The sequence below is a fragment of the Ovis canadensis genome, chromosome 9 (genome assembly GCF_042477335.2).
Source record: "Ovis canadensis isolate MfBH-ARS-UI-01 breed Bighorn chromosome 9, ARS-UI_OviCan_v2, whole genome shotgun sequence".
Lineage (NCBI taxonomy): Eukaryota > Metazoa > Chordata > Mammalia > Artiodactyla > Bovidae > Ovis > Ovis canadensis.
This window is the reverse complement of record NC_091253.1, coordinates 29,575,958-29,864,315: the sequence shown is the minus strand read 5'-3', so window position 1 is coordinate 29,864,315 and position 288,358 is coordinate 29,575,958. Positions and strand designations below refer to the sequence as shown.

The 288,358-nt window shown below is 44.0% G+C and overlaps 1 protein-coding gene across 1 annotated transcript; it reads left to right on the top strand.

Moving 5' to 3' along the window:
- Window positions 1–116,185: 116,185 nt before the first annotated feature.
- KHDRBS3 (KH RNA binding domain containing, signal transduction associated 3) lies at window positions 116,186–269,779 on the top strand. Its single transcript, XM_069600936.1, has 9 exons — window positions 116,186–116,800; window positions 173,040–173,158; window positions 195,332–195,448; window positions 200,286–200,432; window positions 213,008–213,147; window positions 227,859–228,054; window positions 246,948–247,030; window positions 267,302–267,360; window positions 269,161–269,779. Exons 1-9 carry the CDS (start codon window positions 116,713–116,715, stop codon window positions 269,250–269,252), a joined length of 1,041 nt encoding a protein of 346 aa, XP_069457037.1. The 5' UTR covers window positions 116,186–116,712; the 3' UTR covers window positions 269,253–269,779.
- Window positions 269,780–288,358: the final 18,579 nt, after the last annotated feature.

Sequence of the window (288,358 nt, the reverse complement as noted above, 5' to 3'; positions counted from 1 at the left end):
GAAGATCCCCTGGGGAAGGAAATGGCAACCCACTCTAGTATTCTTGCCTGGGAAATCCCATAGACAGAGGAGCCTGGTGGGTTACAGCCCATGGGGACGCAAAGAGTCAGACACGACTGAGTACGCATGCTTCATGCTTCTCTGTGAGTAGAATCAGACACCATTACTTTGAAAACTCCCAGGGTGAAAGACCTGTTTTGAATTTCTTCTCACCTTTGACCTGTGTGCTTTATCTTCTCCCCAAAATTCAACTGTCTCACAAAGACTCTCATTTGTGAACAAGAATTCTTCAAACCCTAACTCTGTAGATATGGCTGCGTTGGTCCCCGACCCCCCTCCCCACCCCCTTACTGGAGAGATTAATCAGAGAGAAGAGAACTTCCAACTGGCATGAGGGGGAGGATGTGAAGTGGATTTCCCTGCGTGGTGACGGGTTGGCAGATCCGGCTGTCACAGATGGCTGGGCTGTAGCAGACACCCTGCAGCATATCTGACACATACGTGTTGGGCTTAGCATTCCTTCCTGAGCCAGAGCAGACGGATTCGGGTAGAGAGGACAGCGGGTCTTCAGAGAGAAGGAGAGCATGCTGTCCCAAGTCCTCGTTGACAACAGGCTCTGTTCTTGAGGAGCAGCCAAAACGCTTCTTTCTCACCAAAACTGAGTCACACTGCAAAAGCAAGAAGTGGAGCCAAGATGCAAACTTTTCTCAAGAACTTTCTTCCCAGAACGTCATCTTCTGCCATGTGTATCCTTTGCACCATTCCTCCCTTTACTCCAATCCCCCAACACTAAATCTGCAGGAAGCGCCACAGTTGGAGGCAAGAGGGAAAGCTAGACTCCCTGGACAAGAGTGTCTGGGTCTTAACTGGGGAGTAATCGCTGTTATGTGTTGAAAAGTGATGCAAACCTCTGAATCTCATCCCTTGCCACATTGTAAAAATGACTTTCTCATCAATTAATCCTCTGCTTATACTCCTGTCCCCGCCCCCCACTGTTTAAAGTTGGGGGCCAAGATCTACTGGCTCTCAAAAGGATGCTACTACAATAGATAGGATTCTAGTTATTAAGTGCTCAGTTGATAGGCCAGTACACTAAACATTTGTATGCATTACTTTATTTAACCTTGCCCCTGTTGCTGGAAAGTAGATAGTGTTATTTTTCACAAGATAGTTTTTCTGAAAATCTGTGGAATGGGTTGGCCAAATTTGCATCTAGGTGGTGAGTGATAGAGTGGATTCAAACAAGCTCTAGTCTGACCTTAAACCTGTTCTCTTCATCATTCCTCAAGCGTCCATTAACCAATGTCAAAAAAAGACTCTTAAAGCTCTCTCACCTTGAAAATATCTTGATTCTGATAGCTGTAAGCTTGGTCCTAGGATTGAATGCATATTTAATTAACCCTGCTCCAGGAATTCATTGGTGTTTTGCCATTAGAGGCTCAACCCCTTCTTGACCTCCATTTAGTTTGTATGCCTGGGAACTGAAGCAGAGGGTGCCGCTAGAGTCTATCACCTTAAACTTCTTTCCTGCGAGCAGGTCTGCAGATGACCACAGGGGAGACCAGGAGGCAAAGTGGAGGGCCTAGTTTGCACTGGTGTTGGTGATGGATATGGGGAGAGTCATGGGTGTGCCACTTTATTGGTGCAAGCTGCAAGTAAAAGTGTCTGGAAAACTGACAGTTGCTTAAAATGATCTCTATATTAGGGGAGCTTGAGGAATAAACATTAAAGGAAATGATGCCTTGTAGCATCTTTTGTACCAGGGGTCACTGACCATGGAAATGGCATCGATAGCCCAATATTCATGTGAGACCAGACTTGATTCAGGAAACCTCGTTTACCCTCAAATGCCCTTTCCTTGCCTCCTTCTGGAACACTCGGATGCTTCAGGGGTGACCTCATACAGAGACTGAGAAAGTGATTGACTGACTGATGTGTTTTACCTCCTAACTACCCCCACAGTTTTTCCATGAAGCCTCAAATATTGTCATTAGCGGCACAACTTGAGTTAGAAAGACAGCGTTGTAAAACAGAAAGATTTTGCTCTGTCATTAAATATTCTTTGAAAATGTGACATTTAACGAAGCATAGTATTCAGTTGAATATTTCTATAATTAGAAATTAGGGTTATTTTCATTTTTTACTACTTGAATGCTGCACTAATTTAGTACTTTTATATATACACATCTCTGTCAAAATCTATTATTATGTACTTAAGAGAGTGCTCTTGAAGTGGATTACAAGGTTAAAAGTCCTAAGGCTGGTGGAGATGTACACTGGTACATTTATTGAAAAATACTTTCCTAAACTTTATGATTCAAAAAAAGTTCAGGACTTCCCTTGTGGTCCTGTGGTTAAGACTCCATGCTTCCACAGCAGGGGGCTCAGGTCTGATCCCTGGTTAGGAAGCTAAGACCCCGTACACTATAGCACAGCCCCATAATACTTTGCATATGGGATGCTGTTAAACTAGGTCTCTCCTTCCCTCAACCTGTGCCATTCATTGGCTTTTCCTGCTTATATTCACTCAGCATATTGGGTTACCCCTATTTCCTTATTAATTGTGATCTTGGAACTTCCCTGGCGGTCCAGTGGTTAAGACTCTTTGCTTCCACTTCAGGGGGCGTAAGTTAGATCCCTGGTCAGGGCACTAAGACATGCAACAGCGCACAGTCAAAGAGTTTTTAAAAAAGGTGATCTTTCCTGTGTGAGTCCATTGTTACAATCTAATGTTATCCTTTAGAGTTTTGCTACAGCTACCAAACATGTGATCTACTCCTTCTAATACTGGGTCCAAAATAAAGTTTTTTTGTTTTTTTTTTAACCTCTTTGGCTGTTTACCATTTCATATGTGGCTTCCCTGGTGGCTCAGCGGAAAAGGAATCTGCCTGCAGTGCATGAGATGTGGGTTCGATCCCTGGGTCAGGAAGAGCCCCTGGAGAAGGAAATGGCAACCCGCTGCAGTATGCTTGCCTGGAGAATCCCATGGACAGAAGAGCCTGGCAGTCTACAGACCATTGCCTCACAAGAATCAGGCATGACTTAGTAACTAAACTACCACCACCACCATTTCATGTAGAGTCTCCATAATGGAAAAATATCTGAATAGGGGGTCTTGTTGGTTTCTGGGGGTTACCACTCTTGTATGTACTTTCCCTGCAACCCACCTGCCCCACAAATTTGTATTATGTTGTAAACTGTTTCTAGATAAGCAGTGATATTCACTGGGAGGAGATGATATTTAAGATATGAATGACAAGGCGGGTGAGGTGTGTGCACTTCAGGGAAGAGCCATGGCCAGGCCTTGCCTTCCCCCAGGCACAGGTTTGAGGGAGCAAGGGGAGACTTTGTCAGAGAATTGCAAACGGGACCTTGAAGCCGTGGCGGGTGGAGCTGAGAGAGATACCAGCTGGCCTGAGCTAATGCGAAAGAGAGTGGAAGCAGCAAGCAGTGGGCGGATGCTGTTTCTGTGACATTTTCTTCAAGTGGTTTTCTTCCTGCTCTAAGATTTGCTCTCCTTTAATCCAACTTCGAATCTGTTTGCCCATTACTGAGGGTGCTGTATGCCATGTATTTGTTTATTCCCTTTTAGCTTAAGCCAGAGGGACTCTTACCTACTTCAAACACAGGGAATGTTTGTGTATAGATACGTGTGTTCTTTATGAATTTGCAATCATGCTCAAGGTCAAGGTGGGAGGGCATCTGCATGTCAGTTGTGAATCATTTCAGGAGACCAAGGGTGCCCCTGGCTCTTCTCTGTGTGATGAAGTAATGTAGAAGGGTCACGGCGGCTTTGCCAAGTTTGGTCAAAAGATGCCTCTTATTACTAATGAGTATGGGCTTGAGAGTCAGGAGACAGGGTTCGAATCCAAGCTCACCCACCACGCAACCTTGGGCAACTTCCTTTACCACTCCTGGTCTCCACCTCCTCATCTGTATAATAAAGATTCTTTAAATGAGCCCAATGCATGTGCGCTGGCACTTCAGTGGTGTCTGACTCTGTGAGACCCCATGAACTGCAGACTGCCAGGCTCCTCTGTCCCTGAGATTCTCCAGGCAAGAATACTGAGTGGGTTGCCATGCCCTCCTTCAGAGGATCTTCCTCATCCAGGGATTGAATGCATGTCTCTTAAATCTCCTGCACTAGCAGGCAGTTTCTTTACCACTAGTGCCGCCGGGAAGCCCCCAGTGAGTCCAGTGAACCCACTAATATGTTCATCTGATCAATGAAAGCAAGTCCTCTGATGTAGCAGAAGTTTGTGTCATCAGTCTGAAACACTCCTCCCATCTCTGTCCCAACCCGGTTCTTATCCTGATGAGATCCTATTTGAGTTCTCCCTGGTTCTGAGCTCCGGACTTCTTCCCCTGTTCTGGGGCACTCACCCCTAGATTTCTCCACTCCCGGATTCTCCCAGGCAGATAGATGTACCAATTCTATGGAGCTAGAGAAGGCAATGGCACCCCACTCCAGTACTCTTGCCTGGAAACTCCCATGGACGGAGGAGCCTGGTAGGCTGCCGTCTATGGGGTCGCACAGAGTCGGACACAACTGAAGTGACTTAGCAGCAGCAGCAGCAGCAGCAGCAGAGGACGGGTGCCTCTGGCGGGATGTGGTAGGGCAAAGGAGTCCTGTGGCTTGAGCAGCAGTCCAGGCTTGTAAGGTAGAAAGTTTTCATGTACTTCTTGAATCCTTTTTTGTTTCTCTGCCTCTTGTTCAACCTACGGAGGGTGTTTTGAGCTCTTAGCATAGCTCTGGCATTTTGATGAGGCACAAACAGAGCAGCAGTCCCTTGGGACTAGTGTTAGGGAACACTTAGTCTCATTCTTTGAGTGTCTACTGGAGGCATCTTTCTGCCCCTCCTCCAGCCCTAAACCCCATCTCCAGGGAACTCAGGAGGGGAAGTCAGTGCTCTGATGGGTGAGATGGGGAGAAGTCACTGGGCCTCCTGGAGGCCCTGGGAGACCCACATTTTCTGCTTATCCATCTGATAGAGTCGGAGAAGCAGCAAATGCCTGGGCTCCTGAGATGAAGGCCTGGAGACTGAGCTGGTCATGTTCAATGTGGCGGAGGAATAGGGGGCGGGAAGCCCAGATTATGACAGTACATCGAAGCTACAATCTCCAAACCAGCCAGCCTGGTTTTAGAGCTGATGCTTGATTTCCATTTCTCTGAATCCTATGTGTCATTTCTTGATTGATTTCAAACTCTGAGAGTCCATAGTTATTATTTAATGCCCCCCCCCTCAAAATCCTACATATAAAAGGTTTTGCCTGGAACCAGTGGGCATTGGAATGATCACTTGGAGTCCAAAATAGTGCGGGGAGACATTGCTGCCAGCATGGCCGAGTGGTCTCAGGCGTGTCCCAGAGGGTTTTCACCTGTGGTTTGCAGTGTCTTCTCCTGCGGGCATGCCCATGACCGTCACATGACTCTGGACCATGACCATTAGTGAGTCCTGATGCTCAGATATTGCTGGCTGATTCTGACTTGAGCAGGTACCAATGAGCCAAGCCTCTGCTTCTGGGACGAAGGGAGTCATTTAGCCTGAGGAAGGCCTGCCTCAGAACAGACAGAGCTTCAGTTTATGGACTTTTCAGCTGACAGTGGGAGGAATAATTTTTTGCTTCTTTTACTGTGTTTCTCAGCAAACACTGTAAGCAAGGACTTCACATTGGAAAAGCAGGTAAATTCCATGTGAGCTCCTGAGGCAGTAATGTATGAAGGCTGTGCCCTAAATGCAGCAAACTGGGCTCATAATCAGTCGCTCCCCACACAGACACCTGGGTCCAGCCATGGCTTTAGATTTCAGAGACTCAGATTGCTGCTCTGTCTGCCACAAGCTGCTGGATATCATCAGAGACCAAAAAAAAAAAAAAAAAAAAAACAACCAGAAAAAAAGGAGCAGGGTCCCTGTTATAAAGGGTTTGTGTCAACTTTTCATGTTGAATTAGGAAACAATGTGGTAACACTTTTACAAATGTGATGGATAAGGAAGAGTTTCAAATGTTCTGTGTAAGGAACTTTCTCTGTCTAATTATTGTTTGCCTCCAGAGTCACAACAGGATTAACTAGTTGAAAATGTGACTCAGATTTATTACCAAAGCAGGGGAGGAAAATGAAGAAGGTCATGGGGCTTCCCAGGAGCACAGTGGTAAAGAATCAGCCGCCAATGCAGGAAACGCAGGAGACGAATGTTGGATCCCTGGGTCAGGATGATCCCAAACATCCTGAAAGATGTAATCAACGGGAAGGATGTGTTTAGATGTTGCTAGAAGGTAAGAAATGGCAGAGATCAAAGATCAAATTAATCTAATACTGAAGGTGCAGAAGATAGTGACTCTCAGAAGGGATTTCAGGTCCAGAAAGTACGTAGAAGCTCATTCTCAAAGTCAGAGGTGGAGACCATCATTGGAACAATGGGACAAGCTCTTCTTGGACTCCAGAGGAGCCAGGCCAAGTGGTCACACACATCTAGACAGAGTCAAAAGGGGTAACCTGAGAAGGTTGGCAGTGTTAAGTGTGATCCAAGGGGAAAAGAGTAGAAAAGTGTGCTCTGAGCAGGCACACCTAAATAATGTATGGGACTGGGGCCCAGAGAAGACGCGGTTATTCCAAGAGAACAGGCGATCGATGAACGATGATGTCAAGGCTCGGGCTAGAGGCTGCCCTGATGGAGGAGCCATTGCTAGGGGGAATGTACAGCTCAGAGGGACACGTGTGGTCTAGATTCATTTAAAACTGGATAGTTCTGGAAAGTCTAGATCTTCTTGACTCCATTTGTTGTGCTGTGCTTACAAGTTAACATACAGACGGTGTTTGAAAAACAAGTTTTCATATCAATCAGCTGCTGCTGCTAAGTCGCTTCAATCATGTCCAACTCTGCTACTCCATAGACAGCAGCCCACCAGGCTCCCCCGTCCCTGGCATACTGCAGGCAAGAACACTAGAGTGGGTTGCCATCTCCAATGCTTGAAACTGAAAAGTGAAAGTGAAGTCGCTCAGTCGTGTCCGACTCTTAGTGACTGCAGCCTACCAGGCTCCTCCGTCCATGGGATTTTCCAGGCGAGAGTACTAGAGTGGGTTGCCATTGCCTTCTCCATATCAGTAAGAGAGCAAATCAAAAGAAAAGGAGAGAGAAAACTCAGCCAGGGGGCATGATAGGAAAGGAGTCCACTTAGGAAGCAAGTTCAAATTTCAGCCAAATGATTTTGATATGAATTTAGAGATAAGGGGAGAGGTGGACCATCAGAGGCACACGTCAGGACCACAGGGAAATGTACGACTGAGGGGCGTATTTTGCTATGTAAGCCATGACAGTTATGTCTGATAGCTCAGATGGTAAAGAATTTGCCTGCAGTGCAGGAGACCCAGGTTCAATCCTTGGGTCAGGAAGATCCCCTGGAGAAGGGGATGAGTACCCACACCAGTGTTCTTGCCTGGAGAATTCCATGGAGAGAGGAGCCTAGCAGCTACAGTCCGTGAGATCACACAGAGTTGGACAGGGCTAAGCAACTAACACTTTTACTTTCAAGCCATGCCTGTTACACAGGTCTGAGCAACTGTGAGGCTGGGAAATGCAAAGCCCTGGGTCCAAGACTGTGGTGGAGGTGTCAGAACTCACAAAACCCCGGCATTCAAACTTCAGAAGCCTTGCCTGCATCTTCAGCTCAGGAAGCTGCTAAGGATGCTTTTTCAGCTACAACAAAACCAACTTCATAGTCTAAAGTGATGCCATAGCTGGAGGTGCCGGCAGCAGCCACCAAAGCTCAGGCTCATGGCAATGGATAAACCACCCTTATCACAGTGGCGGGAGCCAGGATCACCCCAGAACTGACAGAAGTAGGCATGGACTTCAAGAGAGTCTTTTCAACCAGCGTTGAGAGGGTGCTTATGGTAGAAATTGAAACCATGGTTGTTGTTCAGTTAAATCATGTCTGATTCTTTGTGACCCCATGGACTGCAGCACACCAGGCTTCCCTGTCCTTCACTGTCTCCTGGCGTTTGCTCAAAATCATGTCCATTGAGTTAGTGATGCCATCTACCCATCTTATCCTCTGCCACCCTCTTCTCTTGCCCTCAGTCTTTCCCAGCATCAGGGTCTTTTCCAATGAGTTGGCTCTTCACATCAGGTGGCCAAAGTATTGGAGCTTCAGCTTTAGCACATGAACACAATGAAAACCAGTGGAGAAGTTCCCATATTGTCAATGGCCTGGATAAATAGGAGCTCATATATGCTGTTGTAAAAATTTAAATACTGCCTTTGCGGAATTCAGTCTATTGATGTGTAGGAATTTGTTCTAGGAAAATAATTATACCAGAGCAGAAAGATAAATGTGCAAAGCAGTTCTTGAAAACATTATATGTAATGGTACAAAAAAAATTATTTAAACAACCTAAATATCCATCCCCAGAAGGACTGGTTAGATGAATTAAAGTAAATCCATCTGGCGTAGCGGGCCATGGCCGTTTACAATGGTAATATAGATCTGTATGTATTGACTTGGAAATATGTTAACTGAAAATGGCAAGTTACACAAAAGTATGCATAATAGAGTCCCATTTTGTTTTTCCTGAAAAAAAAAAAAAAGGGAAAAAGCATGAGTGAGTCTACATGAGGAAAAGCTAGAAGGGTGCACCGATCGAATCTCAGCAGTTAGAAGTGGGCCCTCTGCAGCCAGGGGACCAGGCTCTTATGCTTATTCCTAGGCGCTTATTCTCGGCTCCTGCTTGAGACCTGGGATAAGTTCCTGAACCTTCTTTGATCGGTTTCCTCATCTGAAAAGCAGAGGTTGTAGCTTGGCATCTGAAGTCTAGTAGCCTGAGGTCAGCTCGCCATGATCAAAAGTCTGGCTGAACGTGGTGCTGTGTTTTGCCGCAAGGTCTTAGATAATACGATGGCGTGGACTGATGCTCTTCTTGCTCTTTGCCGTTGCTTTCTTCCTGCCTTCTTCCACATTTGCGACTTTATCTGCAAGCTTAAAAACTGGTGACAATCTAAATACCCCAAAATGAGAGAAGTTAGATAAATTATAGTCTATTTGCACTTTGGATAAAAAAAAAAGGAGAGGTTGTGATTCTTACCTTATGATGCTGACTTGGGGCTAAAAGGAGATGACGAACGTCAAGGCTCAGCATAGGACATGACACATGCTGTGCCCTTGGTGGCTCTTGTGACATTTATGTGGGTACCCATCCCCCTTCTGTAGTGTGGTGCAATTACTCCCAGACTCAGTGACTTCAATGATAATCATTATATTTCACAAATCCTCTGGGTCCCAAATTTGGGCAGGACCTGGCTGATGCTTTGTTTTCTGCAGCATCACCTGCGGTTATTCTTGGAACCTGGCTGGTGGATGCAAAATAACTTCACTCAAATGTCTGACATTTTGGCATGTGTGACTGGACGGCTGAGCCCAGTTGAGACTCTCGAATGAAGCATCAGTACACGGTCTCTCCAGCATGGTGGCCTCAAGGAAATCGAACTTTTACATGGGGGCTGGCCCCTCATACAACCACTGTCGGAGAGAAACTGGTGGAAGCTGCCTGGCCCTTTTCTTGCTTATCTCCAGAAGTCACAGAGCTTTGCTTTCTCCACACTCTACTGGGTGAAGCAGTTATAAGCCCTTCCTGATTCAAAGGGAGGGGATGTAGACCTACGACAGGTCAAGAAGAAGAGTGGTCAAGGTCTCTGTAGACAACTATTGTTGCCATCTTTGGAAAATATAATCTGCCACAGAACCTAATCTTTATACCTTACTATTTTGCAGAGATATGACATGTATGCTTGCGCTTTGAGACCGTTTGAACTGTAACTTGCCAGGCTCCTCTGTCCATGGGATTTTTCAGGCAAGATTACTCGAGTGGGTTGCCATTTCTTCCTCTAAGAGATCTTACCAGTCCAAGGATTGAACCTGAGTCTCCTGCATGGGAAGGCAGATTCTTTACTACTGAGCCTTTGGGGAAGGCATACTATGTATTGTTGTTGTTGTTCAGTTGATAAATCATGTCCAACTCTTTGAGACCCCATGGACTGCAGCACACCAGGCTTCCCTGCCCTTCACTGTCTCTTGGAGCTTGCTCAAACTCATATCCATTGAGTCGATGATGCCATCCAACCATCTCATCCTCTATTGTCCCCTTCTCCTGCTGCCTTCAATCTTTCCCAGCATCAGGGTCTTTTCTAATGAGTTGGCTCTGCCAAAGTATTAGAGCTTCAGCATCAGTCCTTCCAATGAATATTCAAAGTTTGATTTCCTTTAGGATTGACTCATTTGATCTCCTTGCAGTCCAAGATATAGCTACAATTTAAAGTATATCTTGATGTACAGAGCTGGAGGCATTTTATGTAGCTAAACACTTGAACACACAAAGAGACGGGCACAAAGATATGTATAAATTCTGTATCAGAATTGCTTCGGTGGAGGAGACAAGCCTGTTGCGGGTGAAGTCTGAGATGTCTGTGTAGGAAAGCACTGGGAAGAGGAAGGAGATGCTGGCTTGTTGTATATATAGTGTAGGTTTTGCCCTTTACAATAAGATGGCACGTTTCATTTTGCTTTCCCTGTTGCTATGGTATCTGTCATTTTATTTATAACCATGTCTGTTCAGTTACATCCTTGTACTTGAGAAGGTTTTCCTGCCCGAAGAAAGAACCACAGCAACCCAGGAGGCTCTCCGGGTCAGGAGTGGGAAGAGCAGGGGCCAAGGTGTTCCTGCCCATTCTCTTCTGCTAGCCTCCCTGAGTTGTGTCTCTAGTCCCCGACACCCCTCTGACAGCATGGTCTTACCTGCCTCCCTCACCCCCAGTTGCTCATGCAGTCAGAACTGAGGTCTGTGGCCTTGCTGGCTCTGTGAACTGGGCAGGTTATTCAGTTTCTCTGGGCTTCCCGCTTCCTCTTCTGTCCCTTTTATAAAACAGGAAGGATAAAGCAGATTTTACCAGCACCCTTTTCCAGTCTACCACTGTCCATGGCTCTTTCAGTTTCTGCAGAACCCTGTCCTCTCCATTTAATGTCTGGCTTCCCCTGCCTGTTAGACTCATCTCTGCTCCTTCTCATCTTTAAATGTCACCTTCTCTGGGGAGCCTCCCTGGTCCAGGCGTCTGCAGCAGATACACTTGTGCTCTAATGCTCACATCATCACGTGTGTGTGCGTGCTTAGTTATGGCCAACTGTTTGCGACCCCATGTAGCCCGATACACTTCTCTGTCCATGTGATTTCCCAGGCAAGAATCCTGGAGTGGGTTGCCATTTCCTACTCCAGGATATCTTCCCGACTCAGGGATCAAACCTGTGTCTCCTGCGTTTCCTGCATTGACAGGCGAATTCTTTACCACCAAATCAGCTGGGAAGCCCTATGCCCATATCCCTTCAACTATTTCTTGCACATTGGCTTCCTGGGTGTACTTCCACTCTCAACAGCTAATACCAGAGTCTCTTTATTGGCAGGCTCTCCTTCTGGTTCTAGTAGTACCTGATCACATCACCTGCCACTCCCCTCTGTGGCTACAACTGCCTCTTCTCAGTATCTCTCCTTCCAGAGTGTGGGCTTTAGAGCCAGCCATTGGCTCCTCCCCATGTGGTCTCACTGCTAAGTAACTGGACCATGCCAAGTATGATGGTTGATTTTGTATCAATTTCACTGGGCAATAAGATACTCAAATATTTGTTCAAATGCTATTCTGAGAGTTTCTGGGTGGGTGTTTTTGGATGAGATTAGCATCAGAATTGCTGGACTGAATAAAGCAGATTGCCCTCCCTAATGAGGGTGAGCCTCATTCAACCAGGTGAAGGCCTGAATAGCACAAAAAGACTGCACCTTCTCCATCAAGGAAGAGGGGAGTCCTCCTGCTGCACTGCTTGAATGGGGACGTCGATCTTTCCTGGTCTTCATACATGAACTGAGAGTCTGAAGGCTGGAAAAGACCTTGGCCTTCTTGGATCCTGAGCCCACTGGCCTTCAGACTGGAAATGTACCACCAGATCTCCTGGGTCCCCAGTGTTCTAAATGCAGATTTTGGGACTTCTCAGCATCTATAATCACATGAGCTAATTTCTTAGAATAAATCTGTGTGTTTGTGTGTATGTGTATCTATATCCATATTTATAGCTAGCCTGTTGGTTTGGATTCTCTGGAGAATGATGACTACTATACCAAGATAAAATGATGATAATGGGAATAATAATAGCCTACTTTGGGACTTCCTTGTTGGCTCAGATGGTAAAGAATCTGGCCTGTCATGCAGAAGACCCAGGTTCAATCCCTGGGTTGGGAAGATCCCCTGGAGAAGGGAATGGAAACCCACTGCAGTATTCTTGCCTGGAGAATTCCATGGACAGAAGAGCCTGATGAGCTATCATCCATGGAGTTGCAAAGAGTGGGACATGACTTAGTGACTAACAACTTCACTTTTCACTTTGTGTCAGGGGTTTTACACCTATTATCTCTGATTCTGTATTTATCACCATATTAGAGATGAGAAAACTAGAGCTCAGAGAGGTTAGCCTCATGCCAAGGGCACAGTGTTAGGAAGAGGCTGAACCTACATGGGAACCCAGAGCTGGGGCTGAATGGCCTCACGGCCACACACAGCACACCATCAAGCCAGAAATGGATCCCACAAAGCATTTGCCTGTAGGTGAAAGTCTGGTTCATCTCAGATTTGCCCTGGATTGACGTATGCTTTCAGTTCACTCGCTCAGTTGTGTCTTACTCTTTGCGACCCCATGGACTGAAACACACCAGGCTTCCCTGTCCATCACCAACTCCCAGAGCTTGCTCAAACTCATGTCCATTGAATTGGTGATGCCATCCAACCATCTCATCCTCTGTCGTCCCCTTCTCTTCCCGCCTTCAATCTTCCCTAGCATCAGGGTCTTTTTTAATGAGTCAGTTCTTCACATTGGGTGGCCAAAGTATTGGAGTTTCAGCTTCAGCAGCAGTCCTTCCAATGAATATTCAGGACTGATTTCCTTTAGGATGGACTGGTTGGATCTTGTTTCTGTCCAAGAGACTCTCAAGAGTCTTCTCCAGCACCACAGTTTAAAAGCATCAGTTCTTCCACATTCAGCTTTCTTTATAATCCAACTCTCACTTCCATACATGACTACTGGAAAAACCGTAGCTTTGTTGTTGAAGTAATGTCTCTATTTTTTAATATGCTGTTTAAGTTGGTCATAACTTTTCTTCCAAGGAGCAAGCGTCTTTTAATTTCATGGCTTCAGTCACCATCTGCAGTGATTTGGGAGCCCCCCAAAGTCTGTCACTGTTTCCACTGTTTCTCCATCTGTTTGCCATGAAATGTTGGGACCAGATGCCATGATCTTAGTTTTCTGAAGGTTGAGTTTTACATCAACTTTTTCACTCTCCTTTTTGAGTTTCATCAAGATCCTCTTTAATTCTTCACTTTCTGCCATGAGGATGGTGTCATCTGCATATCTGAGATTATTGATATTTCTCCCAGCAATCTTGATTCCAGCTTGTGCTTCATCCAGTCTAGCATTTCTCATGATTTACTCTGCATATAAGTTAAATAAGCAGGGTGATAATGTACAGCCTTGATGCACTCCTTTCCCGATTTGGAACCAGTCTGTTGTTCCATGTCCAGTTCTAACTATTGCTTCTTGACCTGCATACACATTTCACAGGAGGCAGACAGGTGGACTGGTATTCCCATATCTTGAAGAATTTTCCACAGTTTTTTGTGATCTACATAGTCAAAGGCTTTGGTGTAGTCAATAAAGCAGAAGTAGATGTTTTTCTGGAACTTTCTTGTTTTTTTTGATGATAGAACGGATGTTGACATTTTGATCTCTGGCTCCTCTGCCTTTTCTAAATCCAGCTTGAACATCTGGAAGTTTACAGTTCACATACTGTTGAAACATGGTTTGGAGAATTCTGAGCATTACTTTACTAGCGTGTGAGATAAGTGCAATTATGTGGTAGTTTGAGCATTCTTTGGCATTGCCTTTCTTTGGGATTGGAATGAAAACTGACCTTTTCCAGTCCTGTGGCCACTGCTGAGCTTTCCAAATTTGCTGGCATATTGGGTGTAGCACTTTCACAGCATCATCTTTTAGGATTTGAAACAGCTCAACTGGAATTGCATCACCTCCACTAGCTTTATTTGTAGTGATGCTTCCTAGGCCCGCTTGACTTTGTATTGCAGAATGTCTGGCTCTAGGTAAGTGACCACACCATCATGGTAATCTGGGTCGTGAAGATCTTTTTTGTATAGTTCTTCTGTGTTTTCTTACCACTTCTTCTTAATATCTTCTGCTTCTGTTAGGTCCATACCATTACTGTCCTTTGTTGAGCCTATCTTTTCATGAAAATTTCCCTTGATATCTCTAATTTTCTTGAAGAGATCTTTAGTCTTTCCCATTCTATTGCTTTCCTCTATTTCTTTGCATTCATCACTGAGGAAGGCTTTCTTGTCTCTCCTTGCTATTCTTTGGAACTCTGCATACAAATGGGTATATCTTTCCTTTTATCCTTTGCTTTCTGCTTGTTTTCATTTCATAGCTGTTTGTAAGGCCTCCTCAAACAATCATTTTGCCTGTTTGCATTTCTTTTGATTGGGGATGGTCTTGATCACTGCCTCTTGTACAATGTCACAAACCTCCATCCATAGTTCTTCAGGCACTCTATCAGATCTAATCCCTTGAATCTATTTGTCACTTCCACTGTATAGTCGAAGGGATTTGATTTAGGTCATACCTGAATGTTCTAATGGTTTTCCCTACTTTCTTCAATTTAAGTCTGAATTTTGCAATAAGGAGTTCATGATCTGAGCCACAGTCAGCTCCCAGTCTTATTTTTGCTGACTGTGTAGAGTTTCTCCATCTTTGCCTGCAAAGAATATAATCAGTCTGATTTTGGTATTAAGCATCGGGTGATGTCCATATATAGAGTCTTCTCTTGTGTTGTTGGAAGAGGGTGTTTGCTATGACCAGTGCATTTTCTTGGCAAAACTCTATTAGCTTTTGCCCTGCTTCATTCTGTGCTCCAAGGCCAAATATGCCTGTTACTCCAGGTGTTTCTTGACTTCCTACTTTAGAATTCCAGTCCCCTATAATGAAAAGGACATCTTTTGGGGGTTTTAGTTCTAGAAGGTTTTGTAGGTCTTCATAGAACCATTCAACTTCAGCTTCTTTAGCATTACTGGTTGGGGGCATAGACTTGGATTACTGTGATATTGAATGGTTTGCCTTGGAAATGAACAGAGATCATTCTGTTGTTTTTGAGATTGCAACCAAGTACTGCGTTTTGGACTCTTTTGTTGACTATGATGGCTACTCCATTTCTTCTAAGGGATTCTTGCCCACAGTAGTCATGTGGGCATGGTCACATGGTCATCTGAGTTAAATTCACCCGTTCCAGTCCAGTTTAGTTCACTGATTCTTAAAATGTCAATGTTCACTCTTGCCATCTCCTGCTTGACCACTTCCAACTTGTCTTGATTCATGGACCTAACATTCCAGGTTCCTATGCAATATTGCTCTTTACAGCATTGGGCTTTACTTCCATCACCAGTCACATCCACAACTGGGTGTTGTTTTTGCTTTGGCTCTGTCCCTTCATTCTTTCTGGAGTTATTTCTCCACTGTTCTCCAGTAGAATATTGGGCACCTACCAACCTGGGGAGTTCCTCTTTCAATGTCCTATCTTTTTTGTCTTTTCATACTGTTCATGGGGTTCTCAAGGCAAGAATACTGATGTGGTTTGCCATTCCCTTCTCCAGGGGATCACATTTTGTCAGAACTCTCCACTATGACCCATCCATCTTGGGTGGCCCTGCATGGCATGACTCATAGTTTCCTTGAGTTAGGCAAGGCTATAGTCCATGTGATCACTTAGTTTTCTGTCATTGTGTTTTCCAGTCTGTCTGTCCTCTGATGGAGAAGGATAAGAGGCTTATGGAAGCTTCCTGATGGGAGAGACTGACTGAGAGGGAAACTTGGTCTTAACCTGATGGACAGGGCCATGCTCAGTAAATCTTTAATCCAATTTTCTGTTGAAGGGTGGGGCTGTGTTCCCTCCCTGTTATTTGACCTGGGGCCAAACTATGGAGGAGGTAATGAAGATAATGGTGGCCTCCTTCAAAAGGTCGCATCCATGCACTGCCCTACTCAGTGCCCCCGACCCTGCAGCAGGCCACCTCTGACCCACGCCTCCACCAGAGACTCCTGGACACTCACGGGCAAGTCTGGATCAGTCTCTTGTGGGGTCACTGCTTCTTTCTCCTGGGTCCTAGTGTGCACACAGTTCTGTTTGTGCCCTCTAAGAGTCTGTTTCCCAGTCCTGTGTAAGTTCTGGCAGCTCTATGGCGGGGTTAATGGTGCCTTCCTCCAAGAGGGCTTATGCCATACCCAAGTCTGCTCCACCCAGAGTCCCTGCCCCTGCGGCAGGCCACTGCTGACCCATACGTCCACAGGAGACACTCAAACACAGCTCTGTCTCAGTCTCTGTGGGGTCCCTGGGTCCTGGTGTGCACAAGGTATGTTTGAGCCCTCTGAGCATGTCTGGCGGGTATGAGGTTTGATTTTAAATGCGATTTTGCCCCTCCTACCTTCTTGCTGGGGCTTCTCCTTTGCCCTTAGATGTGGGATATCTCCTCACAGCCACTCAGGCGCTGGGCAGCCACTGCTCCAGTGCCTACCATCTTGCCACGGCTTCTCTGCCATGGACGTGGGATATTTCCTCACAGTCACTACAGCACCATGCAGCTTTACAATGCATACTTTATGATTCCCATTGACTCACATGCACAGGGTCAGGAAGGGTGTACGAAGCCCTTTGTTCTCAGAGAAGCCAGGAAACAAATACAGGCAGGCAATTCCATCAGCACAGACACACTTCCAAGTGCTAATTACCTGCATTGGGGAAATAAGATCTAAAAATGAATGCAAGCCCACTAACCCATGTTACCAGTTGCAGCCTTGTCTAAACTCTTCTCCCTAACTCCCAACTGCTCTCAAGTGTTGACAACAAAGCAGTCAAGTCCACTAACAGCCCTGGGTCCTGCCAGGCTTCTCATATCCTCTAGCCCTTTAGTCAAGCTTCCACATCTTTACAGGCACAAGATGTTGTGTACCAGTGTGGGGAAATCATCTCCAAACCTCCCTCAAGAAATGGGGTTCCGTAGTAACATGGGCCCAGCTATAGGACAAGAGGGCCTTGGATGGACATTTAAAAAAAAGATGAGGTCCCAGTTGGTGGGATTTGAGTACTGACTGCCACCCACTGGCTGCGCCATTTGGGCACCTCATATCTTTCTTCCTCATCCACAAAATGGACATAGAAAGTGCTGGTTTTGCATCTTTATGAGGATTCTGCGGATCGTGGTCTTAGCACCCAGCACAATGCTTGGCACGTGGTAGGAGCTTGGGGCTCCAGGTCCTTTCTCACCCATGAGCCCCAGTTTTGCCTGCAGGCCTGGAACAAGATTTTTAACAGGAAGAGGATAAGGAGCGTTCATCCAGGAGGGTCAACACCCCAGAGTAGGACCATGGGGCTTGGCCTTCAGGAGCATTCATCGTTCCCCTCACCGGACTCTTCTCACCCCACACCTTCTTGTCCTCTTTGGAAAGTGAGATCCTGTGGGCTGGAGGCCAGGGCCCTGCCCTTGGACGTGGCCGGGCACAAGAAGTGGGGCTGGGGGCTGGCCGCTCTGCTACCATTCTGAAGAGAACAGAGGGAGTGGGGGTGGGGGCCTGGGGAAACAGGGAGCAGGGACCTGGGAGGGGAGCCGTTGAGTCTGGGGGCCTGCGGGGCTCAGTAGTGGTCCTGGGAGCTTGACAGTGCTGGGCGCCCCCTGTAGGGACCCCCCAGATGGGCCCTCCAGGCCTCCCGAGCCCACCATCCATGCAACTGAGACTCCATCTGCTGCAGCCAAGAAGCATCATGTCATGTGGATACCCACCAGAAAGGTGTGAAGGAGGGAAGGAGGGACAGGGTCACCGGCTGGGAATTCTTCGGGCGCTGTCGTGGTAAGGGTAGACCCCCGGGTCTCCCCAGTCAACCCAACCTCTCCTTTGTCTGCCAGTTTCCCTCAGGTCCCTCAGCTGCTGTGACCTGCTGATGGTAAAGCCTCTTCATTTATTGATGAGCCCTTGGGAAGCAAAGTACTCCAGAGGCTATTTTTTTCAGATCAATATACAAGGGTGAGAAATCGTCAGAGGATTACAAGAACCGGTTTACTTTGAACTCTGCCTAATATGAAAGGAAAGACCAAAAGGAAAGTAGTTTACTTTAATATCTGTGTGGCTTTTTTCCCCCCCAAACAGCAAGCATCACCACGAGCCCACGAGTGTCCCTGGCTCTTCCAGCAGTAGACAGGTCTTTTAATGGAAAGACAGAGTATGTTTGAGGTTCAAAGGACCCAAGTTTACATCTCACCCCTTGTGGTACTTGTGGTAAAGAGCCTGCGCGCCAATGCAGGAGACTAAGAGATGCAGGTTCAATGCGCCTACCTGGGTCTGGTAGATCCCCTAGAGGAGGGCATGGCAACCCATTCCAGTATTCTTTCCTGGAGAATCCCACGGACAGAGAAGCCTACAAGACTGTACCCCAGGCTACAGTCTACAGTGTCACACAAAGTCAGACATGACTGAAATGACTTAGCACACACCTGCTAACTAATAGCTGTGCAATATTGGGAAGGTTACTTAACCTCTCTGAAAATCATAGGTTTCTCCTATAAAATTTTAATCATGATCATAAATAAGTCACTTCATTGGGGAGATTATTTAACTGACATAAGTGTCAATCATTTTGGAATTTTAGAACTATTTTTGTATTAGTTTCTTTTGCAGTTTTTATTATGGCTTTATAAGCTCCTATGTCATCATTCCCCTGAGAATCTCTGGTTAGTCATTTCTCCATCTTCCCATTATGAGTATGCCTACAGTTCTCAGGGCTGGTTTTCTTCAATGTACTGACTCATTCAGTACCAGTTTGTTAAGCATCTTTCATGCGTGAGCTGTTGGCATACTCTGAGAGTGGTGTCTCTGCTCTCATGGAGCTTACTGGTCAACTAAGATGAGCAGTAAGTGATGAGCAAATGGCAGAACTGGCTCCACAGCTGTGACCTGACGAGGCCAACATCACTTGACTGCTTGTGTGGAGTCAGGCGGCGTGCAAAGGGCTCTGGGTGCAGCATCTCATCACAGCCTCACAGGAGCCACACGGAATAAGTGCTCCTGCTGTTTCTCGTTTCGCCCGTGTGCACACTGAGCTCTGGAGGGCTCAGACCATCAGTGTAAGGCTATGGCTAACAGGTGGTAGACCTGGGATTGAACCTGTGTGGTCTGTCTTCAGCCTGCGTTACCCCCCTCTAGATTGTGTTGGGTCCCATGGTGGATGGAGAAGCCTGAGGAGCCACAGGAGCCAGAGCAGAAGCCCCATGGTCATGTGAGCAACGTCCCAAGGCTCAAGGGCAAAGCTCACCCAAAGCAGCCAAGGCAGGGCATCAGGTGCAAGGGAAGCAAGGGATGAGCAGCTCCTATGTGCTCCTCCCCCTGGGTCTGGGGAGCCTCGGACCCTGAGTAGAGACCGAACTTCCCTGGAGCAGACATGGCCGGTCCTGCCTGGAGCTGTCCTTGCGGATTGCCCGGAACCGCACCTTCCTCTTTACCTCCAGCCTCCTGGTCCCAAGGCCACTCTTAGCTTAGCAGTTTTCCTCTCTTTGGTTTTTTGTTTCCATTTTTTTATTAACCAGACCTGACAGGCACAAGGATGGAACCACCACTCATTTCCATAATCGTTTGACGAGCACATAATGAGAATCGCTTATCAGAGAAATATGCTGCAATTAGCCTGGAACCACAATGCCATCTGTGTTTTTTAACGTCCAAATGCGGTTGAAGTCAACGGAGGGAGCGCTTCTGACAATGTGTGGAGAGAGGCGGGCTGGCAGCTGAGGAGGGTCCCAGACAAGGATACGGCCAGGTGTCTGGGACAGAAGGCTGTGGGGTCTGGGACCTCTCCTGGTGACTCAGTTGGTGGGGCTGGGGAACTGAGGAGAAACTGCCACTTCCTACCCGACCTGGGGCTTCTCAAAAGAGAAAGGTAGGCAGTGACACATCTGTTCCTTTCTTTAATCACTTTGTTAATTGGCCCTCGAAGGGAATACATCGTATTTGATGGAAAACGGTGAATTGTTCATAGTAGACACTTGATAAATATTTGCAGGATTGGCCTGCATAGAGGTTTCTTTTAAGTCCAGACTGACTCTTTAGAAGTCTTGGGCAAGATGCCAGAGCTCAGAGAACTCCTCAAGTACCCCGCACAGAGGTAAGCAGTGGGGAGGAGACACATGTCAAAACTAGAATCCAAAATCGGAGAGCACAGTTTTGTTAGGTTTAATCTTGGACAATCGTGGATTAAATTAAATTGCAAGATTCCTGAGATCCCTGGGCAAAATCATGAAGCTGATGAAGTTTGTCCTTTGAGATGCCCATTCCTGTTCTCTTCACTCTCCCTCCCCGGCTTGAGCTCCAGGTGGTCCCTCACAGGTCAGTTACTGTTATTGTTTAGCCACTCAGTCATGTCTGACTCTTTGTGACCCCATGGCCTGTAGCCCACCAGGCTCCTATGCCCATGGGATTCTCCAGGCAAGTATACTGGAGTGGATTATCATTTCTTCCTCCAGGGCATCTTCCTGATCCAGGAATTGAACACAAGTCTCCTGCCTGGCAGGCGGATTCTTTATCACTGAGCCACCTGGGAAGCCCAGCAGGTCAGTTTGCACTGGTCAGAAAGCCTGCCTTCCTTAGAAATGACATTTGGCTACAGGTAATAAAGATCCAGCCAGAGAGACTTTGACAAATAAGGATCTGGAGAGGGACGTGTCCCACCCATCAAAGAAATGAAAGGAAAGCAACAAAGAGGTGCGTTTCTCATTCAGCACAGTAGTAAGGAACTCATAGTCGTAGACTTTGGAGATACAAGAGCTTTCATCATCCCTGGCAGTGATGTAAAGTAGGTAAACCATTAGGAAAGCAATCCGGTACCATCTGTTAATATGGAAGAGAAGCAAGCTTCTCTGTGCTGCGAGTCTGCTGTCAGAGGGCCCTGGGGAGTCACCCGCAGGTGTGCTGGTCCGCACCCAGGGTGGTCAAGCCAGCATTGCTTGAAACAGTGAGTGAAACGACAAGAGAAAAGAACCTACCAACATCGTTTCATTATAGAAACAGATAAATTGTGAAATGAGGCTCTTAGCAATTAAAATTAATGAACAGAACATATTTATCAACATAATGTCGAATGAGGAAAGGAAATTACAAAAAGAGTCCTATGAGCATAAGACATACATGGAAGTGCTTTAATGCGCACAAAACAAAAATATATTTTGCTTGTGGAGCTATATATGGATAGTCCAAAGATCTAATCGTGGTTGGTCAGATGTGCACAATTTTTAGACCCTGATTTCCTCAGCAGAGAAGGAGAATGGAATGAAGGGACTTCATTTTACATTTTCTTATACGGTTGAATAATTTATAAAGCAAATATCTGGATGGACAGTTTATTATTCTCTGAAGTTTTTAGTGCATTTCCTAATTGAATCAATTAAAGAAGGTACACAGATGATTGCAGGTCTGGCTGACAGAACCGAGCAAGGGGAGAGGCTGGTGGAGAGGCTGGTGGAACCAGGACTCTCAGTTCCCAAAGGTGGGTTGTCTCCAGCCTCCTCCAAGGGGCCAGGTCTTGTCTCTCTTCCTGGTTCAGTTCTGTTCAGTCACTCAGTCATGTCTGACTCTTTGAGACCCCATGAACCACAGCACGCCAGGCCTCGCTGTCCATCATCAACTCCCAGAGTCCACTCAAACCCATGTCCATTGAGTCAGTAATATCATCCAACCATCTCATCCTCTGTCATCCCCTTCTCTTCCTGCCCTCAGACTTTCCCAGCATCAGGGTCTTTTCCAATGAGTCAGCTCTTCCCATCAGGTAGGCAAAGTATTGGAGTTTCAGCTTCAATATCAGTCCTTCCAATGAACACCAAGGACTGATCTCCTTTAAGATGGACCGGTTGGATCTCCTTGCAGTCCAAGGGACTCTCAAGAGTCTTATCCAACACAAAAACATCAAAAGCATCAATTGTTCAGTGCTCAGCTTTCTTTATAGTCCAACTCTCACATCCATACATGACCACTGGAAAAACCATAGCCTTGACTAGATGGACCTTTGTTGGCAAAGTAATATCTCTGCTTTTTAATATGCTGTCTAGGTTGGTCATAACTTTCCTTCCAAGGAGTAAGCATCTTTTAATTTCATGGCTGCAATCACCATCTGCAGTGAATTTGGAGTCCCCAAATATAAAGTCAGCCACTGTTTCCACTGTTTCCCCATCTATTTGCCATGAAGTGATGGGACCAGATGCCATGATCTTTGTTTTCTGAATATTGAGCTTTAAGCCAACTTTTTCACTCTCCTCTTTTCACTTTCATCAAGAGGTTCTTTAGTTCTTCACTTTCTGCCATAAGGGTGGTGTCATCTGCATATATGAGGGTACTGATATTTCTCCCAGCGATCTTGATTCCAGCTTGTGCTTCTTCCAGCCCAACGTTTCTCATGATGTACTCTGCACATAAGTTAAATAAGCAGGGTGACAATATACAGCCTTCGCGTATTCCTTTTCTTATTTGGAACCAGTCTGTTGTTCCATGTCCAATTCTAACTGTTGCTTCCTGACCTGCATACAAGTTTCTCAAGAGGTTCAGGAAGTCTTTTTTTCAGGTCCCAAATTTCAAATTCGGTAGCACCCCCACATCAAATCCCCGATATTTCTGACAATCCCATACTTTCTGGAGCCAAGATCAGCCTCTCTTGCTTTCAAACAAGATATCTTATTTTGCTTAACTTTTGGGTACCAGGAAGTCTGAATCCTTAGCCAGGACTTTGAAAGCTTATACTGAGAAAAAAAGAAACAGAGAGAGAGAGAGAGAGAGAGAGATTCTGCAGCAATTATGTGGCAAGGAAAAGAGATAAAGGGGAAGTTTTTATGCGAGTGTCTGGCCTCTTAACCTAGTTTAACTTTAAATAAAGTCAAATCTCTGACCTTCTCTGGGCAAGGGGGAGGAGAGTTGAAAATACCTCTTGCCGGTCTTCAAGGTTGAATCCATTCTGTTTGAACACTAAATTTCCTTAAGTACATTTCAGGACAACTGAATTTATCTCATAGATAACTGATTTGCATTAATAGCAACTATTGATACAGTGCTTCCTGCTGGCCATTACATTACACGCATTATCCCTTTTAATCTCCAGGGCTACCCTAGGAGATATGTATGCGTGTTCTTATTTTATGAATGGAAAAGGGCAAAGAAACATGTCCAAGGGCACATGGCTGATAAGCAGGAGAGCTGGGACTCTACACAAAAGCATAGCTTTGCATGTTGGTGGTGAACACCAGGATGTAGGGAACCTTTCTTATTGAATGCTGCCTTATTGAACCATCCGTATACTGAGGCCAGCTCCATCTCTGGTGCTTACCATGTCTGTCTCATGTCTTTATGTCTGTCTTACCATACCACTCATGTCTGTCTACCTGAATGTCTGACCCACATCTTTAACATCAGTTCCGAGTGGATTCTTTTCTTACACAATCTGTTTCCCCTCTAGTCTTTCCTCTTTCCATAAATGGTATCAGCCTCCACTCAACAGCTCAGACTGAAAATGTAGAAGATACATTCATGTTCTCTCTGACCCTCAAACTCAACTCAACTCTCCAGAAAATCCCTGTCTCTAACTCCCAAAAAGCGCCTCGGATCTGACTGCTCCTCTGCAGGTTCCCTTTTCTTTTTCTTTTCTTTTTGGCATCACCACAGAGCATGCGGGGTCTTAGTTCCCCAACCAGGGTTGGAACCCATGTCCCCACAGTGGAATCACAGAATCTTAACCACTGAGAAGACTCCGTGCTTGCACTGTAGGGGTGCAGGTTCAATCCCCAGTTGCAGAACTGAGATCCCACATGCTGTGCAGTGTGGCCAAAAGGAAAAGAAAAAGAAATAGGATCTGACAGGAAAGTATTTCAAGCCACCCCTTTCTCTGATGACAGTGATACCCCTGAAGCTGGTCTCTCTGCTTCCATTCCTCCTCTACTGCACCTCTCCAGAACATTCAGTGATTTAAGTGAAACTGTTCACTGTACCCGCCTTGGTTTCAAGTCTCTGGGGATTTCTCACTGAGTGAGCAAAGTAGCAAGTGGTGGCTTGCCGGGCCCACTTATGGCCAGCTTCATGGTGTGCAGACAGTATTGCACAGTTATGCTCAGAAGGGCCTGTGATTGGTTTGAAGCTTCACTGTCACTCTCTTGGAATTCTTAGTACTTTCTGAACCAGAGAGTCTGCATTTTCATTTTGTCCTGGGCACCATGAATTATTGATAAAGAATCCAGGCAATGCAGGAGACACCAGTTTGATCCCTGGGTCTAGAAGATCCCGTGGAGAAGGAAATGGCAACCCACTCCAGTGTTCTTGCCTGGGAAATCCCATGGACAGAGGAGCCTAGTGGGTTACAGTTCACAAGGTTACAAAAGAGTTGGACATGACTTAGTGACTAAGCTCATTCCCTGTCTGTACACACTGAGTTTCTGGTCTTTCTCTGATCTTATCTCCCCTTACTGTTCCTCTTGCTTCATCCAGTCCCTCACTCATATCCTTGCATCTCTTAGCATCTCCTGAAGAATCCTGCATGCTCCCTGCACTCTAATCCCTGCTGCCTGAGAAATAGTATCCAAGTAACACCTTCTGCACTGAATGTCTTCACCAGCATGTTAATCAAAAAGGTTGTCCTGTCTCTGTCCCCAGTCCATGACCTCACTGAGCACTGCACCATCTACAGCCACCTGCCTACAAACTTCTACTTGTAAGTCCACAGTCCTGAGGCCACCGAGTGCAGGACTAAGAGATGGGATTCCGTGATCCATATGGATGCCACTGAAAGTCATCAAACCGCTGGGGGGATGTTATGTAATACTCGCTTTGTGGAGCATGTTTTGTGATTCCTCCCACAAAGTTTGCAGATGATGGAAAGACTGATATCTTCCCAAGCATTTGAGCTTGCTATTGGGTAACTACCCAGAGCACAGCTCAGGTCTAGAATATAGAGTACAGGGGATGTTGCTTTGAAATAATTAGTGAGCACCCACGCCATCCTAACGCTATGTAATGTACAGGAAGCACAATGGGATGGGGAAGAGCTGTAATCAAAGCAAGAATAACATGAGGCAGGAGTGCCCGGGAGGAGACATGTGAGTGAGTATCAGTAATGTCTAGTTTGTGCCAAGCAGAAGGGCAGACATCCCCAGCAGAGAGAAGGCCCTTGACAAAATCCAGAGGCTCCGACTGCCTAAGGATCTCCACAAGCCCATTCACAACAAGCCCCTGAGTTTGGTATACCAATGGGAATGACCTCCATGTACAGGTGTGGAAACCAAGTCTCAGAGAAGTCAAATAACATGCCAGGTCATGAAATGAAATCGACTTGTGCATGCTTTTTGATTCCTTCTGAGTCCCTGTCCTGGCTTCCAGAGCTTATACTGCAATGAACAGAGCCCAAGTGGATGCTACAGCAGAGAGACATGATGGCCAGAATGACAGAAAGGATTCATCTAAATTATCTGCATCCTTAGCAGGCATTTAATGAGAAGAGAGCTATCTGAGAGAGGAGCTGAACACCCTGGTTTGAGCCCTGGCTCTGTCACTAGCGTGCAAAGTATTCCTAGATAAATTATATGCCCTCTGAGCTAGTTTTTCTCATATGATAAATGAGCCTACCATCATTAGAGAGTTGACACAGTAAATAGATGAGACACTCTGTGTGATGGTAATCTGTGTGCTCTGGAGAGCTGTATACATGTTAGATTTATTGCTTAATTATATTATTATTATATTTTATTATATCTTCTATAGCATGCTATATATTTTATAATAATGTACAAGCATATTCCCTTGTATATTATTATTTTATCATTACTAAAAATATTTTCCCAAGTAAGACTTAGTTTCATGGCAGATTGCATGGGACAAAATACCTCAACTGCAAGAGCTTTTCAGACTGCAGGTTGCAGACCTTTAATAGGTCTTGTAAACAAGTGGAAAAAAAAGTGAAAGTGCTAGTTGCTCAGTCACTGTGTCTGACCCTGTGGGAGTTAGTTTCTTTCTTTTTTCAACATTAAGGCAATACAGTTCCTGACCAAGTACACACAATTAGCTGTGATGCAAAAGCTATTACTGCTGGGAGGCCATGATCAAAAAAGTCTTAAGAACCGAACAATCAAAAGAAAAACCTAGAAACATGAGGGATCAGTGGTTGGTTGTTTGGTGATAAAGGGCCTTGGAGATGACCGAGTCCTACGGGCCTCAGTCCTGCCTTCAGGAGTTTGGATATCTAACCTTTATTCATTAGCGTCCACTGGGCACCATCCCTGACTTCAAGGCACTGCTTACATTTTCATGGGAGAGAGAGATAATATGAGTATGCTGAAAAACAAAGGTCTTTTTCAGGTTGAAATAAATTCAGTGAAGGAGCTGAGCAAAGGAAGGGACAGAGAAGCATAGGAGTGTGTCCCCATGAAGGGTGTCTGAACAGGTGACCCTGAGGTTGGATCCTAAAGGATGGATGTCTTGGAGCTTGTCTTGGTCTTTCCTCCATGATCCTAAGATGGCAGGCACGATGTTAGGTACCACACTCTTGTTTAAGCCAGAAAGACAGGGTAAGGGGAACCAGTGATGCCATATATGTATTTATCTTTCATTAGGAAAAGATATTATCAGAAGGAAAATTTTCAATTAATTTCTAGAGATCAATGGATGCTGAGGTAAGCACATGTCTCTCTAAAGATGATAATGTGGCTTCCAAACTGAATTGGGCCTTGATTATGAAGGAAGAAAGGGACCGCGTATATTGAGTAGATGGTAAACTGTGATTGCCACTGGCATCATTCTTTTACACATTTCTCTGCATTCGTTCATGTGATTCCTTCTACTCAGCACATACTTTTTCATCTCATGAAAGAGAAATAAGCATATGGCTTCATTTTCCTCCCAATGCCAGCGATAGACAACCTCCAGACAGCCTGATTCATGAAAAAAGGCAAGGTATGTGCTTATATAAGCCACAGTGTCCAGCTTTCTCATGCTTGCAGGTGAATGGAATCTCAGCTGACATGAGGTCATATGGAGAACAACCAGCTTTATCCAAGGCACCTCTCTGCTGACTTCCTTACATGAAGCACTTTCACTGTTGACCCTAAGAACCCTAAACTCTACCTTAAAAAGGGGGAGAAAGAGAGGTCAGTTTCCCCCAGGGATTCATCTCTACTCTGACACTCAGTGACCAAAGCCTTCAAGTGAGGTCAGAATAACCTTACCTTGACCAGAGTTTCAAGGTCTCTATCACTGATGTTGTACATCTGCTACCCTGACCCCTTACCTGGCTGAGGACGTTGTACTGACCTCTAGTCTTAATCCCCGTGCTCTGAGATTGGATTGCTCCACAGTTTTTTATCTCAACCCTGTGTAAGTCCAGAGTGCCCTGGAGACTCAGCTGAACCTCCTTTCTCCTTCCTCACTTTGCTTTTCCATTCTACCTTGACCAACCCATCCTCAGTGTCTAGCTCTGTCTCAAAGTCCTAGAGTGATGGGACCATGTCTGTTCATATTTATTTCCACCCCACAAGAGGGTAGACTTAGGCTTTCTAATAAGCAGCACATTACTCAGTTCATAATTAATTATACATTATTATCCTCAGCTTTTTGCCAGTATGATTATTCCACAAATTGCAGGTTCCAACTTTAAATTAATGCTGATTGTGACTTTTTCCAGGTGCATTAGCTTACCTTTATCTATATTAAATCTCATCTCATTTGCTCCCAAAAACTTGCATTCTTCTCTCTTAGCCTCTGCAGTACTCATTGTGTTTTGGAATTTGATAGCATCTGAAAGGTAATCAAGTTATCTTTCCTTCTAAATCATAAATGAGCTTAGCCTAAATGCTTCTAACTTGTATAGGAGAAGAATTAGCATTTATTGTCTGTTGACTAGGAGTCAATTCATCATGTGATGGGTTGTTGCTGTATACACTCAATCTTCCGACTAGGTTGACCAGCTGACAACACCCAGCTCTTGGTGGGCAGTTCCAATCACACGATCACTTGATGCCCCATGATCAGACACTCAGTTTTTATTAAGATCCCGTAGAATGGCAGGAGCTTCTTTTTGAACAGTGTGTAATTCTCTGTGATAGAAGTGTGTTTTTGATCCAGAAACCTAAAGGTCTGCTCTGTGGTTCTCCTATTGAAGTTGCCAAGCCCTCCACACAGCATTCGTGTCTACTTCAATAGATCTGGCACCTAAAATCTGCCTGGTCATATAGCTCCATGTCAGAGCTGCCTTTACAACATGCTGATCCTGTTGCAGAAGTTGCTTTTGGCCTTTGGCTTTTGTCCCCAGTCAAAACTGGCAGCCTTCCTAGTCACCAATAAACTGTTGGAACAGTGTTCCCAAATGTGGTACACACTGCTTCCAAAACCAAAGAGGCCCAGCAAGCACAGTGCGCAACTTTTTTTTTTTAATTTTTATTTTTACTTTATTTACTTTACAATACTGTATTGGTTTTGCCATACTTTGACATGAATCCACCACGGGTGTACATGCGTTATCTGCAGGGAACTCAGGGTACACTAGGTCTTCCCAGGTAGCACTCAGCTGCCAATGCAGGAGACCTGAGAGACACGGGTTCAATCCCTGGGTCAGGAAGATCCTTGAAGGAGGGCATGGCAACCCACTCCAGTATTTTTGGCTGGAGAATCCCATGGACAGAGGAGCCTGGTGGGCTACAGTCCATAGGTTCACAGAGTCAGACACGACTGAAGTGACTTAGCACACATGCACTCATGGTTCAATAACGTGGCTTATACCTTGTGATGTGCCCCAAATGGCTAGACACCCATCTTCACCCAGTTTCATCAAGGTGGCAGTCCAAAATATTCATGGAGTTTATCTCCACCACTGGTCTGGGAAAGGTATGTGTTTTGATGAACATACAACAGTTTCTGACATACGTATGCATACATATATGTGCCTGCATATACAATAAGGATTTGTCAAATAGTGCATCTCAAGCTTTCCAAAGGGAAATATGAGTAGAAAGGGGTGAACAATGATTCCTTCTCTTCTGTCCAAACACATTTTACTTCAATTTACCCAGTTGCAATAACACCCAATGCAACCCACTCCAGTATTCTTGCCTGGGAAATCCCATGGACAGAGGAGCCTGGCAGGCTATAGGGCCACCGAAGAGTCAGACACAACTGAGAGACTAAACAGCAATGAGATGAGAACTCATTCCCTGAAACGCAGAAATTATTCCGGAGTGCACAGACATCCTGGAATGCGAAATCAAGTGGGCCTTAGGAAGCATCAGAATTCTAGTTGAGCTATTTCAAATCCTAATAGATGATGCTGTGAAAGTGCTGCACTCAATATGCCAGCAAATTTGGAAAACTCAGCAGTGGCCACAGGACTGGAAAAGGTCAGTTTTCATTGCAATCCTGCAGAAAGGCAATGCCAAAGAATGCTCAAACTACCACACAATTGCACTCATCTCATATGCTAGCAAAGTAATGCTTAAAATTCTTCAAGCCAGGCTTCAGCAGTACATGAACCATGAACTTCCAGATGTTCAAGCTGGATTTTCAAGCTGGAAAAGGCATAGAACCAGAGATCAAATTGCAACCATCCATTCGATCATCTAAACAGCAAAAGAGTTACAGAAAAACATCTACTTCTGCTTCATTGACTACGCCAAAGTCTTTGAATGTGTGGATCACAACAAACTGGAAAATTCTTAAAGAAATGGGAATACCAGACCACCTGACCTGCCTCCTGAGAAATCTGTATGCAGGTCAAGAAGCAACAGTTAGAACTGGACATGGAACAACAGACTGGTTCCAAATCAGGAAAGGAGTACATCAGGGCTGTATATTGTCACCCTGCCTATTTAACTTATATGCAGAGTTCATCATGAGAAATGCTAGACTGGATGAAGCACAAGCTGAAATCAAGATTGCCAGGAGAAATATCAATAACCTGAGTATGCAGATGACACCACACTTATGGCAGAAAGTGAAGAGGAACTAAAGAACCTCTTGATAAAAGTGAAAGAGGAGAGTGAAAAAGTTGGCTTAAAACTGAGCATTCAGAAAACTAAGGTTATGGCATCTGGTCCCATCACTTCATGGGAAATAGATGGGAAAACAGTGGAAACAGTGACAGACTTTATTTTGGGGGGCTCCCAAATCACTGCAGATGGTGACTGCAGCCATGAAATTAAAAAACACTTACTCCTTGGAAGGAAAGTTATGACCAACCTAGATAGCATATTAGAAAGCAGAGACATTACTTTGTCAACAAAGGTCCATCTAGTCAAGGCTATGGTTTTTCCAGTGGTCATGTATGGATGTGAGAGTTGGACTATAAAGAAAGCTGGGTGCTGAAGAATTGATGCTTTTGAACTGTGGTGTTGGATAAGACTCTTGAGAGTCCCTTGGACAGCAAGGAGATCCAACCAGTCCATCCTAAAGGAAATCAGTCCTGAATATTCATTGGAAGGACTGATGCTGAAGCTGAAACCCCAACACTTTGGCCACCTGATGCAAAGACCTGACTCACTGGAAAAGACCCTGATGCTGGGAGGGATTGGGGGCAGGAGGAGAAGGGGACAGCAGAGGATGAGCTGGTTGGATGGCATCACCAACTCAATGGACTTGAGTTTGAGTAAACTCTGGGAGTTGGTGATGCACAGGGAAGCCTGGCATGCTGCAGCCCATGGGGTCAGACACAACTGAGCGACTGAACTGAACTGCACAGATCAAGTAAGCAGACTTGAGTACAACTAATACAGTGAATGGAGTCACCCAGCCCCTGATTATTTGCATATTCTGTTTAGGCATAACAGTAAAAACAATTCATGTCATGTGAGCAATTGACTCATTGGAAAAGTCCCTGATGCTGGGAAAGATAGAGGACAGAAGGAGAAGAGGGCATCAGAGGATGAGATGGCATCACTGATGCACAGACATGAACTTGGGCAAACTTTGGGAGATGGTGAGGGACAGGGAGGCCTGGCGTGCTGCTATCCATGTGGTCACAAAGAGTCGTACATGGCTGCGTGGCTGAACAACAGCAGCAAAAGCAATTCAAGGCAACAAAAGATATGAGAACTTGAGGGGGACAGATGATAGATTGGGTGGTAGAGAATGAGATGATTAGATGGCAAACATTTTCATTATATTTATTATGGTGATCTGTGACCAGTGATCTTTGATGTTACTATTGCAAAAGTATTATGACTTGCTGAAAGCTTAGATGATGGTTAGCATTTTTTAGCAATAAAGCATATTTAAATGTAAGGTATGTACATATAATGCTATTGCATACTTTGTAGAGTACAATAGAGAGTAAATCTAACTTTTTTCATTTTTTTTTTTATTAAAGTTTAGTTGATTTACTATGTTGTGTTAGTTTTAGGTGCACAGCAAAGTGATTCAGTTATACCTATACATATAGAGATGTATATTCTTTTCAGATTCTTTTCCATTACAGGTTGTTATAAGATATTAATTGTATTTCCCTGTGCTATACAGTAGGTCCTTGTTGTTTATCTTTTTTTATGTATAGTGACGGGCATCTGTTAATCCTAAATTCCTGATTTATACCTCTCGTCCCTTTCCATTTTGATAACCAGAAGCTTGTTTCCTATGTCTGTGAGTCTATTTTGTAAATAAGTTCATTTGTATCATTTTCACATTCCTCATAGAAGGGAAATACTATGATTGTCTTTCTCTGACTTCACTTAGTATGATAATCTCGATGGACATTAGTTTTATGTGCACTAGGAAATCAAGCACATATAACTTGCTTTATTGCAATGTTTGCTTTATGGCAGTGGCCTGAAACCAAACCCACAATATTTCCAAGGTATGCCTGTGTTCAACTGTAGTATAATTGAAACAACTTTGGTGGGGAGGGAAAATTAATTTCCCATCACTCCAAAATCCTCTCTGATCTTAATAGCCATGAGAAGTTGCATTTATTTTTCTTTGCTGTAATCAGTGTATACATTCTATTTCATCTTCTGCCTTTTTTATTCACCATCATTCAATGCCCACACTTGTCTGCCTACTGTAGAGAATTTTTATTTTAATGGCTAGATATTTATTATTCATTATCAATTATTCAGTATTTTATTCTTCAGTCATCCTTTCTGAAATCTATTGTTGTAAGTTCGTAGCTTGTGAACAACTTTGTACAATGGCTTCTGTATTAGCCTCCCAGGGCTGCCGTGATAAAGTGCCACAGACTGAGTGGCTTAAACAACAGTAATTTATATTCTCACAGTTTTTGAAGTCCAAATTCAAGGTGGTTGGCAGGATAGGCTTGTTCCGGGCCCTCTCTCTTTGGTTTTCGGAGGGCTGTTTTCTCCCGGTTCTTCACATGTCCTTCCCTCTGTGCCCATCTGTGTCCTGATCGCCTCTTATAAGGGCAACGGTCTTGTTGGACAGGCCGCCCTGATGACTGCACCTTACCTGCATTCCTGCAAGACTAGCACCAAATACAGACACACGCTGAGGTCTTGGGGATAGGACTTCAGCATACGCATTTGGGGGGAATCATGGTTCTACCCACAGATGTTTCTTTTTCATTCGGGGTCCTTCTCTGACTTTTCAAAGCTGGAGCAGACCTCACCTGTCTCCTCGTTGTCAACCTCTTGCCCTCTGCCCTTTGGTGACTCTAGGATGTGACCTGGGAGTGCAAAGAGGTTCATACCCAGAGGGTAACCCTTGCAGAGTGAATAATAGGAGATGGAGAGGTGCTGGAAAATAAATCCTCGTCTCCCATCCCAATAAGTCATTCCAATCCATGGTGTCTGGAGACATCTCACACACAACAGAGAATCTACCAGCATTTTTGTGTGTGAAAAAGCAGCTTTCTCAGTCGTAATGCACTGTGTACTTTTCTTCCCTTTTTTCTTAGGTCATTTCCCTCTCTATTGCTATAGTAACCATGAGTGTTTCTGATGCTGTGACATCTGGGATCTTGCTGACCCAGTAGAGACTGCCCCTTCGGGGTCAGCCACCTGCCAGAGAGAGCAAAGGCTTCACCTGTGAGTTTACCTTTTACATGCAAACAACCAATCCAGAGCCTCCCCTCCCCCTGCCCCCAACTTCACCCATCTCTTTGTGGCTCTCACACTCAGGCTTACCACCCACCTGTCCTTCTCTGAAAAACAAACAAAAAAAAGGAGCATAATTGCTTTACAGTGTTGTGATAGTTTCTGCTGTACAACAACACGAATCAGCTATAAGTATACGTATATCCCTTCCCCCTTGAGCTTCCCTCCCGCACACCCGCCCCTATCCCAGCCCTCTAAGTCACCGCAGAGCTGAGCTCCCTGCGCTGTACAGCAGCTTCCCAGTGTTCACTGCAGCGCTATTTACAACAGCCAGGACATGGAAGCAACCTAAATGCTCATCGTCAGGTGAATACAGAAGATGTGTACACATATATACAAAGGAATATTACTCAGTCATAAAAAATAAGATGGGGCAGTAGTGATGTGGATGAACCCAGAGTCTGCCACACCTGCCTGTTCTAATCCCTCCAGGACTACGCGCCAGACCACCAGAGAGAGTCCCTATGTCACTGCCCACGGGAATTACTCACATCAGCCAACACCAAGCCTGCTCACCCTCAGCCACCCTGTTCTTCCCCTCAGGAGCCACAGTGCTACCTCCATCCCTGACTTAGCCCACTGCCTCTGCATCCTGATCCACCTTGGTGCTTTCCCGTGGGGACCGTGTGTGTCCTTCCTCCTGGGAACTGGAAATAAGAAACTGTGGCAGTCATTTCCAAATCTGTTGGCCTCATCATACCCTGAATAAGAAAAGAAACTTTCATCCTAAAGCTCCCACCTTAAAATTATTTCTCTTGCTAAAAAAAAAAAAAACAAACTTAAACAAAAACTCCCACCTCGTGCTACCCAGACATTTTATCCCCTTATGAACATTGTCACTTGGGCTGTGCCTCAGGCTGATTTTCCAGGAGACTGAACTGAAGCAGTACCCAAAGGAAAGGAGACGTGGTTTCCTTGCTGACCTACTAAGTGCTCGGCAATGTACTCAGAACTTCGTCCATGTGATTCCATTTGAGATAATTTAAAAGTCAAAGAAAATAGTTTTATAGATCCAGTTGAGTTGCCTTTCTCCAGGAAAAAGAGGCAGAGTGTACTCATGTGTCTTTCCATCCCTGACAGCATCTGTTTGGTACTGTTTATTCAGTAGGTGCTCTATGGCAAATTAGAAGTTGCTTTTACTTAATGTTACCTTAATTGCTAATGAGGCTATGCATTTAAAGGAAGAGTTATTTTGTTTGCTTGTTTTACTGCCAAAGTAATATATCAGGCATTGGCAGGTGGGTTCCCTGCTTCAGTATCCTTGCCTGGAGAATCTCGTGAACAGAGGAGCCTGGCGGGCCACAAGCCATAGGGTGGCAAAGAGTTGGACACAACTGAAGCGACTTAGCACAATAGCACACAGTATATCTGGCTTAGACTTCTTGGGACATAGCAGACTTTCAGGAGCTTACCTACCTGTTACACTGGGTTCTAATACTGGCCTCTCAGAAATGGTAGAGGCCCAAATTCCTGACCTTGTGGTGCAGAATCTCAGCCTTGGGCTTTCTTGATGGCTTGGTTGTAAAGACTCCACCTGCCAGTGCAGGAGACATGGGTTCCATCCCCGACCTGGGAAGACCACTGCACGTGCTGCAGTGTAGCTCAGCCTGAGAGCCACAACTACTGAGCCCACAGGGCACAGCTGCTGAAACCCACGAGCCCTAGAGCCCATGCTCTGCAACGAGAGAAGGCACCGCAATGAGCAGCCCACGCACTACCGCTGGAGAGCAGCGCTGGCTCGCCGCAGATAGAGGAAGCCTGCAAGCAACGGAGACCCAGCACAGCCTGAAGAAATAAGAACCTCAGTCCCAAGGGCCTCTGATCCAGGGGCCACACCCCCGCTCCCTGGTGACATGAAGCTTTTATGATCTTACCATCTGCTCCTCCTGAGTGCCATTCTTGGGCTAGGGTCTCCTTTAACTACCACTGGCCTCATGTCAACCTGAAATGTGAGCCCCTCAACCTGGGGGCCTTTGATCCATGCACCCTCTCCATAAATAATGCTTGCTGATAAACCTCTTTGAGATTCCTCCAAGAAACTAAGGTTCTCAGGACAAGGTGTTATCATTTAGCTGATAGGAAGCAAATATCTAGCTAATCACCGTAATTATATTGTCAAAACCGCTTAAAATATCCACCCTGCTGGTGTAACAGTGATGTCAGGATCTTTTGTGACTAGTAAATTGGAACATTAACATGAAATTAAAAAAAAGAAAAGTTATATTACCAAGTAATTCATTGCAATGATTTGATAGTTCAAGGATAACCACTAAGCAGTTTCAGGAACATGTAATTATTTTTTCACTCACTATTTTTATGATGCATCACTGTGCCTTTTAAAATGGAAGAGTAACACATAACAGGTCATTAACAGACCACTGTCTAGGTGGGAACTTGTTGTTCAGTCAGTAAGTTGTGTCTGATTTTGCAGCACACCAGCCTTCCCTGTCCTTCACCTACTCCCGGACCTTGCTCCAACTCATGTCCATCGAGTCAGTGATGCCATCCAACCGTCTTGTCCTCTGTCGTCCCCTTCTCCTCCTGCCCTCAATCTTTCCCAGCACCAGGGTCTTTCCCAATGAGTTGGCTCTTTGCATCAGGTGGCCAAAGTATTCAATCAGTCGTGAAGACAAATCTGGTGGCAGAGGCATCCATGGGATCTCAGGCGGCTTGAGAGAGTTCCTTTCTGTTGTCAGGTGGTGACAACGTCATCGACCTCATGAAAATCACAGACATCTTATCGCTACAACAACTGATTGAGAGTGTCGACTGGAAGAGGTTGTCCAAGATTAACGTGGGGCTCCTTGTGCCTCTGAACCTTCCCCTCAGCCAGTGCCCTGGGTCCCAGGCTGTGGGAGTCAGGATGCAGGACACCATAGTGTTGAACAAGCCCACTGTCCAGGTGACTGTCAATCAAGACCTTCGAGCTGCCCCTTTCCACTTAGATTTATGACACTTTGGTTTCTCTTTGCACAAACATGCTGATTCTATTCCAGTTAGAGCAGGATTCCTGCCTTCACATTTCCCCATCTTAATGTCAGCAGACACACAATATGGCTGTTTTGTGGACTGAACTGCTGGTTGTCGTTGCTTAGTCACTCAGTCGTGTCTGACTCTTTGCGACCCCGTGAACTGTAGCCCGCCAGGCTCCTCTGTCCATGGGATACTCCAGGCAAGAATACTGGAGTGGGTTGCCATGTCCTTCTCCAGGGGATTTTCCTGACCCAGGGATTGAACCTGAGTCTCCTGCATTGGCAGGCAGATTCTTTACCACTGAGCCACCAGCGAAGTCTATGGACTGAACTCAAATGAATATAATGAAGTTTTAACCCCAAGAGCTAGAGTGTGATCATACTTGGAGATAAGGTCTTCAAAGAGGTTTTCAAGGTTAAATTAGGTCACTAAAGTGGCCCTGATTCAATATGACCAGTATTATTAGAGGAGGAGATCAGGACTCAGACACATGCAGAGGAGAGACCATGAGAAAACCATTAAGAAGTCAGCCTAGGAGAAAGGTTGCCAACTTGCCAACACGTTAATCTTACACTTCTAGCCTCCAGAACTGTGAGAAACTAAATTTCTATTGTTTCAATTGCTCCGTTTGTGATCTTTTGTTGTGGCATTGGCTCCAACTCCGCAGAGCCTGCTTAGTCATCCAGCATAAGCAGTTCGCCTATTATCTACTCCAGTGCAAGTCCCTTGCTATTAGATTTCTGTTAATGACTTCATTTGAAAAACCACTGCTTCCTGCCAGGGGCTGCACCAGGAATCAGATGTGACCAGTTCTGTAAAGAAATATTATTTGTGGGATATGAAAGTGGGGGTCTTGCTCTTCTCTGGCCTTCTCAGATCCTACCTGTATTTTAACACTTCTTTCTTGTACTCAGTTCCTACTGATGTGCATCTTCGCTGTTAGACCCCAGGCAACTTTGGTGCAGGTATTCTGCCTTCACCACCCTGTTGTGTGCTGTGTCACACACAACACACACACACACACACACACACACACACGCCCTTCAGAGTCCCTGCTACAAACACTGCCAGATTGGATGAAAATCCATCCAACAAATTCCTGAGAATAATTCCATTTCTCCATACAAAGGCCAGGATGTACAGATCCACTTGCAATCTGGACTTGTGATAAGGAAGCAAATTTCTCATTAAAACTTAATCAGTTGGTATCTATTTGTTTATCACTATGGTTTGTCTAGTACCCCTCAGTTCCCCTGAGAATAGATGAGCTCTGCATAAACTTCATTTCCCAATGATGCTTCTAATATGTTTACAAAAGTTTAAGACATCTCAAGCGTTAACCTAAGACTGGACTTTGGTGTGTAGTGGCCTCTGCTGGGGGCTTCAGGGAGCCCTGGTGTATACATGGGTCATGCTCAAAACCCTCAGCGCTTCTCTATGGCCTCTAACAATGGTTTTCAAAACTACATCTGGCAAAACAAAACCATGCTTGCCTCCATTTTATTTTAGTAACAATAACCAGTTCATCTTGCCATCTTCAACACTATTAGGAGGGCATGTCATTTTGATGTTTGTGGCTGTAAAGAAGCTGAGAAAAAAAGCAGTTCTGTCTGATAAAGTCTCACAGCTGATATGACTGCTTCCTGCTTTCCTGCCTCCCAGCTTCATCAGTCCCACTTCCTCATGAACCCTAAACCCTGGACGCTCCTAGACAATCAGGTCTCCAAGCCATTGCCTGCTGTCCCTCCTTCCTCCTCTCTCTCCTTGCTCAGTCCTGGTTCTCCTGGTTTGCCTCATCGCCTGAATGATGCCTCCTTGCTTTCCCTCCCACCATCTGCATTGCCCTCCTGTGATAAAATCTGGGTCGGTTTTTGTTTCTGAGTCTTTCCCATCTTAGTGGCAGAGATGGTAGCTTCTCACAATCTGCTCCCCGCCCCCATCAGTCCTGGCACTGAACCAAGCACAGGGTTAGTGCTCATGGGGCATTTGATGCTTGAAGAAATGGGAGCCAGGGTGAATCTGAGCCCACTGGAGTTAGAGCCCCCACCTCACCTTCCTTGAACCATGCATCTGTGCATCTCTACCTGCCTCGTGGGTCTGCTGAGGTCCCCGGCCGACATTCATCTTCCAGTGGTGATGGGCCCATCAGGGAGTCCCTTTACTGGGGCATCGGCCTCGTTCTCTTACATCAAGTCAAATCACTTCCCTGGACTTGCTCCCCTCGCTGAGCCTTTGTGCTCGGTGTTTGTTCACCAAGTGTATCGGTAGTGTCGAGGATTTAATCAAGATGTATGGACTAGAAAGGAATTTACAGTATTGGCACATGTGTATGTTGGGGCCAGAGCTGGAGCCATCCATCCTGCCTGAAAACTTGTCAACAAGGTGAAATGGCCAGATGTCTTATTTTTGCAATTTTGAAATTCTCTTTGAACAACAACCCCCACCCCCTGCAAATGCTCCATCCAGGAAATATGCTTCTCTTGGAATAGCTGTGACCTCCAGCCACAACTGTCTCTATACAACAGAACGTACGAGGTACCCTCTATCACTTTCCCTGCTCAGGTCTGATTTGGACCCAAACAATGAGACTCAGGGAAAATACAAAGAGGGAGATGAAAGCAGAGCTGCTGATGGAATCAAGAATGACACCATCAAGACACAGAAAGCACAGTTCATCATATGAAAATGAGATTAATCATAGCTGTGTACTGTGGGTACTCAGTGGGGTTACTGTGTTCCTGGGGCTGGAGATTTCACTTCTGTGGCAGACAGCGGGGGGCGGGGGGAGGGGGGCGGGGAGTCCTTTCAATATGCTTTCTTTTAAAGGCTTTCTTTCTCCTTGAAGATTCAGAAAGGTATAGTATAACACAGTGGATAGATATGGTTTGGATTCAGAGACAACCTTGAGCAAGTGGCTTAAACACCCTGAAGTCTAGATTTCTTATCTACTTATTTGACTAATAACAGCATTTCTCTTTCAGAACTGCCACGGGAATTGAAAAGAATAATTCAGGAAAAACACTAAGCAAAGTACCTGGCAGGTAGAAAACACAATATTACTATCTATAAGTATGAAATAAGAAATATACAATAAAATAATTTTTATAGTAGGAGGAAGATCAACAGTGTCATAGTATGATTTTTAGTAATGATCAAACTATCGCCAGTAAATTTAAAATTTAAAAAAAAAAAGGCAAAACAATGACTTCCTGGATGAAAAAGTAGATAATGTAGGATTCTGCAGACAAACAGACCTGGCTTTGAATCCCAGATTCTCCACATTTCAGTTTTGCCAACTTCTTCCCATCTTTATACTTAATCCTTAAACTGGCTTTAATGGAATCCTTCTCATAGGGTTCATGTGAAAAATTAAATTAATAACACACAGAAAGCCGTAAGCTTAGATCCAGGCATCTGTTCAATAAGGAAAGAGCTGTCATTAGTATTAATATCAGTTCTGTCTGTTTTTTGTTAAAAGTACAGAAGGAAGAGACTGTCCTAGAAGGAGGACCCTGAGTTAAAGTCCTGGTATTTTTATTAATAGCTGTTAGATATTTACTTAAGTTTTTAAAAGCCTCAGTTTCCTCAGCATTTGGTCACACAATGCTATGAGCACTCATGGTTCCATCCTTCTGGGGCACTTCTGAAGAGTGCCCAGAATGTTTCTCAGGGCTTTTCACCCAAAAACCAACCAGGAGAAGTAGATGACCCCTGTTGAGAGATGCCCCTGTGTGTGTGCTGCGCATGCTCAGCTGCTAAGCTGTGTCTGATTCTTAGTGACCCCAAGGACTATATAACCCGCCAGGCTCCTCTGTCCCTGGGATTACCCAGGCAAGAATACTGGAGTGGGCGGCCATTTCCTTCTCTAGAGGATCTCCCCGACCCAGGCATCGAACCGGCCTCTCCTGCCTCTCCTGCACTGGCAGGCTGGTTCTTCACCACTGAGCATCTGGAAAGTCCGCCTGTGGGTGCTGACTCTCCTGCACTGCCCGGTCGTATGGGGAAAGGGTCCTTGCTGAGTAGAATCAAGCCAACATCAGGGTATCAGAGTGGCCACGAAAGATGCATGACCTGAACTCAAGAGGAGAAGCACCAGCATGGGGGCATTTAATCCCGCACAGCAGCATTTGCCCATGCGGGCTGGGACTGGAGATGAGGTGGAGAGGATGCGAAGCAGGACACAAAGGGGCCTGATACACTCCATGAAGCAAGTAGTCCTGACTTGTCTCAAAGGCTTAGAATCAAAGCATTCCCTTCCCATTCTGAAAACTTGGCTCGTCTTACCCTGAGTTGACACAGCAACAAAAACCAGGTGTTGGGTGAAAATGGCTTTCAATCAAGTATGTGATGACAGATTTCTGAAGACATCTGGATGCTTGATGAAATTTGCATTCCGTTTGCTCTCATTTGCACATACAGTTATATACAGAGAGAGAGAGAGAGAAGCGGATGGCGGGAGGAGGAGGAGAGAGAGAAGGAGGGAGAAATTAATTCCTAGCAATATCTAGTTGGAGACCCTGTGGACTGAATGTTTACATCCCCCCAAGTCCGTATGTTGAATCCCTTATCTCGAGGGCAATGGTATTTGGAGGTGGGGTCTCTGGGAGGTAACGGGGTTTACATGAAGTCAAGGGGATGGAGCCCCCATGCTGGTACCCTGATCTCAGAGCTCCAGTCTCCAGAACTGTGACAAACAAAAGTTGGTTGCTTAAGCTGCCCCGTCTATGGCATTCTGTTGGAACAGCCTGAGCAGACTAACAGAGGGGCAACCCAGCTTCCACCTGCCTCTTCCTACTTCTCAGAGTTGAGCTCTCACTCTGAGGCCAGTCCCTGGGTGGAGGCTTCATTTTGCAGAGATGATGGTGTAAGGGTAGGGAGGTAGAGACGAGAGACATCTATATATTGAATTTCAACTAAATCATTACCCTTAGGTCTTTGAAATCTCTTATTTTGAAGCTATGAGAAAGTCTCTGTGTTCTATTAGGTAGACAATTGAGTCTACCTTTGGGGCTAACCGTGCTTTTGCTGTAGGAATACCACCTTTCAGGTGGGAAAACAGGAGTGTTGTCCTTTAAACTCACTGCTTACTTCCTTGTCTCCTATGACTATGCACGCACAGATCTGCTTCTCAAATGGAGGGTTTTAAGATACTCTGGATCCTGGCAGCTTTGTTGTTGTTCAGTTGTCTGACTCTTTGTGACCCCATGAAGTGCAGCATGCCAGACTGCTCTGTCCCTCACTATCTGCAAAGTTTGCTCAAACTCACGTCTATTGAGTCAGTTATGCTATCTAAGCATATCATCCTCTGTCACCCCCTTCTCCTCTCACCCTCAATCTTTCCCAGCATCAAGGTCTTTTCCAATGAGCCAGCTCTTCGCATCAGGTGGCCAAAATATTGGAGCTTCAGCTTCAGCATCAGTCCTTCCAGTGAATATTCAGAGTTGATTTCCTTTAGGACTGACTGGTTTAATCTCCTTGCTGTCCACGGGACTCTCAAGAGTTTTCTCCAGGATCGCAATTCAAAAGCATTAATTCTTTGGTGCTCAGCCTTCTTTATGGTCCAACTCTCACATTCATATATGAGTACTGGAAAAGCCTTTGCTTTGAGTGTGATGTCTCTACTTTTTAATACACTGCCTATGTTTGTCACCTAGCAGCTAACTCCGTGAAAACCTGCTCCTATCATGGGCAGAGCTGAGTATCTGCCATTTTTGTTTCCTAGAGAAAGATTTCTTGTCTATATATGGAAAATTTTCTATAGGATGGAAATTGTCTATAGGATGGAAAAATTTCATTTACTCTTAGATGTGTAGAGGGGTGTCTGGGTGGCCATTTTCTCACAGAACATCAGGAAATGAGCCCCTAAAGATGCAGAAATGACACATCAGCCTGACTACCATCTCCAGCTAAAAGAGAACCTACAATGAGCCCACATTAGATTGCTAATGCTCTGCCCATAGTCACAGAGGCTGATCGTCTCCAGAATGAAGATGGCCAGCAGGTACCTTGCATCTGGACCTCCGTATCTGCACGGGGTTGTCCTGCTGGAAGACACAGCGCAAGGCCAACTCTTAGGAGAAGGAGGTGGGGATTCCAGGAGGGAGGGAGTGTTCTCTGAAAAGAGCAAATCTGAAAACAGATGAAAAGCGTCTGCTGACAGACCCAGATCAGGAGAGAGAGAGGACAATTTGTCCTGTGGAGGATCAGAGATGTACTCAACGCCTCACCCTGCTGGTGCAGAAGGCAAAACTGACTTCTGCTTAGTGAGAGGAGCCTGGAGCAGTCACAAGGCATCAACATAGGACCAGCTCCAGGGAGAGGCTCTTCCTTCAGAGCTGAAGGTGATTTTACCCAGCATAAGTACCTCTGAATTATCATTTCCTTACCACTCAAGTCTGCAGGTAGGTTCCGTTCAACATCACAGAACCGCCTGTGTTGAGATCGAGGCACAGAAGACAAGAGGGCTCTTCTTTCTCACTGAAATGCACTAGTCTAAGAAAGGTTGTTGGTTCCAGAGCTGCGGTGACTAGTTCAGCATCTCCAGTGAAAACTCATCCAAGTGAGAGGTTCCACGCTAGCGTGGAATGGGAGAGAGCCCTGGTGGGAAGACCCCGCAGAGACCCTCACACACAGAGAAGGGCAGAGGGGCAGGGGGACATCCTACTATCACTTGAGTGGGGCCACAAGAGCAGCAATGATTTGGATTTTCTTCTTTGCTTTCAAAGGATTTAATTTTTTTTTTTTTTTTAGTTTTTTATTTTTTACATTTTAAAATCTTTAATTCTTACATGCATTCCCAAACATGAACCCCCCTCCCACCTCCCTCCCCATAACATCTTTCTGGGTCATCCCCATGCACCCGCCCCAAGCATGCTGCATCCTGCGTCAGACATAGACTGGCGATTCAATTCACATGATAGTATACATGTTAATAGTCCAACTCAGTGCATCACCAGACTAATCTCTCCTCAGAAATGGAAATACAGAAAACTGGAGATCCTTCCCGGTTATCTGATGTGTGCGTTACTGTCTTTCAGAGGGACAGGGAACAGTCAATGAAACCCATACCTTTCTGAACTTAAGTCATGTTGTGCACCCTACCCGTCTCCCTTTACCCCGTTTAATAGAGAAACTGAATCTGAGATGAGCTTTTAATTAAAAATCTCATAATAATATATACAAAATTCAGGAGATAAGGAGATGAAATATTAATTATTTTTTGTTCTCCCTGTCTCTCCACGTTTCCTGTTGTTTGGCAGACACAAAGTTTATTAGAATAAAAGGAGACAGAAGAACTTTCACCATCATAAAGGACAATATTGGAGAGGGTTGTTTGGGGCCTGTGAAGTTCTGACAGTCTTTTTTATATATAAATTTATTTGGCTGTGTGGGATCTTCATTGCTCCATGTAGGATCTTTAGTTGCTGCATTCAAGATCTATCCCCAGCCAGGTATGGAACTCGAGTCCCCCTTGCTGAGAACTCAGAGTCTTACCCACAGGACCACCAGTAAAGTCCCGATCTGATGGTCTTTTAACTCATCGATCCAGATCCAGACCAAGGAGTGGGCACCACCCACTGATATACCTGGGAGTTCGGAGAGCCCACCCCATCCTCAGCCAGCTCAGTAAATGACAATCCACACCAGAAGTCCAATACCCTGGGTGGTGGGAGTAATAAGGAGGTTAAAAGAACTAAGGGTCGTAATAAAGGGGAAAAGAGATTCTAGTGTGAAGAAGCTCTCCTGACAAGGAAGGGGTTTGTTCTTGATTCATTTTATATTTGACAGTGACATGATTTGACGTGGGACCTGAGACTTCTTTCTTCCATGATAGAGGCTTGAAGATTGTAGTTGCAGCAGAAACAATAAAAATAAATCTTAAATATTCGATGTTTAGAAATAATATCGGTTGCTTTGTTTTCAAGGGCATTTAAAGGAAAAATGATTGCATTTTGCAATTCTATAGAAAATTCTGAATATTTTGAAATTCAGGCTGAAGAGAAGACTCTGAGTCCTTTAGTTTGCATTCACAGCTGAACAGTTCTTTCAAGGTGTTTCTAGAAGCTTTAGAAGTCCTAAACACAGGCCTCCTGTTGATATTTTCTGGTGTTGTCATAACCCAATTCATGGCTGGTGTGAAGAGATGATGGCAATCAGATCAGACCACTGGCAAAAAGAACTTACCTGGAAAGGCAAGAGTAGGTTAGCTATTGTTTCCATGGGGACTGGGGCGGGGTGGGGGGCGGATAGTGGAAGCAGTGAAAAGATGACACAGGTGAGTGCTTGTCACTAAATTCAGAAGGACACGCATTTTTTGTTGTTGTGTGTTTGTTTAAAGCTGACCTCATCCTGAAAAGAATTTGAGGAAGTCCTTACAACCCCATGAGACAAAAATAAAAATAAATTAGAAGACTGAGGTGAAAGGAGAATAAGCTGGAATAATAAGATGAAAACACAATTTTAACAGAAAGTCATCAGGCAGAAAAGCATGCTGTGAAGTTCTGCATGATTCCAACTGAGCCACGGACTGATTTCTGAGCAGGACACGCTCATTTTTCTACAGGTGGAAGCACAGAGGTCGCCCCAAATTAGCATCTGGACTCATTTCCATTCAGCAGGTAAAGTTTGATGGGGACATTATTCATCTGAGTAGAGCTCTGTCCTTAGCACTCTGAGGGGAAAGCCATGCACACTCTTAAGACATTGTCTTAAAGCTGTGGTTTTCGTTTGATTAGGGAGCAGGTAAAAAAAAACTTCAAAGTCAGCTTGATGGATTGTAGATGGTGCGTTCATTCACTCATTCAACAACGTACTGAGCACCTATTACTTGTCAAGACTCATGCTAGGTGCTGGGTATAGAGGTGGGAGGGTCACTGCCCACTGAAGCCATGGGAAACAGACAAGCAGAAGATCAGTGACTTAACAAACGCTGAGTGCTGGTCACAGGTGCATCTGTGTGTATACGGAATGGGGCATGCTGGCAAGGGGCAGCATGGCAGGAAAAGGACAGCCCTGAAGAGGGAGGAACTTGGTCTTCTTCTGGCCTCTGTGGATATCTGGTATTCATTCATTCATGCACTCACCTGATCTCGAGTGGCCTCAGCCTGCAGCAGCTTGAGGCAGGATTTCGGTTCCTGGCAAGAGACTGAGGTCAGGCCACAAAAGTGAGAGTGCTGAATCCTGGCCCCCAGGCCACCAGGGACAGTAGCCAGGAACATGGCCCTGGCCTTCAAAAGCGTAGAAATGAATTTCCACATAGAGACAGAAGGCAGAGAAACAAGGGACTTCCTGGCGGCTCACCTGCCAGTCCCGGGGACATGGGTTCGATCCCTTGTCCAGGAAGATCCCACATGCCTCGGAGCAACTAAGCCCATGCTCCAAAACTCCTGAGCCTGTGCTCTTGCACCCCAGAGCCTGTGCTCTGCAACGAGAGAAGCGCCGCAATGAGAAGCCTGCACACCACAACCAGAGAAAGCCCGTGTGCAGCAGCAAGATCCAGTGCCACCGAAAATCGAAAATAAGTAAACATTTTTTAAAAAGGAAAGTAGTGAAACAAGGAAAGTATTTATTAGGAGAAAGAGTACAGTACGTGTACATAAACACACGGGCGGGCTCAGAGGGACAGTGGCGCCCTTGTGGTAGCTTGAATCCCTTTTATGGGGCATTTGTTTCCTGTTTCTGTTGGCCAATAATCTGGCTTTGCCTGGTTCTGAGACCATGTTTGGTTTATCTCAGGGTCCTCCCGTGTGTACGTATCTCTTAGCCAAGCTGGATTCTAGTGAAGAGGCCTATGGGAGGTTTGCATCACTATGATGTGAGGCCCCTCCATTTTGACCTCTGAGAAGCCTTCCTGCAGGTGTATAGTTAGGAAGGTCTCCCTGACCTCGAGAATGAGGAATATTTGGTTTTTAATCTCTCATCTAGGCAAGGCCCAGCCTCCTCTCCCGATTGTCCTGCTATTCACATTTTGGAGTTTCCATCCACAGGGAATGGATTCCATCTGCTTACCCTGTTGGGGATGGGATGGGGCGATTGCGGGGGCAATTGCAGGGGTCGGGGGGGGGGGCGGTTAGTCCACCTATCTCCTGCCTCACATCCAGAACAGGAAGTTACAGGGCCACATCCCCCTGAGTCTTATTGTCAATGGACACGGCTTCAACCTCACATCCTTCTTTCTTACTTCCTCTTTCCTATAATACCTGATTTTCAGTCACAGAGAGAGATTACTATAGTATGTCATACATACTGTATTACAGACCCCACGGACTGTAGGCTGCCGGGTTCCTCTGTCCATAGGATTCTCCAGGCAAGTAGACTAGAGTGGGTAGTCATTCCTTTTTCCAGGGGATCTTCCCAACCCAGGGGTGGAACCCGGGTCTCCTGCATTGCAGGCAGGTTCTTTACTGTCTGAGCAACCAGGAAAGCCCATATTGCAGACACATTCTAAGAATTGTTCGTATATGAGTTCATTCAGTTCTTATAACAGCGCTTTCAGGTGAGTAGTAATTCCATCATGTCCCTTTTGTGGGTGAAGAAGCTGATCTAAGAGAGGTGGAGTGACTTGCCCCATGGTCACACAGCCAGTAAGCAGCTGAGCTGGGATTTGAACTTCAGTTCAGTTCAGTTCAGTTCAGTCGCTCAGTCGTGTCCGACTCTTTGCGACCCCATGAATCGCAGCACGCCAGGCCTCCCTGTCCATCACCATCTCCCGGAGTTCACCCAGACTCATGTCCATCGAGTCTGTGATGCCATCCAGCCATCTCATCCTCTGTCGTCCCCTTCTCCTCCTGCCCTCAATCTCTCCCAGCATCAGGGTCTTTTCCAATGAGTCGACTCTTCGCATGAGGTGTCCAAAGTACTGGAGTTTCAGCTTTAGCATCATTCCTTCCAAAGAAATCCCAGGGTTGATCTCCTTCAGAATGGACTGGTTGGATCTCCAATCCAGAGCCCACTCTGTTAAGTGCAACACTACCCCTACTTCTTACCCAAAGGATAACTATTAGCTATTAAAATGACCCCAGGCTTTAAAAGCACTTTGCTTGCTATGCATTCAAAATATAAAAACTGAGAGGAAAGGCACAAGCCTGTCCTTCTGTTAAATAGATCTATTACCTAGCAGCTAGCTACATAAACTCAGCCCAAGCATGACTTAGACTTTTTTTCTGCATAAACCCAATGATTAAGGATGGAAGGTGAAGATGAGAACTTGGTTCATTATTTAGAACTTTCTAATGGTCGAAAATGTTCAGCAGGGAAACTGTCTGCTTGAGCAATTTCTCCATCATGATGTGCATTCAAATTGATGTGGTGTCTCCCTTGTCCTGGAGTTGCAGAGATGTTTAACACATTTTATGGTGGTTAGAGTCAAGTGGCAGGTGGTGAAAAACCCGCCTGCCAATGCAGGAGATGCGGGTTTGATCCCTGGTTGAGAAGATCCCCTGGAGGACAAAATGGCAACCGGCTCCAGTATTCATGCCTGAAAAATTCCATGGACAGAGGAGCCTGGGGGGCTACAGTCCATGGGGTCGCAAAGAGTTGGGTGAGACTGAGCACAAACATAACCAGAGAGGTTTAAGATCCCTCTCAACCTCAAGATTCCGCAAGACAGATCAGTGGGTGCTTATTACCCAGACTGTCCGTTGTGTTGATCAGTGACATATCACAGCCTCTAATATGAATCATAACTTTCCAAAATACCTAGCTTCCACCCTCCTTCCTGTAGGGTTGTTACGAAGATAAGAAATGATGCATATAAAGTCCCAGGCACTCAGCAGGCAGGCACAACACATCTGTCAAATGAGGGCTATTATGATGTGTCCAAAAGCTCTCTCCTCTGTGTTGACCATATAGTGAGTAGCAGTTGGTGGCCTAACCCTTCACATAAATGAACCCCTCTTACTTCTTACAAGAACCCTCTGAGGAAGGTTTCTTATCCCTAGGAGTGGAGGCCACGGAGGCTGAGAGAGATGCCCGAGGTCCCAGACGGTGGCTGCACCCCTCTGCCTGATCCCAGCGCCCCTTCTTCTCCTCTGCGAAGCCCCTCTGAAAGCAAAGCCCTGAGGCAGCACCAGTCAAGCCTTCTCCCGCGCGACGTGGGGTTTTTCTACAAGTGCTCCTGAGTCTCAGTGAGACCAACAGGAGTGCCTTAATTGAAAGAAAGGGCATTTGGTGGTAAGAAAAGTTTGTCATTTTGTTCCTTTGACTGTTGGCCCTTAAAAACGTACACATGATTAATGAACTCCCTGAAAGCCTTCTCTCTCAAATTATTTTTTTCCCTGAACCCCACAGAAACTGTGATTGTTTTATAATAACTGCTGCTGTGACACAAATAACCTTTAGCAAACATCCTACATGGCTAATACCTTCTCCAGGCAGCACGGCTGCCATTGTAACATCCAGACAGAATGGGGTTTCCAGCGACATGGGACCCCCCCTCCCCACTCCCGGCTATAAGAGGGAGACCTTTGAACATCAGGTGGAACCCTTGCCAGGTGAGCTTCCTTCAGAGTCAAACCTATGTATTGAAGTACAACTTTAAATTATTAATATTAGCTGGGCAGATTTTATTTAATTTTTTTTGCAAAAGGGGTTTCTGCTTTTTAAATGATTTTGCTTAATATTCCTCAAATGCAACCCTCCAAAATGTGTGAAAGATTCTAGAGTGGGATGTAAGTAGTACACTCACTTCCATTGTTTTTTTTTTCTTTCTTTCTTTCTTTCTTTTTTTTTTTTTCACTTCCATTGTTGACCTTGAGAAAGAAGGGAAGGAGGCAAAGGAGATTAAAGGGACAAGGATAGGAGTTGGCGGGGAAGAGGAAGAAAGAAAAGGAGAATGAAGAGGAGCCAGAGGAGGAGGAGGAAGAGAAAGATGGAAGGAAAACCTGAGAAAGTGCACGCACTCCTCAGGTCCTGGGTCCAGATGTCTGGGACTCTCCGATCACCTATAAGCTTGAGCTTCCATGTCTGACTGATTGTCTGATCGACATGGTGTTTTTTGCACCACATCTATTGTTGTGAACACAGCATGCAAATGTGCCACGTCTGTTTTAAGGCACCCACATTCCTAAGTCCTGGGGCCCAGGGTTCCCCAAGCTCCTTGAGGATAAAAATCGCCTGAGGTCCAGCTAAACATTCAGCAGTCTGATACCTATTACAGGAACCGTGGGTGATGCTTATCTTCAGGGAAGTCTGGAAAACGGGGGTGGGGAGAAATAAGGAAAACTTGTTGAGCTGATCCAGAAGGTAAAAGAAACACCAGGATGGGAAAGGATGGTTTTTGCTGTTATTCAGTCACTATGTCATGTCCAGCTCTCTGCAACCCCATGGACTACAGCATGCCAGGCTCCTCTGTCCTTCACTCTCTCCCTGAGTTTGCTCAAACTCATGTCCATTGAGTTGATAAGGCTATCTAGCCATCTCACTCCCTGCCACCCCTTTCCCTTTTGCCTTTAATCTTTGCTAGCATCAGGGTCTTTTCCAATGAGTCTCCAATGAACCAAAGTATTAGAGCTTCAGCTTCAGCATCAGTCCTTCCAGTGAATATTCAGGGTTGGTTTCCTTTAGGATTGACTGGTTGGATCTCCTTGCTGTCCAAGGGACTCTGAAGAGTCTTCTCCAGCACCACAGTTTGAAAGGATCGATTCTTCGGTGCTCAGCCTTCCTTATGGTCCAAACACCCGAAACTTTAGGAGAGGGGAGTTCAAGGAGACCTGGAGTCTGTTCAGCAGCCAGGTGCCAGCCAGGGCTCCATCCCTGGGGTCAGAAGCCCTACATAGGCTGAGTCAGTTCTGCTGAAGGCAGACTCCTAAGGCTGAATGAAGCATATTTCCTGTGATGAAGAAATAGACACAGGAAGGCTTTGTGTCCTGGAAGCCCACGGGATCCTGCTCGATATCAACAGTAAGTTTTCAATTAGCCTGTATTGCATGAATGAATGAATGCAACATGTCTGGGTATATAAAATTCTGTGCACTGAAGACCTAAAACAGGACTTGGGAAACTTTATACCATGAAAAGCCAGATAAGAAATATTTTGGCTCTGTAAGCCGTATGGTCTATGTCACAACCATTCAACTCTGCCACAGACAATACAGATATAAATGGGCATGGCTGGATGCCGACAACGCTATTCACAAAACAGAGTGTGGGTTGGATTTCATCCAAGAGCCATGGTCACTGAACCCCTGACCTAAAGAATTCTCTTTTTGATTTGGACAAACAAGTTATTTGCTTTTGATGCTTTTTACAGTGTCGATCAATTATTTTGCTGAATTCTATCAGGTCTACAAGGATAACCGGATAAAGGGTTGATTTACTTAAACTTTTGTAAAATGAAGACAAGGGCCACCAGCTTCATCTCTTGATTTGGTCTCTGACACTCCCAACTGAAAGAAAGTGATGTCGGTCTGCTTAGCCAAGATCGAGACCTCAGCTTACCTTGCAGACGTGGCCCTGGTTCACTCTTCCAGCTCTTAGCTCTCCTCTTGGCTCAGGAAGCAGTTCTAGGCCAAGATTCCAGTTCAGAGAAGCCAAACCTACTTTCTGGAGAAGTCAAACTTCCCCCGCTCACACACAAACACTCCCAGCCATTGGAGAGGAGCTTAGGTAACTGTGGTTAAAAGAGAGGCTGAGAGCAAATATACAATGCTGGGAGGGTGCCTGACACCCTGGAGGAAATCTGTCCATGTCCTTTTTCTTCTTCTTCCCGTCATCAGCTGGAGGCACGAGTTGCCTGTCCAGAAGACGCTCTGATTGGAGAGAAGTCATGGCTGCTAGGCAAGGTTTCTTGGCTTCCCTGGGAGGGTGACAGATATGTGACAAACTCGAAGCTCGCACCTTCTTGTCCAACTGTTCCCACCAGATTGGCTTCTCGCTTTGAACGATTGCCCAGGCAGGCTGCTCGGGACAAAGACACACCTCTGCGCTTTGGTGCGAACAGCTTCCATCGTATCCCTACAGTCTCCTCTGACACTTGTCACTTGTCACATTTCTCATGGAGCCCTTTCACCTACCCTGGTGTTTCCCAGTTCTGGATCTGTGCAGATCTGTGAAGTTTTCACCAGTCCAAGGTGGAACAAGAAAAAGGAAGCCTCTGAGAGCCCTGCCCTGTTAATATTAGAAGTGCATCCTCTGTGAGTCCACTACTTGTCTTTCAGAGCGCTTGTCAAAATATTTAATCACAGATTCCGAGTATGTGTGCCTATTTAATATCTGTCTCCCTAAAAGCCCGGATTTTCCTTGAGGAAAGGACTGTGTGTTGTTCACTTCTGTAGGTCTAACAAGAGGAATGATTTTCAAAAGACATCCCAGCTGGTGTTACATCCAGGTCCTGCCCATCAGAGCCAATGATGTACCAGTGGGTTACAGCTGGTGACCAGCCCTGCCCAAAGACAAGCACAGTGCCAGATGTTAGCATTTTTAAGTAATGAATGAATGAATATAGTATATTGTTCAAAAAAGTAAATAGTCAATTTTAAGAACTGAGCTTTGTTCCAAGAATATGTCCTTCCCACTTATTTTTTTTTTCAGGTTTAGTTTTTTATTTTTTAAATTTTAAAATCTTTAATTCTTACATGCGTTCCCAAACATGAACCCCCCTCCCACCTCCCTCCCCACAACATCCCTCTGGGTCATCCCCATGCACCAGCCCCAAGCATGCTGTATCCTGCATCAGACATAGACTGGCAATTCAATTCTTACATGATAGTATACATGTTAGAATTCCCATTCTCCCAAATCATCCCACCCTCTCCCTCTCCCTCTGAGTCCAAAAGTCCGTTATACACATCTGTGTCTTTTTTCCTGTCTTGCATACAGGGTCGTCATTGCCATCTTCCTAAATTCCATATATATGTGTTAGTATACTGTATTGGTGTTTTTCTTTCTGGCTTACTTCACTCTGTATAATTGGCTCCAGTTTCATCCACCTCATCAGAACTGATTCAAATGAATTCTTTTTAACGGCTGAGTAATACTCCATTGTGTATATGTACCACAGCTTTTTTATCCATTCATCTGCTGATGGACATCTAGGTTGTTTCCATGTCCTGGCTATTATAAACAGTGCTGCGATGAACATTGGGGTACATGTGTCTCTTTCTATTCTGGTTTCCTCGGTGTGTATGCCCAGCGGTGGGATTGCTGGGTCATAAGGTAGTTCTATTTGCAATTTTTAAAGGAATCTCCACACTGTTCTCCATAGTGGCTGTACTAGTTTGCATTCCCACCAACAGTGTAGGAGGGTTCCCTTTTCTCCACACCCTCTCCAGCATTTATTGCTTGCAGATTTTTGGATCGCAGCCATTCTGACTGGTGTGAAGTGGTACCTCATTGTGGTTTTGATTTGCATTTCTCTACTAATGAGTGATGTTGAGCATCTTTTCATGTGTTTGTTAGCCATCCGTATGTCTTCTTTGGAGAAATGTCTATTTAGTTCTTTGGCCCATTTTTTGATTGGGTCGTTTATTTTTCTGGAATTGAGCAGCATAAGTTGCTTGTATATTTTTGAGATTAGTTGTTTGTCAGTTGCTTCATTTGCTATTATTTTCTCCCATTCAGAAGGCTGTCTTTTCACCTTGCTTGTATTTTCTTTTGTTGTACAGAAGCTTTTAATTTTAATTAGATCCCATTTGTTTATTTTTGCTTTTATTTCCAGAATTCTGGGAGGTGGATCATAGAGGATCCTGCTGTGATTTATGTCAGAGAGTGTTTTGCCTATGTTCTCCTCTAGGAGTTTTATAGTTTCTGATCTTACATTTAGATCTTTAATCCATTTTGAGTTTATTTTTGTGTGTGGTGTTAGAAAGTGGTCTAGTTTCATTCTTTTACAAGTGGTTGACCAGTTTTCCCAGCACCACTTGTTAAAGCGATTGTCTTTACTCCATTGTATATTCTTGCCTCCTTCGTCAAAGATAAGGTGTCCATATGTGTGCGGATTTATCTCTGGACTTTCTATTTTGTTCCATTGATCTATATGTCTGTCTTTGTGCCAGTACCATACTGTCTTGATGACTGTGGCTTTGTAGTAGAGCCTGAAGTCAGGTAGGTTGATTCCTCCAGTTCCATTCTTCTTTCTCAAGATTGCTTTGGCTATTATAGGTTTTTTGTATTTCCATACAAATCTTGAAATTATTTGTTCAAGTTCTGTGAAAAATGTGGCTGGTAGCTTGATAGGGATTGCATTGAATTTGTAAATTGCTTTGGGTAGTATACTCATTTTCACTATATTGATTCTTCTGATCCATGAACATGGTATATTTCTCCATCTATTAGTGTCCTCTTTGATTTCTTTCATCAGTGTTTTATAGTTTTCTATATATTAGTCTTTAGTTTCTTTAGGTAGATATATTCCTAAGTATTTTATTCTTTTCGTTGCAATGGTGAATGGAATTGTTTCCTTAATTTCTTTTTCTACTTTCTCATTATTCGTGTATAGGAATGCAAGGGATTTCTGTGTGTTGATTTTATATCCTGCAACTTTACTATATTCATTGATGAGCTCTAGTAATTTTCTGGTGGAGTCTTTAGGGTTTTCCATGTAGAGGATCATGTCATCTGCAAACAGTGAGAGTTTTACTTCTTCCTTTCCAATTTGGATTCCTTTTATTTCTTTTTCTGCTCTGATTGCTGTGGCCAAAACTTCCAGAACTATGTTGAATAGTATCGGTGAAAGTGGACACCCTTGTCTTGTTCCTGACTTTAGGGGAAATGCTTTCAGTTTTTCACCATTGAGGATAATGTTTGCTGTGGGTTTGTCATATATAGCTTTTATTATGTTGAGGTATGTTCCTTCTATTCCTGCTTTCTGGAGAGTTTTTATCATAAATGGATGTTGAATTTTGTCAAAGGCCTTCTCTGCATCTATTGAGATAATCATATGGTTTTTATTTTTCAATTTGTTAATGTGGTGAATTACATTGAGTGATTTGCGGATATTGAAGAATCCTTGCATCCCTGGGATAAAGCCCACTTGGTCATGGTGTATGATCTTTTTAATGTGTTGTCAGATTCTGACTGCTAGAATTTTGTTGAGGATTTTTGCATCTATGTTCATCAGTGATATTGGCCTGCAGTTTTCTTTTTTTGTGACATCTTTGTCAGGTTTTGGTATTAGGGTGATGGTGGCCTCATAGAATGAGTTTGGAAGTTTACCTTCCTCTGCAATTTTCTGGAAGAGTTTGAGGAGGATAGGTGTTAGCTCTTCTCGAAATTTTTGGTAGAATTCAGCTGTGAAGCCATCTGGACCTGGGCTTTTGTTTGCTGGAAGATTTCTGATTACAGTATCAATTTCCGTGCTTGTGATGGGTCTGTTAAGATTTTCTATTTCTTCCTGGTTCAGTTTTGGAAAATTGTACTTTTCTAAGAATTTGTCCATTTCTTCCACGTTGTCCATTTTATTGGCATACAACTGCTGATAGTAGTCTCTTTTGATCCTTTGTATTTCTGTGTTGTCTGTTGTGATCTCTCCATTTTCATTTCTAATTTTATTGATTTGATTTTTCTCTCTTTGCTTCTTGATGAGTCTGGCTAATGGTTTGTCAATTTTATTTATCCTTTCAAAGAACCAGCTTTTGGCTTTGTTGATTTTTGCTATAGTCTCTTTTGTTTCTTTTGCATTTATTTCTGCCCTAATTTTTAAGATTTCTTTCCTTCTACTAACTCTGGGGTTCTCCAATTCTTCCTTTTCTAGTTGCTTTAGTTGCAGAGTTAGGTTTTTATTTGACTTTTTTCTTGTTTCTTGAGGTATGCCTGTATTGCTATGAACTTTCCTCTTAGCACTGCTTTTATAGTGTCCCACAGGTTTTGGGTTGTTGTGTTTTCATTTTCATTAGTTTCTATGCATATTTTGATTTCTTTTTTGATTTCTTCTGTGATTTGTTGGTTATTCAGAAGTGTGTTGTTCAACCTCCATATGTTGGAAGTTTTAATAGTTTTTCTCCTGTAATTGAGATCTAATGTTAATGCATTATGGTCAGAAAAGATGCTTGGAATGATTTCGATTTTTTTGAATTTATCAAGTTTAGATTTATGGCCCAGGATGTGATCTATCCTGGAGAAGGTTCCATGAGCACTTGAAAAAAAGGTGAAATTCATTGTTTTGGGGTGAAATGTCCTATAGATATCAATTAGGTCTAAATGATCTAATGTATCATTTAAAGTTTGCGTTTCTTTGTTAATTTTCTGTTTAGTTGATCTGTCCATAGGTGTGAGTGGGGTATTAAAGTCTCCCACTATTATTGTGTTATTGTTGATTTCCCCTTTCATACTTGTTAGCATTTGTCTTACATATTGTGGTGCTCCTATATTGGGTGCATATATATTTATAATTGTTATACCTTCTTCTTGGATTGTTCCTTTGATCATTATGTAGTGGCCTTCTTTGTCTCTTTTCAGAGCCTTTGTTTTAAAGTCTATTTTATCGGATATGAGTATTGCCACTCCTGCTTTCTTTTGGTCTCTATTTGCGTGGTATATCTTTTTCCAGCCCTTCACTTTCAGTCTGTATGTGTCCCTTGTTTTGAGGTGGGTCTCTTGTAAGCAGCATATAGAGGGGTCTTGTTTTTGTATCCATTCGGCCACTCTTTGTCTTTTGGTTGGGGCGTTCAACCCATTTACATTTAAGGTAATTATTGATAAGTATGATCCCATTACCATTTACTTTATTGTTTTGGGTTCGGGTTTATACACCCTTTTCGTGTTTCCTGTCTAGAGAATATCCTTTAGTATTTGTTGGAGAGCTGGTTTGGTGGTGCTGAATTCTCTCAGCTTTTGCTTGTCTGTAAAGCTTTTGATTTCTCCTTTGTATTTGAATGAGATCCTTGCTGGGTACAGTAATCTGGGCTGTAGGTTATTGTCTTTCATCACTTTAAGTATGTCTTGCCATTCCCTCCTGGCCTGAAGAGTTTCTATTGAAAGATCAGCTGTTATCCTTATGGGAATCCCCTTGTGTGTTATTTGTTGTTTTTCCCTTGCTGCTTTTAATATTTGTTCTTTGTGTTTGATCTTTGTTAATTTGATTAATACGTGTATTGGGGTGTTTCGCCTTGGGTTTATCCTATTTGGAACTCTCTGTGTTTCTTGGACTTGGGTGATTATTTCCTTCCCCATTTTAGGGAAGTTTTCAACTATTATCTCCTCAAGGATTTTCTCATGATTTTTCTTTCTGTCTTCTTCTTCTGGGACTCCTATAATTCGAATGTTGGAGCGTTTCATATTGTCCTGGAGGTCTCTGAGAATGTCCTCATTTCTTTTAATTCGTTTTTATTGTTTCCTCTCTGATTCATTTATTTCTACCATTCTATCTTCTATTTCACTAATCCTATCTTCTGCCTCCGTTATTCTACTATTTGTTGCCTCCAGAGTGTTTCTGATCTCATTTATTGCGTTATTCATTATATTTTGACTCTTTTTTATTTCTTCTAGGTCCTTGTTAAACGTTTCTTGCATCTTCTCAATCCTTGTCTCTAGGCTATTTATCTGTGATTCCATTTTGATTTCAAGATTTTGGATCATTTTCACTATCAATATTCGGAATTCCTTCTCCGGTAGATTCCCTACTTCTTCCTCTTTTGTTTGGTTTGGTGGGCAACTCTCCTGTTCCTTTACCTGCTGAGTATTCCTCTGTCTCTTCATCTTGGTTATATTGCTGCGTTTGGGGTGGCCTTTTTATATTCTGGTAATTTGTGGAGTTCTCTTTATTATGGAGCTTCCTCACTTTGGGTGGGGTTCTATCAGTGGCTTGTCAAGGTTTCCTGGTTAGGGAGGCTTGTGTTGGAGTTTTGGTGGGTGGAGCTGGGTTTCTTCTCTCTGGAGTGCAGTGGAGTGACTCATAATGGGTTATGAGACATCAAAGGTTTTGGGATAATTTTGAGCTGCCTGTATATTGAAGCTCAGGGGAGTATTCCTGTGTTGCTGGAGAATTTGCGTGGTATGTCTTGTTTTGGAACTTGTTGGCCCTTGGGTGGAGCTTGGTTTCAGTGTAGGTATGAAGGCATTAGATGGGCTCCTATTGCTTAATGTTCCCTGAATTCAAGAGTTCTCTAATGTTTTCAGGCTTTGGATTTAAGCCTCCTGCTTCTGGTTTTCAGTTTTATTTTTACAGTAGCCTCTAGACTTCTCCATCTATACAGCACCGATGATAAAACATCCAGGTTAAAGATGAAAAGTTTCTCCACATTGAGGGACACTCAGAGAGGTTCACTGAGTTATAAGGAGAAGAGAAGATGGAGGGGGTAGTTAGAGGTAACTGGAATGAGATGCGGTGAGATCAAAAGAGAAGAGAGCAAGCTAGCCAGTAGTCATTTCCTTATGTGCCCTCTATAGTCTGGACCGCTCAGAGGTATTTACAGAGTTTTACGGGGAACAGGAGAGGGAGGAAGTAGACAGAGGTGACCAGGAGGATAAGAGAGAGGAATGAGTAAGAGAGAGACAAATCCTGCCAGTAACCCGTTCCATAGGTGTTCTCCACCATCTGGAACACACAGAGATTCACAGAGTTGGATAGAGAAGAGATGGGGGAGAAAAGAGACAGAGGCCACCTGGTGGAGAAAAAGGAGAGTCCAGAGGAGGAGAGAGTGGTCAAGCCAGTAATCTCGCTCTCAGGTAAACTGGGGTAGTGAAGTTTGGGTTTTTAAATGTACAAAATTGACAACAAAAACCCTAAGAGCAAAGATTAAAAATCTAGAGTAGAGGTTGGATTTTCAAAGATACAATATTAAAGAGAAGCAGAAGGAAAAAGGAAGAAAGCAAAAAAAAGAAAAAAGAAAAAAATGAATTATTAAAAAACAAACAAACAATCAAAAAAAAAAAAACAAACCATCAACAACCATCCAAAGATTATATATGGTGTTTGCCTTAAAGAAAAAAAAAAGTCTTTAAAAAAAATAGTAATAATAGGTTATAGAAATAAAAATTAGAGGAGAAATAGAAGACTTAACAATTAAAAAAAAGTTAGAAAAAAAAAGCAAAAAAAAAAAAAGGAATGATTTTAAAAATATTAAAAATATTTCTGGCCCTTTCTGGTATTATGGGCCGTGTGGGATCACTTCCAAGGTGGTTCCCTCTGTTTAACTTCTTCTGTTTGCTGGTTTTTTAGGCTCACTAGTTCAGTCGCGCTGTGGGGAGGGGGGATGCTGCAAACAAATAGCACTGTCGTGTGCACACAGTGTCTCAGCCCCGCTTGACCTGTCTTTTCTCGTGGCGCACAAACCGCTCCGGCTCTAGGATGCTCAGCCGGGAACCGTCTGGGGCCGGCCCTAGGCTGCGTGCACTTCCCCGGTCCAAGCCGCTCAGGTTCGGCGCTCAGGCAGCCCTCAGAGGCACAAAATTCGGCTGGGACTGCGCTTTGTGCCTTTCCCAGGTCCGAGTAGCTCAGGAGTTTGGCGAGCGCGATCGCCGCGGCTTGTCACTTTTTCTGCCGCTGCTGCTCAGCTTTCTGGGTGGACCTCTGGTGCACCCCGTGAGGCAGATGGTGACTGTCCAGCACCCCCAGAAGTCTTAGCAAAGGAGCCTGCTTGCAGTTAGGTAAGTAAAGTCTCTCCGGGTCTGCAATTGCCCCTTTCCAGACCTTACGGCTCTGGCTGCCTGTCCCCGGCGGGGGATGGTCTGCAGCCCGCTTTTTCCGTTCCGTCCTTTGTTCTGTGCTCGGTCCTGTCGGTGTCTTATGTTCGAGCTTTTCGCGTGGTAGCTATCCCACAGTCTGGTTTGCTAGCTCAAGTTAGATCGTTCTGGTTGCACGTGGGGCGTTCCTGCCCGATTCTTACAAAGCTCTGCAGCCCACGCCTCCCGCGCGTCCCTGCCCTGCCCCCACTTCCCAATGGCGGATGCAGGCGTCTGTGCTGCTTTTCCGCTGGGGGAGTTACTGTTGGGCTTGTAATCTGTTGGTTTTAATTATTTATCTATTTTTCTTTCCTGTTATGTTGCCCTCTGTGTTTCCAAGGCTCGCCACAGACTCAGCAGGGAGAGTGTTTCCTGGTGTTTGGAAACCTCTCTTCTTAAAATTCCCTTCCCGGGACGGGCTTCCCTTCCCGGGACAGAGCTCCCTCCCCACCTCCTTTGTCTCCTTTTTCGTCTTTTATATTTTTTCCTACCTGTTTTTGAAGACAATGGTCTGCTTTTCTGGTTGCCTGATGTCCTCTGCCAGCCTACAGAAGTTGTTTTGTGAAGTTTGCTCGGCGTTGAAATGTTCTTTTAAGGAATTTGTGAGGGAGAAAGTGGTCTTCCCGTCCTATTCCTCCGCCATCTTTTTCTAGAGTCACCCCTTCCCACTTATTGATGTGGGAAATCAGAATACCTTTTTAAAAAATTATGATGGTAGCATACAATAGGGGTTTCTTTTTAACATCTTATTTAACAACAAAAAAATTTTTTAATTGGAAAACCATGTCCCCAAATTATTTTGAAATATTGAAATTTCACAAAATTCGGGATTCTGGGAACATCTGCCCTAGGTTATCCTTCTATCATTATGATGCTGATGATGAAGGGGATATAATCCTTGTACCATGAAATTCATCTCTTTAAAATGTTCCATTCATTGGTTCTTAGCATATTCACAGAATTGTGCAACTACCACCATTATTTAATTCTAGAAAATTGCCACCAGTGTCAAAGAAACCTGGTACCTATTAGCAGTCAGTCCTGATTTATCCTCCCTGTCCCCCATCCCCTGACAATCACTAATCTGCTTTCTGGCACTATAGATTTGCCTATTCTGGGCATTGTGTATAAATGGGATCACAAAATAAGTGGCCTTTTGTGCCTGCCTTTTCTCAGTTGGCATAATTTTTCCAAGGTCCATCTATATTGGACAATTACTTCATTCCTATCTATAGCTGCGTATCGCTCCTTTGAATATGCCACATTTGTTTAACCATTCTCTAACTGAGGTTTTCCCACTTTTGGCTAGTATGAAAAATACTGCTTATAAACATCCATGTACAAATATTTGTTTGAACACTTTTGAATATGTACTCAAGAGTAGATTGCCAGGGTCATATGGTAACTGTATGTTTAGCTAGCTGAAGAATTACCAAACTGTTGCCCAAAGTGGATGTGGTATTTTGCATTGGCCCTAGCAATGTAGGAGGCTTCCAGTTTCTCTACCTCAACAGTATTTGCGATTATACTCCACCTGTCTTGATCAGGTTTGACTTCTATCATAAAAATACCAGATACTGGATGGATGGCTTAAGAATTACTTATTTCTCATAATTGTGATGGCTGCAAAGTCCAGGATCAAAGTCTAGCAGATTCAGTTCTGGTGAGGGCTCTCTTCCTGGTGTGCAGATGGTCATCGCCTTGCTCTGTCCTCGTGTGGAAGAGAGAGATGGTAAGAAGGGACACTAAATCACATTCTTGAGGACTCCATCCTAATTTCCTCCCAAAGACCTCACCTCCAAATGCCATCGCAGGGGATAGCACTTCAACATAGGAATTTTAGGGGGAGCACAAACATTCAGTCCGTTTCACCATTATAGTGGGTGCGAAGTGGATCTCATTTCCCTAATGGCTGATGATGTTAAGTGTCTTTTCACATGTTTGTTTGCATTTTCATATCTTCTCGAAGAATGATTTAAATCCCTTGCCCGTTTTAAACCCCCTTATTATTGAGTTGTCAGAGTTCTTTAAGGTCCTGGATATGAGTCCCTTATCAGATATATGATGTCTGTTTTCTTCCTTTCTATGGGTTGTCTTTTTAACCTTCTTGACACTGCCTTTTGCACACAAGTTTTTAATTTTAATGAAGTCTAGTTTAATGAAGTCTAATTTAATGAATTAAATTCATTAATTTTAATGAATCCATTGCTTTAATTTTCTCATTGTCCTTTTGGTGTTATCTTAAGAAACCAGGATCACAAAGATTTACACCTGTGTTTTCTTCTAAACGCTTTATAGTTTTAGCTCTTGCATTTTGACTGATGATTTATTTTGTCTATGGTCGATTTTGACTAGTTCTACTGGTTTGAATTTTGACCAGTCAAACCAGTCAATCCTCAAGGAAATCAGTCCTGAATATTCATTGAAAGGACTGATGCTGAAGCTGAAACTCCAATACTTTGGCCCCCTGATGTGAAGAACTGATTCATTAGAAAAGACCCTGATGCTGAAAAAGATTGAAGGCAGGAGGAGAAGGGGGCGACAGAGGATGAGATAGTTGGCATCACCAACTCGATCCACATGAGTTTGAGTAAGCTCTGGGAGTTGGTGATGGACACGGAGGCCTAGAGTGCTGCAGTCCATGGGGTTGCAAAGAGTTGTACATGACTGAGCAACTGAACTGAACTGATGATCCATTTTTAGGTAATTTTTATGTCTGGTGTGAGGTAGGGGTCCAAATTCATTCTTTTGTATAAGATAAGAAGTTGTCTCATCACCATTTCTTTTTAGAAGATGTTTTTATCCCATTTAATTGTCTTGGCATTCTTTGCAACAATCAATTAACCATAAATGGATGAGCTTATTTCTGTACTCTCAGTTCTGCTCTATTGATTTGTATGTGGTAATACCACATAGTCTTAATTACTGTAGACTTCTAGTGAGTTTTGAAATTAGGAAGGGTGAGTCCTTCAACTTTGTTCATTTTCAGAATTGTTTGTCTATTATTAGGACTTTGTATTTCCTTGGGAATTTTAGGATCAGCTTATTAACTTCTACTCTACACTATCTTGCTGAGATTTGAAACAATTCTGAATGTCTTTGAACAAGGATAATTATTCAGGTCAGGACCTGGAGGAAGCATATGACAGGGAATGACCAGAACCTTCAACTTGTTTCAAGACCATCTCTTTCCCTGGCAAAACTACAGAAAGCATCGAGAATCCTAAGTAGATGACTTGCAGGTAGTTAGGCTACACCAATTATTATTCCCACCCCCCTTTCAAAGCTCTACCCTTTAACAGTCTCCCTTACAGCTAAAAGTGGTGGTGAGAAATGGTGCTGGCCAATAGGATTTTAAGGGAAGACTGCTGGGGAATATCTTAAGACGTTTTTGCGTTCCTAATGAAAGAGACATGACCATTTGGAATTGCTTCCGCTCCCTTTTTGTTGCCTTAAGTATGATGTGATGCCTGGAGCTGTGTCAGCCACTTTGCAACCATTGAGTGACAAGCATGACAATGAAAAGATTGATGATAAAAGAGCCTATATCTCTGATGATTTCTTTGAGCAACAAACTCTAGAATTCATTTAACTGATCTGTGAATTCCAGAGGAAGGATAGAGGTGGCGTCATAGGTGTGTCCCTCGGTACTCTGCAGTTGCTGGTGCAACAGGAGGATTCAGCGAATCCTGTAAGTGACACTTTCCACCTCCTACAGCTCTGGTACTTGATTAAAACTTCCTGACTTTCCTGGGCATCGAAAGGTAAAGACCTGCCCAAAGTAACTGGGAGTTAGTGGCAGACCTCGAAACAAAGCCTTTCTCATTAGTCATGACTGTCCTTCCTAAGCTGTATTCTTCTCTGGGTTCTGGCAAGCAGCATCATTCTTAATGTACAGCTACATCCTCCCAAGGTCCCAGAGTACTTCACTTCCTTCCAGGAGACTGCAAGACAGTTATGGGGAAGGGAGGAGATAATAAATTCACATTCAAAGACATCCTCAAATCCTCCCAACTTGGGCGTGTAAGCTGATGCAGCCAACTTTGCAGAGCTCTTTGGCAGCTGCTAATAAAGCATGTGCGTAAGCGATTCCCAGTCAGCCACTCGTGGGGGGACCCTCCAAAGAAACACTCCTGTGTGCGCAGAGAAGACACACACATAGAAGTTCATGGCCACAGGTTTTATATAAGCAAACGCAGTGGACACTCCCCAAATGACCTGCCAAAAGGTCTGTATCGAGGCTGTGTGGTCTTGCAGGTCAGTAGAAGAGCACACAGAAGATACCACAAATGTACGGATACTCAAATAGGAGCGCAGGCATGGCTCAGCGTGTACTGCAGAGAGAATAAAGCAGGTTACAGAAAGACCACAAAGGCTAAGGTGCTGCTTAAGCCCGCCCTGGCTGCCATAAAGAAACGCCATTAGCTGGGTGGCTGAAGCAGCAGAAATGGGTTTTTTGACAGCTCTGGAAGCTGGAGTTCTGAGATCAGGGAGGCAGCACAGTCAGATTCTGGTGCACACTCACCTTCTGGCTTGTAGATGGCCTCCTTCTCGTTATATCCTTGTGTGGCCTTTCTGAACTAACCCTGTCAGACCAGGGCCCTGCCTCCGGACCTAGTCACCTCCCAAAGGCCCCATCTCCAAACACACCAAGGGTTAGGTCATCAGCATATGAATGTGAGGGAGTTACAAAAAATCTGGGGCCTTCCCAGGTGGCGCTAGTGGTAAAGAACCCATCTGTCAATGCAGGAGATGCAAGAGACACGGGTTTGATCCCTGGGTTGGGAAGATCCCCTGGAGGAGGGCATAGCAACCCACTCCAATATTCTTTCCTGGAGAATCCCATGGACAGAGGAGCCTGGTGGGCTACAGCCCACAGGGTCACAAAGAGTCGGACACGACTGAAGCCACTTAGCATGCAGGTAGGAATAATCAGTTCCTAACAGCTGCCGATTCCTGGCCCCCTACCTGGCAGGAGGACTCAGACTTGCAGGTCTACAGCCACCTCGCCCACCAACCATAGGTCAGGCCTTCTCACTCCCAGCTGCATGCTCTCCCCGACACCATGCAGTCTTCAGAAACCATCCCCATCCCTTGCTGATAGAAGAATGTGCGGTATTAATGGTTTCCCTCCACAGGGCTGCTTGCCCCTCTTCCCTATCCCACTCTGCTTGTCCAGGATATACCTGGGAAGATGTCTTTTTCACCCCTACGTGTCTCTCTCTTGTCACAGGGAAGGAGTTTTTCTGGGTCTCTTAGGCGTGCAAAGAGTCGGACACGACTGAGCGACTGCACTTCATTAGGTGTGCCTATGAGTCCCTGCATCTTCTCCCAAGAGCTGTTTGCATGTGTGTCCATTTAGTCTGCAGATGTTTACTGAGTACCTACTATGTGCCAGATACTATACCAGGCCTGGAGAATTCAGAAATCAGCTCTAACAGTGTTTAGGGTTTAGAGGTGGATAGATATAAAACCCTTACTGTGTACCAAACACTGTTCCAAGTTCTTTACTGTAGTGTAACCTTTTAACCCTCACATTATCATCCCCATTTTACAGGTTAAAAGAGAAAAACAGGCAAAGAGGTTTAGATCAACCTCTCAAGGTCGTGCAGGTAGCAAATGGCAGAGCCAAGATTCAGTCTTGGGGAGTCTGGCTCCAGAGTTTAGCCATGAGAAGACATGCATCCTCAGATGCAGACAGACAGACAAGGGACTGTGATGAGCTATGAGACCAAAGCTCAGGAGGCTTGGGGAACCCAGAGAAGGAAGTGTTCATGGAAGGCCCCCTGGATGACAGAGGATGAGATGGTTGGATGGCATCACTGACTCAATGGACATGAGTTTGAGTAAACTCCAGGAGTTAATGATGGATAGGGAAGTCTGGTGTGCTGCAGTCCATGGGGTCACAAAGAGTCAGACATGATTGAAAGACTGAACTGCCTGGAGGAAGAAACATTTGAACTAAGTCATGAGGATGACTAGATTTTTTACCAATTGGACACATGTACTCCAAACAAAGAAAGACCCAGGGTGTGAGAGGGTAAGTGCATTCAGGTTTGATGAGGCAGGACAAGAAGGATTGAGAGAACATGCAATTGATCCACTTCAAAATCCTTGATGGTTAAAAAAAATAAGGCAGCATAATATATTTTAGTGGCTGTGGCCATGTTTTGGATCCAAGAAATGCTTGGGCTTAAATCTCGGCCCCAAAGCTTCTTGGCTGTATGAACGTGGGTCTCCTGATGTCTCATGGCCCCATCTGTAAAATGGGCATAATGATGTTCCTGCCTCACAGAGCTGGGGTGGGAATTATATGTTCATAATGAGTTACTGTACATGAGGTTCTTAGAACAATGTTTGCATGTGGTGAGTGCTCTTTATCATCATCATCATTTGTTTGGCGTATTTGTTGTGTCCAGGGCCACGCAAGGGAGGACAGTTGTGGAAGGCAAGTCCTGAAGCTCATGTTTAGAACAGTTGTCACTAAAAAGTGAACCCAAGGCGAGTGAGGGGAGGGACGCGCTTCCAGCCTGTCACTTACAAGAATGCGAAACGTCCCCACATGTCCCTTTTTGATGACAGCGAGCAAGGCCACTGCTGAAAGACAAGGACTTCTATTAACCAGAAGCACAAAGGCACGGGGCATATTAACATTTGACTTTGCAGGAGGAGAGACCAGGGCGCTGAGAGGGTCTCAGAGGCAGATCCAACCTCAGAAGACCCTAGAGGGGATCATGGTCAGCAGAGAACTGCTCCACAGGGGCCCCCTTCAGCGGGTGACCCTGGAGGCCCCAGGAGAGATCCTGACAGGGGTCATCTCAGCATTATCATCTTCGCTATTTTGGACAATCGAGTCCTAACTTACATTCTAGGATATTTTACTGTCACTGGGCACTTACATCTAATAGTTTGTTTGAACCTCGCCATACCCATGTGAGTGAGCAGATGCTGGTCTTATTTTTCTTATTCTGATTTATTTGTAAAATGAGTACCAGTTATGTGACCTGCTTAGTGATGAGCTGGAATCATGATCAAGACTCTCCAACCTTCAGACTAAAAATCTTTTTAGTATAAATACATCACTTCATCTCTCTAGTTGTTTCCAAAGTACAGACAAAAATCAGGCTGGATGGTGTTCAGCTTAAAGAGAATTCACAGTCCACACCGCTGCTGCTAGCTGGCCATTTTGCAGCTTCTACAGCCTGAGCCCCCTGTACTCAGGAAGCTGTGTGGACAGAGGAGCTTGGGTGGAACCCATGGGCTCCTGGGCTTTGGAATTTGATGTGTTAATAAAGTTCCAAAGGATATTTTAAAGACGAACTTAGGATGGCTAATTTTGTGTTTTTCAAAATGAAGACATACATCAAGTATAATTTAGAAAAATATAAATTAAACAACTTAGTGATATTCCAGTCTATGACTTCATATTCCATTCTATTAATACATATAACTTAACTGTAGTTAATAATGGGGGCTTGCCTGGTGGCTCAATGGTAAGCAGGAGTCACAGGAGATTCCGGTTCAATCCCTGGGCCTAGATAATGCCCTGGAGGAGGGCATGACAACCCACTCCAGGATTCTTGCCTGGAGAATTCCATGGACAGAGGAACCTGGCAGACTGCAGCCCATGGGGTTGAAAAAGTCAAACATGACTGAAGCAACTTAGCATGCTCATATAGTTAATAATATTCTATTGTATATTTGAAAGTCGCTGAGAGTAATCTTAAAAGTTCTCATCACAAGAAAAAAATATATAGTTTTGTGGTGATGGATGTTATCTAGACTTATTATAGTGATCATTTTTCAGTGTGTACAAATATCAAATCGTCCTTTCGTACACCTGAAACTAACATCATTTATACATCAGTTATATCTCAGTAAAGAAATGTAAATATTTTGAACAAACAAAAACAGAAAGTTCTCCTTACCCTTTCCCCTTCCCTAAAGACACAGATTCAAACGTGTCACTGCATGGTTTTATAGTTCTTTTCTAAGCCCTTAAACACACATAAATCTGTATATGTAGATACAGAAGGTAATAATATAAGCATGGTTCTGAAAATTGCTGTTTTCACTTAAACTATTTCTTAGCAATAGTTCCATATAGTGCCTGACTCTTTCTAAATGGATAAACAGATTTTCCTGGACATGTCATGAATTTTTTTAACCACTTCCCTTCTCATGGGCTTTTGGGTCATCTGCCCTTTTCAATGTTAAAAATAAATTTCCAGTTAATATTCTAGAATTAGCATATTTGTGCCCAGAAATGAATCCTTATTTACGATTTTTTTCAGAGAAGTAGAACTCTTGGGCAGAATTAAATTTTGATAGCTATAGTCAAATTTGTTTTTAAAATGTCCACCAGTTCCTCTCCCATCAACAATGTATGAAAGTGCCCATTTCTACACATCTTCCCAGCCCAGGATTTTCAATCTTTAATCTTTGCCAAACCAAGAGATTTAAAAAAAAAAAAAAGTTAACTTTGTTTCATTTGACTGTCTTTAGCAGCGGAGAAGGCAATGGCACCCCACTCCAGTACACTTGCCTAGAAAATCCCATGGACAGAGGAGCCTGGTGGGCTGTGGTCTATGGGGTTGCTAGGAGTCAGACACGACTGACAGACTTCACTTTCACTTTTCACTTTCATGCATTGGAGAAGGAAATGGCAACCCACTCCAGTGTTCTTGCCTGGAATCCCAGGGATGGGGGAGCCTGGTGGGCTGCCGCCTATGGGGTCGCACAGAGTCAGACACGACTGAAGCGACTTAGCAGCAGCAGTTGGAGAAGTTGAGAACTTGGTCGTGCGTTTCATGTGTTTTTGTATGTGTTTCTTCTGTGACTTGCCTGTTTTTCTAATGTACTTCTTGGTTTTTTAATGATTAAAAATATTCTTTCTATGTTCTAGATGTTGGCAAAAACATTTATAATCATTTATTTCAGTGATTTGACTGTCTTCAATTTTATTTCCCATGTAATTTCTCAAACCTAAACTAACTTTTTTTCTCTTTTTAAATAACTTTTAAATTTAGAACAGTTTTAAATTAACAGGAAAATTGTGACGGTACTAGAACTCCTATATACCCCACACTTGGTTTTCCCTTTTGCTTATATGTCACATTAATGTAGGACATGTTACAATGAAACCAGTATTGTTGCATTGCCATTAGCTACAGTTAATGATATTTTATATAAAGATATTTTATTCATAGTTCCCTAGTTTTTACCTAATGACCTTTTCTCTCCAGGATCCCAAGCAGGACCCCACATTACACTTAGTCGTTGTGTGTTCTTGGGCTTCCTGATGCTCCTTCTTGGGTTCCTTGGATGGTCCTGATTGTTGATGAGTCCTGGTCAGATATTTTGTAGAATGTCCTTTTAACTGAAATTTCTCTGAGAGTTTCCTCATGAGTAGATTAGGATGATGATGGGCTTTTGAGAGGAAAACCACCATTTTGAGAAGAAAAATGCCATTTTCGTCACATTGCACCAAGGGTACATGCCATCCACACGACTTAGCACTGTTGTTGTTGTTGTTACCTTGATCACCTGGCTAAGAGAGTGTTTGTCGGCTTTCTCCACTGTTGTTACTTTTTTCTTCCCTTTTCCTTACTGTGCTTTTAAGAAGAAAGTCCCTAAGCACAGCCCACACAAAAGGGTTGGGATCAACCCTCTGGAGGGCACGGTATCTACATACATTATTTGGACTTCTTCTGCGCTGAAGAATTGTGTGTTCTCCCCCACTTATTTATTTATTCAACCATTTAGTTATATCAGGATGGACCCAGGAATTGTTACTTTATACTTTAGGTTTTAATCCAATAATAGCACTGTAAGGTTTTGCTTCAAGGGTTCCAGCTTTGGCTATTGAGAGTTGGGAATTCTTTCACCTGGCTCCTACATTCCTTTAACAGATTCCCCTCCATCATTTTACATTTTTTAGCTTCCAAACTTTTCAGTTATCACAAGGCGCATCTTGTGTATTTCATGACCCAGTCATCTATGTATTTCTCTAAGGAATCCTGGTTCCTTTTACTGGAGAATGATATTAGCAACCACGATCTGGCTGGTAGGTGTGATTGTTACCAGAAATGGTATTCCCAGTTTTTTGTACTTTAACCATTTAATGGATGTGTGCATGGGTGCTAAGTCTCTTCAGTCATGTCCGACTCTGTGCGACCCTGTGGACTGCAGCCTGCCAGGTTCCTCTGTCCATGGGATTTTCTAGGCAAGAGTATTGGAGTGGGTTGCCATGGCCTCCTCCAGGGCACCACCTGGGAAACCCAATGGTTGTGTAGTAGTCTTTTACTGTTGGTTGGATTTGTGATTCCCTAATAACAAATGATGTGTACCTTTCCATGTTTATTTGCCTTCTCTATATCTTTGGTGAGATAGCTGTTCAGCTTTTCGGTCCATGTTTTAAAATTGTGGTAAAATATGCATAACTTGAAATTTACCATTTTAGTCATTTTAAGTGTACTTTCATATTCATGTGTAAACATCACCAAGATCTCCAAAATACTTTTCATCTTCCAAAACGAAAACTCCATACCCATTTAACAATAATTTCCTGTACTCTCCATTGAATTGTAGAATAACTTGTAAAGGATGGATTTCTTAATAATATTCGGTTTATCAACCTGAGAACATGGACTCTCTCCATTTATTTAGATCTCTAATTTCATCAGAGTTTTGTGGTTCCCGTTACTTTGCCAACAAAGGTCCGTCTAGTCACAGCTTTGGTTTTTCACGTAATCATGTATGGATGTGAGAGTTAGAGTATAAATAAAGAAAGCTGAGCGCTGAAGAATTGATGTTTTTGAACTGTGGTGTTGGAGAAGACTCTTGAGAGTCCATTGGATTGCAAGGAGGTCAAACCAGTCCATCCTAAAGGGAATCAGTCCTGAATATTCATTGGAAGGACTGATGCTGAAGCTGAAACTTCAATATTTTGACCACCTGATGCAAAGAACTGATTCGTTGGAAAAGACCCTGCTGCTGGGAAAGATTGAAGGTGAGAGAAGAAGGGGATGACAGAGGATGAGATGGTTGGATGGCATCACTGACTCGATGGACATGAGTTTGAGTAAGCTCCAGGAGTTGGTGATGGACAGGAAAGCCTGGTGTGCTGCAGTCCATGGGGTCACAAAGAGTCAGACATGACTGAACTACTGAGCAGAACTGAACTGTTGGGGCTTCCCAGCTAGCACTAGTTCCAGAACACATCTGCCAATGCAGGAGATGAAAGAGATGCCGGTTTGAACCCTGGCTCAGAGCGATCCCCTGGAGAAGGAAATGGCAACCCACTCCAGTATTCATGCTTGGAGCATCTTATGGACAGAGGATGATAGTAATTTTCAATTTTCAGTTCCAATTGTTCAATGTTGATATAAAGGAAAGCAATTCACTTTTATATTAATCTTGTGATAATCGCTTATTATCTTCAGAAATGTTTTGGCTATTTAAAATTTTTGACAGAAGAAACATGTCATCTGTGAACAAAGACAATTTTATTTCTTTCTTCCCAATCTGTATACCTTTTATTTCCTTTTTGGGTTTCTCTCTCTGTGTGTCTTATTGCACTTCTAAAATGATGCTGAAGAGAGGGTATCTCTGCCTTGTTCTTAATTTTAGAGGGAAAGCACCTTGGTTCACTCCATTAAGTTTGGTATTAGCTGTTTGTATGTTACAGATGTTCTTTATCAAGATGGAGAAGTTCTCCTTTCTTTATAGTTTGCTGAGAGTTTTTGTCATGAATGGATATTGTCAAAAGCCTTTCCTATATAAATAGATTTGATCATATGTATTTTCTTGCCTGTTGACAAGGTGATTTGCATTGACTGGTTTTGAAATATAAAATCAGTCTTCTATACCTGGAACAAATTCCACTTGGAATTTGAACATATAATTCTATTTATACATTCTTGAATTTGATTTTGTTACAAGATTTTATATCAATATTCATTAGAGATGTTGATCTGTAAACTTCGTTTGTTGTAATTGCTTGAACTTGATATTAGGGTACTGTTGGCCTCCTCAGAGAATGAGTTAGAAAGTGTTCTCCCTGATTCTATTTTCTGGGAGAAATCAAATAGTATTGGTTTTATTTCTTTGTTAAATATTTGCAGAATCCACCAGTAAAACCATCTAGATTTGGTGCCATCTTTCTTGGAAGGTTATTAATTATTGGTTAAAACTCTCTAATAGATATGTCTATTCAGATTAACTATTTCTCTTTGTATGAGTTTTAGTAGTTTACACCTTTTTAAACAAATTGACCTATTTAGCGACTTCACTTTCACTTTTCACTTTCATGCATTGGAGAAGGAAATGGCAACCCACTCCAGTGTTCTTGCCTGGAGAATCCCAGGGACGGGGGAGCCTGGTGGGCTACCGTCTATGGGGTCGCACGGAGTCGGACACGACTGAAGTGACTTAGCAGCAGCAGCAGACCTATTTCATCAATCATCAAAGAAAATTATTTATAATATTCCTTTTTATCCTTAATGTACATGAGATAAGTAGTTAGGATTTCATTTCTGATACTGTAATTTGTGCCTTTTCTGTCTCTTTTTTCTTGATTAGACAGGGTAGAGGTTTATCAGTTTTTTAAATCTTTTCAAATAACTGGCTTTTTTCTACTTTTCTTCTGCTTTCAAGTTCATCAATTTCTTTTACTAATTTTATTACTTCTTTTTTCTGCTTTAGGCTTATATGGCTTTTTTTTCTAATTTTATTGATTTTAGACCTTTCTTCTTTTCTAATATATGCATATTGCTATAAATTCATCTTACAGTACTACTTTTAATATAGCAAATGATTTTTGATTAGTTTTATTTTAATTTAGCTCAAAATATTTTTTTAACTGTAAACAATATGATTATACTTTATTTTTTTAATTTTTAAAGGCCTTTTAAAAAATTTTTTATTTTTGATTGAAGTATAGCCAATTAACAATGAATGTTATGGTAGTTTCAGGTGAACAGTGAAGGGACTCAGCCATACATATACATGTATTATAAAAAATACAAAAATTTTATAATACAAAAGTGTATTGTAAAAAAATACTTAGAAGTTTGTATTATAGGTTGGTAAAGAATCTGCCTGCAGTTCAGGAGAACTGGGTTCAATCCCTGGATCAGGAAATTCCTCTGGAGAAGGAAATGACAACCCACTCCAGTATTATTGCCTGGAAAATTCCATGGACAGAGGAACCTGGCAGGCTACAGTCCATGGGGTCGCAAGAGTCAGACACAACTTAGCAACTAAACTAACCACAGAATATAAGCGTGATATGCAATCAGAGGCCATATAAGAGGTAAGAAGTCAGACCCTGAACACCCCCATGTGTCATGCTAAAGATTTCAGATTGTAACTTGGAAGTACTGGAGTAGAAAGCATTCTGCTCATTAGTTTTGAATCTAAACACTGTACTCAGTCAGAATGCTTTATGGATTTCTGCTAGCCAGCATCTAATCAGTATGGCTTACAAGAGCCAATCTTCACAATACCTTCATGTCAGGGAAATATGGAATGCTAGCTAGTCTTTCTTGTAGTACTGAAGCCTAAACAAAGGAATTAAGAGGAGTCTATTCTTTTTGTTCCATATTACACTAGGTTGCCCAGCTGTCCACTCAGAATACCCCAGAACTTCTCCTTTATATAACATGCATCATAATATTAAACAAATAAATACAATTACAATTTAATGACTGCCTTTCCCCTCTGAAGGATTGAATGAGGGTGCAATGGGTTTCATGACCTTTCGTCTTTAGCATTTCCAATGACTAGGCAAATTCTAACCGCCTACATTAAATCCCTGCCTGCTCAGAACACCTGGGGGAATTTTTCTTTTCCTGAAACAGGAAACCCTGACTCTTTCCGTATTTGGTACAGGAATGGATCCAAGAAATAGAACATTTGATGTGGGCTGGATCTGAAGGTACTAAATCTCTCATCTCCAGTGGAAAATTGAATGTTGGAAGTGCTTGGCAAATGTTGGCTGTTGGACAAGGCAATGCAAGATGTGCTCGGGGGACCATTAGCTGGTTTCTGAGCAAGAATGGAAGGCAACAGAGAGAGTCCAGAGATGTGGAACTTTGAGGATCACTAAAGCTGACTGCTTCTAGACTCCAGATTCAAACAAAACTTGCACCAAAGACCAGATTAAAAATATGATCTTCCCACTGAATCCTGACAGCCTCATGTACCATAAAGTTGAGAGAGAAGGTAGGGATGGGGAAGCTAAGAGATGAAGTAGGTTTGAAAATACATCCAAGAGAGATGTTTGAGTATCATTATTGGCTCACTGAACCACCTGGAAGCAAAAAGATCAGACACCTAATAAGGTTTAGGGAGGACTGTATTACCAAGGAAACCATCATTTCAGACTAAAAAAAAATCCTCGATGATTTAAACTTAAGACAACACTTTGCCCTCCAACCTTCCATAAGCAAAGATCAGGTTCCAGAAACTTACATTCCTCAAGCAGAGCTGCTCCCAGCACACATCATTGTTGTTCAGTTGCTGAGTCGTGTCCTACTCTGTGCGACTCCATGGACTGCAGGACACCAGGTCCTTCACTGGACTGCAGGACACCAGGTCCTTCACTATCTTCTGGAGTTTGTTCAGACTTGTGTCTATTGAAGCAGTGATGCTATCCAACCACCCCATTCTCTGTCTCCTGCTTCTCCTTCTGCCCTCAATACTTCCCAGCATCAACGTCTTTTCCAGTGAGTCAGCTCTTTGCATCAGGTGGCCAAAGTAAATATTGGAGCTTCAGCTTTAGCATCAGTGCTTCCAATGAATATTCAGGGTTGATTTCCTTTAGGACTGACTGGTTTTGTCTCCTTGCTGTCCAAGGGACTCTCAAGAGTCTTCTCCAGCCCTGTAATTTGAAAGCATTAATTCTTCAGTGCTCAACCTTCTTTATAGTTCAACTCTCATATCCATACATGACTACTGGAAAAACCATAGCTTTGACTATATGGACCTTTGTCAGCAAAGTGATGTCTCTGCTATTATGTGCCTTCTTTCCCCTCCTTTTGTGACTGGGAGACTTTATTGTGGAATTTCTATTTCTGCTCCACCATCGTACATCAGGAGAAAGAGATAATTTGTAATTGTAGTTTGTAAGTCCCAAGATTCCTAATATCCTTGTGGTCCTCAAAAGACTTTCTCTCTTTCCTACCTACAGGTTATAGGTTAATACCAGGGTGATCTTAAGAATCGAGTGCTAAAAATGGCAGTTCGTCCATTAGCTTGAGTCCCTGCATGACCCTGTGGAGCAAAGCCCTCTGTTGACTCACTTCATGGTGATGTCATAGAGACACACCTCTTTAATGTGTTGGGTTGCTCAGAGTATGAAGTTGTTTGTTATAGCATCTGGAGTTAACTACCCTGACTAATACATTGTGTGACTATTTCAAGGTGCACAGTAACTCAAAGGAAAAAAAAAAATGGCCCGGAGCCTAGGTCTCTTGATCCCTAGTCCAGTAAGTTCTCTACTTCTGGAATATGTCTTGTACTGCCTCTAAAATGACAAGTCTCTCCCCCAAGGCCCCACCTTTATTCACTAGAATAATGACATGGTCCCATTGTTTTTCTAGTGGCCGATCTTGTTGAGGTTAGCAAGCATGATGGCGGCATCGTCTGCTGACCCAATTTCTCTCCCTTGACTGTGTTGAGGGATTTTATGAAGGTCTGTAACTACACAATCACCCTCCTCCTTTATGAGCTCAGACAACATTTCCCCCCGTTTATTACATTTACTATCCTTGCTTGCCAAGGCACTTTTATGACTGTGGGAACGATTGTCTCACTCTTGAGAAACTCAGGAATATCCCTCAGTGCTTCATATAACTTGTCACAATATTTTTAACAGCAATTCTTCTTGTGTTTTTTCTGTGAAAGCCTCTTCCCTGCATCTCCCTTGATGACACTGTGAGGGGCTGGAGTGCTCTGACAGCAGAATCATCCTTCTTTGCAACAACAGCAGCTGTCTCCCGAGGCTCTGCCCAGAGCCGGCTTCTCTATTCTCTTAAATCCGCTACCCATGGTCTCTTGGTGAATGTAAAGGCTTGAGGTTAGAGTTTGAAGGTTTAGGGTTTTCTTTGCATGGGTAGAGAAAAGAAACAGACCATCCTGAAATCCAAGCTCAGAGAAGCAAAGGCCAATATACAGCCTTATACAATACAAAGGTTACCAGCAATGATGACACTAAGAGCAAAAATTTGTTTACAAAGCAGTTTCATAGATAATCCATTTTTACCTGGCACAGATTTTGGGCAAGGGAGTCATTACAGTTCAGTCCATGGTCTTTGAGATTCAGGTGTTTTGGGCCACCCTGGGAAGATTTTACCACCCTCATCATCACCCGATTTTTTGTGGATGTATTTCCCATAACATCCTAAGCTTGTCTCTCTTGCAACATGTATCTGTTTGGAGAAGAAAACAGCCATTCATCTCTGAATCCTGGACTCTTTAACGGGTGCCCGGCACACAGCAAGCAATCAATGTTCATTAATCCAGCAATGATTGAGTACCTACTATATGCCAGCAGCTGTCCTAGGCTCTGGTGATGCCAGAGTAATGGATACACACAGAGCACCTGATCTCAGGTATAATTCAGTCAGGGAGATAGGCAGGAAAGATGGTAAGAAAAAAAGAGGAGAATGCTTGAGAGTGAGTGCTGCCCAGGAGACAGTAAGACAGTATGGTCAAAAGGTGATGGGGCTAGGATGAAAACTCATCAGTCCAGGGGCCTCTTGAAAGGAAGACATGTGAACTGAAACATGAGTGAAGAGACGGAGGGGCCAGGAAAGATCTGGATAAAGAAAAATCCAGGCAGAGGGACAGTCAAGTTTTTGAAGCATTGTTGTTGTAGTTCAACCACTCAGTCATCCCCAACTCTTTGTGACCCCATGGACTGCAGCACTTCAGGTTTCCCTGTCCTTCACCATCTTCCAGAGTTTTCTCAAGTTCACATCTATTGAGTCGGTGAGGCCATCCAGCCGTCTCATCCTGTTGCCCCCCTTCTCCTCCTACCCTCAGTCTTTCCCAGCATCAGGGTCTTTTCCAATGAGTCGGCTCTTCACATCAGGTGGCCAAAGTATTAGAGCTTCAGCTTCAGCATCAGTCCTTCCAATGAATATTCAGGGTTGATTTGATGCATTTGGGGAGCAAGAGGGACAACAGAATTGCCAGGTGGGAAAGAGTGGAGGGCAGAGCAGCAGCAGGTGAAGTTAGGTGGGCAACCAGGAGGGGCCAGGGTGGGGACTGGGCGGGTTCACTCTGAGAGCAACGAGAATTACTGTAGGGTTCAAGCAGAGAGCATCATGATTTACTCTGTTAGGAGCGATAGATCCCTCCAGACTGCTGGGTGGAGGACAGGTGGCAGTCAGAGTGGCGGTAGGATGGAATTTTCTACTCCCAGCAGGGGCCAAGGGTTTGGACCGCAGCATAGAGGTGGGGCTGGTTGTGCTTTTGAAGGTAGCACTGAAAGGAGCACAGTTTACCCACTGAGGTGGAGATGATCCAACCTCTAAATGCCTGTGACGTCGTTAAAGTGTCTGTTATGTCCCAGGCGCTTTCCATTTGTTATCTCAGCCCTGCATTCATAAAGCGTGTATGGACCATCCCAAGGCACTAGGAAGAGAAAGCATCTTGTTTTCAATACTTGGGAAGCTCGATGACAGAAACATAAAGCCAGAGTCTCAGACTGGGGACAGAAAAGAAGTCTAACTCCCATGTCTGGGCGACTTCTATTACACTCAACCATGCTCCTTCCCTGGAGAAGGCGATGGCACCCCACTCCAGTACTCTTGCCTGGAAAATCCCATGGGCGGAGGAGCCTGGTAGGCTGCAGTCCATGGGGTCGCTAAGAGTTGGAAACGACTGAGCGACTTCCCTTTCATTTTTCACTTTCATGCATTGGAGAAGGAAATGGCAACCCACTCCAGTGTTCTTGCCTGGAGAATCCCAGGGACAGGGGATCCTGGTGGGCTGTGGTCTACGGGGTCGCACAGAGTTGGACACGACTGAAGCGACTTAGACTTCGCAGCAGCAGCAGTAGCAGCATTCTCCCTCCCATGATTTTCAGGGAGGCAAGAATTCCCAGGGCTTTCTCTCTCCTTCAAAGTAAGAACTACGAATAATAATCATATATGATATTTCTTGAACACTTATTGTGTCCTGGGCTCAGTCATGGACATCGTCTCATTTAACCCCTGACAACCCTGTGAGATAGAGGATAGGACCGAAACTCAGAGAGCTAACTAGCCTAAATAATAAGAATGGTACAGAATGTTTGCAAGGATTAGTAAGTTTAGAGCCAGGCTTTAAGACCCAGTTCTTTCAGACTCTTTACCACCATTCTTTTCTGTCTCAGGCAATGCACAAGAAACTTCTGTTTTGTTCTTTACAGTTCATGGATCTTCTTCTAAAGTCACACCGACTCCTGTAGGATTCGGACTGTGGGCCAGTGCAGACTTATAACCAAATGGCCAGAGACACAAGGAGGTCCCATGCACATGTGATGTCTGCTGAAACCCCCTCCTGTTCAGCCACCATGTTTTCTGGAAGGAGAGCAGCAATACAGAATTCACCCTTGTGGGTCAACTCCCAATAAGCACCTCAAAGCCCCTGAAAATATATCCCAGATAGATCTTTTCAGACTGACATAAGAGAACCACCCCCAGAACATTATTGAAAACATTGCCAATAAAAGTGATGAACCACTTTTGCAAGTGACCCAACACTAAAACTTTTTTTTTCCCTTCTTTGCCTCGCATGACATCCCCTTCATCTGTCTTATATTGTAATCAGATACAACCTTGATAGAATGAAAGCAGAGGTCACACTGAACAAACTGGCACTTTACGTGCTCTGAAAAAGGCTCCTTTGTAACAGAGAAATTATAGCATTTCTATAGAGGGATTTTTCTTAAAAGGACAGGCCGCTTTGTTCAAATGGTGCTGATTTCAGCGCTCTGAGGAGAGAGCCTTTTCAGACTGTCGGCCTCCTGAAATGTGTGGGGTTCCTTTTGTTTGTAGAAACCTGCATATATTACAGGGAATATATTAAAATAGAAATTACAAACCATTTCTAGGCAATGTTTTGATGGCCCAGAGACATCAGGCAAAATGCAAAATGGTCCCCACTTGACGTTTGGCTCATATATAGTATCAGATGTCATAGGAGCAGATACAGAATATAGTTCATGGATCTCTGTGGGGCCTGAGTTATATGCTTTGTCCACACACATGTTGCTTCTCTTGGGAGGAGAGCTGATATTTGCAAGCAGTGGTATTTCAGATCATAGTATTCAACTTGCATTTAAAAGGGAAAACAGCAGCAAGACAAAACTCTTGAGTCTAGGCAATGTATAAGAATAAAGGAAATATAACTTGGACCCATGTCGCCCTGCAACAGCAGGAGCCTGGCCAAACTTGGGAAATAATATTGCAAAGCAGAGTGTGAAAGTCTGAAATGTGTTTGAGCTAAGAAACAAGGTTTTGTGTCAATTGAAATGCCAGGCATGTCATGTCTCAACATGTAACGTTATCAAAAATTAAGCAAAGTGTTTCATTTTCCTGGTGTCGATTTTAACACTTAACAATATTTTTGGCATTGTAATTACTGTTTTCATTCCATTAGGCCTTCTGTGAGCAGGAATGTTTTGTCTACAACTCTAATAATCATTTATACTTTGTAGGAGCAGATGTATTGCTTCATTAAATCTGATTGTTTATAGCTAATCATAAAAGTTTTACCAAACCCACTAAACCCCATATTTAGGTTTTAAGTGTTTGTTTCTCACCCCCTTAATTATGTCATGAATGAAATCAGCATTGTCATTTTCATGGAAGAGCTATAGTTGTGGTGGGGTGAAATGAGACCTAAATTTTCTCTCCCAGGTAATAAAAAAGGGAATTTCAGTGTGATATTCTTTAATTTCATGCACAATGAATGCTTTTTAATCCAAGTCTGGGCAGGAAGAAGCTGCCTTCCACGCTGGCATCATAAGGCCATTGTATTACTTCCCAAGAAATAGGGTGTGCCTGGTTGCTCAGTCATGTCTGACTCTTTGCAACCCCATGGACTGTAGCCCACCAGGCTCCACTGTCCATGGGATTCTCCAGGCAAGAATACTGGGATGAGCTGCCATGCCCTCTTCCAGGGGGTCTTCCCAAACCAGGGATTGAATCAGGTCTCCCACATTGCAGGTAGATTCTTTGCCAGCTGAGCTCCCAGGGAAGCCCAGAACATACTATGATGAACCCCCAAAACGAATGAGAAGACAGAAGTTCACAGTGGTCAAGTAGCTTCTCCAAAGTTGCATAGCTCCTTGGCAAAGGAGTGGAATTTCGATGGCTACTGGGGAGGCCTTACAAATAGCTGTGAAAAAGAAAAGCGAAAAGCAAAGGGGAAAAGGAAAGATATAAGCATCTGAATGCAGAGTTCCAAAGAATAGCAAGAAGAGATAAGAAAGCCTTCTTCAGTGATCAATGCAAAGAAATAGAGGAAAACAACAGAATGGGAAAGACTGGAGATCTCTTCAAGAAAGTTAGAGATAGCAAGGGAACATTTCATGCAAAGATGGGCTCGATAAAGGACAGAAATGGTATGGACCTAACAGAAGCAGAAGATATTAAGAAGAGGTGGCAAGAATACACAGAAGAACTGTACAAAAAAGATCTTCATGACCCGGATAATCACAATGGTGTGATCACTAATCTAGAGCCAGACATCCTGGAATGTGAAGTCAAGTGGGCCTTAGAAAGCATCACTACGAACAAAGCTAGTGGAGGTGATGGAATTCCAGTTGAGCTGTTTCAAATCTTGAAAGATGATGCTGTGAAAGTGCTGCACTCAATATGCCAGCAAATTTGGAAAACTCAGCAGTGGCCACAGAACTGGAAAAGGTCAGTTTTCATTCCAATCCCAAAGAAAGGCAATGCCAAAGAATGCTCAAACTACCGCACAATTGCACTCATCTCACATGCTAGTAAACTAATGCTCAAAATTCTCCAAGCCAGGCTTCAGCAATACGTGAACTGTGAACTTCCAGATGTTCAAGCTGGTTTTAGAAACGTCAGAGGAACCAGAGATCAAATTGCCAACATCTGCTGGATCATGGACAAAGCAAGAGAATTCCAGAAAAACATCTATTTTTGCTTTATTGACTATGCCAAAGCCTTTGACTGTGTGGATCACAATAAACTGTAGAAAATTCTGAGAGAGATGGGAATACCAGACCACCTGACCTGCCTCTTGAGAAATCTGTATGCAGGTCAGGAAGCAACAGTTAGAACTGGACATGGAACAACAGACTGGTTCCAAATAGGAAAAGGAGTACGTCAAGGCTGTATATTGTCACCCTGCTTATTTAACTTCTATGCAGAGTACATCATGAGAAACACTGGACTGGAAGAAACACAAGCTGGAATCAAGATTGCCGGGAGAAATCTCAATAACCTCAGATATGCAGATGACACCACCCTTATGGCAGAAAGTGAAGAGGAACTAAAAAGCCTCTTGATGAAAATGAAAGAGGAGAGTGAAAAAGTGGGCTTAAAGCTCAACATTCAGAAAACAAAGATCATGGCATCTGGTCCCATCACTTCATGGGAAATAGATGGGGAAACAGTGGAAACAGTGTCAGACTTTATTTTTTGGGCTCCCAAATCACTGCAGATGGTGACTGCAGCCATGAAATTAAAAGATGCTTACTCCTTGGGGGAGAGTTATGACCAACCTAGATAGCATATTCAAAAGCAGAGACATTACTTTGCTGACTAAGGTCCGTCCAGTCAAGGCTATGGTTTTTCTAGTAGTCATGTATGGATGTGAGAGTTGGACTGTGAAGAAAGGTGAGCACCAAAAAATTGATGCTTTTGAACTGTGGTGTTGGAGAAGACTCTTGAGAGTCCCTTGGACTGCAAGGAGATTCAACCAATCCATTCTGAAGGAGATCAGCCCTGGGATTTCTTTGGAAGGAATGATGCTAAAGCTGAAGCTCCAGTACTTTGGCCACCTCATGTGGAGTTGACTCATTGGAAAAGACTTTGATGCTGGGAGGTATTGGGGGCAGGAGAAGAAGGGAACGACAGAGGATGAGATGGCTGGATGGCATCACTGATTTGATAAACGTGAATCTGGGTGAACTCCGGGAGTTGGTGATGGACAGGGAGGCCTGGCGTGCTGCAATTCATGGGGTTGCAAAGAGTCAGACATGACTGAGCGACTGAACTGAACTGTACTGAACTTAACCAGGAGTGGTTCAATCTGGATTTTGTACAGGAATTCCCTGGAGGGCTTGTTAAGGCAGATTACCAGCCCCACCCTCCGAATTTCTGATTCAGTAGGTTTGGAGTAGGGCCTGGAGGGTCTGCATTTCTAAAAAGCTCCATTGTGATGCTGATATCATGTACCTTCCTTAATTTTCTGTTGTCGTTTTCAGTTGCACAGTCCTGTCCAACTCTTTGCAACCTCATGGACTGAGAATGTCAGGCCTCCCTCAGTCAGTTCGGTCACTCAGTCGTGTCTGACTCTTGGCGACCCCATGTCCACCCGGCCTCCGTGTCCATCACCAACTCCTGGAGTTCACTCAGACTCACGTCCATCGAGTCAGTGATGCCATCCAGCCATCTCATCCTCTGTTGTCCCCTTCTCCTGACCCCAATCCCTCCCAGCATCAGAGTCTTTTCCAATGAGTCAACTCTTTGCATGAGGTGGCCAAAGTATTGGAGTTTCAGCTTCAGCATCATTCCTTCCAAAGAAATCCCAGGGCTGATCTCCTTCAGAATGGACTGGTTGGATCTCCTTGCTGTCCAAGGGACTCTCAAGAGTCTTCTCCAACACCACAGTTCAAAAGCATCAATTTTTGGGCGCTCAGCCTTCTTCACAGTCCAACTCTCACATCCATACATGACCACTGGTAAAACCATAGCCTTGATTAGACAGACCTTTGTTGGCAAAGTAATACCCCACTTTCAAGGTAAGAGAAACCCAAGTAAGACGGTAGATGTTGCAAGAGGGCATCAGAGGGCAGACACACTGAAACTATAATCACTGGCCTCCCTATCCATCACCAACTCCTGGAGCTTGCTCAAACTCATGTCCATCGAGTGAGTGATGTCATCCAACCATCTCATCCTCCTCTGTCATCTGCTTCTCCTCCTGCCTTCAGTCTTTCCCAGCATCAGGGTCTTTTCTAATGAGTCAGCTCTTCACATCAGGTGGCCACAGTGTTTCGGGAAGGGGGACCCTTTCCAAGGCCTAAATGGGGCTCTTTTTTAATACTTGGAAGTGAATTGTCCGAGAAAACACACGTGCTGACAAAGCAAGAGATTTTATTGGGGAATAGGGTAAAATTTTATTAATAGGAAAGCTATGAACGTCTTGTGTGGTGTAGACTATAAATAAGGAAGAAAGAATCAGTCCTAGAGGTAGCAGGATGAACTTGATTTTGGATACAGTAGGATACGGCCCCTGAGGATTGCAAAAGAATCAGACACAACTCTGACTGAACAACAACAGCAACAACATAGTTGATTTAAAGTGTTGTGTTAGTTTCAGGTGTACGAAAAGTGATACAGTATTATGGATGCATGTGTGTGTATATATATATAGAGAGAGGTAATGATATTTATATATCATTGCTGCTGCTTAGTTGCTCAGTCATGTCTGACTCTTTGCAACCCACTGGACTGTAGCCTACCAGCCTCTTCTGTCCATGGGATTTTTTTCAAGCAAGAATACTAAAGCGGGTTGCTGTTTCCTTCTCCAGGGGATCTTCCCAAGCCAGGGATCGAACCCACGTCTGTTATATTACAGGCAGATTCTCCTACCTGCTGAGTCATGGGGAAGCCCTTATATATCATTGCATATATTCTTTTTCAGATTCTTTTCCATTAAAGGTTATTAGAAGATACTGAATATAGTTACCTGTGCTATACAGCAAGTCCTTGTTTATCTATTTTATGTATAGTAGTGTGTATCCATTAACCCCAAACTCCTGATTTATCCCTCCCCACTCCTCACCCTTTGGTCTGAGTCTGTGAGTCTATTTCTGGTTTGTAAAAAAGTTCATTTGTCTCACACTTTTTAGATTCCACATATAAGTGATATCATATGATGTTCACCTTTCTCTGTCTGACTCACTTCATTCAATATGATCATCTCTAGGTCCATCCGTGTTGCTTCAAGTGGTATTATTTCATTCTTTTTATGGCTGAGGAATCTTCCGTTGTATATATGTACCATATCTTCTTTACCTATTCATCTATTGATGGACATTAAGTTGCTTCCTCATCCTGGTTATTGTAAATAGTGCTGCAATGAACACTGAGGTGCATGTGTCTTTTCGAATTAGACTTTTCTCTGGATATATGCCCAGGTGTGGGACTGTTGGGTCATATGGCAGCTCTATTTTTAGTCTTTTTTTGAGGAACCTCCATATTGCCTTCCATAGTGGCTTCACTGACTTACCTTCCCATCAACAAGGTAGGAAGGTTCCTTTTTCTCCACACCCTCCCCACTATTGATTATTTGTAGAACTTTTGATGTTGGCCATTCTGACCAGTGTGAGGTGATACACCATTGTAGCTTTGATCTGAGCCTAGCCCATTCTAACTACCGGATGCTCACTTCTCAGCCTGTCATGAGGACCGAATGATGCCCACCAGGGTGCCGAGGGCAGTGCCTGGCTTCCTGCCTGTGATCAGTAGACAGTGCACCTCCCTCACCCAAGCTGCACCCACACCTGAGGGGTCATCAGCACAGATGTGAGGAGGCTCACCTCTCACTCCAGTGGCATGTTCTTCCCGCTCACCTCTCTGAATGTCATGAGAGCCAAGAAATGGTATAGCGCCTACCTGGGCATATGCAAATACCGCTGCCAGATTTATAGAGAGACGATAATAGAGCTCTCGGGCTAACAAAGGCAGTGCTGGAGTAAAAGGTTGGATAGCATTTTGATGCAAATGTATGAAGAGGTGTTTTTTTTTTTTTTTCTCCCTGTCAAGTCTTCCTTGTCTGAGATAATAAACAACTGCAGCAGCCTGGTCCTGTCCTGGGCTGTTAATCAGACCTGGCATCCAGTGGACAGACAGCCATCCGGGCCCTCCCAGGCCACTGGCTCTGACTCAGGAAGCACCTTGGGGGAAAATGAATTCTTCCTTGTCCTGTTTGTTTCCTTCTGGGGTGTCAGGCTGAAGTCCCTTTTGTGCCCCAGACTAGCTGCGTGATCTGCGAGCAGTGTGGTCTGTTCATGAAGACTTCCTTTCCTCCTCCAATGCGCCGAGGGAAGTGGAACAGGGCCAAGTTCTGCACATTTCATGTAGCGACAGCGGAACCGTACGCAGAAACCCAACCTGAAGAGCGCAGAAGTAGAAGCGTTCAGGTTGAAATAGGAACAAGGGCCGAGAAAGGCTCCATGGCAACCAGTCCAGCAGCCCCAGAGCATCCTTTGCTGGGCAGAAGCAGGTTTGAAACCTTCAGGCACAGACCGCCCTGCAGGTCCCTCTGAGCTCTGATATCCTGCCTCTTCCCTGTTTCTTTAATGTGAGACGCCCCCCATGGCGGGCCCCTGAGCTGCCTACATTCGTGGTTCTGGCTTCCCAACAGCCAGTTTCGTCTCTGGCTTTTCTCAAATCCAAAGATAGGACTCTTTCCTTTGAAGGGACTAGAAAGATGTTCTTTAACAACTCAGAACCAGCCTCTGTTCCTAAGGACCCACCTCTCTCCCTCTTCTGCTTTGGAGAAACAAAGATTATAACATGAGCAATGTCCTATGGTTTTACAGTACTTGTAGTTTACACGTGCGTGCTCAGTCACTTCAGTAGTGTCTGACTCTCTGTGACCCCATGGACCATGGCCCGCCAGGCTCCTCTGTCCATGGGATTCTCCAGGCAAGAATACTGGCGTGGGTGGCCATTTCCTTCTCCAGAGATAAAGTACGAAGTGAGTGAAGTGAAGCCGCTCAGTCGTGTCTGACTCTGCGACGCCATAACTGCAGCCTACCAGGCTCCCCTGTCCATGGGATTTTCAAGGCAAGAGTACTGGAGTGGGTTGCCATTGCCTTCTCTGTGTAGTTTACACGAGTCACTGTAAAGCCAGTATTCAGTCTAAGAATATGGAAAAGGAGGAGAGAAGGTCAGACCACCCTTCTTCCCATAGAAGAGGGTCCACAGATACAGCTCAGAGGATGCCCTGGGAGCTCCCTGAAAGGCGGGGACGGGGCCAGGTCCCGTTACACTAGCTTCCTCTCCAAAGCTCCCTTGACTGCATCTCTACTTCCTTTCTTCCTTCCTGCGGTCAAACGTCTAACTTTACTCTTTCTGAACGTTGCTTTTGGCTGCAGGTCTCCCTGAGCTCCACTTCCATCTTTGCTCTGGTCTTGATGAGGTTATTCCCCGCGTCCACAGAAAGCAGCCCAAATCTGGTGCCCTGGCCCCTGGGAGAGTAGGAGATGCCCTCCCCAGATTCATTCCTGGCACCATGTATGTTGGGTTCGGCTCCCCCTTTACAGGCACAGCCTAAGTCCCACCGCCCACCCTACCCCCTAGCCCCATATCTATCCTGCTCGGAGCCCTTCCAGCTCCTGAGGGTCCTTGTAGGAATGCAATATCATCTTCACAACCATGATTTTCATTTCAGTGCAGCTTTTTTCATCCTCCGCTCTGAAATAAGCCTTTGAGAGTGTCAGACGCCCTCCTCCAGTTTCATCTGTGACGCCTGCAGGTGGCGCTCTCACCGGGTTCTCCCCGCTTCTATCAAGAAGTGAGAGAGCGGAAGGAAGGAGGGAAGGTGAGAAGGTAATTTGCAAGTGCCCTTTAGCCTCAGAGATATGAAGTTTATTTATGGAAATGGAAACTATGAAACAATAAATTGGCAGGTGAATATACTAGCCAATTTCACCAGCCAGGTAAAAACAACAGCAGGACCATGAATATGAGCAGTACAGCTTGAACAACACGGGTTTAAGCTATGTGGGTCCACTTTTATACAGAGTTTTATAAAGTCTTTATTGAATTTGTTACAATATTGGTTCTGTTTTAATGCTATGGTTTTTTGGCTGCGAAGCATGGGGGATCTTAGCTCCCCAACCAGGGATTGAACTGGCACACCCTATGCTGGAAGATGAAGTCTTAAGCACTGAATCACCAGGGAAGTCCTACACGGATTTTTTTTTTTTTTCTCCAATGGTACACTCTCAAGTACTAAATGGTCCATGGGTGGCTGAATCTGTAGATATGGAGCTGTTGGGCCCAGCAGGCTAACTATAAGTTACAGGCAAAGTTTAGATTGTTCAGAGAGCTGGCATCCTTAATTCCCACATCATTTGAGAGCCAGCTGTGTATTCTGTGCCAAGAGAATAGTCACTGTTACTTATTTGATCCCCACACCCTGTGAAGCAGGCACCCTGACTGTTCCTGCCTTCTTTCTCCAAAGTAAGGTAGTGAGATCCTGCGCGACAGAAACATGGGTTCCAATTCAGCGCTGCCACTTCTTGGCTTTTCAACTTGGAAAAATCTCTTCGTTCTTCTGAGCCCCAGTCTTCTTCTCTGGACAGAGGGGATAATCAGGCTTCAGGTCTCAGAGGATAATTGCAAAGATTAAAGGAGATTTTCATGTTAATGCTTAGCACAATACAGGACATAGTCAATACATGTTGGTACTTCGTTCACAAATGTATTCAATCCTTGAGCATTACAGAAAATAAGAAACCTTAGTGACAAGGATAAAATCCTAAGTTAAATGGAAAGCCCAACATTTTCTCAGGCCATAATGGATCCCGATTCATTCTTCATTAATTCATTCAACACATGCTGTTGGAGCACCAGCTGTGGGTCAGGGGCTGTGCTAGAAATACAGTGATGACCAAGACAGGGAAGTCCCATCTTTTACAGAGCTTATATTCTAGAGAGGGGAACTGACGATAAACAAGTAAACAAGCCATGTCAAGCGTCTTGAAGTAGATGCAATAGGGGCAATTTTATGCACCTCCATAGGTCAATACGGCACACATAAGTGCATGTTTATACATTCACACACGTGCACACACACGACACCCAATACGTATGCTCACAGATGCCACACATGCAGGCACCAGTGACATGCAAACTCACAAACCCTCACACACGCTCCTTCACATGCATGCTTTTTTAATGCTTCCTTTTATACTGTCTCCATGCTACTCAGCCAGGGGAATCCACTGCTTTAGGGAGGGTTAGGAGATGGAAAGCAGCAACACTGAGAAGGAGTCCATATGGAACTTTTGATTTCCAAAACAGTCACCCCAAACATAAAGAGACTGGAGGTGTCAGGCAAGGCAAGTTCCCAGCTGAGAAGAGGAGGAAGTGGAATACTCTTCAGAGCAGGAGAAGGCAAAGAGACCTGGAGGGTTCCCACCCAGGCTGCAGATGCTGGCTTTGCCTCTGGGAAACATCTTCCCCACGCAGAGCTGTGAGACTCGCAAGAAGATGGTGCGATGCGGAAGAACCAGGTGGAACAGTGTCAGGTAGAACCCTCCTGTCCACCTTCTCCCCATGTTCATGGTGAAGGGGAACCGCTAGAGTGGCAGGAGCAGAGGAAGGTTCATGAATGGATGGCCCCGAGATGCTTCCAAAACCCATCCTTAGGCAATCCAGAAGTTCTGCTGGGCGAGGGGCTGGTCATGGAGGTGCCGGGTGGATGGTGGACCCACAGAAGATTCCACAGAGAGCGAGTGAAATAGCTGTACCACCTGACACCCCTAACAACCAGGCAGGATCAGCCATACCTCAGAGGGCTCAAGGACCCACACCGGCGACACAGGACCAGACCAAACTGGCGACAGTGCGGTGGAAATATCAGGAATGAAGCACACAGAGCCACCATCTCCTGGTGCTGGGGAAGGCAAACAGCCACCCCGACTACCTCGACAGTATCTGGGGAAACGGATGCAGAGAGGAGAGCAGCAGCAGAAGGGAAGGGTCGTTCTGAGAGAGGCGGACGGTTTCAGTCTTAGAACGGATGGAGCATCTTCCCCAAAGAGACTGTGCTTACCTGGAATAAGCTGTTTTTAGATCCGAAGACTGTGAGTTTACATTCTCTCCATCACCCACTACCATTGTTGTCTCCAACAGCCCATTAAGAAGGACTCTAGGGAAAAAGGAGATTGCCTACAGGGAAAAAATTAAGCTGTTGCTTAATTTTCTCATTGGTGGTAATATGTAAATCTCAACTCCATTACATAAACAACAGCAAGAGTGAGAGGATTATGGAAAAGGCAGATTGACGTTCTTAGCTAGTATGGTCAGGGCAGGTCTTACTGAGAAGGTGACCTTTATGTGATGACCTAAAGGGCAAGAAGAAGCCAGATGCACAAAGAACCTAGATAGAAAGGATTCCTGGCAAAGAGAACAACAGCACAATGGCCCCAGGGTGGGAAAAAGCTTGGCATGAGCCAAGGAGATAGAAGGAGGGGTCTGACAGGGCACTGGAGATGTGAACAAGGAGTAGGGCATTAAACCTCATTAACTACAGGGAAAATGTTGGAGGACTTTCAGTAGAGCAACGGTAGGATCCAATTTATATATTTTTAAAAGATCCCTCTGGTGATGTGTGAATATTATTGTAGAGGAACTTTGAGGAGAGGGCCTTCTGGGAAGCTCTGGACAGAGCTTATGCAAGAGATGATAGTGGCTTTGACTAGGGTAGCAGGAGAGAGGACAGACATGGATGGAGTCACAAATATCGTGGAGGGAAACGCAGCCAGATTTGCGTATGGCTGGTGGACTGGGTGTGATCTCAGGGAGAGGGAAGATGAGGAATGATTCCTAGGTTTTCGGCTTGAACGGCTGGGTAGAAGCTGTCGTCATTTATTGAGATGGCGAACACTGGATGTGGAGACATTAGAAGTGTCACAGTAGATTGTTACATGGACAGAGGAGCCTGGCTGACTATGGCCATACGCACTATATTACAGACCCCGTGGACTGTAGCCCACCAGCCTCCCTGTCCTGGAATTCTCCAGGCAAGAATACTGGAGTGGATTGCCATTCCCTTCTCCAAGCGCTCTTCCTGACCCAGGGATTGAACCCATGTCTCCTGCATTGCGAGCAGATTCTTTACCACTGAGCCAGCTGGGAAGCCCTGTAAGATTGAAGAAACTGTACAAACTGAGGCCCCAGGTGAGGATGAAGGCTCTCACATCCCAGGGTGATCTTGATGACCTTGATACCCTGGAAAGAACAATGTCCCAATGTAAAATGTTAAGTCTAGATAAAATATAACATATCAGGTCTCAGGTGATGTCCTCAGCCCCTCCTCCAGTCTTACAGGAACCATCAGGATGTCCGGGTTGATTTTATTTTTTTAAATCAATTTACCTTTAAAGAAATGCAACTTTTCTTTTCTTTTTCACTTCTGCGCCATGTTCATATCCCTTCCTATCCACCAGGACTTTTTTTTTCAACTGCAATTGACAAATCTGAAAAGCTCTCCCTTCCCACTGGAGACTTTGTTTAGGAATAAGGAGTGAGGGCCCTGCTGAGACCTCCTTCTGTCTCTGTCTTCTTCCCTCTCATGCAAGCAGCACAGAGTGAAAGGAAAGTTATGAAAGACCTCAAATGCAGAACAGTGAACAGACACTGAAGTCTAAACCAGGGTCGGCGATATTCTTTCCAAGTTGGGTCCTCAATGGAGGTGAAGTCGGAGGGCGCTGCTTAATGGAAATTTGCTGTGGTCCCTGGGGAGCTGTGGATGTGCTACTGGGTATCACCCCTCCCCGTCAGCCCCTACCTCCTCCCCACAAAAGATTCTTAAAGTAATATAATAAGGCCATAATTGTTTATTTTCCAGTAGCAAGTGAAAACACTTAAATTCATTACAGTATTTGGAGGAAAGGGTTTCCCAGGTGGAGCTAGTGATAAAGAACCCACCTGTCTATCCAGGAGACGGAAGAGAAGCACGTTCGATCCCTGTGTTGGGAAGATTCTCTGGAGGAAGAAATGGCAGCCCACTCCAGTATTCTTGCCTGGAGAATTCCACGGACAGAGGAGCCTGGCAGGATATAGTCCATGGGGTCGCAAAGAGTCGGACATGACTGAAGCGACTTAGCACGTTTAGGGGAAAGGGAGATGAGTGGTGGTGGGGCAGGAAGGGTGGCCGGTACACTAACTGCATTTCTTGATTATATTCTCCAGGCCCTAAACACTGGAAGCTCCCTGCAGAAACATCACAGAGGTCTCAGAAGCGGCTTTGAGGCTTTTCAGAGGCTCGTTGACGATCCTTTGGAGCCCAGGTACCACGATCGCTGAGTTTTGTCCCAGCCCCACAGGAACGAGGCCACTGGGAACCTTTCTTCTACAGAAGGGGAAGGTGGGGCTGGCGGGCGGCAGGGGCCAGGCGGGGGCAGCAGGCGGCCGGGAAGCCACAGGAGCCTCTGCTCAGCGCTGGGCGAGCCGGGTCTGAAGCTCAGAGAGGGCTGCTTGCAAATGAGCTCAGCCCCGCGTGGTGCCTTCACCCGGCAGCCGCTGGCTGCCAGGGGCATTTTGAAGTCAGACAAATATATCTCCCACCGGCCTGGAACGGAGGAAGAAGAGGCGCAGAGACCGGGACGATGGAGCACAGAGTCAAAAGCTGCTCCTGCTGGGTTTGGCAAAAGGGAGGGTGGGCAGGGGGAGGGAAGAGCCCACCCCAGGCTTCACAGACACCGGCAGGGAGCATGACCTGCCTGCTGTACGAGGGACCCTGGAGTTAGCTGGTGGGAAGATGCTGCTGCCCGGGCCAGAGCCAGAGAGGGCATCCCAGCCCTGCCCTGCAGCGGCTGAACCAGAGGCGGCCACCTTGCTGAGGCTCCGGGGGAATGCACCCTCCTTCTGCAGCCCTGCCACCACGCTCTCCCCGGCCCCAACCCCTCCCTCCTCCTCAGGTACTGACTGTTGTGTGGCACCACGACCAGCTTTGAAGGCTGAGCTGCTGAGGAAGAAATGTGGTTTGCCTTATAATTATGAGGAAAGCATCTCTTCCAGGTTCAGGAGATGGGAATCTAGTCTAGTTCCCTGTACTTTAGGCAAGTTTCTCCCCATCTTTGAACCTTAGTCACCCAGCTGTCAAGAACCCTCAGGTTCTCTGGCCCCTCTCATCTTGCCCAAGAGACTCTCTACCCTGGTGATGCGATCAGAAATCGGATGTTGGGCTGATGTGTGTGACTCCGTGTGGCTTCTCCCATGCCTCGAGTTGGAGCTGGGTAGTGATGTTAGTCACTCAGTCGTGTCCGACTGTTTCCCAGCCCACCACGCTTCTCTGTCCATGGGATTCTCCAGGCAGGAATACTGGAGTGGGTAGACACTCCCTTCTCCAGGGGAGCTTCCCGACCCAGGGATCATACCTGGATCTCTTGCGTGGCAGGCAGACTCTTCACCATCTGAGGTATTGAAGTCAGTCAAAATGCCCAGAGGGGCTCAGCGCTCATGGGAGAGGAAACAGGAAGTAGTTCCCCAGGCACCGGAGGCTCCGGAGACAGAGCCACATCTGTGTTTCCTGTGGCTGCTCAAACAAAGGACCACAAATGTATTGGCTGAAAGCAATAACAATGTATTATCTTAGAGTTCTGGAGGGTTGGAAGTTGAGAATGGGTCTCATTGGGCTGAAATCAAGGTGTTGGCAGGCCCATGCTCCTTCTAGAGGCTCCGACAGAGAACCTATCTGCTGTTTCCTTGCCTTTCCAGCTTCTAGCTACTGCATTCCTTGGCTTGGAGCGGCTTCTGCCATTTTGGAATCCAGCAGGTAACACTTCCTAGTCTCTCCCTGACCCTGAGGATCCCTCTTGAGCCTCCCTCTTCCACTTGAAAGAACCCTTGAGATGGCATTGGGCCAACCCACATAATCCAGGATAATATCCTTATTTTAAGGTGTGCTGATTAGCAATCTGAGTTCTGTTTACCATCTTAATGGTAAACACACCTATATTCACGCCTAGGACGTGGACATCTTTGAGAAGCCATCATTTTACCTTCCATGAAATCCATACTCCAGCTCTTTAAAAATAAAAAAATAAAAAACTGTCCAGGCCTGTGGCCTCATCTCTGGCCACTGACCTCATAAGTAGGACAAGGCCTCCCATAACCCCTCCCTTGTCCCTCATGGAGCCCTGCACAATTTATTATAACTACTTGTTCAATAGCTTCCTTCTTAGAGTATGACGTCCATGAGCTGGAAACAGCATCTGCTTTGTTCTGTCTTTTACTGTAAGCATATAGTGTATTAGTCAGCGTTTGATGTGTTAACAAACACCCCCTAAACCTCAGTGAGTTACAATATTTTATTCAATGCTGCAGATTGAATTCAGATCTGTCCCAAATGTTCTCACATTCAAAGACCCAGAGAACAGAAAAAAAAAAAAAAAAAAGGGCAGATAATTGACAGCAGTAACACATTTAACCCCACTTAGGACCTGACAAAAATATTACCTGCCAAATAGATGAATAGTTGAGCCTCATCCATAAAAGAGGGAAGAATTGGGAATGACTGAGATGAAGCTGTAAATGACCATTTCTTTTCAATTTTTAACAAGTTTTCCAGGAGGTCTTATCATGTCTTTCTTCAGGTAAAACAACGTCTTGCTAGAATAAGAATTAAATCTGGTTCTCTCTGGCCCTGATGTCTGTGCTAGTCATCTGATCTATTTTTCCTTGAAGAGTTACTTGGAGGATAAGGCATGGTAAAATGTCTTAAAGGAATGAAGTTTGGTTAATATGAATATGTACTGTGGAAACAATAAGAAGCTGATTTATTAAGCCTTGCGAGTCCTGTTTTATAAACATAAGCCATGCTCACAGAAAGAACTCACATCCAGGTTTCTCATCCGTTCAGATCTTCTGCGTCTCTCTAGGCCAAGGCTTGACACGTAACTGGTGGAAATTGCATTTGCTTTTCACCGTCTACTAGAATATAGGAGTCAACGATTCAGTAATCCGGTTGTCTGGTGCCAATTTCATTTGAAATAATTGCTAATAAAATCGAAAAGAAAACTTCAGCAAATCTGAAAACAGATTATGGCAGAACTCAGTGGCACAACGGGCTGATATTAAATATTGTTTCAGTGCTTGCGATCCGACTTCATATTGCGTGGAGATGAGCACTGGGTCGCGGGGTTTGGATTAAAGCCAGGCGGAGTCAACTGTTCTGTCATTCATGGTACTTGAATCCTGACTTGGGAGTTGATGCCTAAAGCATCTTACCTGTCTGCACCTCAAGTTCACAATGATTAAAGATTTGCATTCAAGAAGAGCAGCACCTGAAAGAGTAATTCTACTGAATATTCCACTTACAGCCTCATGTTGTCACTCATAAACGGCACATCCTTAGGAAGTAAATATCGTTTCCTTCATACAGCAGAGGAAGGATTTGATTCTTGTTCAAGTGCACACTTGGGGCTTCCCTGGTAGCTCAGCTGGTAAAGAATCTGCCTGCAGGGCAGGAGACCCCGGTTCGATTCCTGGGTCACAAAGATCCACTGGAGAAGGGATAGGCGACCCACTCCAGTAGTCTTGGGCTTCTCTGGTGGCTCAGCTGGTAAGGAATCCACCTGCAATGCAGGAGACCTGGATTTGATCCCTGAGTTGGGAAGATCCCCTGGGGAAGGGAACAGCTACCCGCTCTGGTATTCTAGTCTGGAGAATTCCATGGGGTGGCAAAGAGTCGGACACAACTGAGCCACTTTCACTTTCTTTCACTTTCAAGGTAACACAGAAGGTTAGGGACAGAGCAGGGATTTGAACCTAGAATGTTTGTCCAAGGGAGTTGATCACTCCAGTGGACCACCCCGCCTCTTAAACTGTCCTAAATAGTGGTCACCATATCATATAAATGAGGGTCAACATCACCCTTGGATAATCCTATTTAGCTTGCTACTCTGATTAGTTTAATTATATTACTGCCACAGTCCACTTCATAAACGCTGCACAGAAAAAGCTGGATGTAATTAAAATAACCAACTATTGATGCGCATCTGCAAAGCTGAGCACAAATTGAATTTTTAAGCAACATATCGTGTTTTATATGCAAAAACATCTCCATTAATTTGTTTGTTCAACAAACATTTATTAGTGCCTTGTTGCTGGCAGGCACATAACAGGCCCTGGGAACAGAGAGAGCACTGTAACTCAGCATCTGTTTGGAGACGCAGAGACTCTGTGGGGGGAGCTGGACCAGGGAAACCGGCGTCAACAGGCGCTCCCCCGTCCTCTCCTGCTCCCCTGGGCCGTCCTCTCAGTGGGCTCCTTCCCTGCTCTCTGGTCTAGCCAGTCAGTCTGTACTGTCATCTCCGGACAGTGCTGTGTTCTCATCTGTCCTGTGAGGGCCTACTGACTCCTTGCATGAGGACTTGTTCTCACTCCATGTAACCCAAATGTCAGTCATGGTCCCCTGCCCCCAAAGACCAGGTGCAAGAGTGTCAGCCACCTTCAGACACTTCCCGGCCCACGGGAAGCCACACGCACCTGTATGATTCCTGCTGAGCCCAAGACATTCCTGTCTTTCAGCTTCTGTCTCCTACTTTTTGGCTGTCTTTATGCACCCTGTGCTGACCCCAACATGAAAGCAAGCTTGTGTCCCATTTCTGCACAACACACACACATCCACACACGTACTGTACCTATAATAAACTTGTATGACTTTGGTCAACTTTTCTGAGCATTTGGAAGCTTCAGGAAAGGCTTGTGTCACACATCGAAGTTTCCTGCAGACCCGTGTCAGCGAACAGGTAGCTCCCTTCTTTTCTGCCCTTAGCCTCATGTTATTTTTTCTATCCTTAGTCTCATGTTCATTTTTTTTTAGTCTTCTCTTCTTTTTCTACTCTTAGTCTCATGTTCAGCCTCAGTCAGTCCAGAAACTTCTCCCAAACAGTGGCCCCTTGGCCACCTGCCAGGCTTCCCTGGTGGCTCAGCGAGTAAAGAATCCGCCTGCAATGCAGGAGACCCGGGTTCAATCCCTGGGTCGGGAAGACTCCCTGGAGATGGGAACAGCAAACCCATTCCAGTATTGTTAACTGGAGAATCCCATGGACAGAAGAGCCTGGCAGGCTACAGCCCATGGGGTCAGAGAAAAGCTGGACATGACTGAACAACTAACACTGTCACTGGCCACTTGCCTTGCCTGGGAGTGTCCCTGGTGCAGTCTGCCCACAGGGGACAGACTAGGAAAGAGGCCCTGGAGGCCCCAAAAGCAGATGGGTTAGAGGTTGCTTGGGCGGGGAGTTCTGGCATCTGGTACATCCAGAACACTGTGGAAGGGAGTGGGGAGGGTCCCAGTGAAATGTCTCCTTGGTCCCCTGGAAAGTATGTGGCTGGAGGAGGCTACAGCAGGTCTTCCCAGGGCACAAGAGCCAGGTTGCCTTGGGCTCAGGCACTTCTGTTACTATCACTGTCTCCATTTTTTACGATAAGAAAACCGAGGTACAGGAAGGTTCAGTGACTTGCCTAAGATCCAGAGCTAGAAGATGTGCCTGTGTGGATGCCAGGAGCAGGAGGACATGAAGAGCAGAGGATGGGAGGGTAGACGTGGGGAAGAAAGAGAGGGCCAGGTCAGGCAGGGCCTTGGAGACCTTGTCAGGATTACAGCCTTGATTCTCAATGAGGTGGGAGCCACAGGAAGTGGACACAACCCACTGTCCACTGGCAAGAGCTCCCCCTGGCTTCAGAGTCCAGAACACACTCTAGTGAGCAAGGGTGAAACCCGGGAGAGTGGAGAGCCACAGTAACTCGCTGAGAGTCCAGAGAAAGGTGGTGAGAAGTGGTCCATTCTGGATTTATTTGTAAGGTAAAGGCAACAGGATTTTTTGGTGGATTGAGTGAGGAGCATCAGAGAAAAAAAATTTCAGTGCAACAGAAAAAGAGAACAAATGGTTGAAACAAAATGGGAACAAACGTTGGAAGTGAAGCTATGGAAGGCAAGTCTCTTACACCCTTTAATAAATACAATTTATATTTACACGAGGACTGTTTTGGAATTAGAATTGGACTCTGCTTTTTGGTAATGGTACAAATTAAGTCATTTGACCTCTTGACCCTCAGTTTCCTCATCTATACAATGGGAATAATAATAACGACCTTGCAAGTTTGTTGTCTGGATCAGCAATAGTCTAGCAAAGTACCTTGCACAGTGCCTGACACGTAGGAGATGCTTTGTTTACATCAGTGGAATAAGTGCTTGAATGAGTGAAATACCTGCACACTGAAAATTAAGCAGGAAAGCCCAGAATCATGGACACTTTGTGTTCACTCATTCATTTTTTAGTATGCATTTTAGAACACTGGGGACTCATTCCTCGTCCATCCAATAACCCAATCAAAGGTGCACCACTCTGATGGAGGGTGTAAGAAAATGGAAAAGTAGCTGGTGAGTTTCTTGCCCTGTCTAGCTTCATGACAAACCAGAAAGACAAGGCAGCTATTCCTGTTTCTCATCCAGTATTTCAGACAGAGAAGGCAGTTTGTTGGAGTAAATTGTTTAAACCCTTCTTCCTATTTGCATCCAGGGGAGTTTGCAGCTGGCCCAGTTTGTTACCAAGTAATGAGATGGATTAAATGATCCAGTCAAACATAATGATCACTTCCTTGATGGCTAGAGCCCTGTCTTAGTTTTTTTTTTTTTTTCCCTCCTATCCCTCATAGCAGCACACCTGTGTAGGTAGAGCAGGTGCTTAACAAATATGCTGGAGGAATTCTGTTCATTCAGCAGACACGTTGGAGAACAGTGGAGAGTTGTAATAGTCAAGTTACGACTCGCGGCTCTACCCTCCAGGTGGTGGAGGTGAAAAGGCCCTCGCTGACTGTGAACATGCATTGGAAACCTTGTATGTGCCAGAGCCTACAAGACACCTGGTTGTGATCTGATCTTACATCCTCCTAGCCATCCAGTGATGGTTTATCATCCCTATTTTAAGGGAGTTAGATGATTTGACCAAAGTTCTACCATTGCTGTGAATGGGTCAGGACTTGAACACAAGTCTGTCCAACACTTTTCATCACACCCTGAAAAGAAAAGCTTTGTTCTCACTTGAATATATAATTTCTCATCAGCCAGCTGAGCACAGTAGGATCAGATTCAAATTCTATAATTCACAGCCAGCCAGTCTCAATTGAATTCAGTTCAATAGCTTCACTATTTGAGCAACTAGAGGTGTCAGATGCTGTCCCATGTGCTGTGCAGAGGTGAGGAAGACCCCCCTCTGGGGCTGTTTTATGATCTAGGCAAGCGGGTGCCCTGGACTCCTCCTGAGGCTAAGGTGCTATGCTGGCTCCAGGTGGGCAAGGTCTGGACGAGGGCACTAGGGTGGATTCAGTTTCCATTTCAACCAGGAACAGTGAAAGGTTTTGATATTTGAGCAGAATGGAGATAAGGGTGGAAAGATGAAGGGTTAGGAGACAGAGAGGAAGAAAGGGAGGAAGGAAGGACAATGTGAGTTACCTCTACTGGGGAATTCCTGTTCAGTATAAAACAAAGCCTTATGAATGAAACCACTGTGGTGAAATCTCAGAGGACAGTGGGGGAAGGTGGTATCTGGGGATCTGAGACACATTCCACAGATCACTAAAATGCTTTGATGAGAACTCGGCCTATTTTAAGAATTTCATTGCAATCGAATACTAAAGAAAAAAAAAGAGAGAGAGGTCAGATGCATTAAGGCAAAAAGCACTTTGTATCAGGAAAATAATGGTGTTGATATCCTTTCAACAGATCTTTAAATACAATTTGTCCCCTTGCTTAATTAATTGCAGATTGCAGAGAACTAATTTTGTGGCAAGATTCTGTTCTACAAACACTACTATCTAATGAAGTATAGATTATTTCAGACTATTTCAGAAAAATATTTTCTGCATATACATTCTGATTACTTAGATATTAAAATAAGCATGGGCTATCTGGTTATATCTTTCCTTCCCCTAGTTTCACCCTTGTGGAACTTCATTCAATTATTTTGTGTCTGTTAACATAAACTTATATTTAGAGTTGTAAAGAAAACAGTTTTCAGATATTGTGAAAAAACATTTTTTAAAAGGAGAAGGGGATAAAAATAATCCTCTGATGGAACGACTATGATTGTTTTTTGTCAATCATTTATACTTGGGTCAGAAAAAGGGGGAGTAATCAAAGTGTATCTATTTGTATGTGGATTGAATCAAATAAGATCACTGACTACTAGAGGTAGAAAGATCTTAGAAATAACCGGGCCTTATTCTGTGTTTGTGAAAGGCATTTAGGCAAAGGAGGACTGTGACCAGTGGAGAAAGCTCAGGCTGTGGAAAGAGAAGACCTGAGTTTTCCCTCATCTCTGTTCCTGGGCTTCTACAGCAGTCCTGCCCCTAGGTCTCTGTCTTCCCAACTGAAAAACAAGGACAGGGGACAAAGTGGTCTTCCTCTAGCCTGTCACTTCCCTAACCATCTGATTTAAGTGGGTCACCTGATGTTCTTCACTCAGAGATGCTGCTGCTGCTGCTAAGTCGCTACAGTCGTGTCCGACTCTGTGCAACCCCATAAACAGAAGCCCACCAGGTTCCCCCATCCCTGGGATTCTCCAGGCAAGAACACTGGAGTGGGTTGCCATTTCCTTCTCCAATGCATGAAAGTGAAAATGGAAAGCGAAGTCACTCAGTTGTGTCCGATTCTTAGCGACCCCATGGACTGCAGCCTTCCAGGCTCCTCCACCCATGGGATTTTCCAGGCAAGAGTGCTGGAGTGGGGTGCCAGTGCCTTCTCCATCACTCAGAGCATCTCTCACCATTTGTAACTTCCATATTGATGTGTGAGCTTGTTTAATACACGTCTTCCCCAGGGGAGGAGCAGAGACCATAACTTGAGGATGCAGCCGACTCCCCAGTGCTCACAGCATGTGGTACCCAAGGATGTACTGATTGGATGAGCGAATGGACGATTGAAACACATTCTGACCATCATGCAAGTAGAGACTATAACCTGCATTTCTGGAGTAACAAGCTTTTTTTTTTTTTTAATCTCACATAGATTTCAATTTTATTAAATACATGTGGATTTTTTTACATAATAGGTTTTCTAGATGTGATATGTAACAAACTATTAAGTAATTTAACACTCTTTTTCACACTCTTAGCTGCTAAAACACAGAAACTTGATGCTTCTTATAAGCACAGAGAAAAAAATGTACCCTGTATTTGAAGCCCTCCCCACCTCTACCTCCTTAAAAATTTTCCAGATAACACATAGAGAATTTTTTTTCTAAATGCTGCAACTGGTTAAACCATAAACAGTATCTTTTCATTTTGTCTTTGAAATTGCCACATCTCAGAACAAATCAACCCAGTATAAGTCTGTTGGATAGGAAATGAACACAGATGGCTTACACAGTACATATTAACACGTATTTTTTAGCATTTTTTAACTGATTGCATGGAAAGACTTGCCACAAACTCAGGCGCTACAGCAGAAATGTGTCATTTGTCCATTTATCCATTTCACATGGACTGAGCAGGGAAACAGGACCCTGGTGGGAGGCAGACGAGGGCTTGGAGGAGGCTGCCGAGCCACGAGGAAGCCCCTTGCTCTGGGGATCCCGTGGAGTGACACCTCCTTCTGGAAGGGCATACCATCAGGAGGACTCCTCCAGGATGGAAATGAGGAGCCAGGGGAGGGAGGAGGGCTGGGAAACAGGAGAAGTGATCCTTTAGAGTGTAGAGCAAGGGCAGGAGGATGTGGCTGTCCCAAGCCTGGTGCGCAAACATGGAACTATCTGTCATGAGTTCACAATCCAAGAGGCCGGTAACAATAGACCATTTCATCATAAGAAGATGAACACTTTGATGGAGGCAGTTTGGGGTCTGGGATGGACTCTGAAGTGTGATGGGAAGGCATGGCTGTATGTAGGTTGAGGCTCACATCAACAGTTCTGTGGACCACAGAAGGCTTACTGTGGACCTCACAGGATAAGATGTGAACACAAAGAGTGATACCTCAGGAGGAGAGAGCATCAGCCTTTCGTTCAAGGCCTCCAGCAACTTAGAAGCTAAATGATCTTTGGCTTCTGTGAAACAGGAATGATAACAGCCTTTCGTAGTTACTCCACAAAAAACTGGGCTTCCCAGGGGGCCCAGTGGTAAAGAATCTGCCTGCCAATGCAGGAGATGCAAGAGACGTGCGTTCAATCCCTGGGTCGGGAAGATCCGCTGGAGGAGGGCATGGCAACCCACTCCAGTATTCTTGCCTGGAGAATCCCATGGACAGAGGAGCCTGGCGGGCTACAGTCCATGGGGTCTCACAGAGTCAGACACGACTGAAGCAACTTGGCACACGTGCTGACAGAGTAAGTGTTGCTACCTGTGTGTTTGCTACTGTGATGACTCTGGACTTGCTCTGTGGTGAAGAGGGAAGGACCCAGGGTTTGCAGTTAGACTGGCTTGGCTTTGAAGCCTGAGTGCCTGGTTGTGTGAGTGATCCCAAGGTAGCAGTTGTTCGTTTTGGGAAGATGCTTAGCACCGGGGAGTGGAGGCAACCCAGCATTTGTTAAATTGCCTGTTACACATAAGCTCGTGGCTTGGTGACTGACACGAGTTCTTATTTAAAATCCACCACGCTGGGGACTTCCCTGGTGGTTCAGTGGCTGAGACTGAACACTCCCAGTGCAGGGGGGCCGGGTTCAATACCTGCTCAGGGATTCCACATGCACAACTAAAGAGTCCGTGTGCCACAGCTAACACCCAGTTCAGTTCAATCTAGTCGCTCAGTCATGTCCGACTCTTTGTGACCCTAAGGACTGCAGCATGCCAGGGTTGACCATCCTACACCAACTCTCAGAACTTGCTCAAACTCATCCATCAAGTCAGTGGTGCCATCCGACCGTCTCATACTCTGTCGTCCCTTTCTCCTCCTGCCTTCCATCTTTCCCAGCATCAGGGTCTTTTCCAATGAGTCAGTTATTCGTGTCAGGTGGTCAAAGTATTGGAGCTTTGGTACAGCCAATTAAAAAAATAAATACCCTGTACAGCCAAAATAAAACACCCAGTACAGCCAAATAAATAAATATTTTTTTAAAAAATCTACCACGCTGACATTATCTTCTTCATTACTATGACTTCTCTTTATCACTGACATTGTAATTTCCATTTTGCAGATGAGAAGACTGAGGCTCAGGGAAACAGTCAGGGTCTCCTGAGGATACACAGCTGGAGAGTCGCAGGGAAGGCATTCGAACTAGACCCGGGCGTCTAGGAGGCCCGTGCTGGTCCTGCCTCGGCTGATTCTCCAGGCTGACTCCTTCACATCCTGACAGTTAGCACTTCAGAGGGGCCTTCCCCAGCCATTCCTCCTGCATAAGTCCCTGGCATCCTTTGTCACTGTGCCAGCCCTTCTCCCTTCAGAGAACTGATCACAATCTGCAATTCTACGTTCCACTCTTCACAAAATAATATGAAGCCATCACTTATTGAAGAAATATTATCCTGATATGATTTCAAGCACTTCTCCTGTATTATCTCATTACCTCTCACATTGGTCTTATGAAGTCAGCACTTAGCCATTGATATACTCTATTTTACTTCTTTCCATAACAGGGTTATAAAAGGTGACATTAATATTTTCATTGTACAGATAATAGAACTGGCACACGGGGAGGTTAAGTAACTTACTCAAGGTCATAGAGCTGATAAGGAGCATGTATGTCTCCTCCACTAGACTCTACGCTTTGTGAGGGCAGGGACCCTGTTCCAAAAGCTGAAGCAGTAACTAACACATAATATGCACTCACCAAACACTGAATCAATACAGAGATGAATGCTAAGGCAAAAAAGAACATAGCTGAGCTATTAAGTGTGCTCAGAAGTAGCTGCTTTACCTCTGACCACACTATGGAGTCTGGGCACTGACTTCAGTGCTCTAGTCTGGGGATTAGTATGTGAGTGAATATGTGTGTGTGTGTGTGAGTCCATTGCATGTGCAAGTGTGTGCATGTCCGTGCCTGTGTGTGTGTGCAAGTGTGTGTGTATTTTGGGGCATGTGTGGTGGGCTGACGGATCAAGGTGTGGAAGGTTGAATCTGCTCGTCACCATGAAGTTCTGAAAGAGGAACGGGGACTTGACCCTTCATTACCTCAGCTGCCCCCAGTGGAGAGAAGCCAGCCCCAGAAAAGTCGTTGGACTCTGGATGCAAAGAGAGGGAGAGGGCATGCAGCCAATGTGTTCATAGTCAAAGCGAGAGGAATGTTAAACTTTGATGCTACAAGCAAAATGGAGCCACTGTAGGTTATGGTGCACCCATTCCATTAATTCCGGGTTCGATTCTCCAAACTTTAAGTCTGGCTAGAGTGGGAAGAGACTGGCAAGGCAGGCTGAATAAAGGATCTGGCCCTTCATCTAAACCAAGAGCAAAGGAGACCACTGGTAGGTTTTCTGCAAAGAAGAGATGACTAGACTTGCATTCTTAGGGATCAGTCTGGGTGCAGCGCAGTCAACAGGCAAGAGGGAGGCCAGAAGCTACAAGAAGACCAGAGAGGGGAGGGGAGGGAAATTTGGGTTTACTTAGGAGGGAAGGAAGGAAGGGAAGGGAAGGGAAAGTCGCTCAGTCGTGTCTGACTCTTTGTGACCCCATGGACTGTAGCCTACCAGGCTTTTCAGTCCATGGGATTTTCCAGGCAAGAGTACTGGAGTGGGGTGCCATTTCCTTCTCCAGGGGATCTTCCTGACCCAGAGATCGAACCCGGGTCTTCTGCATTGTAGGCAGACGCTTTACCCACTGAGCCGCCAGGGAAGCCCACTTAGGAGGGAAAATCCACAGGAATTGCTGGCAGTCACTGTGGGAGCTGGAGGAGCGGGTGGTGGCCTCCAGGTTTCTGGAATAATGGAGCAGCCACTCGAGATGGAGAACACAGATAGAGAACAGATCTGAGAGGCCGGGGGAGGAGAAATAAAGTTAAAGCCTTCTCTCAGAGGAAGACAAAAGCGGCAGATGCAACAACAATCCTTTAATCAGACTTGTTTCTTGTAAGGGCTCTTAGGCTAATCTGAGGGGCCTCTTATAAGAACAAACTTGACATCTTGGAGAAACTATTCGTTGGCTACAACGACTGCTCCCCATGCAGCCTCAGATTCCCAGCTAATTGTAAAGACCTATTCAGGAGCAACTTCACCAGCACTGAGCATCTGCTTGGACTTTATTTCAAGTAAATCGTCCTCATGTCGTTACAGCTTAATAGCTTCTTCAGCTGTCATGGTGTTATTTCTTTGGAGGATAATGTTACATTCCTCCCTATATTTCAGGAAATCCAGAAGATATATTATCAGTGAAAGAAGCAAATAAAGTGTTTTATTTTTTATTTTTCCACTTTATACAGTCTGTTTGATTATGCACTTATGATAACAGCCACCATTTACTGAGCCCCTACTGTGTGCCAGACACTTGATGTGCATAATATTAATCAATTTCAATATTTCTGTAAGGTAGGTATTTACAGTTGAGGAAACTGAGGCTTAGAAAAGATGTCAGTGGTCTTGACTCTGAAATTCAGAATAAAAGACCATTTAATGATAAAAAGAAAGAAAAGAGACAAAAAAAATTAAGTCATTTGCTAAAGGTTATCACACATCAGGGAGCTGAAAGTTGGATTCCAAGAGCCAGGTTCTCACTACCGTGCCTCTGAGGTAGCGGCCTTTCTTTCATCCAAAGCAAAAACAACAGAGCCAGAGCCTTATTCAGATTAGCACATGCAAGAAGCATTATTGTGTGTTGCTCAGTTTAAAAAACAGAGAGAGAGAGAAACCCTGCTGTACACGTGGTTTCAAATTTGTTAACACTTAATTAGCTGATGCCATCTGTGAAATTCAGTCTTTCAAACTAGTTCTCTCCCAGACTTTCTCATTGTTTATAGATACAAAAGGTAGAAGGAAACCACTTCCATTAACTAGTTGTTGTGTGCTTGAAGGAATATTGGACATAGGAATTAACATTCCCATTTTACAGATGAGAAAGCAGAGGCTCAGAAAAAGATGAAATAGTATGACCAAGTCATATAAACAAGCCAGTAAGAGAAGGAATAAGAATCTCATTTCCCATCTGTAAAATGAGTTGTTGGTGATCGGAAAGCAACTGGCAGTGCTTTTTGTTCATAAGATGAAAAACCAAAGAGTTCTCAGACTATGAGATACCAGACTATGGGATGCCAGAGTGGATCTCAGTGACTTCTATCAGTAAACGAACCTCTTGATTTTGCGGACTTAAGCATTTTCTCTTTTCCTCTGAACAAACAGTTTTGATTTGCTCTTAGTTCCCAAGAGAGAACAGTGCCTCAGATCCGTACGGATCACAAAGGAAATCAATTGGTTAAAATTTGTTTACAGAACTGAGATTATTCTGTTTACTCAAGAAGCTGTTATAAAGCACATATTATGTACCTGGCCCTGTTCTAAGCACTTTCAAATATTGACTAATTTCATAACAATCCATTGCGGTAGACACTATCGTAATCACCTTTCTACAAGTGAGGAAACTCAGGCACAGAGATTTTAAGTAACCAGCTCAGGACCACACAGCTAGAGAGAAGGTGACTCATTCAATTATGCTCTTAACCACTATACTGAGCAGCCCTGTACTTGAACTAGGCTCAGATGTTTCTTGGGCAGAAGCAGAGAGAAGTGGATTCTGCACTGACTTTCCTTTCCCTGAAGAACAGGGAGCTACCCCTCATGAATCATGACATGTACTTTGTTCCTGCTCAGATGCTCAGAACACTTGCCTCTGTACTACCTGCCCTGATGGGTAAAGGAGGAGTCCGGAGAGGGTGCTGTCCGAGCTCTTGGTGCTGATCTTGCAGGAACACTGCAGAATGGAGTTCAGTGTGTATTAAGCACACCGTCTTCATCTCAGAGCTTTACCTGTAACAGCGTGTTGACGATAGAGTGACACGTTATTCTAATCACATGTAATCAATTTCATGTAATAGCTCATTTAATTCTCACAACAACCTTATACAGTGAGGACTGGTTTCCTTCATTTTGCAGATGAAAGATCTGAGATGCTAGAAGGTTAAGTAGCTGGTCCAAAGACAGAGTTTTAAATGGCAGAGTTGGTACTTGAATCCAGTCATTCCATTTCCAGAACCTGCACTCTCAGCCACAGTGCCTTTGGGTTTCACATAGTAGTAAAGGCAAAGGAGACTCATGTCATTTCATCTAATGTTCCTAACTAGCCAGCAAGACAACTGCTTTTTCTCCCATGATATGGACTAGACAGCATGGTTCAGAGGGGCCCTTTAGCTTGCACTAGGTCACCGGCTGGTGACTGGGAGAAATGTGGCATACAATTCTGGGTCAGCAACTCTAAAACTTTAACACTGTGATGCCTTCCTGCCTCTGGACTCTCAACAGAAGCCAAGTGTTCACATAACTTGACTACCAAACACCCCGAGCAGAAAAAGAGCATTAACCAGAGTGCAAATCCAGCAAGTCAGCTCCAGATATTTAAGGTGAAATCTTTTACTATAGCACGTTGCAGTGCAGTTGGGTCATCCTCGTCTCATCCCTCTGCATAACATTCTCTACCCCTTTTGACACTGTCTTCTGCCCTGGGAGGCTGATATCTAGGGACTGCATCAGCTGGGCTTCCTTGGAGTTTGGCTGCAGTTTGGACTTCACTGATGGGAGGCGCCTGCAGGAGATGAGGGTGTAGAAGAAAGAGGTCAAGGTGTACGGTCCCCTGGCTCCTTCCAGGTCACGTCACTGTTTGGCAGGGGTTGGGCTCTGTCTGCTGCCCTGGCTCCCACTGCAAGTCTTCCTACTTCCACGGTTCTTGTAGGTTCTGGGAACTGCCCTCATGCCTCCTCAGGCACAGATTGGCAAGGTTACCCAGACTGCTTATCTCCTCCTTCATCATTTCGCTTTGCCCTACACAGGCCTGTAAAGAGTCCCTTTATGGACTTCTCTTCAATGACTCCTTCTGAGAGTACCCTTTGCTTCTTGCCAGGCTTCTAACCAATATATAATAGAGCAGACAAAAGGAAACACAAAACTCACTCTAAGATGATAAGAGAAAACTCAGAATAATAATTTATCGAGCACTTTCTGTGTGGTAGGGGCTGAGCTAAGCATTTTGAACACATTAGCTCATTTCATCCTCACAATTGGACTATTAAGTGGCCCTGTTATTATCCCCATTTTAGGATGAAAGGGAGGCTTAGATGTTCAGTGACCCTCCAAGAACAAACAAGGTCACCACCTGAGTGACGCTGAGGTTGGTAGTGCATCTTTCCCAGCTCAGCAATGAGCCAGGCTATAGTCAGGAGGCCCCGGGGGATAGGAGATCAGCTTCCCAAGAAAGATTGCCAAGCTGCAGCTGAACTTGTAGAAACATCTTTGCTGTCCGTGAGAAGGACCCTCCTCAGGAAGCACTCTTGCTTTCCATAACGTGACCCTGCCTGTTGCTTAAGGCAGTTTTCCATCCAATACTCACTTGAGCTGAAGCACATGTTTCCCTCCCACAAAGGAATTGTTTTCTGCCCACGCCACCCTTCATTCCGCCCACCTAGGGAAGCAGCCAGTCCACCTCCCCTCCTTGCTCTATCAGTTCTGATTCCCTGGACCTCACCCAGCTGTTTTCTAAGATGTGATGCAGTAAGGGAGTTTCCAATTTGTTCAGCAAAAAACAAAACAAAACAAAAAAAAACCCCACAACTCTCATTTTATTTCTTTAAGGATTCTTTGAGAATCAAAGTCTGGGGGCATGAGTAATGATAATTGCAGGTGCCACTTCCGAGAGGGGCTGTCAGTTGCCTCCCAATATCCGTGGTCCTCTATTCCAAGGAACCCCTTTGGTTGAAGGTACCAATGTGCCCAGGTAAAATGCTACACTGATCAGCTCTGCCCTGATGCAGTTTGGTTAATGACACTTAAGCAAAAGCCATTAGATGGGACTTCCAAGAAAGCCCAACAGCTGAGCAGACTGGACAGGTGATGGTCATCTTCCCTTTAACCTTCACTCCTCCCCTTTTTCCTGCCTGGAGTGAGGTCAGATGCCCACGGTGGGCAGCTGCCCACCTGCCCATCTGCCCATCCTGCCCTGCTAAGGTGGGCAGAGCAGAAAGCAGGAAGGAGCCTGGCTCACCAATGACATTTTGCACCACTGCACCAGCCTCGGGCAGCCTGTCTGGGGCTTCACGTGGGGCGAGACCAGGGCGCATCTCTTTGGTTAAGCAGGTGACAGCTGTGTTTCTGTTCCATGCCCCCGAGTTCCTTCCTCTGATCTGCAATGCCCGATACCATGGCTACTATCCACACGTGGCTAACAAGCACGTGAATTAAGGCTAGCATTATGAAGAACCAGTGTTTGCTATTTAATTTTAATTAATCGAATTTGAATTTTTAAAGTGTAAAATATGTTCCCATTAAGTACAACTTTATAGTTTCAGTAGGACCACATTGTACTTCAACTGTTGAAAATTTTGCTTCAGGATTGAGAGGTGCTGTAGGTGTAGATATATACCAGATTTCATGCTGCTGCTGCTAAGTCACTTCAGTCATGTCTGACTCTGTGCGACCCCATAGACGGCAGCCTACCAGGCTCCCCCGTCCCTGGGATTCTCCAGGCAAGAACACTGGAGTGGGTTGCCATTTCCTTCTCCAGTGCATGAAAGTGAAACATAGTAGATAACTTCTTTTTAATGTGAAATGTTTCATTAACAGGGCTTCCCTGGTGGTTCAGTAGTAAAGAATCTGCCTGCCAATGCAGAAGATGTAGGTTGGATTCCTGGGTTGGGAAGGTCCCCTGGAGAAGGAAATGGTAACCCACTCCAGTATTCTTGCCTGGGAAATCCCTTGGACAGAGGAGCCTGGCAGGCTACAGTCCATGGGGTCACAAAAGAGTTGGACACAACTTAGGGACTAAACAATGATGACAACAACAATAATCTCATTAATATGTTTATATGTTGAACTACTATTCTGGATATGTATGATTAAACCATCTTATGAAAATATTCCACCTGTTCTCTTTTCACCTTGCCACCTGACCTGCCTCTTGAGAAATCTATACAGGTCAGGAAGCAACAGTTAGAACTGGACATGGAACAACAGACTGGTTCCAAATAGGAAAAGGAATACGTCAAGGCCATATATTGTCACCCTGCTTAACTTATATACAGAGTACATCATGAGAAACGCTGGGCTGGAAAAAGCACAAGCTGGAATCAAGATTGCTGGGAGAAATATCAATAACCTCTGATATGCAGATGACACCACCCTTATGGCAGAAAGTGAAGAGGAACTAAAAAGCCTCTTGATGAAAGTTAAACAGGAGAGTGAAAAAGTTGGCTTAAAGCTCAACATTCAGAAAACCAAGATCATGGCATCTGGTCCCATTACTTCATGGGAAATAGATGGAGAAACAGTGGAAACAATGTCAGACTTTATTTTTTGTGGTTCCCAAATCACTGCAGATGGTGACTGCAGCCATGAAATTAAGACGCTTACTCCTTGAAAGGAAAGTTATGACCAACCTAGTTGGCATATTCAAAAGCAGAGACATTACTTTGCCAACAAAGGTCCATCTAGTCAAGGCTATGGTTTTTCCAGTAGTCACGTATGGATGTGAGAGTTGGACTGTGAAGAAGGCTGAATGCCAAAGAATTGATGTGTTTGAACTGTAGTGTTGGAGAAGACTCTTGAGAGTCCCTTGGACTGCAAGGAGATTCAACCAGTCCATTCTAAAGGAGATCAGTCCTGGGTGTTCTTTGGAAGGAATGATGCTAAAGCTGAAACTCCAGTACTTTGGCCACCTCATGGGAAGAGTTGACTCATTGGAAAAGGCTCTGATGCTGGGAGGGATGGGGGGCAGGAGGAGAAGGGGATGACAGAGGATGAGATGGCTGGATGGCATCACCGACTCAATGGACGTGAGTTTGAGTGAACTCCAGGAGTTGATGATGGACAGGGAGGCCTGGCGTGCTGCAATACATGGGGTCGCAAAGAGTCGGGCTCGACTGAGCGACTGAACTGAACTGAATGTGGCTGGCAGAAAGTGTACAAGTGTGCTTGTGGCTCATGTTATATTTCTGCTCTATGGCTATTCCACCCATTCCAAACCCACTGAGCACCAGCTCTGTGCTGAGCACTTCACGGACATTTAGTTTGTGGAGATCTTAAGGAACTCTCTGTGAGGAGAGGTGTTACCTTTGTCTCATAGGTGGGGCAAGAGACGTTGGAAGAGGCCGCTTTGCTTTGAGCACCCATGCCTCTGTTTGGTTCTTCAGCCAGTGGCTCAAACCATTACCTGCTCAAAGCTTAACTTACCAGGCACTCAGATCATTGTGGTTTCTACATCTAAGCTGCTGCAGCTTTGCAGTCCTGTTACCAGTGCACATAGCTAAGAAGACCAGGAGACAATTACCAGGATGAGACTCGACAGAGGAAGCTGGGACTTCCCTGTGTACCAGCTGCCATCTGAGGCTGGATCAAATCCATCAAGATCTCCTGGATAAACCTGGGCTTCCCAGGTGGCGCTAGTGATACGGATCCCACCTCCAATGCAGGAAACAGAAGAGACGGGGGTTCGATCCCTGGGTCGGGAAGATCCCCTGGTGGAAGGCACGGCAACCCACTCCAGTATTCTTGTCTGGAGAATCCCATGGATGGGGGAGCCATAGGATCACAAAGAGTCAGACACGACTGAAATCACCTAGCATGCAAAGCACGCCCTCACCTGGCACCCTACTCCCCTCCACTATCAGGAGGAAGCAGTGAATGCCGAGGCGTTCTGCATCACCTAGAATAAACTTGAACGGGGTAGCAGTGAGCGCTGAGGTTTGTGGGAAGGCTAGTGCTGTGATACACAGAAGCCAAGGAACAAAACCACAGAGACACTTAGGAATTGTCCACAGGGCACTGTGCCCACTGACACACGTTCACAGTTGTTTTGAGAAGACACATTTTCTCACGGAATTCAGTGTACGTGACTATACAACTCCATACACAATTCCATAAAGTTGGACAACTTTATGTCCATTTTTCTTCCACAGCCATTTTTTGATCAGATTCTCTCTCCAATTTTTTTTTTAACTACAGAAAAACACAAACACAAGCTGGTATGTTTATATGAGACCTGGGTGTGTTTACTTTTGCAGTGGACTCTAAAAATGTCATCACCCCCTTGACAGCTGTTTGGACATGAAAGGTACTCTGATACTTCCAAAAATATTTTGCTTTGTGGCCATTCTGTCGAACTCAGACACGTGCAATTTTATTGCGAAGTATTCTGCTAATGTGGACGGAATTGTTTGGCGTGTATCTCTATGCATCCTGACAAGAAAGAGTGGATAAGGAGATGGACATTGATCTTTTTACTACTGTGGCAATAAGGTTTTACATTTCAACAGCGCCTTTCAAATCATGGCATCTTATAAAGCACCAGAGGCCATGATAAGTTGATGCATGGTTGAAATACAGCAAGTGCCTTGGCAGACCAGCATCACATATCACCTCTTTGGTCCCCGAAGCAGAGGATGGAGGGCTGCTGTTGCATAGAGAAAAACGATAAAACACATTTCTGTGATGGTTATACCGGGGAACTTTTCCGAGCACTTTTCGGGGCTTTCTCTGCAAATCTTTATTGTTCTCACTGGATCTCAACAAAACAGGAAGAGAACAGCTGCTATTAGTGACCCTTTTACACGTGCAGAAATAGAGACAGAGAAAGATTTGGATTTTGAAAAGATTACCAAGTCAGGCAGTGATGGGGTCAACTGCAGGGTCCTTGTCCCTTCTTCTCCCTGGCTCCTCTGTTCGCACCTGACTGTGCCACAGGGCAGCCAACTGACCCTGGGCATGTCAATTCTTATTTTCCATTACTCTTTCCTTGAGTGTTTATCTTAGAAACAGAGCAAGGCTGAGCACAGAGAAATGTCTCTCCTTTAAGCTTTCCTTATTCTCTTGTACTCTCTCCTACTATGTGTCTTTTACTTTCTCTTCATTTTTTTCCCGTTGTTCTCCTCCTGTCTTCATTTTCTCCCTCCCTCCCTTCCACCCTCTTCTTTTCTTTACCCTTTACATTTTTCACTCTCACCTAAGATCATACTTTACTCTCCCATTTTCTGGGAACGAGTTAAAACCCTGTGTGAGTTTCCCTTTTGGAGGAGACTAGGTCCAGGTGGTGCTAGTGGTAAAGAACATGCCCGCCAGTGCAGGAGATGTGTGTTCAGTCCCTGGGTTGGGAAGATCCTCTGGAGGAGGAAATAGCTACCCACTTCAGTATTCTTGCTGGGAGAATCCCATGGTCAGAGGAACCTGGCGGACTAGTCTATGGGGTCACACAGAGTCAGGCAGGACTGAGCCTCTGAGCACAGCACAGGTCCAAGCCAGGGGCTTGTCAATCTGGTTCAACTAATTCGGGGTGGGGGGGTGGGGGTGGGGGAAGCTGTGCTTTCACATATTGCCACTAGGGGGTGCCTGTGCAATGTCTGTGGTTTTATTCGCTCTGGGAAGAAAGCAGAATGGCTTCTTTTCTGGAGAAAGAAGCAAGTGGGCTAGAGTAGCAAGGAGCAAGAGAAGGAAACAGACGTAGGGAACATGGATGCAGAGACATAAAAGGAGTCTTCAGGAATGGGAGTGACTGGGCTGAAAGGTTTGATTCCATTCATCCTTAGACATGGCTGGAGGGTGTGTGTGGGGTGTGTGTGTGTGTGTGTTCAACTCTCACTTTATACCTTGGGGTCACTTCAGTGCTTGGAGCAACTGTTTTCCTGATCTCTACAAACTAGTGACTTGTGAGCTTGCTGATCTCTGTGGTTCCTTTCAGTTGTATTTCTGGATTTTGAATGCAGGCTGTTTGGAAGGTGAGTGGAATAAAATGGGAGGGAGCCACTCACAGACTAGCCACTCCTCGGTGGAGGCATGCCTGCTTTATGGATGGGCTGTGAACTCTGCAAAGCCTCCCAACTCTGAAGAGTCTCTCTGCGTCCTGCTCCACGTGTGCTGAGCCTTTCCAGTCATTCTCAAGATTTGAAAATGCATTTCCCTCTGTAACTCACTGGGGTTGGGGAGCACGGTGAACATGTGTGGTGTCTGTCTCCTTGACACATAAATGACTGATTTCTAGGTAAGGCTGTGCCATCTTTTGGTGCTTGTCCTACATGACAAACTCATTTATCTCTGGTAGCTGGGAAGCAATACTGTTGGGGGACTGCATTTCAGGAGAAATGGACTTGAACGAGCGACGAGTACTTGCTGTGAACTGACCACCTGGCTGGGCACTCAGGCTGTGAAGCTGAGCAGGCTCTGAGGACAGTGTGTGGCCAAGGGGGTCCACCAGTGACTGGGGCCTGACCATGAACACAGACAGCACTGGTGGAGTGGAGAGCAGGGAGAGTCCAAACGCCATCAGCTCCAAGGACAGGCTTCATGCTTCAGTTTAAACCCTGCAGAATCCTGGAAGCTTGGTATTTCCTCTTCCCGTGCTCAGAGACATCAAGTCGTTGACTGAGGATCACACAGCTAGTAAGCAGGAGAGCTGGGGGCCAAATCAAGGTCTCTCTGGCCCTCCGGCCAGTCCGATTTGGACACCACACCCAGGGTACTGCTGGGTCTTAGGGAAACCGGGATAGAATGCACCTTTTTAAAATGAAAGGAACAGGAAGCTTGTAGTGTGAGCAGTAACTCAGCAGGAATGTGACAATGAGCTCAGAGACACTCTTCACACTCATCAGCCCCTGATGACATGGGGTGTTGCTGTAGCCGTGTCTGACCCACTGCAGTTGGCATCTTTTTCCAGAGGTGGGCGTGGCAGTGGTGGGAGTGATTGGGTGGGGATTCAGCCATGTGGTGGTCGGCTGGGCCAGGGGGGACTTGCAGTGCAGTTCTTGAAATGGCCTAGTGACACCTGATCAGCCTCATCTGAGGCTGATCGGGAAAGTGCCCTTGTGTCTCTGATACTGAGACATTGTTTCCAGATGTGTGACTGTGAGGAGAAAGGGCGGCTGGAGTTTCTTACCACATCTTAGGGTCTCCGGTCCAGGGCAGACACACGCCTTGCGGATGGAGTGAGTGGCCCTGAGCCTCCGGCCAGACGCGGCTCTGGAGAAGTCTGTTTTGAGCACAGCCTGTCCTTTGTTCCCAGAACTGTCATGCACCAAGCCTGTGCTCTGCAAGTCCTGGTGTATGCCTGAAGAGATCTCTGTCTGCCCTGGAAGTCGTTAGACCTTGTGAGCACTAGCACTACCCACAGTTGCTTGAGGGGAAACCACAACCTTTCCCAAGGCCTGCTTTTCTCACCTTCAAAGGGATCGGGAGAGTTGGTACCCGCAGGGTGGCCATCTCAGGAAGACCAGCAGTGTCTGCAGGAGGCGTGGAGGTGCCCCATGGTCAATGGCCTGGCCAGGCTGGTGGGTGGGGATAATTTCCTGAACATCTCACAGAGACATTCGTCTCCTTCCTCCCTGGAGGACCCCACAGGGATACTTGCCGTGCTGGGCACCTGCCCTCTTGGACGGCTCTGAGAGAAGGAGGGGCTGGAGCAGAAGATTCAGTGCCTTTGCTCTCGGCTTCCCGGTGTACAGCCCTCCTCCCCAGCTGCTGGTGAGACGTGTCCGCCAACTATTTGGATGCAGGAGGGGAGGAGCTGGTCTCCAGTGTCCCAGGTTGCTGCCTGCGAGGGCAGGACAGGGAAGGGAGGAGAGGAGGCTTTGAGGTCCCATGGGTCTGGGACCGCTCCCTGACATCAGTGGCACTTAAGCAGATATTAAACTGCTCTGGGCCTCAGTGTCCTCACCTGTAAGTGCTAATGAACAGTATCTTCCCTACAGGGTGTTGAGAGAAAGGAAAATAGTGGGTACAAAGACCCTGGCATCCCACCTGGCACAAAGCAAATGCTCAATAAAAACAGCAGTTATTCCATGGCTGGAATGTCACGGGGGCAGAAGGTCTGAATGGAAAGGAGGGTCTTAGACCACGCGGTGAGGGGAGCAGCTGAATACTGGCTCCTACTCCTCCCCTGGGATTGTGTGTGTGTGTGTGCATGTGCTAAGTCGTGCCCGACTTTGCAACCCTATGGACTATAGCCCGCTAGGCTCCTCTGTCCATGGGATTCTGCAGCCAAGAATACTGGAGTGGGCTGCCATTTCCTACCCTGGGGATCTTCCTGACCCAGGGATCAACCCTGTATCTCTTCCATTGGCAGGTGAATTCCAGACTCTCTCCTTCTCCCTTCCTCCCTTGAAAAGTGGCTGCCAGGGGTCACACCCTAGAAAGCAAAGTCTGTGATAAAGGCATGGAAGTCAGAGGTCTGTGCATTCCACTCGAATTTTAAAGGAGAAAACATTTCCCCTTAAATCCTTCCAACTTGCCCTCAAGGACTGCTGGCATAAGCCCAGTTTTGAAGAGGTGAACTGTGAAGCTCAGACAGGTTATTTAGCTGAGGATGCACAGTGGTCAGAGAGGAGCTGGGACTGCAGAGTGTCTGCCCAGCCACACTCTGGACCCCAGTCAGAAACAGTGGTGCCAGGCCTTTCACTTGGTATGCTGGGGCGATGCAAGTGCCCCCAGGAGCTACAGTTGAAGGGAAGGAGAGGCTCAGAAGACCCAGGAAACAGCAATCCAGGGGTGAAAACCCAACAAAGAACTGCTAAGCACTGGCTATGTATGCTGGACACTTTATGGGGATTTCCTTAAGAGGTGATACATTTTATCTTCATGACTCTCTTAGGAAATAGGCTCTATTATCATTTCCACTTTATAGATGAGGAAGATGAGGCACAGAGAGGTGGAGTATCTTGCCCAAGATAGCACAGCTAGTGAGCAACTGAGCCATGATTCTAAATGCAGGCTCTCTGGTCCCAGAGGCTACATACTGAACTGTCTCATCTGACAGCCTCTTGCAAGTTTAGACCAAAGAGAGACATGAAGAAGATTCTTATTGGGACTCTGGAATGGCACCTCACCAGGAGTCAGTTCCATCTAGGGGTGGAGCTTGAGAATGAAGGAAGTTCACACTTCCACTTCGGGCTGGGACCTAGAGCAGCCTAGAGCTCTTTGATTCCCGCCGCAAGCATCTCTGGGTATAGTGCGTGCTCAGTCACTAAATCGTGTCCCACCTGATGCTTTGCGATCTCACGGACTGAAAGAATACTGGAGTGGGTTGTCATTTCTTTCTCCAAGGCATCGTCCCAACCCAGAAATTGAACCCTGAATCTCCTGCCTTGGCAGGTGGATTCTTCCTCCCATGCCATCAGGGAGGCCCCCCTTGGGTGTTGTCACCTCTATTTGCATCAAGAGTACAGCCAGTTGCCTGGGGGCCTGGGAGGAAAACCTGCTCCCAGAGGAGTGGCATGTCTATGGCTTATTCCTTCATCACACATTTCTGGTGCCCCTACACCCGTCCTAGGCCACTAGGTGCTGGGGATCCTTCCCCATAAAAGAAAGCTCTAGCCCTGTCTGTGAGGTGCTCATGGTCTGGGGAAAACAGAATCAGAGTTCTCCGTGAGTGAGGCCTGACCAGCGCTGGTGGGACACAGAACAGGTACCACTTTGTTGGGGAAGTCCTGGAAGGCTGTCCAAGAACAGGGACGTAGAGGCCCGGACTTGAGGTGGGATATGGATGGGGCAAAGGCAGGACAGACTCGGAGTCTTCGGGCCCCGCCACTGACTCTTACCTGGGATATCTGAAAACGGTCCGATGGAGGATTTGTCGAGGTGGGTGGCTGTGCGTAAACGAAAGGAGGACGGCAGCACCCACGTGCATCCAGGGGACTGCGCCCCAGAGGGGACGGGCTGCGGCTCCCTGCCCCGCCTCCGGACTCGGCGGATTTCTGCACGAAGAGAATGACAACCTGGCGGCAAGCGGAATGACAAAGCCGACCTGAAGGGCACGCGCTTTTATGTAATCGACCTCGGTTCCAAGGGTCTCACGGGTTGGCGCTGAGCGCAAGAGGCACCCACCGAGGCAGGACGGCTGGGCGCCCACGTTATTTCCTAGCAAACAGGAGCAGGGGAGGCAAAGCGAGCTAAGTTATGGAAGTCCAGGGAGCTTGAGAGCAGGGCAGCTCGCCCCGCCGCCCTTTCCCAGAGCCCGCGGCGGCGAGCCCGGGTGCTCCTCGGCGTCCTTCTCCGCCCGGCCCCTGAGCCGAGCGCGCAGCCCTCCTCCCGGGATCGCTCGCTGGGTGACCTTGGGCTAGCCGCTTGACCTCTCTGGGCGCAGTTGCCCGGGTTCTGCGTCTCGGCCCGCCGTGGCCGAGCCGCGCGGCGCTCCGCGCACGCCTCCCCGGGAGCTGCGGACGGGCGCGGCGCCGGCGGGAGGCCCCCGGGACGCCCCTCCCGGGCTCGGTCGCGTAGCCGGGAGCGGCCCCACCAGGCGGCGCGCCACAGCGGGCGGCGGGCGGCAGGGCGCGGGGCACAGTGCGCAGGCGCGGCGGGCGGGGCGGGGCCGGGCGCGGCGGGCGGGGCCGGGCGCTCGGCTCCGCGGCTCAGAGAGCGCGGGGCGGCGCGCGGCGTGCGGGTCGCTGCTGAGCTCCGCGCCGGCGCCGGCTGGCGGGGCTCGCCGGGGACTGTGTCCAGTTCGCGGAGCGCGCCGCCGGCTCGGCCGGAGGGCCGCCTGATCGCTCCGGCCCGTGGCGGGAGCGCGGAGCCCGCGTCTGGGAGGCGGCGGCCGCCAGCGCGGGGCCGTCGGCGGCCAACCCCCGGGGACCAGGGCTGCGCGGCCGGTTCCCGCCCCGCGCCGCCGCCGCCGCCACCGCCTCCGCCGCCGCCGCCGTCCCCGGGCCGACTGCTCGGCTTGGCTCCGCCGCGCCCCGCGCCGCCCCACCGCGGCGTCCGGCCCGGGTTCCGCGCCGCTGGGGCGCGGGCGGGGTCGGGGGTTGCGGGGCCGCCGCCGCCGCCCGCCCGCCTGGAGTCCGCGTCCCGGGCCCGGGCGGCCGGCGAGCATGGAGGAGAAGTACCTGCCGGAGCTGATGGCGGAGAAAGACTCCCTGGACCCATCCTTCACGCACGCCCTGCGGCTGGTGAACCAAGGTGAGGGCGCGCGCCGGCCGGCTGGTCGACCGACCGACCGACCGTTAACGGTCGCCCACGGCCGTTGGGGACCCGGGAGCGGCGGGCTGGGGGGAGGGGTGGGGGGCTGGAGACTGGGGGGCGTCGGGCCCGGGGGCGAGGCGCAGGTGTTGGGGGGTGCGGAGCCGTGGCAGCGAGCTGGCCGTCGACCTCGGGGCGACCGGAGGGGACCCAGGTCGCAATCTGGCGGGGGGCGCTGATTCGGGTGGGGATGTGGGACACCTAGGGGAAGCCGGAGTGTTGTGTGCGCGTTGTGGGGAGACGCGGGAAGGGAGGCAGGCTGGGCGTTTGGATGAGACTTGAAGGGAATCTGTGGGGGACTCGAGGGTACCCCAGGGAAACTTGCGGGTGGGGCACCACGAACATCTGGGGGCTTCGTTGGGGCGGGGGTTGAATGAGCTCATTGGAGGGGAGAATGGGGCGGTGGGGGGCACCAGGGAACTAGTTGCGTTTGGTTAGAGAGCTGGAGAAAGAACTCGAGGAAAATGGAAGGATTCGAGGGGATCGGAAGCAGAAGAGGTGAAGGGAACAGGTGCTTGGATTGTTGGTGAAGTTTGAGGACCTCGGAAGAGGTTTGGGGTCAGAACCCCCGGCACTTTGGAGGAGCAGGGCCCGCTTTCCCGGTTCCCTCTTCATTTCCCCCCCCACCCTCCCCCCCACCCCTCTCTCTCTCTCTCTCTCTCTCTTTCTCTCGCGGGTCCGGGCTCTCGCCGCCCTCCCCGGGGGTGGGCAGCTCACACCTAGCCTTGCAGGCCGGCCCTTGGAGAGTCATCGGGGGGCGGGAAGAGACCCACGCAGGAGAGTCTGCTTCTTGACTTGCCTGTCCTCTCTCTGGGAGGCTCTGGGTGGGTCACCCTCGCTCGGGGTTGAGAACACTGGCCAAGGAGCCTTTGCTGCTTGTGCCATTTTAGCGCTCCTCGGGCCAGCTCAGGGCGTGAGCCGCCCCGGGAAGTACCGGACGCGGGGTGCCCCGGCGTACGGAGGCGTGCCCGCCCAGGACGGCGTTCCCTGGCTTGTTCCTTCTCCAGCTTCCCGAGTAATCTGCCGGGATGGACGGTAAATGAAGCCCGCCTTCCCCAGAGCGATGTCCTTCATCCCCTCCTGGATCTGGAATGCGTGTTTCAGATAAAGATGGGTTTGGGAGCCGCTGGTATGCTTTTTCTCTGGGTGATGGCACAGACCATCCGGCAGAGGTTATCCCGTCAGATCTGTTACCTTTTGCACGAATCACTGTGCCTTGAGGGTCTGTGGTTCCCGACTCAGCCGGGTCTGCTGATCTTCATGCTGACCCTGGCTTTTTGATTGTTGAAAGTGGAAGATGAGGCAGACATATTCTATTTGAATATAGGTGTCTATATTTTACAATAGCGACCTCCGGTATTTGCCTATTGCAACCCGTTCTTCCTAGTAGGGTGTGTGTGTGGTCGAGTGAGGGTCTTGGTGGAGGGACTGACTGTCTGCAAGAATTTAAGCTTGATATTTAATTTGTTGAACAGAGATGGGTTCACTGAGCTTTCCCATTTTAATTGTAGGCTTATTTTTATTTCTTTAATAAAACGGGCTTGTGAAAAAGTAATGGCTATGCGTTGCAGAAAGCGAATTTTAAGTTTTATTGCCATGCTCTTGTGAACAGTTGGGTTTGTACTCCTCTCTCTTTGTGATTTACATATATCTTTTGTTGCCTGCTGGGCTGTCATCTCTATGAAAGAAATTTCTTTGTACGTTGTGTGAGATCATTGGCATTAGAAATATTCTGGATTGTGGAATGAAGTGTGTTTTTCTGAATAAAGAAGCTGAGTCAAAGTTAGGTTGTACTCAATTAAAGAAGCAGTTTTAACAAAAGTGTAGTAAGTTATCTTATTTTGAAAGTCAGAACTAATTTTCTGTGCCAGGTTGCTGTGGCATTCATTCTGCTAATACATTTGGAATTCTTTTGGTTTCTTTGTTTTTACCTGTGGTAATTGCTTCCAATTATTTGAAACAGATCTTGGGCAATGTTGCCATTTAGTTTTTTTTTTTTTTTTTTTTAGGTGTTAAACCTGATTACCTTACTTTTTCATCAAAAATGTAATTCTTGCAAGAGGTTCAATTTCTTACATTGAACAGTTAGGGAAGTAACTTATTCAGATGTTCTTATTAGTGTTAATTTAGATTTCTTCAGACTGAAATGTTTTCCCCTTAAATCACAGGCTGCTTTCTGGAATGCAGAGCTCTATCATTTAAAATATTAATTATGCTGTTACGTAACTCCAGAATTACAAGTGGCATTTCTGAAACACGGTGTCTTAAATCTGAATTGATTATTATAAAGCTTTGATTTTAAATCTGATAATCATTTTGTGATTGACTACCAAGAGCATTTTTATTCTTTTTTTAATCTGTATTTTTGACTATTTCCCTCTAAAGGGAGGCATCTGTTTTTCAGATGAATCTTGATACTAGGATGGGTATTCAGGCACTAACTTATAAATGGTAATGGGTCACACCTTTATTTTATTATGGAGTGGCCTGTGATAAGTAGACTTGACGCTTAACATCACCAAATGCTGTCAGTACCTTTGTATAGTGTTCTCAAGTTTCCCAGGCTCTTTGAGGCACAGCTGTCTGCTTGTGTTCTCACACTCAGCCCTAGTGAGGCAGACGTTGATGTCTCTGTTTTTCAGGGGAGGCAGCTGGCAGGTGACTGAGATAGGTGAGTCTGAACTCAGGTCTTTGGTCTCATAAGGCCATTGTTCTCCACACTCAGACTTTCTCCAAAAGACGGCACTGAGACACTTCACAGATGGGAATTTAAAACCCTGCCAAAGCCATAGAACTAATATGCTTGTTTCCTGTTGACTTCCTGTTGATTTTCTAAAAACATTTGTTTCTGTGCTTGTCTAGTGGTCTTCTTTGAAGAAACAAGCTTTCATGGTAGATATTTCCTACAGGATTCTAGTCAAGAGGCATTTTTGAGTTAAAGCCCTTTGGGGACCAATATATGATTTTAGTAATCAACACAGTGTGATAGTGTTGATAAATGAGGTGTGTTCATTTTTTAAAAATTCGGCATTTGTAAACACTGATAGCTGAATTACCTTTTTTTTTCTCTAATTATATTCCAAGTAAGAACTTGAGCTGGAATCACAAGATATATACTTCTATGCTAACATAGGTTGGTTTTTACACTTTTTCCAGGCTTATTCTTCCTAGTGGGCATTTGTTCTTGGCTTTTATTGCAATTTTCTCAGGATAAATTTTCCTTCTTCCCACCCCCTCAAATATTGAATGCTCTTGTTTCTCTGCCAAAAATAACACGTGATGTTAACTTGATGTCAAAACTAAATCAAATAAAATAAACTTTTTTTTAAATCCCCACCTCCATTGCCTGTAGAGTGAGTTGACATTGCAGTTTCTTGCCAAGGAGGTTAATTGGAGATGAAAGTTGCATTCCGTGTTTTATATTATATTTGCTACTAGGGGATGTGCTGACTCTTACTAAAAACATCTTCAGAAATGTCTTACGCATTATAATTTAATCCAGTTCTTTGGTCTTGCATTGGATGGTTTTCAGTCCAAGCCAAGTAACCATTAAATAAGATTACATAACCCTGTATTTTTAATTATCTGATATAATATATGCTTTGGTGGCTGGTTCATTGCCAAGTTATATTTAGGGTTGGTTACAAGAGGAAGTGGAGCAGAAGATTCCAGGTTATGGTGGTCTGTCCAGTGGAGAAGGAAATGGCAACCCACTCCAGTATTCTTGCCTAGAGAATTCCATGGGCAGAGAAGCTTGCTGGGCTACCATCCATAGGGTTGCACAGAGTTGGACACAACTGAAGTGACTTAGCATGCACGCATGCGTTAATGTCCAGATAAATTTCTTTGTTGGTGTTTCAAAATAAGTGTTTTCATATTACATCAGTTTCTCTTAATAATGAGATTCTTAGCATTACTTAGGATATACGTGTGGGATAAACATATATGAAGGAAGGATCATTATTTTGCCTTATGTGCTTCTCTTTGTACAATAAAGCTCGATGACTTAAGAGTTTCACTTTGGGGGACCCTTTCTGGAAATTGTTTTGGTTGCTTGTGTGTTGTCAAGCGTGTAAAGTAGGAGAAGAATGAGAGTGAAGGTTGCAGAATTCCATTTATCTGTGGTGCCTTCACGCCATAGCGTGCACTTCTCTGTTTCATTCAGGGAAAAGTGTGGTTATTTAGTTTCTAATATTTTCTTAGGCTTATCAGGTTTTGCTTTTTGTAAGAAAATGGATGGAATGACTCACATATTTACTCTTTGACTCACATATTTAGATAAGTCATTTTCTATAGTGTTATGACTCAGAAGGATCCAGTGATGGTCAGTTACAGTGTTTTGGTATCCAGACACTAGTAGCAGGTTTATTGAGAACCTACCTCGCAGGGTGTTTTTGCTGGTCCTGGACTGAGAGAGGGAAAAATTTCAGCCTCTACTCCTGAGGAATATCTGCTCTCTTCTGCATCAGATTGAGAGTGGGCTTTTAGTGTTTAGATGCCCTCTCCTTTCCAGAGGAATGTCTTATTAGCCTTCAACTGTCCTTTTGAACTATTTTGTGACAAGGTGGTTTAGATTTAACTCTCGTTCTAGAAACATTTACGAGGTACTTCTCCACACTCACCCATGTCTATAATCTTAATACTGAGAACAGACAAAAATGTAGAGACTTTTAGCCCAATATATCACTTGTAGAAATGGAGATTCCAACAGTGACTTACCCAGAGTGACATACTGACAGAATGTCCGAGGGGATGTTCAAGCTTTGTTGTTTTCCACATCACACGGACCTTTGGATGTATGAAGGGTCAAACTGTGATGATAAAGGTAGTTAATGACAGAAGGGGGATTAAAACTCTGGCCTTTTATGTGCAGTTTGTTCTTGTCTCTCTAGCTTGTGCTGGAATTGAAAGACGAGCTATATAGCATCCATTGTTATACTGATACTTTATCCTTCAAGTTTCTTTTTTTTTTTTTTCCTCCAAGTTTCTGCTGTAGATATCTTGTCTGACCACTTCCCTCCCTCCATGGGCTAGAGTGCCTGTTTCTGGTCCTGAAGCAGGTGGTGCCTAACTCTCTGATGGGGTGATAGTCACCACAATGTACTATTTGGATCTCTGTCTTCCCTGGAGAGTGTGAGCTGTTCGGGAGGTAAGGCTTGGTCTTAACCTATCTTTGTGTCTTCAGAATCTCATATGGTTCTTGGTCTGTAGCCCTTGTAAACTCCAGTCTTCGTTTCAGTGTTGTTTTAATTCTCATAAAGGTAGAAGAATCAGAAAGTATTTGGAGTTTAGCAGTCCTTAAGGCCTTTGCTTTTTACCACTTTAGAGACCTGGCTGAGTAGGAGTAGGAGGAAGTCCCCAACAGGTGTGCAGGCAGGCACGGGAGGGGTTTCTAAGTGAATTGCAGTGTTGAATAAGCAGGAGAGCATCCCAGGGCTCACTCCATGGGGTGGGCTGTAGGGGTCCTTCTCAGGAGGTGAGGAGATCTTATCAGATCTGCTTGGAATCCTGTGATTATTTACTTTTATTCTTTCTTGAGGAACTTATTAGGCAGTGCATTCTAACATTGTTAGCTCTCCTTGCCTAAACTAATGAGATTTCTCATGACAGATTTAAACCAGAAGTTGGGTGACCCTCGTCACTTGCTGAATAAGCCTTACCTGAAGGAGTTAATCTTCACTCTCAGATGCCACACAGACCCCCAAAGCTCAGGAGTAGTGGTGGTTGTGGATGGAACGCCAGCAGCAGTTTGGATGTCACAAGACCCTTTGCTTGTTGTCATCATTCCCCCTGAGTGGAGACAGAATGGCTTATGTGTTTTACCAAGAAACAGAAGTAGAGTGTTGGTGGCTTTGAGATGATGATCATAATCAGTTGAGTCGCTCAGTCATGTCCAACTCTTTTTGACCCCGTGAATCGCAGCACGCCAGGCCTCCCTGTCCACCACCAACTCCCGGAGTTCACTCAGACTCACGTCCATCGAGTCCGTGACGCCATCCAGCCATCTCATCCTCTGTCGTCCCCTTCTCCTCCTGCCCCCAATCCCTCCCAGCATCAGAGTCTTTTCCAATGAGCCAACTCTTCTCATGAGGTGGCCAAAGTGCTGGAGTTTCAGCTTTAGCATCATTCCTTCCAAAGAAATCCCAGGGCTGATCTCCTTCAGAATGGACTGGTTGGATCTCCTTGCAGTCCAAGGGACTCTCAAGAGTCTTCTCCAACACCACAGTTCAAAAGCATCAATTCTTCGGCACTCAGCCTTCTTCACAATCCAACTCTCACATCCATACATGGCTACTGGAAAAACCATAAAAGCTGCCAAATGGAGGGCGTCTGTGCCTGGTGCTTCCTGTGCATTATCTCTAGTCCCCACAAGATCTTGGAAGGTAGCTGATTTTATCCCCTGCCTGTGTCCTTTGTTTTTTCAGATGAGGCATCTGAGGCTCTAAAGGGTGCACAGTCCTCAGGCTGAACTTCTAAATCAAGCCATCTTGTGTTTTGATAAGGTACTTTAAGAAGAGACTCAAAGACAGAACCCACCATTGTTGTTTGTTTTTAAATAAGGGTTTCATTACAGTGAAAGCCAGTTAGGAAGTTCCCTTTGTGATGATGAATTTTTAAAAGAGGTTTCCCCAAATGTATTTTACTAAAAAGGCAAGCTCCCTCTTTTCCTATGTTCTCCAGCAGTACTTTACAGTTTTTAGTAAGCATGCAAGGTAAGGAGTTTTACTTATGTATATTCTAGTAATCATGGATCAAGTAGGAAACCTTTCTGTATTGAAATAAGTCAATTCTTGATGAAACTCTCTGTCTCTTAGAGACAGAGCTCTCTGTGTTTAAATACTTTCGCAGAAACAGTTGGTGTGATATCAGGGATTTAGAGGCAGTTTATGGTATGTTTTAAAAATTCCCCATCTTTTAAAAATAGGCTCATAAAAGAAAAAAAATACCAAGAATATACAAGAACATAGTCCCACAGATAATGGTTTTAAAAGGCTCTGTGAAGGAAGTGGGGTATGTTTGAATATACTTGATTACAATTGTCAATAATACTAGTTACTGTTTATCAAGAACCTTTTTTGGGTTAGATGGTTTATGTACATGATTTCATTTAATTTTCTTAACAGTCTTGAAAGAGTAAATCATTTTATCTTATATTGTAGATGAGGAAGCTGAGGGCAGGGAGGTTAAATAATTTGCATAATGTCAGACAGCTAATAAGTGGTAAGCCAGGATTCAGATCTTTATCTGCCCCCTGCAGAGTGCTGTGTGCTCCAGCAGAGGTGGGGGCTTTCCTTGTGGCTGGGCTTTCCTGTTGGCTTTCCTGGGAGAACCTCGGCCATGCAGCTCTTAGAGTGAGCTGCCTGGCACTGGCCTGGCGTTCTGTGAGCAGGGCAGACTGGACAGCCGGCAGGTAGTGCAGTGACTGCGCAGGGTAGGGACTGCGTGACCGCAGGCAGCGTGGAAAGTCTGGCGGATGCCTTTACATGGGAGACGGCACTGCTTCACAGGGAAGAGCTGCCAGAGGAGCCACGGGATTCTGGCAGGTAACGACTTTCTAGGCTGTGACCCTGTACCAGTTCCTTAGCTTCCTGGAGCCGAGGTTTCTCGTCTAACATTGGAGACCTTATACCTCCTCTGTGGGGTGGCCGTTTTCGATGGCATGTAAGTACCGTGTCCTGAACAAACATTACCTGCTCGTTTCAAAGAATTGCCCGAGACAGGTGTGTGCATGCAGGCATCACTTTCCAGACATAAAGTATATAATAATAACTCAATGCATAAATCATCCAGTCTCCTTCCTCAGGGTAGTTTTATGTTATTAAAATGATTTTAGTTTTCCAATCCTGGAGATACTGAAGGGGAAACTCATTCTTTAGGAAGCCTCTTTCATTAATATCATGTACAAAATTAGCAGCAGCTCTGACTGGTTTTTATTATGCTAGTCAAGACGCAGCACCTGAGGCTCCCATTAACAAATGAGGCTTCCATAAACAGATTTATGACTGCACATCTTAAAACATGTCTGGACATTCAGCAGCCGCTCTCCACAGGCACAGGGTATCTTGCTCTGAATTGGTAAGCTGTAAATTTCCATAATTTTTTGCATTTCCATAATTTTTCGCCAATCAGCCCCTGCTGCTATTTTAAGAACTTTAAAAGGTGTTCTTGGCATATTATTGATGTTCTTCCTTGGTGTGATAAAGAGTTGTGAGTGTGTGAGAGCTCTCTTTTTGATGTGAATCTTACACTTGGGGTCACTATTGGTTCACGCGCCGTGGAGAAATTGTAATGCAGGGGAGAGGGGACGGTTTCCATCCTGTCATTTTCCCTTGTTCTCCGGCTACTTCAGTTACTTGGCGCCCCTGTGCCCTGCTCTTCTTCCACTAGATGGCGCTCCGTATAGCCCAGTCACCCTCTGCATCTGCACAGAGGGCTTCATCTGAGCCGGTGTTAGTCCTGATCCATCATCAAGCTTGCGTTGCTTTGATATTCATGTACTGATACTAATCTTCCACATTGCTGATGTTTTAAGAGGCATACTCTCTAGCCAGCATTTTCAGAGCATCGAGATCAGTTTCTGTTTTGTGCCTAAGGTGTGCCTGGCATTGCTGCAAGGCCCTTTCCCATACATCACCTCCTGTAGTCCTGGTGGCTGCCTTGGGAAGCAGTTTTGCTGTTGTCATTCTACAGGCAAAGAAATGGAGGCTGGGGAGCTATATAACTTGTTCAGGGTCATGCAGCTAACTTGCAAAAACATTTTTTGGAGGAAAGTTTTGGGATAGTTTGACTTACGGCTGTTGGACATTGTGCTCTGTTGATTTTGTTGGGGAGAACTATAGTGCTGATGGTGATTTGCATTGGCATGTAGAAGTCAAATCCGTTGTGTGAGGAAGCAAACAGTGGCAGCCAGAGCTTTGTCAGCTGGTGTGGACACTGCTGCTTCCTTCTGCTTCTTTTGTCTCTTAACTCCTGTGGGCCCCCAGGTACAAAGCCATGGGGAACTTTGAACAAAGCTCTGATTCTGCTTTCAGTAATTTTAGCTGAAATATTAGATCGAGTCCATAGGAACTGAAAAATTTGTACTGAAGTTTCAACTCCATTCATTTATTTAATATTTGTTGAGTATCTGCCCTTCTGAATTGAACTGTTTGTTCTGGGCCAGTTACTTCTCTGAGCCTGTGTTCCCTTGTCTGCACATTGGCAGTAATGCCTGCCTTGTAGGTCATTGGGGCGAAATGACAATGATTTTGTATTTTTAAAACTTTATTAAAAATTTTTTAACGTATAGGATATAGGTATATTTTTATACCCAATATGAGATACTTATGCATTTATATTTATCTTCACTTTACATTATTTTTTCTATCTGAATTGCATGCATCAGGTCATGGTCACCAACTTGTGTAGTGGGTTAGCTGCCAGTCATTTTTTAGGGCTGGCTGACTGCTGCCACCTTGTGCCACCCCTGTCCCTTTCTTCTGGTTGCATGGGCTCAGCAAACACAAACAGAAGCTTAGAAAAATCTCTCTCACTTTTTGTATGCTTCATTATGCAAACTGCAACTAACTAAAGATGATACTGAAATAAGATTCATATGAGTGGAAAAGGACACATGGTTAAGGACACAATTTTAAATCACACAGACCTGAGTTCACATCTTAGCTCTGCGGCTTCTCTGTGTTGTGACTGTAGATGTGTGAACCCCTCTCAGCCTCAGTTTCCATGATGAAGAAATGGGCATGAACAGTTAATAAAGCCTCTGAAGTTTTTGTGGGATTTCAGTGAGGTGTGTGAAGAGCTGTGTCATGTCTTGCATCTAATAAGTGCAGAATAAATGGTAGCTGTTGCAACCTTCCTCCTCCTCAGTACCTTCTTCCTCCTCAGCACCCTCCTCCTCCTCCTCACCACCCTCCTCCTCACCACCCTCCTCTGCTGACCACCCTCCTCTGCTTACTGCCCTCCTCCTCCTCACCGCCCTCTTCCTCCTCACCAGCCCCCTCCTCCTCACTGCCCTCCTCCTCCTCACCACCCTCCTCCTCACCATGCTCCTCCTCTTCTCCACCCTCCTCCTGCTCCCCACCATCCTTCTCCTCCCCACCCTCTTCCTCCTCCCCACCCTCCTCCTCCTCACCACCCTCCCCCTCCTCACCATCATCCTCCTCTTCACCACCCTCCTCTTCATCACCACCACTATCATATTTTAATCAAAGAATCTGTCATCCAGTGGGGGAGATAAATGTGTAGGGGGAACAATTTTAAGAGTGTGTTAAGTGCTGTGGAAGAAGACATAGGGGCTTTAGGGGATCAGAATGACCTCTCTCATCTCAGGACCAAGCTAGGCTTTCTGGCAGAGGCTTTCTCAGAGAGGATTAGCTGCATGCAGAAATTGGAGGAAAGGACTTGGGCAGGGATAGGTAAAATTTCTGACTCCTCCAGGTTATTCATTCCTGTTTCCCATGGTTCCGTAACATCTTCACATTCCTGCTTGTCGTTGTGTGTTGTGCTTGTTTATCTGTCTTCTTTAGTCTCCCCCTCCCATTTTCCTTCCTGGTATTACAATTTTTATTTGAAAACAACTTTAAACTTACAGAGAGTTAAAAGAATAGTGCTAAAACCCCCGGTATACCCGTTTATCTGGATTCAGCAGTTGTGTACATTTTCCCATATTTGGCTTTGCCATTCTGTCTATTTTCATAACTCATTTGAGAGTAAGGGGTGTGTGTGTGTTATCTATCTTTACCCCTAATACCTAAGTACCTTTGTATTTTCTGAGATTAAGGGCTGTCTCTGATATAACTGTGCTTACCAGCTAACAATGATGACAGCAGTTAGTCATTGTTTTGGTATTTTTATTATATAACTTATAGTCTATGTGCTATTCTTGCCAGTTGTTCCAGTTTTGTTTTTTATAGGATCAGAATCAAGACCACACATTGCATTTAGTTGTCAAGCATTTTAGTCTCTTAATTTGGAGCAGCTCCTCTGTCTTTTGCCTTTCATGGTATGCATATTTGAATACTACACAGGCCGGGTTTTTGTAGAGTCAGTGTGGCTTGTCTGTTTCTTCACATTTAGATTCATGTTGTGCACTCTGTTCATACTGTTAAAGCCAGTGGAGGTGATGGAATTCCAGTTGAGCTATTTCAGATCCTAAAAGATGATGCTGTGAAAGTGCTACATTCAATATGCCAGCAAATTTGGAAAACTCAGCAGTGGCCACAGGACTGGAAAAGTTTTCATTCCAATCCCAAAGAAAGGCAATGCCAAAGAATGTTCAGACTACCACATAATTGCACTCATCTCACACACTAGCAAAGTAATGTTCAAAATTCTCCAAGCCAGGCTTCAACAGTACATGACCTGAGAACTTTCAGATGTTCAAGTTGGATTTAGAAAAGTCAAAGGAACCAGTGATCAAATTGCCAGCATCTGTTGGGTCATCGAAAAAGCAAGAGAATTTCAGAAAAACATCTACTTCTGCTTTATTGACTACAGAAAAGCCTTTGACTGTGTGGATCACAACAGACTGTGGAAAATTCTTAAAGAGATGGGAATACCAGACCACCTTACCTGCCTCCTGAGAAATCTGTATGCAGGTCCATATGGAACAACAGACTGGTCCCAAATTGGGAAAGGAGTATGTCAAGGCTGATATCGTCACCCTGCTTATTTAACTTACGTACAGAATACATCATGGGAAATGCCAGGCTGGATGAAGCACAGGCTGAAATCAACATTGCTGGGAGAAACCTCAGATATGCAGATGATACCACCCTTATGGGAGAGAGTAAAGAAGAACTAAGAGCCTCTTGATGAAAGTGAAAGAGTAGAGTGAAAAAGTTGGCTTAAAACTCAACATTCAAAAAACTAAGATCATCATGGCATCCAGTCCCATCACTTCATGGCACATAGATGGGAAAACAATGGAAACAGTGAGAGACTTTATTTTCTTGGGCTCCAAAATCAGTGCAGATAGTGACTGCAGCCGTGAAATTAAAAGATGCTTGCTCCTTGGAAGAAAAGCTATGACCAACCTAGACAGCATATTAAAAATAGAGACATTACTTTGCTGACAAAGGTCCATTTAGTCAAAGCTGTGGTTTTTCCAGTAGTCACATATGAATGTGAGATTTGGACCATAAAGAAGACTGAGCGCTGAAGAATTGATGCTTTTGAAGTATGTTATTGGAAAAGACTCTTTGAGAGTCCCTTGGACTGCAAGGAGATCAAACCAGTCAGTTCTAAAGGAAGTCAGTCCTGAATATTCATTAGAAGGACTAGTGCTAAAGCTGAAACTCCAGTCACTACTTTGGCCACCTGATACGAAGAACTGGCTCCTTAGAAAAGACCCTGAAGATGAGATGGTTGGATGGCATCACCAGTTTGATGGACATCAGTTTGAGCGAGTTCTGGGAGTTGGTGAGGGGCAGGGAGGCCTGGCGTGCTGCAGTCCATGGGGTCGCAGAGTCAGACACGACTGAGCGACTGACCTGTGCACTCTTGGCAGGAGTCACCAAGGTGATGGTGTGTGCTCCTCAATACGCCACAGCAGGAGGCGCACGGTTTCAGTGCCACTTTGTCCTGTCGCTATTGATGAGGCTGAGTTTTGTTCACTTGATGTAGGTGGTGCTGGTCTTGGCCCCTGTTAAGTTTACACTTTCCTTTTGTAATTAATTAGCACTTTTGTGGGGTGATGCTTTGAGACTGTGTAAATGCTCCTTATTAAACTCTCCCTCACAAATTTTAGTACCCATTAATGTTTCTTACAGGAATTGATTATTACTGTGATGGTTCTAAAATGGTAATTTTTTCAGTCCGTCATTCTCTCTACATGTGTATTGGTTGACATTCTGCTGAAAGGGAACATTTTTATTTTTTTCTTTCCTTCTTTCATCTTCCCTACCCCTTGCCTGCCCTCCATCAGTTATCTGTATACATTCAGTTGGTTGTAGTCCCTCACCGTTACTGTATAAAGTGAGGATGTTAATCGCTAAGTTGTGTCTGACTTTTTGCAACCCCATGGACTTTAGCCCGCCAGACTCCTCTGTCTATAGGATATTCTAGACAAGAAGACTGGAGTGGGTTGCCCTTTCTTTCTTCAGGGGATATTCCCGACCCAGCAATGGAACCCACGTCTTCTGCACTGGCAGGCAGAACCCTTTCTCTCAAATCCATAAAAAGTGGTCTTAAAGGTCTGTGTCTCAGAGCCCTTCATGGTTCTTTGGGGAGCGCTGGTCTGGTGAGAAAGTGGGAGATGGCTGTCTCCTTCCCCCTGGGCTTCTGTCCTCAGGTCCTGATGTGGCACACAGGACTTTGATTTGCTCGATGGATTTTACTCTGTGTTGTGGTTTTGAGTGTGAAAAGTACTCTTGAGGAAGTTATGCCTTGGTGGTGGCTCTGAGTCAGAGGCAGCTCTCGCGGCCCCTCACCGAGAGAGTGTGCTGGTTCTGCTGATCAGAGCGCGGGGAACAGAGCTGCTGCCCGCTCGCGTGGTCCGCAGTGAGGTTGGAGGGCGGGCAGCAGCAGGGGCCGTGCCACTCAGAGCAGTTGTGTGCTCTCTGTCTCCTTGTCCTCTGTCAGGGCTTTGCTCCTGAAATGCTAGATGGGAGCAGTGCCCTTGTTGATAATGAACTCTCTGGGCTGAAGGCTCCTCATGTCTGAAACTAGCGCCAGGGGATCTGTGCCCTGCGGTCAAGTGCCCTGTGCCCCGGAGGCCGCTGGCCGCAGAGCATGGTCCTTGTTCCTGTCTCGAGGGGCCCAGCAGGGAGACGGGCCATGGCCCAGCCCCCTCCCTGCCCTTACCCTCTCTGAGCTTCGGTCTAGAGACCGCCTGGGTTCCTGCCTGCGGGTCTTTGTGGTCTTGGGCCCCATGTTACCTGCAGCAAAGGATGTGGGACAGAAGGTAGTGTTGGGAGCTTTGGGAGCCAGTGTCTGGTAGGTGGGGCACTATCTGCTCATCACGCTGAGGACTTTCAGAGCCTTGGGAAACCACTGCCGGCTGCTGGGGAGGACCCTCGGGAGGAGGCCAGGAGGTGTGAGTTTCTCCCCAATGTCTCCGCTGGGCTGGGGGGTGTCCACTTCTTGCTCAGGAAGGGTGGCACGCTCAGGGTGGGCTCAGGCCCGGGAGTCCTTCATCCTGCTTAAAGGGTTCTCAGCGCAGTGGGGAAGCAGCCAAATTAAAAGACATTTATATTGCAGGGTGGTGAGTGCTGTAATAAAGACCGCGCGGGGTCTTCCCTGGGACCAGGGCAGTGGGAAGGCCCGGGGTGAGGCCTGATGTCGGGGAGACACACGGGCAGCTGTTCCTGCTCTAGCTGCTCCCTGCTGGTGAAGCAAGGCCTCGCTGCCTGTGAGGGCCCTCTCCTCCTCCATCCTCTCCTCCTAGGTGTTCCCCTCAGGCCCCAGTACAGCGCCGCCTCTTCTCGCCATGCCTGCCTTTGTCACACTCTGGATTAGAATGCTTTGTTGGGAGCTGTTTCTCCCATGGGCATCCCAGATTCCTACAGACAGAAAATCTGCCTTCTTGGCTCGGCTTCTTCCTGGGTGCTGAGTGCAGGGCCCAGGAGACGGTTGGTGCTCAGAAAAGTGTCTGTAGGATGACTGGTCAGCTGGGCTCAGTTTCTTCTCTGCGTTAGGGTAGTGGATTCATGATTTCAGGATGCCTTGGTAAAGGAAAATGGAGAAAGGCTGTTGTTTTGCTTGAGTTTCTGGCTGCTGCTTTTGAGGGGAGGAGCTCCATCTCTCGGGCAGCTGGGACCATGTATGCACTGGCAGTGTGCGCTCGAGCCTTGAGTCTGGGGCTCAGACCTGTGGGCCACTTCCCCGGGCTGTTTAGGGATTTCCAGGTCTGGGCACATCCTTTGGCCTCCCTAAACACCAGCGCTTTAGTTTGTTGAGACAGTCGTGGCACTACCCACATCCCAGACTTCGTGTGAGGTTTCAGTGATAAGACACTGAGACTCCAGGCTTCTGAGCTGCTGCTGCTAAGTCGCTTCAGTTGTGGCCGACTCTGTACGACCCCATAGATGGCAGCCCACCAGGCTCCCCCGTCCCTGGGATTCTCAGGCAAGAACACTGGAGTGGGTTGCCATTTCCTTCTCCAATGCATGAAAGTGAAAAGTGAAAGTGAAGTCAGTCATGTCCGACTGTTAGTGACCCCATGGACTGCAGCCCACCAGGTTCCTCCGTCCATGGGATTTTCCAGGCAAGAGTACTGGAGCGGGGTGCCATTGCCTTCTCCGAGGCTTCTGAGCCCCAAGGCTTTATTCCCTGCTGAATTGCAAGTGCCCAGAACAGTGCCTGCCACCCAGCGGGCCCTCCGTGTTTGTTGAGTGAGTGACAGGGGAAAGCAGTTTCTTTCATCAGTCAGTCTGAAATATAAGGTGAAAGCAGCAGTGTATTAAGTGGGGCTAGAGGGGTCAGCAGGCGCTAGAGCATGCAAGACCCCCGAATGGCTGAGGAGTGTGAATGCATTTTAAGGTTCTGGAGCACAGCTGAAGCATCAGTGCAGGACAATGTCATGGTCAGCTATGCATTTTAGAATGTATTTGCTGAGCAGTGCAGGTTGAAAAGCTTTTGAATTATGTGAGTTCAGAGCTACAGGTGGTATTTCTAGATGTCGACTTTCATAAAAATGCGTTGCCTTGCACTTGAAGCCACAGAGGATGATGAGATCCTCTGGGAGATGATATCCCCCAGGGAGAGGGTGCCTGTGCAGGGTCGAAGGAGGAAAAGCAGAGGATGGAATCTGTGCAGCCATGTCAACAGGAGGCTTGGGCAAAGGAGAAGAAGCCCACCATTCTTTCCTGTTCTTAAGGTGACTAGCTTCATAAAGGCCGTGTGATTCCATCAGTGTAAATTACACTTTAAAATGTTTATTTTAAAAGCCTTTTTCACATGTGATGTGTTTCAAATAGAAATCTTTAAAATTTGTCCCTGCTGGTGATTCTGAAGCCAAGTAGGGTCTCTGTAGGCTTCGCAAACCCTAAGTGATAGAATGTGGAGGAGCCTCAGGAAACTGGGGCGGGGGGGGGGGGGGTCAGTATGTCGGAGGCTTGTCTGTCTGCTGCACTGGCTCCTGACTACACATCTTCCGGACTGACTCGGGGCTGGTTTACGCTTTCCAGGAGACTTTAAAGGCTATGCTTTGCGGCTTCTGGTTCTCGCCAGCAAATACAGGTAGACATCACTGCTCTCTGAGATTGTTGTGTTGCTACATTTGCAGATGGTGGTAGCTCCGGATTCCACCCTGAGTGTGAGTCCTGCATTCTGACCAAGGTTCCCCAGGTCTCAGGGCTCCCTGGGGACTTAGGCTGAGTAGCAGACAGCCTTCCAGGCAGCCTTCCAGGCTCTGATCATAGTGAAAGAACTCTGGCCACGGAACTTTGGCACGTGACCCTTTGGCAGGCAATTGTTTTGGCCCCAGCACCTTTCACTTAGGATTCAGGCAGGAGCAGACCAGCTTCTCTGCCTCTCTCTGGCTCACGTCGTTCTTATCTGGGCTTCTGCATGGTTGGCAAGAGCCTCAGCCAAGATGGGTAGCCCTGTGGGGCTTTCTTACTGCCGCAGCTACATGGTAAAGTGGGCCCTGAAAGGAGAGTGGAAGGAGAAAAGCCCAGAGAAGTACCCCTTTCCAGAGGATGGTTTTTAGCTTCATTTCCCAGCCCCTGAGGCCCCGTCTTCCTGTGCTGTATCCCAGGCGGGGTGACAGGGGTCCCAGAGCCCCTACTTGAGCCTCGGTTCTTTCCGCTGGTAATGCTGTTACAGGCTTTGGAGAGGACAGCACGGATCCTTGGTGTCCCCAAGACATTTGGGTATGTCACTGACATACCTGACGTTTTGTTTTTCAGTTGCTTTGCCTTCAGATTATAGTAAGAATTAGTAAAGTGTCAGTTCATGTTTCAGATTTCATTTCATTTTAAAGCTGTCAGTTCCTACTCAGTTAACCTTAAAAAAAAATAAAAACCCCCGAAAAACCCTTCCCCAGTATAATTTTGCCTTCTGTTTGAAAATTTCAGTAGCAAACTTTTCTAAGTACCTTAAATTGGTTTTGTTATTTGAAGAGAAGATATTGGTCTCTACCGTTATCACATATACATAAAGAAAAAGTATTTTTTCTGGTTAAACAAAATCACAATATTTAGTATAGGTTTTAAACCATAAATTTTCCCTTGAAACTTACCATGTAGTGTTCTTGAAGCTAGCCCAATTCCCAAGGGAAGTGCATACTATGTCTTGTTTTTGTTTTGTTCAGTTGCTCAGTTGTGTTTGACTCTTTGCGACCCCATAGACTGCAGCACGCCAGGCTTCCCTCGCCTTCACAATCTCCTGGAGTTTGCTCAGACCATGTCCATTGAGTCACTGATGCCATCCAGCCATCTTATCCTCTGTCGTCCCCTTCTCCTGCCCTCAATCTTTCCCAGCATCAGGGTCTTTCCAATGAGTCAGAGCTCCTCACATCAGGTGGCCAGAGTGTTGGAGTTTCGGCTTCCACATCAGTCCTTCCAGTGAGTTTTCAGGCTGACTTCCTTTAGGATTGACTGATTTGATCTTGTCTTACTTAGATTCTTAGTTTATTTATTTGGCTGCACCAAACTTCAGTTGTGGCACATGGGCTTTATCAGTTGGGGCGTGTGGGATCTAGTTCCTTGACCAGGGATTGAATCTGGGTCCTCTACTTTGGGAGTGCAGAGTATTAACCACTAGACACCAGGGAAGTCCTTTGCTTAGTTTAATAAAGATTCTACTCTGACTGTTTCTTTTAACCTTAGGTTCTTCTTTGCTGTACATTGTATCTTACTTATATTATTTTACATTGTTGGGCCAGAATGTTAACAAGTCAGTTTATATTTCAGTATCTTCTAAGTTCTTTTATGGCAGGGGCCAGGAATCAAGCCCTGTTAGGATCACTCATTCAATACAGATCAGTTGGAAGTGATTTTCTCAAGTCATCGTTTTAAGATGGAGTGCATCTATCTGCATAGAGAAAACAAAAACAATCTGCTTTTTCCTTTTCCAGTTTTCTGATTCATATGTCACTCCAGTACTCTTGCCTGGAAAATCCCATGGATGAGGAGCTTGGTAGGCTACAGTCCATGGGGTCGCAAAGAGTAGGACACGACTGGGCGACAACACTTTACATTAAAATTGAAAAACTGGACAAGAGAGTGCATTAGTTTTGTATGTCTGCTCGGACACATGGCTGCACATTTGTTTGCTTCATTATTTTATAGTTCTGAAGGTGACATGTTTGGAATGGGTCTCACTGGGCTGGAGTCAGGGTATCAGCACTGCCTCTTCTGAGGCTCTCTCCTGCTTTCCTCATCCGTCTTTAAGATCGTGATTGTATTTGGCTCGCCTGGATAATTCAGGATAATCTCCCCATTTTAAGGTCAGCTGATCAGTAACCTTAGTTTTCTCTGTAACCACTAATCCTCCTTTGCCAGCAACTTAAATTCTCTGGTTCTGGAAATCAGGATGTGGGCATCTTTGCGGGGGTGGGGGGGATCACTATTTTGTCAACCACTGGAGGGATTGGAGAGGCAGCAGAAACTGATGTTTATCAAGTAGTGAGTATAGCTTCAACATGGTTTTAGGGATTTTCATGTATTAGGGCATTATCTCAAATTATACATCAGGGGTTTTAGAGATGTTAAAATAACTTATTTGTGTCATGTAATTATTAATAATAATGAGGTATTTTGTTGAGTTCTTGCTAAGTGTCATATACTGTGTCAGGAGATTTACAGAGCATATTTTTCTCAATTCTGAGTACAGCCCTCTGAGATGAATCTGTGATGAATGGCATAAATTTCACTTTATACATGAGAAAACAGGCTTCCATGGAACTGTGATTGGCTCAGTGTTACATGGCAAGCTTGAACTGAAGGCTATGGACTTTGTCAGTCTGATTCCCAAGCTCATATTCTTTCTGTTAAATTACTCCTCAGTTACCGTTCCTCCCATCTATTTTCCATATTGTTTCATACATTATTTAATCTTTGCAGCAGCCTTCTACAGATAAATGGGCTTCCCAGGTGGCTCAGACAGTAAAGAATCTGCTTGTGATGCAGGAGACTGGGGTTCAGTGCCTGGGTCAGGAAGATGGCCTTCTCTTAATACCTCTAGTTTATATATAATGAAACTGAGCCTGAGAAAGAGTAAAGCCAAGCTCTGTTTTGACTAAAAATCTGTGCTCTTTTTTAATGCCATAAAAGGTGTATCTTGTTTGCAGGTTTTTGTTTCAGTCATACATATTCAACATGATCACTTGAAGTAATTTCATAAAATATGAGAAAAATATAGAGAGAAAACAACTAAAAATAATTGATGCAATAGTAATTAAATAAAGACTGCCCAAAGAGCACAAGGTTATATGTCAAAAGTAGGGCTGAAAAGTGCTTGGTTTATACTGACCCTGATGCTCAGTGGCATGAAATAAAAATAAACTAGGACTTGATTCAGAAATTTGTTTCAACTAATGTTTGTGGTAGACTGAGCAGTGGCCCCCAGATATGTCCATACCCTAATTTTCAAAACTTGTGAATGCTACCTTAAATGGCAAAAGAGACTTTGTAGATACGATTGAGTTAAAGACCTTGAGGTGGAGGAGATATCCCTGGTCATCTGGGTGGGCCCAGTATGATCGGCACTGGTCCTTACAAGAGAACTGTGGAGGAGGGGTCAGAAATAGAAGACCGTGTAAACAGACTGGGGTGGTGTGGCCGCAGCCAGGAGTACTGGCAGCCTCTGGAAGATGGGAGGGACAAGGAAAAGGATTCTCCCTTGGAGTCTCCAGAAGAAATGCTGCCTGCGTGTGCCCATTTTAGACTCTGACTTTCACTACTGTAAGGTAATACATTATAAACAAGAAGCCACTAAGCTGGTGACAGTTTGGTACAGTGGCAATGCAAAACTAATAAAATTTCCTTAAATAATTATGAACTGCTTAACAAAAGAACAGTTGGGGACTTTAATACGTTTTTTAAATAATGGGTGCAAAACTAGGCAGAAAATTGGTAAGGAAATAGAAGACGTGAACACCACCACTGTATGCTGACTAGACTTAGAAAGCATTTATAGAACATGCAGGAACCATCAGATTTTTCTCAAGTGCATCTGGAATATTCTCTAGGACAGACCATATGCTCGTCCATAAAACCAGCCTCAGCATATTTTAAAGAATGTAAATCATGTAGAGGACTCAGCATTCAATATATCAGCAAATTTGGAAAACTCAGCAGTGGCCACAGGACTGGAAAAGGCCAGTTTTCATTCCAATCCCAAAGAAAGGCAATGCCAAAGAATATTTAAACTACTGCACAATTGCACTCATCTCACATGCTAGCAAAATAATGCTCAAAATTCTCCAAGCCAGGCTTCAACGGTACATGAACCTAGAACTTTCAGATTTCAAGTTGGCTTTAGAAAAGGCAGAGAAACCAGAGATCAAATTGCCAAAATCCATTGGGTCATCAAAAAAGGAAGAGAATTTCAGAAAAACATCTACTTCTGCTCTATTGACTACATCAAAGCCTTTGACTGTGTGTATCACAACAAACTGGAAAATTCTTAAAGAGATGGAAATACCAGACCACCTTATCTGCCTCTTGAGTAATCTGTATGCAGGTCAAGAAGCAACAATTAGAGCCAGACATGGAACAACGGACTGGTTCCAAATTGGAAAAGGAGTATGTCAAGGCTGTATATTGTCACTCTGCTTATTTAACTTACATGCAGAGTACATCATGGGAAATGCTGGGCTGGATGAAACACAAGCTGGAATCCAGATTGCCGGGAGAAATATCAATAACTTCAGATATGCAGATAATACCACACTTATGACAGGAAGCAAAGAAGAGCTGAAGAGTTTCTTGATGCAAGTGACAGAGGAGAGTGAAGAAGCTGGCTTAAAACTCAACATTCAAAAAACTAAGATCATGGCATCTGGTCCTATCACTTCATGGCATGTAGATGGGGAAACAGTGGAAAGAGTGACAGACTTTATTTTCTTGGGCTCCAACATCACTACAGATAGTGACTGCAGCCATGAAATTAAAAGACAGTTGATCCTTGGAAGAAAAGCTATGACAAACCTAAACAGCATACTCAAAAGCAGAAACATTACTTTGCCAACAAAGGTCCATCTAGTCAATGCTATGGTATGGATGTGAGAGTTGGACCATAAAGAAGGCTGAGTGCCGAAGAATTGATGCTTTTGAACTGTAGTGTTGGAGAAGACTTTTGAGAGTCCGTTGGACTGCAAGGAGATCAAACCAGTCCATCCTAAAGGAAATCAATCCTGAATATTCATTAGAAGGAATGATGTTAAAACTGAAGCTCCAGTACTTTGGCCACCTGATGTGAAGAGCTGACTCATTTGAAAAGACGCTGATGCTGGGAAAGATTGAAGGCAGAAGGAGAAGGAGATGACAGAGGATGAGATGATTGGATGGCATCACCAACTCAATGGACATGAGTTTGAGCGAGCTCTGGGAGTTGGTGATGGACAGGGAAGCCTGGCGTGCAGCAGTCCATGGGGTTGCCAATAGTCAGACAGGACTGAGTGATTGAACTTAGAGTATGTTCTCTAACACAGTGAAATGAGATTGGAAATTAATAGCAGACAGAAATGTGAGGAATTCACAAATATCTGGAAATTAACAGACTGACTCCTAAATAACCAGTGAGCTACATAAGAAATCACAAGGGAAATTAGGAAGTATTTTGAGATGAATGAAAATAAGAATACAGCCATTTCAAAATTTATGGGATGCAGCTAAAGCAGTACTTAGAAGCAAACATTTGGCTGTAAATACTTAATATTAAAAATGAAGATAAATCTCAAATCAGTTACCTAAGCTTCTATCTTAAGACATTGGGGAAAGAAGAGCAAATTAAATCTAAAAGGGGCAGAATGAAGGAAGTAATACAGATTAGAATGGAAGTTAATGAAAAGGGGAATAGAAAAACAACAAAGAAAATAAACCAAAAATTGGTTCTTTGAAAAGATCAACAAAATTGATAAAACTTTAGCTACATTGACTGAAAGAAAGGAGGAAGACTGATGACAAAAATGAAGAATGAAAAAGATACGTAACTACAGATTATAGAGAAATGAAAAGGATTATGTCTGCGTTAGTCATTCAGTTATGTCCAACTCTTTGTGACCCCATGGACTGCAGCCCACCAGGCTCCTCTGTCCATGGAGTTCTCCTGGAAAGAATATTGGAGTGGGTTGCTGTTCCCTTCCCCAAGAGATCTTCCCAACCCCAGGGATCGAACTTGGGTCTCAAGGGAATACTTATACATAACTATGGACTTTACAGAAATGAAAAGGATTGTAAAGGAATACTTTGAACACTTCTTGCTCATAAATTAAGTGTCTTAGAGGAAATGGACAGATACCTTGAAAGACACACACATTACCGTACTGACTGAATAAACAGAAAATCTGAATGGACTGGTAAAGAGAGAGACTTGGTTAAAAACAAACTTTCTTTCTCAATAAGAAAAGCCCAGGTATAGATGGCTTCACTGGTGAATCCTACCAAACATTTAAGAAGTAATTAGTACTCATTCTTCACAGTTCAGTTCAGTTCAGTAGCTCAGTCATGTCCGACTCTTTGTGACCCAGTGGACCGCAGCATGCCATGCTTCCCTGTCCATCACCAACTCCTGGAGCCTGCTCAAACTCAATGTTCTTTGAGTTGGTGATGCCATGGGAAGTTCAATCAGGGTCTTTTCTAAGGAACCGTTCTTCATATCAGGTGGCCAAAGTATTGGAGTTTCAGCTTCAGCATCGGTCTTTCCAATGAATATTCAGGACTGATTTCCTTTAGGATGGACTGGTTTGATCTCCTTGCAGTCCAGGGGACTCTTAAGAGTCTTCTCCAACACCACAGTTCAAAGACATCAATTCTTTGGCCCTCAGCTTTCTTTATAGTCCAACTCTCACATCCATACATGACTCTGGAAAAGTCATAGCTTTGACTAGGTGGACGTTTGTTGGCAAAGTAATGTCTCGGCTTTTTAATATGCTGTCTAGATTGGTCCCAACTTTTCTCCCAAGGAACAAGCGTCTTTTACTTTCATGACTGCAGTCACCATCTGCAGTGATTTTGGAGCCCCCCAAAACAAAGTCTGCCACTGTTTTCATTGTTTCCCCATCTATTTGCCATGACGTGATGGGACCGGATGCCATGACCTCAGTTTTCTTAATGTTGAGTTTTAAGCCAACTCATTTGTCACAAACTATTCCAAAAATTAGAAGAGGAAGGAATATTTCCCAGTTCATTGTTTGAGTCCAGTATTACCCTGATTCCAAAAAAGGCATCAGAAGAAAACTACAGTATCTCTAATGAATAAAGATGCAGAAATCCTCAGTGAAATACTAGCAAACAAAATCCAGGCCACATGTAAGATTATACCACGATCCCATAGGATCATACACAGTCATAACCCGGAAATGCAAGGTTGGTTTAGCATCTGAGAATCAATTAATTTCCGATACTATGCCAATAGAATAGAGGGCAGAAACCACATAATCACTTCAACAGACACAGTAAAAGTATTTGATAGATTTTGAAACCCTTTCAGTGATAAAAATGTTCAACTAATGTTCCCAAAGTCTGATAAAGTACACTCTATGAAAAACCCACAGGTAATACTTAATTGTGAAAGGCTTTTTTGCCCTAGATTAGGAACAAACAACGACGTCAGCTTTCACCTCTTCTATTCACCATTGTTCTGGAGGTATTAGCTGGGACAGTTGGGCAAGAAAATGAGATAAAAAGCACCCAGATTGGGAAGGAATAAGTACAATTAACATGATCTCATATATAGAAAATCACAAGGAGTCCACTAAAAATCTGTTAAAACTAGCAAATGAGTTCCTCTTTCCCTTCCCTCTGTATTTAAGTTAAAAATTGAATATTTCTTCTGATGATAAGTATAGTGTGTACTTTATTGGATTATAAATCTCATGAGGTCAGGACTCATGTCTGTTTTGTAGACCATTGCGCCTAGCACCTGCACTCATGCCTTGTACATAGAAAGTGCTCTTTACACACTTGATAAATGAATGCCTATTATTGACAAAAATAAGTATAAAAAATAAAAACAGTTGCACTCCCCACAAAGTAGTCATTTGGAGATTGTCATTTTAGTATTTTAGACAGTTGACTTCTCCATATAAATTGTCATAATTTCATATTTTTAGCTTAATATTCTGTCATCGTTTTCTTAGATCACCAGAATATCGGGAACTCTGCTTTTCGTGGCTCAGTAGTGCTCCATGTTATGTTTGTCATCCATTGCTTAGCTGATTCCTCACTAATGAACATTTCCAACTTTTTAAATTAATTGTTAATTCTGACTTGTCTGTTCTGTGTCCTTACGTTCTGTACATTTCTGCCCTTACCTGGATCACTGTAAGAGCCTGAATTTGTTTCCTTACCACTAGTGTTCTCCTCTTTTTCAAGATTTGCATTTTAAAAAGAAGTAGTGCAAAATGCAAATCATTGTAAACTGCAAATCTAATCAAGTCCTGCTTTTGTTTAAAATTTTCACTTGTACATCATATCCTCCGGTAACTGGTGTCCTCAGGATCTTTCTCAGGGTGGTGTTCCCTGCCCTGCCGGCCCCTCCAGTCTCTGTTTGTCGCTCCCCTCTTTGATCTGAGGTTACAGGTGTGCTCAGTTTCTTGTGTGACTCATGACAGCCAATTGTTCTTTTCCATGAGAACTTTGGTTTGCTCTTCTGTTCCGCTTTGTGTAACACAAATGCCCTTCTCCCTCTTATGTGCTTAATCCATTTATCTTTAAGGATTCAGCTCAAGTGTCACCACCCAGAAGAAACCAGTTTGCTGCCCACTCTCGATTTTGGATTGGGTGCCATCCTCTCTGTTCTTTTCTGATCTCTTAGGCACTAGGACTCAGCACTGTGCATAGCTCAGTCACAGTCTTTATCACTCTGGATCTTCATCTCCTTACTACGTCTCCTTTTACAGAGTGAGCTCCTTGAAGGTGGGGTTGAGTGTCCACTGTACCTGGAACACAGGTACTCAGTCAGTGCTTGGTTATTTAGGGAGATGCCAAGTAGAAAGTGTTACTTGGCAGGCTCCCAGCCTGGCACCTTTTATGGGTAACTGGTAGCAGGAACATAATGCACTAAACTAGGAAGCCAGCTGTTTGGTTCTCCATCTCCCATTCTGCTGTGTGGTTATCTTTCAGATGTTGTTCCTTGATGCTGTAGACGGGCAGAGAGCTTTCTTTGACACTCAGCATAATGATCAAAGCAGGAAGAGGCCCACTTCCAGAATCAGTGTTTTTCAGAGTTTGGAGACACCCTTGAAGGAGTGCTTTTGTCTGATCTCCTTATGGTTTTTCAAACTTAAAAACAAAGGTGTTATAATGTCATTGAGTATTACATTAATAGATAAGTTCATGGATGATGGACTCATGGCTGAAGTTGTTGATAGGATGGAGTGAAAAATAAGTAGCCATGATGTGTATAGTATTTGGATTTCCATCTGATAAAACTCACAGAATTACAAAGCATTTCACAGTGCTGCCCTGGGATATAGGAAATGGTTACTTTTGTAAGGGTTAATCCTTGAGAAAAGGGTGGTAGAGCTGAACTGTTGGTTACTAGACCAGTTTGTGGAAGATATTTTTCTACCAGTTACATGTCCATTGTCCTTATACCTCCGTGGTCCCAAATGGACCTGGAGCCGTTTTTTTTTTTTTTTTTTTCTTTTTCTTTTTCTCCCTCACTGTTTCTTTCTTTAAGTTTTTGGTCCAGAGTTTGTGTGTTAGGATGGGTGGGAAGAGGCCCTAGGGCCTGAGAAGAGCTTGCCCTTTGAGGTTCTGATTTCACTGTTTGAATAGGGAGTCTGGCAGAGTACAAGGCAGGTGGGCTCTGGGCCAGCTGTTAGCCAGGAGAACATGGGCAGGTACACTCCCTGCAGCAGCGCCCTCCTAGGCGAGGGGATGACACCATGCAGCCCCCCGAGTGGCTGGGGAGGTGTGTGTGTGTGTGAAGGTCAGAGAGGTAAAGGAAACATTTGTACCTGACACAGAGCGGGTGCCCAGCCAGTGTTCATTCCTTTCTTTTCCATAAGGATTTCCCCATCAGAACATCTGGAGAACTCAGTGCATTAGATAGTAGGTTCTGCTTTGTTACTGTTCTTGTACTTATTTCTGGGAACAGTAGTAGCATTTTTTCTTCTCAGTAACATTCTTAGACATCAAGTCTCTTTCCTCCCTTTCTTTCTCTGTTTCTCTAACTCTGTAACCCCGTCCAATAAAAAAAAAAAGGTCAAGACGCAGATAGGTTTTCCCTACTGAAGTGTTATATTTACTAGGCAAATCCCCTTTCCACCTGGCTCATGTTTGAAAGCTGCTGATTATATTCTAAACATGTGGTACAGTGGTCAGACCTATCTGAAAGCGTCGTCTGCTCAAACCAGTAATTACTGTATTATACTTGCACTGCTGCACAGCACCAGACCCAAAGATGGAGAGTTGTGGTGAGGAGCGCACACGCCGCCGCCAGTGCGTGCACGTGGTCTCGCAGCCCACAGTGGCTCACGGTGTGGTCGTTGCGCGGTCAGTGCCGCGTCGTCCTGGCGGTGGCAGGCAGGAGTCGGGGGCAGTCTCTGTACTTCAGAATCTCAGTAACTAAAAGTATAAGGTGTGTGAATCAGATTCCTACTCTGAATATAGAGGATTGTGTGCTGGGCACAGAGCCAGCAGCAAGTAATTTAACCCTTCAATACCTAAATTTCCTGAGTAAATTGTGGAAACTGTAAAAACACTACCTCCAAGGCCTGTTGCGAAGATCTGCGAACATACATACAGCATTCATTACATGGCGGGTGGGAACATTCAATTAATGTCAGCTGCTGTATTAAGGTTTTTATTTTTATTATTATTTTTACAATTTGTATTTGTCAAAGCACTGTGCTAACCGCTAAGGAGGTGGCAACGAATGAGAAAGAAGGAGCCGCATCTGCCAGACTGTGCAGTGGGATAAACTGTGCACAAGTGGGGAGAGGTCCCCACCTCAGTTCCTTTTCTTCCGAGCATCGCTCTCCATCTGGCAGGTGATACATTTACCATCCATCTCCCACCTAGAGTGTAAACTCCATGCACACAGCATGTTGTCTGCTTGCGACTGTGTCCCCAGCGCCTGTCAGGGTGGCTGGCACGTTGGTGTTCAGTAAGAGAAGTGGACGAATGAACGCCAGTGGTACCCTGGGGGCGCTGATAGGAAAGCGGTGCATTAGCCTGAGTGGGATGAGGAAAGCTACAGGGATGATACTCTTTACCCTTGAAGGGCCTTGAAGGGCGACCCAGCGCCAGCCATCTCCCGGTGAAGGGATTGCAGCCAGAGAAGCCGAGGTTTTGAGGCAGGAGGTCTGGCATGTCCTTGGGAGGAATGGCTGCCACCTGTTGCCACATCAGATGCTCTGATGGCCAGCTTGCATGGAGATAATAGGAATATACTTTCTGTCTGGTTATTTAGTCTTCAGTACTGAGAATTTAGTTCTCGTCTAAACTCTTGCTTTGTTTATTGCAGGAAATTATTTGTTTTATGCAAGATTTCATACGGTAGCTTCATCTTTTTGGCTGAAGTTAATCCCTTGAATATTAGCTGTTCCTCGGTGATATCAAGCACAAGCAGAACTAAATAATGATGGTAAAGGTAGTAGTAATGATGATGGTGGCCTTTGTGGGTCACTTTATGGTTCTTTTACCAAAGATTTTCATGTGTTGCTTCACTAAGCCTCTTAATAGCTTGATGAGGTGTGTAGGATTGAGTAGCATCCTTGATCTGTGTATTTTCTTCATTTGCCTAGGCCTTCAAAATATATCCTCCTATTCCTGCCAAAGACCTTAGCTTCTGAGTGCTATGTGTTGTTTTTGCTTGACTTTTGCGGTCCTGGACCAGGGACCCAGGGGTGTAGAGAGCAGCGTGTCCAAGAAGCCTGGTCTGTGTGCTCCATTTGATCCCCTGTTAGCTTTCCAGTCCCAAGGCACAGTCCCAAGGCTCTCCGGCACATTGCCAGCCTGTGGGCCTCCTGTGGGAGAAGCAAGCAATGTGACTGTGGTTGATGGACCCAAGTCCCTCTCCAGTACTGCTTATGATCCTTTATTTTACTCTCGGGAGCATCATCCGCTCCACAGAAGCCAAGCTTTACAAGAGCAGAGGCATTTGGATGGGTGAACAGTAAATGGGTGGTGGCCTCATTTTGTTTGCCAGAGTCCACTTCCCTACCCCTTGTCCGAGCTCCTGTTGGTAGGTCAAGGGGAGATTGGGGAAGTTTAGACTCCTCCAGAAATTAGAGATTTGTTAGTAGTCAGAGTGGATGTGGTCTCCATTGTCTAAGTGACAAGACTGAAGCTCAGAGAGGTTCAGCATCTTGCCTTGAGTTATATTGTAGTCAAGTGGCAGGAAGTGCTCAAGCCCAGGTCCCTCCAAAGCAACTTGAACAGCTTTCTCAGCTCCACTGAAAAGGAATAGTAATAGTTTATATATAACCTGTGCATATTTAGGTATGTATGTCTTGTGTTTTGTCTCCCAGGTGTTCCCAGTATATGAGCACAATTTGAATAATAATAGTTGACAGTTTACTTCTGTAGCAAAACCCATTCTTATATGGTATATATTCATTTATAAGTTGGCATGCTTAACTGTGACAGAAATTGATTTGTAGAAATACTGTAATCAGATCTGATCAAACATGAATAATATCACACAAAAATACTCATTTCCAAAAGCATCTCTGATGAAAGACACCATTTTTGATTCTGTTCTTTTATTTTCTCTCTTTTTCTAAAAGAGGCTGGTTCAAGCTCATCTGTTTGGAAAAAAATGATTTTTCTTTTCTGTCTGGTATTTTGACATTGAACGTCAAATGTGTGCTCACTCAGTCATGTCCAAGTCTTTGTGACCCCATGGGCTGTAGCCCACCAGGCTTCTCTGCTCTTGGGATTTCCCAGGAAGAGTACTGGAACATGGATAGCTGTTTCCTCCTCCAGGGGATCTTCCTGGCCCAGGGATCCCACCCAGGTCTCCTGCATTGGCAAGCATGTTCTTTACGAGTAGTGCCACCTGGGAAGCCCTGACCTTGAGCTTCAGACCTATGTAAAATAAATTTCCTTTCTATAATCTTTGTTTCTCTTTCATTTTTCTCAACATTTTAAATTATTTAAATATTTTCACATAATGTCTTGAATATATGTATCATTTAACATCATTTTTCAGTGGTGATTAATATGTTTAATGTTAACATGTAAGGTCCAGCAAGGCGTGTGATGTGTCTCTAGTCACTGTTGATGTCGGAGCACATAGTGGGCTTCAGAGACTTGTGGAATAAATGACATGTGTGTTGTAGATACAGAAACAGTTCACCATTTCCTGGTTACAGAGTGCTTATCATAGTCTTAATGCCTCTAGATGCATTGGAAGGGCCCCATGTATCTGGGAAAGACTGGGGTTCTTCCTTAGAGGAAAGAAGCCACGGATCTGTAGCTACACGTGGAGGGAGCAGGCCTTCTCATCCAAGGCCAGTAGCTGTTTTGACCCCACCTCCAGCTGTGAATAAGGACACATCTATCCAGGGTCCCTTTCTTTTGACAAAAGTTGTCTACAGTTTGGTTTTGTAACTTTAGACCTTAAGAAGTAGACTACTCTTTGTTCAGTGCAGTGTTCTGTTCAAGAAATGGTACCTGGAGGGAAAGGCCTGCTCTTCTTCCCTGTACACCTGCATGGATGTTGCTGATATAACAGCAGCAAGAGCTTTTATTTAAAGAGCCTTTATTTAAACCCTCCATGGATGCTGGTGATGTGGAGCCTTTCTTTGAACCCTGTGACCTCAGACAAATGATCTCCTGCTCTGTGTCCTCCTCTTTAAAGTGGCAAGATGATGGTGCAGAGTAACACCAACTGGAAGACATGAGAGACTCTGCAGTCTGTAAACTGTCAATGTAACACAAAGGCAGGGTCCCCTCACTGGTATTTTTAGAGTTATTGAAACACAGGTGTGGGTTGCAGCATTTTTTATATCATTAGGTTTGGAAAGATTAATAATATGAAAGTGAGTGAGTAATACAAAGCATTGTGTCGTTAGGTGTTACGAGGAAAGCCAAGGAGCAGACTGAGGTACATTGTTTAGAAAAGGAACTGTTACCAGAGATTGAAATTCTGAACTTCACCATCTGCCAGTGTTAGTCACGAATGATAGAGAACTGTTCTTTGTTTTCTTATTGGATTTTTTTAAAAGTCACCTCTTTGCTGAATAATACCTTTAGGTTTAAATACAGATTATTAACATAGGCAATGACAAAAATAGCATTGAAAAATGGCAACTAGCATTTGACCCCATATAAAATCTAATATTTATATCATTGGTATACATACTTATTATGACTGATGTTTTAGGACTAAATAATTATTTTAATTTATTTTTTAAAATAATTATTTTAAAATTAATTTTAAAAAATCTCTCAGTTTCAATTTATGCATGCATATTCATTTGCTTAGTCCCATTGGACTCTTGGACTCTTTGTGGCTCTGTGGACTGTATAGCCTGCCAGGTTCCTCTGTTCACAGGATTCTCCAGGCAGGAATACTGTAGTGGTAGCCATTTCCTTCTCCAGAGGATATTCCCAACCCAGGGATCAAACCCATGTCTCCTTCATCTCTGCAAGAATATGGTAAATATTGATGGATTATATAACACATAAATTAAAAAAACTCTCTGACATTCTTAAAAATTTATATGAGTCCAAGTCAAAAGGGATCCTAAGACTAAAGAGATGGAAAGCTCCTGGGTTGAGACCACGGTTCACACTTACAGTAATGCTTTGTACTTTTGCCAGAAGATGTAGAAAAGTTTGTTCCGTGAATAAATTTTCTTGACCAATAACTATTAACATGTCGTGTGATGTTGTTCTGCTTGCCAATTTAGTAACTGCTTGTTCTATAAACTGCTATTCTAGTATAATAAAGTAGGTTTTAAAATTTTTTGCACGTTTTATGATAACAGGAAAAATCACTAATTTTTTAAAGAATATGTTGTATAATCTATTGTATGCTTTCTCCACCCACAGTCACCAATTTATGAATCTATGAGTTAAGTTTATTTAATAGGTAAAGGCTTATTTATGTTGCCTTTTTCTTCTTGAGTGATCTTTGGTAGTTTTGTGTCTTCAGTAAATTGTCCATTTCATCTGAAGTATCGAATTTATTGATATAGAACTGTTGGGTTACATTTCTTTATTCTTTTAATAATGGTAGGATCTGTGGTGATGTCACTCTTATTCCTGGTGTTAGTAGTATATCTTCACTCTTTTTCTCAGTCTGGCTGGGGCCTTATCAATTTTATTGAGCTTTTCAAAGATGTAGATTTTGGTTTTATTATTTTTTCCTCTATAATTGTACATTTGTAATTTCAATGATACCTGCTCTTTAGGTTTAGTATATGATAACAGAAAGGTGGTGGTGTCTCCTCACTGAATTTGTGTTGATAAACAGCAATTAAACGCTATTTTCTTTATGGTGTTTGTGGGTCCTTTGTGATTTCCATATTTTCCCTTATCATATTATACTCTGATTTGGGCCAGCTGGCTCAGAAGGTAAAGAATTTGTCTGCAGTACAGGAGACCTGGGTGCGATCCCTGGGTCAGGAAGATCCCCTGGAGAAGGGAATGGCTACCCTCCAGTATTCTTGCTTGGAGAATCCCATGGACAGAAGAGCCTGGGGGGGTTCATTGAGTTCACAGGGTCGCAAAGAATCAGACACAACTGAACGACTAACACTTTGAATTTTCCATTGCAAGTCTGTTTATTCTACCAAGGTTGAATTCTGTGTGGTCAGGGGCTGTTTTATTATGCCCTGTTTCCTGGCTGGAGCCCAGTCCTGGCACCTGGGCAGTCACTGTAGCTGGATGAATGGGTGCGAATGTTAGGAGGAGGGCAGTGTGCCTCCAGGAAGATGGTTAGAGAATTTGGGGAATGAGTCAAGTTAAGCAAATACTCCTTTTAAAATGTACATATGTGCTGTGGAGAATTGTGGCTCAGCTGGTAAAGAATCTGCCTGCAATCCAGGAGACCCTGGTTCAATTCCTGGGTCAGGAAGACCCCTGGAGAAGGGAAAGGCTATCCATTCCAGTATTCTGGCCTGGAGAATTCCGTGGACTGTGTAGTCCACGGGGTCACAAAGAGTTGGACACAACTGAGTGACCTTCACTCACTTCACTGGGGAGAGTAGACTCTGTGGATATGCTAAGGGCCAGGGTGGGGAAAGCTGGCATTGCACCCCCAGCTGAGGGCCATGCTTAGCCATTGATCTCTATTAGCAGAAATTGGAGGAAAACGGCAGGGAAATGGAAAGGTCAGACTGAAAAAAAAAATGCTCATCAAGAAGACAGACCAAGGAATTGAAGGGAACTCTTCAGAAGTATTTAAAGAACACATACCATGGTTTTAAAAAAAGTAAACGTTGGCCATATTGAACTTGGAGAAGGCCGGTTAATACTGAGGCAAGTGACTGCCTGGTAATATTCCTCAACTTGACATCTGCACACCCTGGTCAATGTGTCCGCTCTCTGTGGCTGTGTCATCAGCCACCCCAGCCTTGAAATGGTCCAGAGCAGTGTGTTGAGTGCCTGGGCCCCGCTGAGTGGTTCTCGTGTGGCGGCAGGTGGGAGGCTGGGGCTGTAGTCACCTGAAGCCTGGGCACCCAGGAGGTTCCCTCCCGCAGCTGGCAGGACAGCCATTGGTGCTGGGACCTCAGCTGAGAGTTTAGCCTGAGCTGTGGGCCATCTAGCTGGCTTATAGCCTTGTCATGCATGCCACGGGCTTCTTAGAGCTCCGGACAGGGGTTCCCAAAAGGAGGGAGAGCACGTCAAGAGGCCGAGCAGGACCTGCAGTGCTTCCTAAGAAGCCCCGGGGTGCCACCTCTACTGCATTCTGTTGGCTGAGTCAGAGGAGTGAGCCCAGATTCAAGACGAATGAATTTGGCTCACATCTCTCCAAGGGAGGAGTAGCGGAGAAGTCGCCACTGTCTGCGTTATTTGAACTGTGATGAGCACAGGCGTGGTTCCAGTAGGACATGCTGCTCTCTCGTGCACAGCAGCACAGTCCAGGTAGGACTTGCCTGCTTCACTCCCACACTTGGCTGTCAGTGCCCTTTGGGGGCTTCAGAAAACCCACTGTGCTGCCTCCAGTGATGTGGCAGAGGTGCCCCCGTGTCCTGGTGGTGGGTGTATATGGGTGTTTCTGAGAAGAGGGTATTTCTCAAGACCTTAGAAGCATGCCTCCTGCCTGCCTTTTCCTCCTACTTATTGCTCCGTTTTAGTGGTTGTTTTGAAGGCTTCCAGGTTTTTAAACATTTCCTTTCTGCATGATTCAGCCTTGCTACCTTTAGTATAAGCACTTCTCTTGTGGTCTGTTACTGTATAGGAAGCTGCACATATGGAGGCGCTTTCCTTGGGCTGGGAGAGGGAATGAAAGAAACAAGACTTGTAAGGTTATTAGGCCAAGTCTATACAAATGAAGTGACCCATCGGAAGAAGTTGATGTTTTAGTGTAAATGCCTGTGAAAGCAGCATTTATTAACATCTGCTGTCAGATACTGTACTAGTAGGTGCTTTTCCCCCTCAAATAGTAGTTGTTCCTTTATACACTGACTTTTATTCAGTAGTCATGAAAAGTAGTTAGTATTTTATCCATCTTTTAAAATGAGTAAAGTTGTAACCAAGTGAAAAAGTAACTTATCTGAGGTCACAAGGCTAGAAATTGGCCTCTGTTTTGTGCTATCCTGTGCAACGTCTCAAAAATATATTATTATTCTGTTAGTAATCAGGTCACTGTCAGATGATTTGGAGGTGAGTCCTCCGAATCACCAGGCGAAGTGAAACTCTCTTCTTTATGTTATGCTGTGTTTGTGGTTTGATGCTTAGACTCATATGTTCATTGAAGCATATTTCATGGCTCTGTATGAAGGGAATGAATTGGCTTCAAGATGTTCCCACACTCAAAGATGAGAAGACCCTGATTATGTTCTGTCCATATTGCATTGCTCTGAGACATTGAAGCCACAGTACATAAAACATGCTTTCTTTGGGAATTTTGGGGGGTTGGTAAAGAGAGCTGTTAGTCATTAAGAAACGTCTCAGCAGCCATTTCCTAAGTGGTCCATCTGCCCTGCTGAAGTTGCTTATCCCCGGCAGACCATCCATCTAGGATGGCCAGTGAGGTCTTGTAACAGCCAGATCTGAGCATGTAATTCTTGTACTGAAAACCTCTCACAAGTCTTAGCTTGCCTGTCCACCTCTGACCCTGCAGTGAACACCATCAGGCTTTGTGGCTTATCTTTCACAGTCTGTGCACCCCTACCCGAGGACTCATCACCCTTTGCTGTAATTATCTCCCTGATGCCTGCCTTTACTGCTCTGCTACGTTTCATGATCACCTTTCTCTTTCTGTCTTGTTTCCGGAAGAACTCTGCAGCCAGCAGAGTCCCTGGCATGCAGAAGACATTTCATATTTAGGTGAATGAAAATCATGTTGAAGGCGTAAGTAAGGGTTATACTTGTTTGCTTCTTCTGTGGTTTGTTTTGGATATAAGTACACTTGTTAGCTGTTTAGTCATCTTAAATATATTGAGTGTTTACCCTGAGGTGTAGAGGGTAAGGAAGAGGAAAGACAGACATTAATCTGCCCCCAGGCACATGGTCTGGAGCTGGGAGAAGATAAGGTGCTGTCGTCACACTGGGGGTACTGCACACCTGCCTCCTTCCGTGCAGGACACCTCTGGGTGTTTGAAAGGAGCCTCGTCATCATACACTTGGGGTAGATCCGTTTCCCAATGCTTCTGTTCGTTGTGCTTTCTTCTTAGAATCTACTTGGTTTTCCTATTTCTCTTACCCTACAACCACAGGTCAGTTTTGATGCCTGTTCTAGTGGGCGGGCACCCAACTGTGCAGGCAAAGGAGTTGGAAGAAAGCAAAGAGCTTTGTGGATGAGAGAGGTTGATGTTTACAGTGTCTTTTTGGGAGGAAAGGGTGTCACCTTAGATGTGCCTAAATGAAATATTAGAGCAGTATAAATAAGTAATTAACATAAATATCTACTGCCTATTCGACTTGTTTATATTTGTTTTCTGTTTTAGTTACTATGCTGCATATTAAGGCATCATGATCTATGCTGTGCCCAGTCATGTCTGACTCTTGTGACTCCATGGACTGTAGCCCACCAGGCTCCTCTGTCTGTGGGATTCTCCAGGCAAGGATACCAGAGTGGGTTGCCGTGCCCTTCTCCAGGGGATCTTCCTGACCTAGGGATCGAACCCAGGTCTCCCGCATTGCAGGCAGATTCTTCACCCTCTGAGCCACCAGGAAAGCCCATCATGACCTACACTTTGCCAATTAAAAGACAGTGTCAAAGATTAAGTAATTTGACCAAAGTTGTGTGGGTTTCTGTGTTGGAGATAAAATTAAGTCCCCTTCTTCTTATTGTTAAATCAGTATTTCTACTGATCCACTTTCATACTATTAACATTTCCCAATACTTGGCTGTATGTGTGTATGTTTCTTTATCTATACAAAAAAGAAATTGCTGCTCTTATCTGTAACTTTTATTTCATTATGATTTCCTATTTCTGAAGATACAAAATTTGAGATAGAGGCTATCGCCAGCAGGTCATACTTTTGTTAGTGTGTAGTATCTATACATCTTAGATTTTAAAAATTATTGATTTTTACTCTAGGAACACATCACAGTACCTTAAATTTATTTATCTTACTTACATTCTCTTGCTGAGTTTTTAACCTTGCCTGGAGGGAGGAGATTTACTCTGGATTTTATTTGATCAAAGAGGCTTTTTATATTAGATGGCAAGGAAAAAATATTCTTTAGATAGTTTCCTTTTATCTTTTTCTCCTCCCCTCCTACAGTTCTTATCCCCTTCTTGCTGCCACAAGGTTAAAATGAAAAAGAAATGCTACACTTAAACTTTATCTTTGTATAGTTCTATGATAGAATTAAAACTATCACTTGATGGATTTTTTAAGTACAAAATCATTCTCATACTTAATGCTACTACATGTTTCTAAATGCACCGTTGATTCTGGAAAATCACTGCAGTTGGTCAGCAAGGTGAGACTTAGCCCTAGAAACACAGACAAAAGGATTTCAAGAAGAGATGGAAGTTTAGGCAGAAGTAGAGCTCTGGTGATAGGGAAGAAATGCAACTGTGAGGTATTTATAAGGCAGGCAGGATCTGGTAGTAGTTTGACTAAAGCCTTTTTTTTTTTTTTAAATGGGTTACATGAAAAGAAGTAATCTTGACACACTTACAATGTGGAGGAGATTTTGCTTCCCACTGTGTCACTCAGAGTCCTTTGTTTTCAAAGAATGGAAACTGACCCAGGCTGACCAACAGAACTTGAATTTGTCAGAGGGTTTGAGGGGTCCATAGGGTTGATGGAAGATTAGAGAAGCAGGTATTGAGAAAGACCACTCAGAAGAGGAATTGTCTGAAAAGGAAGCCGAAGTCCACCCGATCTTCTCAGAAGGCAGTTAGCTACCTGTTGTTGACCTGGGCTGGGCTGGGCTGGGCTGGGCTGGGCTGGACTGGGAAGAGGTAGAGAGCTTGGAAAATAATTCCTAGAAGAAATGGAATAAAATTCTGAGAACTTTTAGTAGTTTGGTCAAGGTCATTTAATAGTTCATGGCAAAATCAACAGGGACCTCACATCTTACAGTTACATTCCTTTATTCATTCAGTACTTGCCATGTGCGAGGCGCTGTCCTGAGTGCTGAAATTCAGCCATGAGTAAGACAGATGTAAACAGTATGGTAGATGCTGCCAGGTAGCAGGGGGTGAATGCGTTGGAAAGGTGAGTAAAATGATCATCCAGGAGTTAGTGGAAGCTTATATTAAGTGTATCATACTTTATCACATGTGGATGCAATATCTAGTGCTTTCACTTTCCAGCTCCATAGACAAGACCCTCCTTTGTTTTCCTGCCTCCCTTGAACATAACAGTGTATTTAAAAGTGCCAAAAATGTTTGTCTGTGCTTCAGGAGGCTCTCAGTAAATGCTGACTCCCATCTCTGGCTGAGCAGACATTTTATTTAAAAAAACAAAAGCCAATAATGGCACTGGCTTAATTCTGAGCCCCCCTCCCCCAACTTTTTCTTTTTTGTAATTTTCTTTCTTAGAATTTAGGGTCTTTGTTATATGTGGCTCGTGACTTATGAGCATATAGAAAGTTTTGATGCCTTGGTGTTCAGACTTTTGTAAGTCCACATAAAATATCAGTCACTGTTCTTATCATTGTTGGTTCTTGTTTCAGGCACAGTTTTTTTTTTAAAATATATAATTTCTGTGACTTGTAAAAATCATTTATTTAAGAAACAAATGTAACAATTGAGGAAGAAACTTAAAAGGTATAATGAGTGTTTAAGAGATCTGTTGCATTTGAAGGAAGTAGGTAGGCATGAATTCAACAGATTTAAGCTAGAAGTAGACTAGAGGAAAAGAAATATGAAGTCACAGGTTTTTACCCATCTTTCAGTAAGATTTATATCTGTTTTACTCGTTGGAGTTAATCATGTTTACCAAAGGTACATAGCTTGTCACTTGTGTTCTTTCTGTTTTGTAGAAAAGTTGTAATGTAGGAGTGTTTGGTTCTTTCATAGATGTTATATAACAGAATTTTAAAAAATGTTTTAATCTTTAGTCTCAGAGTAAAATGACTCTACAGGAAGGCATTGTGGGTGCTGTTGTGTAGTAATTCTCACATTTTTCAGTCTTCAGCCAATGGCCTTAGATTTAACATATAATGTGTGAGTTTTTTCACTGAATTTCATACCAGCACATTTTGCACTTTTTGCATGAAGTATTGAAGTTTTAAAATTTGCTTCACTCTTTTGATGTAGGCAGTTACAGAGGCCTATAGAGGGTCTTAAGATCCACTTTTTCTTTATCATGTTTTTTCGTTTCTGTGCAGCCTTTACGTGGCATCTTTGTTTATGAAAGTCGCACAAACAGCTGTGGACACTGAGTCATCAGGTTCAATGGAATGGCCCTGGGGCGTTGCTGTACAGTGCAGTTTCTCTCTTTCTGAACCCTGAATTTCTTCCGCTCCTGCCCTGTATCAGTGCCTCTCCCAGTCCTGACGTAATGCAAGTGCTCCCTCAGTGAGCATCAGAAGTCCTTCCCCGTCTGTCTCCAGCCTCTCCACCTTCTCAGATGTGTCACTAGACACCCCCACCTCCCTGCGGCTTGTCCTGCTTGGATGGACCCCCACCATCCCCACGCCCTACTACCCCGCACACGAAGCCCCTAGGGCCCTTGCTTTGATTCTTCTGGTTGCATAACTCTTTCAGGTTGTGAATTCCCCCCCCCGCCATGGTCTCATTTCATTTCCACCTCAACCAAGGGAGGAGGTAAGAGTTTCAGAGAGGATAAATAGCTCACCTAAAGACCCTCCGACTGACTTCTTGTTCAGTGTGCCCCTAATTTGATAAGCAGTGCCCAGACCCTGCCCAGGGGCGGCACAGCCACAACCGATCAGCTTTCTCACTACAAGAGAATCTAGACGACTGTGACTCTGATCTCTTCTGATGATCTTTGTTTTCGTTATATTAATATTTAAATATTCATTACAGTTTTATTAGCCCTCTCTTCATATATGCCTTTGTACGCATTAATGTACAGAAGTCTGGAGTATGCAGGAGGTTGGAATCTGCTGTGCACGTGTTGAGACAGAGTGCCTGAGGTGTAACATGAATCCCTGCGACCCTTCGTGGGTGTCAGTGTCCCTAACTGATGGCCCGGGGCTAAGAGCCCTGTGACTTGCTGATTTTTTTCCCAGTGTCAATTGTAAGTGCTGGTCTGTGATTTGAACCCATGTTTTTATCACGTAAAGTCTCACTAAATTAAGCTCTTTCTCCCCATATTATCATTAATTTATACTCTCTCAATGCAGATATCAAAAAGCTAGACAGTTGTGCTTATCTGGAGGCTATGGGTTAGTGGGCTGCTCTGGGAGGGCCATGAGCAAAAACAGGTGACAGAATAATGCAGTTAAGTAGTCACTTAGGGCTATTTTTGAACTTTCCTCTAAGCATCTTAATTTTATATTCATTTTATACTCATGTTTTGGCTTCATTTGTTCCTGAGCTTGAGATCATGGAATTTAAAGGACTTGGCTGGTTGTAGCATTAGTATGTAATACCTGGAATAGTTTCTTTGTCAGAGGCATAATTAACAATATGATTTGTATGTCTACTGCCTTCTGGTATTCACAACACAGTTTGTAAACTTAATTAGTTCTTGGAATAGCAAATGTTTTGCAGATGATAAACACTTTTCCTCTGAATAGTGTGTTGAATGGTTATATATTCATAGACATTTACTCTGTGCTTTTCAGATTAGGACGTTGATAGGTCTGCCTCACAAGGTAAACATCACCTGCCTCATAGTCCTGGGTTGTATTGTCTTCCTGTGCTTTTCACAGGGGAAATCAGAGATGTAGCTCAGATAATTCAGCCTCCAGGATATTCATTATGGTTCCATTGTATAGACCATCTATGCTAATATCATTATGTAGATGCCAGTTTCCCAGACTCGGATGGTGATGGTTATGCTATATGTGGAGGTGGAGTGGGGAATAACAGGCCACCTGCAGTTCTTCAGTTACACAGCACCCCCCACCCCCGAGACGGAGGGAGCAAGCAAGAAAGCACTCTCAGCTGGTGAAGAGATGCTGCCAGGAAGCCTTCTTATCATTTATAAATCACTGGTCTGAAGACGTTTATTTGGGCTTCCAAGTGATATTGAACTAGAAGCAACGAATTAGAAGATGCTGATACCGTTAGATTAGTGACTTCTGGCCTCCAGAGTTGGGGCTGGGTCACACAAATGTGGGTTCTGCCGTTTTTACAGATCAAAAGAGGAGGGCTCAGTGAAGCTAGTGACTTGCCAGAGGTCCACTAGTGGTCAAGTTGCGACTGCCCCCCGAGCCTGTGTCCTCCTGCCACTTCACTATCCTTCACTCACCACTTGTTTGTGGCTGCTGGAAGCCCAGCATGGCACCTGGCACAGAGTCCTGAGATGTCCAGCATTGTCCTCTGTACTTCTGGGAACTCACCAAGGTGGTGTGTCCCTAAGGAGAGCAGAAATCACAGCAGGCGTTGTAACAAAGGAGATCTGATAGAAAGGATTGGTTAGGGAAGTGCTCGATGACTGAAAAAGGAAATGAGGGATACTGAAGGGACACAGAAATAGTTAACACAGGCTCTGCCTTGAGCCAGAACCACCAGGGCTGGAGGAACAAAGGGAAGACACTTGGGAGGAAATGCTCGTGGAGCTGGGACCAAGACCCGTTAAGTCCAGTGACTCAAGCCTCTGAGCAAGGGGTCCTGGCTTGCTGACCTGGTACAAAGACTGGGGCGAGCGTGTGTGTGTATGTGTGTGTGAAAAATGAGTCATTGCCAGAATCTTGGAAACTCTATTCTGTATGCTGCCAGGAACTGGAGCAAAACGGAAGGGACAGCACCCTGCTCTGGCCTCCCAGATGTGGAACCTAGTGGGAGCCCCAGGCAGCAGAGAAGCAGGGCTTGCGAGTTCCCTGTCCAGCATTCTTGATGGGTGTGTCTGGAGCTGAGAGATGGTGCTTAGTAACTGGCAGAGATGGTTTGTTTAGGAAAATGAAAGGCAGATAGATGACTTTTGTTTTGCTTAATTCAGACGTTGGATATTCTTAAAAGTTCATCAAAGCTTACTGTGCTTTTCCATGAAGAACGTTATGATTCACTCTCATTCACTAAACAAATATTTTTTGAATGCATGTTATATTCACGATGCAGACCTCAGTACTGGGCATGTGATGATTAATAATACAGTTTTGTGTTTATGAGAGCTAGTCAGTGAGACAAATGATAGGGACGTATGCAAATCTCAGGGTTGAAAGGAACCTTCAAGTTTAGCTTGCTGTCAGGTGATTGAATTCTTTCTGTAACATTCCTGTCAGGTGGGTCCAGCCTGCTGGTCAGGCCTCTATGGATGAACTTAAAATTCCTTCAAGATAGCCGGTTCCATCTTTGGAAAATGTTATTTTTAAAATCTTCATCTCTAAAATAAATGGTAGCTCCTTTCTCTCTTTCTTTCAATATTAATGCTATGTCACTGGCCTTAATCCTGACCAAATCTAATCCCTCTTTTGCATGACATACAGAAATAATTGTATGCGAGTCAGTGATTCCCTCCTCAGTCCCTTACCCTTCAGGGTGGCCATTTCAGTTATTTCAGTTATTTTTGTTTTTGTCTTGAACGGAACTTTTCAACTTGGTTTTCATTATTTTCTCTCTTACAGAGCTCCTTTAGACATCTTTTCTCCTCAATCATCCTCTTTCTCTCATCCCCCTTCCCTGATGAAATGGTGATACCTATCATTAATTTTGTATCTGATTATGGACTGTGGCCCGTTGGTGAGCCAATCACCATTGTTGCTTGAAAACTGGTAAATTCGTGAAACTCTAGGGGAACACTGCTCTGGATTCCTGGCCATGTTATTAGTGTCTGTGTTCTCATCTTAGTTTGTTACTCATTCATAGACTAGATCAATAAATTATCTTACCTCTGTGTTTAAGAAAAGAGAATAGAGGGCAGTCAGACATCAACCTAAGATACTTGTCGTTAGTTTTAGCTAGAGTAATGCTCTGTGTTTATCCTTTGATTCTGTCTCATTTGTCCATGTGGTGCAGTTTCGTGACATTAAAAGTTAGCTGTATATTTAGCCTTAAAATAGATGAGTCAGTTGTCAGTAGATTTGACAGGTGGAACCCACTAGAATACATGATTGCTTAACCAGGTACTTGATGGTTGAAGGACAATAGAGGAATGCTGTTGACTGACCTTAGTGTAGTTATTTTTCTTCAAGTTCCTAAATGATTTAATGTACAGCTTGGTCTCAAATGTGAAGATCTGTACCTAACTTGACAAATCCCTTTGAGAAAACCTCCAGTGGGAATGTCCTCTGTGAAGAGACAGCATCTGACTCATAAGGAGAAGGAAAATAAAATATGACTGGAGAATAACCTAGTACAGATAACATATCCTGACTTGAAATCGATGTGGGAAGGTGTCCTCGTTTTCAGTACTTGTAGGTGTCTGTGTAGAGACATTTCCTGTCCTTGGAGACTGTGACTATTAATATGCACTGCTGGATTATTTACCAATGTCTTAACTTTCTATGATGACTAAATATGAGTGACAAAAAAAATGTTCCTTCTGTAATTGTATTTTGTTTTTAAAAAGTCTTTTATGCTTGTTTGGCAGTTTCTAGGTAGCTTAGAACAACATTGAGTTATGAGGGAAATATAATATTTGAGGCACCTTGTATGTTTTAAACTCGTATTAAGCTGCATTTTTTATTTTTTCTTTTTCAGTGATGTTCATTATTCTAGCATAGCTCTCATGATTTTGTCAATATGGCTTCAGACAGCATCAGAGTTGATGTTCCTGGGGATCTGATTGCAATCCTGATCATGCTATTTATCTTTAGAATTACTTTTATAAAAGTAAACCTGTAAATAATTGTTATATGAAAACATGATTTAATGTCTTAAGGATTATTTCCCTCCGATTATTCTGACTCTCTGCTGCATAAATAGGACCAGTTATGATTCTGAGACTAACCTAAAAATGTATAGCCAAAGCATGATTGTATCCTGCTTTGAATTTATTTTGCACAGTCTGTTGTACCTACAGAATTTGTATTATTGTACATTTAACCAATAGAAAATATTCATTGGTAATCTTATTAGATATGAAAGTAATAGAGAGCAAAATGCTTGTATTATATGGTTGTTATAGAATATCATTAGTACAGTCATATTTCTATCTCAAAGTGTGATAATGCCAGCGGGATAAATGAGAAAGACATTGAATCTTCACACAAAGGAAATGGGTTTTATAATGAGTGCAGTTTGAACAGAACTAATCTCTTTCTTGGATCATTACTTCACCTAATCATAAAACCTTTTTTTTAATTCAAATCCTTGCAGGGTTCTAATTGGTGACCTCTGGAGCCTGATAATTGTTTAAGATAGCTGGTCTTTTGCAGTATACTTAATGATGTTTGCAATTAAAAGTGAGAAATGTGGTTTAACCCTTAGGCAGGTGTAACTAAAAAGCAGATTTTCCTTTTTTTCCCCAATCTTTAGTAGTTATTCCCATTCCTCCTCCCAATAGTTACTGACTTGAGTCATTATTAACTTGAATTAACCTAATGTATTGTTATCTTCACTTAGTCTGGGGGTTTACTGAATCTTCATTTGACAAATGCGCTGGGATATATTAAGAGTAATCCTGGATCATTTGGAAGAGCCAAGGGATTGATCTATTTGGGATGGCGAGAACGCCTAGCTTCTTTTTCCTCTGTCATTTGGGTTCATTTTTTCTGCCTTTTTTGGGTGATTTAAGTAGAAACTGAGACATTTCTTTGCACCTGGTTTCAATAAAAACTTATTTCAGAACTTTTCTTACTACCAGATGAAAGTGAGTGAATAGAAGTTAGCCAGTATTAACTTAGGGCTGATAAAACCATGGGCCCCCTGAGCCCTGACTTTCTCTGCACTGTGTGTAGAAGCATGCTGGAAATTAATATGGACTGCTACACTTTCATGGTTTGATCTTCTCTGTTGCTTCTGCTACATTTCTCACTCAGTAAGCAGTGGACATTCAATGAATACAGCTGACTGACTCATCCTATAAAATTCTGTTCTTATGTTGGAGGTGAAATTTAATCTGTTATTTAGGAGGTTTTGAAGTGTCAGCAAAAATTGATCAGTCGATCTAAAATTTTATTTGAGCCAAATTGTGGATTATAATCTGAGAATAGCCTCTTGGAAAGTTCCGGGAACTGTTCTGCCTGTTAGAGGCCAGAGCATAGTTGTTATACATTTTTGAGTCAGAGGGCTATATATTAAACGATGTATTATTGACAGTTTTCACAGCCCAGATCTAAGTTTACAAAGCAGGTAGTGGGCCATGGGTCAGTGTGGCCTTCTACAAGATTGAGAAGGAAGGGTATCTTTTTGAGGAGTTGTCTTGCTAAAGCTAGAATGCTGCTCTTAGGCTGAGAGGTATTTCTGCCGGAGGGAGGTTTGGTCAATGCGTGATGTAGGTACATACTGCTCAGAAGAGGGGGCAGAGGAGGCCAAAGGGCAGAGAAATCTTTATGTTTAAATTTTTCTTGTCTTGCCATAAAATATGAGTTTTATCTCACAGAAGCCAGTTGTGTGGTAATTCGGAGAAGAGGCAAGTCCTTTGAGAGTCCGACAGTCCTGCAATCAAACTTTAGGTCTGCCACATACTAGGCACTAGGGGACGTTGATTCCTGTCCCAGCATGCTGAGAATTGTGTGGGCTTCATGTGCAGAGCCTCCAGCGTGGTGTCTGGAAATAGTAATTGTGCAAATTGTTAGATTCCTTCTACAAGTTTTAGGGAACATTTCATCTCTGATTTTCATCCTTTGATCTTTATTGTTTTAAAATGATTTAAACAAACAAAAAACATGTTGCACTTAGAAGTTTATTTTGAAAATTGTTAGGCTTTAGTACCAACATCCAGTACCTTCCTCATTTCTGAAGGTTGTTGAGTGTTTCCCCTTGGGTAGATGATAAACTTGCATTTCATTGGCGCATCCAGTGATCATCGTATCTTTGTATTTTTCTTTTTTCTGCCATGATGCCTTTTGTTTGGTGAATGATTGCAGTATATTTAAGAGAAAGATAAGAGGTCAGTACCATGGAAGCATTTTTTCCCTTGAAAATAATTTGATAAAATGTGTAATGATAATTTGGAGTAGCACTGAGAATTTTTTAGTTATCTGCATTTTAATTTCTAGAATCATATAGAAATCACAAATTCTTGAAATCCATTCTACAATGAGATACATGTAAATCAGTCACCACAATTTAGGCTTTGTATTAAGTAGGCAATAATAACCTGTATTTGCATTATGTGTTACAGTTTTCAGATCACTTTGATAAATATCATGTCTTTTGATACTTGTAATAACTTCATTAATTTCCCTCAAAACTAAACAATAAGCCAAATAATTTTTTCTCAAAGTCAAAGTCCCTTTACTTCAGTAATACCAAGAAACTGGAGGCTTTAGGTCAGAATACACTAGGGTTGGAATCCTAGATCTGGGTCTGCTGTGGAATCTTAGCCACATCACTGGATATCTGTTAAGCAGCTGTTTCTTTTCTGTAAAATGATTACTGCTATTCTGCTACATTGTTACAAGGATGAAATACCTGGACAGTACTGTCAGTAAATAAATTCCAGCTGTGTGTTATTGTTATATTTTTGTTAATTACCTGTGATGGGTAGAATTACAACCAACTCTTGAATAATGTGGGTTTGGTCTGTGCAGTTTCACTTATATGCACAGTTTTTAAAAATAGAAAATAATGGTTGAATCCACGGATGCTGAACCATGGATACAGAGGAACCATGGTTATGGAGGGCCAACCATAAGCTATACCTGGAGTTCGGACTGGGTGGAGGATCAGCGCCCTTGACCCCCTCCTTGTTTAAGTGTCTTTCCTCCTTCCCCTGCCCCCCCTTCCCCAGGAATTTCCTTGTGTGTATGCTTTAATCTTATGCAGTGTGTATATATTTAAGAATACTTTGTGTACAAATACTAGCTCTGTCTTTGTAAGTTTACTTCCAAGCATTTTAATATTTAGAGTATTGACTATTTTTTGCTCCCTGGATGGTTTACTTTTGTGTATTTATGATGAGCTTATTCGTTCTTATTAGAGAGCGATATGCATCTCTATTCTGCTGTGCCATTTATTTCTTGTTTATAGAAGATTATTTGCAAGATCTTGAGCTGTTTGAATCAATCTTGTCTGGGCAGGTTTTAGTGTATTCAGTTCTGGTTTGGGTCTAATAGGTGTTCTGTTAGGTTTGGATTGCTTGAATAAAATAATTCCTTTGTGAAAACATTTGTCATGTTGGAGGTTAAAAGATATCTTTTTAGACCAACAGCCACAGTAACATTTTAGTAATCTGTCAGATAGAATTTACATGGCTTTGAACACTATATATATTTTAGGAATATCGCTCAGTCGTGTCTGACTCTTTGCGACCCCATGGACTGTAGCCCACCAGGCTCCTCCCTCCATGGGATTCTCCAGGCAAGAGTACTGGAGTGGGTTTTGCCATTTTCCTTCTCCAGGGGATCTTCCTGACCCAGGTATTGAACCCGGGTCTCCTGCATTCCAGGCAGATGCTGTAACGTCTAAGCCACCAGGGAAGCCCAATATATATTTTAAGATCATTTTAAATCCTCCAGCTAGGTTCTTATATTACTTTGAAATAGATTTCTGAATGTTGAGCATGTAGGTATTATCATTCTGTTTATATGGACTTCTTGTTTCCTGATAGATCCAGGCTAACCCCTGTCCTTTAATAAATTTGTACAGAGTTAAGGTCCTTGGGCAAAGGGGCTGGGGGAAAGGGTTTGACCATAAGACTATTTACCCTAGAACTTTATTGTGCAGGCTAACATATTATTTGCTTTTTTCCTGAACTTTTGATGAAAGTTTATTAAATAACTTTTAAACAGCTAATGTTTAGTTTAAAACTAAACTTTAGTGTGAATCCCTCTGAAGAGATTATGAACTGTACAGCCCTTGGCAAGCTTCTTACCCATTGGAATCCTCAGGGTCTTATTCTGTAAAGTGAAGGGAATCTATCATAGATAGGTTCATTAGAATAAAGAAAGACTTCAGGTCAAATGCATAGCCCTTAACTGGGTGAATCCTTGCAAACAAAGTCATAACAATTATTATTTACCTAGTACTGTCATAAGAAGTGATCTCTGAAATGAGCTTCCCTGATATCTCAGTTGGTAAAGAATCTGCCTGCAATGCAGGAGACCCCGGTTTGATTCCTGGGTGAGGAAGATCTGCTGAAGAAGGGCTGCTGCTGCTGCTGCTGCTAAGTCGCTTCAGTCGTGTCCGACTCTGTGCGACCCCATAATGGCAGGCTACCCATTCCAGTATTCTTGGGCTTCCCCTGTGGCTCAGCTGGTAAAGAATCTGCCTGCAATGCAGGAGACTTGGTTTGGGAAGATCCCCTGGAGAAAGAAAAGGCTACCCACTTAAGTATTCTGGCCTGGAGAATTCCATGGACTCTATAGTCCATAGGATAGCAAAGAGTCGGACTTGACTGAGTGACTTTCACTTTCAAAATCATTTTCATTACTTTTCAGTACTTTGCTGTGTAATGTTTTATGTGATGAGCACAAATGGGAACTTCTGTATGTACAGGAGGCATCAGATGCTCTGTTTAAAGCTTCCTTCAGTTTAGCCAAGGTGGGGACTGGATTGCTGCCTCTTGTCCCACCTCCTTTGCTCTGTGCCTGGGGGCTGAGGGATGCGTCAGCAGACACTCTTACTTGTGGCTTCTGCGTGGGTTGGTCCCTCTCTGCGGAGCCACCAGCGGCAGATCTGCAGAAGGAAGTGAGGTCCCAGTGTGTGTGCTTTAGCTTCCTCCCTGTTAGGTCAGCGCAGGCTGGCTGCTTCCCTCGGAGGGCGTTATAGCCCTTGCCAGGCTGCCCTCCACACAGTCTCCTTTCTTCCTTGCCCCATCCTGCTTCCCAGCTTTGGGGCAGCCATACCTCCTTCCTAACTAACCCCAGAGTACCACACCATTCTTTGTTGCTATTGCTTTAGGATATTCACATCTTTATACATAGGTCCTTAATTAAATTCTCTTCAGATTATCTACTTTGAATGCCATCTGGTTCTTCATGGAATATAGTTCCTTGGATCATTCACCCAGGAAAGAACAGAGGCTCTGGAAATATACAGAGTTGCAGGGTATCAGGGTTTCTAACCTACAGTTTCTTTCTTTCTTTTTTTTTTTTTTTTTTAACTCACAGCTTCTGATCTTAAAGGATAGATTCCGTGTGGGCTCAGCACAGGAATTCATTGGTTCATTAGTACATTCTCTCATGGACTTGTTTTGTAAAGAATGCTTTTTTCCTTTATAGAAGCACTATGTACCATAGGCTTTATTGTGTTGTTAGCTACACAAAATATTGTAAGGACCTGTTGATAGACTGGTTTGGGAAAGTGTCTCCACCCTGGAGACCTGAGGTTTGAGTCATGGTATGTTCCTTGCTAATTGGGACTTTTATTTATTTTTTTTCTTTTTTCTTTTTTTTAATTTTAAAATCTTTACTTCTTACATGTGTTCCCAAACATGAACCCCCCTCCCACCTCCCTCCCCATAACATCTCTGTGGGTCATCCCCATGCACTAGCCCCAAGCATGCTGTATCCTGCGTCAGACATAGACTGGCGATTCAATTCTTACATGATAGTATACATGTTAGAATGCCATTCTCCCAAATCATCCCACCCTCTCCCTCTCCCTCTGAGTCCAAAAGTCTGTTATACACAGCTGTGTCTTTTTTCCTGTCTTGCATACAGGGTCGTCATTGCCATCTTTCTAAATTCCATATATATGTGTTGGTATACTGTATTGGTGTTTTTCTTTCTGGCTTACTTCACTCTGTATAATCGGCTCCAGTTTCATCCATCTCATCAGAACTGATTCAAATGAATTCTTTTTAATGGCTGAGTAATACTCCATTGTGTATATGTACCACAGCTTTCTTATCCATTCATCTACTGATGGACATCTAGGTTGTTTCCATGTCCTGGCTATTATAAACAGTGCTGCGATGAACATTGGGGTACATGTGTCTCTTTCAATTCTGGTTTCCTTGGTGTGTATGCCCAGCGGTGGGATTGCTGTGTCATAAGTTAGTTCTATTTGCAATTTTTTAAGGAATCTCCATACTGTTCTCCATAGTGGCTGTACTAGTTTGCATTCCCACCAATAGTGTAGGAGGGTTCCCTTTTCTCCACACCCTCTCCAGCATTTATTGCTTGCAGATTTTTGGATTGCAGCCATTCTGACTGGTATGAAGTGGTACCTCATTGTGGTTTTGATTTGCATTTCTCTAATAATGAGTGATCTTGAGCATCTTTTCATGTGTTTGTTAGCCATCCGTATGTCTTCTTTGGAGAAATGTCTATTTAGTTCTTTGGCCCATTTTTTGATTGGGTCGTTTATTTTTCTGGAATTGAGCTGCATAAGTTGCTTGTATATTTTTGAGACTAGTTGTTTGTCAGTTGCTTCATTTGCTATTATTTTCTCCCATTCAGAAGGCTGTCTTTTCACATTGCTTATAGTTTCGTTGTTGTGCAGAAGCTTTTAATTTTAATTAGATCCCATTTGTTTATTTTTGCTTTTATTTCCAGAATTCTGGGAGGTGGATCATAGAAGATCCTGCTGTGATTTATGTCGGAGAGTGTTTTGCCTATGTTCTCCTCTAGGAGTTTTATAGTTTCTGGTCTTACATTTAGATCTTTAATCCATTTTGAGTTTACTTTTGTGTGCGGTGTTAGAAAGTGATCTAGTTTCATTCTTTTACAAGTGGTTGACCAGTTTTCCCAGCACCACTTGTTAAAGAGATTGTGTTTACTCCATTGTATATTCTTGCCTCCTTTGTCAAAGATAAGGTGTCCATATGTGTGTGGATTTATCTCTGGGCTTTCTATTTTGTTCCATTGATCTATATGTCTGTCTTTGTGCCAGTACCATACTGTTTTGATGACTGTGGCTTTGTAGTAGAGCCTGAAGTCAGGTAGGTTGATTCCTCCAGTTCCATTCTTCTTTCTCAAGATTGCTTTGGCTATTCGAGGTTTTTTGTATTTCCATACAAATCTTGAAATTATTTGTTCAAGTTCTGTGAAAAATGTGGCTGGTAGCTTGATAGGGATTGCATTGAATTTGTAAATTGCTTTGGGTAGTATACTCATTTTCACTGTATTGATTCTTCCGATCCATGAACATGGTATATTTCTCCATCTATTAGTGTCCTCTTTGATTTCTTTCATAAGTGTTTTATAGTTTTCTATATATAGGTCTTTCGTTTCTTTCGGTAGATATATTCCTAAGTATTTTATTCTTTTCGTTGCAATGGTGAATGGAATTGTTTCCTTAATTTCTTTTTCTACTTTCTCATTATTAGTGTATAGGAATGCAAGGGATTTCTGTGTGTTGATTTTATATCCTGCAACTTTACTATATTCATTGATGAGCTCTAGTAATTTTCTGGTGGAGTCTTTAGGGTTTTCCATGTAGAGGATCATGTCATCTGCAAACAGTGAGAGTTTTACTTCTTCTTTTCCAATTTGGATTCCTTTTATTTCTTTTTCTGCTCTGATTGCTGTGGCCAAAACTTCCAGAACTATGTTGAATAGTAGCGGTGAAAGTGGACACCCTTGTCTTGTTCCTGACTTTAGGGGAAATGCTTTCAATTTTTCACCATTGAGGATAATGTTTGCTGTGGGTTTGTCATAGATAGCTTTTATTATGTTGAGGTATGTTCCTTCTATTCCTGCTTTCTGGAGAGTTTTTATCATAAATGGGTGTTGAATTTTGTCAAAGGCCTTCTCTGCGTCTATTGAGATAATCATATGGTTTTTATTTTTCAATTTGTTAATGTGGTGAATTACATTGATTGATTTGCGGATATTGAAGAATCCTTGCATCCCTGGGATAAAGCCCACTTGGTCATGGTGTATGATCTTTTTAATGTGTTGTTGGATTCTGAATGCTAGAATTTTGTTGAGGATTTTTGCATCTATGTTCATCAGTGATATTGGCCTGTAGTTTTCTTTTTTTGTGGCATCTTTGTCAGGTTTTGGTATTAGGGTGATGGTGGCCTCATAGAATGAGTTTGGAAGTTTACCTTCCTCTGCAATTTTCTGGAAGAGTTTGAGGAGGATAGGTGTTAGCTCTCCTCAAAATTTTTGGTAGAATTCAGCTGTGAAGCCGTCTGGACCTGGGCTTTTGTTTGCTGGAAGATTTCTGATTACTGTTTCAATTTCCGTGCTTGTGATGGGTCTGTTAAGATTTTCTATTTCTTCCTGGTTCAGTTTTGGAAAATTGTACTTTTCTAAGAATTTGTCCATTTCTTCCACGTTGTCCATTTTATTGGCATACAACTGCTGATAGTAGTCTCTTATGATCCTTTGTATTTCTGTGTTGTCTGTTGTGATCTCTCCATTTTCATTTCTAATTTTATTGATTTGATTTTTCTCTCTTTGCTTCTTGATGAGTCTGGCTAATGGTTTGTCAATTTTATTTATCCTTTCAAAGAACCAGCTTTTGGCTTTGTTGATTTTTGCTATGGCCTCTTTTGTTTCTTTTGCATTTATTTCTGCCCTAATTTTTAAGATTTCTTTCCTTCTACTAACTCTTGGGTTCTCCAATTCTTCCTTTTCTAGTTGCTTTAGGTGTAGAGTTAGGTTATTTATTTGGCTTTTTCTTGTTTCTTGAGGTATAAATTGTGACTTTTAGAAATATATTTTCAAACTTTCCTTATGTGCAAAATGTGAACAATGCTTTAACCTTCCCAATATATTGTCAGGATCACAAAAGTGAGTTAAGGGTGGGTGGCTGGGGGCATTGATAGTCTGTTGAAGACAGACATTAAATAGGAAGTTATACCTGTGGTGAAAATGCTACTTTGTTTTGATTAAGTAGTCTGGGAATTCAAAAAGAGCCTTTCTAGGAAGTGGAATTTAGCAGAGGCACCAAAGAGAAGGCTGTTGTAGGGGGAAAGTCCCCAGAGATATTCCTGTCTTAGGAGACAAGTGCAGAAGCTCTAGCCTGTGAGCGGGTGCTTCAGAAGCCAAGAAGAGCTGGATGCTAGAGGGGAGAGGAGCACAAAGCAGGCGCCTGTGGTTTACTCGGGTGGGGTGTCCCGAGGGCTTGATGCCTCCTCTGACGGCTCTCCCTCCACTTCAGATAGAAATCAGCCCTTTTAGTTCCGCCCCCCCGCCCCCCCGGTTGTTCGAGGGACAGACTGTCTTATCTTCCAGCTGTGATGTCATCTGCCCTGTCTCCCCACATTGCATCCATTCCATTTCTGCTCAGGTCTGCCTTTCCAGGAGGGCATCTCTCCTCAGCGGACTGCTTTCCGCATCCCCCTGTTGTTACTGAACCTTTAGGATCTGATCTGTGCAGCCGTTAAGAACCCGGCCTGCCTTTTCATGCCTTTGTCCTCCTTTCTTCTCTGTGTTGGCCACGGAGAACGGCCCCTGTTCTCACCCTGCTTCTTTCTGCAGCGACCCAGGCTGTGGGGTGAGGAAATTGAGTTCGTGTCTTGGCTTGTTCACTAACTGGCTCTGTGGTGACAGGATTCTGTCACCACTACTCGTGTGACTCATTCTCTTTTGTACTGTTAAAGGAGAAAAGGAAACCAAAAAAGTAAATCTCCATGTGTCAGCTGTTCAGTCAGATGAGGGAAAGGGGGGACTGGTGTAACCCAGGGTTACTTCACTCCACTGAGGCACTCATCAGCTCTTTGCCTGGCAGCCTCTGTTCCTTATCCTCTAGGAACTCAGCTCACATTTACTGGCTTTTTGCACCATACTCCAAGCTCCAGAGCTGTTGGCCCCTCTTCTCGGCCCTGTGCACACTGCGCCTGTCCGTGTAGCCCCGCACCCTGTGTGTTCCGTCCCCCGCACCGCGTGCACTTTCTCCGTGTGTAGAACTCAGTCAGTGTGTGGATAGACGCCTGATTGGGATGGATCCCTGTTCCTCTCACCCTCACCACGTGAACCCTGCTGCATTTGGATTCTCAAAGTGAAATACTGTACATGTAGTTTCCGGAAACACGTGTGTTTCTAGTGAGACCAGCAGTCCAGGTATATCCTTATCACAGCTTCAGTGAAAGAGTATTTTAGTGAAGGATTTAAATGAATGATCAAGGGAGAGTCAAATTCTGGATTTTCAGCCAAGATGCAAAATAGAAACATGACTATCCCTGTATACATTCATATTTTATTCTGTTTTGGTATTAAAAAAAAATCTACGAAAGTGTTTTAAAATTTAAATTTATGCAAATTTAAAGGGTAAAATATTCATGAGTCAAACTTTTCAAACAGTGTAAAAGAGAAATATAGTGAGAAGTCTCTATTCCTGTTTCTTATCCATTGCATTTCTCCCTTTACAATTAGATAATCAGTTACTTGTTTCTTATAGGTAAGAAGGGAGCTCTTTTCTGTACATATACAAGTGAATATGAACATATAGTCTTACACTGCTTTACACTGTGACTTGTGTCTGTGTGTCTATGTGTCCAAACAGTGTATTTGGTGGAGACTTTTTCTCATCAGAACATGAAGAGTTTTCTTGATGTTGTAAAGTAACTTATGCTATCTCACTGGCTGTGCCCTTGCTTATGTAACCAGGCTCTTAATTCCAGATATTTAGATGATTTCCAGTGTTCTGCTATTAAAGACAGTGCTTTAAATGGATAAATTTGTATATAATATTATATCTATCCATATATATCTTTAGGGTAAATTAGTAAAAATGGAGTTGCTGGGACAAAGGAAAATGTCAATTTTGATGTACTTGATTCTGTGAGAGAATTTAAGCAGTTTTAATGAAAATTTACATTACCAAATTTTTTATATTGAAAATTTAGCTTATTTAAATTCAAAGAGTATTTGGCTGTGTCTTAGAGGATTCGTGGATTTTAGCATATTTGGTAGGGTAAGTGGTCATTGCTTAGGAAGCTCCATACTAAACCAAGACAGAAACAGAAAAAAAGGAAAAACAAAAGCCAAAAAAGTCATAACTGACACTAGCTTTCCCGGTTGACAGAAATTTGGTGTCCATGGTTTGAAAACATAGCATGTTAATCCCCTACATCATCTAAAACCTAATCACACTTTTGCTTATTATTTCTGAGCTGGGAGATGGCATTGGTACATTAAACTGTATGTAACGAATGTAATCTGGGGATTAGTGAAAGTCAAATCCCCTATGTGTTCAACCTTGAACATCTGGCTGGATTTTTTTGCCTTCATATGCTCCAATTTACTGAAAGGTTAAAGCCGCCTTGGTAGCTGTCCAGTCCCTTCCTGACGTAGGGAAGCCCAGAGGGGTGGTAGTATGAATTTGAGAGTTTGAAACTCCCATTTACGGACGATTTCAAGATTTCATAAGTCATCTTGTTGCTTCCCATTATTTTGCATTGTACTTTATTGGACATCCTGAACACATAAACCTACTTATGATCTTCAGTCAAGTAGAAAATGCCAAACTGTTGACTGAACAGCGCCTAAAAACTGGAAGTTTGGCCAGTTCTGAATTTGACCACTGAGGACCACGGGGACCTGAGAGAAGTAGAATAGCCACGACGTAAACCAGCCTGCGTGATGCCCGTGATAGGGGCCGGGCTGTTTCAAGTGCTGTGTGGCATGTTAGGTCCAGCACACCTACATGCTTTAACATGGCATCAGGCCTTAAATTTTTTTTTTTCTAAAATAAATCTTAAACAGTGAAGTATTTCAGCATATTTCAAAGCTTACTTAAGGTAGCAACAAGGTATTTTAGCAAGATAAGATTTGTAAAGTTGACTATCTGGAGAGGAAATTAATTACTTTTTAAAAAATTTTTATTTCCCTCTTAAAAATCATAGGGATTTCTCAAACTTTAATATATAGCAAAATACATAAGTCTTTCTAATTTTTTAACCTTAACTTTAACCTAACATGACTTTCCATGTTGCTTCAAATGATAAACATCACTGATACAAGGAGTAACATTTTGAAGGCTGATTAAGGAATTAAATATTAAATTGTGCCTATCAGTGCTCAACAATTATTAAAAAGCCTTTGTTATATAAAAAGAAAATAGGTAGTTAAATCCATTTTGACTGATGTATTATACATTAAAAATTCTGTTTTCTAGGAAGTTTCAGTGAACCTAATTTTGTTAAATCTGCTAACTTACTAAAGGTATTTCTAGAAATTATTTTCCTGTACTAATTAAAGCTGAACTCATGAATTGTTGTACTTGATGGAGGAAATGGCATGTGACTTATTGCTTTTTATTGAGGAAAACCAAACTAATTTAGCTCATATCCACCATTAGTTTTACAATTTTCAAATTATTTTGTGTTTGCATGCACAGACACTCTTATTTATGGAAAATAAGAGTATATAACATGGTATATTATTGCCTCTGAAGTATGGATATAGGAGAAACTTTCTTTTATTTTATATTTTATTTACAGAAAAATGTCAAAATTAAAAGTACTCTTGAAAGGTTTTTTCCAACAACAATGGCAAGAATTATCTACGTAAATGTTTATATTTCACATATTGTTCAATGTGTCTTGTTCCCATGCAGATTCTATATAGAATGATCAGTTTTACAGGAGCAAAGCGTAGCATAATACAAGGAAGCAAACAAAATAATCAGTGTGTTTGGAGATTTAGTAATTTTCTTGATCCTTAGAAGCTTTGCTCAGAAGCTGCAGGCCTAGGCTGGGAGTGACAATAGAATTGTGCATGAAGTACTTTGTATGTGTCGTGGTGGGAGTGACTGATTCTGCTGCTCCGCCAAGGAAAGTGACAGTTGCATAAAAAGGAGTCTTTAATATGGTTGCATCTCGAAGGCGATGTGTGAAATGGAGATCAGCAAAACAGCATCACCAGCAGAGAAAAGAGCACTGACAAAGCCACAAGCTTGTGGTTGGGCTCATCACTTGTGAGGTGGGGAGATTTTGTTGGGGAAATGACTGTCACAAGGCTGTCTAGGGCTTTTAATGGCTCCTTAGAGAATCCTTGGTGGGAACCACCTTGGAGACCCAGGAAGGGCTGGTAGAACGGGCTGTCAGTACTTGGTAATGCTAAACTGAGAATGCTTTCTGGGTTTTCTTTGCTGTTTGAGCAGCCTTTTTTGAGAATTCCAGAGGATCCCAAAGAGTCTGTTTTTATGTTTGTAGCTAGTGTATTGTTCCCCTCCATTGAGACTTGACTTTGGAGCACATGTGTGTGTGTACGTGTGTGTGTTTCCCCACTTACTGGTGAAGAATCATCGATAAAATGGGAACATGTCAGTACTTGAGCAAGTTGTAGGCATCTGAAGTCCACATTCTGTATTTGGTTTCTTGCCACCGTAGAGCTAAGGAGAACCCCCAGTTTCTGAAGTTCCAGGTCTGACACTTCGTGGTTTTCTGTTTTTCCTCCACAGAAATAGAGAAGTTTCAAAAAGGAGAAGGCAAGGATGAAGAAAAGTACATTGATGTGGTGATTAATAAGAACATGAAGCTGGGACAGAAAGTGTTAATTCCTGTAAAACAGTTTCCTAAGGTAAGACAGGTGCGCACAGCAGGCGTGTTAATCTTTATCACAAGGGAGCGCTTGTTTAATTTATATTCTGTTTAGTGTCTTCTTGAGATGTTTTCCCTTCGCAGAATATCCTAACATGCATACTTTTAAAATTAATTAAAAACTTATTTAGTGATTCTATCCTTTCTGTTTGACTTTGATGTGAGTTATGAAGCCTTAAAAATGATTCTTCCAAGTTATATTTCAGACTTCAGACAGACGGTTCAACTTTTTCCTGCTGTAGTTTTTCATTTGTAAGATAAGCTTGGTTGATAAGAATTAAATAAGATTATCCATGTTAAATGCTTTGCATCGGGCTTGGCACATAAATATTCAAAAAATTCTCTAATAATCTGTTCCAGAAAGAAGTTTGATTTTTATGACATTGAGCACAGTTACAATAAGTACTTTTAAATCCTATTTAATTATAAAATCTTGATCATCTTAGATTTGGCCTAAATTGATGCTTTTTTCTCTGCTTTCTTTTTTCTTTGCGTGTCTTTGTACATGACTTATGCATACTATTGTATACATTAGTAGTTAATTTCTTTTGATTGCAGAACAATAATCCATTACCTGAATATACCACAGTTTATCCATTGCCTGAGCAGTTTTCAGTTTTGAGTTATTATAATTAAATTGCTGTGAACATTTCATGCAAGTCATTCTGTGACCATATGTTTTCATTTATTTTTAGTAAATACTTAAGATTTAAATTGCTGTGGATTTAGTTTTATAATAAATTGCCATAATTTTTTCCCCCAAAGTGGTTGTATTTGTGACATTTCTAGAATAACACATGCAAAGTTATGGTTATTCCATATCTAAACTCTTTTTTGATATTGTCAATCTCTTTAAATTCAGCCATTCTGATAGGGTATTGGTATTCTCATGTAGTATCAATTTGTATTTCCATGATGATTAATTATCTGGTGTGCATTTATTGGCCATTTATATATCTTCAAACTTGAAGTCTCTTTTGAGATCTTTTTTTGCTCTCTGGGCTGTGTATCTTAACATTGAGTCATAGGAGCTTTTTTAAAGATTATTTCCTGGATCATGTCTTTTGGTGGATATATGTTTTGTGAATATTTGGCTCAACCTGTGGCTTGTTTATTATTTTCTAAATGGAGTTTTGTGATACATTTTTAATTTTGATGACGTGTAATGGATCAAGTTTTTTTTTTTAGGATTTTACCTTCTGTCAACTAAGGAATCTTTGCCAACCTCAAGCAAATGTTAGAATCCTTTATAAATTAAAATGCCAGGGTCCAGCCCTGGTGGATCCAGGGAATTCGAAGGGGGGACAGAGTTGGCGAGGAAAAACTTATTTATTTAGAAATATAAAGAGAGATTAGGAAAGACTAGTGTAGTAGGAAAATTAGTGGAGAAAAGAGGCTGAATAACTTGGTTTATGTGGAAAACCAATAAAGTTCCAAGGCAAGGAACTTTCACAGTCTACGTAGGCCACCGGCGCCCTCTTGAATAGTGGAGGGCGCCCCGCCTTGGGCTCCCTCTTGCATGGGTCTTAGAAGCCAGGGCAAATAAGTAGGCATGGTGAGCCTCCACACTCCAGATGGGAATTCAGCCAGAAAAGGGAGAAAGGAATGACATGGGGGAGCCAAGCATCGGTGCCAGACCCACAACTTTATTTTCAAAAGCAACTTATATACCCCAAGTTGTACATAAAGAAATAATGGAATATGCAGAGTTATACAGAGGCAGCAGTCCTGACCCTTATCGAGACCAGGCTTTCCTCTTACATACCTTCCCGTATACAAAAGGTCCCAGGTGGTTTTATATCATCTTCAGGCCAGGGAGCCTGTTAACATTTTTATGGCTCTTTTCCTAGATAAATGTCTATCAACCAGAAAACTCATTTTCCCTTGAAGTGTTTTTTCTATAATCTGCATCACCCTCAAAGTACTAAATAAAGTTACATTCCTGTAGAACAAAGGTTCAGTGGGTTGTAACAAAGAAAGTGCTTAACTCAAAGATCAAATGTTGCTAATACCAGGGCTACTACTTGTTTTTTCTATATACCACTATATCTACAAATAAAAGATATGAAAACTTGGCAGCAAGTATTGGCTCAACAAATGAAACCCTTAATCAGTCCTATTTTAATCATTTTGACTCCTCGGAAGCCCCTACATTCCTAGGATATTTTAAGCTTCCTGTGCCTCTCGCGGTCGGGAGGCCTTAAATAATCACATGCGCAGCCTGTAAGAGTCCGGCAGGCAGGCTAGAAAGCCATCAGAGGGGTTTTTGGATTGAAACACTCTTATTATGCCCAGGAGACTTATTATCTAAAAGCTCTAAATTAACTTTTTCCAGAAAAAGGTGGTAGGGGGACAGCCCCCTGTTAATGTCAGAAGAGTAGGTGGAAAGCATAACACAGTAAAGCAGGCAGACTCTGGTTTTGGAGGTAGATGCCCGAGAATTTCCAGGGGGACCCCTGAGGCTCGATCCCGCATTTGCGTATGCCGAGCCTCCTTCCTTATGACCTTTGCCATGGGCGGGATTCCTCACGCTGGCTCCCAGCATTAACATGATCATTTCTTTCATTTCCTCTAAAAGCTTTAACATTATAGCTTTTAATTTTATATCTGTGATACATCTCAAATTAGTTTTTGTGTACAGTATGAGATAGTTCATTTTTTCTTCACGTGGATATCTAGTTTTTCCAATGGCATTTGTTGAAAGATATTTTCCTCCCACTGACTCTGTTGGTACCTGTGTTGGAAATTGGGTGACTGTGTTAAGTGAGGATCTATTTCTATACTTTCTGATTTGTTTCATTGGTCTATTTATGGATCATTATGCCGGTACCATACAGTCTTCATCATTGCAGCTTTTTATAGTAAGACATGAAGTTAGGTAATGTAGTCCCTTAAACTTTGTCCTTTTGCAGGGTTGTTTGGATGTATATCCTTTGCAACTCTGTATAAATTTAAGAATTAGTTTTACAGAACATTCTGCTGGGATTATGATGCAGTGGCATTGATTCTGATGATCCATTTAGGGAGCTCTGACATCTTAATAATATTAAGTCTTCCCTTCCTTGAATATGATGTATCTTTCCATTTAATTTCCATCACTTTTAGGGGAAAGATCTTGTCTTTTGTTAAACTTACTTCTAAAAGTATTTTAAGTCTTTTGAAAACTTGTAAAATGAATATTTTGAAATATTCTCTTCCAATTTTTTGCCTCTAATAGAAACTTTTGTATATTGACCTTGTATTGTATTCTGCTACCTTTCTAAAATTCACTTGTTCTCATGATTGTTTTATAGAATCTTCAGAGTATGCTATGTACATAACCATATTATCTGCATAAACAAGTTTACTTCTTTCCAATTTTTATGTTGATTGTTATCTTGTATTATTTTGGCTAGGATCCCTAGTACAATGCTTTGAGTACAGGTGGTGAGATTGGGCATTTTTCTCTTGTTCACATCAATGTGGAAAACATTCAATATTTTACCAGTAAGCTTGGTAACAGCTGTGGGAATTTGAAGTTTTCTTCTACTTTAGCTTTGTTGACTATTTGATTCTGACTGGATGCTGACTTTTGTTGAATATCCTTTTCTGCATCTACTACAATGAGCACAAGATTTTTCTCCTTTGTACTTTTAATATAGTGTTGATAAATTAAACCACTTTTGCATTTCTGAATTAAAGTCTGCTGCTAAGTCGCTTCAGTCATGTCTGACTCTGTGCAACCCCATAGACGGTAGCCCGCCAGGCTCCCCCGTCTCTGGGATTCTCCAAGCAAGAACACAGGAGTGGGTTGCCATTTCCTTCTCCAATGCATGAAAATGAAAAGTGAAAGTGAAGTTGTGATATATTATCCTTTTTATACATTGTGGGATTCAAATGCTTCTGTATTCCTGAGTGATAGTGGCCTATAACCTATATATATTTATATAAAATATTATAAATTTATGTAAATATATTTATACATAAATATATATTTATAATAAAAGTATGCATAGACTAATATTTATATATATAAAATTATATAGTGAGTGAAGAGGTGTCCCCTCCTTTTTTTCCCCCTCTAAAGAATATATGTCAGTTTGGTGCTGTGTTTTCTTTATTATTAGATAGAATTTACTAGTGAAGCTATCTGGGCCTGGAGTTTGGTGGTATGAAAATATTTCAAATATACATGTTTATATATGAATCAAATATATATATTTGGATTGTATACTGTAACATTGTACTACACTGTGGAAACTGGATTCTGTTCTCTTTCTTTGAGGAAGGTTGGTATTTTTGGATTCAGACTGCAGACTGTTTGATGGGAATGCAGAACTTAGTTTACCTCTTAGTTGGACTTTTACATTTATTTTTGGCATACATGATTGGCAGATTTTATACACAAAATATGGGGCTCCCCAAGTCTAACTGTCATTTCTAGCATTCCTCCCATTGATTTCAGCACTGTGTTTGCCTCAAACTCTGCTACTCAGCTAAAAAGCTCTACAGTTAGTAAATTCACCCAGGCCATTCCCTTCTTCCAAGTCTTGACTCCCTTCTATAAAATCTCATTGAGTTTGAGCATTCTACAGACTTTAGATGGTTGCTTTTTGTATTTTGTTCCACATTTAAGAGTTTATAGTTGTTTACCTATAGACAGCCTATTAGGAACTTACTTAGCTCTACTTGCAAAAACTTAGGATATACATTTTAGTAAACAGAAAACTATTATGAACATTTTATAGACATACTAATTACTAAGCAAAGCATGGCTTATGGGAACTTTAATAAATTAATTTGCCAGGCTTGATGTGGACTATATGCACCATACGCAGTAGGAGGAAAGGTGCAGAGACTCTGTCCCCATCTCTGAAGAGTTCATAGCCTACCAAATGCTTAATCTGAAGTTAACACTGCTGTGTATAAGTAATGATGTGACAGAAAGTGTTTGAGCTAAGTATATGAAATAAACCTCAAATGTTGTTTTTCAGTGTCAGCTTTGAGGAGAATAGGGCAAGACAGATTATAATTGCTGTGTCTCACAGAGAACAGAGTCCATTTCAAGTCCTTATAATGTCTGAAGTAGGCAGCTTGGAAATCTTCTTTCAGAATGCAGAAAAGGATATTTCTGCTTAGCAAACTGAGCATTTGAATCTCAAGCCAGCCTTGTGTAGAGGCTAATATAGCACTCACATCAGTTCTAAGAAAAGCTTTGATGCTGGTATCAGTTAATAGGCTGAGCTGGAGGAAGCCGGCAGTACTCACCCCTCTCAAGTAGCAGTGGGCGGGCAGCTTGGTGTGGAATTAAGGGCACCATACCTGTTCAGAGAAACTCCATCTAATGTGATTCCATTAACTGAATAATTTCTCTTCTCTTAATGAACTGATTCAACACTCTTTCAATGGCACAGCATTGGAGATGAGTCCTCAAGTGTTCAAACCCAAAGTATATTTGCTCTCTTGAGTATGTGTGCAAGCTTGTAAAGTATGAAACTCAAACACTGTTTAATGTTTTTTTTTTTAAAGACTTTAAGCTGTAGAAATTCTCCTCCATATTACTTGTGGGTAAACTCTAACTCTTGGTTCTGGACAGTGACTAGATGTAAGAATTAACCTAAGTGCCAAATCTCCATTGGAACAAGGCATGCTATCTATGGGGACCTTGAATGCCTGGTGGTTTAGATTTTACATTGAATTTTTTCTTTTTAATAAACTGTTTCTTCATCATTGAACCCATCTATCCATTCCTATACCTAACATTTATGGAGGGTCTCCTCTGAGCCGGGAATTGTGCCTGGAAAACAAACTGATTAAAATTTGCTTTTTTGCACAAGAAGTTCTAAGTTTTGTGGGGCATAGAGATGAATCACCTAATGAGTATAATACAGTGTGAGGAGCTCAGTGTTGGGGTGCTCTGGAAGGATACAGGATCGTGTGACAGTCTCAGAAGCCTTCCCTAAGGCTGTGAAGGAGCTGGCAGGGGAGGGGTCAGAAGTGAGGCGGGGAGGGGGAGGGGTGGCCGTGACAGAGGGAGACGGGGCACAGGGCATCTGAGGCACTCCCAGCCCCGTCCTTGGCTAAGCAGGGTAACTGCAATGTGATGTGCAGGTTTCCATTAGGGATTTACAAGTGAAGTGACGTGGGAGCTGTGTACAGGGACTGCCCCGTCACTCTATATATCAGTATAAGGTAGGGTTGGCCAATGGGGACTGCTTTAGAGTCTGAGGTGGCTCTCCAGGTGTTTAATTATTTTAAACTTTATCAGTCGGAATACCATGTGTAAAGTCTTAAAAAATTTGTTATATAAAATTGAGCTATATCTTATCTCTATATATCATTATACATACATCTCTACTGCTATAGTAAGATTGTCTTTACTTTGTGCTCAGTTGTTCAGTTGTGAGTTGTGTCTGACTCTTTGCAGGCTCTTCTTGTCCCTGGAAATTTTCAGGCAAGAATACAAGAATACTGGAGTTGCCATTTCCATCATACTGTTAAATAAAAAAGGAGAAGGAACATGTGAAACAGATAAGATTCTAGTTTAACATTTATTTTTTTAAAAAACTAACTTGAATCCTAAGAGCAATTATTTTCTGGAGGGTAGGCTTCTATGCTGTTTTCTACTTTGAAGTAGTTAGTTGCTCAGTCCTGTTTGACTCTTTGCGACCCCATGGACGGTATAGCCCGCCAGGCTCCTCTGTCCGTGGGATTCCCCAGGCATGAACACTGGAGTGGATTGCCATTTCCTCCTCCAGGGGATCTTCCAGACCCAGGGATTGAACCCAGGTCCCCTACATTGTAGGCAGATTCTTTACCATCTGAGCCACAAGGGAAGCCCTTGTTTAGAAGTTTTCTACTTTACATAGGGCTCCCTGATTAACTCAGTTGGTAAAGAATCTGCCTGCAATGCAGGAGACCCTGGTTCAGTTTCTGGGTTGGAAAGATCCACTGGAGAAGGGGTAGGCTACCCACTCCAGTATCCTTGGGCTCCCCTTGTGGCTCAGCTGGCAGTGTGGGAGACCTGGGTTCGATCCCTGGGTTGGGAAAATCCCCTGGAGAAGGGAAAGGCTATCCACTCCAATATTCTGGCCTGGAGAATTCCATGGAGTCCATGGGGTCATAAGAGTTGGACACAACTGAACGACTTTCACTTTCACTTTACATATTACTATACTATAATGTTTTAATAATAACTTGGTGTCACTTTTATAATTAGATTAAAAAACACATTCTCATTTGGGGGGAAAAACATGCCCCAGATTGTTACTTTAGGAGATACCTGTGTACTATTACTGTGATTTTTAAGATTTACTGTACTGGTTTAAACTTTACAGGTTTAAATGAAATTTATTAATTTTTGTAATTTGATCATTGTTGTTTAATCTCTTAAAGCATTCTAATGCTTACATATTATTTTCAGTAACTTTATATTAATATGGGTTCTTACATTAAATCTTTTCCTATTATATGCATATTTTAATTTGATATATTTACTGTCTCAAAGAAGTTCTTCAGTTAAGAGTCGAGGGAGAAGAGAAAAGTGTATATAAAAGCATGTTTCCTCTGGAGTTTGAAATAAAGCTCAGGAAACTTTCTTTGCTGAGACTGGCTCTTGTTTTTCTCTTATAGTGAACTGCAGATAAATAAAAATCTGTGAATCTGCTACTGGTGGAAGACTATTTCATAGAAGTCATCTTGTCTTTAAATTTTTCGTGGAGTAGTAAATATTTGACAGTCATATTGGTGTGTTAAAAGTTGCCTTTTCTGTGATAAGGCAACAATCATTGCCCCTTGTAGCATTCATTAAATCTTGGGGCCCTGTGGGGAAGCCGAAGGGCCGCTCTGGAGCAGAGAGCCTTATTGGGAAGGCGTGGGGCCCACAGGCCTTTGTTTCATTGAGCATAGGTCCCCTTCCAGGCCAGCCCCTCCCATCCTGACCACGTGCATCTCACAGTGGGCTGGAGGGAAGTGTGCTTGTAGGGAGAGATGAGTCTCTTCCCAGGCTCCTTTTGTTCTTTTCTCAGAGGTCTTCTCTGGGCCCCTGAGATCTTGTGATACTCACCCCTGTGTCATGAGAATTAGAAAGCTGATATTTGTGAATATGATAGCTTTCAAAAAATATTGTGAAGGAATTTCAAATCTCATGCTGTGACTTTCCCCTTAATCTCTTTTAAAATGCTTGGTTATTGATCCAGAAAGTAGCCCCTTAGCTTAAGAATCATTAAGTGGAGTTCAGAAACAGCCATACATATATAGGGGCTCATGAAAGAATTTATTCATTTTTTTAAGAGGTTTATTGTTTATTATGGGCTTCCCTGGTGGCTTAGACAGTAAAGAATCTGAGTCAAATGAGCAATTAAAAACTTTGGTTGTATTTAGCACAACCCCCCTCCCCCCGCACCCCCCCCCCCCCCACCAATCTCATTGCATTTAAAATCTAGAAATTCTACCATTATATGTACTTTGGTCACAGTGTAGTACATTAAGAACTTGAAGTCTGTGATGGATACTTCCTTTGTCAGTCTTTTTTTTTTTTTTTTATCACTGCTTCCTTTTGAGAGGTGATAGAGAATAGGTCTCTTAAGTGTATTGCTGAGTCAAAAGGTAACACAATTTTAGTGCTTAGCAGTATATTACTGTCCTAGGTGTCTTAAATATTATTGTACTGCTTATTTTGGCCCTGGGCCCCGTGAAGCCCTCCAGGTTGAATCAACTGAAAATTGCGTAGTGTGCTGTTGGACACAGGAAGTATGAACAGAGCTTAACCCATCTCTTCAAGGATTCCCCCTGACCCCCACAGGAGTAAAATGGCAGAAATTCAACAAGAGATTGACACACAATTACAAGAAACCAGAAACCAGGGACACTTAGTATATATCCCGAGACAGTGACAGAGGGAATCGGGCAGCTGTGGCAGTCAGCCCACTTGGTGAGGCCCCCGGCTCTGCCTTGTGGGCCTGTTTGACACCAGGTCCGGCACAGCTTTTCCTCTGTCTCTCCGCCCTTCTCTCCTGTCCTCTCCCTTTCTCCCTCTCTCTCATCAGGCTAAACGCCTACCGCACCACCTCCACTTCGCTATCCTGCGGAATTCTTATATTTGACGTGTCCGTAAGCGAACTTCATACCTCTTCTGGGCAAACCTGGACCTTTCCCTGCGCTCCTTTGTCAGTGAGTGACAGACAGCACACGTGTCTAAGAGCCCATGCGTAAAACTAGCACATCATTGTTGTCTATTAATTTCTTCTTCATTTACCTTTCCTGGGTGATTCTTGAAATGCAGTGACATGCATTTTGTTATTTCTACTTATAAATTATTGCTTGCTCTCTGGATTACATTACCACTTCTTAACTTAGACCATTGTCATTCCTCACCAGTCCTTTGTCATATCCCCTTATCCACTTTCAAATCCTCCATCCCATTTCCCACATTTGAAGGCAGACTATGCAGTCTGAGATTTTGTGGATTAACAGTTTCAAATTTATGTATAAATGGGCTTCATTGATTGTGTTATTTGTTTTGTTGTCCACCCATCCCCACAACCCCGCCCAAAGAATATAATCCAGCTTTGAGCATACAGAGATTAAAAAGCATGTAAAGTGGATGATTTCAGATGGTGTATCACTTGCATGTCTCTCTCTATGTGTGATTTTCCCCGTATCATCTCCTGAAGAAGTTACTTGCATATTTTACTTGATTGATTTTCAGAGTTGCTGATGTCTAAATAAGTAGGGCTGTTTACCATTAAAGTAGATGCTGTGTTAAAATTACAATCAATGGTGTAGTACCAGATAATCTCAAGCACTACCGATAATGCTTAGTGATTTGTGGTTGGCAAAGTAATAAATCTAAATAATAGTATTTATATAGATCTAATGTGTTGCAGTGATTTCTGCAGCAAAGAAAATCAATACAAACTATGTTGACCAGTGCCATTTGATTTGGGGCAAAATAAACTTTAATTGCAGAAGTGTTTATTGAGAAATCATTATGCAGGAAAGATGATGAATCAAATAAGAGTCCTGATTACTCTCCAGGGATTTACAGTTGAACAGCAGAAACAGAGTAAATTTTTTCCAAATGATAGAGAGTAAAGACCATACTAACATAAGAGAGGTAGATGGACACTGCAAGAACTTAAAAGAGTGAGGGAAAACTATTTCTGGAGAAAGAATTACAGGTGGAATTAAATGTAGTCCCTAAGGCTTTGACTGTGTGGATCACAATAAACTGTGGACAATTCTGAAAGAGATGGGAATACCAGACCACCTGACTTGCCTCTTGAGAAACCTATATGTAGGTCAGGAAGCCACAGTTTGAACTGGACATGGAACAACAGACTGGTTCCAAATAGGAAAAGGAGTACGTCAAGGCTGTATATTGTCACCCTGCTTATTTAACTTCTATGCAGAGTATATCATGAGAAACACTGGGCTGTAGCAATCACAAGCTGGAATCTAGATTGCCGGGAGAAAAATCAATAACCTCAGATATGCGGATGACAGCATCCTTATGGCAGAAAGTGAAGAGGAACTAAAAAGCCTCTTGATCAAAGTGAAAGAGGAGAGTGAAAAAGTTGGCTTAAAGCTCAACATTCAGAAAACCAAGATCATGGCATCTGGTCCCATCACTTCATGGGAAATAGATGGGGAAACAGTGGAAATAGTGTCAGACTTTATTTTTTTGGGCTCCCAAATCACTGCAGATGGTGACTGCAGCCATGAAATTAACAGACGCTTACTCCTTGGAAGGAAAGTTATGACCAACGTAGATAGCATATTGAAAAGCAGAGACATTAGTTTGCCAACAAAGGTCTATCTAGTCAAGGCTATGGTTTTTCCAGTGGTCATGTATGGATGTGAGAGTTGGACTATGAAGAAAGCTGAGCGCCAAAGAATTGATGCTTTTGAACTGTGGTGTTGGAGAAGACTCTTGAGAGTCCCTTGGACTGCAAGGAGATCCAACCAGTCCATTCTGAAGGAGATCAGTCCTGAGTGTTCTTTGGAAGGAATGATGCTGAATCTGAAGCTCCAGTACTTTGGCCACCTCATGCGAAGAGTTGACTCATTGGAAAAGACTGTGATGCTGGGAGGGATTGGGGGCAGGAGGAGAAGGGAACGACAGAGGATGAGATGGTTGGATGGCATTACCAACTTGATGGACAGGAGTCTGAGTGAACTCCGGGAGTTGGTGATGAACAGGGAGGCCTGGTGTGCTGTGATTCATGGGGTCACAAAGAGTCGGACACAGCTGAGTGACTGAACTGAACTGAACTGAAGTATAAGTTCAGGATGTTAACAAGCAGAGTTAAGAGGGAAGCGTAGAGTAACTGTGGGGCCAGAATGATTTAATTATGGGATGTAGACTGTGACCATCACCAGATGGTCAACACTGAAATCAGATTGATTATATTCTTTGCAGCCAAAGTTGGAGAAGCTCTATACAGTCAACAAAAACAAGATCAGGAGCTGACTGTGGCTCAGATCAGGAACTCATTATTGCCAAACTCAGACTTAAATAGAAGAAAGTAGTGAAAACCACTAGACCATTCAGGTATGACCTAAATCAAATCCCTTATGGTTATACAGTGGAAGTGAGAAATAGATTTAAGGGCCTAGGTCTGAGAGATAGAGTTGCCTGATGAACTATGGACTGAGGTTCGTGACATTGTACAGTAGTCAGGAATCAAGACTATCCCCATGGAAAAGAAATGCAAAAAAGCAAAATGGCTGTCTGGGGAAGCCTTACAAATAGCTGTGAAAAGAAGAGAAGCGAAAAGCAAAGGAGAAAAGGAAAGATATAAGCATCTGAATGCAGAGTTCCAAAGAATAGCAAGAAGAGATAAGAAAGCCTTCCTCAGTGATCAATGCAAAGAAATAGAGGAAAACAACAGAATGGGAAAGACGAGAGATCTCTTCAAGAAAATTAGAGATACCAAGGGAACATATCATGCAAAGATGGGCTCGATAAAGGACAGAAATGGTATGGACCTAACAGAAGCAGAAGATACTAAGAAGAGGTGGCAAGAATACACAGAAGAACTGTACGAAAAAGATCTTCAAGACCAAGATAATCACAATGGTGTGATCACTCATCTACAGCCAGGCATCCTGGAATGTGAAGTCAAGTGGGCCTTAGAAAGCATCACTACGAACAAAGCTAGTGGAGGTGATGGAATTCCAGTTGAGCTCTTTCAAATCCTGAAAGATGATGCTGTGAAAGTGCTGCACTCAATATGCCAGCAAATTTGGAAAACTCAGCAGTGGCCATAGGACTGGAAAAGGTCAGTGTTCATTCCAATCCCAAAGAAAGGCAATGCCAAAGAATGCTCAAAGTACCGCACAATAGCACTCATCTCACACGCTGGTAAAGTAATGCTCAAAAATTTCCAAGCCAGGCTTCAGCAATACGTGAACTGTGAACTTCCAGATGTTTAAGCTGGTTTTAGAAAAGGCAGAGGAACCAGAGATCAAATTGTCAACATCCGCTGGATCATGGAAAAAGCAAGAGAGTTCCAGAAAAACATCTATTTCGACTTTATTGTCTATGCCAAAGCCTTTGACTGTGTGGATCACAATAAACTGTGGAAAATTCTGAAAGAGATGGGAATACCAGACCACCTGACCTGCCTCTTGAGAAACCTATATGCAGGTCAGGAAGCAACAGTTAGAACTGGTCATGGAACAACAGACTGGTTCCAAATAGGAAAAGGAGTACGTCAAGGCTGTGTATTGTCACCCTGTTTATTTAACTTCTATGCAGAGTATATCATGAGAAACACTGGGCTGTAGCAATCACAAGCTGGAATCTAGATTGCTGGAAGAAGTATCAATAACCTCAGATATGCAGATGATACCACCCTTATGGCAGAAAGTGAAGAGGAACTAAAAAGCCTCTTGATGAAAGTGAAAAAGGAGAGTGAAAAAGTTGGCTTAAAGCTCAACATTCAGAAAACCAAGATCATGGCATCTGGTCCCATCACTTCATGGGAAATAGATGGGGAAACAGTGGAAATAGTGTCAGACTTTATTTTTTGGGGCTCCCAAATCACTGCAGATGGTGACTGCAGCCATGAAAATAAAAGACGCTTACTCCTTGGAAGGAAAGTTATGACCAACGTAGATAGCATATTGAAAAGCAGAGACATTAGTTTGCCAACAAAGGTCTATCTAGTCAAGGCTATGGTTTTTCCAGTGGTCATGTATGGATGTGAGAGTTGGACTATGAAGAAAGCTGATTGCCGAAGAATTGATGCTTTTGAACTGTGGTGTTGGAGAAGACTCTTGAGAGTCCCTTGGACAGCAAGGAGATCCAACCGGTCCATTCTGAAGATCAACCCTGGAATTTCTTTGGAAGGAATGATGCTGAATCTGAAGCTCCAGTACTTTGGCCACCTCATGCGAAGAGTTGACTCATTGGAAAAGACTCTGATTCTGGAAGGGATTGGGGGCAGGAGGAAAAGGGGACGACAGAGGATGAGATGGCTGGATGGCATCACTGACTCGAAGGACATGAGTCTGGGTGATCTCCAGGAGTTGGTGATGGACACGGAGGCCTGGTGTGCTGTGATTCATGGGGTTGCAAAGAGTCAGACACAACTGAGCGACTGAACTGAACTGAACTGAGACTGTGGCAGTCGTTGGCGATGACCAGCATGGAAAGCCTTTGGTACTGTACTTGTGCATTAGATATTATATAGCCTAGGGAGCCCTGGAAGACCTATGAGAGATATAAATAAGCAAGTAGAATGTATAGTAGAAAGTATTCTGCATTATAAAAGATCTTACCTTGTTTTTAAACTCCTCAACATTTAAGAATGATTAATTTAAACTCAAGTTGGATATTGAAGTTCCTTGTAAAAGTGATTGTTATTTTTAGAGGTGATTATCAGAATCATGAAAATTATTGTCAGTAATCCAGACCTCGATTCAATAACTACGCATCCTGAGAAACAAGTGTTTGGTTATCAAAGAGGGTGCTCTATTTCACGTGAATGAAACAGTCCACAGTCTGTTAGATTTACCGCTGTTTGGAGTTTTGCATTTATGACATTGACTTAATTTAAATGAGATCAGTATTCTGAATACCAACTAGAAGGTGGGTTTGTTTATTTATTGTGTTAATGGCCAAATTATTGGAATCTAAAATGGCTGGTAAAGCTAATGAAAACAGTGAGCTGGTCTTTCGTTTCAAGAGAAGATAGGTTAAAACAAACCTCATTTATTGTCGTTTGATTCTTGCCATTGTGCAGTAATTAGGTCAATGTAGAGATGACAAACAGAATGTTGTTTCTTGACAGTGTAACTCTTCTTCCCAGTAAGTCTAGAGAGAGGATGTGGGGTGGTGTTTTCTAGAAAGGGATGTTGAGTCCAGCCTTATATATGGGTGGTAGAAAAACATGCTAGAATTTGTGTTGTAATATATGTAGCCCATGGTTTCTCCATCGCAGGCCTTACTTTTATTAACTTCTCATGTGTTAATCTTTACAGTTTTAGGAGGAGGGAAGCATGATCTCCTGTTCACATATGAAAAACTAAAGAACAGAGAAGTTACGTAACTTGCTAAATGTTATACAGTTAGTAAGTCACAGGCATTTGAACTGAAGAAATCTGGCTCCAGAGTCCATGGTCTGGTTCAAGAAATTAAGCTTTATTTGTTACCCAGGTTCAGGCTAGTACTGTTGCCTGGCTCATGTGAGCGCCAGGCAGTGAGACAGGATCCTGGCATGAAGAGGGAATTCTCCATGGCAGGCGCTCCCGCCAGGCTGCAGTCACTCACTTGTTCTCGGTGGTTGGGGCACATAGGTGCTAGATATGTCTCGTTATGGGCTCTTGGATTGCGTCTCCTAGTTAACTTACCTTTCAGTACACAAAAATTGCTGCCAAAGAGACTGCAACTTCAGGGCCACTGGAGATGCAGTTGAAGCAAACAGGAAAACAAGGGAGCCGCTTACCCCCTGTTCCCGTGCAGGCTTAGGCTAGGACAGGGCAGGCAGCTCCATCTAGCTGGGGGTAAGGAGAGTCTTCTTGACTTGGGACTGGTTTTCTGTATCTGGTGTGTTAATGACGAATCTCTTGACCTAAGTAAGTATTGAAATATTAACCAATGGTAGGCCAGGTGTAGAATTTTAAAATAAATAAATACGTACATAAACATAGCATCAGCTTCCCAGGTGGCAAAGTTGGTAAAGACTCCTCCCTAATGCAGGAAACAAAAGAGACGCGAGTTTGATGCTGGGGTTGGAAAGATCCCCTGGAGAAGGAAACGGCAACCTACTCCAGTGTTCTTCCTGGGAAATCCCATGGACAGAGGAGCCTGGTGGGCTGCAGTCCAGGGGTTTGCAAAGAGTTGAACATTACTGAGCGTGCACACACGCACATGCACACAGACATATAAATGCATACACACGCATTCACTTTATATACATATTAAATGTAGTGTGCGAGCCAGGAGTGCTTCTTGACCACCTAACCTGAGATCTGGATCACTTGCCATTGCAGTCTGTAGGGAACACTGGGTCTGCCTTCACCCCAGACTGCGCCTGTGGACCTGCTCACTCGCCTCCTTCCTCTCTCACTTGTTCTTAGCTCTTCAATAAACTTTACACTCCTGTCCAACGTTTTTAAAGTTTTTAAAAATTATATCCTCTCATTTCTCACATCCAACTTTAGACCTACCTTTATGGAAATAAATTACATTGTTTATCTCTTACAGTACCTCCTTATGTTACAGTCTTTCTTAGATGTCTTTTTAAGGATTTAAAATAAACATTTAGACTTTATGCTGCTGCTGCTGCTGCTGCTGCTGCTGCTGCTGCTGCTGCTGCTTAAGTCGCTTCAGTCGTGTCCGACTCTGTGCGACCCCATAGACGGCAGCCCACCAGGCTCCCCCATCCCTGGGATTCTCTAGGCAAGAACACTGGAGTGGGTTGCCATTTCCTTCTCCTTTATAAGATGCGCAATTACCAGATGTCATTGGACAGTTAGGGCCAGTATACCAGAAACATGCCTCCTTGCACCTGCGCCTGTGTGGTACAGTCTAGGGTCCGTTTTCTTTAAGCCTTGGGTAGAGATTGGTGCGTTTTGGACAGTAACTTGGCCGGCATTCAGGACTTGCTGTCAGCGTGTGGAATGCTGCCTGCCTGTCAGGAGCCCATGCTGCTCTTTGCTGAGGCACACAGGGGAGTCAGTCAGGGTCTCTGCCCTCAGATTGTCACCTCCATCCCTTCTTAAGAAAAGGAAGGTAGAAAGTAATCACTGGGCCTGGAAAAATACTGTGAGGTTTGAGACTATAAAAACCTCCCTTTTTCATAAATAAAGCTTCCCTGGTGGCTCAGAGGTTAAAGCATCTGCCTGGAATGAGGGAGACCTAGGTTCGATCCCTGGATCGAGAAGATCCCCTGGAGAAGGCAATGGCATCCCACTCCAGTACTCTTGCCTGGAGAATCCCATGGAGGGAGGAGCCTGGTAGGCTACAGTCCATGGGGTGGCAAAGAGTCCGACAGGACTTCGCTTTCACTTTTTGATAAATGACTGCTTTGTGGTTTTTGTCTCTGGGAGTGCGCCCTCCAGTGGCCACTCCCCACATTCATATCCTGTAGGTGCCCTTCCCTTGAGTCTGCCCTGACCCTGCAGCTCCCTTAGCTGACAAGAAGTGTACTTCCAGGCCCACGCTTTAAGGAAGCCTGAGAGCTTCTGCTTTTCTGATCTTAGAAGACACATGCCATGCCAAGGTCTTGTCACCCCAAGGCCACTGTGGGAGATGGGCACTCAGGGACACGACTGAGTGGCTAAGCACGTGTGTATAAATATGCCAGGGCTTCCCTGGACGCTCAGACGGCAAAGAATCTGCCTGCAGTGCAGGGGAAACCCAGATTCTATCCCTGGGGCGGCAGCAGTCTCCTGGGGGAGGGAATGGCAGCCCACTGCAGTGTTCTTGCCTGGAGAATCCCATGGACAGCAGAGCCTGGTAGGCTACAGCCCATGGGGTCTCAAAGAGTCGGGCATGACTGAAGCGACTTACACACACATACATCTATTAAGAACGAAGACCAGGACTGAGACTTGGAGAAGATTTCAGAGTTGAGTAAGACACATTTCTCTTGCAGGGAATACAGCCTGAAAGAAGGGTCTCAAACTACAGTTTGGTGAGTGGGACAAGAGAAAGCAGGAGGCGAGAGAGCGTGTGGGCTGTGGGTGTCGGGGACACAGCCTCGGGCCTGTCAGCCTGCTGATCTTGGAAAGGGCTGGCAGTGCCTGCGCTTGTGTGCTTTGTTTGTTCTTTACAAGGAAAAGCTGAAACCACCCAGAGTGACTCTGGATTTTAAACACCAATTTAAGCCCAGGTTCCTGCCCAGACAGATGACTCTGCCTCTTACTTTCCCGCCCCAGCCGCTCTGCTTCAGGAGGCTGGCCGCCTTCCTGTTTCAGAGAAGCTCCTTAGTGCCCGAGGGCTTGTGCACTTGGTATTCACAGCGTGAGAACTTCTCTGCTCCAGACCCTTGCCTAGGACACAGCCAAGCTGACTGCCTGGGCTCACGTTGCTCCGCCCTCCGTGATACCCACGCTGTCTGTCCTTGCCTTCTGTCCACCTCAGTAGAGCTTAGCAGTAATGAACGGATGTGTGTCTGCACGTCTGCTTCTCTTGTCGCCTGGCTCTTCTGTTCTCCACCCAGCACCTGGAACAAGATTGAGCATCACCAGCGTGTAGCAGGAACAACGCTTCCTGTGGGCTCGACACTGATCTCAGGATAGGCTTTGTTGATTTTGTCAGTATTTTAAAAAACAAAGCAAAGCGGGTTTTGTTGCCCTTCTTCCTGCAGATTCAGGCTTTTGTTTAGGAGGAGAGAGAGGGTCCAGGCTCTGAGGTTTCAGCAGAGGCTGCTCCCCACCCCACCCCAGCCCTGAGCCAGGGCCGGTGCTCTCAGGGGTCTTCCCTCGTCTTCCCTGTGCACACGTGGGGGTTAGGGGGTGATGGTGTTGGATTCCTACAGAAAAATCCTTTGAGAGAGTGTCAACTCTCCTGCATCCCGAGAAGCTGATGCTTGAGTCTTGTCTCGCCTTGCAGGTATTTGCATGCTCTCCAGATGTGTGGTTAGTTGTTTGCCTGGACACTTCAGCATTAGCTGGTATCCTCTTCTGTTTTCTTGTTGTTTTAAGGGTAGTGACGTTCTTTACAGCACTACATCTGAGCTGCACTGGGTAGTTCTAGGAACACGGTAATTTTGAGAAACTGAAATGAATTCAGAGGGCTAAAGTCAGAGGCAGAAGAGTGGGGAGGCTGGGGAGGCAGGCATGAGAGTGCTGGGCTGTGCACAGCAGCTCCAGGCCGTGAGGAGTTTCCTGTAAGGCTAGCCAGACCTCTTGTTTTAAACAGACATACATCAGGGTCACAGAAAGCTGTTAAGACCTCCCTGTGATTGAAGGAGAAAGAAGTGGATACAGAGATGGAGTTCTGCTGTGGGCGAGGTGAGAGATGACAGTGGCTCGGATTAGTGGTTGAGCTGGGACTGCAGGGAAATAGGCAGGTTTCAGAGAGATCTTGGAGGTGACATTGCTACCATTAATTGATTCGCTGGACATTGATTAAATGCCCTCTCTGCAAGGGTGTTGGAGCAGTGACTACAAAAGGCCTCCTTGCTGCCCTCATGGAATGCCTGTTAGGTTTCTGGCTTGAGCTCCTGCATGGATGGTAGTGCCATTTGCTGGGAAAAATAATGTGTTTGACACTACATTGGCAGGGATTACAAGTTAAGTTTTAGTGTTGAGTTAGAGGTCAATAAAGCATCCCTTTGTTAGACTAATCAACTTTTTGGTGAGCCTCCAATTAAAGAAAACCTTTTAATGGAGATAGTGACATGTTCTTGAGTCTTAGTTGTTTATGAAATGACAGCTTCACTATAATTGTTCCCCATGAAACAGTGTCATGTCACAAATATAGTTTGGATCAATTAAAGCTAGTCCTTCCTTGATCTTTACTGAGGAAGAACATAATTATTGGATCTTATAGGTTATGTGGTAAAACTCAGATATACTCTGTGCTGGTTTGCCATCTTTATAATCATTTGAAAAGTTTCTTATTTACAGTTGTGATATTTGTAATATGATAGTATATTTGTCTCATAATAATTGGCATCTGGGGAAAAATCATTGGTCTTGGATGTAACACTTTCACCTTCTATTCAGATTTGTAAACAAATGGAATCATTAATAAAAATGAAGACTAATGTGTACTAGGGTCTTACTGTCTGTCTTACCAGTACAGTCATCAAGTAGAAAATAGAACCTGGCTTCTGGAAGGACAGGCTTTATTTGGGAGGATTTCTAGAAGCTCAGGGAAGGACTGAGGTGACAGAGAGTGTGCTGAGCCCAAGGCCTGCAGGTGTCCTGGAGGTCAGACCTCAGACGGAGAGTGGATGAGGCCAGGAAGGTGAGGGGCGAGGGACGTTGGCAGAGTGGGGAGGGGCGGGCAGAAGGGACGGACGCCTGAGTGCGTCTTACCCGAGGCTGGTCCCTGGGAACTCAGGGCCTGTAAGAGGAGTGCTGGAATCTCATGGTTTGATGTGTTGTCAAATGACTTGAGTGAATCATGTTCCATGGACTTCTGTTGCCTCAGTGTGAAATTCAGTATTTGCGCTGGATGCTTTGAAAGGTCTCTTAAGTTTATTAATTGGGAGATATTTAACTATTACAGACGTGATGTAAATGTGGCTGTTTGAACACTCATTTTTATGCTCTCCTTGAAACCTGCAAAAATGAATATAAATGAATGAAAACGGCACAGACCTATGAAGGTAAGAATGGGCGTGTAAGGCAACTTTAGTTAAACGATGTTAGTAAAATTTGGTGGTTGCAAAATAAATGGATAAGTGGTGATGACTTAGGAGACCAGAGAAAGCAGAATCCTGACCTTGCAGGGGAGGAGAAAGCAACTAAAAAGATGCTTATTAGTGTGGAAAGCCTCAAGAAGACTCGGAAATTGTAAATAGCAGTTACCGTGGAGCTACACTGACGGGGTAGAACTGACAAGAGAGGACATGGTGGAAAGTCTCTGCGTGGAGGTTATTAGACCCCTGGAGCTCTTCCCAGCTGAGCAAACCTGGCATCCATCCTTCTCACCCTCGCAGGGGATGGGAGATTTCCTGAGAGTCTGAGCCAGAGACGCTTTGGCTCTGAGACCAAATGGATGGAGCTCAGGGCTGCCGGGAGGTGTGCACTGAAGATGAGGGAAGTGTCCCTTTCAGTAGAGGTCTGTGTGCGTCATAGCGAGATTCTCCGTGTTCCTCCTCCTAGGAAATTAGGGAATTCCTATTCAGGGAAATGCCTAGCACGAGAGAAGAGAAATGCAGACATTGATGTTTGAGTAGCTTTGGGTGATAAAACCGGGCTGCTTTGTCGCAGTGAAATTGTTACATGCAGTTGTCAGATTGCACGCATGTACAAAAGCAGAAAGTCCAGTTAGCATTTTAGCTTCAATTTAAAAATTTTAAAAACAAAAAGCAGAGGGTGACCAGTCATGTGAGGAAAAGCCATAATGTAGCAGGAACTAAATTCTCAAAATGTAAAGGGTAAGAGGCATTAGTGAAAGACACGCATACTGCTCCTAGAAGCTCCCCGTGTGGGGGTGGGGCACCTAGTGCCATTACCAGCCTCAGAAAGATAAGAACTCACATCACTCCATAAAGTATTCTTAAAATGTCATAAAGAAGGAACGAGTGTAAGAAAATACTGTTGGTAGTTACAACATTTGATCGCAAAAATGAGAAAAAACAGTGGGTGTGTAGGAAATATAATTAAATCTCCCTGAAAGTAAAACAGAGAGATGAAGGAAGGAGGAGGATAAGAGAAACTTAGACCCTACTCAGCAGGCCCAGTGTCCAAATAGGAGAACTTCCAGAAAGAGAAAGCAGAGGAAATGGGGAACAAGAATAAGGTAGAGTGGGTTGAGACATTGATTTCTTTCCCCCACTTTGTAGTATTATTTGATATTTTAAATTCTGTACATTTCACCTGTATAGTTTTTAAGTAATTTACTTAAATTTTAAAAAGCAAAAAGTAATTACATGTAAAGGTTAAAAATAGAGAATTTAGTTTTTGTTAAAGACCTATAAGATAGAAAGCGGACAAGGAAAAAAGTACCATTTTGATTTTTTTTTAAAGTACATATTTCAGGAAAATTGCTTCAATTACCATAGAGACATTAGAAATGATTTTGTCTTAAAAAACAGCAACTGCCCAGCAGTGGTGTAATTCCTGGAATGTGGCTGATACCAAAGCTGCAACTCCATGAGTTTGTAATCAACGATCTTGCCAAAGAGATGTTTCTCTCTTGTTAAACAGGGCTGATTTCCTATTTGAAAGCATGCAGGATTCTTAATTACCATAAGGCTTTTAAAAGTTATGTAAAATTCCTAATAATAATTAGTTCATTCAGTTGTATCTATTGTGTATTATGTGCCATGCATTATTTTAAATTATTTATTTGTGTGGACCCATTTAATCCTCAGAGTAGCCCTGTGAGGGGAGGTCCTGTTGCCATTTATGATTCCCATTTCACAGATGATACCAGGGCCTGGTTGCCCTGAGCCAGGGTCTCAGCAGAAAAATGGGATAGCCAGGTTCTACAGTCCTCAGTCTGTAGTACTCCTGATTGATTCACTGCTGCTCTGCTTGTTGAGTAGATCCCTAGGCACCTAGGCTGACTGGATGGGTGCACACCCAGACCAGCACTCAGTGCTGATTAACGAAGGCTAAGTGCTCGCCAGGGGGAAGGACGTAGGCGCTTCGTGGTGCCTGTTAGAGCACCTTACGGGACACCTGGGATTGTTTCCCCCAGCCTGCTCGTGGTTGGTATTGAATGAATGGATGTTGAAATTGTCAGGATGGCAACTGAGGAATTCTGGGAGTTACCTTCACTTACAATTACAGGAAATACAGTCACCACTGGAGTGACTTGTTAGGAGGAAATACATGTTTTCTTAAATTATATATTTTTAGCCCTATTTTATGCAGTTTGTTGTAGGGTAATGCTGTAGCCGGAACTTAAATTATTTGTCAGTAGTCAGTGATGTGCAGCACACTGCAGTACCACTGCAGTGTCTCCTAAAATTCAGGAAATAAATCGCTTTCTTCAGATATGAATATTACAAATTGTTTCTTTTTTTATTTTTCCTAGTTCAACTTTGTGGGAAAACTTTTGGGGCCACGTGGAAATTCTCTGAAGCGTTTACAAGAAGAAACCTTGACAAAAATGTCCATCCTTGGAAAAGGCTCCATGAGAGACAAGGCAAAGGTAAAGGTTTTTGGAAACGATGGCTGCTGCTTTAGTCAAGTTACATAATGTACTTTCAGATCAGCCACAGTGTGAATACGTATTACATAAAAGCTAACTAGGGTCCCAGGTGAAATTATACAAAGATACTACATATGGTGATATATTTGTGACGCTATTCAAAAGTTGGATCACTCAGGCCAGTTTCAGAATATGTAGTATCTTAAACCAAAATCTGTGACTATTACTCTAATTTATGGAGTGAAATAGTAGAAGCAATACCTTCTAGAAAGTGCAGTTTTATTGAAATTATCATGAGGAGAAAAGTTATCTAAAGTCTCAGCATCACTATTTGCATTTTAGGTTAGTTTCTTCAGGTCTTTTTTTCTATGCCTGTGTTTCATATTGTTGAGTTTTTAAAGTATATGCTTTTGTTTTCTCTTTTTGCCCTTCTTTTGTTACCCCATGCATTTTTTATCAGGTTAAAATTGATCATAAATGTTTTGTTCATTGCTTCCTAACTTGACACATAGTTGTTCTACTTGGATGTATTCACATGACTGCCTCTTAATAAACTAAAATTACTGAATTATTTTTATTGATCACTTTCTTAAATAAAACAATTCTAAACGAAATGTTCACATTTCATAATGTGGTATCACTTATGTTGTCCTATTATTATTTTGTTGTTCTCTCGTTATTAAAAGATTTATATTACTGAGAATGAAATCCGCTTTCAGTTATCACTTTCTGCAAAATGTTGAACAATTATTGTGTCAGAGAAAAAGCATATTTAAAGAAAATTCAGTCTCCTTACAAAAAAGTCCGTCTAAACAATAGCTTTTATAATTAAAAAAAAAAAGCCACCATTTGTTTATTTAAAAGCCACTGTGAGTCAGGTACTCAGTGCACCATCTTACATGCATTATTACTGCATGTTATTCTTGGAAAAATGATAACAGATACATAATATTTTTCTTATTTTATGTCAGAAAAGTGAGATTCGGAGAACCTAAATCTATTATCCAGGTTTACTAGTGGAGTTTATATTACTTTATTAAAACATGGCTACATATCACAGTCATATGAGATATTGTTTAAAAACAGAGTCCCATGCCCCAGCCTGTTTCAGTAGAACCTCAAAATGAACTTTCAGTAGGTGTTTAAGGGATTCTGATGCACGCCAGGTCAGCTGAACTGCTCACAAAGCATCACTGTCGACAAAAGATGTTCCTCTGATTCCCTGACTCACCTGTTCTGGCATGAGGAGAACATGGAACCATATATGGGTCAGTTGGTCAGAGATTGTGTGTCTTACTGGAAAGTGTCCCATCTTTGCTGATGTCTTAAGTTTTCAGGAAGGCCATCTGATAATGAAGTCCATGATATGACCAGTGAAACCCATCAACTCTGTGCTGCTTGTTTGTTATTAAGGGCCTTCCTTGTTGAGAAGCAGTGTTTTGTGCCAGAGATCAGGGAGTCCACAGATGGTTTTACATGAAGAAGGAAGCAGGGGAGGCAAGTTCCTCAGCCCCCCAGAGGGATGGCCAGCAGTCTGGCCGAGCTTCGCCTGGTCTTTTGGCTCCAGCAGCCCGTGGCCACAGCAGGGAAACCTTCTAGGATACTTCCGGCTCTTTGGGCCTTGAACTGATCATGTCAAGTCCTGAGTCTGCCATTTCCATCTTTGAACTCTTCAGTGCAGTAGAAAGAGCTCATTTCGCCCCACCCTGCCCACCTCGTCTCCTTCTCGCCCATCATCCTGTCCCATGTGGTCCATGGCTCACACCTTCAGAAGCGTCTCCCTGGCAGCAACCACAGTGATCGTCTCAGCGACACATGTGTCCCATCTGCCAGGCAGTAGTCAGATCCTCACTGCCTAACTTCATCCTTTTTATTGTTCATCCTTTTTATTGATTTTTAGTCTATAGAAGTCCTCCATTAATAATGTTTATTTCTAAAGACATCTCCATTCCCTAGTATTACAATCTCTTCCTTTTAGATTTTCATAGTGTTCATCATTTAAGTTCTAATGTGAACATAATTCATTTTCTTCTTGTACTTGCTATTTTGATAAAATTGTAGGATTCATTAGTGACATGTATCAACTGGTTATGTAGCATAATAATCACTAAAATGCTGTGGTCTCTTGAGCCTTCAGTTTGTGCCAGACATGCTGAATGTTTTGTGCATATCATCTATGTTATAGGATAATATAATAATTAATACTCTCATTATGTTATAATAGTTATCATTACTATATTTATCATTTGAGCGCTTGTTTTATGCTAAGCAGAATTCTAAAGACTTCTGATGTCTTTTGAATGACTCCAACACCTTTATTGCTAATAATTCCTAACGACTACTATGATGGCTACTTTATTACTATAACAACCCTTTGAGTAGTAGGTACTACATTATTATTATTCATTTTAAAATCACTTCTTCAAGATAAAGATAAAGTAACCTGACCAGTTGTTGGATTTGGGGTTTAAATGCAGAACTCAATAAAGCCTATGTTCTTCCCCTAAACAGAGCATTGCCTCTCATCATAACCCAAGAAGAAACCCAGTGATAACTGCTCACTCTGTGGAGTTGCAGGACAGTTGTGGTTATGATCAGAAAGCCTCCCGGTTCCAGCTTCAGTTTGTAATAAAAATGAAAATGTTTGCCTGTGAATCAACAATTATAATCTCATTAAAAGCATTAGCTTGGTGCCATTATTAGAAAAAGATTAGAAATGTTTACTTCAGTAGTTCATGTTTTCAAAGGTGAACTACCGGGCATAGAATCCAGTTTTTAAGACCTCAACTTTGAAAGTCAGAGTGTCAGATCAAATAATGAAAATATTCTGATTAGGACAAGAACTAGTCCACCATTGGCATAAAGAATAGTCCTTTTCACAGTTGACAGATTTTGAAGGAAATGCATAGGTAGCTTATATTTGCTCTCCCTTCAAATAATTTTTTTCTTGACTTTCATTCTCTGGTTCACTTTCCATAAATGTGAAGGAAACTAGCATTTCCTGAGTACCTGCCCCACACAAGGCAGCGTCCTGGGCACTATGTACACCATCTCCTCTGCCAGCCTTTACCCAAGCTGCCTTTTTAGTCATCTCAGTGGGCCTGCACTCATATACATTGCGAGAGTTTCTCAGTCGTGTCTGACTCTGTGACCCCGTGGACTGTAGCCTGTCAGGCTCCTCTGTCCAAGGGATGTCCCAGGCAAGAAAACTGGAGTGGGTTGCCATTCCCTTCTGCAGGGGATCTTCCCGACCTAGGGATCAAACCTGGGTCTCCTGCATTGCAGGCAGACGCTTTACCGTCCAAACACTAGAGTGTTTATATACATATGGTAGTTTAGTGGTGGTGATGGTAGTGGTGGTGGTTTAGTTGCTAAGTAGTGTCTGACTCTTGCGATCCCATGGACTGTAGCTTGTCAGGCTCCTCTGTCCATGAGATTCTCCAGGCAAGAATACTGGAGTGGGTTGCCATTTCCTTTTCCAGGGAATCTTCCTGATCCAGGAATCGAACCCAGGTCTCCTGAAGTGCAGGCAAATGTTTTATCAACTGAGCTATGAGGGAAGCCCTGACACCAAACTGATTTTGTGAATTAAGTGTTGGATTACATATGATCTGTTCAGACTCACACCCATATTGACCAGCATGGCTAAAATTCAGGTCTGTCTGGCTCTAGGTCCCCTGCCCTTTTCATGCTCTGTATTTTGATTGCATTTCTTCATGAGAATTCAAATTAGTTAACTAACAAAAGTTGAAGCCTAGATCCAGGGTGTGTGTGCCTCTTTGGCCCCTTGGCTAATGCCAGGACCAGCAGGTGCTGTTGCCAGGAATCCCTGGGCCCTCTCTCTTACAGGGTAGGTTTTTTGGAATGGCTCGCAGGGATTCCTGCCTTTTGGAAATCTCTCCAGTTGTAGGTTCCTACTAATCTTTGTGTGTCTGTTTGACCTTAATGTTGAAAACAAAGACTATTAGAAGAATCAGATTCTGTAATTGTTGCTCTAATGAAGGCTTGTTGAAAAAGCTAATGGAGCAAAGTTAGTGGTCCGTTTATGATCTGAGTCCCCCCCACCCCCCGCCCCGCCTATTTTCTTCCCCTGAATTTCATTATATCAACCAATTTTTTAAATGTTTCTCATAATGAAATAAAATCTTTAAAAAGTTTTCATTTATTGTATTCAGTATTTTTCTCAGATAGAGTGTAGGGCCTGGCATGTGGAAATATTTTTTGAATGAATATGTGAATGACCAATGAACATAAAAAGGAATAATATTTACCTACTCATTCAGAAATATTCATTGAGCATCTGCTATCTACCAAGCGCTTTTCTAGACAAAGAAGCATGCCGTAAAACAAGACAACCATGGGCTCTGCTCCATGGCAACCACTTGAAATGAGAGAGATTAGAAGATGGACCAACACTGAAGTATTTTAGATAGCGGTAAATGCACAGCATAACCAGCACAGACGCAGGCCTGGTTGGGTGGCCAGTTTGAGGAACACAGAGGAGTTCTTTGTGGTGCCTGGGGGGATGAGCCAACAAGGCCTGGGGTGGTGGGTGGTGGGGTGAAGAGAGTCAGCTGGCAAGCGTGGCCTTGGCTAGACAGCAGGAGGACTCCTGGGCCAGAGGCAGGACTGGAGGCTTCCTCTTGTGCAGCAGGAAGCCTGTGGAGTCTCCCTAAAGGCCCTGGGAATGACAGAATCATGTATATGTTTTAAATGTACTTCCTTGGGTGGTGTTTGCTGCTGAGTGAATCTTTAGGACCACCATGTGTGAAATAAACTTGGTAGTTTTTCTTTTCTTACAATGACACCGTTTTAAACATGAGTTTTCTTTCTTCAGGAGGAAGAGTTGAGGAAAAGTGGAGAAGCAAAGTACTTCCATCTCAATGATGATCTCCACGTTCTCATTGAAGTTTTTGCACCCCCAGCAGAAGCCTATGCCCGGATGGGACATGCTCTGGAAGAAATCAAAAAGTTCCTCATTCCAGTTAGTACAATGTTTCTTGATAATTAATTGGCACTTGAAAGTCCTCCCTTTGTTTTAATCCTGGATAATTCTTATCAGTAATTGTTATTTTCATAGTACTTAATCTGCTAAAGTGTCCCTGTGAACTACTTGGCATCATATCTTCGTTTTCTGTGAGGCTAGGGATTTTGAAAGAGGTGAGGCAATACAGCTCAGGTGACCCAGCAAGAAAGGTGAAGAGCAGTCAGTGGTGTGTGTTTTGGGTCGCAGGTCCTAAGCCTTTTTGTGACACTGAAGTCATCTCACAGGTTTGTTGGTATGCAGCATGAGCTTGTTGGTGCTGGCTGCGAGCCAGGCTCTGTGCTTGGAGCTGGAGTGAGATGAGCGCAGCCCTGACCTCGAGGCTGTGTGGTTAAGGGAAGGGATGGATACAGACAATCTCTGTGTAGCATGATTAGGGTGATGGACACGATCAGACGAACACAGAGAGGAAGGGTGCCAAGCGGACATTTATGTTTTGTTAACAATGAGTGGTCTTTATAATCCTTTTCAGACACCTTGATGTTGCTGAGAATCTGATAATTTAAAGAGAATATACCCCTGTTTCCACTACAGGAGTTAATGTAGGCCTTCTGTATAATTTGCATGTTCTAGATTTTAAAAACAAAAACTTGGACCTGTCTAGACTAAAAAAAAAAAAATAGAAATTGAACCTCTTCAGACACTTTGCTGTAGAGAAACTGTCGCCTCCGCCAACAGCTGTCTGGGGTCAGATCATGCCCAGTAGATGCAGCAGACTGACTTGCAAGCTGCAGCCTGTGTCGTGATTACATTATCTGTGAGGAAACTGTCATATTTGTAGGGGAAGCATGTTATAAATCATGACTGCCTTGAAAAAAACAGGGCATAAGATTGGATTAAGTACTTTAATTTGGGAACTTAATATAGTTAACTTTTTATTGGTTCTGTCAAGCCAGTTAAGATGATCCTATTATTCATTTAGTTTAAAAACAAAGTTTTTGAGTGCTTTCTATTTGATAGACACCTATAAACCAATAAATGACATAGTCCCTGCCCTTATGCGGCTTATGTAATGGGAGAGACAGGTTAGAATCAGATATTGATATCAGTTCAGTTCAGTTCAGTCGCTCAGTCGTGTCCGACTCTTTGCGACCCCATCAATCGCAGCATGCCAGGCCTCCCTGTCCCATCACCAACTACCGGTGTTCACTCAAACTCAACGTCCATCAAGTCGGTGATGCCATCCAACTATCTCATCCTCTGTCTCCCCCTTCTTCTGCTCCCAATCCCTCCCAGCATCAGAGTCTTTTTCAATGAGTCAACTGTTCGCATGAGGTGGCCAAAGTACTGGAGCTTCAGCTTTAGCATCATTCCTTCCAAAGAACACCCAGGGCTGATCTCCTTTAGAATGGACTGGTTGGATCTCCTTGCTGTCCAAGGGATTCTCAAGAGTCTTCTCTAACACCACAGTTCAAAAGCGTCAATTCTTTGGTGCTGAGCTTTCTTCACAGTCCAACTCTCACATCCATACATGACTACTGGAAAAACCATAGCCTTGACTAGACGGACCTTTGTTGACAAAGTAATGTCTCTGCTTTTCAATATGCTATCTACGTTGGTCATAACTTTCCTTCCAAGGAGTAAGCATCTTTTAATTTCATGGCTACAGTCACCATCTGCAGTGATTTTGGAGCCCCCCAAAATAAAGTCTGACACTGTTTCCCCATCTATTTCCCATGAAGTGATGAGACTGGATGCCATGATCTTTGTTTTCTGAATGTTGAGCTTTAGACCAACTTTTTCACTCTCTTTCACTTTCATCAAGAGGCTTTTTAGTTCCTCTTCACTTTGTGCTATAAGGGTGGTGTCGTGTGCATATCTGAGGTTCTTGATATTTCTCCCGGCAATCTGGATTCCAGCTTGTTGCTTCTTCCAGCCCAGCGTTTCTCATGATGTACTCTGCATAGAAGTTAAATAAGCAGGGTGACAATATACAGCCTTGATGTACTCCTTTTCCTACTTGGAACCAGTCTGTTGTTCCATGTCCAGTTTGAACTATTGCTTCCTGACTTGCATATAGATTTCTCAAGAGGCAGGTCAGGTGGTCTGGTATTCCCATCTCTTTCAGAATTGTCCACAGTTTATTGTGATCCACACAGTCAAAGGCTTTGGCGTAGTCAATAAAGCAGAAATAGATGTTTTTCTGGAACTCTCTTTCAGCGGATGTTGGCAATTTGATCTCTGGTTCCTCTGCCTTTTCTAAAACCAGCTTGAACATCTGGAAGTTCACAGTTCACGTATTGCTGAAGCCTGGTTTAGAGAATTTTGAGCATTACTTTACTAGCATGTGAGATAAGTGCAAATGTGCGGTAGTTTGAGCATTCTTTGGCATTGCCTTTCTTTGGGATTGGAATGAAAATTGACCTTTTCCAGTCCTGTAAATGACTGTAAAATTGCAACTCTGACAAGAGGAAGGAGGGGTTTACTCCCCTCCTGGTCACTCAGTGTGGACTGGCGAGTGCCAGCTTAGCCAAGCAGGAGAGACTGTTTCCAGAGATGGCAGCGGCAGACCTCCACCCTGTCTCTTTCCATTCTTCCACCAAGACATGGGTTCCAGTGTCTTTCATCTTGAACCTGAGCAGGCCAGAAGACTCTCTTGTCTATCCCAAAGTCACAAAGAATTTCTGTTGTGTTTTCTTCTTAACGTTTTATGGTATTAACTCTCTGGTTTACGTCTGTGATCCACTCAAAGTTAATTTTTGTGTATGGCATTAGATTTAGCATCTAAGTTTATCTTTTTCTATGTAGGTATCCAGTAGTCCCAGCACTATGTGCTAAAAAGACAATTCTACCCCTGTTGGATTGCCTCTGCACCAGTAATGAAAGTTAACTGCAGATAAATGTATGAATTTATTTTAGGATTCTCAGTTCTGTTCCATTGATTAATGTACCTGTCCTTATGCCTGGACCATTCTCTTAATTAGTTCAGCCTTAGAGCAGATTTTGAAATCCAGGTTGTGTAAGTTCTGCAACTGGGTTCTTTTTCAAAGTTGTCTTGTCTTTTCTGGCTGCTTTGCACTTTTATGTTTCTTTTACATTTAGCTTGTGGATTTCTACCAAAAAAAAAAAAATTCTTAGTGTTTTGATACTATAGAACCTGAAGATCACTTTGGGGATCATTTCCATCTTAACAGTATTACATCTTCCTGTCCATGAACTTGAAATTGTCTCTCTGTTTTTTCAAAAGATACTTAAAATTTTTTCTCAGCAGTGTTTTATTATAGTTTTCAGGATCCCAGTCTTGCATTTCTTTTGTTAAATTTTGTTTGTAAGTATTATATACTTCTCGATGTTACTGTGAATGGAACTGTTCTTCTAAATCTCATTTTCAGATGGTTGCTAGTGTATAGAAATGGAATTGCTCTTATTTGACCTTGCTGGATGTGTTTGCTAGTTTCAGCGTGTGGGTGCCCACAAGGACATGTGATCTGTGAATAAAGAAGCTTTACTTCCTTTCCTATCTGATGCCTTTCATTTTTTATTAATTTTATTGTCTTCTTTATTGCACTAACTAGAACTTTTTCAATGCCTGTTGAATAGACATGAAGATGGAAATCTTTTTCTTGTTTTCAGTCTTTTACTAGTAAGTGTGATGTTAGCTGTAGGGTCTTTTTTATTGCGACCCTTTATCATGTTGAAGTTTATTGCTAGTTGTTAAGAGGTTTTTTGGTTTTGTTTTTGTTTTATTGCAAATGGGTGTTGGATTGTGCCAGATGTGTTTTTTTCTGTCCATTGAGATGATCATGTGGTTTTTCTCCTTTATTCTGTTAATCCTAGTGCGTTGCCTAGTTGCTTTTCAGATGTGAAGCCAACTGTGCAGTCCAAGGTTAAATCCTACTTGGTTTTAGGATTTAACCAAGCTGATATATAGTCCCTTTTATATGTTGCTGGGTTTGGCTTACTAGTAGTTTAAGGATTTGTACATGTATAATCATGGGGGATATTGGTTTGTAGTACAGTATTTATATAGACTTTAACACACACATTTATTATTTTTGTGCTGTTCATTTCTTTATGCAGATAGAATGGCCATATGATATGATGTTGCTTCTTTTCAGCCTGAAGGACTTCCTTTAGTCTTTTTTGTAACATAGGTCTGCTAGCAAAATTGTTCTTTTTTTCCTCAAAATGTCTTTATTTCACCTGTATCCTAAAGTTTAGTTTACAAGCATACTTTTTTAAATTGCAGTTCATTTTACTATGCTTCAGAGATACTATGTTCTTTACAAATTGAAAGTTTGTGACAACCCTGTGTCAGGCAAGTCTGTCGGCATCATTTATCCAGTAACATTTATTTACTTCATATCTCTGTGTCACATTTTGGTAATTCTTACAGTATCTCAAACTTTAAAAAAAATTAATTTTGTGTTTGTTATGGTGATCTGTGATCAGTGATCTTTATTACTACTATTACTACTGGGACTCACTGAAGGCTCAAATAATGGTTAGAAGTTTTTATCAATAAAATATTTTTTAATTAAGGTAGGTACATTTTTTTAGACACAATGCTATTGCATGCTAATAGACTATAGTATAGTGTTAGATATAACTTTTCTAGGCAATGAAAAGCTAAAAATTTTGTATGACTTGCTTTATTGCAATATTTGCTTTATTGCAGTGGTCTGGAACCAAACCCACAATATCTCTGAATTATACCCGTATATAGTTTTTGGTTGGCGGTTAGGTAGTAAAAGACCATTCATCTGTTTTATAGCCTCCGCTATTTTTGATGGGAAGAATCATTAATTATTTTGTTCTGTACATGATCTGTTGTTTTTCTCTTGCTGCTACTCAGACTTTCTCTTTGATTTTCAACAATTTGACTTTGGTGTACATGTTTATCTTTCTTGTTCATTAAGCTTTGTGGATATGTGGGTTTATGTCTTTCTTCAGATATGGGTAGTTTTCAGCCATTGTTTCTTTAGATTTTTTCCCACCTTACTCTTCCTCCCCGACCCCCTCAACCTCTGGATTCCCATTATGTATATGTTGGTACATTTGATGGTGCCCCAGAGATATCTCAGATTCATTTTCCTTCATCGGCTTTTCTCTGTTTTTCAGAGTGAACACTTTTAGTTGACTTACCTTCAAGTTCACTGATTCATTCTTGTGCCATCTCAAATCTTTTGATGAACTCCTCTGAGTAACTTTGCATTATAGTTATTTTGGGTTCTTAAAAATCTTTTTTTGCTAGTCCAGATTTGGGTCCTCTCCTGGAAAGTTTCTTCCTGCCCTGGATATGGGTGACATTTTCCTTTCTTTACAGGTCTCTTAGGTTATTGGTGAGAAAACTACATTTTAGGTAACGTTTTGTGATGAATCTGATTCTGATTCATTTTTTCCCAGAGGGTTGTTGTTACACGTTTTTTCTTTTCTTCAATAATTTAGTTGGACTGAAACTGCAGTCTGTCTCCTTCATGGTCTAAAGTTATGTTAATTTTTTTTTCCTCAATATTATTCTTAAGCCTGGCCTTCTAGGAGTTTTCTCTGAATCAGCATTGCTGAGAGATCGACCAGTGAGTTGTCAGAGGTTGTGCTCGAAACCTGTGTCTGAAGGGCTTTCACCCTCTGCTGATGGAACTGGCTGTCACTGGGGAGTATACTTCCCGTCTGCCCCGGGTTTTACTTTCTGCCAGGAGTCCTTGTATCCCCTTTGCGTGGACACACACTCACTGTCAGGCAGAGAGCTATCAAAGCTCTCCATGGCTGGTAAACTTCTGGCTAATGTGCCAGTCTTTCTGTTTGTTGCTTGCGCCACCCCAAACCTGATGTTTAGACTTGCTGACGGGTCTTCTCTGGTCATTCACTACCAGCTGCTACTGATGTTGACGGTGCTGCTGCGCATGAAGCTTTTTCATTTCTTTGAAGCTGAGTGAACCTCCTTCTTCTGGTTCTTGTGGTTTACCATCCTAGTGGAACCCAGCATCATCTGGGCTGGGAGGAGGGATGGAAGCATCCCCAGACAAAATCACCACAGGCTCCCACCCGTCTTAACTGAGACTTAGCAGTTCTTCACAAACAGATTTATTATATTTTCCATTTATTGTATCCCTTCAATAAGTTTCCAGAGTCCCAAAATTGTTTTTAACTGTTCAGTCAGCTTTTATTGTCACCTTTTATGGAAGGGCTTTGATAAACTCCTCAGTTACCCTGGAAGTCCCATGCTCTCTTGTAACCTTTAATTGTTTTTAATAGGTTGTTTTGTACCTTTGTCCATGTAAGCATATGCAAAGTTTTGCTTCATTCTTTTTAATGTCTGCATAATATTTTATATGCATGTTTCAGAATTTATTTAATTGGTCTTCAAATAATGAAGATTTACTTCTTAGATTATAATTCAAACATTGATCCCTTGAACATTAACCTTGAACATAAATATTAGCATATTTTGGCAAACATATCTGAAGACTACATTTCTGGCAAAGAACCCACTGAATTTTTAATAAATTACTTTTAATGATTTTATTGAAAAACTTTTTCCGATTCTCCAGGCTAACGCATTTAAATAGATTCTAAATTTACTGACTAGAGAAATCCCGTTTACACATATTTAATTAGAATTGTAATCCACTTTCTGCTCTTCACAGTTGATGACAGTGCTGGTGTTGGTGTTACGATAGTTTCACTTTTCAGATGGGGAGCTGAAGTGATAATTTAGTGATGACTAGTTTAAAATGTAAAATTGTAGCAATAATTTAGTCTGTAAGCTGCCACCTATGACTTGGTTTCTCTACTGATTGAAAAGCATTTCAAAGACCAATCAAATTGTAGCTACAGTGTATATATCTATAGTGTCTTGTGTGACATCAGAAGAAACAGTTACCTCATGTCTAAAGAAGTTGTCTAAAATTACATAGCTGCTCCTGCAGTTGGTGAAATTCAGGCTAAACCTCAGATGTGATTGACTTAGATTCTATTTTTTTGTTTGTTTTCCCTCCTAACTACATTGTTTACTTTAAAATTTACTTTCACACGGATGATGTTTAAAATAAGCTTTTAATTCTACTTTTTGTGGCACGATTGTAAATTACCTAACTTTACTTAGAGCAAAGCTTTTGCTTATTTTTTTTTAATTTTTAATGTATTTCTAATGGGGCTCCAAAATCACTGCAGATGGTGACTGCAGCCATGAAATTAAAAGACCCTTACTCCTTGGAAGAAAAGTTATGACCAACCTAGATAGCATATTCAAAAGCAGAGACCTTACTTTGCCAACAAAGGTCCGTCTAGTCAAGGCTATGGTTTTTCCAGTGGTCATGTATGGATGTGAGAGTTGGACTGTGAAGAAGGCTGAGCACCGAAGAATTGATGCTTTTGAACTGTGGTGTTGGAGAAGACTCTTGAGAGTCCCTTGGACAGCAAGGAGATCCAACCAGTCCATTCTGAAGGAAATCAGCCCTGGGATTTCTTTGGAAGGAATGATGCTAAAGCTGAAACTCCAGCACTTTGGCCACCTCATGCGAAGAGTTGGCTCATTGGAAAAGACTCTGATGCTGGGAGGGATTGGGGGCAGGAGGAGAAGGGGACGACAGAGGATGAGATGGCTGGATGGCATCACTAACTTGATGGACGTGAATCTGAGCGAACTCTGGGAGTTGGTGATGGACAGGGAGGCCTGGCGTGCTGCGATTCATGGGGTCACAAAGAGTTGAACACGACTGAGCGACTGAACTGAACTGAACTGAACTGAATGGGGCCTCAGTTATGTGCTTTTTCCCTGAATCTGTTTTTAACCACATAAAATTTTGTGTCCTGCTTTCTAACACTTTTCAATAGGGCCAATACTTAGCATTTACATAGTACATTTTATTTAGAATGTACTTTGCAAATAATTTATTAATCACACATTTTTAGTAAAATGGCAAGGAACATGTTGATAGGCTTATTTTAAAGCAGTTGAAATAACTATAGATTCACATGACTTCTGAGGTCATGATACCCCAGGTAAGTTAGAGAACCTGTTTTTGCAGTAAAATCTAGACTCAGACCTTAGCCTTTCTTGCTAATGGTAATCTTCATTTACCTTTCTTCCTCTTACTCTGCAGGTTTTAGCTGGTTATGATGTCAACTTCATTTTTGATTGATGTCCATATTATTTTTCTCACTTCACAATGCTTTCTCCTACAAGTTGTTTTTTGCACTCTACTTTTGAAAAGTAAGGAAGAGAGCGTTTGTTTTTTAGTCACTCAGTCGTGTCCAACTGTTTGTGACCCCATGGATACACCAGGGTTCCCTGTCCTTCATCATCTCCCAGAACTTGCTCAAACTCATGTCCATTGAGTCGGTGATGCCATCCAACCATCTTGTCCTCTGGCGTCCCCTTTTCCTCCTGGCTTCACTCTTTGCCAGCATCAGGGTCTTTTCCAATGAGTCAGCTCTTCGCATCAGGTAGCCAAAGTATTGGAGCTTCAGCTTCAGCATTTTATATTTTAATTCGAAATAATTCAGGATAGTGTCTCATCTGAGTCTTTTATTCATACTCAGATTTGCTTTGTTTCTTCTATCATCAAATCCTTCCTTCTTCTTCAGACTGTAGTCCTTCTCTCTTCCTCTTCGTAGCAAACAACTGGGAGAAGCTGGCTCCTTTACTGTATCTGGGACTTGTTGCCATTCATTCTTCATTCTACCTGAATGAATTCTAGCTCACTCACTGTTCACCAAAATGATTATGAAGTCAGTACTGCCTTTGTAGTTAGTGAGTCGCACAGAGTCAGTGCCTGGCTTCTCATTGACGTGAATGCAGCACTGACTTGCGGTGGCTTTTGTAGCGTGATCACCTACTTGTCCCTTGCGGGCTCTCGCCGCACCTTCCTGTCGTCTTTGTGAGGTCCTCCCCCTTCTGCATGTTGGTGTTCAGAGCCATGTCTTCAGCCCTTCTCTCGCTCTGTGATGGTTCCCACACAGCCCTGCCTGCTGCCGATGTTGTCTACAGATGGATTCTCGTGAGAGGTCCCCACAGCCACCTGCAAGCTCAGCTGTTCTTAAGGAGCACTCAGCAAACAGAAAATGAGCCAGTTGGGAAAACCAGGCCTGCTGTCCCTTCCCAGTGGACTTACGCAGGACTCGTTGATTCTCCCAGCAACACCATGTGATGACACTGGACTGTTCGTTCGAACCAGGGAGGCTCCCCTGAACCTTGTGTCCAGGGTTTTTATTTCAGATCAGTCACAAAGGTGTGCAGTGCCCCTGACAGATGCTCAGAGGCCAGCACCACAATCCCCCTTTCTGAGCCACAGCCAGCATTCCCCATTGATCATGTTCCTGAGACAGATTTATCTGGCTGAGTGGGTACACCCTGACCTCAGGCCTCAGGCACATGGAAGTAGTCTTAATAGGCAAAACCCACAACAGATTCAGAGGTTCTCTGCCAAGAGCCTACCGTGGGCCAGCCTTGACGACACACCCTCCTCTGTAATGTGTGGGGCCTGTGTAACTCTTCCTTGCCCACTTCTATATCCCTCTCTTTGACTTCTAAGTTTCCATTTCCTCTATCTGATTGCTATAGAATATCTCAATTTTTATGTACTATAGACCATTGCAGACTCAACCTGCACAAAATTGATTAAATTGTTATTCTTCTTGTCTTCCAGAAACAAATCAGCATTCTTAACTTTGCTCTTATACCCCCCATAATCAATATACTGCCATATCTAATAAAATTAAGCATTATAAATAACTCCATGTCTACCTCTTCCCACCCTTCCTGCCACATCCCTCCCTACTCCAGGTCATCTTTACCACATCCTGGGATTACTTAACTACTTCCACCTCATGTTTCTGCCTCCAGTGGGTTTTTTTACCCCCTTTTATTATCTTTTTTGAGATATAAATCACACAGCATAAAACCTACTCATATGAAATATATGATTCAGTGGTTTTTAGTATATTACATAGTGCTGCAACCATCAACATAATCTAAGTTAGAACATTTGTAGTTTTTGTGGCAAAAAGTAGAGGGCCCACCTTATTTTTTTGATGTGGATATTCAGTTGTTGCAGCACCATTTGTTGGAGACTATTGGAGAATCAGTTGACTGTACTTGGTATCCTTTGCTCTCAGTTTTATTTCATTGATCTTTATGTATTATTTAAGTCGGTATCATACTGCTTCGATTACTGTAGCTTTACTGTAATTTTTCAAATTGGAGCATACAGTCCTCCAACTTTGTTCTTCCTTTAGATAGTTCTGGCTATCCTCGATTCTTTGGATTTCCATGTAAATTTTAGAATCAGCTTGTCTATTGCTGCAAGAGGCCAGCAGGAATTTTAATAGGGATTTCCTTGAGTCTGTAGATCATTTGTGTATGTTGCAGGGGGTGGGCAGTTATTGTCATAAAAACAATGTTGAGTCCTCCTGTCCATGAACATGGGGTATTTTTCCTTTTACTTAGAGTTTTTAAAATGTATTCCAATATTACTTTGTACTTTTCAGTGTACAGATCTTACCTTTATTTTGTTAATTTACTTCTAAGTATGCTATTCTTTTTGATGCTACCCTAGATGGGATCTTTTTTTTTTTTGTTCTTATAATGCTTATTGTTAGTATAAAGAAATGCAACTGATTTTTGTATATTAATCTTGTACCCTGCAACTATACTAAACTCTTTTATTGGCTCTAGTAATGTTTTTGTGGATTCTTTGTGTTTTTCTATGTATAGGATTATGCCATCTGTAACCAGAAATTATTTTGTTTCTTCTCTTCCAATCTGAATACCATTAATCAAAAGTGGCAGAAGTATATATCCTGTCTTATTCCTGGACTTAGGCTAACACTTTCCGTCTTTTACCTTAAATATGGTATTAGCTATGGGTTTTCTTAGTTTGTTGGGTCTATAATGAAAGTATGTTGGATTCTTCTGTCACATTTTTTCTTGGTATATTAAAGTTACTAAGTGATTTTTGTCCTTTATTCTGTTATTATGGTGTTATGTTAATTGATTTTCACACGGGTTAAACCAAGCTTGCAATCCTGGTCTCAGTCCTGCTCAGTTCTTGTGCACATTCCCTTTTTTTATTGTCCATGCTAGTGGACTTGGCTTCCTAACACTTTTTCAAGAGCTGTTGCGTCTGTATTCCTGAGAACACTCTTTTGCAGATTTCTTGCAATGTCTTTGGTTTTGGTATCGGGGTAACGATACTTACTTCATAGAATCAGTGAGGAGATGTCTCCTCCTTTTTAGTTTCTGGAAGTTTGTGAAGGGTCACATAAATTCTTTTTTACCTGTTTGTAGAGTTCTCCAGTGAAGCCCCACAGACTTAGGCTTTTCTTGGCAGGACTTTAAAAAAATTTTTTAGTACTAATTTAGTGTTTTTACTTGTTACTAACTGTTCGTATTTTCTATTTCTTCTCCGTCAGTTTTGATGGTTTGTGTCTTTCTTGGAATTTGTCTGTGTCATCTAAGTTATCTAACTTGTGGGCACACAGTTGTTCATAGCATTTTCAAAATATAAACCTGAATATGCAGCTCCCTTTCTTAAACAATTTTTAGTACCATAATTTCCAGACATTTGATGTTATATTTAAAATGACTTAAATCTGTGCTTGATTTGGTTTCTGCTTTCCTTTCCACTTTGAAGACCACTCCTCCACTCCAGACTGTCTCTTGTAGTTTAGCCATATAGCACTTCTTTCAGTTCCCTGGACACACTTTTACTCTGGATTTTAAAATATACTTTTCCCTCTGTCTAGAATACTTTGCAGCATCCCTTCTAGTAACTGGTTCACTCACCCTTAGATGATATTTCTTGTAGAGAATCTACTCTTAACTGTCCATGGTTGAGTTAGATGGCCTTCCTTTTTGATCATATAGACCTGAACTTTCTTTTGATTGTAAAACAGACCACACTTGTATTTATTACATGTCTTTCTTGACAATTATTGAATGGAGTTGGCGATATTATTAAGGAAAGGAAAGAAATCAAGGATAACTCCCAAAGTTTCTGAGTTGAATATTTTGAAACTAATGTAAGAGCAGGTTTTCAAGAATAAGATGATGTGTTCAGTTTTGGAAATGCCGAATTTTGCAACTTGAACAATATCCAAATGAATACGTACAAAGAGAGTGTGTGCGTGCCCTTCTTAGTTTTGGTAAAGCTGCCGTGTTGCCTCTTTGTCTTCCTCCTTTCTCCTGTCAGACTGAGTCCTTGGCTGTAGGAACCATGCGTGCTCCCCTGGGTTTTGTTAGCTGGCACATCATTTATGCTTAGTAACTACAAGTTGACTGAGTTGTAAATAGTAATGCCCATATATCAGTTACATGATATTTTAATTTTATTATAAATATTTCACTTGGAAAGTATGCCCGAGAGAAGGAGTTATGGCTGACCATAGAAAATTTTAGTTTAGGGGAAAAATACCGTTCGGTTTTTCTCTTTACAATGATTCATTCATATATTTTCATTTCAACAGACTCAAATCTTATTTTATCTTTTTAAACTATTTTTCATACACTTTTTCTATTAAAAATTGTTTGCTTCTTGTCCTAAATGCTTTGCTCTCTTTCGTCTTTTGTGTAGGACTATAATGATGAAATCAGGCAGGCACAGCTCCAGGAATTAACATATTTGAATGGTGGTTCCGAAAATGCCGATGTCCCAGTGGTTCGAGGGAAACCTACCTTACGTACAAGAGGTGTACCAACCCCAGCAATAACCAGGTAGGTGTGATTAATTGACTTGCCTTGTTGTTGTTAGAATGGGGTGTCATGGCAACAGTTTTCCTGTTTTCTTTATTAACAGGTAAGCAGGTCTATCAGTGTGTTGGTACAAAGTCTGTGGGAATGCTTTCAGGCAATATGGTATCATATTAAGAGTATTCATTTGGACTGCAGTATTCTTGGGCTTCACTGGTGGCAGGAGACATGGGTTCAATCCCTGGATCAGGAAGATCCCCGGATGGAGGAAATGGCAGCCCGCTGCAGTGGAAAAAATCCCATGAACATAGGAAAAATTGGAAAACATAGAAACATTGGAAAATTCCCATGAACATAGGAACCTGGCGGGCTAAAGTCTGTGGGGTCACGAAGAGTCAGACACAATTGAGCATGCACATTCCTGGGCTTAAATATGACCTGTGCCACTTACTAGCTAATGAATGATGTTTATTTAATCACTCTCATTTTATTAATCCCTTAATTCTTTAAAATGTAAGCGATAGCTTTGATGCACAAATGGACATCGTGGAAGCTTGTGCTTCCTTTTGAGTGCAGATGGTATCAAGCTAGTTCTGTGCCACACCTCCAGTGGTGAGCAGTGTCAGGTACCAGGTAAATGTCCCCATGCCTGTTCTCTTTTTATTTCATGTAGCTGCTCTGTGGTATCTGATACTCCGCATCTCATCCTCATGACCCTTTTAAACATGAAAAATGTTTTAATGAATTATAAGTCCGTTGTAGCAAACTGTAGATAGAGATATCACTCTTGAACCTATTTGAGAATTATTTTTAATTTTTTAATTTTTGACCTCGAAAGAACCCAGTGGAAATTAGTCACGCAGATTTTTTTTTTTTGCTAGTGACTACATGTATTTTTTCAGGTAGATTTGCATAAAATAATTTTAAATAGGCTTATTCCATATAACCAAGTGCATTTGGAGGAATAACAAGTCAGTTCCCCTGGAAGGGGGGGTGTTGCGGATCAGCACACTGTCAGAACAGTTACAGACAGGTGTTATTGCAGTGTAAAATAAACACAGACCTGGGCATGGCACCAGGTGGGTTTTCTCTATAAAACAGGCTAATAATAATAGGATTGCTGCAGATGATTTAATGAAATAATTTATGTAGCTGTTCAGTAAATGGTAAATCTCTTTCATTTCCATTTCTCCTGTTAAATAATTTACTTGAAATCATAAAAATTACATCTTTGGTATATTAGTTTCCTGTGGCTGTTGCAGTCAATTACTACCAATTTGGTGGCTTTAAGCAATAAAAATTGGTCACAGCTCTGGAGGCTAGATGTCTACAGTCAGCTAAAGGAGGCCACAGACTGAGTGTTGACAGCTCTCCCCCTGGAGGTGGTAGCAAGAATCCTTTTCTGGACCCTTCCAGCTTCTGGGCCTGTGGGGAGTCCTCACCTTAAGGCCATATCTGCTCTCTCTCCTTCCCCTTGTCTTGCTCAGCGCCGTTGGCCTGCCTCCTGATGGGGAGCGCGTGCCTGTATTTAGAGCCCACCTGGAGTGCACACTCGCCAAGGCCCATTTTACCCCTTGGATGGAGAGCACAGAGCACAGGCAGGGCCTAGCTTTAGAGGGTGCTCTGTCCCCAGATCAGACCTCTCATTGTACTGTCTGGCCGTCATGTTTTCAGTTACATAGAAAATGTTACCTTATGAACAGGCAGGAAGGCAGAAACTTTCTGTTTGGGGAGTGTAATGTCTAGAGAAACCCCTCCATCTACCCAGATGAAAAAAATATATATTCTTGATGACAACATATGCGTTGCTTACCGTTTTAAGCTTTTCCATTGCCTTGGTGGCTGATATTCTTGGATAGAATTGCTGTTCAGTTCACAGGTCAGAGCCCGTGGTTTAGTGTACGGAGTCATGGCTGGCTGTGCTGACTGAGCCCCTTCATGAGGGTGCTTCTGGATGCCGCTTTCTCCCTCCGTGTGACTCCATGGCACCACGTCTTCCAGACACTCTTGTTAAACAGGATTAAATTCATGTTCCTCTAAGAGGCATGCAGTGCCCTTCTGTACTGTTCTTAAGACCTGTCTCCCGATTGGTCTCTACTCATTGCTTTGCCGTGTTTCCTGTGTGTAGCACCTAGCCCCACCACTGGGTGGACCTGTGTGCTCCCTGCCTCCAGACCTTTGTTCACATTGTTCCTGCACCTGCAGTCTTCTCTCCACCGCTCACCTGTTGAAATCCTACTTGTCTGTGCACCCCAACTTACTTCAACAAGCACTCACAGTGCGCCCACTGCTGACAGTACTTCCTGAGCATATGACAGAGCTTGACTAGGTTAAGCCTCACCAACAGCCCTGTGAGGCGGGTGCTGTTCTGCTCGTCACCACGTCACGGATGAGGACAGCGGGCAGGGAACCTGGGGGGAGTGTGGGCAGTCTGGTTCTGGAAACCTGCCTCTCCCTCTCTTTGAGCCTCCCCTTCAGTTTTCATTCAGAATCTTGTTTTTTTCTTCTACCCAGTCTTCCCTTGCCATTTTTCCATAGAAATTTCCTTCTGTCACTTTTGTTATATTTTAATTACAGCACAATTAATGCAAACTACGATGAGAAATTTGTATTTTTACTACTTTTCCTCATCAGATCATATGGTAACTTGCTGTAAGTTAATATTCATCTGACAGAATAAAAGTTAATTGATACAGAAAGTATTAGGGTAGAAAATTGCAAAAATCCTAAGAGTGAGATTGATTAATACACAAGAAGGTACATGTTATTTTGTAAGGTTGGCAAAATTGGTTTTCAGATTATGCTTTGTCCTTTCTAGTGGCCAAAGCTGAGGAGAATATAGTTATAGAATTCATGATGTCTAAATGTCTCAAAACAGTCACAAAAAGAAAGACAGATGTGCTTACTGCATCCTCACACTTTAGTCCTGGGACTGTTGGAAGCTCCTTGCTGGATCTTCACCACACCCAACCCCTTGGAAGTCATTTTAATTTTTGCTCTAAAATTATCCATAAATCTGCTTTGCTTTGATCCCCTTTCTCGTTCTCCATTCCAGCCAGATTGGTCTCCTTTCTGTTCCTCAAATAGGCCAGCCCAGTCTCTCTCCATGTCCCTGGCCTTCCTTTCTCCTCCCCGGAAGGCCTGTCTGCAGTCACCTGCCCACCCCTTAGCACCTTGCTGTCAGCACACCCAGGCACCTTTCCGAGAAGCCTTTGCCGTCTCCTTGTTTGAAAGGGCCACCCTGTAGCCCAGAAGCCAGTCCACACACCCTTCTTGGTTATGTAACAGCATTTATCAAACTGAATTTACCTTTCTGACTTGTTCACATTTTCATTGGTGACTCCTTGCTGCTGCTACTGCTAAGTCCTTAGTATAATGTAAAACCTTAAAGGAGCTTGTGTCTCTAATACATGGCATATAGGACTCAGGAAATAAATGTTGAGTGAATTCAGTACATTTGCAAATTCCTTAGACTCTTCTGATGAAGTGTTGACATTTACAGTATTATTTGTGTAGTTCTTGTCTGCCACGTGACTGATTTACTGTGGGAGTCGCCTGTTGCGACTGGTCACACGGATGGCACCACTGGGGAATGTCTCAGTGGAGCAGGTCTTTCCTGGAATCTTCTTGCATGTTCCCCACTGTTCTCATTTTAGGATACATTTCTGCTAAAAGATGTAAATGATCTAAAATTAAATCCCACCATAGGGAGGAATCCGTACTTTAGTACCTTTTCATTCAGTTTCAAATGAGAGGACTAAACTTACTCCTTTCTTACTAGGAGATAAGCAAGTTGCTTTTTTTCCAGTCTACCCTGTACCGACTGTGACACGTCACTTCAGTCCTTGCAAGGACCCCAGCAGAGACGTGTCAGGGAAATTAGGATTGACGCCACTCCAGGCAAACTTTTGTTTAGTTTTATGTTTTTCTCCACAGGGTTTCTACCCCTTGTTTTGCTGCTGGCTGGATATTCTGGGCGAGACAGAGCTGAGCCCTCAGGGATGCTCCCTTCCTTCCGCTCTGCAGAACTTTTCCACTCTGCAGAACTTCTCCACTGGCCTTGTCTCTGACCCCTCTGGCTCTTCCCCCGAGTAGCAGCAGGCAGTGCTCTCTCCTTGCATTTGGTACCAGAGACAGCAGGGGAAAAAAGTGAATACAGCCTATCTCTCTAGGTAGTAAATACACATTCTCCAGTGTTGGGTGCTACATGTGGTGGGTTTGTTTCAACTTAGGACATGAGGCTGACCTTATCAACTCAAGACCTTTTATCAAATGGGGGAAATTTCAGCTATGGTTTCTTCACATATTTTGCCTTCCCCTTCTCTCTTCTCTTCTTGGATGGCAGTCTCAGGTTAGCTCTTCTGACTGCACTTGCCAGCCTTTGTGCCTAGTGCAGGACCCTGCAGCACACTCGCAGGCTGCCGTAAAGAGTTCAAACTGTCTTGGGGCCACAGCAGAGATCTGCAGCTTCTAGACTCTGTGAACTGTCAGCGTATGGTGATCATTTGTCGTCTTAACATTAGATCATGCCCCAGTGATATTAATGATATTGTGTTTTTATACGGCTAGCACCTCAGTAGCTGCTGATAAATTCTAGCCACAGTCGCGTTGACTAGTGGGCACCACGTAACTTCTCAACCATGGGATCAGACAGGATGTGGTCACCCTAATTTTTGCATCAACACTAACCTTCATGTGGTACCTATTCTCTTTTTAAAATGGATTATGAATAATATCATAGATGCTGGAGATTGTTTTAATGACAGAAAATGATATATTTTTCTCCACAGTAGGTTAAGTTATGAGAAATGTTATCGGGAAAACTGAATAGTTAATATATGGGCCATAAATATTTCACCAGCATATGATATGATTTACATTAATCTAGCAATCTATATTAAAAAGTCCTTTTTTATTATTAAGGAGAGGTTGGAAATAGGAAAAAATGATCTATTTCTTTTTCTACTAAATTATAAGTTTCCAATTGGAAAAAAACCCCGTTAATTTGGGATGGTATATAAATTGTTTGATTCCCTCCTGGATTTGCCTTCTGAGGACCTTGTACCACCTGACCTGTCAGAACTGTTTCACCCCTTCCTTCCAACTGTGTCTACTGTCTGTGCCCTTGAAGCCCAGGCAGTGATCAGGACACACGTGCTCCTTGCTGCAGGCAGAGGCTGGAGGACTTTCCCTGGAAATGAGCTTCTCTGCTTATCTTGCTGTAAGCCCAGAACTATCCCTGTGTCCTCAACACACACTGCCTTTCCTCCCTCGTGCTCTCTGAGCTACTACAGCCATACTGGAGTTGATTAAGGAGAGATGGAAGAAAAGCCTGTGGTTTCTTTTCAAACCGCCTTAGTAGGTTTGGGGACGACACTAACTGAGGCAAATAACATGGCAAACAATGAGAAAACTTGCAACTAGAATTGTCTTGTAAATGCCAGCCTGGAATGGAGCACGGTTCTCCTGGTCACAGCACCAGAGCACCCTGGCTCTTCAAAAGTTTAATCAGTTTTTTTCCTCTTTGAACGTGAAGTCAGTTTCTGGTGTTAGGTCATTTAATGTCACACGTTTCCTGAGCTCTTTCTGTGACAGGAAGTGAAGTTACGCAGATGGTGACCGAGTCATTGTCCGGCCGTTCAGGGAGCATAAGAGGAAAGTCAGAGGAGTGAGTAGTGTGGCAGACTGGCTGAAAAGAGGACGAGGGGTATGAGGAAGAGTGGAGTGAAACTGAAGTGAAAATGGGGAGCATGAGCCCCGACCCACGCAGGAGAGGGAAGTCATCCTGCACAGAGGGGCCAGGGCTTGAACATAGGGAGAGTGGCGCCTTATGCCTGGAATTGGAGCGTGGCTACAGGAGGAGAATCAGAGTCACCCAGGCCCCTCCTAGTGGGTGGTCTCAGGGGACTTCCCTCACTAAGCCTAGTTTCTTCATCAGTGAAATGGGGACAGAACATTGAGCACACAGTAATCCAAATCCTACTTAATTTTTTTTTAACTGTCTCATTGACGCTTCAGTTCAGTTCAGTCGCTCAGTCGTGTCTGACTCTGCGACCCCATGAGTCGCAGCACGCCAGGCCTCCCTGTCCATCACCGTCTCCCGGAGTTCACTCAGATTCACGTCCATCAAGTCCGTGATGCCATCCAGCCATCTCATCCTGGGTCGTCCCCTTCTCCTCCTGCCCCCAATCCCTCCCAGCATCAGAGTCTTTTCCAATGAGTCAGCTCTTCCCATGAGGTAGCCAAAGTACTGGAGCTTCAGCTTTAGCATCATTCCTTCCAAAGAAATCCCAGGGCTGATCTCCTTCAGAATGGACTGGTTGGATCTCCTTGCTGTCCAAGGGACTCTCAAGAGTCTTCTCCAACACCACAGTTCAAAAGCATCAATTCTTCGGCAATCAGCCTTCTTCACAGTCCAACTCTCACATCCATACATGACCACTGGAAAAACCATAGCCTTGACTAGACGGACCTTAGTCAGCAAAGTAATGTCTCTGCTTTTGAATATACTATCTGGGTTGGTTATAACTTCTCTTCCAAGGAGTAAGTGTCTTTTAATTTCATGGCTGCAGTTACCATCTGCAGTGATTTTGGAGCCCCCAAAAATAAAGTCTGACACTGTTTCCACTGTTCCCCATTTCCCATGAAGTGATGGGACTGGATGCCATGATCTTCATTTTCTGAATGTTGAACTTTCAGCCAACTTTTTCACTCTCCTCTTTCACTTTCATCAAGAGGCTTTTTAGCTCCTCTTCACTTTCTGCCATAAGGGTAGTGTCATCTGCATATCTGAGGTTATTGAGATTTCTCCCGGCAATCTTGATTCCAGCTTGTGTTTCTTCCAGTCCAGCGTTTCTCATGATGTACTCTGCATAGAAGTTAAATAAGCAGGGTGACAATATACAGCCTTGACGTACTCCTTTTCCTATTTGGAACCAGTCTGTTGTTCCATGACCCGTTCTAACTGTTGCTTCCTGACCTGCATACAGATTTCTCAAGAGGCAGGTTAGGTGGTCTGGTATTCTCGTCTCTCTCAGAATTTTCTACAGTTTGTTGTGATCCACACAGTCAAAGGCTTTGGCATAGTCAATAAAGCAGAAATAGATGTTTTTCTGGAACTCTCTTGCTTTTTCCATGATCCAGCGGATGTTGGCAATTTGATCTCTGGTTCCTCTGCCTTTTCTAAAACCAGCTTGAACATCAGGGAGTTCACAGTTCACGTATTGCTGAAGCCTGGCTTGGAAAATTTTGAGCATTACTTTACTAGCGTGTGAGATGAGTGCAATTGTGCAGTAGTTTGAGCATTCTTTGGCATTGCCTTTCTTTGGGATTGGAATGAAAACTGACCTTTTCGAGTCCTGTGGCCACTGCTGAGTCTTCCAAATTTGCTGGCATATTGAGTGCAGCACTTTCACAGCATCATCTTTCAGGATTTGAAAGAGCTCAACTGGAATTCCATCACCTCCACTAGCTTTGTTCGTAGTCAATCTTTCTAAGGCCCACTTGACTTCACATTCTAAGATGTCTGGCTCTAGATTAGTGATCACATCATCATGATTATCTGGGTCATGACGATCTTTTTTGTACAGTTCTACCGTGTATTCTTGCCATCTCTTTTTTATATCTTCTGCTTCTGTTAGGTCCGTACCATTTCTGTCCTTTATCGAGCCCATCTTTGCATGAAATGTTCCCTTGGTATCTCTAATTTTCTTGAAGAGATCTCTAGTCTTTCCCATTCTGTTGTTTTCCTCCATTTCTTTGCATTGATCGCTGAAGAAGGCTTTCTTATCTCTTCTTGCTATTCTTTGGAACTCTGCATTCAGATGCTTATATCTTTCCTTTTCTCCTTTGCTTTTCGCCTCTCTTCTTTTCACAGCTATTTGTAAGGCCTCCCCAGACGGCCATTTTGCTTTTTTGCATTTCTTTTCCATGGTATGGTCTGCATCCCTGTCTCCTGTACAATGTCATGAACCTCATTCCATAGTTCATCAGGCACTCTATCTATCAAATCTAGGCCCTTAAATCTATTTCTCACTTCCACTGTATAATCATAGGGGATTTGATTTTGGTCATACCTGAATGGTCTAGCGGTTTTCCCTATTTTCTTCAATTTGAGTCTGAATTTGGTAATGAGTTCCTAATCTGAGCCGCAGTCAGCTCCTGGTCTTGTTTTTGTTGACTGTATAGAGCTTCTCCATCTTTGGCTGCAAAGAATATAATCAATCTGATTTCGGTGTTGACCATCTGGTGATGTCCATGTGTAGAGTCTTCTCTTGTGTTGTTAGAAGAGGGTGTTTGCTATGACCAGTGCATTTTCTTGGCAAAACTCTATTAGTCTTTGCCCTGCTTCATCTCGCATTCCAAGGCCAAATATGCCTGTTACTCCAGGTGTTTCTTAACTTCCTACTTTTGCATTCCAGTCCCCTATAATGAAAAGGACATCTTTTTTGGGTGTTAGTTCTAAAAGGTCTTGTAGATCTTCATAAAACCGTTCAACTTCAGTTTCTTCAGCATTACTGGTTGGGGCATAGACTTGGATAACTGTGATATTGAATGGTTTGCCTTGGAGACAAACAGAGATCATTCTGTCGTTTTTGAGATTGCATCCATTGAAGCTTAGACTATGGCATAATTTCTTTTCTGATTACTCAGAATGACCCCTCACTAAAAATTGAAGTCCTGTAGCACAGATACTTCTTACAGTTTCTCCTCCATCATCAGTTGAGCAGGAGAGTTTTCTTGTCCCTATATGGTCAAGCTGGGTCCACAGATTATTGTGTATGTATGCAGAGAGCATGTCCTAAGGATCACTAACTTACTGAGCTCACGGGCAGGATGTGGGGCTCATGCCACCATTGTTTCATAATTTGAGGACATGTCTCATGTTTTTGTTGCATGGTTTTGTTGCTCAGCAAGCCTGCTTAGTTTTGTGGTTAAGCAAACCTGTTTTATTGGGAAATCATCAACTTACACGAGTCTCCCATATTTTTTCTATGGATACTTACAATCACCTAGTGGGATTAACTGTTTAATCCCTTGTTTTGTCCCTTCACTCTGTCCCTATCAGATGAATCACAGAGGAAAGAAGAGAGATAGCCAGCAGGTTTCATAACAGGTCTATAACCTCTGGGTCCAAGCCACACACAACAGCACTTGAGAGCTTGCTGGACATATAGCCTCAGTGCCAGCCTAGACCTCCTGATGTTGACGCTGCCCTGAGACCAGGCCCGGGTGCTGTGGGTGCTGAAGTAAAGTGTGAGAGGAGAAGCAGGGCCAGCCCCACGTGTCAGGATCTGCAGAGGTGCTCCGGGGGAGAGCTGCCCCAGTCCTCTCTTCAGAACGTCAGTCTCCCTCGCCCTGATGGTTTCTTATGTTTAGTCTGAGGGATTGAGACCTTAGGCTGCATTTACCTTTCCCTTCTGTCTGGCCTCATTCCCTTCTCAACCTCTAGCAAGAAAAAAAAAATCTCAATGATTATACTTGACTCTTAGAAGCACACACCATCAGAGATGAAGAAAAGCTGTCACATGTGTCAGGGATTCTGTGGGAAAGTAAAGCACCACTCAGGTCATTACTACATCAAGGCTGATCCCCGGATGGATCTCAGGGAGGGCTTTTCTTACTGTGACACTGGCTAGACCTTGACTATATCCACAGGCCCCTGCTATGGTCAGCTATAGGCCCTTCTCTTCCTGAGGCTCGGGCCTCACCCAGCTAATAATGCTGGAGCTGGCTTGAGCTAATTCACCAAATTCATTGTTTTTTTCTGTGCTTTTGCTTCTCATAAAATATATAGACAAAAGCCAAACACCGTGATATACGTTTATACCCTTATTCTACCGCACTGCATTACTGCTGCTAAATGTACAGAAGGTACATAAACATGCTACTGTCGAACGTGTAAGATAGACCTAGTGCAAGCTGTACCTTCTGCCGTCTCTCTCTCCTCACTCTTTGGTCATCAGCCAGAAGGACAGCATTAAGGACAGAGCCCACATAGTGATCGCCACTTACTGAGCGCCTGTTTTCGCTTGGGCACTTGATATAGTTGTAATCCTCACAACTATTCCACGAGAGCTGGATCTTATTTACTGGATCAGTGGATGGGAAACCCAGGCTCAGCAACCCAGTGATGACAGGACTAGATCTGAGTATTGAGGCTGAGTGTGTTGGAACCCAAAGCATGGGCTTTTCCATCATATCCTAAAACCTCTTCAGTTCAGCTCAGTTCAGTCGCTCAGTCGTGTCCGACTCTTTGCAACCCTGTGAATCGCAGCACGCCAGGCCTCCCTGTCCATCATCAACTCCCAGAGTTCACTCAGACTCGCGTCCATTGAGTCAGTGATGCCATTCAGCCATCTCATCCTCGGTCGTCCCCTTCTCCTCCTGCCCCCAATCCCTCCCAGCATCAAAGTTTTTCCAGTGAGTCAACTCTTCGCATGAGGTGGCCAAAGTACTGGAGTTTCAGCTTTAGCATCATTCCTTCCAAAGAAATCCCAGGGCTGATCTCCTTCAGAATGGACTGGTTGGATCTCCTTGCAGTCCAAGGGACTCTCAAGAGTCTTCTCCAACACCACAGTTCAAAAACATCAATTCTTCAGCGCTCAGCCTTCTTCACAGTCCAACTTTCACATCCATACATGACTACTGGAAAAACCATAGCCTTGACTAGACGGACCTGAGTCGGCAAAGTAATGTCTCTGCTTTTGAATATACTAACATATACACTAAATAATTAGTTCCTAATGGATCAATAACTTTTTGTATTCATTCAAAGCACAGTTCCCATGGAAAAAACTTGTTTTGATTATTTTCATATCTGACCTGCAAAACCAGAAATCAAGATCACTGTGCTGAAAAATGCAAACACACAGAAGCATTACAGTCACACGCATTTGCCAGCTTAAGAAACCGTGTACTCAGATGGGTTACGTTTCTGCTTTTCCATTATCCCTGTTCTGAGCAGTGCAGCACCCAGTCCTATCTATTTGAAGCAACTTTTCAAGTAAAAAATAAACGAGTTCCTATTGATTATCATTTTAAATCGCATCTCACAGACACATTTTCTGCTCTCACCCCATGTTGTCAATCCTGCCGATTAGCTCTGCCCTGAGTTTGATCTGCAGCGCTGGGTGAGCGTGCACGGCAGTGAGTGGGAAGTGCATGCTGGCCGTGCCTCCATCATGACTTCCCTCGCCAAGAGCCTCATGCAGCACTAAGGCTGTTCTGCTTCACACCCTTCCTGTGGGGTTTCAGACTCTTAGAGACGAATCTTCAAAGTGTCTTTTGTAGATAAGGGTCCCGAGCTACATGCATCAAATGACTCGTCTGAAACTCTGTAACGGGTTCTTTAGTGTGATTCCTATACCCAGTGGGCACATAACCTGATAGTGTCAATGCTGATGGGAAAGAATTATGAGGTTCTTAAATATAAATTTATGTTTTCAATTTAAAAGACTTGGATTTATACAGTCAAAAATATTGAGTATTTTGTGATTGATATAGTGCCTTGGATGACAGGGATGGGATATGAGATAAAGAAGCAGGAGCCTTAATTAGTTTGCTTATACAAGGAATGACTGACATAACACAGATGAGTCAGGTGTACCAGAAGTAGAAACTATTCTCTAATTACATTGAAGAGTTTTTTAGATATATAATGGAGATAAAAAGATGAGTAAGACTAAAGATATGATGTCTGTCAATACAGTTCAGAGACATTGAAATCTGTTTAAGCTGTTTTGAATAGGAAATGTGCTAAATACTGTGTGTGACCTGTGCCATTTTTCCTTCCCCGTAACACCAAGAAAAGAGTTCTCACAGTTGAGGAAACTGTCCTGGGAAGTTCGGACCCTTGATGAGTTTGAATGTTAACTGGAGGGCAGAGTTAAATAACCACAGTCAGGAATCGCATTCAGATCTGAATCCAGCATCCTCATTCTTGACCACCAATTTTACTGCACCAATCTTTATGGCCTAGTATTTAAATATGTATATGTGTGTGTGTGTGTGTGTGTGTGTGTGTGTGTGTGTGTGTATGTATATATATATATATATATATATATATATATATCTTACAGTGCTTGAAAAATAGATAACACAAGTTCCTTAAGGTGAAAGTCATATATTTTGCTTTTTTTTTTTTAATGATTTTGACAGTTTTGAGGCATACAAATCAGGTTCTTTGTAAAATGTTCCTTGTTTGGGATTTGTCTAATATTTTTCAGATTATCCCAGACTTATTAGTTTGGGGAACAAAAACCACAGGGTTAATAGCTATTTTTATTATATCATATCGTGGAAATATACTATTTGCATGGCTTATCACTGTTACTTACTTAGCAGATTTTAGTTACTGGTTGCAGTTTACAGGAAAGCAGTTGACTTACGAACTTTGTATCCAAGACCGTGTTTCATGTGCTTATTAGTTCTGGTTTACTGTTTGCTTGTATGGTTGCTTTTTTTTATCTTGATCTGGTTGGTTCTTTGGAAACTTTTACAGAGAAATGATGTCACCTGCAAACAAAGTTTTGTTTCTTCCTCCACAATCTTGAAAGTTTTATTTCCTTTTTGTGCCTCATTGAGTTAGGTAGGACTTCTAGTACAATAGGAATGGTAAGGCTGGACATCCATGCCTTCTTCCTAATCTTAAGGGGAAGCATTCAGTCTCTCACCATTTGGTGTGTCATTAGTTATAGGTTTTTTGTAGATGTTCTTTTTTAACCTGAGTGAATGTATCTCCATTTGGTGAGATTTTTTTGATCATGAATGACCTTGTATTTCATTGAATGCTGCTTCTGCTTTATATGATCTTAAGATTTTTCTTCTTAAGCCTTCTTGGTGTGATGGATGGATCACATTGATTCTCCTCAATGTTGAAGCAACCTTCGATGAAAGTAACTCAGTTGTGTCCAGCTCTTTGAGAACCCATGGACTATACAATCCATGGAATTCTCCAGGCCAGAATACTGAATTGGGTAGCCATTCCCTTCTCCAGGGGATCTTCGCAACCCAGGGATTGAACCCAGGTCTTCTGCATTGCAGGCAGTTTCTTTACCAGCTGAGCTACCAGTTGAAGCAGGCTTGCATACTTGAAATAAATCTTAACTTTATTTTCAAGAATTTTTGTATCTTTGTTCATGGGAGATACCGATTTATAAGTTTTTATTTCCATTTTATAATATCTGTAATGTCTTTTGTTTCTCCTTGGACCACATATCTCTTCCTAAGGAGGTCAGAGACCACCTCGCCCAGTCCTGTCACCCCTCTCAGCCTCTCTGGTCTCCCAACACCTTGGCCAGTCGTGACTCCCACAGGTGGACTTAGGAAAAAAAGTCTTGGGAGACACCTCCTGTGATAGGTCCCCATGAGGGCTCAAGGCCAAGTTGGGGCCGGTCACTTCTGTCATCCCTGGTGGCTCAGGCCAGGCCCAGCCTGTAGTGCAGAAGTAATTTTCAGGAGGCATTTCCAAGGACCAGCCGCAGGGAATGTGTTGGGAGAAGTTCCTTCTGATTTTTCTTCCTGGTAGAGAATGTGGAAGACTGATATAATTTCTTCTCAATGTTTGATAGGTTTTGCCAGTGAATCCTATCAATTAAATTTCTTTAATAAACGTAAGATTACTTAATTCTCTTCTTGAGAGATTTGGTCATTTGTGTATTTCGAGGAATTAGTCCAGTTCATCTAAGTTAACAAATGTGTGGGCCTAGAGTTGTTCATAATCTTCCTGTTTTTATCTTTAATGTCCTTGAGGTCAGTAGTGTGACCCTCTCTTTCATTTCTGATATTGTTGTTTTTCCTTGTTTAGCCTGTCTAGAGGTTTATTCATTTTATTGATCCTTTCAAAGAGCCGGCTTTTGATTTCATTAATTTTCTCTGTTGTTTGTGGAATATGCATTTTCAGCTGTGTATTTACTATCCCAATCAAACTAAAGAAGAAGGAGAGAACTGATGTACAGGCAGCCATATCAGCTGCTCGGTTCTCCTTGTTTGCAGGACGTTATCCACAGGAGGTAGGCCTGGCTGGGCCTGTGTTTTCCAGTGGAGTCAAATATCTGTCTTCATTTCTTCATAGGCTTGCACACTTGCTCAGGTTTTAGCTGCCTCCTTCCTTCTCTTGACTTGAAGTCTCATATTTTATGTTAGAAATACATGAATATGTTGCATGCTACTTCAGAAAATATATGTTTATTTCACTTAAGAACTATGCTTTCCATCCTATCTAGTAGAAATGTTATTTGAGAAAGTCCATTTTATTCCCTCTCTCATGGAATCTGGTATGTATTTTGGTCCTGGGTTTGCCATCTGTGTGTTCTCAGACAGCCTTAAGATCCCTGTGGGGCTATGTTTTCTTGTCCACAGACGAGCCAGTAAGGCCCGAGTCAGAGTGTTGGAGTGAGGACTGGCTGAGACTCTGGTGGGGTGTGATGGTCCCAGGGGATGCAGCCTCCCCAGATGTCAGCTTCCTGTTCTGGGTCCCAAACAGAAACTGATGCTGGGGCTTCTTTGATGTTACCATGTTTATTTTCACTGGACTAGGTGCCTGAATGATTGAAGTTCCTTTCTTTAGGTAGATAATCTGTTCCTGACTTGCTTAGTTTTTTCTTTGCATATAGTATCCTTATTTCTCTTTACAGATTTATGGAACATTGACTTTCATGAGGTATTAGTACATGTGAACACTGGAATGCTGGAGAACACCGTGCAAATTGCTAATGTGACCCTCTTGCTTGCAGGGGCAGGGGAGGAGTCTCAGCCCGGCCGGTGGGAGTCGGGGTACCACGGGGGACGCCGGCTTCCAGGGGCGTCCTCTCCACCCGAGGGCCAGTGAGTCGCGGAAGAGGACTGCTCACTCCCAGAGCACGAGGAGTGCCCCCAACTGGGTACAGACCTCCACCGCCGCCCCCGACGCAGGAGACCTATGGAGACTATGTAAGTGAAGGTGCTCTGACAGTCTGTGATGCAGTACCAGGCGTGGTGGCCAGTATCCCTCACCCTGCTTAAACTGAGCTCTTTAGTATTTACTGAGTACTAAATAAGTACTTGGTATCAGAGACACAAAAAATGTGAAAGAAATAACCTCCTTTGTCAGATAACTATGAAGGTGAATTTTGGTGGTGGGGAAGCTCAAGATTAGGACCAAGGAGATGTGCTGTCAGGCCGTCACACAGGCGTGTGACATGGTGGTCAGCCACTACAGGGTGCCTCTGAGTGAATCAGTCATTTAAAAAAGAATTGCCTGCCTATAATGAGCTGTTTTTACCCTTAAGTGTTTCCTCTTAGACTCTGCTACTGAATATGGATTCCTAGTGGAAATTCTTTTTCAGTGAAGAAAATAAAAGTTCCTAGCTTTTTTAATTAATGCAAATCAGTTTTTCCATTTATCATTCAGTAATTCTTTGATATGGTCCACAGACTTACTTAACATAAGAGAAAGAAAATACATCCATGGAAAATGGGCAGCAGTGGGTGGGAGCAGTGGATTCTTTAACAAGAATATAGAACCCCTGGGATTCTTTCTGTGACTTTCTATTTTAACATAAAGGAGGAAAATAAGTACTGGATAGATATGTCATATTAGTCATGAAAGTATTAATATTAAAGGAAGAGTATATCAGCTGTTGTCAAAGAAAGGGAAGCAGTGCCAGTTCTGCAGTGCCCAAAGCACTAGGTTTTCACGTTTCCCTTAATGGAGGTCTCCTGCTTGGAGCTCAGCACCTCTTTGCACAGTTTCTGGAAGTCTGACGTAATCCCTGGGCCACAGACAACTTCTTCTGTGTCATCTGCAGCCACTGGAAAGACCTGAGCCCTTGTCCTGGTCATCCTGAACTTCTGGTAGTTCCTTAAGTGTGCTGAGTCCTCTTAGGCTTCCAGAGCTCTGCTCATGCAGCGGTCTCTGCCTCAAGAGCTCCTCTCCATCCTCTGAGCGTTTCCTGTCTGCCCTTGTAGACTCGAGTCAGCTGTTACTGGAGCCTACCTGCTAGGTGTCCCCATAGCCTCCTGGCTGGACTGGGTGCTGGGGGTCAGGGATGAGAGCTGTGCCCCCTCACACTCAGCAGAGAGGGCACACTGGGAGCTCAGTGAAGTATGTTTTACACATAAATCCCATATGGACAGTTTCACCACTTGGCTATTCAGCTGGGGAAGGACAGGTCTGTGTCTTGTCTCCGTGTTCCTTACAGTTGGACATGGTCCTGTTTACTAGTCTTCTTACCAAACTGGCAGTTGGGCCTCAGACTCATCCACAAGGGTTGAGTTTTGTGAGGGTGGCAGAGACTGTTGTGAAAGGAAGCAAATGTGAAATTCCTTTGAGGTAGCCTGGTGTCTTCTCTTTTCCACCTCAGCTTCCCTGGAATTCTCATAGGCTTGCTGCTGTAGACGTGCTGGGTGGTGTCTTCATCATCATCAGGCTGGTGTGTGGATCCTGGCCCTCCTGTGCCACAAACACGGGATGAGTCGGGAAAGGACTTAGCTTTGTTGGATTCACAATCTGCCTGTTTCAGAAAGACCTAGTGCCTTCTTTCCATACATTAATTCATCTTTCTACTCAACGAGATGGATCGAATTCCTATAGTGTGAACCAGGCACATGTGTTCTGTGTCTCAGTGTTTACTCTAGTGGGTCTTGAGATAAATACAAGTAGAAATTTCTTGAAAGATTAAAGTTTAGGGGAGCAAAAGGAAGAGAAATTCAAGGCACTTGGTTTTCTAAGCTTAACTCTGCCATTTATTAATAAATAATGGGAAAAGCACTAAAACAATTGATTTGCAAGATATCCTCTTAATAACCCCTATTCCCATCCGCTGCATCAGGGAGCGGATAGTGGCTTCCCCAGAGGAACCCGCATGTCCTTTCAGGAGCAGATGAGGGTGGAGGCTCTGAAGGAGGATGGAGCCTTCATCGGGTGAGCCCACACTCATGCCTGGCTCTCCCCAGACACTCAGTGTAATTCCCGAGGCTGCATTTCCCACCCAGGGCCTTCCTCATGCAGCCTGACCACAGTGTGGCCTTCAGAGAGCAAACGGCCACATTGGCGGTCCTGAATATAGTTGGCCATTGGGCTTAACCTTTTGAGATTCTAAAGGTTACTCACACTGGCTGCTTAGCTTTGCAGCATGGAAAGGGGAAAAGTACTGTTTTTGTTTGTTTGTTTGCTTGCTTATTTCTAGGATTTTCGATCAGGTGGGTATACTACAGAATATCCAACTTAGAAAAGCTGGATTCTGTAACCTCCCAAGTGGTTTCATTCTTGTGACAAGTGGGAAAGTTGAAAGTGGTCTCCTTAGAATATACTAAAATAATTACTCCATTGATGGAATAATAATAAATTAGACTCTAAATCCCATGAGAGTAGAGCCCCCCCGCTACACACACACCCCGTTCACACCTTTGTATTTTCAGTTCAATTTAGTCACTCAGTCTTGACTGAGTCACTCTTTGCGACCCCATGGACTGTAGCATACCAGGCTTCCCTGAACTTCACTGTCTTCCAGAGCTTGCTCAGACTCATGCTCATCGAGTCAGTGATGCCATCCAACCATCTCATCCTCTGTTGTCCCCTTCTCCTCCCGCCTTCAATCTTTCCTTGCATCAGGGTCTTTTCCAGGGAGTCCATTCTTCACATTAGGTGGCCAAAGTATTGGAGTTTTAGCTTCAGCATCAGAATATCATTTATATTCTCAGCACCTAGTATGATGGCCAGCACATAGTTAGTCCTTAATTAATATCAATATTCTCCAGACTGAGTTTTTTTAATTGCCAGCTGTGGAGGACCCACCCCGAACTCCTCCTGTGTGCTATGTTGATTTTCATCACTTAGCAGTTTATATCTAACTTGTTAACAGCATTGTGCAGTCTTCACTTAGTATACGTCTGTTTCTCAGACAACAGTAGGCTTTTCAGGAAAAGCACCATGTATCTTCGCCAGTCTGTAGTCTCACTGGCACACTGTAAGCTCTTAGTGAGTGTTTACTGGACTAGACAGCCCTGCACAGAGACCTAGTAAGTTTTCCTAATGAAGGTTGCCCTTGATCTTTTCTAAGCCAGTTGCTTTAATCATCTCATGGGAAGAGTGTGATAGCTGGCATTTGGGAAAAGATCATCCCTGCATCATTCTCGTCTTCTAGGGTTAGGAGGGCAATTGCAGATTACAGAGGTGGAAGGCTGATTCTGTTTAACTCCTGAAAATCACAGAATCACGTATTATAAATCTGATCTGAGTATAAGAATGAGCTTTCAAGAAAGATGTAACATTTAATGAGAAACTGCTCTCCATGAGGTACCACTTACATGCTGTGCCATCTTGTTCACAGCCACTCAGTACTGTGGTCCTGTTGTGAGAACTTAAGGTGTGGGGAGTTGTGCCTTTCCCAAGTCACAGGGCGGAGAGAGGGCGCAGACGGGGATCCACGACTCAGGGCCTGTGTTCTGTCTTGAGCAGCCGGTGCTGGATGGAGACCAGGCTCTACGAGCTGGCAGGGTCAGGTCCGCTCATCTTTCAGGAAGGTGCTGCAGGCCCCGCACCCTGCTCCCCTCGGAGGTGCAGTGAGGGAGATCAGGTCACCTCTGTGGTCCCTTCTGTGTAATCATTCTCTGGTTATAAGCTGCCTTAAGTAGGGAAACGGAAACTGAAGACCATTAAGACAAATGGAATGGGGTTAGGACTTAAAAAATAATAATAAGGCATTACTATATGTATTGGCAAAAAAATTGAACCAGCCTTTTCACTTTAGGAATTTCTGAGCATCTGTATCTCTAAAACAGGCTTGTCATTCCTTTAGAACTCAAAAATGTAATTTTTAATGGTTTCCTTGAAATACATTTGTGGTAACAAATCTTCTTTTTGTATGGAACTTGCTGGTTATATCTAACCCATTTGGTTTATTTATTTTAATTTTCATTTAACATTTAGTATCTGAGGCCATTATTTCCAGAATAAAAGATGCAAAGATGTCCTACCAGTTGCCTATTTAAACAAAAAAGAGATGAAACCTGTTCTTTTAATCCTGCCACAACTGGTGCTTTTTTTTGAGAAACTATATATTTCAGTCCTTAGAATACTCAGTGTTCTTCAGATTGTGTGTACTAAAATGAAGGTATTCCAGTGCAGTTTTAGGCTCTAGAAAAACTCAATTTATGATATATGTTACAATTATTTTTATTAAAGAGTTACCCATTATAAAAGTGGGCATAGTAGTATGCGCATTATAAAAGTGTTTCGTCTTAGCCCAAGCAAGAAAGCCTGATAATATAAAAGTATTTTCTTGTTGAAATGTGCCTATTGAAATGCGACTGATTTTTCTCAAGGTGGGTTGGTGAAGATATTTGATTATTTATAATGTCATCTGAGCCAACTGTTCTTCATCAGAGTCACCGTCACAAATATTCCCTGAGCATGTGTCATTGAGAAGAACCTCTGTTAGCAAATAAATCTGATGGTGAGAACCGTATTATCACTAAAGCATGTATAACTCACAGTGGCCATGTGAATAGCAGAAGTTAACCATCTACGTGAACACTGGTTTTCTAAGAATAACTCAAAAGAATGCAGTGCAATTCAACATAGTTAATTTTTTTCCAAAATGGAAGAAAATGGATAGTGGATGTGTTTTCAACCATTTGAGTATAAATTGGGGCTTTCTGCTCCACTTTTAACTTAGTAAAATCAGACATAATTACAGTAACTTCTCATCTCTTTTTTGAGGACAAGAAGCATCTTTTTCCCAAAATGACATTGATTCATTATTTATGTCAAAATAATTAACCAAAAAATAACTAGTATAACCCAGAATCTATTCAATGAGAAAACTTTAACAATTCAAAATGTTGGTGTCATTACAAAAGGACATGTTTGATGCTTCCTGAAAGAGTCCGATTTACATATGAATCTCTAAAGTGAAATCCATTTTGATGAATTGTTTTAGGCTCCACATACAAAGAAAGCACAAAATACAGAGGGCCCTGCAGGTTTGGCGTCTGTGCGTTCAACCAACTACTAGTGGAAAAAAAAAAATTTTTATTCCAGAAATTTAAAAAATTGAAGTAAAACTTGAATTTGTCACATGCAGGCAATACCTTGCATTGCTCCTGCTGCTGCTAAGTCACTTCAGTCGTGTCCGACTCTGTGCGACCCCATAGACGGCAGCCCACCAGGCTCCCCCGTCCCTGGGATTCTCCAGGCAAGAACACTGGAGTAGGTTGCCATTTCCTCCTCCAGCACTTGAAAGTGAAAGTGAAAGTGAAGGCGCTGAGTCGTGTCCGACTCTTAGTGACCCCATGGACTGCAGCCTACCAGGCTCCTCCGCCCATGGGATTCTCCAGGCAAGAGTACTGGAGTGGGGTGCCATTGCCTTCTCCGACATTGCATTAGGGATTATAAATAATCCAGGGATGATTAAGGGTGGGGTGGGTAGGTGATATGCAGATACTGTACCACCTTATGTAGGAGCTTGAGCATCTGTGGGTTTTGGATCCGAGGGGGTCCTGGAACCAGCCCCTTGTGGCTACTGAGGGCTGACTGTTCCCCAGACACTCGGTGTGGTCACTTTATTTACCGTCTCTGAAGTCTTGTACATTTCCATCCTGTCACCTGACAATTGTGGGTTAGCAGCCACCCCTCTGACTCTCTGTAGAGTCCCCTCCTGTTCCTCCCCATGGCACCCACAGCTCGATGGAGGCTGAGGTGCAGCCCCCAGGGCCCAGGTTGAGGGAACCCAACGCCCAGGATTGCGTGCATACGTCTTCATTCCTTGCGTTCACACAGTAGACACAGCTCACTTCCCCATGAGGAACTGAGCTCCAGTTCACCTCCATCACAGCCGCTTCAGGGAAGACGCCAGTCCTCCTGCATCTCAGGAAACATTCTCGTCCACCTCCCGCGTCCAGCTCGTGCTGTGATGATGTCCTCTCAAAGAGTGCACCTTCCACACCTAGCAGTTAGCTGTATGTATGTTTTCTCATGTCTGACTTCTCACAGACCTTAAATCTGTGTTATTCTTGTTCCTACCACCTCACATATAGTACTCCCTCAGTAAACGCTGGTTGTTGAGATGGATGGACAGATGGACAGACAGACGATTGTTATTGCCTCCTTAGTCTCAGCTTTGCTTGTGGTCCTGCCCTCCCCCGGGTCCTTCCCTTAAATAATGTGTTTCTCATATTACTTCTAGTCTATATTTTCTGGCATCTAAAGCCTGATTGATACTACTGCTTGGCCATCCCTGGAGTGTGAGAACTAGTTTAGAAATGTAGGAGGATAAAGTTGAGATTCTTTTGAGCGGTGTCTGAAGACTTTCTCAACAGCATCTTTTAACCCCCTGCCCTTCCCACATTATCATTTTATGTCCATCGATCCCTCCATTGCAGTTCCTTAAACATAGCAGGACTTGAACTGTGTGGCTTTGTACATGCTCTTGGTTCTCTTCTAATGCCTTTTCTTGTTCTGTCCCTACCAGTTCCTGTTACTGTTTATTCTTCAGTCTTGAAACCTTCCTGGTCCTCATGAGGCACAGGAAGCAGCATCTTGGGTGCCCTGAAACCTACCTCAGAGTCAACTTACTTGTCTTTGTCCCCCGTAGACTGGAATTCTTTAGGGTAGGAACTACATCATTTTTTAGAACATTAGTTTGCCCAGAGCCCATCATGAGGCCTGACATTTTGGAGCTGCTAAATAAACATATGAGGGTGACTTTTACTGAGGCCAACTAACTCTGTCATTCCATGTGCCATGCACACTGTTAAACATACTTCATGAAATAAAGCCAATTGTAGCAAACATTTAGTGAACTAATAAATAGGAAAGAATGCAGTTTAATTAAAAGAATATTATTCTGAGATGTAAAATACTCAATTTCTAATTCTCCTTATTGTCTGCATCACTGTTTTTGTGTAAATTAACCTTTTTAGTTCTTCATCTGCAAAATGCAGGTGATGATATGTTACCTGTAAATCAGCAGGATGGACCAGATGCTGTTCTAACCTCTTTTCCAACTTTAAAATTCTGTTAATTGATTGTTTTCTGAAACTAACTTGCTTTCCACTGTCACCCTAAACATGTTCTTTTAATAAGAAATTATTTTCATCAAATGGAAATCTTGATACTGAAAAGAGGGTCACAGAATAAACAAAGCAAGCATTCTAGTGAGAGAAACAAACTAAAGGTGAGTGGCTATGAATCTTTCGAATTCTGAAACAAATTTTGAAAAATAATTTTAAAAATGAAGATCTTTTTTCAAATGCAAGCTCACCTCTCAAGATGCATAAACTAAAATTGTCTTAGAAATTTTAATCATATAATTTTTTTCCCTCATTTCATTATGATTGTATCAGCCATCTCTTCATAGGTATTTACTGTTCACTAACATCCCTTGCGATCTTAATTTTGTGTGATCAGTCTAAGCTTTTGAGCCTGAGCTGATGGGTTAATCACCTTTAAACATACGTATGGTGGAGCGTTCTCGATGAAGGTGTACGAGTTCATCAGACTATGAAAGCTCTTTCAGGTACTTGATATGCTCTGATTACGCAGCTGTATGATGTTTACTGAACAGAATGTGGAATTGTCCTCAAACCACCCCATCTGGTATGGCAGTGCCAGCTTGAGCATGGTGCAGGGTGGCTGGCACACGAAGGGATTTAATGTGTATGAGAGGAGGAGATGCAGGCTCCTCGAAGCTGACGGGGTATAGGGAGTAGCAGAGCCAGGTCCGTCTGACCAGAGCACCCGGCCCTCTTCCCTGCAGTCCCTCCGGTCAGGCCCTCTCCATGGATGATTCGATGTGTGGTGGGGCATGCTTCTGCCCCAGTCTCCACAGCACTGCCACGTGAAGTCCTTGCCCGGACAGTAGGAAGGAAAGGCGTTCTGGCCTGCGCTGTGCCAGGACAGGCACCTGTCCCATGGCCTATGGGCTGGGAAAGGGGTGAACTGAGATTCAATCCCAGGTTCCCCAACCCGGAGTCTGAAGCTTTTATTCCCAGTATTCTAACTTGTGTAACGTTATGACCTAGAAAGAAGGAAAAATAAATGAGGAAAGAGTAGAAGCATCAGAGCTGGCGACCCAGTCATAACTGTGTGCAGCACCTCCCTAGCCATGGACCTTCCAAGTCGATGGCCTGTCTTACTGACTGCAGAAGCTCCCGAGCTTTCTAGATGCTTCTTTGTGAGCTCATCAACTTCAGTCTTCAGGTCAGAAGTTACTGCTTTGATTTATTATATGTTTAGATGCTTTCACTTGGAAACCATCAGAGAGGTATAGGATAGTACTCTTCTGTCTTCTAGTATTTTTCTGATTCCGTAACGACAGAAAAACAGTACTCTCCAACTTCTAGAAGCTGATGGGAGAAAAGGAAGCTGCCATTTGTTGGGCATTTACAGAACATGTTAGTGTGCTGGGCACTGTACCCTATAGCATCTTATTTAGTCCTCACTTCATCCCATGAAGTGATCTTCAGGCAGTTTAGAAAATTTTTCCCAAATCACACTTCTAGTTAGTAATAAAACACACATGCCCTTACTTCCTCACAAGCACGTTTCTCAGCTCTTTGCATGGGTCTATCATATCCAGAAAACACCACCCTGAGTTAACACTTCCTAGTGGCATGCCACTGGTCAGGGCAGAGCTGGAAGGTAAAGCCAGGCAGTCTGGCTTGAGAACCGCACTCTTAGCCAAGACCCACTGCTTCCTGGACAAGCCAGTTTCATCTCATTTAAAACTCTGTATTTACAAACAGAGAAATTATCAAATGAATGGGAAAATTATGTCATCACTTCAGATATAAAAGCTGTTATATGAAACTTATTAGAGCAAGCGGTGTATGACTGAGTAAGTCACTGGTGTTACTAGCTCTTCGGCACCTAGTATTTCCTCATGGGACTTCTTACATTGGTTAACCTAACCCAGGTTTGATGTGTCATAGAGACAGTTTGAATGGGAGAAACCTGAACTTTGTGTTGTACATGCAGGCCACCTTTTCTGCCTGTTCTCTCAGTCAGGCTCTTTAAAGCTGTAGAAGAAGAAACTTGTCTCCAGAAAACACTACATAGACAGTGTCTTTGTCTGTAAAATGGCACCACAGGGAACACTGTTTCTCCATCTGCCCGAAGAATAAACCCTTCTGAAGTTTAGTCAACTAGGAACAGCAGTGAAAGCCTTTAGGGAAAAGCCAAATATATCTTTAAAATATACATGTCATTCTTTAATATAGCTTTTGTTTAAAGACTCAGTGAAAGCACATTCCTCATTCTTTTGAGAGCTCACCTGAAGTTTGAATTATGTGACTAGTCTGGGAGTTTGAGTACAATGAGAGTTGTGCTGACGCAAATCTTCCCATTGCAGTGACTGCTGGTATAATTTTTTGACAGTTAACTAATCACTAAACTGCTTCAATTATTTTGTTTTCCATAGCGAAAAATTTAATTAAAACAGTACAGATTGTGAAAAAGTTATTTATGAAAATGCATTTTAAATGTGAATTGAAAAGCCTAGGGACACCTTTTTATTTTAGATAAAAAGATGAAGGTTCTATAATTTTTTATCTCCATTTTACCAGAAGCAAGAGTAAGTGCAGTGTGCAATTTACTTGAAATGTCTATCAGGTGCTTCACAAGTCTGTCTGTTTCTTAAACTGCTTGAAAAGTTGACCTATTTTAGAAATGCAATACTTTAGGAAATAATTTCAGATTTTAAACTTATGAATATGAAGGGATTTTGTTTTTCCTTCTTACTTTAAGCAAAAACAACCCCAGAAAATTGCTCTGTTCGTGGAGCAGAGGACTCTGAAATGACAGTGTCTCTGAGGCCTGGAAAGCAGATCCTGCCTCCCTAATGAGGAAGGTTATCTGAGCTAGCATGATGGATGCGTCCTAGTCCTCAGGTGGTTAGTCCTGAGGCACTAGATTAGTCCTCTGTTACAATGGATTTCCTACAGGAACCTGCCATCTTAGTGTTATTGTTTTCTTGAGCCTTTAATCAGCTTGCGTAGAGCTCAGTCTTGCTTGCAAGTAGATCCTAGTCTACAGAGGACCCGCTGAAGCCTACCGCAATCCCCTGTATGCGCCAGGGGCTCCCTCTCTATTATTTGGATCCTAGTTAGGGTACATCCTAGTTAGGGTACTCACCTTGGAGTGATATGGTCACTCCTTTGCTTGTCAGTTTTTCCATTTTATTTTAAGCTGATGATAGGGTCATGCCTTTTTATCCACAGAGCCCCTCATCGAGTGAGTCATCAGTGTTTGATTTCTTGACATGGAAACAAAGCACAGTGACTCTTCAGGATAAGAATACCTGCAGTTGACTTACATGAGTATATAGGGGGACATCTAGAGGTAACCTCATAGTGCGACATTATCTTGGGGAGTTCATCAGGGTACAGGGTCTGACCCTCAGTATAGAGTCAGGCAATGTATCACAGTGGTTAAAAGCAAGGTTGGGAACCAGACAGACTAGTTCCAATTCCTTGCTGTGCCTTTATACTTCAATTCCTAATCTATAAATGGAAATATTAGTGCTTATCACATAGGACTGTTAGGAACTATTCAGTGCTATTCACACCCACCAGGAAGATTAAAGTTAAAACAATCAAGTGTTAACTGGAATGGGGTGCTGTAGGAATTCTTACCCACTGCTGTGGGAATGTCAGTCCATACAACTATGTTGGAAAAGGGTTTGGTGGTTTGGTACCACATGTTAAAGCTAAAAACAGGCCTTCTTCCCAAGGCACAGTGGTTCTGCTCTGGGAACCACAACAGAGGCTCATAAGACTTATGTAAGAGGTGTGTAGGCAAAACTACAAAAGCATTTACAACTAGGGTGGATATGAGGATGTGATAGCACAGTCACATAGGCAAGCTTTCAGGCCGCGAGAAGGAACCAGTGGTTGCTGCCTGCAGCACGATGGACGGATCTCATGAGCATGAAGCTGATTGAAAGAAACAGGCACAGAGGAGTTGCCACTCTGATTCCATCTTTATGAAGCTCAAGAGCAAGTAAACCTCACCAGCAGTGTTGAAAGTCGGGATGGTGTTCCTTCTAGGGGTAGGTAGTAACTGAGGATGAGCCCAAGGGGAGCGTCCAGGGGCCGAGATGTCCCCTGTCTTGATCTGTGTGCTGATTGCACAGCTGTGCTCACTGAGCTGTGCACCTGGGGTGTGTGCCTTCCTATGACTTATATTATGCATGAATAAAAAGTTGAAAACATGATCAGTTTGTGTATTAAAAATGTTGTACTAGACAGACCAGATACTCTTGTTTATAACAGAACAGCACATCTTTCATCAAGCAGATTTGTTCAAGCTGAACAAATCTTGGGCACATCTGGTCCCTCTACTATTAGACCAGATGATAATCTGAAGGTTTCTGGGTGAGTCTACAAGCTGAGCAAGGAGTAATCGTAATACTAACCTTATGAAATTCTGATAGGGATGTTTTCATTGTGGAGCAACCTCTGCACTGTGAATCAGGCATACGTCTTGGTGGGTCAGGAGCCCTTTCCCCTTCCACCATGGGATTGAAGGCACCTGGGGCCTCTCTCGTGGCCAGTCATGCCACGACCCGTGGAAGAATGAGAGAACTCATGTAAACCCTTCCCTACCAGTCAGTCACCATTCAGGAAGTGTTTACTGAAGTCTTTCTTGTACCAGGCCCTGGGGACACTAGTAGACAAGGTCAGTGAAGCCCCTGTTGTCAGGGAGACTGCATTTCTAGTGGACGATACAGGTAATAATCAAATGCATTGGATATTTGATAGGAATCGGGGTTCCTCATCTGAATAGCAGATCATAGAAAATGATGTGCATGCTTATTTCCTTAGCTTTGTGGGGGTGATGCCAACAACTGCTGCTCTGCATGCTCAGGAGAGAAGTGAGCCCACTTCATACACAGTGGACACCATGGGCACCGGGCTTCGCTCTCTGGTGGAACCCTGGTTGAGAAAGGCTGTGAGGGCATCTCCCAGTTCCTGAAGAGGTAGCTGAGAAGCTGAATTGAGCCTCAGAAGAAATCCAGAGTTTGAGAGGGTTAAGTAGTTGGAGTCCATGGCCCCCCAAGTTTGGGTGTAGGAGACTGATAAATCCCCTCAACTTTGAAGGGGAACCCAGAAAAGCTGTCCTCCCAGAGGAAGGCTGCTTGTCGTCATGGCCCTGTGTGGGGTGCCTTGAAGCTGGGACTGCGACTCCTCGTGCCCTGCACCAAGAGCAAGTGTAATTCCCTCTAGAAAAACACAACAGTGTGGGCCTTCAGTTATTTCTCTCGTCCTTCACATATAATTGCAATTAATCAAAAATTATAGGCACGCAAGATGAGGAACCAGTAAAGACAGACCATAATAGATTCATAAAGCAGACACAAACTTTATGTTCTTTATAATCATGGAATTGAAAAGATAAAATTGATGATTTAAGCAGAGAATTGGAAAATATAGAAACAAATACTCTAGAATTGAAAAATATAAAGAATAATGAAATGGTTTTAGTTCCAGGTAGACACAGATAAGGGAAGAAATAGTGTATTGGAAGTTAAATCAATGAAATAGATAAAATCCTGGACAGCCCTGAAGATCACATGAGGCACCAGAGCCTCCAGTGGCGCCTCAGTTGAAGCCCCAAAGGTCCCCCGAGACATGGCTCCTGCGCTTCCCTCCCTGGCTCACCCCACATTGACCTTTCTGTCTGCCGTTCCTTCTGCTGGAAGTACCAGTAGCACCACCAGCAAAATCAAAAATCCACATAAGCGGCTTCTCACTTTTTTCGAATTTGTAGTCTTTTCTGTGAGGACTCCTGGCACCTCTCCAAGATGTCCAGCATCCCCGCTCTTTCCCTATGTCCCTGAGGACTGAGGGGTGTTATGTTCCCCTCTGGAATGGAAGCTGCTTGAGGACAGAGGTGATTCTGTTTGATTCTGTTTGTTCAATACAGTCTCTCCAAGGGCTCAGAGCAGTAGTCATTCAACAAATGTCAGCCTCCTGGGGAAAATGGAAAAACTGACATAAAAATCCTTACCAGAGGTACATAATGTGGGCTTAATGAAATTGAGTTACCCCCTTTTCTCATCTTTGTGGGATTTTTGGTTTAATTTTCTATTTACAGTTTTCCCTTTCCTTTGTGGAATTTCTGTGTTAACCTCTTCGTTATTTTCTGTATTATATTACATTGTATTCCTTGTCAAATCTAAATAAATCTAGCTCTATCTCAGTGAGAGACAAACAGAGGAGGGAAGACATTCTATGAATAATTGATGGAGACCTGTTTTTAAAAGCTGTGGCCAGATGTGGATAGAATTACAACTACTCTTGGTTAGCCACTCTTTTATCTAAAAATCACAGTAGTAGTTAATACTCGTATTTGCAGAATGAAGATGTAGACATCACAGTTTAGACAATATTTTAAGAATTTATCACATTCACCAAAAGAAAGCTACCTGGTTGGTGGCTCTGATGTTTCTCTGGCCTAATAGCTTGAGAGTGTTAACAGGAATTAGTCTTCAGTAAACTGGAACCAGGTTTATAGGGCAAGAGCTGTGCCAGACAGCCTTCATGTATATTTCTTGGGTTAGTTTCTCCCACAACCACTGGAAACAGCCAGGGGATGAATTAAGATTGCAAAATTGAGGTGGAAGGAGGGCAGGTAATGGCCCAAAGCCACACAGCCAGATCAGAGGCAGAGCTGGGATCAAAACACAGGCGTCAGACTCCAGAGACTGTGGTGAGGGGGCTGTGTGAGTCTAGAAGCTGCGTAATGTATTCCTCACAGCCATAATGTATTCCTCACAGCCATAGGTCAACACATGGGGATGCAGCTTGAATGTTGAATTAATGATGTCTTATTTAAATGATTATAGGGGACAGATTCCTATTTAGAGTTGTTATTAAAATTGTGATTTTTGTCCTTAATTATAAAATAACTTGGCTATGTGATGTGTTCACGGTCATTGGTGATACTCAACAAGGATATTACTATTATTCAGAACCTCAGCAAAAATGAATTTTTCAAAAGGCTATTCTTAACTAATGTGTGTGTTTGATAAACTCAAAATAGTCATAAGCCTAGATTTAAATAATCTTTTAACTCTTGTGTTTTATATGAAAACTGTACATTTTGAAATGACCGAGTTTCACCCTAATTATAGTGAGGTGGTGTATAGTTAGCATAATTGTCTCCTTTAAAAGGACTCAAAACCTAAACATTATTTTTAAATCACTTTTGTAAATTCTCTGTTTAAAATGGTTTTTCCCATCTTAAATTTTATGCTTGATTTTACTTGTGACAGAAATAGAATTAAATAGGTCATGCCGTTTCCTTTATCCTAGAAGATCTTTTCTCTTCAAAGCAAGATTTCTTGGTGTCGGGTCATATGTCTGTGGTTTTCAGGTTGGCAATAGCAGATGAAGGATCTTTACCTATGTTAGAACATGTTTTGCCTTCTATGGCCCCCCTGACGCCTACCAAGTGTCCAGGTCACCCCGTCATCTCCATTTAGACATCTTTCTTATCAAAAATGAGAGTGCAGAAGTGGATCTTGACAAATGAGTCTCTTGAATGCTGCAAGAATGTTTATCAACATAATTTTATTTCTTGTCCATCTTTGTTCACTCTTTTTTAAAAAAGTTGTTTACTCTCAGTTTTCTGGGTCTGTGTTGCTGCGCTTGGGCTTTCTCTAGTTGTGGCTAGTCAGGACTCCTCTGGTTGTGGCGTGCGGGCTTCTCCTCGCGGTCGCTTCTCTCGTGTGGAACACAGGCTCCAGGGCCCGTGGGCTCAGTAGTTACAGCTTTGAGCTCCTTCCTCGTTTTACCCCTTTGTTGATCCTTTGCTAGATGACTGCTCCGCTGCTCTCAGCCAATGATCTCATCTCGGTCTTGCAATAAAATAGCAGGTATCAACAAAAATCCACTCCACTCCCTCCCAGAAGCCACATTTATCCACGTTCACACTCATTTTTCCTCCTTTTGTCAGTTAAAATCTGCTTCATGCTTTCCCTGTATTTTTCAAGTCCTGTCCATTGAACAAATAATGCTTGTAATGGAAGAGGCTACACCGCCATGGACAAATCCAGCTGTGAAATCATCATGAAAGAAGTCTTGTGAGAGTTGCATTTTTAATCTTTTTAAATCGTCAATGTTAAATACGGAAGTCAGTTATTCAATGACCTACACAATTTGAAAATTCAAATAAACTAACATTGTATTAGGGCTTCCCTGGTGGCTCAGATAGTAAAGAATCAACCTACAATGTGGAAGACCCAGGTTCAGTCCCTGGGTCGAGTAGGTCCCCTGATGAAGGGAATAGCAACCCACTCTAGTATTCTTGCCTGGAGAATCCCATGGACGGAGGAGCCCGGTGGGCTATAGTCCATGGGATTGGAAAGAACTGGACATGACTGAGCAACTAACACACACACAGCCTTGTATTCATACTATCAGCATAATTGAGCAAGGAATGAATGACATAACTAAGTTTAAAATAGTCTATTACTTTACATTTTAGTTAAGAAAATTCCAGTCATTTACAGGAGTTTAAATAATCTTGATTCTTTAAATAAGCATAGAATTCTGCATGGTTGAAGCCATATTCTTTTAAAGCTGCTAACGAATTACTGAAGCAGGAATAAGCTCTACATTTTGCCAAACCACATGCTCAAGGCAGTGACCTAGTAGCACGTCCAGCCCTCCAGATTGATTCCTCCTCCATGCCCACAGCATTTCCAGAGAGATTGCTGAGGTGCAAAATCTAAACCCACACCCTGTCCCTTGGCCACACGTGGTCTGTATATGGGCATCTCAGGCTCATTGCTCCCCGCCTGCATTTGCACCACAGCATGCCCACCTGACCCTGGATGAGACGGGGTCTTATGTCTGTACCTCCATTGTTTTGCACCTGCTGTTCATTCTGCCTGATTTTTAATAAATCTTCCCAGCTGCTTTTGCTTTTCTCTGCTTTCATCACTTCTGGGACACTTTATTCCCCTTTGCCTTTTGGGTTGTTCTGTGCTGTCCTGATGCTTCCCTTTGCCATAACAGCTGGCATGTTGCCTGATGGTTCTCTCTTTAGTCACCTGTCATCTCTGCCAGAGTCCTCACTAGATCAGGACACCCCTTTCCCTCTCTGGTGTCCAGCAGGAGTGCCAGCCACAGGGTAGGGGCTAAAGGGAGGAGGTAGTGTTGTTGGGTTGTTTTGGGGTTTTTATTTTTTTATGTAGTAAAAATTACTTTTTTTGTTGTTAAGAATGATAGTTGCTTTCTTAATTTCTGAATTTATTAATTCACCAGAATTGTAATATCTCATTTCGCTACTTATAACTAAAATCATCTCAATTTTTGTTTTGTATTGTTATTTGTTTGAATCTCATATGTTTCTCCTCCTTGCATTATTCATTGGTAGAGCATAGCTATATTAGCAACTCACTTTCAGCTACTGCAAGAGACATTGTGGCTTTCCAGTTTGTTCCAAGGATGTTTTTGACTTTTATTCTTCCTCTGCCATTATTTAATGAGTATTCCTTTTATATTTATCTGTTTTCAAAATTCTGAACACATACCTCTTCAATAAATACTCAAATTTCTCCTTTGTGAAAAAACATTAAAAACTCTTATGGTAATTATGTACAAACTGTATAAGCCTCCTCCTACAAAGACAGTGTCATCCCTTTGAATTCATATTTGTCTCACACAATTAAATGTATTATAATTTAACTTTCTATTTAGATAGTTTTGCTTTTCTAAATTAAATAAATTGAGTTATGATATTTAGATGCTTCTTTAAAGAGAATAACCATGGTCATCACTTTAAAATCTTGTCTAAAATCAGTGACAGTAAAACACAGAAGCCATCTGTCTCCAGATCTTTTCTCTTACCCCTTGACCACATTTCTCCACTCCAAGAGATCTGTGGTAATCATTAAATTGATTATCATTGATAATACTGATGTTCCAAAAATAGTTAGATTATATCCTGGCTCTTTTAAATGTTAACTAAATATCAGTAAATGCAAAGTTACTGTAATTGATTACCTCCAGAAACTTAGAAGTCAGTGGTAGAACAGGATTCACACTTCCATGGATATAAATGTTATTGAGCAGCATATGTAATTTGATCTTACAGAATGATCATTTCTCTGGACATTTTTCACTTCCAAAATAGCTGTGAAATAACCATCATGTACTTGTTATCACATCTGCACAGTGTCCTCAGAATGTCCCTGTAGAACCAGGAGGATGGCCTTAGCTCTTGTTGCATTGTCTTTCTGTTGTTGAGCTATGACCGTTCTTCATCAGTTCATCTATTCTGGATGCTTGACTGAAATCAGATGTATGATTTGCAAATATTTTCTCCCACACTGTGGATTGTCTTTTCACTTTCTTCCTAATGTCGTTTGACAGAGAAGTTTTTAATTTTGATGGAGTCTGCATTTTTGTCTGCATTTTTTGGTTATTTTGCTTTTGTTAGCCTATCTAAGAAACTGATAACTAAGATGACAAAGACTGACTGCTCTTGAACCTCGCTAGTGAAGTCTGCATTTGAGTTATACTTTGCACTTGAGGAATTTCTTTGGCTTCGTTTCTGTATTAATATTCTCTGTTTTGGTGAGGCATGGTTCTCATGCCCTTCTTTAGTTTTTCCCATGCAGTCTGTCCTTTAGCTCCTTGAATGCGCTTCAGATAACTGATCTGTGTCCAGCAAGTGCACTGTCTCGGTTTCTGCAGGGACAGTTTCTATTGACTACTCTTTTCCTTGTTTACAGACTATACTTTGCATTTCTCTGTACATTGCATATTTCTGTTTGTTTAAAACTGGACGTTTAATTAATAATATTTCCATGTGGGAATCAAATTCTCCACATTTTGGGCTGGGACTTTAGTTGCTTTTCCAAACTTATGTTGTGAAATCAGTATTTATCCTGCATTGCCAGGGAAGTGTCTTTTCGGTTAACGTGGTGCTCAGCTGATGACTGGACGGAGGTTTTATCAAATGGTTAGAAACTAAGTCCCTCATCTTTGCCAAGAGCCTGTGAGTACATGTTGGAGTATCTCTTCAACACTCAGCCAGTCAGTTTATAACTAACTCTGGCTTAGCCTTGACTTTCCTTCTTATGCTGAACCTCAAGGTCAGCCAGAGGAGAGCGCTCAGGACCTTCTCAGGTCTGTCCTGGGCAGCTATATGACATGGTACCTAATTCCAGAACTATGTCAGAGCTTTGCAAAGCCCAAATGGATCTCTACTTTTCCTTGTAGCCTGTTGTTCGCACCAGTTTTCCTCCACACCTCAAGCAGCTGAGATCATAAACAGTTACCCCTAGTTATTTTCTCAGAGATCCTCAGGGAGAAGGCTTTGTGCACTGGATGCCCTCCAAGTCGGGTCTGATAAAGACAGTCCTCTGGGAATGAATGGGGTTTGGAAAGTGTTCCACCCTGCCTGCCCCCTCCAGTGGCCTCAGGCCTGCTGCTTTCCTGCTTGATTGATTTGGGCTCCTACAGAGCTGGGGTGAGGGATGGGAATAGAACAGGTTAAAACATCAGAGCTCACTGTTCTTTCCAAGATGCAGCCAATTTTTTTAAAAATAAATGCTCCCTAGATCTCTGTAAGCCTGTGGTTAATTTCCAGAGTTCTGAAAATGTTCATTCTGACAGTTTTTGCCAGTTTCTCTTTGCTTTTTCAGAGGGAATTTTTGGAGGTTCTTACTCTATCATTTTCACTGATATGAAAATTTTATATTTTTCTTTACATTATAATTAGATATAGAGTTCAATGGTAGCTGAATTAATAAAGATTCACTGAAAGCAGAATGCTTCTTTCTTTCCAGAAACTTCCCTGAACTTTTTGTCCTTCTGTTATATTTTAGGACTATGATGATGGATATGGCACTGCTTATGATGAACAGAGTTATGATTCCTATGATAACAGCTATAGCGCCCCAACCCAAAGGTAAGTGTCACTCTTTCTGAACAGACCCCACAGCAGACACTTGTGTTGTCCACATTTTTATACCCTCTGGGAACAGGATGACGATTGGCCAGTGGGATGCTCTGACTTGGCCTTTGTTTTGTTTTAATTGGAGAAACTCTGTCTGTCCTACCAACTAGCATGTATTGCACTCAAATTTACTGTAGTGCTAAAGCAATGCATCTTGGAAGATGCACTTTGAAACTTTTATTTTCTCTAAAAATTTAGCTTAAGCATTCAGTATATTCTAAGGAAGAACAATGTGTGCCAGGTCTGTGGCTCTCGAGTCCAGAGGCTCCAAACTATCTGAGAAACGTGAGACTTTCCTGCTTCATCAGTGCAGGGGATGGGAGTGACGGAAGTTTTGTGGTGTTCATAAATCATTTCTGCTTCTTAGCAACAGTGCTCTTGTTTTCTAACAACTTCAGATTACTGTTTGTGAAAAATGAATTAGTTCTGATTCATTTTCTGCAGAAGTGTTCACTTAGAAACGAGTGTTATCAGAGGGGAAACACAGCTTTATAGTCATGGCATAGTAGACTTTGATATTCATTAGTATATGAAATCTGTGTGTTCTGTCCAGAATCTTTTCCTAAATCCTGAGAAGCCTCTTGCTTTATGCTTAAAACTCTTAAGTGGAAGACAAAGATAGACATACACAAGCCAAAATGCTGGCTGTATCAGGCATAAATTTCAGTAAATATGGACTACATGGAGTCCATGAAGCATAAACTGATGAAGCATAAATTCACTCCTGAACTCCTGTGGGGCAAGGAGAACTGTAAGCAGATCGGCATTTGGGTCCTGAGGCGGGCAGGGATATACTTTCTTCTCATTTTGTTCATGCCAGGTTTTTCTCCAGTATAGTGTGTCACAAGTAGCCTTTAAACTTTGACTCCCAGCTGGTCCTCTTTCCAGGAAGCCTTGGGGATGGTGTTTGTACCCGTCTTCACGGCACACCTGGAGTGACTTGCACACAGTAAACAGCAGACAAGACTACGTGTTTCCTCTCAGTGTTCTGGCAATTTTATGAAGTATGATGTCATCCCATTTTATGAAGTCATCCCATTACATAGATGAAGAAAAGCACAGAGCATAAGTTTAAGTAATTAGTCAAGAATCATACAGGCAGTACAATCCTTTTTCACACGTCTCGTTTAATCTGAATGGCAGCACAGGAGTTAACACGTCTGTCGTATGGATGATGAAACCGAGGCTCAGAGAAGTAAATAGCTAATGCAGAGTGTGAAGCAGACTTGGAGGACTTGGAGAGCTTGAAGTCTGCCCATATTAAACTGTGATGACACGGTAATATGATTGATCACAGGTGTTCATTCCTGTGATCATTTATTCAGCCAGTATGTATTAAATGTCCACTACATGTTTTAAATGTAGGCGCTGTGCTCAATGTTGGATTACGAAGATTATTGAGACAGAGACCCTCTCCTTGGAAAGTTCACAAGCTAGAATGAAATACAAATATTTAAAAGCAATGTAAAATGGTAACCACTTGAGGGTTTGAGAGAAAATAGTGCTAAGACAATGCTGGAGTCTGACTGGGAACACGGGGGGCATTTCACTGAGAAAGTGAAGGGCTAGTAGGGGTCATGAAGGTACGGACATCAAAGGACGTTGCCCAAAGCCAAGCACGGCATGGAGCTCCATGGTGTGACGCACGGGAGAGAAGAGGCAGGAGGAGGGTGACTGCGTCCTCCCAGGCTTGGGGCATAGGCTCCAGACCATCGGCAGCACTAGGGAGCCACCGATGAGGTGCCAGCTAGGGAGCGGTGTGTTCACACTTGGGTTTGGAGAATTAACCAGAAGGCCGTGTAGAGGCCAGGTTGGCAGATGGTGAGCCTGGAGGCAGAGACCAGTTAGGTGGCACCTTATAAATTATAAGCCCTTTCAACATCAGGGAAGACTCACTTGAAAGGAACATCTTGCCGATAGCCCAGCCACCTTCTTGGTCAAGATCTTTTCAGTGCTACAATTCATCTTATCTGAAGGACTGCAGAGAATTGTGTGAGAATTGCACCTTCTGGCAAATGCGGAAATCGCTGTTGGTCAGGTACTCTGAATATTCATTTAATCCTCATAACCTATGAAATAGGCATCAGTCCTTTTAAAAAAAGAAGACTGGTTTATAAAAATTAGCTAAACTTGCCTAAGATCATGCATCTTACAAGTTAAGGGGCCTGACTTTGCACCTCAGTCTGTCTGTCTTCCTCTTCAGCAATTGCTGTAAGTCATGATGAAGCAGCTACGTTATGGAATACGATGAAGAAGTGTTTCCAGGAGCTGTGTTAGTTTGCTAGAGTTACCAGTTGCATGTTGTTGCATGTTGTTACAACATGCCACAGAGTGTTTTAAGCAACAGATGCATATTTTCTCAGGGCCACAGAGGCTGGAGGTCTGAGCTCGGGGTGTTGGCAGGTCTGTCTCTTCTGGGGCTCCCTGTGTGACGGGCAGCTGGCACAGCCATGCCAGTCCTCACATGGTGTCTCCTCTTGGGCACTCGCCTCTGCTGCCTCCTTGTACCCAGATTTCCTCTCTTACAATGACACCAGTCAGATTGACTGAGGGCCCGTGGAAGGCCTCCTTCGACTTCATCACCTCTTTAAAGGTCCTGTGTCTAAACACACATTATAGGTACTGGGGTAGGGCTTCGATTTATGATTCTAGGTGGACAGGTCAGTTCATAACATGCATATATTGTAACACTGGCTTAAGTACAACACTGTATGTCTTGGAATTAGAAATCTAGTCTGAGCTAGTTAGAGCAAATTTTGAAATCATCCCTCAAATCGAGTAGTGGGTACTGACCTATAAATCGCCATCATTCTCATTGTCAGTACTGAACGTTGGCCATGTACTTGGTGTACTGGACCATGGGCTTCACAGAGACTCTCTCTGCTCAGTGTGAAATATTGCAGAATTCAAGTCTAAGCATGTCATTCCTTGCATGCAGGTTCAGAGAGGTTAACTCACCTGTCTTAACTCACAGGGCTGAGCAGTGGCAGATCCACGCTGGCCCTGAGCATTCTCTTTTGTACTCTGCTCCATCATCTTTCAACTTGCCTTTTGTCACAGTGTTGATTTCAGTTGCTTAAACTGATTCATGTTCATATTTCCCGCCACCCAGTCATGTCTGACTCCTTTGTGACCCCATGGACTGTAGGCCCACCAGGCTCCTCTGTCCATGGGATTATGCCCGCAAGAATACTGAAGTGGGGTGCAGTTTCCTCCTCCGAGGGATCTTCCCAACCCAGGGATCAAAGATCGAACCCAGGTCTGCTGTGTCTCCCACACTGGCAGGAGGATTCTTCACTTTCATCAAACCTAAGAATTTCATTTATCTTCATGCTAGTGTTGCCGGCTAAAACTAGATGTCTACACTTCATGTGCTGTAATCATTTTATCATACTTTTGTTGCAGGAAAAAAGTTTCTCTCAGGAGGTTTATAAATAAGGAATTTTCTCTTATCAATTTTCAAATACCTTGTATGAAAATTAGAGTACAAATGAGAGTCCCTACAGAGTTCTAAAAAATTCAGCATAGTTCAGCTATGTTTCCCATCAATGTTTGTAATGGCCTTGTCCTGCAGTGTAAAATAAGCATTGTTTACCTGACTTTACACACTTAATGAGCAACAAGCTGTCACCTATCTGTGAAGAGAAATATGAACTGTTCTTTACAATATTGGAATTATTCTAATATATATCAGCACAAAAATAGTTACTGAGTCATTCCTATGGGTGCACAGCTCTGGAGTAGCTGTGAGGAGTAAAGGAGCAGATGATAAATGGCCTCAGAGCTCAACCTGCACCTGCCCTGGCATGACCGGAGCCTTCTCAACTAAGTGGGATTAGTTTTCATTTGATGTCTTATTTATGATTCTAACAACAGTCACAATTTTGCAGCATGATGACTGTAGTTAATAATATAGTGTTGAGTTTGGGCAATTTGCTAAGAGAGTAAATTTCAGGTGCTCTCACTGAAAGGTAACTACATGAGGAGATCCGTTAGTTATCTTGACTGTATTCAAATTTCAGAATGTTTTAGTCTGTGTTTCTGAATATTTGTAAATTCTCTAAGAAATATTTGATTCCTCTAATTATCAATTGTAAAAAAAAGTAGAACAAAAAGGGTTTCCAAAAAGTGCTAAAAACTCCCTGAGCATAAGTGGATGACTGCGTAGTAACAGTTTTATTTTCTGGCAGGTTTAATGTTGACGTACTAATTTCCCATAGTAGTTTGTGGTTTGATGGTACTTTCAAGTACTTATTTCATTCCATCCTCCACAATCTCTGCGATTTTCCTGAAAACACTTAGAAATACTGAAAAAAGAAATTAGAAATAAGAGCTGCTAGTTTGGGAGAATGTATTAGGTCTTGCACTCAGCTGTCTATGTCCTTCATGTGCATTACCTCCCGTTTTCACAGTGGCTCTACCTGCTGTTTTTCCATGTATAGAAGTTGAAGATGTGGTGTTTAGCAACTTTTCCAAGAATACACTCCTGAAGAGTACTTAAGCTTAGGTTTTTGTCTGTCTTTGAAAACCATTATCCAGCTAAGGAAAAATTTTAGAATACAAAATTATTGACTTGTTTTTATGACAAAACAACACCTAAGCGCTTTTATCCAAATAGGCAGGGTAATGGAGGCTGTCAAGAAGCTCCACGTACTTTAGCTGTGTTTTCAGATGCCAGTTGCAAGGAGAGCAATGAGCCAGAAGCTAATGCTGCCGTCTGCCCTGCTCTCTAGTTTGCCGTTGCTTCTCTTGGCAGCTTTAGCATTATATGTGCAGTAATGTCATCTCAGGAGCTGACTTGGGAGGTGTGAATATAATTTGTGATTTTCACCTTGGAAATGATAACCTATTGTTCAGCTTAGGATGTAGCATTTCAACATCAGTAAAATCACTGTCTATTGGAAGATAGCTCTGTGTTGTTTCAGGGTTGGCTGTTTTGGACTTTTAAAAACAGTAATGGTTTGGCCTGGATTAACCACACCTTGCAGAATTTTTGTGAAATACGCTTTCACCTAGCCCAGGGTTTTAACTGCTTGCTGCACGAGTGCTGAAGGACTCTCTTTAGCATACAAACTAAGCAGTATAGCGATTGACGACAAACTCCTCACACAGTAATGTGCAGACACTGACCAAGTAACAGACACACCAACCCAGTGTATACAGTAAAGCTGTAAATGTATTCTCAGTCAAGGACCCTGCGGTGAGAAAAAAAGGAGGGAAGGTTATGTAAAAATGAAGCCACGACCTACGAGGGAAAAGGAGCAGCGTGAGGGCCAAGGCTGTGACGTGCGCTGGTAGCGCTGTTAATTGCGTGTCAGCCTCTGATGCAGTGCTAGTGCCGCAGGGTGAATGTGTGTGTGCACCCACATGTGTATCCCCTCTAATCTTCATTTTAACTTTAAACGTTCTTCTCATCCCCTTTTCTTCAGAAAATTGAGACACAAGGAGAGGTTTAGTAAGTGGCCCGAGTCATTTGCTTAGTGACCATGCTGATCTCAGTCCATTTTCTTTCTATCATAGTGTTTCTCAAAGAAGTGCACTTACCACTACTGTTTCACAGCGTGGTTTCAGGTGGCACATGGGCAGACGCTTTTAGTTTTGATGGTTAGACTTTAGTTATTGGGAAAGTAGAATTGCCATATCAACCACATGATTTTATGAATAGTATTGCTAAAAATTATAGTAAACTTACTTAAGTTAAAATAAAACCTATAATACAGAGAATAATATTAAGTCACTCACAGGATGAGTGGTGAACGTAGATGGCAGACATCCTGAAAGTGGTCCATGAAGGGCTGATGTTGGGCAGATACTGCCCATAGCACTTTTCTTTTTCAAGATTCATTAACACATTTCCAAGGAGTACTTATCAAGTGTTAGCGAGTACATTAAATGCTCTCATGTCTATCATTTTATTTAATTCCCAAGAACATCTGTAAGATTGTTAGTTTTACAAAGGAAACTAATGTTCTGAGAACTTGAGCTTGACCAAAGTCACAAAACTATGAATAGCAGTCAGGCCTCATATCCAGTTCTCTTTAAGATCAAGCCCACATTCTTTTGCTTAACCTGAAAGCAGCTAAGGGAAAAGAAAAGTCCCTTCATGTGTAGAAAATGCCAGAACTGTGAAGCGGCCGCGTGGAGTCTTCACGCGTGAGCTCCAGGGCAGGATGGAAGCAGCAGCCGGGCACAGGCGTGCTAATGGCAGTAAATCAGTGCCGCCGTCAGTGCGGCCTTGCATGTTCTTGAGAGCACGTGAGATTTATCACCGAGGGCTGTGGGATGACGGTGGTGTGTGAGAGCAGAGGCCACCGGGAAGATGGGCTACATCATTTGGGTTTAGCACTGCCATCTGCTTAATAGCATCGAGAAGACGACAGCGGCGCTTATGATCAGCCACTCAGAGCAGTGACAGATGCTGCTGGGCGGGGATGTGCCGGGAAGAAGTTTCCTCACCACAGTGTAGATTCTAAACAGCGGGTTTGTTGGTTGTCATGCCACCAGCTTTACATCGTCACTACCGGATTTCAAGGTCTGTAGATTAAGATCTACTTGGTGAATCTCCTATATTTTCTTTCCCCATGTTTCATATGTTCTTAAAACGGGTTTTATTAGCTTTTGAATAATTTTCCTAACAAATTCTGCCCTCTTTTTAATGAAAGAAGATGATAGCCCTTTTTGTATTTCCTGACTCTTAAAATGAGTCACATGGTTTTGATAAACAGACTGGAGGGCTCTGAAACCACTCAGACCTTGATTTGAATCCACTGTGTCACTTCCTCAGCAGTAGGTTTATGGCCAAGCTGTTTCTTCAAGTCTTCATTTTTCATTTGTAAAATGATGGCAAGAATATTTGACTTGTGAGACTGTGATTAAATGAGATAGCAAAAGCAGTATACAGAGCAGAAGTTTAGTAAACTTGCAAAGATGACATGTACTGGGAGCCACACACTGTTCTCAGCACTTTTCAGCCTTATAAGTAGGTTATTACTGTTACCCTATTTCATAGATGAGGAAATTGAGGCCCCGAGATTATAGAACTTCCCTGCGGTTGTTGCAGAGTAGGTGCTGGGCTGGCACTGAGCTCTCCACTGCACTGTCTCTGGGTAACTTGTCCTCATCAGTTTAGTTGTCCAATCTAGAAGCTTGTGTAGCCTTTTCCTGAGAACTGCAGTCAATGACATCTCAACAAAGAAACAAAATCATCCATGCCATTTTGATTCCCCATTTGTGAAACAAAAGCTTATGACAGCCTCATTTAGTTTAGCTTGTCTAGAGTCCTAAGATGTTTGGAAGCATAGACTTGAGGTCACAGCTTGAAGTTCCTTATGAAGGATGATTTACAGTAGAGAACGTCAGTGCGTGAATTTTTCAGAACTTAGTCAAACCTCTGTACTGGGCTTACAGCTTTAGAAGCGGAAGTAATTCACACACCGTGCGGGTTGTGTTTTCCCTTTTATTTGACATCATGAAGGGATGTGTTCTTTTGGAATTATGAGTGTCCGTTGGATCCTTCAATGTGTTTGTAACCTTTGACCCAGTGTTTACACAATAAGTGCCTAAACTTAGTGTACAGCGAGTGTTCAACAGTGTGAGGGTTTCCCCGGTGGCTCAGACGGTAAAGAATATGCTGCAGTGCAGGAGACTCAGGTTCCATCCCTGGGTCAGGAAGATTCCCCTGGGTAGGGAATGGCAGCCCACTCCAGTGTTCTTGCCTGGCTGATTCCATGGACAGAGGAGCCTGGTGGGCTACAGTCCCTATGGTCACAAGAGTTGGATACGACTAACACTTAACACCATGTAACACTTAACACAGTGTAAATATATTTAACTATTTAAAAAGAATAAGCAGTTTCTGGCAAAGTTCAGGGAAAGAAATACATTTTAGATATAGGAAAAAATGTATGCATGTCAACTTGGCCAAAGTAATGTCGATAAAACAGCACCTCAGCTGAGGCAGAATCGAGATTTGGTTAGTGGGAGTGAAGGGGAGGAGTCTGTCACAGCTCTGCAGCTCCCTGACAGTGAAGCTGGGGTCAGGTCACACCCCTGTGCTTCACCTTGCTCATCTGTATGATGGACATGATGGTTGCAGTGACCGCCTCTTAGGTTGTTGTCATGTCAAATGAGTTGATACATGGAAAGCACCTGGCACTTTGTGAAAGGTCTCATTAGCTACTATTAAAATTCCTTAATTTTTTTTTTTAATCTAAAAGCCACAGGGCTAAGTGTCTTAGACTCAGGATTTTTGAATTTTAGAAAATGGTATTTTGCATGCTACATGTTCCACAACTTTTTGGGGTGAGGGGCATCTATTTGTGGTTCTCCAGGACAGTGATTGCCCATTGGATTATGTGAAGTTTATGAGCAAGGAAAATGTGATTACCAAGGGGGGTGGAAAGCATGTATGGCAAATTGAAGAACAAGGGGATTTGAAGAGGGGTGTATTCAGCCTTGGCAGTTTGTAATCCTACCAAGTATGGTTAGTGCCAGCAATTAATTTTTAAATAGTATAGATCGAAGGATTAATACAGGACTCTCCCATCTATTAGCAGCCCTTGCATTAACAGGACCTCTCTTGATCTGGCCCTGATTTTTCTCTAACCTCATGTCAAGTCACCCACTCACACAATCTAACCTTATATTGAATTGTTCAGTCATGATTCATTTATAATTTGCTCAGTCACAGATGAAATAGATCTCAAAGCATACATTATGTGAATAAACTTAATTTTGTCAAATTCTTCATGGCTCCTTCAGTAATTTTCTTCACTTACAGTTTTTAAACACATTGTAGTTATTTGGCATATTTCTATAAAAATTGCTTGTAGTGTTTTTAGACTTTTCCACAATGGTACAAACAGGCTAATTTCCTTTTCTTTACATTTTAGTCCTTGCCAGATGGGTTGCAGCAGAGCAGAGGTTCCTTGACTCAGGTGTTACTTCATCCAGCAGGCTTTCTTGATACACTCTCTGCCTCTGACATCCCCTTCTGTGCTCACAGAGTATTCAGCCAACCTTGTGTGTTTCTGGAATATGGCATGCTTGCCTCTGGTCACCACTCATCCCTGCTGGACTTGAGAACTCTCTCCTTTTTATACAGAGAGGCCCTTGGTGGCAGAAACCCTTTTCTATTTGTCCTTTAATCCGCAGTACCTAGTATAGTACCAACCAGGAAAGGGACCTGTATGGGTTTTTCATTTCAGTTGGTAACATTCAAGAATTCCACATCTGTTCTACAAGTACTTTTATTGAAAACATGGTAAGAAGTCTGATACCTCTGAATGTCTAATATGGAACTGCAGGTAGCCCTCCCTCAACTTGGGCTAAATGGAAGAGTCCTTTATACAGCCTTTAAAAAATAAAAAAAGGAGATTCCCAAGCCAATCTCTTGTTTCTCATTTTTAATCTGAGTTTTGAGATAGCACAGCTATCTGAAACTTTTAATACATAGCTAATTTTTATGAGCAGCCAAGGTTGAAAGCTTTTTCTTGTCTAGTAAGCACTATGCGAATAAGATATGTTCAGTGCTTTTCAGAGTGCCTTGCAGATACTTGCTAAGTAAATATTTATTTCCTAAAGAAATAAATTATTGGTGTGTCATTCATTCATTCAGCAAACAACTAATGAGTACCTACTCTGTGCCAGCAACTGTCCCAGGTGCTTGATAAATACCAGTGAACAAAAAGGGATAAGGAATGTGCCCAATAGAGTTTAAGTTCTAGTGGTGGTCATGTTTAGCTAGTGGCCTTCATGTTTAGCTTCTTTGAGGAGATGATTTAAGACTTGAAGGAGGTAAAAGTTTGCCTAAGGATGTATCTGTGGGAACACAGTGATCTGTGCAAAAATCCTCAAATAAGAGGGAGTGTGTCTTATGTATTCTGAAATCCTTAAAGTTACAGTTTTGTTTCATTCATATTTAAATTTCAAGTTCTCCTAACAGAAAACTTGAGATTTCCCTTTGGAATAAGATATCTTTGAAGTTTGGAACAAAATGTTCTGCTTTTCAAGAATGTGTTGTAAGAACTTTTTCCTATTTAAAATTAATCCCAGTATGATTAAAGGAGCTTGCAAACTTAAAATTATGAAGTTATAGGAGAGGACTGTGGTCTGTGCACCCTTATATCATGACCTGTAACAACTTTGGTAGAAAATCAATACAGCAACCAACAAAAGTAGAGAAATGTCCTCTATAAATGTAAATCTTACTTATCTCACTCAGTTTTTTTCCCTAAACATCCAGGATTCAATTATGAATAAAAATTATACAATAAGAAAATACAACCCAGAGTCAAGAGACAAAACAGTCAAGAGAAACAGAGAGCCCAGACATTACAGTTGTCAGACAGTGTCTTAAAATTGATATGTTCAATAGGCTGAAGGATATTGTGTGAAAGGTGGATAGTATGTATGAACAGATAGGATAGGAATGTAGCCAATGAAAACTCTTAAAAAGAGCCAAATGGAAATGCTAGAATTGAAAAATTACAATGTCAGGGATGAATAATTATTTCAGTGGGCTTATTAACAGATTGTACACCATAGAGGAAATAGTAAGAGAACTTGAAAACGAATTATAAAAAAGTATTCAAACATGAAAAGAGAAAGATGAAGAGTAGAAGGAACATTGGGTATGAAATCTGCAGGGTGATGTAAAACAGTCTCATGGTATCAGATTTGCAGAATGAGACACGAGAAAGGGTGAGGTAGAAGTACTTGAACAAATAATGACAAACATTTCTAAAATTAAAAAAAAAAATACCATCACACAGATCTACAAAGTGCAGAGGAACACTCAGCAGGATAAATATGAATATAAACACACCAAGGTGTAATGTAGACAAGTTGCTAAAAAACAAAGAGAAAAGATTGAGAACAACTAAAGTAAAAGGACATAAATATAATCAAAATATATGAACTTTTACATCAGGTATTCTAAAGTCAGTATTATGTTTTTGAGGTTCATCCACATTATAGCTTTTATCAGTATTTCTTTCCTTTTTACTACTGAATGGTTTTCCGTTTATGATTCTACTATATTTTGTCTATGCATTAACTAGGTGATAGACACTGGGTCTGTTTTTACTTCTTGGCATTATGAATAAGGCTGCTTTGAACATTCATGTGCAGATCTTTGTGCAGACTTGTGTTTTAGCTTCCTTTAGACATTTCCAAGTACAGTTGCTGGGTCAAATATTAATTATATGTTTAACTTTTTAAGAAACTGCCAAAGTGTTTTTCAAAGTACTTGTACATTAATTCCTACCAGTGATGTATAAGGTGTCTTAAGGATAATTTTAACCAAAATGGTCAAGACCTCTGTATTGACAACTATTAATAAAATATTGCTTTACAGAAAGTAATGAAGAACCCAATAGCACTTATCTTCCTTAAAGTTAGGAAATTGCAGAGAACTGTTCAAATAGATGGAAACTATTAGTTGTTATTGGTATTTTTGGTGGATTTGTTGTCACTAAAGGTACATTCCTCACTCTAGCAAATAAGCAGAAATAGCTTGTATAACATCAATAAGACTCTAGGAAAAATATTGCTCATTCAGAAGGAACCTCTACCTCAATAGTACTCATAACAGCTGTCCTTGAATAAGAACTAAGTTTATGTATGTAACACACTATCTTCTTTGAACCTCACAGCAATCTTATGAAAGATTTATTTTTAAAACTATTTTATAGATAAAATTGAGTTAACGTTGCCCCAGCTTACACCTTGGTGGCTCAGTGGTAAAGAATCCACCTGTAATGGTAGGAGATGTGGGTTCGATCCCTGGGTCAGAAAGATCCCCTTGAGGAAGAAATGACAACCCAATCCAATATTCTTGCCTGGGAAGTCTCATGGACAGAGAAGCCTGGTGGGCTACAGTCCAGGGGATCGCAGAGAGTCGGACACAACTGAGTGCACATGCACACAAGCTTACACACAGAGCAAACGCTGGAGCCTAGATTCTGATGTGTGTGACTGCACAGCTCTGTTCTTAACTGGTAATTCTGTTCTGTCTTCCAAAGTGATGATGATAAGACAGGAAGCCTGCTAAAAAGTGACTGTGAGTGTGTAAGGCAGGTTTAGCCTGGCGTACACACGTAGCGGAGCATCAGTGCGTGTCTCTGTGAAGCTCACTCCCTGAGTGTCCTGAGGCCTCAGTGCCTGTGTGCCTCGAGTGTGTGGGAGGAGGAGAGAGGCACAGTGAGCTGAAGAGACGCTCATGAACAAGACTCTTTTCTTTTTACTCTTTTGTTTTTCTTGGAATATAATCAGAATCCATCATTTCTAAAAGATTACGTGGAGCCATCTGCAGTCTTACAAGAAACTTGATAGGAGTAGTGTAGACTGCTGCAGACGGAGGAGAGCACTGACAGTGCTGTTGAAACAAGCGTGAGCGGATGTCCTTGCAGCAGAGAAAGACAGACACGTGGGCGTCCCTCATTTCACAATGCTTGCACCGTGTTGTAGGATGGGGATAAGCGCTGAATTAACCCCACATTCCACCGAATCAGGTTTATTCTCTCACGTAAGAATGGATGTTAGCAGCTTCCGACCCTTGGGACCACTCCGTGGAGTCTGAGCAGCCAGGCCACTCCTTTGTTTGCCCCATTCTCCCGCTTGCCCTGTGCCCTTAGGCTCAGCTTACTCTCACAGCGGCGTCATAGTCCAGCTGCCAGGCTGGGCTTCAGGCAGGGAGAAAGAAGAGGAGGAAGGCCCTGCCCCCTGGGCGGGTCCGCCTGCTCTTAAGAGGTCCCCGGAAGCTTCACTCCCGGAAGCTCACTCCTGTCTCTTCGGTGCCCTCCCGGAAGAAGTGCTGAGAGATGGAGGGTAATGGCTGGGTACGCTACCGCTAGCATCTCACCCTCAGTCTCACAAGGCGTCTTCTGCTAAGAAGGACGGGGAGAGTGCACGCCAAATAGGCAGCAGCTGCCCTCTGGCTCTTCCCTTTTAACATGAGTGTTAGTTTTTGTTTTTTTTTTTTTCTGAAATATTATGTACCTGTAGCGAAGGGCGTAAATTCACACCTGTCTGAAGCGTCCAGTTGAGTGACTCTTTCTTGGTGTACACACCATGTAAGCAGGAGATGGATTCCAGCACCCAGGCGAGTTCTCCAGCTGCTTCCTTCGACTGTGGGCGTCTTAGGTCATCATCTCCTTCTGGCTCCCTGAATTGCCTTGTCTTTCGAAAAAGTGCCCAAACATACTTCCACTGTGCTGCGAGTGTGGTGGCTGGTCATCAGATTAGATGGTGGAGAGAGGCCCCTGGGAGCCAGGGGAACTAGACTTGCATCCTGACCCCCCGCCCCCATTGTGGCCACACGGCTCTAGAGAAGGCGCTCTATGTCTGAGTCACCACTGTCCTGTCACCAGGGCAAACTGTATGTTGTTGTTCTCCTTTCTGTCTGGCTCTTCTTGTAGGTGTCAGTTTAGACCTTCCTCCTTCCAGGAGGCACTCCCAGGTACCCCAAACCTGGTCCAGGTGCCCCACCCTGAGTTCCATCAGAACTCTGGGCTTCTAGGAATCACAGTCCTCCGCCGGCCTATTTACAGTTGTCCACCTTGCACACTAGACCAGATGTGTTTTATCACAAAGTCCGGAACCTGTTCACTGTTGCATCCTGGTGCCCAGCACATGATAGGTGTTCCAGACATATCTGTGGAACAGATACTGGGAACAGGTGACATCTGAGCTTCAGAAATTCCTACCAAGAGCACCTTTCTCAAGAGAGAGCATAACAAGTGAGAGTCTCTCTCTTACATGGTGGGAAAATGTTGTTTTTAACCTAAATTTATAAAATAGAGATAATGCCAGATTGCGAGCCTGTTTTAAATATGAGAGAAAATTTGTGCAGAATGCATGGCTCCTAATCGGTGTGTGAGAATGTATGATAGATGCTGTTTGATAGTATCTATCATTAGCGCTAGATCTTGTTTGCATGTCTCTGCCCAGTAGCCTGTACCCGATCCTAGTAGTTGACGTGTGTGTGTGTGTGTGTGTGTGCACGTGTGCATACGTGCATGCACTCAGTCACTCAGTAGTGTCTGACTTTGTGACCCCATGGACTGTAGCTCTGCCAGGCTCCTCTGTCCATGGAATTCTCCAGGCAAGAACACTGGAGTGGGTTGTCATTTCCTCCTCCAAGGGATCTTCCCAACCCAGGGATCAAAAGCATGTCTTTTGCATCTCCTGTGTTGGCAGGTGGGTTCCTTACCGCTCTGCCACCTGGGAAGCCATGGTAGTTGACGTAGGTCCTTAAAGTTAGGTTTACCAGTAACCCCTGAGGCGTGTGCTTCCTTCCTTCCTGCCCTGTGTGATCTGCCTTCCTCAGTGGTCTGTCACAGGAGGAGGTGCTCTCGAGCTCTGTGGGAAGCAGAGCCAGAGAGAAAGGATTCTGAGAGTCTCATGAGAGATGAAGGTTAGCATGGAAGTTTCTGTCAGGCCTGTTCGAGGGTGTTACTGTGACAAGTTCAGTTCAGTTCAGTCGCTCAGTCGTGTCCGACTCTGCAACCCCATAAATCACAGCATGCCAGGCCTCCCTGTCCATCACCATCTCCCGGAGTTTACTCAGACTCACGTCCATCGAGTCCGTGATGCCATCCAGCCATCTCATCCTCAGTCGTTCCCTTCTCCTCCTGCCCCCAATCCCTCCCAGCATCAGAGTCTTTTCCAATGAGTCAACTCTTCACATGAGGTGGCCAAAGTACTGGAGCTTCAGCTTTAGCATCATTCCTTCCAAAGAAATCCCAGGGTTGATCTCCTTCAAAATGGACTGGTTGGATCTCCCCGCAGTCCAAGGGACCCTCAAGAGTCTTCTCCAACACCACAGTTCAAAAGCATCAATTCTTCGGTGCTCAGCCTTCTTCACAGTCCAAGTCAGACTATATTTCTGGAAGTCTTTGAAAGTGGAGAGGGAATCATTCTCTGAGATGATTAAGACAATTTAGCCTGAAGCCCAGAGGATGGACCATGTAACTTCTCAAGGCTGACTTCTTGCATTTGATCAGTCAAGTACAAGTAAGTTCCTGCAATTTACAGTGAGGTCAGATTGAGAAGTTTTTCACACTAGAGGTGGAGGATCGCTTTAAGTGACAAACCTTGTGTCTCTGATTCTCTGACAGACCTACATTAACGTTTAAAATCTTTTTGTTTGACAAAGTAATTGTTACATCTGAAATGAGGCTTGGCAAACTTCGTTACACACGGTTAAGGCTGATCGCCGCTCTTTATTTGGTTTAGAGGAGGTGTCCAGCCAGTGAGAGGGGCTCTGTGTGTGAGCTCACTGTGTCGTGGCCCTGCTGCCGCCCTGTCAGAGCACATCGCTGGGGCCCTCCCCCTGAGCGGCATACACCGTTCATTCCTTCCTGCCAGTGCTCCTGGTGAGCACCTCTTGTGTTTCAGACACTTGTAGAAGCTGCCCCTCAGAAAGGTGACGCTTCCTGTTGAAGATCACACTACTCCCTAATGGAAAAGCAGGCTCAGAGCCAAGTGCAGCTTTACTCCACAGTTCGAGCTCTCTCTCAGCTTGCATGTGTCCCTGGAGGGATCCCGTGGCGTCTCTGGGCTTTGAGTACCTTTCACACGACGAGGACTACAGATTTATGTCTCCTGCTCAGACCACTCCCGCAGCCTCTTGATTTCTCTTTCCAACTGCTCTAGGAGGTCTGAGAGGCCTATGCAACCTAGCCTGTCCTAGGCCAAACTCCTGACAGCTCCCCACCCAGAGCTCCATCTGCCCCCATCTTCCCCATCTCAGGTGACAGCAAACTTCATTATGGGGACGTTTCTCCCTGGAGCCATCTTACTCAGGATAAAAACAAGAAACCAAGCCTCTCTGTGGTCTGCATGATGCCCCTCTGCCTTCCTGGGTCCCTCTGCTCCCGCTGTACTGCCCTCCTGTTTCGTTGGACCAGAGCGTGCCTCCGTGGGACCCAGGCTGCATCCCACCAGGGGGTGTCCACTCTGTGTGACCGGCTGTGTCGCAGCTCCTGCCCTGTCTCACAGCAGCCCTGCAAACTGACCACCAAGCCCAGCAGGTTAAAGTTGACTGGCTCCCTTGCCCAGGGATGGAAATGTAGCAACAGTGGAGGGACGATTGCAGCATGCTGCAGAGGAGGGTCGGCATGTTACTAGAGGACGGGAGTGAAACTGGAGAGGGGAAGCCATGGTCAGGGGATGGGGTACATGAAACTGAGGCACGGTGGGGTAGAGGGGGTTACTGATATGATAGCAACTAAGATGTGACCTGGGAACGGATGGCCAAAGGAGAGTAGAGGCAAGATCAGCAGACAAGAGTGGTTCAGGGAGTCAGCAGACCAACGTGTGTGAAGGATTATCTGCCTGTGTACAGAAAACACCAAGACGTAGGACAGCGATGCCATTGAGAGATTGAAAGCTGGGTGTGCAGAGGAGTGGGGTGTAATGGGCTACGGGTGGCAATGGCGGGGGCAGTTGGTGAAGAGAACACTCACCTTCCTGTTATCCCAGGGGCACATGGGCCATGGGGAATAAAGGAGAGCAGAGGGCTGCTGAGGGAGAGGTGTCATTAGAGGAGAATGGAGTTTCATTGAGGAAGAAGGTAAGGGAGTGTCTAAAGAGGAGGTGGAGGATACGTGATGAGCCATGACTTCTGGAGGGCACAGATAGAATTGGGATGGAGATGGGGACAGATGGGGATGGGCAGAGCTCTACAAGTGCTGGAGATAAAGAGTAACTAGTGATCTAGAGTTCCCTGAGCTGCACATGACCAGCCAAGGGCTTGATGAGACGAGTCCCAGCGACTTTTTGGTCAAAATTTGTGGCGAGGTAGCCACCAGACACATTGATGTCAGGAGTTCCTTCTCAGTCCTGTTCGTGAAGACAGGGCGACCTGGGAGCTCACTTTTGTCCTCCTTTTGCACGCCTGTCCGTGGCCTGGGGGCGCATGGGCTTGGTCCCAGTGCTACCGTTTGCTCTGTGACCCCTGTGTTTCCTCCCAGTGCTGGGCCTGTTTCTCGACTCTGGTTAATGGATCGAGAACCTCCAGGAAAGTCAGGAATTACGCTGAGCCTTTGGACTTCCTTCTACCCCTGATGCAGGGTAAGACGTGGAGGACAGAGGAGGCCTGGGATACACGGCCTTGGTGCTGGGAGAGGAGCTTGCTCTAGACTGCTTGAGGGAGGGGCTTCTATTGACCCCTTCTGATGGAGAAAAGGCATAGTCAACCTACCGTGTTTTCTTGCTTATTATTAATACTGTAAGTTGTATTCATAAATGAAGAGATTTTTAGAATCTTACCCCTTTGCCTTATGTTGGGTTTTTAGTTTATCCTTGGGAAATAGGACACGTCTTGGGTTAATAGACATTGGAGGTGCACAAAATGAAATGCCGCAAAAGCAATTCAGATGGAACTGACAGGTATGAGAATGGGGCTCAGCTGCTCCCAGCTTCTTGGCTTGATGACAGTCTTGAAATAAATAATAAGAAACTGAGTGAAATGATAAAATATGTCAGTTTAAAGTTTCCAGTTGTCAAAACTAAGATTGTCTTATCACCAAACCATCGCCCGACCAAATTATGTTTCCTTTTATCCTCCCATTCATTGGGAAACATTCTTCACCCTGTTTTTGTTTTTTTTTTAATGCTGGTCTGTGTGAGAGCACTTCCAGGTGGATTTCCAGTCCACCCCGATGCTCATTAATGCTCAGTTCATTTAATCAAGGGGACTTTGTTTAGTCAGAAGGCAGTTGTTTTTGTCCTGTTTTTTGGTCTCAGTACCTGTCACTGATGGTTCCAAGTTAAACAGTGGACCTGTCTCAGTAAAGGGAATTCTATTCAGTTTTATGAAGAGGTCACTCTCATTGTTTTCTGTGTGGCAAAGATGAGATATTAAAGAACGTTGCAACTTTGTCTAAGGAGCCATTATATTGTAATTTCTGACATTTGGAAAGAAGACTGAGGTTCACTCAGTCTTCTTTAATTTAGTGCTGAGTTTCTAAGAAACAGTAGCCAATTTATTTTCAACAAAATGAGAAATTATGTTGACTGCTGTGTCCAGATGCTATACATGAGGCACTGAGACTGTTAGGGTTTCCCAGGGTCTGGGGGCATCTAGTGTGGTGGGATTTGGCAGGCGGAGGGGCACTCGGACTCAGCAGGTAGGTGGACAACTGCCCCAAGACTGTCCGTGCTGGGAGGCCCGGGTTTAGACTCAGATGTCTTGACCCGTATTTGACAGTGACATTTTATCAAAAGTATCCCTTCTGAATGTCTATCTACAAGATGAGGAAAGTATTCTTCTTTAATAGCAATTCTCATATTTAAAACTGTTGAACTTTAAGAGGTAGGGAGACCATATTTTTTTGTTGTTGCTTGTTTTTGCTAGATTTTTTCCTTCTTGAATATGAATGTCCCTCTCTTCCTCACTCAGCTAGTCCCTATTCTCTTCTTGCCATAAATGTACATATACCAGAATGGAAAACTAGGACTCCAGAAAGGGAGAGGAGGCATTGGAGAGCAGAGAGAACTGAGGCGGTTACAGCTCACCATGACCCACTGACAGTGGGTTTCCTGCAGACCCCTGAGACAGCATGCGGTCCCTTGGGACATGTGCCTGGGGACAGAGGGCTCGGATTGTGGAGGAAAGGCGCACTTAGTCTTGCATCTGTTCTATTTGCAAGTAGTGTGGCCTTGGACAGGCAGCGTAACCTTTTTGAGTTGCAGCTTCTACAAGTGGCATTTGGGCTAATGACTGGGTGAGAGGTGCTTGGGAGCAAAGGACAAGAGGAACCATTCTGGCAGAGGAGGGCAGAGGTGAAGACCTGTCCCTACAGGCATGAGACAAGCCCATAGCTCCCATTCCCATCCCCTCTCACAGGGCTCACTGTCCTGTGCTGTCGTCCGCGGAGCTGATGGTTAGTCTCCGGTGAAGTTCACCTGGGCTTGTGAAACGAAACGTAGGAGGAGAACCAGGTGTGGATTTAACTGGATGTGTCCCCGTCTGCTGTCTGTGCGATGTTAGGCTGGTGCCCCAGCTGTTCTGCTGTACAGCATCCTTACCTGTAAAATGGGCATGACAGCTCTGCCACCTCCAGCGGAGGCAACGACTGCTTGGGGGTCTCGGGGCTAGCACAGGGCACGCCCCCAGCGTGGGGGTTATTATTCACTCTGCTTCCTTGGGTGCTAAGCAGCTCAACTGGGTCGTTTTCCATTCTGATTAGAACTTCTTTGCTTGATTGCATCAAGTTGGGATAATGAGAATGTTTATTCCAGGACAATCCAAGATAACAAATTCAGGGTGATTGTTTCCTTACAAAATTAAGAGGACTGGGAAAGGGGACGCCAGGGGGAGTGGGTGGAAGCCGTTCCTCAGGCACCCAGAGTAGTGTGAGAAACTGATTGTGTGGGCCGTAGTCCCGTCATCCGGATGTCCCCAGAGTCGTTCCTGTAAAGGTTACGCCTGGCTCACACGTGTCGTACGTGTGAGTGGCCTGTTTTGCATCATCTACAAAAGGCCCGTGGTGACAGATCACTCCCTCCCAGGGTCTCAGGAACGTCACACGTTAGAGTACAGGACAGCTGTGCATGTGCCTCCGTCCCCACAGGCTTGGCCAGGGCGGGTGACTGGACCCAGGGGCCTTTCCCACCCACCACACCTAGCCTCTGCTGAGCGGCCATGCCTGATGGTAATGGGGTGGTGCTGGGGAGGTTAAACATGTCACCCCATAACCGTGTTGCTTTATTGTAAAGCCCAGTGCCTGGGGCTCGCACAGCATCGAGGTGTCTGGTCTGTAGGGCTGTGCCTTCTGTGAACTCGGTGTCAGTAGGAAAGAAGCCGTGGCTGCCCTTCCTCCTGCACACACATCCCCCCAAACCCCACCCCAGTCCCTTGCACGATCCCAGTCTGGGTCCACTGCATACGCGTGCCCTCTCAGACCACGATTCCTCCCAGAAGAGACTGCGTACTCCTCAGGCGCTCTCAGCGCTCTCCATGTGGACAGGCTGAGTGGTGGTTCAGTGTCAGAGACGTTTGTTGTGAATTCAAGTCAGGGACCGCAGGAGGGGCCGATGACAATCCTAATAAGATTGCTCTTCTCTGTGGGAACACTGTTCAGCTTTCAGCCCGGCTTTCAGTAGTTATCTTTAAGCTTTAGTTACTTCATCAAGTATGATTTAAACTCACAGCCAAGTCAGTTTGTCCTAACTGTGTTTTTGTCTTTCTCTGCTTGTGTGTTTTGTTTCATGCAGTGGTGCTGATTACTATGATTATGGACATGGACTCAGTGAAGAAACTTATGATTCCTATGGTGAGTAAATGGCTGGAGTGGAACCATAAATAGAAAGGTCATAGAAACACCTTAAAGCACTTAACTCTGGGGAGATTCATACAGACAGAATTTTAGACCACAGCTGCCTCTCAGTTCATCTGTGCTTATCCAGCTATTTTCAGAAGCTCTCTAACGCTTAAACTTAATATTTAAAGGGGACTAAAGACTTGCAGAAAATTGCAGGCATTCAGATTCTGAACTTAGATTTTCTGTTTGGGTTGATTGCAATGTGCTGATTTTCTCTTACTTGAATAGTTTGCCAAACTGCAGACACTTGATAGAATGAGTCTCTCTGAAGTGTCTTTGCTTCTTGACAGTAAAGAAAAATGAAGCAGTTGAGACTACAGCTCTCAATTGCTGTAGTGGTGATTCCACCACCCCTATCTTTATATTTTAATTTATTCCCAATCTCAGTTCCTCTAAAAACATTACAGTGGGAGTCATTCGTTAAAGGTTACAGAAGCGCTGGGCCAGGGAGGAGATGGATGGCTGTCTCAGGCTTACAGGGAGACAGTGAAACCCCACTGAGTCCAGTGGGAGCTGCCCGAGGTGCTGGGGAATCCACGTCCAGAGTCTCAATATGCAGAAGGAGGACAGGTTTAATTAAAAGAATTGGCTGCAGCAACTTAATGATACTGAGAACCTCCTTTGCTACTGGGCTCAGAGATCAGAGAACACGAGGCTTCAATCAGTTGCAAAGCTCTGATGAATGCCTCATGCCCAGTGCAAGTGAATCAGGATTCTCGTTAATGGATGTTATGACATTTCTCTGAACATAACTGAAAAACCATTTTCCAGTGTTCCTTTTGAAGTGCATTTTGTTATATCACCTGCCCCAAGCCTTGATGACCGCACCTTGGATTTTTTTTGTCATTATTCGTAACAAACACTTAAGAGACATACCTTGGTTTGTTGAATGCTGTCTACTTAAATTGATGCAAGTTAGCTTGAGGGAATGACGTTGATTGCATGTTTGTATCAAAGAAGAGGTCATTTTAAGCGGTTTTCTTCACAGCTTTTTAAAATTGGTCTCTGTGGACACATGGCTTTTAAATCACTGTGTGCTGCAGCATAGATGTTAACTGTTTGTTGTCAAAGACCTTCAAGTGACTCACCGACAGCCCTGAGCTGGGGTGAACCAGGATCCTCTGTTGGAAATCCATCGTTCCGTGTGGATTTAGTATGAGGATGAGTGCAATTTGACATTATGTCATCAGATTATTTCCTATCCAGGAAGTATTTTGGAAACATAAATCTCTACCCAGTACAGCTTTCCTTCCTTCTTTATATGAGGGACCCATGAAGAACAAAGCCGCGTTTCCCAAACTGCCCACTGCCATTTTGCACTCCAGTTATTTTCTCCTTTTGCCTTCACAGATTTTTATCTGTGTTTTCTGTGTCTTTGAAGAAGAAATCCCAAGTGACCCTTTTACCATGCATAGATGTCTTCATGTTTAGCAAGAGGCAGCTCAATTTGCTGCTGGAGTATGTGAGCTTTTATTAAATGAGTGACCAAAAGGAAGTTCTTGCAAACTTGGCTGTCATTTAAGATACAAGGATCAGGCCTTCCCAGGCTGGTAGGCTTTGCTAGTGAGATGAACATCTTCGATTGTGTTTGTAATTCTTTAAAAGTGAATTCTCTCAGATTTTTTAGTACCTCGGGGATTTATATCTTCAGTATGACATCTACCATGGGTTCCGGGCTAAGTTAGATTCTGAAAAATGAAGCCATGAGCTCTCTGGTGTTGATCTAACTGTGATTCATCTGACTGGCTTTAGGGCAAGAGGAGTGGACTAACTCGAGACACAAGGCCCCCTCGGCGAGGACCGCGAAGGGCGTCTACAGGGACCAGCCATACGGCAGATACTGATTGTGCTGTCTGCTGTTGTGACATAGCCAGTCTCCACCAGTCCTGTATACTGTTCAAAGTAATTTTTTTCTATGAACAATCCCTTTTTAAATAAATCAAAATGCTTAAAATCTGAATGGATGGAATTTAAAACTACTTTGTTGAAACATCAACCTGGGCAGGAAAAAAAAAAAAGACATGTAAAATTTTGTTATTTCCAGTCTGTATATGAAAAATAGGTCATCAAAAGGAAAAAAAAATAACTTTGATTAACTAGTGTTAAACAAAAAAGATAGGTTTACTAAATATGTTAATCCATCCTTTTAACATAAGCCTCACCTTTCATTTTAAAGGTTTCCATAGAAATTTAGTTATTTTATCTTTCGGCCATATGCTATTTTTTTTTTCTCTTGCCAACATGCGTAAAAAGGGAAGCCAATTACAAGTGCAAATAATGTGGTATTCTTTTGTAACTCAAGTCTTGAAATGTTCTGTAGTGTTAAGCAAAGTCTCCTCTTGCTTGATACTAAATAAACTTTTGAAAGAAATTTTGTGTGTGTGAGCTAACAATTTCATGTCTCTCTTATTTAAAAAGGCCTTCATAAATAGTCGTAAACAGGGAAAAGATTCATTTAACAATGCTTGTCAAAAAAGGGTCACACTAAACATTGTACAGTTTATTTAAAACATGGTATAAAACTAAATGTTCCATTATATATTCACCGTAGACTTAAATGCTGTTTAAAGAGTCCAAATGGTGTCCAGCTGCTTGAATGGCACGTTAAAACTACGCAAAACCTAATCTTGTTTAAAAACTGGTTTTAAAATAACTACTGATTTTCTGAAAAAGATGTGATCAGTTTTCATCTTGTTGAGCGTTTTTTCACTAGTGCAACTTTGGATTTTTTATGAGAATTTTGGTACCTTAATGAACACCTCGCTCCATGCTGGAAGCAATAAGCACAAAGCTTTTAAAGACTTTCTGACTTGACTAATTGAGGTCGCACTCGACAAGGCTGAGGATGTGTAACCCTTAAACGGTCTTCATTTTCAAAGGTAAATAAATCAAATAAGATTTTAATCTCACTTAATTTATCTTAATATAACTAATAAAACCAGGGAGGTTACAACTTAGCAAGTTTCATTATCCATTTTAGAAAGGTTTTAAGATCACCTAAATTCTCATTTTAAAAAGTTTAATTTGTTTTAGTAATCTAAAAAGCCTTAGTTTAGTCAGTTTAATTGGGGCCAATTATACCCTGTTAAACAAATGTAAAACCTCATAACTAGTTGTTTGTAATACATTATTTGGTTAGTAATTGAGGGCACTTCTTAAAACTGACAAATATTTAATAAAGTTTTTCTTTAATCATTTGGCCTAAGTTTTTTTAAAACTGTAGATTGTGTGAAATGTTTAATTTTTATTTCCTGAGGGACTTCCTTCTATTTGAGTAAAAAGGTCTTTTCTTTTGTTAGGAATGTCAGCCACCTTGGAAAGTGAAAGGAAGGCGGCGTGGGTCTGGCGGACACAGGTGAGTGTCCTTGTTCCAGTTCTTTGATGTGCTTGAAGGATGAAGACGGCCTCATGCTCTTCCACGTGCTTCCCACTACCAACTAGTGACATAGGGGCAGTGGCAAATTAACGTCCGGAATGTAAACCAGTCAGACCCGGTCAGGTCTGCACAGGCCGTGGAGCTAGGAGGCTGGGCCCCCACAGTGTGTAAGTAACTCCATTACCTCCTCAGTAAAAATGTAACAGGCTGGTCAGTAGCATAAAAAAATTTTTCAAAGTTTCAAGTGGAAAAAAAGCAGTTTCCCAAACCTATTGACACTGTGATGATCCCCGCCACCGACTTTTTTTAAAGGCTGTATATATTCTCTCTGTATATATTCATAATACGACATAGATGTGCTGGAAATTTTGGACAGTAATTGCCGTAGGCTGGTGAAAGTACAATTTTTGCATGTGTGTCATTTTCTACTTTGAGTTTTGCAAAACAAAATTCCGCTTTTCAAAAGATAAATATTGCAAAGTATTTTATAAAATTGTTTCATAAAATTCAAACAACAGGGATCATGAAAGAAAGATATCATTACTCTGAGACCATTAATCTGGTCTCACTTTCCAGTTACTCTTGTTTTTTCCTAAACCGTCAGGGATGCTGCACGGGCCCTGGCATCCCAGAGAATCTTCTGCCCGTCGCCGGGTGACGTGGTCTGGCTTCAGCTGCCAGTACGATGGGGACACTCCTCGTCTCTGGCAGTTGTTCTGAGCATTAAGCAAGGCGGTGTTCAGAGCGTTTTGAAGGCTGGCCTGTGATACCATAACGTAGAGTTTCATTATTGAAGTCGAATACATGTTTCATATACATGGGAAATATGAGCACTTTTTTTCTCCTTAATCACCAAAATTAGCCAATTACTCTTAGGAAGAAAATAGTTCTCTTCACTCTCATAAATCAAAATAAGTGTTTGGGGTTGGCTTTTGTTTGGGGCCTCTTTTCTTGTACAGAAAGGGGATGTGAATAACACATTTTTTCAGTGTATGATATCGTATTGAAATTTTTTCACTATTTTCTTTAGTAAGTTTTTGTTGTTGTTGTTTTTAGGAACTGGCAACTTGAATAGTAAGTGTAGGCTTCTTTAATCAGGAATTATGGACAGATTCCTGGAAGGTAAATCAGGAGATAGTCTTCAGAGCTCGTTCTCAGAAGTTGTTCAATTTTATGTTTATTTTCATTTTCTTAACCATAGCTCCATTGGACTGTAAAAGGGGGTTGTGAGGCAGAAAGGTCAGGAGCCACCAGGATGCTCTTGGACGGTTCTGCTTGGCTTTCGAGGGCTTCCCTGACTCAGCCAATCCTCTACTGAGCCTCATTCCTCCCTGTCTCAACAGCCACGACTTGTAGACAGCAGCCTGGTCCTGCCCTGTCCCCTCCGTGCACACCGCATCCTTCCCAAGTCATCCCCGGGGCCTCCCGGCTCAGGGTTCATTTACTGAGTTCTCCTGTACACACACCTGAGGCACCAGGGGCCCTGCGGTCTGTAGGACGTGGACCTTACACTCAAGGATAGTATAGTTCAGCACGGATGGAGGTGGTGGCCTGACCCACCAGCACCCGTCTCTGGGCCTTTGCGCCTGGAAGCTGTGCCTCCCCATCCTTCCATGATGTCTTCACCAGTTCAACTACAGTCCGTGCTCTCTGAAATAGCATGCTTTTACACTTCCTCATTTTAGTATTGATACCATGTGACTTAGATTGGTTAGAAGTTGCCAACCAACTTGTAACCTGTACTGAATCACTTTCATTGAATCCTCAAACAGTAAGAAGGTGACTGCCATCTCCATTTTACCGAGGAAGATACTTAAGCTTCAGGCGATAGTTCCCTGTGTAGGCTCCCGGCCCGGAGGCTGCAGTCAGTTGCACAGCATCCACTATAACCAGGGTCTCTGCTCCCAGCTGTGCTGTTACACTGTCTGCTGTCTGGGCTGGCGCTCACTCCCCCTATACTGAAGGCTCCTTGAGGACAGGGGCTGGCTTCTATCTTATTTTGTATTCCTAAAGTAGCCCCACAACATTGAGTGTTGGCAGACCCTGTGACTGATAACCCACCCCCTGCCCCAGATTCCTTCCTGGAGAGATTCTTTGGCTGTATTTAGGTTCTGAATCTTCCTTTGTTCAAGATATCCCAAGTTGAATCAGGGTCGGTGTTCATGCAGACGCACTGGCTGAGCGTCTGCTGTGCTGCAGGCAGTGGAGACGCGGTGATGATGGACACAGCTGTCTGCTGGGGAGCCGGGCAAGGAAGATGCTAGCAGGACTGAGACAGGTATAGCGCATGGCAGAGAGACATGGACGCCAGGCGGGGTGGTGGAGGCGGAGGGTGCCAGCAGGGGTTTCAGTCATCTAGGAAAGCATAGTTATCTAGGAAACTTCAGTTACATTGCATTATTAGAGAAACCAGTAGATGATGTGGTCTGTGTACACAAGGGACACATAATGAAGGATCTTGCAGGTCCTCCTAAGAAGCGTGGACATGACAGCCCATGTCAAAATGCAGTCTCTTCACCCTAGAACCTGCCCTACTGCACGCCCCGGCAGAGATGGCACCTTTTTCAGTCTCTGTTCCGAGAAGAACTTTGTACAGACCTCTTTGCACTGGTTATTATCTGATAGCCAGATGGTGAGAACCTTACGAAACAAGGGCCTAGTGTTTTCATCCTCTTGTTCCATCTCTTAGCACAGTGTTTGGCAATTTAAGCATCTAGCAAGTCAGTAAATATGAAAGAGTGATATTGTCAGCGTGATCTGTGTGACTCCTGACAGGCAGTATTAGGAATCGTTGGGTGTAGTTAGCAGAGACCCAAAACAGGAAGAAAAAAATCACTCACAGAAATTGAATTACAATTCAGGCAGTCTAATTTAAAATTAGACAGTGACTCTGATGATTCGGAGAAAAAATTACAATGTAGTCAAAAATCTAATAAGTTAAGCCATTCTCTAGGTTATATGTGATAAGTATAAATAGTAGTTTGTTATTCTATATGCAAATCATATCTATTTATGCTAGGTCAGTTCAGTGGTGTCCTACTCTGTGCAACCCCAGGGACTGTAGCCCTCCATGCTTCTCTGTCCATGGGATTCTCTAGGCAAGAGTACTGGAGTGGGTTGCCATGCCCTCCTCCAGGGGATCTTTCAGACCCAAGGATCGAACCTGCATCTCTTACGTCTAATCTGAATTGGCAGGTGGGTTCTTTACCACTAGCACCACCTGAGAAGCCCATCTACTGTTTATAGTGATGTACTAGTTGTCTTGATCGGTATTGACATTGTAGGAATAGAAAGGAGAATAAATCCATTACTATATTTAAAATAACAAAATCTTATGCTTGAGTCTGTTTCCATCTTTGAGAAAGATTGTAGGACATTTTAAAATCTGACTTGCATCCTCCCTTCCTCCTACCTAATTGGACTGATTCTGGAGGGGATCGTTATTCCACACACATAGCTGTCTTGCTGTGACCGGCACCGCCTGCTGTCACTGTCCTCGTCTCAGCGCGAGTCCTTCCAGGGCTCCCAGCGCGGCGCTGCCCTGCCTCCCTCTCTGCTCTCCCTCGGCTGCCGCCTCGGGGGCACGTACCTTCAGGGTGCTGTGCGAGGGTGCCGTTCTCTGCCCCAGATCGCTCGTCCTCACCCTCCTCCCCAGCTCTTGCTACAGCCAGCCCGCACCTGTCTGTGCAGCTTTGGGGTGAGACTGACACACCTCCTCACTCCAGAAGTCTCCCTTGACCCAGTGTCTCCACATGTGCCCTGGGTGCAGAATCCCCCCGGAGGGCCCTAAGGGCTCTTAACCTGCAGCATGGGGTCCCTTCCTCTCAAGCCCCTGCCCCTTCCTGGGTGTGAACACCCTCAGCGCAGGCACCGTGTCTCCGTGCAGCTGTCATTCACCTGGTGAGTGAAATGAGCCAGGTGGCATCGTGTCTCTGAGTGCAGGACTGTGCCTGAGAACTTTATCTGCCTCATCAGGTCAAGTTAGAGTCATTCTTCCATTGAAAGAGAATTTACCAGGTTGCTAAATGTAGTGATTCACATATACATGTATGTAAAAGCTCACCTGACCTCCATGGCAAGGTCCTTGCCCTTCCTCACCTGCCCACGTCCACTCCCTAACACAGTTCTAGCGCCTAACAGGCTCTCGATCAAGGGGCTGGAATAAGTGAGCAGATGCCTCGTGAAGGCAGGGCTGATCTCTGCTCACTGGGCATGTGTTTGTCTTTCTCACCGACAGCACCACTTCAGGTTCTGTGTACATGGAACCGCGTCTCATTTGACTCTGCATCCAGACCCCAGCGTGCTCTCTGGCACGACAGTGCTCATGGAGGAGCCGATGACTGACTGAGCCAGTGAGCAAATGGCTCCGTAATTTTAAAATACTGACCCTGAGCATCCCTCACTGTTAGTTTGTCAGTGGAAATGAGATCATTTACTTCTGTAACCACTGGCTTTTTCCCTAGGAAAGGTGAAGCTGGAAAACAAAACTGTGCCCTTTATTTAGTAGGTGATACACGTGCTTGATACAAAATCTAAAACTTTGGGAAAAGTGTACAGTGAAAAGTTGGTCTTAATTCCCACCCCTGCCCTGAAACACCCAGAAGCAGCTCTTGGTCTTGGTTTTTTGTGTGTTTTCCGAGGAAAACATACGCTTTGCTTCTGCACAGATTATTACTGTTTTTTACATACAGAACAGTACACTGTTGTCTGCCTCCCTTGCTTTACTTTAGAGTATATCTTTGAGTTCATTTTCTATCATTTTAAATTATAAAGGTATGCTTTTCTTTTTATTGGCTGAATAATATTTATATGAATGCATCATAATTTAAACAGCTGTTGACAGACAAGTCATTTTGCTCCCCGTGTCGTGCACTCATTAGAGACAGTGCTAGGCAGTGTAGCCGTCCATCTCTGTTCTTGTGCACGTTCGCACACATCTGTAGAATCATTTTCTAAAATAGATTTATTGAGTCATTACATTTTCCTATAGTTATTACTGTATTGCTCCCCGTAGAGGTAATCGTGTATCTTAATATGCTTTTCTGAAGGAAATTTGAACTCCCAGTGTTATTCTGTCCATTACAGTATACAGCTGTTAGCACCTACACACAGCAAACTCCTCTCGGCAAAGTGGGTTCACAGTTGTTCCCACGTGCATGTGGTGGGGCCGGATCCTGTGGGAACGAGCGAGCCCAGCTCTGGGCACTCGGCTGTGTCTTGCAGCGATTGCTGAGGATCCATGCTAAAGATGGTAACGGATCGCACTCCCCTGGGCTCCTGTAGGTCTCCTCTCACTCCTGGGACCTCCTTTCATGAGCTGATGGAGTCTGAGGCCAGCCCACCCCAGGCCCTGCGTTCAGCCCTGGATGCCCTGGGGGAAAGGGCCACCTCTGCTCTCGAGGGGCCCACGTCCTCTCCGGAAACCAGCCTCCAGCTGGCCCCTCCGTCCACCCTGCCTTTGCCCAGCTCCCCACTTCCTACCCTCTTCTCTGGCTGTCCAGAGCCTGCCGGTTCCTCAAGAGCTTCTCTCCCTTCTGCCCCCCAAAAACCCTTTTTCCTCTTTAACCTGAGAGTACTGGCTGACAGCACCCGAGGGGCAAACCCCTGATTCGATCTGCAACCCCTGGGAGTCCTCGAGGGTCAGGAGCAAGTCTGTCCTGTATAAGGAGAGCAGTCATCCGCCATTGAGGAAATGTGCATTGATTAAACAGTACCCTAATTAACACTCGGGCTTCCCTGGTGGCACAGTGGTGAATTCGTCTGCCAATGCAGGAGACGTGGGTTCGATCCCTGGGTCGAGAAGATCCCCTGGAATAGGAAATGGCAACCCACTTCAGTATTCTAGCCTGGGAAATCCCATGGACAGAGGAGCCTGGTGGGCTACAGTCCAGGGGGTCGCAAAGAGTTGGACATGACTGAGTACACACGCATATTAGCTGTTTCCCTTTTTAAAGTAAACAGCCTGGTTCGTCCCACAGGACACCGGTGCTGTGTGCGGTCCTGGCAGGCGAGGCGAAGGCCAAGGGGGTGCAGGGACCTAGGTCACATGCGCTGATCGAGGAAGGACGAGGAGGGAAAGGCTCCACAGAGGGGAAGAGAAACCCAAAGAGGGTTGAAAGATAAGCTGAAATCTTGAAGCAGAGGAAGGGGGAGGACGTGTCAGAGGTGACAGGCTGCTGCAGGTCTTGGAGGCAGGGAGGGGCCTCACGGGTCTGGGGCAAGCACGCAGGTGCTGGAGTATGATGTGTGGCACCCATGGCTGGCGACAGGAGGGTGGGCGGGCCAGGTCACAGGGAACCCAGAGACCCCCGGGGCGGACGTCTGTGACCGGAGCTGTGGGGAGTAAGCGAGGCAATGGCGGCCTCTCCACTGTGATAGGATTCGGCTCTCTTCCCTTCGGATTGCTGCTTGGGTTTTGAAACAAAAATTTTGTTGTAGTTAACACATCAAAATGTATTATTTGGTGTTAATATATCTGAAAGCCAAGTTTCAGGTAACAAGCGTGTATCCACAGAAAGTCACCGCACATTTTAATATTGAAAGTTCCATGTGGAAAAAAGCATAGCCATTCTGAAAGCAGACCCGTAAATGTCGTAACGGATGGCGTTTTGATGACCATCATACTGTTTAAATCATTCATCTGCCTACTGAACACGAAGATTTTATGTCCTTAATTTCTATAATTCTATTTTGCCTTGTTTTCCATAAGTATTCTCATTTCTATTAAATTTCAGCCCGCCTGTTTCCTCTGCCTAAATCCTGCATTGCCACCAGAGTATAAATATTTGTTTCTTGATGTATACAAATATATTTCATTTTCCTCTCTTTCAGGAACTTTCCTTCCAATTATGGACTGCTTAAGAATAGTCAACTCACCAACGTGCCTAGTCAGTAAATGAATTCACTTGGGAACTTGAAAATCATCTTTTTTCTTGCAGTTTTGTGTTTCATGAAATGTTTTATAAAATGGTATGCTTTCTGATTTGAAAAGTCTGTTAAAAAAAAGGGAAAGAAAATCAATCTTTGTCCCCTAACAGAAAACAAATGATTTGTGCATTACTTAATAAAGGCTGCCCATTTCAATTGCTTCTACTTTAATATAAACCTAGAAAAACAAAGGCTTGTTATTTCAGCCCAGCTCTGAACTCTGCACACTTGAAAACCATATGTGGCTGCACCTCACTGCAGGAAGTCAAGACTCAGCACAAATTCCAGATTTGAAAATGATTTCTCCATCTCAGTTATGGACCAATAAATACGAATATGTTATGCCCAAAGCATTCTGCCACATGAAAGGTTACTTACAAAAGGCTTCCACAGGAAGCAGGGTGGTGCTGCCAGGATGGAAACCCAGCTTTCATGCCTCCATAATCTGTCACGAGACAGAAAGGTCACCATCCCCACTGACAGTAGTAGTCAGTTCCTTCTCTTTTCATCATTCACTGGTGCTTTGTGATTTTAATTCAGTAACCCCCCACCCCCACCCCTCAACCCCGGGAGGATGTGTTTCATTCCTTCTGTTAGAAGCTCACACAACAGACTTCCTAGTCTTGGAATTTTGAAAACGATCCTGTGCATTGTGAAATTGTCACTGTCTTACCTCAAAGACACATTTCCTCAAGGCATTCACTGTTTACAGGGGTATGGTGTTGGGAGCATCATGCGTTGGGAGCACAGAACAGCTCCTGATGGGTTCATTTTTCCTTGTGCTCTTCTGCTCCTGAAGTTCACATTTCTGTGTCTGTCATGTATGCATTTCTTCATCTCAGAAGGGCAAAGAATAATACCCGCATCCCAGGGCACCGGGTGCCCATCAGAGCAGAGTCTCCGAGCACCCGTCTGTGCGGAATTAATTCTAAACAAGGAGGAACATTAGGACCTGAGCTGGATTGTCGTGTGTTCCCACACTTTGACTCCCTTTTGGCCTGCAGCCTCTTCTACCGAGTCAGTGACACAGTCACGAAGCTGCAAGTGGAATCCCAGGCACTGGAACTTTGCGACTCACCTCCTGTCCCCTTTTCCCGATCCCCCTCTTGCTGCCTTAACTGTGGCCGCCTCTCCGCTGCCTGGGCACTGAATTCCCAGCACACACATTGGCTGAGAATCCCCTGCTTGCTGGGCATGGCCCTGTGTATGAGAGCACAGGTCAGACCTGGGGCCTCATACCTCTCACATCCCAGTGGGAGGAGCCAGACCATCAGCAGCAAACTGGAGGGTGCCAGGAGGGACAGAGCAGGGACGGGAGGGGGTCAGACCTGGCTGGGCCGCGGGGGAGTATGAGGACGCTTCTGTCGGGACCTAGAAGAGTCAGCGATGAGCTGCACTGAGGCCCTCGCAGGGGCCACAGGCACCCCACGGAGGCAGTGCCCGTCGGGGGGACAGACCAGGGGCAGAGGCAGGGGCCAGGCCTAGAGGGCTGCCGGGGGCTGTTCAGGGGAGGAGAGGGACGTGATCCCTGCATTTCAGCAGGATCACTAGCAACTGCATTGAGAAGAGGCGGCCGTGGGGCCACGTGGGGTCCCGTTAGCAAGCCCGCCGTGGAGGTCAGAGGGAGGCCTGCATGCAGGTCCTGAGGACTGTCCACATGTAAGACACGCTCAGGAAGCGGGGCCATAAGCTGGATGTGAAGTGAGCATGGACTCCGGCCTTATCCACTGCCCTGGAGTCACGGCCTTCTCAATCCCTGCAGGACCCGCTTCCCCCAAGATGACCATTCCCCAGCTCAGCCCCCCGGGCCAGACCCCCTATATTCACAGACTCTCTGAATGTAGCTCCTCCTCGAGGAGGAGGACTTGTGAGAGGGCGGGGTCAGCAGGGAACAACTGGACTTTTAAAGTCTTTAGATTTGAAACTCGGCTTTTCTCCAGCTAAGCTGGTTTTGGTCCATCTCAGCTAGGGTGCCTCCTTGACGCATCTGTCTTCTTGGCAGCTTCCAAGCGTGGCAGGCTGAGAGCCATTCTAGTGTTTGATTTTTAAAGGCTCTGAGTGACTTCCTGTGGTTTTAAAAATAACCACTGATGGCTTTTTCAGCGCATACTTAACTGTATTCAACCCTTAGAGCTGGCTTTTTGAAGGGAGGCCTTCGTGGAGTTGTCAACAACACGGCCACCATGCTGGAGGAGTTCTGCTTTCTGATTTCAGATGGTCCTGGCTTCTGTAGGACAAAAATCTTCTGCACAGTGACCCAGCCCTGATGCTTTTGTGTTGCCTGGTGGAAAACTCTGGCAAAAAGAGCTTCTGTGCAGAAGCTAAGAGCTCTGCGTCTGTGTTCCTGCTCTGCGGTGACTTCTAGAGCCCCTCCCCAGGCCGCCCACCTAACTGCCTTTAGACGCATCTTCCCAGGCAGCCTGTCCCAGGTGGCTGGTTGTCCTTGCTCTGCCCTCCCCCTAGAGACTGTTCCTCCAGGTGGTCCCTCATTTGGGCTCCGGGAGGTGACCTGGCACAGGGCAGCCTCCAGCGGCACAGTGCACCCCTGGCAGCTGATGCCTGGGTGCTCCAGTCATCTACTGTGGCATAACCGTCCCAGGACTTAGCAGCTTAAGAGGCATACACCACGTGTTTCCTGAAGAGGGCCCTGGGGATCTTTTCTGGCTCAGAATCTCTCACGAGGGTGCTAACCATCAGCAGGGGCTGTGGTCCCTCAAGGCTGGCGAGCACGCGCACCGACTCACTCATGGGCCCCTTCCCCGGGCCCCTCCACCGGCCGTCTGGGGGTTCTCACGTCAGAGCAGTCAGCCTCCCTCGGAGCCAGCACCCCAGGAGGGAGAATCTCCAAGCAAGGCAGCCACAGGAGCAAGGCAGCCACAGATACTGCCCTGCTTTCAGAAGTCACACAGCCACTTCCTTCTGCCGGTGGTCTACCCCAGCAGCCCCAGGACAGCATGGGGGTGACTGCCCAGGGTGGGGAGCTCCAGGAGGCCGGGCGCTGGGTGACCTGGCAGCTGACTCCCACCGGGCGAGCTCCCCGACAACTCTGTGCCTCAGCGTCCCCCCCCACAGAACGGGGATGCTGGTTCCCCCAAGGGAATTGTCAGGAGGAGGCTGGCACGTGCTGCGCTCCCCCGTGTTATCCATGAACTCCACGGATGTGCAGAAGCGCGTCCCATGGAGACTGTGCACACCACCCCTCCCATTCCACCGCTTGAAGACCCTAAGCCGTCGTCTCCATGGCAGTGAGCTCCTGAGGGCAGGATGGGGACTTACCCCCTCCCCAGCATGCCCACACTCACCCCAGCAGGCACCCTCTGCAGCCCAGGCACCCTCTGCAGCCCCTGAGTGGGAGTCCCAGGCTCGCCTTAACCCTTGCGGCCCCGAGGCAGGCTCAGCCTCTGCTGCCCACTGCCCCTCCATCTCCCTGCTGCTGGCTCCACCCAGAGGCCCTGGCCTCCTCACACACACACACACACACACACACACACACACACACACACCCTCGCGCACACATGCACACCTCAACCCATCTAACCAGATGGGAGCAAGAGGCTGCCCCACCCAGCGACTCTTAACCCATTGGTCCCAGCATCAGACCACTGGCTTCCAGGCCGAGGCGCCTGGCCCCGCGGGTGTCACATTAACCCCTGATGTCCTGTCACCCCTAAGCCCTGGCTGCTGCTTCAAAGCCAGGCCCACACTTCCCAGTTCCTCTCACCCCCCATCAGCTGGGCGATGTGAAAGAGCTCCAAGCCTTGGTTCTTTCAGCCCTGAGATGGGGATTCTCCATCTCCACCTCCCCTGTGGGGTCCTGACCAGTGGGGCCGTGGGCTGACAGAGTCCCTGCATTGCAAAGGGGGCAGGAGCTGGGTGGGGACAGGATCTGGGAGGGGACACGCAGGTGGGCTGGGAGATCACACACGGTTTCTAAACACCAGTGCGCCCTCAGATTGCTAGTCTAGCCTCACATGGTGTTCCCGCCTAACGATGCAGGACCAAATCCCTAGACAAAGTGCTACTCGGTGCTCAACCCTGTCCCAAGGCCAGACCCCCGGGGAGGCTCCCGGCAGCTGTCGTGGGGAAATCAATGTCAACACCCAAAGTGAACTATAACAAAACAGTGCAGACAGAGGGGATTGGATCTGCTTCCCTTTGTGGGTGGGAAATTCATGATTTCCCAAGATGTCCAAAGCTGGTGCAGAGGCAAGATCCTAAACCTTCCAAAGAGGGACGTGAAGGGCAAGTGCACCTGGGCAGCTGAGTCCAGGACCACCTCGGGCCCCCGTGGTGGCTGCTGTCTGCAGCTGTAGAGGAAGCTCCAAGTCGGAGAAAGTCCCAGGAGTGTGGGCCCAGCGTGGGCCTCTCCACCTGGATTCTCTGGATTGAGGGGGATTCAAGCTCCATAAGGGAAACCACACATGGTGTTCATAACGACAACACATGGCTTATCACTCACGCTAAGACTGTAGACTTAATCCAGGCGAGCTGCTCCTCCTCTGTATTATCATTACTGTCGCTCAGTCGTGTCCGACTCTTGGCGACCCCGTGGACTGCAGCACGCCGGGCTCCACTGACCTTCACATCTCCCTGACTTTGCTCAAACTTACGTCCTCTGAGTCAGTGATGCCATCCAACCACCTCATCCTCTGTCACCCTCTTCTTCTCCTGCCCTTAATCTTGCCCAGCATCAGGGTCTTTTCTAACGAGCAGGCTCTTTGCATCAGGTGACCAAAGTATTGGAGCTTCAGCTTCAGCATCCAAACTTTCAGTGAATATTCAGGGCTGATTTCCTTTAGGGTGGACTGGTTTGATCCTGCTGTCCAAGGGACTCTCGAGAGCCTTCCCCATCATCACAGTTCAAAAGCATACCTCACTTAACTTCATCTTACACCAAACACTGCAGCCATGTCACAGAATATTTACTTCCTTAGATATTTTTCCTACACATCTATTATATGAAATAATGAAGGTCATGCTATAGATACCTTAGAAAAACTTCCACATTAAATATCAAGCACTGTGCGTATTTTCTCTGCTTCTGCCTTGCCAACAAAATGCTTCCTTTGTCCCAGATGCTGTTTCAGCTTATCGTCATATTATGAAGTAACTCCACACAATTATCTAGATTTCTGACTGCGTGATAAGCAGAGGACCTACAACCCCAGCCTGCCTTCCGTGTGCCCCGGATCTGCAGGGGCGTGGAGCCAGGGCACTAGTTTGCCCCAGTTCACACCATTCCCTATTACCTCCCATCCGGCCCGCTGCAGGCCTTTGCTGTTTGCGTCCAATGTCCATGGCCCCAGCAATAAGATTTTGTCCCATACCCTCCACTGTGTGGTACGAGGGAATCAAGTTAGCCCCCCCCCCCAAAATAAAAAACAGTCTTCTCACTGTGTTACAATAGGAAAGTTAGTTGCACTCTTCAGCAAAGCAAACTCCTAAAGCCTGTCTCCGGAGTCACTGTGAGCTCAACAGGGCCAGGACTCTCTAAGGGAGCAGTGCCACAACCAGGTTCCTGGTGGGTCAGGGAGAGGGAACCCCCAAGCAGATGCACCCCAGCCCAGGAGACTGTCAGTGACGTGCTCCACCTCCCGTCAGCTAGAGCAGCCCCTGCAGGTGAGAAAGGAGGGGCCCTGCCACACTGGCCACAAGTGACAGGAGAAATGCCCCCACCTGTGTAGTTCCACAGTGCTCAGTCGTGTATGGCTGCAGCCCGCCAGGCTCCTGCGTCCATGGCTGGAGTGGGTTGCCATTCCCTCCAGGGGATCTTCCCGACCCAAGGATCGAACCCACATCTCCTGCATTGGCCACCTGGGAAGCCCCCACCTGAGCTGGAGCCTCCCCACATCCAGCCAGTCTGATACTCGGGGGCTTCTCCCAACCAGGCATGATCGCCCTTCTCTAGTTGGCTGTGCTGCCCACGGCCTCCGGGGAGGCAGGAGCTAGGGGTCTCAGGCCCCTCTTCACCTTTACTGATGCCCAAGGCTCCTGTCTCCTTTCCTTCTCAAGAGGCACCAGAGACCACCACCTTCTGTCCTGGAGAGCTGGCCTCGATCGACTGCCGGAAAGGCTCCACTGGGCCCAGGCAGGCGCTGTCAGTACACTAGGGGGTGGGGCTAAGGTGGGGATGGTCTGGGGGTCGGGGGAGGGGGTGGTAATCCCAAGCAAAGAGGCACATCAGGGTCCCCTCTCAGCCTCCCGGGTGGGATTCCCAGGATGGGGAGGGCAGACGGGGGCCAACACTTCCCGGGGTCTCCTTTGATGCCAGTATACGTGGTACACGTGGTGTGATGGACAAACCGCCCGAGACGGACCCGGACCCGCCACCTCTCTCAGCTCCACCACCCACTGGCCCTCGAAGCCTTGGGTCCCACCAGGGACAAATGAGCCAGAGCACCGGCCTCGTGGGGATTGTCGAAAGAATCCACGGGAAAGCAGGTCCCATGGGAGCAGGCTCCACGGCTGAGCCAGGACGGTGGGACGCTGCCGGTAGGAGGCCCAGGGCTGGGACCGCAGGCGAGGGCGGTGCTGGGCGGGGAGGGGCTGGAGGAGCTCAGAGGGGAGAGGAGGACCGCGCGGAGCGCCTGCAGCTCCGGGGGATCACAGAGAGCGCGGGCACTTGTCGGAGCAGTAATGACTTTCTATTTTTAGGTGGCAGCACGCGCTGCTTGTGACCTGCTTTGTAAATAGATGCTTCACAGAAGAGATGGGCTGTGCTGGGGGGAGGCTGACGGGCACCAGGAGGGGCAGCGGGGCCCAGCCTCCCCCTGCCTCCAAGATGAAAACTCGACCTTGAGGGAAAAGCTTCCAGAAAAGCAGTGAGCGGGGAAAGGACTGAGTGGTTCCCCAGATCTCACCCCTTTCTCTGATGAGGCCCCTTTGAGGGCACTCGCTGAGTAAATTGGTTTGCTCAGTTTTATCAGAATTGTGCTAAATGCAGCCAAAATGGTAGGAAAGAGGGGGTCAGCAGGTCACAGTCAGCCCAGAATGATAAAAAGAGGGTTAGACCAAGATCTAGGAAGGATGGACTTCATCTCATAGCCACTTTCTGGGCTGAGGGCTGCCCTGGGCCCCTGGGACAGCAGTGTGTAGGGTCCCCCAGGACCTCCGTGGTGACCCTGAGCACCGACCTGTGTCCTCACTCCTGGGAGATTTGCCTCCCCCCAGGCCCAAGATCTCATCAGGCCAGAGTACGTCTGGGATGGGCCATACACCCCAGCCCCAGCATCCGGCTCTCCCTGAGGACAAGTGACCGGTGTGCAGGGCCACCTGTGCTGACGTGCTGAAGGATGGACGAGCCTTCTCTGCACAGGTTCCCCTGTGGGGGTCAGCGGGATGAAGCCCAGGAGGGCAAACCCACACCCGGAGGTGGGGGCACTCTCTGGACCCCAACATGGGCCTAAACCAACTTCTCGCAGGCAGGCACCCCCAGGCCTTCCGTGTTTGGGTTGGTCTCTGAATCCGTCTGATTCCCTGATGGCTCAGTGGGTAAAGAATCTGCCTGCAATGCAGGAGACATGGGGGATGTGGGTTCAGTCCATAGATCAGGAAGATCCCCTGGAGGAGGAAATGGCAACCTGCTCCAGTATTCTTGCCTAGAGAATCCCTGGTGGGCTACAGCACCTGCTAAGCTCTGAATCCGTGTTCATCAGGGCAGGCTGGGAGGCCTTCCCCATGCCCTGTGCTGCTCTGGGTTCCAGGAAAGTTCTGGGGTGCTGACTCTGACCTCCAAGCTTCAGCCGCCTCTTGTGGGAAACAGAGGTGTCCCTAAGGAGGTGTCGCTACATCCACATCCAGTGGCACAGCACACAGTGTGAGGAATGAGCAGCCTCTGGAAGCTGAAGTCTGGGGTTCTCTAGACCAGTCTGCGTCCAGTCCGAGCCATGCGACGGGCTTGGAGGGGACAGGGAAACTGGGGAGCCGCCCCCCACCCCCCCCCCCGCCCCCTGCATGGACAAGCAGTCCCAGCAGCCCTTCCTCCTGCCTTCCCTTCTCTCTCTGGCTCCCCTTCCTCCCATTTCAGTAACAAGTCACAGCGCCTCTGCAGCCTCGGCATACATTGCCAGGCCGTCCCCGCGGTCACTGGAGGTCACGGAGGCCTGTGTGGAGAGTCCCTCCCCCGTGGATGGCCTCCACCTCCAGCACGGAGGCTTCTCGGCCTCACGAGAGGCCCACAAGCTGATGCCCCCAGGAGAAATCCTCAGTCTCGAGGGGGCGGGGATGCAGGGGACGCACCGGGTGAGCGTCACTATGATCCTTGCCTCCAGGTACGGATCTGGGAGGCGGGGTTTACCCGGGTTCCCAGAGAGCCCTGGGCGCCCCCCAGCGGTGACCTCTCGCTAACGCACCTCCCTTGGCCTTCCCCCTTGCCCTCTCTTCCCATCTCCCACATAAACTATTTGTACCCAAGTCCTTATCTCAGGGTTGGATTTGGGGGAACGCAAGCTACGGTTGACAAAATGATGTCCCCCAATACGTCCATGCCTCGATCCCCCAGAACATGTGAATACGTTACCATGGATGACAGAACAAGTTCTCTGGGCGTGATTAAGTTAAGCACCTAGAGGTGGGGAGAAGATGCTGGATTCTCCAGGGGCACCGATCGGCGTCACAAGCGTCCTTATAAGAGGGAGACAAGAAGGTCAGTCAGAGAGAGGAGATATGAGGGCCGATCTAGAGGGTGGAGCCATGTGCTTTGAGGGTGAGCACAAAAGGCAACCCACTCCAGTACTCTTGCCTAGAAAATCCCATGGACGGAGGAGCCTGGTGTCCATGGGGTCGCAAAGAGTCGGACACGACTGAGCAACTTCACTTTCACTTTCACAGGGCCACGGGCCAAGGAATGTGCAGCCTCTAGAAGCTAGAAAAGGCAAGAGAGGAGAATGTCCTCTGGTGGGAGCTGCCAAGAACCCTCTTGGACCTTGGTTTTAACCCATTGAGACCCAAATTGTTCGAACTGCTAACCACAGAAGTTTCAGATGATAAATTTGTGTTCAAACTGAAAGTCACTCAGTCATGTCCGACTCTTTGTGACCCCATGGACTATATAGTCCATGGACTTCTCCAGGCCAGAATACTGGAGTGGGTAGCATTTCCTTTCTCCGGGGATCTTCCCAACCCAGGGCTCGAACCCAGGTCTCCTGCACTGCAGGTGGACTCTTTACCAGCTGAGTCACAAGGGAAGCCCTTGTGGCTATATTAAGTTTAATCAAATATTATAAATTTGTGCTATATTAAGCCAATAAGGGAAGCTTGGCGTGCTGCAGTCCATGGAGTCCCAAAGAGTCGGACACAACTGAGTGACTGAACTGAAACTGAAGCCAATAAATTGGTGGCGATTCGTTAGGGCAGCAATAGGAAAGTAATACACTAAGACAGGGGCTTCCCAGGTGGCACTAATGATAAAGAGCCCTCCTGCCAATGCAGGAGTCTTTAGAGACACTAGTTCGATCCCTGGGTTGGGAAGAGCCCCTGGAGAAGGGCATGGCAACCCACTCCAGCATTCTTGCTTGGAGAATCCCATGGAGAGAGGAGCCTGGAGGGCTACAGTCCACCGGGTCACAAAGAGCCAGACACAACTGAAGCGATAGCTTGCATGCACACTAAGACAACTCAGGGGGCCTTAAATGGGATCAAAAAATGCTTAGGGTTTGGAGTGAGGCCCATTGGCCTTGACATTCCTGGCTCCACTAATGAGAAGGGAGGCCATCAGTGACTTAGGCCCCCTTCCCTAATTCTGAATTTCTGAGGTTTCTAAGGCTCCTTCGGAGAAAACTCAGCAGAAGGTGAGCGGTAGGGAGAAGCCAGAACGATTTATTTTTCACTTCTCTTAAATGCTAACAACACTTTACAATCTGTGAGGAGCAGACACACCATCTTGTTGCCGCTTGGGAAAAATGCCTTGCTTCTACTCTTTGTTAATTGGATGCATAGAAGTTGGTGGACTTTATTCATTTCTATGCACTGACGTTTGTGTCTTGTCTCTCTCCCCATGGCAGAATTTGAGGATGGTTTCCTGCAAGGCGGGCATGCTGTACAGAAGGATAAAAGGAACAGATGAGGAAATGCGGGGCCCAGCATTTTGCCTACATGGGGATGGGACAGGCTCTCTGGATTCCCTCACTTAACACCAGTTTTTGAAATTTGTACCAGGACATTTTGTTCCTGGGTTAGAAAAACCCAAAACAAGCTGGCTTTCAGCTAAAGATGAATTGATTTCAACAAACAGAAAATTCTGAGGATAGAGCAAGCTTGTCTCTTAGATCTGGTCCTGGACTGGCTGCGACTCAGGTCCTGTGATGTTCAGAGTCCTTCCAGGTGAGACCCAGGCGATCCTCACCCAGCAAAAGCTCTGCCATCCACTCCGATTGGGCCGTCGTGGGTCATGTGTTGCCAGCCCCCAACCAATCACTGTAGCTGGAGAATGAAGAATCTGATTGGCTCAGCCCTGAGTCTGGCTGATTTGGGGGCAATGTTGGGGTCTGGATGTTGGGAAAGGGGAGCTGCTGGGGGCGTCCATCCACACGGGTTGGTGGGGGTTAGAGCCAACAGGGAAGGCTCAGATTTCTGAGCAAGGCAGGGTTTGAACTGGTCCAGGGAACCAGGGGCAGGGAGAAAGGAGTGTGTGGCAGGTGGAAGCCGGGG

What these genes read in the sequence shown, in the direction of transcription:
- KHDRBS3 (XM_069600936.1), top strand. Translation starts at nt 116,713, where the DNA reads ATGGAGGAGAAGTACCTGCCGGAGCTGATGGCGGAGAAAGACTCCCTG. An exon ending in CCAACCCCAGCAATAACCAG is followed by an intron (nt 213,148 to 227,858) that starts GTAGGTGTGATT and finishes TCTTGCTTGCAG; the next exon opens with GGGCAGGGGAGGAGTCTCAG. An exon ending in AGAAACTTATGATTCCTATG is followed by an intron (nt 267,361 to 269,160) that starts GTGAGTAAATGG and finishes GACTGGCTTTAG; the next exon opens with GGCAAGAGGAGTGGACTAAC.